Source organism: Musa acuminata, chromosome BXJ1-3, assembly GCF_036884655.1.
Source record: "Musa acuminata AAA Group cultivar baxijiao chromosome BXJ1-3, Cavendish_Baxijiao_AAA, whole genome shotgun sequence".
In the NCBI taxonomy this organism is placed as follows: Eukaryota; Viridiplantae; Streptophyta; class Magnoliopsida; order Zingiberales; family Musaceae; genus Musa; species Musa acuminata.
In genome coordinates, this window is record NC_088329.1 from 9,455,804 (window position 1) to 9,710,800 (window position 254,997).

At 40.8% G+C, this 254,997-nt stretch overlaps 28 protein-coding genes, 3 long non-coding RNA genes and 1 pseudogene across 50 annotated transcripts; 14 read left to right on the top strand and 18 right to left on the bottom strand.

Moving 5' to 3' along the window:
* Positions 1 to 2,346: 2,346 nt before the first annotated feature.
* On the bottom strand, positions 2,347 to 5,429 carry LOC135622265 (probable plastid-lipid-associated protein 2, chloroplastic). The gene is made up of 3 exons (XM_065123966.1): positions 4,903 to 5,429; positions 4,625 to 4,823; positions 2,347 to 2,850 (listed from the first exon to the last, which is right to left on the bottom strand). The coding sequence occupies exons 1-3, from the start codon at positions 5,352 to 5,354 to the stop codon at positions 2,539 to 2,541; spliced, it is 963 nt and encodes a 320-aa protein (XP_064980038.1). The 5' UTR covers positions 5,355 to 5,429; the 3' UTR covers positions 2,347 to 2,538.
* Positions 5,430 to 5,876: 447 nt separating this feature from the next.
* Positions 5,877 to 13,204, bottom strand: LOC103978173 (triacylglycerol lipase 2-like; annotated as a pseudogene).
* Positions 13,205 to 14,735: 1,531 nt separating this feature from the next.
* On the top strand, positions 14,736 to 15,947 carry LOC135622281 (ethylene-responsive transcription factor 3-like). Its single transcript, XM_065124004.1, has one exon. The coding sequence runs from the start codon at positions 14,993 to 14,995 to the stop codon at positions 15,623 to 15,625; it is 633 nt and encodes a 210-aa protein (XP_064980076.1). The 5' UTR covers positions 14,736 to 14,992; the 3' UTR covers positions 15,626 to 15,947.
* A 3,641-nt stretch (positions 15,948 to 19,588) lies between these two features.
* On the top strand, positions 19,589 to 21,047 carry LOC135622277 (RPM1-interacting protein 4-like). Of its 2 annotated transcripts, XM_065123996.1 has the most exons (4): positions 19,596 to 19,753; positions 19,948 to 20,376; positions 20,464 to 20,667; positions 20,760 to 21,047. In XM_065123996.1, exons 1-4 carry the CDS (start codon positions 19,748 to 19,750, stop codon positions 20,793 to 20,795), a joined length of 675 nt encoding a protein of 224 aa, XP_064980068.1. In that variant the 5' UTR covers positions 19,596 to 19,747; the 3' UTR covers positions 20,796 to 21,047. The 2 variants fall into 2 exon arrangements, with proteins under 2 accessions (XP_064980062.1, XP_064980068.1); XM_065123990.1 differs by having other exon boundaries at positions 19,589 to 19,753; positions 20,464 to 21,047.
* A 59-nt stretch (positions 21,048 to 21,106) lies between these two features.
* LOC135622274 (GDSL esterase/lipase At4g26790-like) lies at positions 21,107 to 23,937 on the bottom strand. Its single transcript, XM_065123978.1, has 3 exons — positions 23,510 to 23,937; positions 21,489 to 21,981; positions 21,107 to 21,406 (listed from the first exon to the last, which is right to left on the bottom strand). The coding sequence occupies exons 1-3, from the start codon at positions 23,882 to 23,884 to the stop codon at positions 21,213 to 21,215; spliced, it is 1,062 nt and encodes a 353-aa protein (XP_064980050.1). The 5' UTR covers positions 23,885 to 23,937; the 3' UTR covers positions 21,107 to 21,212.
* Positions 23,938 to 26,299: 2,362 nt separating this feature from the next.
* LOC135622299 (uncharacterized) lies at positions 26,300 to 30,610 on the top strand. 2 transcript variants are annotated; one of them, XR_010491025.1, is made up of 6 exons: positions 26,300 to 27,058; positions 27,180 to 27,281; positions 27,626 to 27,741; positions 28,630 to 28,980; positions 29,083 to 30,189; positions 30,306 to 30,610. It is a non-coding gene; the product is annotated as an uncharacterized LOC135622299 (long non-coding RNA). The 2 variants fall into 2 exon arrangements; XR_010491024.1 differs by having other exon boundaries at positions 29,083 to 30,610.
* LOC135622291 (uncharacterized) lies at positions 28,774 to 29,756 on the bottom strand. The gene is made up of 4 exons (XM_065124025.1): positions 29,567 to 29,756; positions 29,377 to 29,476; positions 29,169 to 29,268; positions 28,774 to 29,082 (listed from the first exon to the last, which is right to left on the bottom strand). The coding sequence occupies exons 1-4, from the start codon at positions 29,754 to 29,756 to the stop codon at positions 28,774 to 28,776; spliced, it is 699 nt and encodes a 232-aa protein (XP_064980097.1).
* A 397-nt stretch (positions 30,611 to 31,007) lies between the features above and the next one.
* LOC135622287 (transcription factor MYB44-like) lies at positions 31,008 to 32,595 on the bottom strand. Its single transcript, XM_065124016.1, has one exon. It carries the CDS (start codon positions 32,275 to 32,277, stop codon positions 31,168 to 31,170), a length of 1,110 nt encoding a protein of 369 aa, XP_064980088.1. The 5' UTR covers positions 32,278 to 32,595; the 3' UTR covers positions 31,008 to 31,167.
* A 3,630-nt stretch (positions 32,596 to 36,225) lies between these two features.
* On the top strand, positions 36,226 to 37,767 carry LOC103978144 (uncharacterized). Its single transcript, XM_009393842.3, has 2 exons — positions 36,226 to 36,805; positions 37,434 to 37,767. Exons 1-2 carry the CDS (start codon positions 36,533 to 36,535, stop codon positions 37,674 to 37,676), a joined length of 516 nt encoding a protein of 171 aa, XP_009392117.2. The 5' UTR covers positions 36,226 to 36,532; the 3' UTR covers positions 37,677 to 37,767.
* Positions 37,768 to 37,902: 135 nt separating this feature from the next.
* On the top strand, positions 37,903 to 57,623 carry LOC135622303 (uncharacterized). The gene is made up of 10 exons (XM_065124041.1): positions 37,903 to 41,970; positions 49,840 to 50,029; positions 50,167 to 50,311; positions 51,496 to 51,574; positions 54,337 to 54,424; positions 54,515 to 54,785; positions 54,869 to 54,911; positions 55,000 to 55,103; positions 56,779 to 57,239; positions 57,349 to 57,623. Exons 1-10 carry the CDS (start codon positions 38,337 to 38,339, stop codon positions 57,374 to 57,376), a joined length of 5,043 nt encoding a protein of 1,680 aa, XP_064980113.1. The 5' UTR covers positions 37,903 to 38,336; the 3' UTR covers positions 57,377 to 57,623.
* Positions 57,624 to 58,710: 1,087 nt separating this feature from the next.
* On the bottom strand, positions 58,711 to 65,178 carry LOC135583323 (cyclase-like protein 3). 2 transcript variants are annotated; one of them, XM_065124059.1, is made up of 6 exons: positions 64,753 to 65,178; positions 62,119 to 62,163; positions 60,990 to 61,062; positions 60,193 to 60,290; positions 59,715 to 59,785; positions 58,711 to 59,025 (listed from the first exon to the last, which is right to left on the bottom strand). In XM_065124059.1, the coding sequence occupies exons 1-6, from the start codon at positions 65,144 to 65,146 to the stop codon at positions 58,900 to 58,902; spliced, it is 807 nt and encodes a 268-aa protein (XP_064980131.1). In that variant the 5' UTR covers positions 65,147 to 65,178; the 3' UTR covers positions 58,711 to 58,899. The 2 variants fall into 2 exon arrangements, with proteins under 2 accessions (XP_064980131.1, XP_064980136.1); XM_065124064.1 differs by lacking the exon at positions 64,753 to 65,178 and adding an exon at positions 62,704 to 63,227.
* Positions 65,179 to 67,681: 2,503 nt separating this feature from the next.
* LOC103978175 (DNA-directed RNA polymerases II, IV and V subunit 3-like) lies at positions 67,682 to 72,104 on the top strand. 4 transcript variants are annotated; one of them, XR_010496128.1, is made up of 5 exons: positions 67,682 to 68,025; positions 69,747 to 69,994; positions 71,066 to 71,277; positions 71,358 to 71,553; positions 71,685 to 72,104. XR_010496128.1 is itself a non-coding variant. In XM_065149287.1 (4 exons), the coding sequence occupies exons 1-3, from the start codon at positions 67,733 to 67,735 to the stop codon at positions 71,266 to 71,268; spliced, it is 744 nt and encodes a 247-aa protein (XP_065005359.1). In that variant the 5' UTR covers positions 67,682 to 67,732; the 3' UTR covers positions 71,269 to 71,277; positions 71,358 to 72,102. The 4 variants fall into 4 exon arrangements, 3 of the variants coding, with proteins under 3 accessions (XP_065005359.1, XP_065005378.1, XP_065005373.1); XM_065149287.1 differs by having other exon boundaries at positions 71,358 to 72,102; XM_065149306.1 differs by lacking the exons at positions 71,066 to 71,277; positions 71,358 to 71,553; positions 71,685 to 72,104 and adding an exon at positions 70,924 to 70,987.
* A 2,464-nt stretch (positions 72,105 to 74,568) lies between these two features.
* Positions 74,569 to 76,287, bottom strand: LOC135637004 (cyclin-D3-2-like). The gene is made up of 3 exons (XM_065149314.1): positions 75,396 to 76,287; positions 75,169 to 75,308; positions 74,569 to 75,086 (listed from the first exon to the last, which is right to left on the bottom strand). Exons 1-3 carry the CDS (start codon positions 76,147 to 76,149, stop codon positions 74,757 to 74,759), a joined length of 1,224 nt encoding a protein of 407 aa, XP_065005386.1. The 5' UTR covers positions 76,150 to 76,287; the 3' UTR covers positions 74,569 to 74,756.
* Positions 76,288 to 77,771: 1,484 nt separating this feature from the next.
* LOC135622319 (probable beta-1,4-xylosyltransferase IRX14) lies at positions 77,772 to 81,800 on the bottom strand. Of its 2 annotated transcripts, XM_065124079.1 has the most exons (4): positions 80,943 to 81,800; positions 80,305 to 80,859; positions 78,428 to 78,665; positions 77,772 to 78,319 (listed from the first exon to the last, which is right to left on the bottom strand). In XM_065124079.1, exons 1-3 carry the CDS (start codon positions 81,713 to 81,715, stop codon positions 78,440 to 78,442), a joined length of 1,554 nt encoding a protein of 517 aa, XP_064980151.1. In that variant the 5' UTR covers positions 81,716 to 81,800; the 3' UTR covers positions 77,772 to 78,319; positions 78,428 to 78,439. The 2 variants fall into 2 exon arrangements, with proteins under 2 accessions (XP_064980151.1, XP_064980145.1); XM_065124073.1 differs by having other exon boundaries at positions 77,772 to 78,665.
* A 1,545-nt stretch (positions 81,801 to 83,345) lies between these two features.
* LOC135622329 (uncharacterized) lies at positions 83,346 to 108,181 on the top strand. Of its 2 annotated transcripts, none has more exons than XM_065124091.1 (14): positions 83,346 to 83,840; positions 85,394 to 85,462; positions 85,626 to 85,733; positions 86,907 to 86,972; positions 93,434 to 93,562; positions 96,902 to 96,949; positions 99,550 to 99,656; positions 99,796 to 99,867; positions 101,609 to 101,660; positions 102,544 to 103,133; positions 106,456 to 106,671; positions 106,755 to 106,875; positions 107,470 to 107,612; positions 107,714 to 108,181. In XM_065124091.1, the coding sequence occupies exons 1-13, from the start codon at positions 83,463 to 83,465 to the stop codon at positions 107,527 to 107,529; spliced, it is 2,016 nt and encodes a 671-aa protein (XP_064980163.1). In that variant the 5' UTR covers positions 83,346 to 83,462; the 3' UTR covers positions 107,530 to 107,612; positions 107,714 to 108,181. The 2 variants fall into 2 exon arrangements, with proteins under 2 accessions (XP_064980163.1, XP_064980172.1); XM_065124100.1 differs by having other exon boundaries at positions 83,707 to 83,836; positions 107,714 to 107,853.
* Positions 108,182 to 108,947: 766 nt separating this feature from the next.
* On the bottom strand, positions 108,948 to 120,384 carry LOC103978149 (probable E3 ubiquitin ligase SUD1). The gene is made up of 9 exons (XM_009393850.3): positions 119,947 to 120,384; positions 117,185 to 117,880; positions 112,921 to 113,697; positions 112,619 to 112,830; positions 112,142 to 112,516; positions 110,485 to 110,642; positions 110,242 to 110,405; positions 109,982 to 110,128; positions 108,948 to 109,693 (listed from the first exon to the last, which is right to left on the bottom strand). The coding sequence occupies exons 1-9, from the start codon at positions 120,244 to 120,246 to the stop codon at positions 109,175 to 109,177; spliced, it is 3,348 nt and encodes a 1,115-aa protein (XP_009392125.2). The 5' UTR covers positions 120,247 to 120,384; the 3' UTR covers positions 108,948 to 109,174.
* Positions 120,385 to 123,136: 2,752 nt separating this feature from the next.
* On the bottom strand, positions 123,137 to 126,493 carry LOC135622342 (APETALA2-like protein 5). Its single transcript, XM_065124115.1, has 10 exons — positions 125,575 to 126,493; positions 125,415 to 125,440; positions 125,261 to 125,291; positions 125,079 to 125,166; positions 124,818 to 124,963; positions 124,696 to 124,740; positions 124,411 to 124,502; positions 124,163 to 124,317; positions 123,904 to 124,098; positions 123,137 to 123,818 (listed from the first exon to the last, which is right to left on the bottom strand). The coding sequence occupies exons 1-10, from the start codon at positions 126,096 to 126,098 to the stop codon at positions 123,570 to 123,572; spliced, it is 1,551 nt and encodes a 516-aa protein (XP_064980187.1). The 5' UTR covers positions 126,099 to 126,493; the 3' UTR covers positions 123,137 to 123,569.
* Positions 126,494 to 129,395: 2,902 nt separating this feature from the next.
* Positions 129,396 to 138,517, bottom strand: LOC135622349 (uncharacterized). Of its 2 annotated transcripts, XR_010491039.1 has the most exons (5): positions 138,072 to 138,517; positions 132,330 to 132,384; positions 130,998 to 131,196; positions 130,828 to 130,923; positions 129,396 to 130,052 (listed from the first exon to the last, which is right to left on the bottom strand). It is a non-coding gene; the product is annotated as an uncharacterized LOC135622349 (long non-coding RNA). The 2 variants fall into 2 exon arrangements; XR_010491038.1 differs by lacking the exon at positions 129,396 to 130,052 and having other exon boundaries at positions 130,140 to 130,923.
* Positions 138,518 to 139,812: 1,295 nt separating this feature from the next.
* On the bottom strand, positions 139,813 to 140,665 carry LOC103978153 (ethylene-responsive transcription factor RAP2-9-like). Its single transcript, XM_009393852.3, has one exon. The coding sequence runs from the start codon at positions 140,553 to 140,555 to the stop codon at positions 140,001 to 140,003; it is 555 nt and encodes a 184-aa protein (XP_009392127.2). The 5' UTR covers positions 140,556 to 140,665; the 3' UTR covers positions 139,813 to 140,000.
* Positions 140,666 to 144,218: 3,553 nt separating this feature from the next.
* LOC103978154 (pentatricopeptide repeat-containing protein At3g57430, chloroplastic-like) lies at positions 144,219 to 147,292 on the bottom strand. The gene has a single exon (XM_009393853.3). It carries the CDS (start codon positions 147,229 to 147,231, stop codon positions 144,853 to 144,855), a length of 2,379 nt encoding a protein of 792 aa, XP_009392128.2. The 5' UTR covers positions 147,232 to 147,292; the 3' UTR covers positions 144,219 to 144,852.
* Positions 147,293 to 147,882: 590 nt separating this feature from the next.
* Positions 147,883 to 150,216, bottom strand: LOC135622380 (uncharacterized). 2 transcript variants are annotated; one of them, XR_010491042.1, is made up of 3 exons: positions 149,750 to 150,215; positions 148,432 to 148,509; positions 147,883 to 148,336 (listed from the first exon to the last, which is right to left on the bottom strand). It is a non-coding gene; the product is annotated as an uncharacterized LOC135622380 (long non-coding RNA). The 2 variants fall into 2 exon arrangements; XR_010491041.1 differs by having other exon boundaries at positions 148,432 to 150,216.
* Positions 150,217 to 153,183: 2,967 nt separating this feature from the next.
* Positions 153,184 to 158,198, bottom strand: LOC103978155 (ESCRT-related protein CHMP1). 3 transcript variants are annotated; one of them, XM_009393855.3, is made up of 2 exons: positions 157,402 to 158,198; positions 153,184 to 153,355 (listed from the first exon to the last, which is right to left on the bottom strand). In XM_009393855.3, exon 1 carries the CDS (start codon positions 158,027 to 158,029, stop codon positions 157,415 to 157,417), a length of 615 nt encoding a protein of 204 aa, XP_009392130.1. In that variant the 5' UTR covers positions 158,030 to 158,198; the 3' UTR covers positions 153,184 to 153,355; positions 157,402 to 157,414. The 3 variants fall into 3 exon arrangements, with proteins under 3 accessions (XP_009392130.1, XP_018679054.1, XP_064980233.1); XM_018823509.2 differs by having other exon boundaries at positions 153,184 to 153,372; XM_065124161.1 differs by lacking the exon at positions 153,184 to 153,355 and adding an exon at positions 154,334 to 154,692.
* A 3,213-nt stretch (positions 158,199 to 161,411) lies between these two features.
* Positions 161,412 to 162,580, top strand: LOC135622386 (36.4 kDa proline-rich protein-like). The gene is made up of 2 exons (XM_065124194.1): positions 161,412 to 162,259; positions 162,371 to 162,580. Exon 1 carries the CDS (start codon positions 161,463 to 161,465, stop codon positions 162,231 to 162,233), a length of 771 nt encoding a protein of 256 aa, XP_064980266.1. The 5' UTR covers positions 161,412 to 161,462; the 3' UTR covers positions 162,234 to 162,259; positions 162,371 to 162,580.
* Positions 162,581 to 168,909: 6,329 nt separating this feature from the next.
* LOC135622390 (putative chloride channel-like protein CLC-g) lies at positions 168,910 to 173,484 on the bottom strand. 3 transcript variants are annotated; one of them, XM_065124206.1, is made up of 7 exons: positions 173,110 to 173,484; positions 172,796 to 172,996; positions 172,547 to 172,724; positions 171,612 to 171,874; positions 170,907 to 171,176; positions 169,556 to 170,675; positions 168,910 to 169,226 (listed from the first exon to the last, which is right to left on the bottom strand). In XM_065124206.1, exons 1-7 carry the CDS (start codon positions 173,334 to 173,336, stop codon positions 169,065 to 169,067), a joined length of 2,421 nt encoding a protein of 806 aa, XP_064980278.1. In that variant the 5' UTR covers positions 173,337 to 173,484; the 3' UTR covers positions 168,910 to 169,064. The 3 variants fall into 3 exon arrangements, with proteins under 3 accessions (XP_064980278.1, XP_064980288.1, XP_064980296.1); XM_065124216.1 differs by lacking the exon at positions 168,910 to 169,226 and adding an exon at positions 169,256 to 169,413; XM_065124224.1 differs by lacking the exon at positions 168,910 to 169,226 and adding an exon at positions 169,333 to 169,473.
* Positions 173,485 to 176,231: 2,747 nt separating this feature from the next.
* LOC103978158 (phosphoenolpyruvate phosphatase) lies at positions 176,232 to 183,456 on the bottom strand. 5 transcript variants are annotated; one of them, XM_065124236.1, is made up of 11 exons: positions 183,155 to 183,437; positions 182,946 to 183,055; positions 182,560 to 182,760; positions 180,545 to 180,745; positions 179,892 to 180,003; positions 179,206 to 179,429; positions 178,761 to 178,899; positions 177,922 to 178,142; positions 176,982 to 177,103; positions 176,726 to 176,887; positions 176,232 to 176,646 (listed from the first exon to the last, which is right to left on the bottom strand). In XM_065124236.1, the coding sequence occupies exons 2-11, from the start codon at positions 183,033 to 183,035 to the stop codon at positions 176,592 to 176,594; spliced, it is 1,527 nt and encodes a 508-aa protein (XP_064980308.1). In that variant the 5' UTR covers positions 183,036 to 183,055; positions 183,155 to 183,437; the 3' UTR covers positions 176,232 to 176,591. The 5 variants fall into 5 exon arrangements, with proteins under 5 accessions (XP_064980308.1, XP_064980317.1, XP_018679133.2 ...); XM_065124245.1 differs by having other exon boundaries at positions 182,871 to 183,055; positions 183,155 to 183,436; XM_018823588.2 differs by having other exon boundaries at positions 182,838 to 183,055; positions 183,155 to 183,435.
* Positions 183,457 to 185,064: 1,608 nt separating this feature from the next.
* LOC135622430 (ER membrane protein complex subunit 7 homolog) lies at positions 185,065 to 190,653 on the top strand. Its single transcript, XM_065124278.1, has 7 exons — positions 185,065 to 185,264; positions 185,355 to 185,398; positions 187,335 to 187,443; positions 189,622 to 189,685; positions 189,774 to 189,890; positions 189,976 to 190,084; positions 190,350 to 190,653. Exons 1-7 carry the CDS (start codon positions 185,191 to 185,193, stop codon positions 190,412 to 190,414), a joined length of 582 nt encoding a protein of 193 aa, XP_064980350.1. The 5' UTR covers positions 185,065 to 185,190; the 3' UTR covers positions 190,415 to 190,653.
* Positions 190,654 to 194,404: 3,751 nt separating this feature from the next.
* LOC103978161 (pyrophosphate-energized vacuolar membrane proton pump) lies at positions 194,405 to 199,107 on the top strand. Its single transcript, XM_009393864.3, has 8 exons — positions 194,405 to 194,793; positions 195,998 to 196,572; positions 196,810 to 197,189; positions 197,283 to 197,369; positions 197,458 to 197,788; positions 198,037 to 198,447; positions 198,529 to 198,588; positions 198,687 to 199,107. The coding sequence occupies exons 1-8, from the start codon at positions 194,544 to 194,546 to the stop codon at positions 198,891 to 198,893; spliced, it is 2,301 nt and encodes a 766-aa protein (XP_009392139.2). The 5' UTR covers positions 194,405 to 194,543; the 3' UTR covers positions 198,894 to 199,107.
* Positions 199,108 to 200,097: 990 nt separating this feature from the next.
* Positions 200,098 to 201,079, top strand: LOC103978162 (triphosphate tunnel metalloenzyme 3). Its single transcript, XM_009393865.3, has one exon. It carries the CDS (start codon positions 200,325 to 200,327, stop codon positions 200,943 to 200,945), a length of 621 nt encoding a protein of 206 aa, XP_009392140.2. The 5' UTR covers positions 200,098 to 200,324; the 3' UTR covers positions 200,946 to 201,079.
* Positions 201,080 to 210,883: 9,804 nt separating this feature from the next.
* On the top strand, positions 210,884 to 219,915 carry LOC103978163 (protein S-acyltransferase 24). Its single transcript, XM_009393866.3, has 13 exons — positions 210,884 to 211,274; positions 211,390 to 211,530; positions 212,646 to 212,758; positions 212,952 to 213,031; positions 213,115 to 213,278; positions 214,928 to 215,066; positions 215,163 to 215,262; positions 217,100 to 217,157; positions 217,937 to 218,014; positions 218,101 to 218,199; positions 218,345 to 218,423; positions 218,523 to 218,668; positions 219,245 to 219,915. The coding sequence occupies exons 1-13, from the start codon at positions 211,008 to 211,010 to the stop codon at positions 219,662 to 219,664; spliced, it is 1,884 nt and encodes a 627-aa protein (XP_009392141.2). The 5' UTR covers positions 210,884 to 211,007; the 3' UTR covers positions 219,665 to 219,915.
* A 445-nt stretch (positions 219,916 to 220,360) lies between these two features.
* Positions 220,361 to 230,927, top strand: LOC103978164 (small ribosomal subunit protein uS17). Its single transcript, XM_009393868.3, has 6 exons — positions 220,361 to 220,515; positions 228,596 to 228,636; positions 228,740 to 228,840; positions 230,126 to 230,270; positions 230,346 to 230,435; positions 230,621 to 230,927. The coding sequence occupies exons 1-6, from the start codon at positions 220,504 to 220,506 to the stop codon at positions 230,712 to 230,714; spliced, it is 483 nt and encodes a 160-aa protein (XP_009392143.1). The 5' UTR covers positions 220,361 to 220,503; the 3' UTR covers positions 230,715 to 230,927.
* A 469-nt stretch (positions 230,928 to 231,396) lies between these two features.
* LOC103978165 (probable protein phosphatase 2C 27) lies at positions 231,397 to 235,341 on the bottom strand. Of its 2 annotated transcripts, none has more exons than XM_009393870.3 (4): positions 235,023 to 235,341; positions 233,668 to 233,862; positions 232,532 to 232,740; positions 231,397 to 232,214 (listed from the first exon to the last, which is right to left on the bottom strand). In XM_009393870.3, exons 1-4 carry the CDS (start codon positions 235,089 to 235,091, stop codon positions 231,629 to 231,631), a joined length of 1,059 nt encoding a protein of 352 aa, XP_009392145.2. In that variant the 5' UTR covers positions 235,092 to 235,341; the 3' UTR covers positions 231,397 to 231,628. The 2 variants fall into 2 exon arrangements, with proteins under 2 accessions (XP_009392145.2, XP_009392144.2); XM_009393869.3 differs by having other exon boundaries at positions 234,990 to 235,339.
* An 8,095-nt stretch (positions 235,342 to 243,436) lies between these two features.
* On the top strand, positions 243,437 to 253,754 carry LOC103978166 (BRAP2 RING ZnF UBP domain-containing protein 2). The gene is made up of 12 exons (XM_009393871.3): positions 243,437 to 243,713; positions 244,610 to 244,725; positions 244,857 to 244,965; positions 245,068 to 245,182; positions 246,917 to 247,014; positions 250,557 to 250,663; positions 250,749 to 250,998; positions 251,087 to 251,140; positions 251,334 to 251,477; positions 251,600 to 251,664; positions 252,104 to 252,158; positions 253,262 to 253,754. Exons 1-12 carry the CDS (start codon positions 243,489 to 243,491, stop codon positions 253,424 to 253,426), a joined length of 1,503 nt encoding a protein of 500 aa, XP_009392146.2. The 5' UTR covers positions 243,437 to 243,488; the 3' UTR covers positions 253,427 to 253,754.
* Positions 253,755 to 254,997: the final 1,243 nt, after the last annotated feature.

The following is a 254,997-nucleotide window of genomic DNA, read 5'->3' on the forward strand; positions in this document are numbered from 1 at the left end:
AGTCAAGATCGAGATATATTTTTAGATTTAACATCATCAATAATTTATACTTAAGTTACTAATTCGAGATGTTAAAGTATAAACATAAATAGTCAAAAAAATTATCTCTTTTTATTATATTAAATATAAATTATTATATTTATTCATAAAATGATAAAGATATTTTATTAAATATTTAATGGAGAGAGTATGTAATCGTCTCCAACAACACTTCATATTTTATTAACACGAGCGAGAATCGGAGATAATCTATAATTATCTGTCTTGAACTTTTATCCACTTAGATAAATAAATAAAAAATAATTTTCATCTTTTTCTTTCATCTTCGATAATTGATTAATAGTGTCTCCTTATATCTATTCAGTGTATTTCATCCATAAGTTTTACTTCATTAAAAAATATTATTGTTCAAGCAAAAGTAGATGTCTATGTCTGCACCAATCAAGCACCATAAGTTGACATCCCAATACACAAACTTTGACCTAAAAAATTAGGTCAATTAATCTTGATGCTTTAGGTATTCCTAATTCTAGTTCTAGTTCTACAAAAACTGGTTTCACTCCAATCAATTTTGTTCCATCGAATTTAGAATATATTATAATAAAAATAATGTGGCTGACACATCAACTGTATGTGATGATATGTCTGTCTTATCATAACACTCCGACTTCACTTGCCAACGAGTTGATTTTAAATCATTACCCCTGTAGGTTCGCATAAAGAATATCATGGCTTCTTGCATTCGATCAATACGATCTACATAGCCAACACGAGCGGTTCACCTGGTTGACACGCAGAAGATGCCTAAACGATCAGTCCTCACTACGATAATGTAATGTGGCTCCATCCAATGAGCAGTAGTTGAAGAATGATTATGAACGACCTTCACACACCCACTATTATATAGATAACACAAACAATGGGTACAACAGTCCAACATAAGGGGGAGGATAATTACAACCAAGTCATCACCCTATTACTGCACAAGTTGCGTAATGGGCGGACATAACAATTTCAAATCTCCACTATATAAAGACACATAGGTACATCTCCAGAAACTTGACTCTTGTAGACTTGATTTATCCAACTTCTCTAACTAGTCAACTGATTTAAGTATTAGAGTGACATTGTCGAGAGTGCCCATAACATAACTAGTCAACTGATTTACAAGCCTCAGATGGCCATCGAAGGAGTTCACATTAAGGTCGGTTTAAGAAATATAATCAAATTATATCCGACTCAGTTTTTGCTTCAGAGAACAAGTCTTTCTCAATAGAATGAAAATTGAATCAATTGGTGATGATTATGACTCCAAATTTAGGAATAGATGATTTTGGTTTTGATTTTGAACTAAAATGGTATATTTTAATTTTTAAATTTTTTTTACTTAATGATTTATTAAACTATTGGAAGGGTAGATTTATCATTTAAAGGGCATATAGTGTTTTTTTTTTTATTACATTTTTGGTCGGTTCAAAATCAAACTGAAACCTTTAGTTATAGTACCGATTCCAAATTCCAATAACTGAAATTAAATTGTCAAAAGCCGATCCTGATTCGGTTTGAAACCATCGAATCATTGATCTCACATTCTGTCGGACCAGCTTACATGCAGTCAATCAACTGACTTTCTTTGACGGCGAAGGAAGCAGAACAACACAAGCATCTTGGATGGGCTGCAACTGCTGAGGCCTGCGCTCGATGCATCTCGTGCTTGCGAAATGTTCTCGAGCCTATTGGTTGTTCCTATAATCTACATTTAGTTTAGTTGTATCTTTAACATTTAGTTGTACCTGTAACACTCCTGTTTTAGTTCCACATCGAAAATGGACAAGATTAAGATTGACTTATAAGGATCTGATGAGGATACTACTATTAACTTCAGCTTAAATATTTTGATCAGTAATTTAAATCAAATGAGGTTGATAGACTAATTAGCACAGGCTAAGGTCGTGACAGTACCTCTACAGCATCTGCATCTTTGGTACGTTGTCAATTAACACAAATTCCTCCCAACACACCGGCAAAAAAAGAAAGCTACTGCACCACCAGAAGAGAGAAAACGCCACCATAGTTCTCAATCTAAGAGAAAACACCAAAAAGCTTTGTTGTATCGTGGGGTAGTAAAATCTCAACCATCCATCGACTAGCACACTTTGCATGGTTTACAACCTTCCTATATATTTCTAGATTCATAGTTGTCTTCAGCTGGAGCTTCGTTCCCCCAATCCTACGTTGTTTTTATGGACTTGATCATGAATTCACATGTGCATACAGTATCGAACTGGAGACAGTAATATTCTGGGAATTAAACTCAGTCTGACATCTTGAGATTAAACCCCATGCTGGAACCAATAGGTATGAGTTCTCTCATATTGACTTACCATCGCTATTAATTATAACATATATTGTAATTTATACATCTATTTCAAATCAGATTTATTATCTATAAGCCTATTTGATTTATAGGCTATGCGTTTCCCACTTGGGCATATGATAGTATAGCAAACTTCATATTTGGCAGCAGAAGGATCGGTATCAATTCAAGAGAGGGCTGCCTTCCTTGATGAGCACAAAGACGCTGCCGCCATCACTTCGTGAGATTCTTAGCTCCTCATCGAGGTAAGTGGTCAGCAACCAGGATTGTGCATTGGTGTTGTTTATTGGTATCTTAAGTGGAGGTTGTCCAGAGATGGTTCTAACCACAGATGATGCTGCATTCTGGATGGAGCTTATGACGCCCTTGAATGGAGAGAGGTCAACGTTCTGCCCCAGGAACTCGACCTTGTCAGGAACAACGATGTCATCTGTCAGCTGTGGGGTTCCAATTATGCCTTCCTCGAACTTGATCTGGAGACAGTGATAAAGTGCCACCAACAAGTAAGTGTCACAAGGAGATCAATTCCTTGTTGATACAAATACATGCAAAAAATTACAGAATTATGCAATAAGGGAACACTCTGATTAGCCAGGTATTGTGACAATCCCACACACTAAGTTAGCTGGCGAATTTTGGAGTTTTGATAGTGTGGAAAAGTTACTTAATTTCTAACAACAATATTAAGCTATCCAGCATTTTGGTTAGCCAAATTTCGACGGTGCAAACAAAGAATTTATACAATTTCAAAGTGCAAACAAAGTCCACCTCTATTGTGTCAGAACTTCATATTGCCATTTTATTTTTTAAAAATACCAACGTACCAAGCAAGAAGTGTCATGTAATTGCTTTCAACCTTCTCATAATTAATCTCAACGTGCATCCTGTGATCCAACATACTTAGGTTTCATTACAAGCAACTAAAAAATTTATAACAAGACATTTAGCAATTAAAAGCGGTTCGTTGTTTGAAAAAGGCTTAACCTAAATGAGCATCCTCAACAAGAAAATTTGGTGCAGCAAAGGAAAAGACCCAGATATGAAGATCATACAAGAGATAGGGTAAAGGGACAAGAAAGGAAGAGAGAAAATTAAATGCAAATGCAACACCAAGTTTGCGTGGTTCAGCCAATAAGGGGTGAGTTTATAATACTACAGGAAAATGTCCTGATAAAATAGTAGATGAAATTCCAAATCTCGATATACCAAATATATAAACAACAATTGCATGAACATATGCCAATATTCTAGTTGGAGGCTCTCCTATGAAACCCCTGGTTGGAATGAGACCAATAAGGAGGCAGCCCCATCTTCTGAACTGAGGGAATATGGGAAACAAGAGTTTAAAGGAACCTAACACACCCAAGGATTCATCCAGTCTACTCTAAGCTACATGTTGCTATCTTAAAGGAACTGTTAGTTCCTTTACACAAGGAGGGATCTGATAATACAAAAGAACTCTTAGTTTGCATCAAAAAGACTTTGCCTAGAAGCACATGTGACCTTTCTTGGTAAAATTTGTGGAAAGTGTAAAATACTTCCAACTCAATGTTTATGCTTCTGTAAATCTTTTACCTATATATCATGGAAAGACATAGAATAATACTTGATTGTTAGTCAAAGAACAGGGCAAATCTACAACCATCATAAATGAAGCGCACCTATCAAATAAGAAAGTTCCTTTGTCTCTTGAAGGAGAAACATATTTTGCATTTTCTCCATTTAATACCTTCAGAAATTACCTATACAACTTAATCTGTCCTAGGAGAAACAGGGAAAAGCTTGGGTGTGACCAAACTTGAACACATGCATCAATCTAGTAAGATTTTTCACAAATGAAAACATATTTTGCACTTATTTTTCATTTAATATCTTCAGAAATTGGCTATACAAGTTATTCTGACCTCGGAGAAGCATGGTAAGAACTTTCCATTTTGCACTTATTTTTGGGTGTGACCAAACATGAACACATGCATCAATCTAGTAAGAACTTTCCCAAATCAAAACATATTTTGCATTTTTTTCCATTTAATGTTTCCAGAAATTAGCTATACAACTTAATCTGCCCTAGGAGAAACATGGATTAGCTTGCGTGCGACCAAATTTGAACACATGAACCAAATCTAGTACGATCTTACCCAACTCAAAATTTGCAGTCATTTAATCGTTGCAGAATTGAATTCTTGTAGAACATGAAGCAAAAAACACGACCCAGAGATGGTAAAGGGAGTGCAGGAGATAAGATACCTGTACTCTCTTGGGACTTCGGACTTCAAACTTGGCATTCGTGGTGACAGAAGTGGTGGCGAGAGGACCCGCAAATTTCACCGAGTTCTGCACCGTAAAGCTCTCCGAATCAATAGTCTGACATATCTCATCCACCTTCACCAGCTGCGGCAGCCGCCCCGACCCCAAAAGTGGGAACAATTGCGAGAACGAGGTATACCTGCGTCCGCAACCCATCATTTTCAGTTGACCTCCGATCGATCAATAACGAAGAGACCAAAGGAGAGGCAGAATCTTACGCGAGGATCCATTTGCCGTTTAGGAGGGGGAGGGCGTCGGTGGGAGCGGGCGTGGGGTTCTTGGCCTCGAGCTGGGTGATGAGCTCCACGATCTCCGCCCTCGTCTCACTCGACGCCTTCAGCCCACGGTCGGTCCCGGACAGCAGATCCATCAGCTTCCTCTTCAGCTCCCCGGCCTCGCTCAGCTCCTCCACCGGGGGTTCCACCACTGCGACCCCGCTCTCCGGCTCCCCGTTTCCCTCCTTGCCCCACTCGTCGTCGTCGACCACCGCCCGGGTGCGGATCGGCGCGGGGTAGGACAAAAACCTCCCGCTGCTCCTGAAAATTGGGGATCTCAGGCGGAGGGCGGTGAGGGCAAGGGAAGAGCGGCGGACGTGAGGAGGCCCGGCCGCGACCGCCGCAGCCGGAGGAGCATTAAGGGTGAAGGTATGCCAAGACGCGGCGCTCGCCATCGAGTACCTCTTCAAGCTTCTATGATTTTAGGTTCGCAGTCGGTCGATGGGAAGACGAGTGTTTCGATTCCGTGTTATGCAAGTCGAACCGATGATATAACCATTAAAATATTAGAGCACGTCCAAATGCCGAAACTCCGGCCACTACGTTAACGACACGTGGGTGCATCACGGAGCTTATTTCCGAATCCTGGTTTCTGTGAAGCAGCGCATCCTGCACTTGCAGTTTTTGGGTTCAATGAATTGTTATCTTGTGATTTCGGTGGTGGGGATTGCTTGAAATGTGTGAGGTAGAGGAAGTGGTGGATCCCATCTCGTTCTAGAAACTTCTTGAAAGCGCCAAGAGATATGAGGAGGACGCATCGCGGAAGGTACGCGATTGAGCGCATGCATTGCTTTTTCAATTGACACTAAATATCTAAAACATTTCTGTCTCCACTTATTTCAGGCAAAATGAAGCGATCTAAAGTGAGCTCAATCCAACGACGTGGCGATATGTTCCTACACTGGGAGTTGACATGCTCACTGGAGCTTCAAGAAGCCAATCACCCGGTCATTTACTAACTGCTTGGCATTGACGGCCATGATGAAGTCGTCGTGGCCATAGTCGAGCCGATACAGAACGGTCAACTTGTGCTGGTCGTGAAACCTGAGGCCATCCATGAAGCGCAAGCCATCGCCACCATCGGAGAGGCCGTCTTCCCCCCCGTAACCCAGCAGTAGAGGAAGGTCATGGGGGAAGGACGAGATGTCGTAAGCCGGAGGAACCTCTTGCCCGTAATGCTTCGTGTTCTTGTCGCAGTCGTCGTAATCGAACTTGGCTAGGGTGCCTCGTCGGATCACTGGTAAGAAAGCAGACAAAGTCATCATCACCAGCATGAACGAGGAAACGCTAGCAAGAGAGAGGCCTACTCTGAGACAAGTGGATTATGTTCTTCGTGGCAGTAGGCTGCAGTCCATGCTCCAGATAACGATGAGCCGCTGAAGAACTGAGACAGCAGTTCTTGCCTGGAGTTGGAGGATTCAGAAGCCAAATGGTTAGCGGGGTTTAGAGAGAGGAGTAGAATAAGTAGGATGAAGAGAAAGTACCTGCGTAAGCTGTTAGCAAATGTAGGCAGCTAATTCCAGGAAGCCAGCAGATTTTGAATAGACGATCGTTCAAAAATGACCTGTCATGTGGACATATACAACGTGCTATGACTCGATCGTTACAGAGTGCAGAAAGAGAAGATCACTCACCCGAATGGAAAGAAGCGACGAACACCCATCCGGTTAAAGATCTGCAAACAAGCCAAAAGGTATGATTCTGAAGCACGAATGCATCCTTGAATGAAGATATGAGAGTTCCATATATTTACCTCTGGCACAAAAAAGTTCCACTCCAATCCTCACAAAAGCGGGTCCGATCAGGTTCAAGTAAGCGGTGGGGGAGAGCAAGACAGCTGATCTCACCATCTCTTGCAGCTCAGAATGGCAGAAGGATGCGAGAGCCATCAGAGTTCCCTAACAGATTCAAGAACATTGTCGTCATCCACGGTTCCAACACCGTTGATGCGGAGGGCATCTGTTTAAGCCGTGGCCTCGGGGCCGACGCGGCTCGGTTCGGGGGTCCGGATGTCGGGGATCTCGGGCGACGTCCCTCGGGGTCTTCCGGCGGCCGAGCACGGTGGTTCGGGTCGGGATGTCGGGTCGGCAGGTCGGGTCAGGAGGAAGCTCCGCTGCAGCGCCGGGAAGAGGTGACACCGTCTTGCACCTGCACACAGGTCGGGTCGGGAGCTCGGCCCGACCCCTCCGACGATCAAGTTAGCGATGGGGAGAGGGTTTTGGAGGAAAAGATGCCTCCGAGTGCGTTGTGCTTGTGTTCCTCCCGGTTCGTTTAGAACTCTGGGGTATTTATAGATGAGTTTGATGTTACCTGTTGTGGCCGCTTGCAGGAGGCAGGCTGATAGCGTCTGACATGGGGTTAGCGTGGCGTGAAAATCCAAGCCTGAGTTAGGTGTTAATGCCGACTTCTTCGGGTAGTGTGTTGTCCAGGCGTGGCTGACGTCATGGCGTGTCACATCGCCATTTTTACCCTTATCAACCGTCATACCCACTATTGTGGGAAACAACTTTGAGACGAGGCCTCGGGGCCGACGCGGTTCGGTTCGGGTCCGAATGACGAGTGATCTTCCTGAGACGGCCTTCGAGTCCGCCGAGGTGATATGATGCGGTGGTCGAGACAGGGTCGTCGTTTCCTCCGGGCAGGAACTTCTCGCCTTCGCGTCCGGCGATGGGGACCTTCGACTTCGCACCTGCACAAAGGTCGAGTCGGGGTGCTCGGCCCGACCCCTCCGATGATCAAGTCAGTTGATAGTGGTTAGGGGGTGTTTTTTCCCCTCCCTTCTCTTGATGAGCGAGAGGGTATTTATAGGGAAGCTTACTGCTTCCTAAGCTGCCCGCTTGCAGGGGGTGGGCTGGTAGCGTCTGACACTAGTATTGGCGTGGCGTGAAGGATTGAGCCTGAGCAGGCGATAATGCGCCTCGGCCGACGTTCTAGTCCATTTGACCAGGTGCTATCACGTTGATCGAGGCGTGAGGCATCATCTGACGTCAGCCGAGTCTTATCATAGTTATTATCCTCATCATATCCCCCCCCGAAAGAAGCTATGTGTCGATTGCTGTAACGGGAGTCCGAGGCATGGCTCTGGCTTTGAGAAACTGTCCTAGCCGGGCGTTTTGTCGGTCCGTTGCCAGAGGTGTGGGAATCGTGGAGTCTAGCAACTGAGGGTTGGATGTGCGACGGTGACCCCGGATAGTATGCGGCCGAGAAGCACACTCAGTAGAGCAGGCCGAGCAGAGGCTCGGGCAACGGGCAGCCGAGGAGCATGACTCAGGCGGGCTGGCCGTGCAGGTGTGGTCTCGGGGGGCATGGAGCCGAGGAGCACGACGCAGGCGGGCAGGCCGCGCAGGCGTGGTATTGGGGAGCATGGAGCCGGGGAGCATGACGCAGGCGGGCAGGCCGCGCAGGCGTGGTCTCGGGGAGCATGGAGCCGAGGAGCACGACGCAGGCGAGCTAGCCGTGCAGGTGTGGTCTCGGGGAACATGCGGCCGAGGAGCACGACGCAGGCGGGCTGGCTGCACAGGTGTGGTCTCGGGGAACATGCGGCCGAGGAGCATGACGCAAGCATGGCCTCGGGGATACAGCTTAGGCAGGGAAGCCGCCCTGAGGTGGGGCTCGGTAGTCTATGGCCGAGGGACACGGCTCAGGCGGGGAGGCCGCCTTGAGGGGAACTCGACAGTCTATGGCCGAGAGATACAGCTCAGGCGGGGAGGCCGCCCTAAGGGGGGTTCGGCAGTCTTCGGCCGAGGGACGTGGTTCAGGCCGAGGGACACGGCTCAAGCGGGCAGGCCGCGCTAAGGTGGACTCGGGCAGTCTTCGGCCGAGGGACGTGGCTCAGGCCGAGGAACATGGCTCAGGCGGGCAGGTCGCGCTGAGGTGGACTCAGGCAGTCTTCAGCCGAGGGACGTGGCTCAGGCCGAGGGACACGACTCAGGCGGGCAGGCCGCGATGAGGTTGACTCAGGCAGTCTTCGGTCGAGGGATACGGCTCAGGCTGAGGGACACAGCTCAGGCGGGCAGGCTGCGCCGAGGTGGACTCGAGTTGTCTACGACCGAGCTGTGTAGAAAGGGTTTAGGCCGGGGCTAACCGCGAGCCGAGAGGCGGTCAGGCAGATACTGAACCTTCGCTCGGAAGAGACTAATGTAGGGCCTAGATTTCTTTTCACGAGGACTACATCGGATAGCCACCGCGGGTGCTCGACCTCTTCTATGGAGCCCACTGTCAAAAGTCGTCCCTTCTCCTCACGGTCGCCCAGGCCTCCGCTGCGATGTACCGGTTAGCCCGTCGGAGCATCTCTGGCGTCGTGGTGGGAGGTCGCTCCGCGAGGGACCAGAGGAATCTGGAAGGTCGTAGGCCTATCATAAACGCATGCACTAACAGAGAGGGGTGAGTGTCTGGTAAGCCCCGGATTTGCGTGGCAAAGCGATCCACAAAATGTGAGAGGGGCTCGTCCTCCCTTTGGTTGAGTCCGAGGAGAAGCGTCGCGGAAGGCTTCGACTATGCATAGGCCACGAAGTGGAGGTCGAAGTCCTTGACGAGCTGGTCGAAGGATGCGATCGTTCCGGTCTTCAAGCCGACGTACCACGCGTGGGCCGGCCCTCTCAGAGTAGTGGGAAATGCCCTGCACATCAAAGCATCATAGGTTCCATACAGCGCCATTTGGGCGCGAAAAGCGGCTACGTGGTCCGCAGGGTCGGTGGAGCCATCGTAAGCATCCAGAGAGGGGAGCTGGAAGTCCAGGGGGACTGTCTGATCCCGTATCTCAAGCGTGAAGGGAGATCCCTGGTGTGCGTACTCCCCGAGCTCTCCCTTGGACCTGCGAAGCTCATTCTACACCTCATCGAGTCGCTGGCTGACAAAGCGCAACTGGGCCCGCAGGGAGTCCGAAGAGAGTGCCTCGGGTTCCGGGCGGTCGCTCGGGTCTACCATCACTAGATCCTCGAGTGGGGTCGGTCCGACCCGAGGCGAAGTGGGGGGCTCCGGAAGTGTCATGTGGGCTCGAACGGGCGCCTTGTGTCGTCGCAGTGGTTCGATCGCAAGCGGGTGCGCCGGATGAGAAACAAGCGGGATAATGGTTTGCACCATATCCATCAGAGCTCGGACTTGATGGGCGAGGTCCTGAAAGGCCTCGGATGACACGGGCGTCGAGTCGGCTGGGGCACCGTCGGGCAGCGACAAGCCCGGGTCGTTGAATATTCGCCAATATTACTCGGAGGTCTTGGCGGGGTGTTCATCACGATGGTCTCCGTGCGGGGGATGTTCCCCCGAGGCTTTAGTCAGGTGCGACCTCTCAGCCGTGGGCTCATCTGAGTTGCTCGGGTGATCACCCGACATTCCGGGCCCCTCCTTCTAGCGCCATTCTATTGTGGGAAACAACTTTGAGCTGAGGCCTCGGGGCCGACGCAGCTCAGTTCGGGTCCGGATGATGGGGGATCTTCCCGAGACGGCCTTTGAGTCCGCCGAGGTGATCTGATGCTGTGGTCGGGACAGGGTCGTCGTTTCCTCCGGGCAGCAACTCCTCGCCTTCGCGTCCGACGGTGGGGACCTTCGACTTCGCACCTGCACAAAGGTCGGGTCGGGCTGCTCGGCCCGACCCCTCCGACGATCAAGTCAGTTGATAGTGGTTATGGGGTGTTTTTTTCCCTCCCCTCTCTTGATAAGCGAGAGGGTATTTATATGGAAGCTTACTGCTTCCTGAGCTGCCTCCTTGCAGGGGGCAGGTTGGTAGCGTCTGACACTAGTGTTGACGTGACGTGAATGATTGAGCTTGAGCATGCGTTAATGCGTTTCGACCGACGTTCTGATCACGTCGATCGAGACGTGAGGCGTCATCTGACGTCAGTCGAGTCTTATCGTAGTTATTATCCTCATCACCCACCGTAGAGGAAAAGCTCACCAGAGAATGCCGCGCATAGTGAAGCTTCTGCTTTCCCGTATGCCCGTAAACGTACTCAACAGTGGCAGGAAGATCGTATTCCGCAAGCTCATCCCATGACCAGTCCCAGTATTCCTTCGATGAACACAAGGGTTTTAGGAAGACATAAATGACTACAGTCATGGTGTTTGTGTTAGGAGAAGAACCGGATCATCCGAAGAGAAGATGGTGTGTCCGAGGCTGTGCTTTGTTCCACGACTATTGGCGATCCAAACATCGTATCCCTCGTCGGCCAAAATCTATCCCAGTGATTCATCCGGCGAACTCAGTAGCCATCCCAAACCATCCTGTCGAAACAGCATGTCATCGCATATCCAACCAGTTGTAGTTGTATCAGGAGCACTGCGTTAGAGATGAACGGAGACCATGAATAGCCCGTGCTGCAGCAAGATCGGCGTGCCACTACCTCCGTTGCGTGCCGGTCACCGCCCCATGGGAATCCTCTGCACGCCAAGGATGTAACCATCTTTTGTCGTCACCTGCAGAAAGCACAAAAACATAATATTTCTCAACGAAAGAAGCACAGGAACCTGACACGACGCAAGCACGTAGAGATGGTGTACTTCATGTTCTTCGCACTGGTAGACGTAAGTCCCCATGATGGATTTGCAGGCGCCATTTGCAGGCGAAGGAGGATCTGAAGCGACAACCTGTCGAATCAAGTGCTCGTACTGATGACTGCCATTCTGATCACCAGTTGCTGAAACAGAAACAAAAAGAAGCCATGCTCTCATGGAAAGCAGATCGATAGCCATGAGTTCAAATTAGTCTCCACTGAGACTCGGGATTGCACGATGAATCGCCGTCGCTAACTAATGTGCTAAATTATTTGATCTTGTAGAGCATCCAGTGGAAGCCATGGGAACACTGTGCCATATATACTCATTGCTCTACTGATTCTTACGTATAAGATATCGTTTTCTCTTCGGAGACACTTGCATTTAGCATTCATCAAGTATTCCGTGGAGTACTGGAATCGTGTGCCGAGTGGTTCACAACAAAGAGGTGAGAGAGCAGTTGGCTGCTAAGTTGCCACCACCATGGGATTCTTAGATTAATCTTGTTAAGGCATCACAGCAGGAAGCTCACCTCTGGGCCAAGACAGCGTCGTAGCATAACATGGGCCTGTCAGTCCCCGGCCCGACCTGTATGTGCCGGGAAATGTTATCAGTGTCAGATTTAAAGAACACTGTTCATGTATGCAATTTAATATCGATAGAATTCAGATCATTTGTGTGAACTGGCTTCGAGAGAACCCATTTGTGGACCGCCACGATGTCCATCTTATCAGAATCCACCGGAAGTCAAGCGAAACCAGCAGTCAACACTTGTAGTGAGTCAAGTTCTTCTCAGAATAAAAATAGAGGGTCAAAACAACGGCTGGTGGAAGAGGACGAAGCGGACGCGGGCTCGGTGCGCACCGGGTTTGCAGCGGAGGGGCGCGTCGGTCGCAGGTGGGGGCGAGGAGTGGGGTGGTGGTGACCCCGGTGGGGACGCCATGGATGTCGGGGAGCGTTGCGGTACGGTAAAGTTTGCTGGTTGGCAGCAGCCCCTCGAGAAGAGAGCAAAAAGAAGCGAGAGGAGGAAAGAAGAAAAGACGGGAGGGACAGATCAGCAGTTGGATGGATTGTTCGCAGGAATGGGATGGATGGGACGGGTGATGAGCCGCCTCCACCAACCAACACCCGACCTTTCCCCCGTCTCTCCTCCTCCTCTTTGCAACCCTACTTTTTCCTTCCCTTTAATCCCCGTTCTGTATCTCTCTCATAATAAATGAACAAAATATATCGCGAGGTGCGTCTGATGTTTCAGAGAACAGCGGAAGCATATGAACATGAAACGAGCAGAGATTAGACGTATAAAGCTGAATCGAGACTACTGTTCGCAGGACTGGGACGGACTGCAGAGGCACGTCTGCCACCTGCGCCCTGCGCTGACCGGTCCGGCCGACGGTGATCCGGCCACGATCGGTCGGTGTCTCCTCGTCCCACGAGAAAGGCCGCGAGCTGACACCGGCCCACCTTCCGAGAGCCGCTCCCCGCCCCCCCACCCTGCCGAAGTAACGCCCGCCGCGTCGACGCTGCGTCCAACCGGCGGCCATGCCCCGGTTTTTTTGTAAGCGAGCAGGCCCCGAGCACGGCCAGCGTTGACTTGCCGGCCAAAGTGGGGCCCGCGGTAACCAGCAAACGATACGGAGGGAGCCACCCACCGCAATAACGCGAAGGCGATGGGGCGAGACTCCCACCGTGGACTGACCGCCAACCTGTGGCGTGGTTGGCCAGCACTCTGGTTATTCTCTTCCTTAATTCTCATTTCCTTGCAGGTGGTGGGTGGTGGTGCAGCTGCTGCATCTGCATCAACTCGTTCTCGTTGCAACAATTCCCACTAGCCCAAAAGAGAAGGCACCAAACACTAGGCGACGTGGAGGCCAGACGACCCACTGCTCTCCCCCCCTCCCCATATCAACCTATCTAACACTAGACCTATAATATGATTCCTGTAGAAACAAACGGGGGGGATGCAGCGGGACCTCCGTCCTCGATGAAAAGACCTCATCCTCGCTGCTTCCCATCCGAAGCAACAACGTGGGTGGCTGTGGCCGAATAGCGTCCGACTACGCGCCTTGCGTGAGCGAATAAAATACGGTAAACGATGGGCGACGTGTCCAAGTATCGCGTTTGCTTTGGGACCGCGATCACATCTGTATCGCGGCAGAAGGCGATGCTGACCTCCACGCGTTGGACGCGAATACCTCACGATGTAAATATATTTTTGTCTCTTAAATATTCTTTTAATAATAAAATTGATATTTGACCTTGTCGTGCTTGGCAAACTATACCCTATTTTCGAACTGAGGTCTGATGCTAAAATTACTACAAGAATTATGTTAATTCCATAACCAGCATTCTTGATTTGGATCGCATTGATTCAGATTTATTAATTCTTAAGAATAATATTTTTAATTATAAATCGAGAGTGGAGGGAGGGGTTGTTTTCGTTAATGAAACGCTAGAGAAGGGTAGTTTCGTGATTCGACTGATGGAGCGCAGCCGGGCGTGCGAATATTCGGCGGGGGTGGCGGGAGGGGTGGTTGGCGCGCCTGCGGTTCGGCTTTCCCGCGCGAGCTCATCGGGTGGGCGGTCGCTAATGTTGTGGGTTGGGGAGCGCGTACGATTTGCTATTGCCGTTTCTGTTTACGCGGGAGATCAAAGGATGACGCGAATTCGACTACCCAACTGAGGCGCAATTTTCTTCTTAGTTTTATTTTTTTATTTTTGTATGATTTTAAGATCATTCGATACGATTTTAATTTTTTTAGAAACATAATTCCAATCAATTATCAGTCCAATAATGATCCATTAATACGTTTTTCATATGCATTGATATTCAAATACATGTCATTATAGATTCAATACATGTCATTAGACGTATAATCTCACTCCACTGTCACATTTTATATGCTTTGGTCGAACAAAAAATAGATCAATTACGAAGGAATCGGATTCGGAGCCGCGTTTTTAGATCCGATCCGTTCCTTTATCCTCCATTTCTACCCCGCGCCGAGCACCGTCTACTCCTCACCCGTTCTAGGCATCTTCGCGCTTCCAATTTGCAGGCCCATGTCCAATCACAGCAAAGGTAAGCTAACGGGTAACGGGTTTTAGTATTTCATTTATAGGCAATACGACCTTCGCGGTTGCTTGAGAAATAAATGAAAACAAATAAAATGGCGGCGAGAGAAATGTAAGAGAAAAGGGCAAAAAGATAACGAAGGGTGTTATGGTCATTTCAGAAGAGCACAGTGGTACGAAGACGGGCCATAAAAGAACGGCGCGGAGCGGGCGGCAGAACGAAACTAACCGAGGAGAGGGGAAGCGAAGTAAACTAATTGCGCGATCGAGTCGGTTCGTGGGGACGGCCTCAACCGAACGATGGCCAGCGAAGGAATTTGAGACGGGGAAGTCTTCAAGCCTCCTCTTCTTTTAAGGCTCCCCCCTCTTCTCTCTGCTTCCCCTCCCGATCCTATCTGCCCTTGCGAATCCGAGAGGGGAACCATAGTTGTTGTGATCTACCCGGTGTGCGACGATCCGATCGCTGGCGATGCGGAAGGGCCGGGGAGAAGCGGCACACCCACCGGCGGAAGTCGGCGGGGCGGCGGGGACGCGGTTCCGAGGCGTGCGGAAGCGGCCCTGGGGCCGATTCGCAGCCGAGATCCGGGACCCATGCAAGAAGACCCGGGTCTGGCTCGGCACCTTCGATTCTGCCGAGGACGCGGCGCGTGCCTACGATGCCGCCGCCGTAGCCCTTCGCGGCACGAAGGCCAAGACCAATTTTCCCTCCTTACCGTCCGCCTTCCCCCCGGCTCCTCTCCCCGCCGCCGCCGCCCACTTCCCTTTCTATCACCAACATCAGCACCACCCGCCGCCTCCCCCTCAGCGGCCGACGTCCAGCAGTCACAGTAGCACCGTGGAGTCCTTCAGCGGCCCGCGGCACCCCTCCGCGGCGGCGCCGATCCACATACGGCCGCGGATCCTTAGGAAGCAGGTCAACCCCCCGCCACCCCCGCGCGTACTCAACGGCGACGATGACTGCCACAGCGACTGCGGCTCCTCTTCCTCCGTCGTCGATGACGACGGTGACATCGTGTCGTTGTGCCGGCAGCCGCTGGCTTTCGACCTCAACCTCCTTCCGCCCTCGGAGGACGACCTCCACGATACGGCTCTCCGCCTCTGATGCCGGATCCCGGGGCTGAGAGAAGGGAAAAGCTAAAAGAAATGGTTATTTCCTTCTCTCCTTGCCGTTTCGCCTATCTACTCTCATAAATACTTTCGATCTTACGGTTTCTATACATGATCTTTCTGTATGGGGTTGGATTTGAGGTTTGAAAGCTATTATGAGGGGTGAGGATTAAGCGATCGGGTGACATCAGATCAGATCTGAGGTTTGTATTAGATCTGTTGCCCTATTTTTGCCCTTTGTTACCTTGTACAAACAAATGCCTATCAAATTCGATAAAATGAAAAAAAAAAAAGACCAAAGAAGTCTCTTAAGTTTATTTGGTTCCTCCCATCATCTCCAATGTTGTGCATACATTTCTTCTAATGCCAAAGCAGAAAGATGAAAGGAGTTTTCCATGGATTGAATTGGATATGCTCTAGAAGTTGCCGACAGAATAAGTAGATCCATCTTGTAGCAGTAGAAGAAGGGACGCTTGGAGTCAGATTGTGGCTAAACTGCTCTGTGCTTGATTCACTGCAGCTGCGTTGTTTTCTTGTGGTTGCATTGACAACATTAAAATCCTTCGAGGACTTCTGGGGAGATGGAGATAAGAAATTACATCTGGAGCTGACTAGATATGTAGTGATAGAAGCAGCAGAAATCTATGGTATAATCCATCAGACATGTTTGATAATTTGTCAAATGCATTTTATGGTTTCTGCTTTTAGTTACTTACCAGACAAGGTTAATAGATCTATCAGCATTTAGGATCAAATATAGGGGGCATAATAGTGATATGTAAGTATTTTTGGTTGCTCTTCTCTCTTTTTTAGCTTCTGCTAAAACGAATGTGTTTATAAAAGCTGTTTAAGCTGCTGAGGTTCCTTTTTTGTTAGTTTTTTACTGTGATAATATTGCATTTAAGCTGCTGAGATTTATGTTGATTGCCTTTTGAGATTGTTCAACCAAAGTTTCTCTATAAGGACATATTGTTCTTGTTTCAGCTATCACAGGAGTGTGTCATATGGTACTGATTTGTTTTTTACCTTGAGCCTTCCCTTCTTCCTGCTGATTCAGGGTCGGTCGATCACAGATTGTTAGTTGGTCTTTCCTATCTGTATTAAGCTGAGATTTCTTGGAATTCTTTTTTCAGAAAGTTTTCAGTGAAAAGTGAATGCTATATATGCCTACCAATTTCTTTATGCGGTAGATGCTATTTCCAAAATGGCATGAAGTGAGATGTAAATTAATTTGTAAGAGGGGAAAAAAATTAATATTCAGGTTAAGGAATTTGTCGAGGATCTTCGTAGAAACATCTTAGTTCTTTTCTGGCCCACTTACAATGGGGTAGGAAGCTTCTTCCATGTGATGTAGAGTGGTGGAGGACAGGCTAAGACCAATCCCAGAGCTTGAGGACAGCAATGTGTTGCCACTCATTTCACAAACATTATCAGACTGAAAATTTTTATGCACAGACATGTTTAGAGACCATTAACATTTTGCTTTTATTTCTTCCCTTCCTGAAATGCTGATTAATAGATAAAAGCCTAAATGATTGTCCGACAACTTCATTGTCCATTTGATTTCTTTGTTTGATTATGTAAAATATATCTCCGTGCACTCTTCTCCATTTAAATCCTTTTGAATTTGATTTCGTTCATTTGCCTCTTATACATCATATGCTATTTCTTTCTTGAACTTGGTGTCACAATCATTAGTTTGCTTCATAGCACCTTAGGCATTTGGTTTAGTTATTGGGTAATTACTACAATTCTGTTATCTCTAGTAACAGCCTTTTGGAATTCTGTAAATAACTGGTGTTTGAGTGATTAATAGTCTTTTTCATGGGAAAATTAAGTGGTATACATGATAATGCCAACAGCAATTTGCCAATCTACAAGTGGAAGGATAAATGTGGCTGACAATTACTTGTCCATTGAAAGACTTAAACGCAAGGTCTCAAATCTTCATATAATTCTTCCAGATTTGTCTTGTTCTCTCTTACCTTTTCTGTGGTACTGAGTCGATCATTTGATTTTTCTCGTTCTCATATATCTGTAGCATTGCAGTGAGGTTGTGTGAAAAATGTTGATAATGGTATCAAACCAAAACTTTTAGTAAGAGTTGCCAAAAACTGTGGATTGGATTTATGATTGCCTGATTCTGTCTGGTTTATTATATACTTTCAAACATCTTTAGGTCATCGACTGTCTTAATCTTTTGTGTTGGTTAATTCAGCAAAGGTGTGGAGAAAATTGGTAAGTTCGAAGTAAGCTATTATGCATCTGTATCTCATCTACCCCAACATATTTTTCCTTTTTAGATTACTACTGCATTTTCTTGGTGGTGTTTGTTATAAACACAGTTGGCTCTCTTAAGGGGAGTAACATGAAACAACATGTTGTTTGATTCTTTCCTAAGCCTCCCGAGAACAAGCAGACGCTTCTCCCTTATTTGGTTAGCTCTTTGGAGGCTTTTGAGTTGCTGTTTGTTCAAACCTCTTTTCCCAGCGAGTAGAGCAAGTGATTGACACGATAGATATCGGCTTTGGGTGTTTTAGAATTCTTCTTGCCCTCCCCAGTTCGTGAAGCAATCTGATGCAGAAATTACTCCACGTTAAAATCTTCTTTTGAAGCTGTGATTCCAGTTTAGCATTTAGAATTGGCAGGTTTATGCAAGTGGTTTTACCTCTTCTGGGGAGCTGAAGAAAGATGTGGTAATGTATGTTTAAGATCATTAGCTAAAGGGTTTACCAGTAGATTTGACATTGTTTCCATGCCCAATGGCCTCATCTGCCCTTCTTTATCTGTGAAGTGGGTTGGAAATTTCCAAGTCTTTTGGAATCTAAGATACCAAGATCATTTGCAATGCTAAATTAGAGGTCACCATTATCGTGTTGAGTCGATTTGATGGAACAATGAATGAAATGCATCATTTACGGGAGGAAAATAAGAAGTTTCTTAAGAGTATGTAATGGGCAGAATCCAGCCCGATAGATTGCTTACGAGTATTGCCAGCTGAGGGTGTATGAAACGTGGAAGGCATGCTCAGCTATGATGGTGTCAAGCATAATTCTCTTATAAGAAGTTCCAGGGTATTCCTTGGGGTGGAAATTGTCATCATCGTGTGAGAATCCCGAGGTGCGTGTGATCGCGATCAGATTGGACTCTGGGTTGATCTGGAGATAGGTATTTGGTTCGATCATGATTTAAAATACTGGTATTTATAATTAGACTTGATGTTGGTAGATTCAAATGTAGGTTATTAGATTTTGAACATACAACCAATTTATGTTTTATTTTTTAATTAATTTAAAATTGATCCGATTTGATTTCGGTTCAATTTTGATTCAAATCGAAAAGATTATTTATTACTTGGCATGGATGACAACCGATAGGCTTTTCTCACGTTAAAATAAAATGCCTTTAAACTATGCATATAGTCAGTCAAGCTGTAAATTTTGGTGCAGTATCGCTGCTCACATTATATTCTCGTGGCGTGCACTTCATTTCTACATTTGTTGGATAATCTTAATCATCGATCTATTATAACCCACGAAACTACATGAAAGTATCGAACTATGTCGAAGAAGGAACCAAGTCAAGATATGAAAACTGCTTGATGCATCGACCCTGCAATACATATGCTTCGAGGATAATTACACGACAAGGAAATCAGGAGATTTAGTAATATGATCTGTCGAACAAGCTGCTAAATAGATCGGTACAACTGACTTGTATATATGATTAGGAACATCTGACTGTTTCTTGATCGCGTATGGGCATGTCTCTGGATTGACATCAGCTTAAGACTCGGTCAATGGGGAGAGCAGTTGACCTTCCCTGTTCAAGCAGTTGACCATTCGGTAGTGATGCGTAACGATCCCCAAGGAATTGACCAAACGAAGCGGAGCCGTGCGCAGGTATGGCATCGACCAGGAGGGCATGCGTTGGCTGGGTCGCGTGTTGACATGTCCGCGGTTTCTTCACGCGACCTCGACCGACTATTCATAGCTGCCTCCTCTGTTCCCTCCCTCGACAAGGCTTCGACCACAAACTCCCGACTCTCTCCCTCTCCCTCTCTCTCTCTCTCCCTCGGCTCTGCATCGGGAGAAGTGCCTCGTCTCCTTACATCGACATGGCTGTGAGTCCAAGTTCCTCTTCTTCGTTCGGTTTCTTTGATTGCTTGTGAAGTAGCCTTCTTCGTTCAGTTTCTTCTGTTTGCTTTGGCAACACCCATTCTCGTAAGGAAGAAAATCCTTGTCACGGGGGGGAGCGGATCTTTAGAAGCCTGCAATCGGCTCTACTTAAGCACTGTCTGTCATTTGTGATCTGCAGCAACGAGGACACGTACCGCGTTTCGGTGATTGGAACGAGAACGCTGCCTACACGATATGCTTCGACACGGCACGCAAGGGGAAAGTTGCCGGAGGCAACATCGTCAACCCAAATGATCCAGAGCAGAGCCCTGAGCTCCACAAGCCTGCTGCAATGACTGCTGCAGAACCCCAGCATCCTAAGCAAGGCCGCAGGGACAAGGCCGTGGAGTTCAATATCGCGAATCAGCATCATCAGGGAGCAAATTATGTCAGGGTAGAGAGGAGGGAAGAGAGGCAATTCCAAGGATACCCACAAGCTGCACCGCAGCCTCGAGGTAGCGGTGGTCAGAGAACAGGGGCACGCAGGAACCCAGGTGAAGCTGGCTATGTCCGGTCTCCATCGCCGGTAACACAGGGTAGAGCAGCAAATTCTCGACAAAATGTCGCTGTGAGAATCCTCTCCTCTCCCTCTCGTCCATTCTCCCCACGTTGATCTTTGTTCTGCCTGTGAGACCTGCATGCCTAATGGCGACAGGAGCGCCAAAGACCCGCGACGGTACCCAAGTTCGGCGAATGGGATGCAGCGGACCCGAAATCATCCGCAGGATACACGGTAATCTTCAACCAGGTCAAAGAGGAAAAGAAGACAGCCGTCGCTTGGGTCCCCGCAGTTCCGGTTCAACGTGCACCATCTCCGGCCACCGAGAGGGCGCACCACAATGATTCATACTGGATTGGGGTATGCACCAAGCTTGGTTTCCTGTATTCTCCATGCGTTACTTGAGATGCACTCCATCTTCTAATCCTGTGTGTACAACCGACGCTCGGCAGCTATTCCCATGCCTACGCCCCAGCGTCAGATACTGATCGAGAAGAAGTCCAACTGGTGAAGACGGTGCGATGAATTCGATCGAACAATTTGTGGTTGCATGGGTTGGATACGCTCAGCATGGTCCGTTCAACGAGATATGCTTGGCACAACTCGAGATGTGTGTACTGTGAGTGGGGCTGTCATCTGCCATTGTTTTGGTCCGAAAGCTGGAGGTCTCGTTATTAGTATCCGGCCAACAATCAAGCTAAAAAGAACAATGCATATGAACACTTCATTATCTTCTTCCATTAATTTTGTTCAGTGCGTCATGCATTACAATCCAACATAAATTCTAAAGGATCTGATCTGAAACGCTTATGCATATGAATTATTGAATCAAAACTGTCCTCTCAAATTGGTGAATGATAAATGAGGAAGGAGACGATCTCATACTGCTATACATGTACTACCCTTCATATGAACTCCGCCAAGCTCGTCCTCAGCGTTGCCTGTGCCATCATCCGGTTGATCTTCTCGGTGGGGTGGAAAGCATCCCAAAAAATGTACTCGTCCGCGTCCTTACACGTTAATGGATTCCACTGATCGCACAGATACCCCATCTCGAACTTCCCCGTCGCACAGCATCCCTCGGCCACATTCTCGATCCCTGTTTCCAAGCAGCGTGCGCGTACGGTGAGAAGCGAGGGTGCCTCAAACGCAGGAACTCATGGCGGGCCGAACTCACTCACCGTAGGCGGATGGGTTCTGGATGATACGAAGCAAGCCATCGTAGACGGGAGCATATCTCAGCTTCAGCCCCGGCAACGAGGAGCACAGCCTGTGGATCAAAGCCTGCAGCTTGACGTTGAAGTCCCTGGCCACCTTGTTGTACTCCTCGATGCAGTCGCCGCCGTGGAGGACGTTGGTCGTCCTCTCCAGGGGAAGGCACCCCATGGCGCCGAGGCTGGTGAAGGAGATCTTGCGGGCGCCCACGGTGTAGATGGCGGTGAGGAAGTCGGCGGCGCGGTCGATGAGGAAGTCCTCGAACTCTTCGACCTTAAACTCCCGGAAGCGCCCGGTCACGTAGGAGTAGTAGTTCTCGAGGAAGTCGTTGGTGCCGATGCTGACGATGTACACCGCCTCCCGGATGATGTGCATGGCGCGGGCCTTCCCCACGTATCTCCCCAGTCTCCTCCGGTACTCCTTGAAGTACTCCACCTCCTGCCATAAGGGTATCACCGACTGCGGTACGACCCATCGGCAGAAGACAAAGCTGCATCAGCTCCCTTCCACGTCGTGTCTTATTCGGTGACATTCAATCGATGTTGAGCACAAAATGAAATTACGAATATCTACTAAAACACCACATTTTTTTTGTTTTGCATGTTGTTATAATGATTTTAATGATAATGAATTTCTAGTAAAACACCACATAAATTACAATCCGATTATAATGATTTTGTATTAGGTTTATAAAACAAAAAAGAAAACACTATAGCAAATAAACCAGTCAAAAAAAAATTTGTTTTGCATGTTGTTATCCTTAAGCCAATAAATATATATATTTGAAATCTTCCTGAAAAACTAAAATATAATCACAAAAATTACTCTTTTTTTCCATTATTGATATACGATAACAAGTCGATTTGTATTGTGCTTTGAGCTTCTTTTTTTTTTTCTATCTATATATGAGATTATAATGTTTTTGTTAAGTTATTGAAAATACTATAATCTTATTTAAAAATATTATAATCGAAACAATGATTCTACTATCTTATGGGTATTTTGGGTACTGTAGGAAAAAAGAAAACAAAGGGTGAGTTACCTGAAAACACTCCTCCTTTTAGATTTTTTTTATAAAAATATCTTTATTTTCAGAATTTCCTAATAACATATCTTCTTTTCTAATATCTACAATATATTTTGTATTTTTCTTATAATTTATTGTGTTTTTACACAACATTATAATATTTTCAGTAATATCAAAAAATATATAGCATAATATTTTTATAACATTTTTAAAAACCCTAAAAATAATATGTTATAGTGTTTTCAGTAAAATCAAGAAAACACTGTAAAACATAATATTTTTGTATTATGTTATTATTATTATTATTTGGTATCACCAAAAATGTTACAACATAATATAAAAGTATTGTAACTAAACCAATTTATCCTAATACAAAAATATTTTTTGAGTATTAGGAAAAAAAATATTATCCGAAAATTCTGAAAATGGATATACTACCCAAGAAAACCTAAAAAAAAAGAAAAAGTAGTCGACATCCATTTAATGAAGTCGCCATTTCAGATGAGAGACGGTGGCGAAGGACAAATGCAGGCATACTTACTCGTCCCAAGTATTGTGTTCCCTCTTATATGGCAATCTAATTTGATCACACATCTGCTTCTTCGTGCCATTAGGTGAGATTTCAACTCGGACTGTTGTTTCCAACCAATGTTAGACCACCTATCATGCAACTTTATGCCTTGAGCTTTCCAACCAATGTTTCCAACTCAGCCTGAGTTTTATGCCCTTAGGGTTTAGCTTTCTAGTAGTCAACAACATTGCAACTCTCTGATTTAGACTCATCACTCGTGCAGTAGAACTCTAATCCGAAGTTACCCTAAGATCTGCCAAAGCTTTGTCCCCGTTCATGATGAAGTGGTTTCTAATACACGGTCACATAGATAGTCTACGGGCATATGTATTACTTCTGCTGATACCGCACGTTACCGTCACATTATTCTCGGAAGTGGACCGACTCACCAGCACGTCGGAGGTGGCGTTGTCGAGCCCGGTGCCGGCGGACGCGAAGCACACTCCTTGGGCGAAGTCTTTGATGCCGTAGTCAGGGTCGAGGTACGCCGGAACGAGCGGCGGGAGGCCGAGGGCCTCCGAGATGAAGTCGGTGGCGAGGCGGCCGTTGCAGAAGCGGCCGGTGGGGCGGCCGCCGGCGATGTCGCGCCCGTAAGGGCTGAAGTTGCTCTTGAGGACCGTCTGGATCTGGTTGTTGTTGCCGGCGTCCACGGTGGAGTCGCCGAAGACGATGAGGGCGGGTACCCGAGCGGAGGCGGCCGCGAGGGACGGGAGGCAGAGGAGGAGGAGGCGGTGGAAGAAGAGGTTGCGGAAGCGGGAGGCCATTGGCGCGTGCGGCAAGCGACGGAGATTATGGAGTGCTTTTGGCAGGTGGTGTGTTTTTGGGAGGCTGACATTATATAAAATAGAGGAAGGCCACAACAGCTAATGAGAGAGAGAGAGAGAGAGAGAGAGAGAGAGAGTAAGAAGAGTGGTTGGAACTGTGTTTGGTTCAATCTGTTCACTGGTTTATGGAAATGCTATTTATTGCTATATATATATATATATATATATATATATATATATATATATATATATATATATATATATATATATATATATATATATATATATATATATATAGCAATTAGATGGTTATATAAACATTTGGAGGAATAAATATGTGTTTCTAAATATCATCATCATCTCTGAACATTTTATTTGGTTCCAATCATGCAAATAATAGTTTTGAGGCTGTAGATTTGAGAAGCAATTGCATGTTCATCCTACCACATGAAAATTAATAGCTACCTTTCCTGTTCTTCAATCACCACCATCATCAATTCTATTCTACTTGAAACTTCTGTCTCACTAGTTAGAAGAACAAGAACCATTCTAGTGCGAAAATATTATGTCCCTAAATATTTAGAGGATATATATGTTACGTTAAAATTCGGAAGAGTAAATATATCGTTTGTAAAAATCACATTGTTAATATTATTGTGTTTGATCGTGAAAATAATAGTTTTAAGGCTGTTGTTGTTTTTGAGCAATAATTGCAAATTCATCCACCACATGAAAATTAATTACTACCATCAATCATGTACGTTCCAAGTTGTGTATGATTGCCTTCTTCTTCTTCTTCTTCTTCATCAAACATCACCATCATCCATTCCACGCTGCCGGAAACCTTATCCTACTGGTTAGAAGAACAAGAATAACCCTAATATGTGTCTAAAAGTCAAAGAAGTGATAGTAAATGTCACCTGTGAATCTTCACAGGAGTCACAACGAGCTTCACTTTACTGGTCTCCTTGTTGAACTGACATGATTCTCATGGCACTTTACTGATGCTTCATGTGAGTTTCTGATGGAAGCATTGTGATGTGGTTGAACACTGACCGTAAGGGACAGCAATGAGAAGAAGTTAATATAGCTGCAGTGTATAGCTGCAATGTTTGGTGGTGGGTTGCACTTAAGCTGAAGCTTGACATCGGCCGATGTTTTAGAGAGAGAGAGAGAGAGAGAGAGAGAGGAGAGGAGAGGAGGCATGCAGCGCTGGTGAAAGCGAACGCATGCAGCATCTTCTCCCGAACTGAAAAGGAGGCCATCATACCACCATTGAATGTGGCTGCCATGGTCGAAGGCTTCGCCCCTTTTGCAAGGCCAGCTTGCGTTGGCTCTTCTCCTCTTTATATTCTTGTCATGTTCCCTCGGTGATGTTTAGCTGGTGCAGCACTGTTAATGATGTGGACTTTGGACCTGTCTCTTACTCTCCCATTTAAGTACATGAATTAATGTATGCTTCTCACATCAATCCATCCCATTTGATGATGGTAGATTAAGGCGCCGTATAATTCCAAAGAGAAGTTTATGATGGGGAAGTCAGCAGTGTATCAAACACAACTAAATCAGGTGTGTGTGTGTATATATATATATATATATATATATATATATATATATATATATATATATATATATATATATATATATATATATATATATATATATATTCTTTAAGTATTTTAATTATTTGGAAGAGTTTTAATTAGAGATTTGTATATGTGAGTTAATACGTATGAAAAACGTTTAGCTTGGTAAATATTTTTGAGAGTACTAATTAGATTTTATTTCATGGTAGATTAAATTAGAATTTATATAAATAATTAAATAGAAAAGGGTTTTTAGTGAATTATGATTTATTTTTATAAATATGCTATTAAGTCTAAAAATTTTCATGCGAGAGTCATAAAGAAATACAGTTTATGTTCTTTGAAGATATTTTTTTACTAAATTAAAAAAAATTAAGAGAAAATTTCTTTCGAGTTTAAAAAAGAGAATTAAGCTTGACTTTGAGTTTATGTATTAATTTTTTAATAGTAAAAAAAATAATTTTTGATGTAGGTAGGGAGTGTTGAGCTATTAAAATCATATGATACTTTTATATGAATACTATTTTATTAATATCTGAGTTTCTCTGTTTTGGTTTCTCATTTCTTAGCACAAAATAGAGAGATTAAAATTAAATGAAATGGCCAAAGACAGAGAATTAGATGCTTCTAGAGACACTCGTCCTATAAATATAAATATAAATATAAATATAAATATTTATAGACATTAGAATTAGACGGCCCTGTATATATTGGGCTTTGATGAGCCCAATATTTGGACGGGCCTTTTTGTTCCTTTTCCAATTTATTATATCCATTAATCAGAATACAGATTACTATAAATAATTAATTAAATTCGAGAAGGTTCCTACCGGTTCCTTCGTTTCTTCTTCCACCGTCGAATGCTTCGGTGATCTCTGCTCTCGATTCTTGAAGGGTTCGGTGGGCACCATCGGCGGGTAGCACGACCGGGTCGGTCATGGACGAGCTCGCCTGTTCCACCGGGTCCATAAAGGTCACCTTCTCTTATTTGTCTTCCCCCCCTCGTAACCTCTTCAGTTCTGTGCTGCAACCCTAAGGAGGAGGGGTTTACCCGATGGCGGTGTGGTTGTCGAGGGTTGCACCTCTTTGGGAACTTTTGACAAACGATCGTCATGCGTTTAGAGTCGTAGGTCGAGGCTGAAGCTTTACAGAATATGGTGTTTGACGAGTCGTTTCCGACGGGTTTTCTCGTTTGCTCCCGAGGATGATAAGAACGTCGTATTCACTGCCGCCAACAGGTTGCTACCGACGTTGGTCCGTCTTCTGGACTCCGCCGTCGGTGCCATCTCCTACCACGAGACGAGGGAGAAGGCCGCAGCGGCGATCAGGAGGATCTCGCCCATGCAGAGTTGTCGCCGCCTCCTGCTGGCGGAGGGCCCGCCCCTCCTCAACCACCCTTCCCGCGTCTGGAGTCTGAGGGAGGCGCCACAAAGGAAAAGGCCTTCGTGGCCCTCCAAACCCTAATGCTAACAAAGGAAAACGGGTCATCATCGGATCCCACGGTGGGATCACAGCCTTTCGTGAGATCTGTCGTGCAAGAAAGCCCTTCGCCTCGGCCACCGCCGCCGTAGTGATCAAGAAAATTGAGGTGAATTATTTTACTTTCATAATTATGAAGATCCTAATATTAATTTAAAGTACAAGAAGTAATCTATTTTTAGCCTATCAAGCACTTGTTGAAATGCCAAAGTAAGGGTGTCTATTTCCAGAAGCAACGAGGTGGGTGTGTGCACTCGGTCGTGAGGATGATACTGTGTTTCCTTGGTGGAATGGTGCGAAAATTGGCTCAAATGCAGGTGCCATTTTTAAAGGTACAAAGTTGGTGTTGATCTTGATCAGGCGAAATTTTGGAGGCATGGATGTCATATTATCTGCATAACTTAGTTTCTTGTCTTTGCTAGCACCTTAAACTTCGTAATCATGCTTTATTGTCCTTCATTTTGCATCCATTCCCCATTAAAATTCTAACTTTTCAATCTTGATGATTAAATACCAATATATTATTTGTTCTCTTTTGAAGAACAATAATGTGCATGACTCTTATCTTTTGTTTTAAAGCTCATGTTGTTCAAAATTAATAATGTCAAGCTTGAAGCTTTTTGGTAGTGTCTTCATATACCTCCAACTTTGCTTCTTTTTTCTCCTTTCCTTATAGTTTGATTTGGTGGGATTGCTATGGCATGAAGGTGACATTATGTTTCTTTCTTGGAGATGAATGTGCAAGCTTCTGAACTCTTGCATCAGTATTGTCTCTCGTCGTGGCCAATAAAAGTATGGAGACTTATAGTTGCTTTCTAAACCATAGTTTCTACTTTATATATGTGTTCTTTACAGGAATTTATTGTTCAATTAGTCTTACATATCTTCCTGCTGAATCTTATCATTCAAATATGTTCTTTTGTTTTTCATGGAAAGGATTTTGCAAGATTTTGAGTACTGCCATATTTGTTGTTTCGTAGTGTCCCGTAACATTATGGGCACAGATTATTTGTTTTCCAATCATAGTTTATATATGTGTTTCTTTGGGAATTTATCATTCGAAGGATCTTAAATTAAATATGTTTTAAAACACTTGTCAATCGGTTTATATCAACTGTATGGAAGGCACAACAATGCTGCAAGTACTTGAAAGTGTTCTGTTTCAGCATGTTTTAAATCAAATAGATGATACAAATGAATGCATCATATTACAATGTGAGACTTCGGTCTAGATTGGAAAAATACAGATGTCGCATGATTCTTGTTTTTTGAAAAGGGATCATAAGTGTAGGCACTTGATGTCTATTTCTCTTATGAATATGAAACATTAAGCATGGGGACAAGGTGGGGCTGTTCATTCAGCTCAAGGGTGATCATCGAATCATGTCATAACAATTAGATAGAAGATTATGTTGCGACACAAATACTCCATGCATTGCATTTGTTTATTTTTTATTGGTAAAGAATTGAGGACCATAGTACCTTTGTTATAGTGGAAACTGATAAGAAGCTACATTCGATCATTATTTTGATCATCTTGTTAGCAATAGGAAGTTTATAGGTTGCAATGAGGAGAGCCTTTTTTTTTTTTCTTTTTTGTGTGCAAAGAATTAATGATGAAAGTGGGATTGGAGTCCAAAAGTTTATGATAAATTATTAATTTTTTTTATAAACTGCTAGCTGTCAAATGGTAACTATCTTCAATTATAGTTACCTTACAAATTATTATCCCAAGTACTAGTCATTGCCACGAAGAAACACAATGTTTATTTTGGGAGGACAAGCAATTCCGCTAGCGATCACCATACAACTGGTATTGCTGGATTACCTACATATTGCCCAGCAAATCTTTTTGCTTTTGCCGATAACTTTACTCTGTCTCTCTGGTTTTGTCTTACCAGGACTCGGTGTAGAGCACCATCGTCGGAAGAAACGACCCAACTTGGGTTGTGTGTGTGGGGCACTCGAATCTCTCTGGTCATGGTCCTGACGCTGTTCATCCACATATACGCGGCGTCTGATGTGTTGCTTGTATGTACCCTTGCCGTTCTCCTCTACGGTCTCTGTTCGTCGGTTTTTGAGTCTCCTCCGGTTAGTCTTCTGGTTCGGTGAAAGATGTCTTATGAAATGAAGCTGCACGGAGGGAAGCGAAGCGGTCAGTCGTGTGAAGACAACATGGCCTACTAATTTCCAGCGGTCGAACGTAAGGCACGTGAGACCTGATCTCCATCTCTGATTCCGAAAGTGCGAAGAGACGCTCCATCATCAATCAATTTATGCTCCTTGTAGCATAAGCAGAACTGACCCCACACATGAGACCTGCCATCATCACCGCAAACGTTATGGGCTCCAAATACATCAGTTGCGAGTGTCTCTCTCTCTCAATCTTTCGACAGTTCAACCGGTAAGAGACGAATCGAACTGTACCAAGAAATGCTGCAACCTCCGTCGTCGGGGGACTCGCTGAAGATGTCCTCGATTTCCATCTTCAGCTCCGCCACGGAAGCTGTCCTTGCGACTTCCACCTCTGCCAACATCGCAGTCTTGAGGTTTGGCAACGACAGATCCAGAAGAATATGCACTTTCTGGAAAGGTCAAAGAAAGTAGCGGAAGGTACCGTAGGAAGAGCCATCCAATTTGAGGACGGAGAGGCGGAGAAGCTGCTCGGGCAGGCGGCAATAGGCGATGCTTCTGCGCCCGCCAGCGGAGGCGCCGATGCCGACGACGTCGTCGTCATCGACGTGTGGGGATGGCGAAGGATGCGCAGGCGACCGCGGCAGCTTCCCCCACCCAGGGCACCTCGCCATCGCTGTACCGGTGAATGTATCTCTCCTCTCTGGCGACGGGAGAGAAGAAGAAAAGAAGAAGAAGAAGAACCGATCGGTGCCTAGGATGGAAGGGCACGCGATCCCTTGTCGTCTTCTTTGCCCCTTTGCCTTTTTGTTGCCGACTCCCGTGGTGTAACAGAAACAAGATTCCTGCAGGGAAACGAGGCGGGGAAGCTAGCCTCCGTTGCGGTGCGCTTGATCCACGCCGCAGATCGGTGGTAGCACGGATCATTACGATGACTCCCCTTGCGGTGGACGGTCCTCATGGCTCCAGTTTCCGTCCGTCCGCCCGTCCTCTGTTTCCGTCATCGGCAGGTGATGAACTACGGATGGGATCAGCGGATGCGGTTGGATTCGAACCTGAACCTAAACAATAACTGGTGAAGCCTGAAGGGGCCGTTCAAGCGGGCAGGTCTGACCCAACCCGGACCAGAATTCTGCTTTCGCAAAACACTGCTTTGAGGGCGCCGCATCTTTTCCTTTCCCTCCCTTATATCTCATCATTTCCGCGGTCGAATTCCTTGGCAGCTGCTTGGCCGACGGTTGCGGGGACAGTTCGACGCCGTCGCCGAACCGGCGTAAATGGCATATTTAATGGGATCTCAATCTTCATCGACGGATTCAATTTCTTTCCGCTCCGGTCAGGTGCTTTGTTTCTTTCTGGTTTTTGATCCCCTAGTAGCATTAGATCGATCGGACGGATTTCAATTTGCAGTCACATACAATTTGAATTTATATTTCAAACTAGTTGCCTGTCTCTTTTCTTGACATGTATTTTCGTATATAGAAAAAAATTTGCTTTGAGAGATAATGGATAGGACTTATTTCTACTATTTCGTTCAGTTTCTTTGTCGTCGAACCTGTTTTCTGCGAAACCGTTTCTGAAAATGACGGATAATACCCGCAACCTAACTGTGTTTATACGATCATTAAGATAAGTTTGTTCATATATGCTATCACTTGATTTGAATTCACTGATGGTCGTTGCGCTGTAACACCAGGATCGCGTCGATACGGTTCCGTTTCCTCCATCACTTCCAGTCGAATCAATCAATCCTGAAGGCGACTTCTTGACGGCCTAACACTCGTTCACTACACGGAACAATCAATTTGCTGTTGGTTCACTACGTAACTTAATTTTCAGCTGATGGACAGATAATACTCCAAATTTCAACGAAGCGTTTTTGCCCTTTTCTTTCGTTTCCACCAATCTCATCTCACGCCTGTCTGTACACGGAACCATTTCACCCAGCCCTTTTATTTCTTTGCAGATTTAAGAAGCAAAAAACGGAAGGATAAACATCTTTTAGTCATTTTGACTAGGGAAGAAAGGGAGAAAATCTCTACTCCGCGATTGTCTTGAAGCATCGGTTCCTTTTTTTTACCCTTTCTACTCGATCTTTGTGAAGCCGATCCGCCTAATACCGGCATTAAGAACGCTCTCCGGCGGCAGTGGAAACCGCGCGCACATCATACCGCTCTGCTCCAAGCTGGACATGTAGCTCCTCACCTCCTTGCGGATCAGCTCCTGCATCGCCGCCAAGAACTCCGCGCCGAAGGGACACGGCGCGTGCCACCCCTGTTCTTCCTTACAACAGGGGGCTGCACCGGTGGCCTCGGCGGACCTCGTCGTTGAAGACGATGGCCGCGCCTGCAGGGGCATCGGCACAGATGGAAGAAGCTCGATCGGTTTCTGACCGTTGCCGTCGTCGTCGCCGCTGTGGCGGTCATTGCAGGTGTCCATCGGATCGGATCCAGGGAGGGAGAGGGTGAGGGATGTCACCGGATCTTCTACGATCTCTGGGGAGCAGGAGGTGGCTGCGGCTTCGGCAGAGGGCTCCGTCGGATGGTGGTGGTTTGGTGTGGATGAGGATGGGAGTACGACGGCTCCGGTTCTCGGCACCGGTCGGTAGATGTGCGAACCGGTGGAGACCGGAGAGATCATCGGATGGCTGTGGCAGCTAGAATCACTGAGATCGGACTCCGATGGGCTTCCGGGGCTCAAGCAGAGCCCTGCACCGTCCGACGAGAGGAGCGGCCCGTCGCTGCACGTCTTTTTGAGCCGCCGCTCCGGCACAGGTTCGAGTTCCGCCGCTGCGACGAACCCACCATCGACGGCGGTGGCGGAGGCCGAGTACCTCCGCTTGAGGGTGGAGTTCCAGTGGTTCTTGACGGCGTTGTCAGTCCGGCCCGACAGGAGGCGGGCGATAGTCGCCCACTTGTTGCCGAAGCGACGGTGGGCGCGGATGATGGTCTCATCCTCCTCGGGCGTGAACGGGCGGTGCTCCACCTGCGGCGACAGCTGGTTGCACCACCGGAGCCGGCACGACTTCCCCGACCTACCCGGGATCGATTTGCTTATAAGCGACCAGTTCCTCGGGCCGTGGCGCTGCACCAGCTTCTGCAGCGCATCGTCCTCCTCCGGGCTCCATGGCCCCTTGATCCGATCCACATCGTTGAACCTACTCACCACCGTCGTCGCCGCCGCTGCCGCCACCATATCGCTGAACACTTATCGACCTACTACCCAAACCCCTACGGTAGATCGAGAAAAGTACGTGTTTTATCTCGCAAGTGCCGCAGTCGTGAGAGAGCGTGGGAGAAAATGCGGAGCGTGGATGAGAGGATGAAGCAGCCGGCTATATAGGCAGGATAAGGCAAGTGTTGGGTTGACCGGCAACAACCGGGTAAGGTAACCGGTCGCAGGGAGTTGGGCACACCGGCCATTTACCCGCGAACGGTTGCTTGCACACAGCTGTCACACCGACACGCGTCAGTCACTCGCCGCAACCGTCACACGACTCTTCATCGCCCTCTTCAAATTCCCTCCCCTTTTTTTTGTATTTTCTCTTAAAATATGAAAGCAACGACCCCTTCCTCCGTAGTGTATTTATACCTTTGTTCTCGTCCGTTACCGTACGGACGACCGTATTCACCCCATACGCTTTTAAAGCTCCATATCGGGGACGGTACACGCACCACGTCCCGTGATGGGACTCTTCATTCAATATCCCATGATCCTTCTCAGGGACTTCACCTCAGCCGTCCACTTGGCGGCCTCTCTCTCATGGTCTCATTCGTGTATGCAATTGACAAGGACCGAACTGGCACCAGCTTGCATTTTTTTTTTTTTTTGTTGGGTATTCCCTGCCACGTAAATATTCCCATTGTATCAGTTAGCCTAAGATTTGGATTTGAGGAGGTCTGATAGCACAGTGACGGGCGCGTCTTTTTCTGACTTTAATGGTTTTATATAATGTTTGCGTTGCCATGATAGAAGAAGACGACAAAACTCGTCTCGAAATCAGAGGGTGGATCATTACTGCCGTCCCGTCACTCCAGCCTGTCAACCTCCCACCAGCTGCAGCTCTGTAACGGCCCCTTCCCTTTCGTTTCTCTGCTGACTCTGTCGTCCAGCCCATGCTAATTGGTCGCCTCAACCGCCAAACACCTGCAGAAATCCCATCTCCACTTGATTGGACCACCCTTTGTTAAATTGCGACCGACCTCTCCGCATTTCCGGCCATTTCTTTAAAGTTTTGTTTATGTCGCCGAGCATAATAATTACTATCACACCTCACTGTAGAAAAGTATGGATCGGAAGCGGACAAAAAGAACACAACCGAACTGTTACGCGTTGACAGCTGTCTCTCAGTCGACGTCTCCCCCACTGCCCCCACGCTTGCCTGTCCTGCCCGTTACGAATGCGGAAGAGAACGCAGGCAGCAGTTACACCCGCACGTGCATCCGAACCCGAGGGGTCACGGAAGAAATGTTATTATACTCATGGAGATCGGTCGCATGGTTAGAGTACCAAGGGTGGGTTGCGAGGGTGCTTCCCTCGACGCTAACTTTATGATCGATTAGTTGGATCGACTGGCATCCGAATAATTTATGGAAAATTAAGATACTAAATTTTGGTCCCCCGTAATAATATTCCGAGCGAAAGCCGATAGACGTGTTATTTTTTGAGCGAATGTTTGAAAAAAAATTTCAGTTTTGAAAAATTTTTAAAGAACACCCTTGTTTTCATAAATGTTAATAGAATTTTTTTTTAATAATAATACTATCCTTGTTAGGCATCGCCTTTGTCCGTCGTCCTCGTCTCTCCCATATCTATTGATGGCTCTTCTTCGTCATCGTCACTCGTAAGTCACTCTTGTTGTAAGTCACAGGCAAAAAAGGAATAGGACATGACGCAACCCCACGTTCTATCATTGTTGCTCGTATAGTCAAGAAGAAAAAGGGACTATCTGCATTCTCTCATCGTCGATCGTGAGCAAGGAAGAAGTCGATGGTGGGTGGTGCAGGGAGGTTGGCCCCCTTATTGTCGACCACGGGCAAGAAATGAGAGAGTGATAGATCCGACAAAGATAGGAGTAAAATGGGATTGTCATTTAAAAAAAGATGTATTACGAAAATTTTTAAAATTTGAGATGTTATGTAAAAATTTATAAAACTTATTTTTTTTTTGAAAAAAATCACCTATTTTCTAGTCATCATCAACCGACAACAAATAAATTCGAGATTCTCGGGAAAGATGCTCGAGCTAGTTTAGATGCATGGAATCTGAATATGTTTACCACAAATTATATATTTTTTCTGTAATGATAAGCTATACCATCCATACTACGCTAGACCATTTATCTTATCCATGTTATGTATCGTCATGTGATCCTTGCTATCTAAGGTGCACCGATCATCAATCCCAGTCGTCCTTGGCCCATAGACAATATCTATTGACATTGGGTTACGACGAAGTGGGCGGCATACCCACTCCGTTCACGCAGTGAAAAACCCCTCCCTCCCTCCCTCACGAGGCCACCTTATCGATGCATTGCCAACACTGTTCGAGTACAGTTTGTACGATTGGATCCTCTTCGATTACACATCTCGTTTGGAACGTATAATTTGTATCTCCACCGTCTGCATATAACCAGATCGAATTGTGTGATCGGACTTAGATAAATAAAAAATCAAATCGGGTGAATTAAAAAAAAACTTTTTTTTTTCTCAACAAACGTTCCACATTTTTAGAATTCTCAAACATTACCCTTCTTTACGTAATTTTTGAAATACCGCTAATCACCCACGCTTTTTTTTCCTACATTTTCCTCTTTTGTTATATTGATTGGTCTATAAGGTAAATCAGTCAAGTTATAATATTTTTATACTACATTATAATATTTTCAATAATACCAAAAAAAAACTCTATCATTCAATATAAAAATATTATATTAAAAATATTATTATATTATATTATAGGATTTTTTTAGTATTATCGAAAATAGAAACACTATATTACATTTTTTCTACGTTATATTATTATATTATAATATTTTTTAATATTACTAAAAATGTTATAATCGAACTAGTTATCGATCTATATAAAAACAAAAAAAAAATATATTTTAGATATTAGGCAAAAAAAAAAAATAGTGATGTTTAAGAATTCTAAAAGTGAGAGCGTTTCCCAAGAAAAATATAAAACAACTTATTTTCAGAAATTAGTCCAATCGATTAGATCGATTGCATTAAAAAAATATAATGAATTAATTTACCCTAACGATTTTTTTGGATAACTTACAAAGATTGACCGAGTTTGACAATGACTGGTATTGAATGAATAAAATCTAGTGTCGATTAAGCGAAAAATTACCATCAAAATAATCTAAATGAACGCATAATTAAATTAGCGAACAAACAAAAATAATCCTTTTGTCTGTAAAGCCTCACATGCTTCACATTTCTTCATTTTATATGGCAGTTCAGTTAAATCTTTACAACCAATAAAGCTCCTACACATCTCTGTCTTCAACGTAGTTTGTTCTTAGGCATATGATTTAGTATGATAAGAAGAACATCATCAATCATGTGACATCTAAAGTAAAAACAGAAGAGTAAGATTACCCTTCATTTATTTATCTATGTGACTTCTCATGCATTGACACATGCATGCATGTGTGAATCTTTTTATATTTATATATGAGTGAGAAATGCTGAGAACTGATTACATAGAAGATTTTATGTAACTTAGCTTATAACATAATATTAATATCATGTTAGTAGATTCAGTTAGTCTTTCTCATTTATTTTTGGAACGAAAAATAAAAATAATTATGAAAATATAAGGTTATATTTACGACGTTTAAACCTCAATGCTAAAACATATAAAAGGGATATAGATACACTGTGGTGGAACGATGAGTAAACTACGGATGGGATATTATTGTTTGGAGTGGGGCGACGAGGTTAAGCATGAACACGAGTGAACCGAGTCCGTCAGCATATGTGTCGTCGCTGTCCGCGGAAGTCAAACTTCGACATCTAATTATCTTTGCTGAGTTGATATATATATATATATATATATATGCACAACTTTCAGGGAAGCACACGACGATAACCGGTCCGACCCGAACTGGACCACGCCGGTCTGGTCATTTCCTAAACCGCACTTTTATCCGGGCAAAAAAAAAAACCCAAGCCCTGACCCTCGAGCCGGTCGTCGTGGTATCTGGCGACCTTTCGCCCTAATTCTCCCGCTCCGTACTCCGTCGCCACCCGACCGCCGTGCCGTCGCAGATAACCTTCGTCCGCGTGCCACTCTGCACCTCTCGATCGCGTCTCAACTCGAGCTTCTCGTCGGATCACCTTCCCGTTTCTTGACGGGGTTCTTGAGATATTTACTTTCGTCATATTTCGTCGATCCCCTTCTCTACACCAGGGTCTCAGGTTCTTCCATTTTGGACGCGTCGATGTCCGGGCCGTCGAGGGATGGCGACGGGAGTGGCAGCGACCTCCAGCTCGTCGCGGTGGCTCCGAAGACCGGCACTGCGATCGATGCAGAGGCCGGTCCGGGGGGCGGACGGGGTGGCGCAATGGTGGAGTACACGAAGAGCGGACCCATGCTGAGGGAGGAAGAGGAGGACCTCGAGGTGAAGCTTCGAAGAATCATGGAGAACGTCCCGGTCCGAGTCAGCAACACCTCCGGCAGCTCCGCCGGTTCCGGCTCCGGCGATTTCCATCAGGTCTCTCTCCGCCTCCACTTCGTGATCTTTACCATTTTATAGATTAATTTTAAATAATTAATCCTATATTTCAATATGAAATGGAATTGTGATAGTGTTCGATCGTTGCCATGACAACTTTCCTGTCATAGCTTTTCGTATTGGAACTCGGAAGCTAGTCCGCATTCTCATTTCTTAGTATCTGTTATGTGCATACTAAGGACTGGTTTAATTGGTATACCCTATGTCACATTCCTAATGCACGATGGTTGATTGATTGTTCACAACCTATCTTATTTCACCAACAACTGCATTGCCACTAAGAAAAATTATCTGCACCAAACTGCATGTTTCAGACCATCATGCTCCAGTAAGGATTATCGAAACATGCTTCCATCCAAGTTAGCGTGTCGCACAATAACTCTATCTTCCTGAGTTGCAACTAGGTCTTTAGTTCCATGTTAGAGAAAGAACATTATTATACTGAGCCACTTCGATACAGGGAGCATTTTGATATTCTTTGACTTTCTTAGATTTTTTGCAGCAAAACGATGAGCTGTTTGCTTCTTGGTTTTCTTTACTCTGAATTAATCCATCGGACAAACACATCTCTTGCCTGTTGCCTTACGAAGGTGTTTGTGATCAACAGTATCGACAGATGAGGAGGAAGGAGCAGGACCGACTGTCCAGGATGGATGCTGATTACCAGAGAAGAAAAGAGGTAGCAGAGTTTAATACGAGGAGGGAGGAAAGGCTGAAGGCCGCGGAGGAAAGGACAGCAAAGAAACGCCTGAAACGCCAAAAGAAGAAGCAGAGGAAGAAAGAGAAGAAGAATAAACCAAGCGACGGAGCTCCGAAGGAAGAAGAGTCTTCGGAGGATGAAAGCTTGTGACGATGGTGATGAACTACACAAGAAATTTATTGCTCTGCTGTAGATTTAGGTTTCGTATCTTTTTGGGCGAAAGAATTAAATCTTGCTGCCACTGCTTCTACACAATTGGTCTTTTTGGGAATATGAAGAAGTTACGGGTGATCCGTCTTCCCACGAACCCGTTTGCGATTCGAGGAACCAATGGCTACCCATTGGGGCCCAAAGGAGCTCATCGAGAGGGGGGTGATCTGGGGTGACGGTCGCGTCAGGTGTGGCGTCGGTCGTTAACTTGAAAAAAATGGCCTCGCGCTAGGGTAAAGTTACGCGTAGGGCTTACGCACTCGGTTGGCAGGCGCCGCGACCGTTGGATGGATATCACGTTTTGATGTGAGCCTTTCGATCTTATGCGTAGGATACGGTGTCGCTCATCGTGACTCACACGCACTCGTTCTTTAATCACCGGCCACTTTCCACCCACCTTCCGCCTACGCCAGCCGTCTCTTTTCTTCTCCAGACGCCGATACGCCTCCCTTGGCCACTTTTTCTCTTCTCGATTCTCCTTCAGACGCCGACGCGCTTCCCTTCGCCGCTCTTGTCTCCCTCCTCCCGTGTCTCTTTGCGGCTTCGAGAAGCGATCCTTTTGCCCCTTCTTATTCTTCTTGGAGGCGCTCCGCGTGGACGATGGATCCCCTGCGTTCCCCTCACCTCTCCGGACGATCCAGGTACGACAACCATGCTCCCCCCTCCCACCAATTCGTCGATCCCAATTACTACCCCCGTCAGACCCACCACGCTGCTTCTTTTCTCCCGCCACTGCCGCCGCCACCGCCGTATCAGAACCAGAACCCGCCTCGCCGCCACGAGCGCGACTTCCGGGCACCCGTCGAGGACGGTGGCCACCTCTTTTTGCCCTACCCTCACCCCCATGACCCCTTCCTCCAGCCTTCCCCTCGGATTACGGACCGCTTGCCGCTGCCCGAGGACCGCTACCCCTCGTGCCGGCCTCATCTGCTGGGCCCCGGCGAGGGTTTCGTCCAAGATCCCCGAGAATGCACTGTTCTTGATGCGAATAAGTTTAGGGTTGTCGATGAGAGCCAGGATTTGATTCGACTGAGGTGGGAGGAAGATGACAGGCGACGGCTTGCGAGTTCTTGTCGGGGTAATTTTTACCCGGAGGATCTGGATGGTGGCTCGGTGGGAAGGAAGAGGATGCGATGGGCGCAAGATCCCGACCATGAAGAGAACTCGGGTGGTCGAAGCCAGAGGCATGTCCAGTTGTGGAACGGAGAGGTCGGCCATCAGCACCGTGCTTTCCCGGAATCGTTGCCCGGTGCTTCTCTAGGGGCAGCGTACACTTCTTCCCCGAGGGGTACGAGACACTTTGTAGCCACAGATGGAAACAGGGAGGCTGCTTCCGTTACAGAATGGCGGCAGCAGCAGCTACCGCTGATGCGTTCTTATTCCGACAGAGGTAGAGAGGATCGGAGAGAAGTTGCTTCTATCATGGAACGTCATCTTCAGCCACCACTGCCCTCGATGCAACCTTCTGCCCATTCTTATTCTGATGGAGATAGAGAGTTTCTTGAAAATAATAATGCAGATGTTGCCTATGAGGCACCTATTGCTGGTGCAGTTTATGGCTCTCAAGAAAATTATTTCAGAGGTAACAGAGGCAAGAGGAAGATGTGTGGAGCAAATGATTACAGTATATCGCATTCACCAATTAAGCAACCTACAAAGAGGCCAAGTGCCCTTTCTAGAATACAATCGGGGATATCTGTCTGGAACAGGATACAGGAGAAGCCATCCTTTCTATCTTCACCTTCTCCTGCACCATTTTCTCCTTCCAGTAACGCTGTCCAGCACCAAGCAGAAATGGGTGTACCGGATTTCTCGTTTAAATTAAATAATTTGGCAGGTCAAATCTTGGCTTCTCCTAGTCTGGCTGTGAGTTTTGATGGGACGGATCCTGAGGAGTCCATGCCGAAGAAGACTGTGAAAAAGAAGAAGTTGGTGAGAAAATGGGAGGAATTTGCCGTTCCTACTGATCCTGGTTCATCCGTTTCTGCGGTGAAGGATGGGATTCCTCAAGAGCCCATATCAGATACTCCTAGGAAGGTACTAAATGATTTAAAATTGTCAGGAAAGCAAGGCGCTTCCTCTATAAAGCCTGCAAATGATGCCAACTCTCAAACTTGTTCAACGAAGGTTCTGGGAACAGGAAAAAAGACTCCCAACTGCATTGCCATTGGTGAGGTTAACGACAGCAACTGTCATAGTGCAGAAATTGCAGAATTTAGACTTGCTAATTCTACAAATTCTACAAATTCAGAGCATTGTCAGGCAGACACAAATGCTACAGAGAAGAGGATTTCAGAAAATCTTTCCATATCTGTTAGCGTATTCAAAGCTGGTGGCGATGATACTGACAAGGAGAAGAAATTTATCAATCTTGGAGAAAATGATGGCCAAAACTGCACTAGTCCGCCGGTTGATATTGGAGCTGTAAATGATGCTAGCTCAAGGCCATTTGATCAAGGGGCTCCTGAGGCTGCACCAGAATCTGGCACTGAGCAATTGCCATCGGCTATTTTTCTGGATGAGAATATCATATCTGATAACCATGACAACCAGGATATTGATGGGCCAGATGACGACGAAAAGTATGGATGTCCTGATAATGGTTTTGTCCCATCTTCATCCGAGCATTCTTCTTCATCACCACTGGGGAGCGATGAGCAGTTTGTCATGCCAGTTGATCATATTTCTTCCACATTCAGCAAAGATGATTCTATAGAAAAGAACTTGAAAAGTAAAAAAAAGACTGACGAAGATCAGCTCACAGAGGTCAATAAGGGTGCAAAAGAAGAGTTCAAGGATTTTGGTTACGGAGAGATTACAAATGCTGATGCTTATTTACACTCGGAAATGCAGAATGTTTCAGCAGATCTTCCTCCGCTGTTAATAGATGCAGTCGCAGGGGAATACCATCCAGAAACTGCCATATTTGAAAAAGATGATGGTTGTAGTATTCATGCTCATGTTGAAATACCTCAATCTGATTGTTTGAGACCTGGAGGGAAAAGTTTAGCAATTTGTTCCTTCATTATGTCTGAAACTCAAGATGCTTCTCATTTTGCAGTGCCAGAACAACTCCATCCAGGATTGCCTGACAGCTACGGTTGCGCTAACTTCAACAACTGTTGTGATAAGCAAGACCAGAAACTTAGCAAGGAAGACAACTGTTCCTTACCTGTTAAGGGATCTTTGGTATCTGAAGCTGAAGGCGTCAAATCAGATGAAGACATTAATTGTAAACCTATTCTTGGGAAACAAAAGAACTTGTTGTCACATGACTCTGAGAAACAAAAGATCACTGAATCAAAACCAGTCAACGGACAAGTGCATTTGGGCCAGAAAACCTTTCTGAGTTCTGGTGTTCCAAAAGTTGTTCCAAGTCGAGCTAATTTAGTAACTTCACTGAAGGAATCAGCTCATTCACGTCACAATTTGAGAAACAAGACATGGCGTCGAAATGATGCATCCTCTTCAAGTTCTCAGGTGGTTCTGCAGTCTCAAAGAGTTGGTTCGTTGTGTAAACAATCACCAAAGAAGCCTGGAAAGCTTCAAAGCTCTTATGTTCGTAAAGGTAATAGTCTTATTAGGAAACCATCTATTGAGTTTCCTCCTCAGCCATCACATACTCTGGGCATTTCGAGTAAATTGAGCAAAGATAATATGGAGAAAAGCATGAATTTTGAGAGTAAAGATACTACCAATGATGGTTTTACTTGTTCTAATACTTCTTTTGAGAGACCTAAAACACCTCCTTTACCTCTTGGCACAAAGTTATCAAACTCCACTGCTGACCCTTTGTTGGAAGCTCCTCATCCCTTATCAGAGAACTCTATTCGTGAAGTTAGGACTGAGGTTCACAGCAGACCACTTGACTTGGCTTCCTGCAGTGTCGATGACCAAAATGTCAAGATTGATGAAACATCCGACCCTTTGTGTACTAAGAGTATGGTATATTTGAAACACAAGTCTAATCAGTTGGTTGCTGCTTCTGGGCCTAAACCTACTGATTCAGCTAACCCTTCTTTGGACAAGGCCCAAACATTTCCTTCCTCGGCATCATCAGATCTTTACTACAGGAAAAAGAAGAACCAGCTTGTACGGACTATATATTCTTCAGATGGTCAAAATAAGCAGGACATGGTTCATGCTGAAAATACAAGCTCAGATGAGAAAAAGGTTCCTATATTCACCTCAAATCGCAGCTCTTCTAGTCTACTCAAGAAGAAATTGAATAAAGGTATGTGTGTTTGCGTGTGTCTCTATATACATATAATTTGACTCCAATAAATTATCGTGTCTTATGTTTTTTTTTCTCTTTAATTTAGTTTTGCTGTTTGTGCATCTTTTTTGTTCATATGCTCGCATCTGCAAGAATGGACTGTTTATTTTGCCTTGCTGTCATTTCCATTATTATTATTCAACTAATTGTAACAATTGTAAAGTAGATGTAGACAACTAGGCATATTAAACTTGGTAAATAGATGTAGATATTTAGCTGTATAACTCTAAAGCTACAGATCTTGGCTTGAATATCTTTTATCGGAATAGGAATCAATTTTTCTCAAGTAGTGTTTGTTACAACTTGGAACAATTATACAGAAGAGATAGTGAGACCATTGGTGTTAGAAACAACATCCATTTTACCACATGTTTTTTTTAGATATTTGACACGGATCCCGCCTTTTTAATGATAACATCATCGACTACCTTTTTTGACAGAAAATTGTCATCACTTATTCTCCTTAGTGTTATACAGATTCCTACATATGATGCGAATTCTTGTGATTTGATTGAAACTTCTTTTATGTATTCAGCGTATTAGAATAAAATACTATTCTATTCCAAATAAAATTATGCAAAACATTTTGTCAGTGCATGATTTGATTGAATTGAAATCCAGATCTTTTGCAACAATGATCTTAGTTGATAGTATCCAGAAAAGGTACTGCCCCTATATTTAATTTGGAGTGCAACTTTATGAAGTCATTGCATTTTGCTTCTAAATCTCATTTTCAAATTTCATGTACTAATTCATGAAAGTAGAATTCGTTGTGTGTGGGTGCACATTTGTCTTTTAACTTGTTTTGAACATAAAAGAGTTTCTTTATTAAACAAGGATTACATTTTTAATTTTACATAAGATGAAATCCTGATATTCATTATAAAAGCCTTGGACAACATGATGTTTGAATGTTTATGTTCCTCTTACTATCTCCATCATCAATGTTTAATTCATTCTAGGGGTCCCTGGTAATTGTAGCTTTCTACAAACCTTTAAACCTTGTTTAGATGGACCAGCTGTGAGAATGAGAATTGGATCTCTAAACAAACCTTTGAAGACAGGTAATACCAAGCGTGAGGAGTGATAATGGAGATAAATATCTAGTAGGTGTGACACCTATGGCCTTTGATATTCTTTAATGCTTGAAGGCTATATTGTCGCAATCATAGAATGCAATTTTGCCTGGATCGGTACAAAATGAATGATACCCAACTCACCCTCGTTTTGGGCAGTTTGATCCGAATTGTTAAAGAAAAAACCTATTAAACAATTGTTGGAATGCGATCCCTCGGTGTTGTATACGCAAAACTTGCGAGCTTAGCTGCTCGGAGGTCCTAGTTGTTTGTCGTTGCCAATTTTGGGTTCACTTCCTCCTCTTTTCTCTTCTTCTTCTTTGTTAGGACTCTAGCTAGGAGAGTCCTAATTGAGTTTCATTGAAAGGGGCATTCATGTAAAACCTACTTAGCCGACCTTTATTAAAGAGGTGAAGATGCCGGCTAAGGTTAGGATTATTTTGGAGGTTGCTTCTTAGAGAAGCATTAGGAGTTGGTTAGAAGTAGGAGTCATATTAGGAGTTGGTTAGAAGTAGCAGTCTTGAGTATGAGTCCTATTAGGAGTTGGGGTTTAGAAGTCCTATAAACAGTCATGTATTCATCATCTTTTCTTAAGGAATAGATGAATCTTTTTAGTAGTCTTTGAGCAGCAACTTGGAGGAAGGAACCCCTATAGAGTTCGAAGGAGGCTGATCCTCTAAAGAGATCAATCCCAAGCTTAGAATTCGCTAGGCACTTGGTATCAGAGCAGCGTTCCTGGCGTCTCGCTGCCCTTCCACAGCCATCCATCAGCCCTCCACAGCCGCCCAAAGCAATTCCTACAATTGCTTAAAAGATCGTCGTCGAATTCTGCTATCATCTCCACCACCGCGGATCATCCTTTGATCTCCTCGTGAATTGCAATAGGTTCTGGTTTCCTACCTTACTAATGTTGTAATTTAGTTATCCTTATTAAAAAATTAAAAAAAATTGTTCCTATATTGCTACATAAACTTTTCGTCGCAAAATTTTCATCTCTACGACGAAAGATGCACTGCAGAATTCCAACCGCATAGCACAGTTTGTTTGGTCTTGTTACTACGTTTTTTCTATCCAAATCTTTACGAAATTTTTACGACACCTTTGACACTTCCTAACAGCGGATTTCCCTTTGATTTTGTCAAAAAATTCTCAATATAAACCACTGACCCTTTACGTCCAAACTGCTACACTTTAGACGTAAAAATCTGCTGTAGTACCTTTCCGTGATCCTTAATTTTTTCGAACCTTCCACCACCCCATGCCATTAACCCATCAACAGAAAAAAGACAGGGACATCTCTAATCTACAGGGCATATGCTATGGCTTCTCAAGATCCAATTGATGCCAAATTTGAAGCATTGGAATCTCGGATTGAATCGTGGCTTGAATCGCGCTTGGAGGACAAATTGCGCGCTTTGTTTGCAGAATTCAGAATTGGACAACCGCCAAGTCCAACCAAATTTCAGCGAGGAGAGAGTTCAGAGACGCCTCCAGAGAAGGAGGGATAGCCCTTGGACATGCTTTTGCCACGCATGAGGGTGGACTTCCCGCGATGGGATGAAGGAGACCCAGCGGGGTGGATTTCGCGCGTCGAACGTTACTTTCACTACTACCGAATGTCTGATGATTCTATGGTGGAAATTGCTGCCATCCAACTTGAGGGAGATGCTATTCAATGGTACAATTGGCTGGGATACAATCATGGGGCTCCGACGTGGAATCAATTTAAGAACGCATTGCTGAATCGTTTCGGACGTATGGAGTATGAAAATATCGATGGCCAACTCGCAAAGATTTGACAATCCTTTACGATTCAAGAGTGCCAAACCAGGCCGGCGGCATATAAACCTCCTTTTGCTCCTAGCCATCCTTCACTGCCAAAAAAAATTGATAAGTGAAGAACTACGTGACCGATCAGTAAAGGGTCTTTGTTGGCATTACGACGAGCCGTGAAACCGGGATCATCGCTGCAAAAGGGGTCGTCTCCTACTGATTGAACCTCTTGAAGACATGGATGAGGAGGTCTAGGAGCATGAGGAAGAGGTCGCGGATGAAGAACAATAGCCAATTGATATTACGATGCATGCCCTTGTCGGTTACGCGAACCCGCAAACGATGAAAGTGGGAGGACTTCTGAAGCAACAACCTATTACCGTTCTTATTGACACCGGGAGCACTGATAATTTTATGAACAACAAGGTTTCTGTCCGGATGGTCTTACCTATCGAGAATTGCAACAGGTTCGACGTTAAGGTCGTCGACGGACGAATTTTGAAGTGTGATCATAGGTGCCCGCGGGGGAAACTGTTGCTGCAGGACCAAGAGATAATTGCAGATTTTTTTTTCCTCCCTCTTGATGATTATGAGGCCGTGCTCGGCATCGAATGGTTGACGACATTAGGTGATGTTTCCTAGAATTTTGTAAAACTAATTATGAAATTTTACAAAAAGGGGAAACATGTGATACTGCACGGGAAACGTGGGGGCGACGTAACGACGATTTTCACACAACGAATGGAGAAGGTTTTGCACAAAGCATGCAGTGACTTTTTGATACAACTTGAGCAGCAAACTAAGGGAGAGCCAACATAATTTGAAGATCCAAACCTACTTCCTTTGCTTGTTGAATTTTCAGATATATTTGACGAACTATGCAACCTATCTCCTACCCGTCGGCATGATCATTGTAAATCGATTTTTCTGGGTAAACTCCAGCAAATACTCGGCTATATTGGTATCTGCAGCTCTAGAAGGATGAAATAGAAAGGATTGTAAAAGAGATGCTCAAAACAGGAGTTATTCGACCAAGTTGTAGCCCATACTCTTCACTAGTACTCCTCGTACGAAAGAAGGACGGAACATGGCGAATGTGCATTGATTACCGAGCTCTCAACGACATAACCGTCAAGGACAAATACCCTATTCTAGTAGTAAATGAAATGCTTGATGAATTAAAGGGAGCACGAGTCTTCACAAAGCTGAACCTTCGATTCGGGTATCATCAAATACGAGTGTGCGAAGAAGACATACCGAAAACCGCCTTTCGAACGCACAACGCCCACTACGAATTTTTGGTAATGCCCTTTGGGCTCGCCAATGCTCCCTCCACCTTCTAGAGCCTTATGAATGATATTTTCCAGAATTATCTTCATAAGTTTGTGTTGGTTTTCTCCGACAATATCCTTATTTACAGCCCTGCTCTTGAAAATCATTTTCAGCACTTACGACTTGTTTTAATGATTTTACGAGAACATGTTCTTTTTGTCAAAAAAATCGAAGTGTGGCTTTCTTCAACAGAAGATGGAATATCTTGGGCATATCATATCAAAGGAAGGTGTGGCTATGGACCCCTCCAAAATTGAAGCAACGCAGAACTGGCCGACCCCGAGGAACATAAAATCGCTATGCGACTTTCTCGGTTTAATAGGCTACTACCGTAAGTTCGTGAAAAACTATGGAAAGATCAGTGCACCCCTTACTTTCTTGCTGAAAAAAGATGCTTTCCAATGGTCGGACAAAGCTACCACCGCCTTCGACGAACTTAAAGCCGCAATGACGACAACGCCCGTACTAGCGCTACTCGATTTTGGCAAGACTTTTGTTATTGAAGTCGATGCCTCTGGAGTCGGAATTGGCGCTGTACTAATGCAAGATGGCCGCCCCCTCGCTTATATCAATAAGGCATTATCTCCTTCCCATATCAAGATGACTATTTACGATAAGGAGATGCTCGCGATTGTGCATGCGGTGACCAAATGGAGATCGTACTTGATCGGGCGACGCTTTCAAATCAAGACCGATCATAAAAGCCTAAAATATTTTTTAAATATTTCTTGTAGCAGAAGATATCTTTCCCTGAGCAGCAAAAATTGGTGACAAAGCTTCGTGGATATGATTATAAAATAACTTACAAAAAGGGGAAAGAGAATGGTGTTGCAGATGTGTTTTCGCGGCTACCCGAGCAAGCTGAATTTTCGGTCGTTTCACTTCCGACCAGCGACTTCCTTGAGGATATTAAGAGGGAATGGCAGGAAGATCCGGAGACCAGTAAGATCATAAAAAAATTGGAGGAAGCACCAAGCTCCGTGGCTCATTACAGTTGGGACTCAAAAGAATTGCACTATAAGGGACGCATTGTGCTTGTGCCAAATTCTACTTGCATAAAGATCATCCTTCAAAAGATGCATTCCACACCTACGGCCGGGCACTCCGGGTTCCTTAGAACCTATAAGAGAATTAAGCAAAATTTTTATTTGGTAGGGATGAAAAATATTGTTGCTAAAATTGTGGCACAATGTGATGTATGTCAACGACATAAAGGCGAGACAGTGGCAAGTCCCGGAAAGCTGCAACCTCTACCCGTCCCGGACTCAATATGAGCTGATATATCAATGGACTTCATCGAAGGGCTTCCCTCATCACAAGGAAAAAGGTACAATTCTTGTGATGGTTGGTCGCCTTACAAAGTATGCTCACTTTTGCGATGTTCGTAATCTCTACATTGCTTTTAGTATTGCTCGAATCTTTATGGAGAATATTATAAAATTGCATAGAATGTCGAGATCTATTTTAAGTGATCGTGATAGGGTCTTCAGGAGCAGACAGAGTTATTCCAGATGCAGGGCACTAAATTGAAAATGAGTACCGCGTATCACCCACAAATCGACGGCCAGACTGAAGTGGTGAACATGTTCTTAGAGACATACCTCAGATGCTTCACCAGTGACCGGCCAAAAGAGTGGACAAAGTGGCTTCCTTGGGCCGAGTGGTGGTATAATACAACTTATCATTCATCCACAAAATATACTCCCAATGAGGCTATGTATGGCCGACCTCCCCCTCTGATCCCAAAATATGTGTTGGGCACCTCTAAAGTAGAACAAGTAGACAGAAAACTATAGGACAAAGACAAAATGCTGAAATTGCTAAAAGATAATCTCACTGCAGCTCAAGCAAGGATGAAACAACAATATGATCAACACAAAGGCGAAAGAGAATTTTCAGTAGGAGATTGGGTCTTCCTACGGTTCCAGCCATACAAGCAAACATCAATGTAGACTAGAGCATCTATGAAGCTTTCGCTTTCACCTCGGTTCTATGGACCCTACCAAATTTTAGAGTGCATCGGAGCAGTAGAATACAGATTAGACTTACTCGCCAGCTCCCGAATCCATCCAGTCTTCCATGTGTCGTGTTTAATGCTCAAGCTGGGATAAAACGAGACAGCCCAAAGTCATCTACCAAATATGACTACCCAAGGAGAACTCCAGACCCAGCCGAGTGCCATTAATGATCGACGGATCGTGACTTGACGACGACGACCCCACTACCGAAGTGCTAATACAATGGGCGAACCTATCAGCAGAAGATGCCACTTGGAGAACTATGACAACTTGAAGATCAAATTCCCAGAATTCATGAATCGTCAGCCTCGGCTGATTTGAAGAGGGCGGGTCTGTTAGTACTCTAGCTAGGAGAATCCTAATTGAGTTTCATTGAAAGGGGCTTTCATGTAAAACCTACCTAGCCGACCCCTATTAAAGAGGTGAAGAGGCCGGCTAAGGTTATGATTAGTTTGGAGGTTGCTTCTTAGAGAAGCATTAGTAGTTGGTTAGAAGTAGGAGTCTTGAGTAGGAGTTCTATTAGAAGTTGGATAAAAGTAGGAGTCTTGAGTAGGAGTCCTGTTAGGAGTTGGGTTTTAGAAATCATATAAATAGTCATATATTCATCATCTTTTCTCAAGGAATAGATGAATCTTTTTAGCAGCCTTTGAGCAGCAACTTGGAGAAAAGAACCCCTATAGAGTTCAAAGGAGGCCGATCCCCTAAAGAGATCAACCCCAAGCTTAGAACCTGCTAGGGTTCTATCATTCTTCTTCCTTTTTTCTCCATCTTCTTCTCTTCTTCCTTCTTCCTCCTTCCTCCTATTCCTCCGCTGCTATATGTTCCTTCCTCTTCTCCTTTCTCTTCTCGTCTTTCATGCATACCAGTTACTGTGTGTGGGCTCACTGGTGCATATTGGTGTGGCCAGAGACCGATATGGATGGTCAGCATGAGGCAACAGTCCTTTGCTTTTGCTACCGCATATCAAATTTCTCTTTTGTGGAGCTCATATCAAAATGTTGCTTGTACAATGGTCCCAATGTACATGCAGCCAGTGGAACATGAATTGCCTGGCTGAAAAAACACGCAAGTTGATTTCAGGCAGGAGCCTATCTGTGTAATAGAAGTTGAAGTTCACACATGTAAAAGCCAAGAAATTTGCAAATGCATCAAGGTCACAAATATTGTAGCAAGGTTTGTGAAGCACTTTTAAGTCTTAAGGAGCTAATTTGATTTAAATTATTTGATGATATAGTAATATCCTGTTGCTTTGTATGTTGATGGGTACAAGAAAAACCAAGCTGATACAATCCAAGCAATCATCTGTGCTATTGCTAGTTTGAACAATAAGGAGAAATAGTTTATGAACATCTATGTTGATGTCCTTGATTTTAGTTCCTTCTAAGTTCTAACCTCTACTTAATTATTTTTATCTGTCGGATTTACTCTTAATTTTTGTTGTGGAGCACAGCGCAGCATCAGTTTAACATTTCATGTAATTTTTTAGCTGATATAGTTTGCTTTTTTTTATCACCCGGATGATCCTCATATCTGTTTTTTTTCCATTTGGATATTTTTCAGATAACTCAAAGTTATATAGAGCTTTTACGAATTTTATTATTTATTCAATTTATTTTTCATTTATGCAGTTCGAGAGAAGCAGCTTAAGCACTTCAGTTTCTCTCGTGTCTGGACATTGAATGGCTTAGAACCACATAAAAAAGGTGCTTCACCATTAACTCGCTTGAAGGTTCTTCCTCACCTTTTCCCATGGAAGAGAACTACGTATTGGACCAACAATTCATCAGTTTTGAAGAGACGTTCCTTATTGCTGCGCAGGTAAGATTTTACATGAAGGTTGGGACCCCTTGATTCCTGCCTATTTTCTCATGTATTTATTAATTATATGTTTTTTTAATTTCTTTGCCTTCTGTTGAAACTAATTATATGAGAAATATCTTCCATGATGGATCCAGTCAAAAAATGCTGCTTACAAGGGATATAGCCTACACACTGTCAACTGATGGTTATTCTCTACAAAAATCTGGGGTGTCACAAGTTGGTCGATGTAGTTTGAAATGGTCAAGGTCCATGCAGAGACGCTCAAAAGTGGTTAATAAGGTGAGTGATACCATCAGAACTCTCTCTGTGTTTTTGTTTTCAACAAAATTTTCTAATTGTTCTCTGTGCATGAATTGTGGAATTTTAGTTGTAACCTGGCTTGAATAAGTGAAGTCTGTTATCTTTTGTGAACATCTAGTATGGACCCTTTTTTATGTAACGAATGTTCTAAACCTGTAATGGTACTTGAGAATCAAATCGTAAGCTTTCTCAATGCCAATAATCAGTCTTCCTATGTAGGCGAGCCAAGGGCGTATGCTTCTGTACTTAATTGTTGATTAAAATCGGCTATTCTGTACTTCTGTTTCCATTTCTTAACAAATATGCATTCATATACTCAATGTCTTATTCAGTAACATTGGTTTTACTAATCTGATTTTGCAGATTGACTTCTGTAGTAATGTCTTCATATTGAACTAATTGTAATTCAACTAAAACTTCAGCTTCTGAGACATTTAAACATTTAAGGATTTGGAACTGCGAGCCCATCTTATATCTCTTCTTCTCATCAGTTTTTGTCATCTAGATAGCTTCTGCCAAGTGTAGCCACACATCCAGAGGATCTTATTTCTGGATAAACCAGCCCGTTTCACTTTTGAAGTCAAACATATCATAGTCAGCACTCATATTTCTATTTTTCAGGTTTCAAATTTTGTTCAATGTAAATGTTGTTGAGTTTTACAATTCTAGTTAATCTTCCAATACCTTTCAGAAGGTAACTTTTGTAATGAAAATAGAAACTTGAAATGATAGTTGTATACAACTTTATAACACCTAGAATTTCCTTTTTACACCTCCAATGCATACATTTTCAAAAGGTTACATTTATAGTGCAAAACAGAACCTCATAATGATAGTTTTTTATTACTCTATCGCCTTAGAATTTCATTTCTACAAACCATTTCCTCATAATCTTTCGTGTATGGTTGTCAACTGCCATGAACAGGATCAAAATAGTTCATGTGGGAGTGCTATGTTTTTAGTTGAAGGGCTGGGGATGAGGGTGGAGTTCTGCAGTAATGTTAGTTGCATTATTGCAGTCCACTTTCTGTCTCACTTAATTGTTTCTAATCTTGGCATGATAATCTTTTACTTCTATTAAGCTAGTAGTTCTTATACCAAATATTGATTATGTATCTGTAATTGCTTGAATTTTCAACTGATGTTATTATCCTGCATCACAGGAAGCTGCGTTGGCAGTTGCTGAAGTTGAGAGGAAGAAAAAAGAAAGAGAGAAGTTGGCCTCTGTTTCTGACCATAAAAGTAATGGAAATTCTTCACTCCATAAGCTATATTTTAGTCTTATTTCAAATCAAGTTGACAATTGTTACTGCTCGCAAAGTATACTGATCTTTAATGCCCTTCTTTTCAAAATCCTATACAAGTGTGGAATGGTTTTCCACTATATATCACTGACATGACATCTTTTTAAGTTGTATGGCCTTAGTCACTTACTACGATCTTGTTTTTGCTTAAGCTTTGCACTCGTAATAGCATTCTTATAAACTCATATGGACTTAGTTTGGTATATTCTAGGTAATTTGGCCAGCTTACCTTGATTATTGATTTGAGGAGTACTTTAAGTGTAGAAGATTCTATGTTTCATGGTGGACCGAGGATCAGGATTGTGATATACAAACATACAAATATACATGCATATAGATATATAATTGCATGTGAAAATCTAGATTCTTTTTGGCAGTTGTAGCTGCTAATATGTCTTTGATATGGACGTGAAGATCTTGATATGTTGAAGATTCATCCATTCAACTATTGGAAGTAAGGGCGCAAAAGGTGTTGGGTCTGTCCTGAACATGCTTGATCCAACTTGGTTAACGGGGGGTTGGGTTAGGGTTGAGATTCCTCAACCTGACTCGAGTTTAGGTTGGGTACGTGTTGATTTCTAACCCAACCCATCCTGATCCAACCAATTTGATCTGACCTTGAGATATACACATAATTGTATGTTTTTCGCTTTGCAGTTATATATATTAATTGATCATCGTAATCAATGATCGAGCTCATGTGAAGCATAGATTTTAAAATGTCCATTGTGATTGATGAATGGTCCGGAGACAGCTCTCTTTTACCTTTCTACCAAATAAAATGTTGAATAAGTCAATGCGGTTGTACCCAGCCCATCTATAAGCTGACTAAACATGAATTTGACTGCTCGATGTGTGGAGTTGGGCAGGGGTCCCAAGGGTTGGATTGGGGTTAGGGTTGTTATTTCTTGGGTTGGACTAGGGTTGTTCATCAACCTGCCCCAACCTGTACCTTTAGTCGAAAGAACTTGTCGAATGCTAGAAGTTATTTTGATTATTATTATATTTGTTGGTTCTCATGTGGATAAGAGAGCTCTTGCTTTAAGTGTTTCAGTAATTTTGCATTTGTGACCAGTAGTTATTTGATTATTTGAACCTTTGCAGTATAACTTTTAAGAAATAGTTTTGTCTTCTGTGTTGAAGATTGTTTTGGCATTTACTTTTGATGCACAATCATGAAAGTCTCATTTCATAAATTATTGTTGTTACATGGTTAGAAACTACAACAAAACCTTGATGATAAAATTTGATGTACCATGGACCTATGATCTTTGCATCTTTTATACCATTTTTTTATTTGTCAATGAAATAAGTATAGCTGATTTCTTTGCTAAACAATCTCCTTGCATCAGAGTTCATCATACCATTGTAATGTACGGCTGTCATTGCTCTTGCATAAAGAAGTGCGACTTGAATCTCTTTCAAACACCAATATTATGCTATGCTAATCTCTTGGAGCATCCTAAACTGACCACCAAGGCCATAGGATGTTAGACAAGCTTGACCTGACTTTTAACCGCTTTCTGTTTAAGCTATTCAGTACAACAGATTAGTGCAACCTTAAATATCATTGAGCCGATTTGGGTCGGAGGCAACCTCTTCTTTGAAACAATTTGATGCAATCCACATTTATCTTCAAGAATAGCGTGCATCAACCTCGATTCATAAGCTAAACTGATACAGGTCATCTTAATCCATCATGAATAGTTATTTTTACAGGTCAGGAGCATCTCTGGGGACCTTGCCTTAATGGGTTGTTTGGTAGAGAAGGTTGGGCCCTGCTTAGAGTTACCGCACACCCTTGGTCCACCAAACCTGAAGCCTGCACAAGCTGTATCATTGATCATAATTGGAGGAAATTAGACAGATTGAATACACAGCTTATTCCCTATTTTTGGATGATGTGGCTGTAGAGGTGCAAAGAATTAAAGTGACAGTGTTGAAGGCACACAAATAGATGGCTGTATTATAACATGTCCATGTATGTGCGTTCTACTAATTCATTAAAAAACAACTCTATGGTCCATAATATTCAGTACCTTGTGATCAGAGGCAAAATGATAGCTTTATAGTGCATGTGAAAGAAAGGGTGAACAATGTTCTCCCACAATGCCCAGATGAGATTTATTGGCTGCAGTACTTAGTAGGTACATGATCATCAGTCCATGCTTATTTGGATCATTGAGGAAAACTGCTGAGAGGTTGTCTTAACAATAAACCAAAAGATGTACTCATAGGTAATTTCATTGGGAAGACATGCTTATTGGAAAAAACATACAGGTGCATTAGACTTTTAAACCTTATCTGATAGTGTACGTACCAGTTAATTTCTATGAATAATGGTTCAGATGCAAAAAAAAAAAGAAAAAAAAAAGAGTGGTGCATAAGATATGCTTGTCCTAGGAAGTCAAGATGGGGAAATATTGGTTTATTAATGATTTCAGTATCATAAGGGTCATCTTTACTTTGGAATCAGTAACAGTTTCAGACTTCCAGTACTAATGCATTCTTCTTATAGTCTCTAAAAATTACTATGTTCTATATTATTACATACAGAATTTTTAAGATTCCTATGATCGGTTCTGCTTCACTATAAAACTATAACTCTAGTTCAGATCCGTTTACGGTCTTTTGAGCATGGTTCTAGTCCAGTTTAACTATGCAATATGTTGGAATACTTTGTTCTGGCATTTCCTGCAGATGAACACTTGTGTGCTATTGACCAAGGAGTAAGAAACAGCAGGAAGATATCTTTATCTCAAAGGAAATTATTGGGTGGCAATAATGAGTATGATGTTTTCATATATGCTTATTGATTTGAACTTTTGCACTCAATCGGGATGTTTTTTCAAAATTTTGGTTTTATCTTTTCAAACAGATATATACGAATAGGTAACGGTAACCAACTTGTGAGGGATCCAAAAAAACTTATCCGCATTTTAGCTAGTGAGAAAGTACGATGGAGTTTGCATACTGCCAGATTGCGCTTGGCAAAGAAGCGACAATATTGCCAGTTTTTTACCCGATTTGGAGAGTGCAATAAAAAGGGAGGGAAATGCCCATACATCCATGACCCAACTAAAGTTGCCATTTGCACCAAATATCTTAGTGGTTCATGTTCAAACACTAATTGCAAGCTTACTCACAAGGTAAAAGATTCTCATACATATCTACTGGATGATATCTTAGTTTGCTTGTTCCCAACATTTTTTAACACAAAGATTCCCTACAGATTATTCCAGAAAGAATGCCTGATTGTTCCTACTTTTTACAAGGTGACCCTGTTCCGCGCTTTGTTACATCTTAATTGACATTAATTTTGCAGAAAATGTATTTGGTTACACATCCATGATGCTTTTCCAGGTTTATGCACCAATACAAGTTGCCCTTATAGGCATGTAAATGTGAATCCCAATGCTTCTGTTTGTGAAGGATTTCTCAAGGGATACTGTGTGGAAGGTGATGAGGTATGTTGTACTTTATATATATAATCTAATTCTGTAGTTGGATAATTTTATTATACTTCATTGCCCTTGCCTTTTAACGTTTGCATCTAGATTTTGATCTTTCCTCTTGCATGTTGTTTTTTTTCTAGTCTTTGTTTTTGCTGTTTTAGACATTGTAAGAACTAAGAAGTACATGGACATGGTCATTGCATTGAAGTTGTATCTGCATGATGTATATGGTCATTGATGTTGTGATGTTGCTCCTTAGCACGGATGTGTTAGATACATGTTAGCAATAAGACATTCGCATGGATGTGCACCAAAGCCTACCATATTTTCCAACAAGCTTTTGATATGAGCCTAGTGATTGGATACTTTTGGCTTTTACTCTAAGAATCACAATGTTTGGAGAACTATAAATCATGTTAAAGATACATGCACTTGAACAAGAAATTTTTTGGCTACTTTTGCAGGTTGATTGACAAGAACTGATATTCAAATGGAAGAAATTTTCCTAGAACAAGCCTCCTTTTTTTTTTGTTTTTGCTTGTAGAGAACCCCTCCCTTGAAAAACGACCAAAATACCCTTGTTATCTTCTTGAAACCTAGCTGTTAGGACCAATTGTTTGGTTGAACCAGTCCAATGACGGACCAGTTATAATGTTTTGATTTAGTAATCGAAAACACTCAAGTCCATTAAAAAATATTGTAATCGGTTAAGCATCATCCTTTTTATTATAATTCTTTCACAATAAATGAATATAAATATTATAGGATTTTTCAAAATATATAGATCTGAATCTAAGGTTAAGTGACGAAATAAATTACAAATTTGTCATGATAAAACAAATTACAAATTTTTTCATCCTTTATTTTTAAATATATCAAGAATTTTTTAATTTTCATCAAAAATCACTTAAACTCTTGTATAAATTATTTTATAGAACTTCCCATTATAATGTTGATAATTAAAATTTGTGGAGATTTGAATTAATTAAAGCTCCATTAGAGCATCCTTGTTCAGTAATTTATTTAAAAACATTGTAGACAGATTGCTTCCTACATTTTTTTGTTGTTGATGTTATATGAAACCTCAATACCTATAAATTTGATAATGAAGCTAACATAGTAATCTGTTTGATCTAACACTAGACCTTAATGGACTTATTAGTAATCTTTGATCTAATACTGGAACCTGTTTAATGTAACACTGAATAGGTTTTGCTGAAAACCCACAAATGTGGAGCTTTTCTTGAGAAATCGCCCCACTTATTTTCTTTGTATAATTTGTTAATTTTGTTATTAAACCCCCCTTGATTGAACTCTTTCCGGCATTGCTCTTGTTGGTATTGCTTATTTCCAATGTTTGTTCCTAACTAATATAATTTAATAATTCTAATGAAATGTTATTTCATCTTTTTGGAACTAAAAATGTTCAAATTAAGAAAATGTTTACGGCCGGAATCCTCCTTTGATCTTCTGTTGTCTGCACCACCTCTTTGCATACGTGAATTATCTTATGCAGAAGTTCTACTCTGTTAATTGGACATGCTCATGTTCTTTTTGCAACTGTGCATAGTTCTTATAGGAACACTATAGCTTCAATAACCTTTTGAGGGTTTTTCTTGTTCTTAGCTTTCATTGTTTGTCTTGCTTGCTTTGTTGAGTGCTTTAATTGTGTCTTATCCACTAGCAGTGCCATAAGAAACACAGTTACGTGTGCCCCCTCTATAAAGCAACAGGGAAGTGTCTGCAAGGATCCAAGTGCAAACTTCATCATCCTAAGATCAAAAACAAGTGCAAGGCTAAGAAAGGATCTACAGTGCAAAGCAATAGCTGGGGCCGTTACTTTGGTTCCAGCATTAGTGACGTTGGCAAGTCCTTGGCAGTTTCCTTGGACAACGAAGACGACAAGAAGGTTGAAGACCTTTTCTGCTTTGGTGGCCGGTTTGCTGACTATATCAGCCTCAGCCTTGACAACCACGATGGTGAATCAAGTTTTGTTGCTTCAAAGGACTTGCACCAATCTGAGTTCAGTTCGGGCAACTCTCTCATGCAGAAAGACAACCTTGATGCTTTAATCAAGCCGATACGCATCATGAGAAAGGATTACTCGATGCCACTCTCTGCCGATAGTTCATATAATTATAACAACCAGTGATTCTTTCCCCTCTCTAATCAAACCAATTCTTCTATCATGTTTTCTTTTATTTAATTCTTTTTCAGGTGGATGTTTTTGGTAAGGCTCCTGCTTTCTTCTCTGCAGCAATGGTTATGGCTGTAGCTGTGGCTGAAGGGGGCTGGAGATCCAGGTACGTGTTTTACAACATCTGCATTGCTGTGATGTGTTGGCCGTTTGCTCGCAAGGATGTCAGGTTATGATGAAACAGTCACAGGCCGTGGGTTTTTATAGTGGAAACAAAACAGCAGAAGTTTTGTAAGTCATAGGTATCTCTCCACAATGCTTGTATGTTAATTTGAAGGATATTGTAAAGGATGTCATTAATACAAAGGGGATTTGTGTTTGGATATTGATACTAATGATATTCTCGAGGCAAATATGCAAGGATTTGGTCATCGTGTTTAATTGTCTACCTATCCTAGTGATATTAATTTTATTAACGAAAATATGAAAATAAATGATAAAAAGATAATTTTAATATTCGATTGTGAACGGTGTCGATGGCGAATGACAGATAAGCTCTCTTGATAAGCTTTGTATCGTGTTCGACCATCTCCTCGATGAGTGGCCGTTGTTGTTGGACGAGAGCATCACCTCCACCTGTGCCTCCTTAATTATCTGTAGCACCTCTTGTATCGGTCTCACCGCACAACCTCGTCGCCCCCTCCTCCTTTGTTGTATCCTCCTCCCTCTTCTATCGTGCAACCATGTCCTACCTTCCCAAGCCCTCCTTTACCCTGCTCTTTGACATCTACAATTTCAGCATCCTCCTCAGTGTGCACGGTAGAAAAGGGAGAAAGGGGATCGAGGTAAAGCGTGCATGGTAGAAAAGGGAGGAAGGGGATCGAGGTGAAGCAGTCGTCAATGTGGGAGGTGCTGTGGATGATCAGGGAGGCACGAGTAGAGGTGATGATCTTGTCCAACAACAACGACCACTCACTTGGGAGGTGGTCAGACATGAAACATAGCTTGTCGAGTGAGCATGGATCGAAAGACATCAATCGCTTGGCATCTGCATTAACGTCAACACAGATGTAAATGGAGCTTTATGTATTCGTCGATAAAATTGATGTCGTTAGGATAAATGAATCTAATTGTTTCATTTATAAAGTATAAAACCCAAGATGCTAAATTAATTATATAATGTAATATATAATTAATCCCTCAAATGAGCAATGATATATCAAACATCATTGGTCATTCTCAATCATTGATTCTTCTTTCTGAACGAAATTTAATTCAGTACGTGTGCTTTAGCTTTTTCGTTTTGCCTGTGGTGAGGTATAGATACCTCCATTTTATTTCTAGTGATCTAATCTCCTCTCGTGAACTTTTTAGCTCTGAGACGAAGGATAAACCTTTAAACCATTGTTGTTACTTGTCACATAGTGATATTAATTTGAAGAGAGAGAGAGAGAGAGAGAGAGAGAACATAAGACAAATTCCTAAAGCAAACTCATACATGTCTATCATCAGCCAAGTAGATAGATTACATGTTCTATGCCCCACTTCAACAGTTCTTGTAGGAAAATATTAAACCATGTCGGCACCGCTCATCTTTATTTATCTAAAGACAATATTTGTTGAGCTACGGAGTCAAAGACATTCCTGATAGTCATGTGGGGGTGACGACGATCATTTGACAAGAATACACCGGATTGGGGAACCCTCAGCTCCTCGTAACCGAAGAGGTAAGCAGTGCAAGGTGTATATACCAGGCTTGACGTTGTCTAGTTTCAAGGCTTCCACGAGGATTATCTCCTGAACAAAATAAATCAATCAAAAAAATAATAAGTGGCACAATTACAATTATGTACATGCTGTTTAATAAAAAGATGCTATTCAAACGCAGTGGAAGAAGCAATTTAAAGTCATCTGTGTCTTAGTTGAGTAATCCGATTGATTGATTGATTGATGCATTATTGCATATATGATAGGATCTCAGGTTCGAATCATGTACATCAATTTAATGTAGTTACTTTTTTCAATTAAAAAAAAATCATCCATCCATGTTTCCTTTAGAAAAAGGAGTCTTTATGCCAAAAAAAAGAGGCATTAATGCAGTAAAATAATATTTAATAGGTGTAACAGTTCTGAAAACACTATTCCCAGTGTTCAATAATGTAAATATGAGGAAGTCTGGTGTCTCCGCCACTCCAAAAGAACTCATGAAATCATTGTTGGGGTGCAATATGTAAATATGGTGAAAGTCCAGTGTCTTCACCATAGGATTTTACTTATGCAAACATTGCTGAAGAATTTTGGTTAAGGTTTTATATATGGATGTGTAATTATGGGACACACAGCAACGAGCAACAACACCACATTGCAGATATGATCGATGACTACAGATAAACATATTTTTTGCAACTTTTTAGTAGAGGTGCGAGTAGGAGTCTCTCATTATTAAGAGAATAATGATATAACATGAGATAGAAAGAATTACATACCCGACTTTTGAGGAAAACCAGATGAGAAGGGATCAAATCATCATATGCAGCAACTGACAAATAGTCAACACCTAGAAAATGTGCCAAAAAAAAGTTTCTAGTGACGAACGATGAAAAAAACACGATTCTTGTATATATAAATAAGAAAGCAAACAGCGCAATACTAATAAGGGAAAAAAAAAGGTTTTGCACAGCTAAATATGTTGCTATAGAGAGATAAGTATTGACCTGGTGTTCCATGCCAAGAGTAAAACTGACATAGAAGATTAATAAATTCATGTTACTTAGAAATGAGACGGTCTTCCATCTCTCATTTGTTGCAGCACTATGCATTTCTCTCATATTGTGCCCTCTGTCATAATATTTCTACTAATTTATGCATGCAAGATAATGAGTCATGACCTATCGACCATCAAAAGTGCACAAGTCTTGCACTATGAAAAGACTATGGTACACAGGCAGCAAGTTTACGACTCACCGACAAGTTTGATGTCAGTGTTATCCACCAGCCACTGTGCACCATCCTTCATAAACCCAACGTAGCTTGTATCAAATTCCTTCTTCGACATAAGTTGCCTGTAGAAAAATTCAATTATTTTTAAAAATTGTATCAATTTGCTTCATATCTGCAACATTCCAATTTAATATCACTACTCTTTTCCTCACATGATCAAGAATATGGTTAGTAACCATGAAATAACATAATTATATGAAATAAACCCTAATGCAAAAAATGAATTTTCCTTGATGTGTAAGTTCTTGCACAATCATGTTGACATTGTGTAAAGTTCATGAGATAAATATATGAAGTAAACAATTATTCAATATCCTAAGCATTAAACTAAAAGGCACAACATTTCTATCTTATAAAAGATTCTTTAACTAAGAAAAAGTCTATTTAAGTTAGTCTAAGCGTATATACGGATAAAAAATTGTAAAATGGCATGCTTTAGTTTGGCCTTAAAGTTCCCAAAAACTTAGCAAGATAATATTCTATGAATTGAGAGTCGATAAAATTACCAAACCATTTTATTTAAGGAACTAGCACACATGTGGTTCCTTGTTTTCTGTGAAATTAAGTTATTGACTGAGGATTTCTATTTTAACAATATTGTCTTATAGATGGCAACTACAGTTCACCAAATAACAAGTATAACCTGTCTTGATAGTCGTAAAAAAGCTCTAGATTAAAAAAGCCAACACATTGAGTACCATAACTTATTTGATCAATGTGTTGGTGGCAATATATATAAACTATAATATGAACATTATGACCTGTCAGTGTTTAATGTCCTGAAAAGCACACGACGTACTCCAGTTGGAATATGTAGGGATTCCATTACATCAGCTGCATAAATTGAAAACTGTTATCCACTATATCATATCTTTGTATGAAGCTTAAAATGAACCTAGACAATTTCGAGAAGTAGCATAACCACTTGCAGTTCAAATAATTATGTTTACAATTCCCATCAATGAACTTGAAAAGTCTGATAATAACTTTTGTTGTAGTTGAGATGCCACATAATATTGTTCTTCTTAAGCAAAGATATTTAATTTTCTTAAACATGATGCTTAAAATCAAAGGAAACAGCTTTCAGCATTGTAGCATGGCCAGCATCAAACTTCCAGTTCTCAGACCTTTAAAATGAAATCTCTTTTGAACATGTACATGGTAAACAAATTACACAGACCTCATGAACTAAATCAGCAGAAAGTAGAATTCTGTTTCCTGCTATTTTTTTAGGCAATTAAAAATAGCTTTACTAGGTTAATTATCAAAAAGAAAACAAATTCCTTGATTTATTTTCACAAATGGATAGTGATGACAATTAAAATTTTTGGATTAATACCTTTTAAGAAGCATAGCATTCAACACAACCATGCAAATATCCATCTTGAAGCTTTTAAGCTTTAGAGTTGCATTTTTTGCATCATAGATTTCAGCATCATAATTCTCAGAAGTTGTCATAGCCATCAGTACAGGCAGTTTTAGTCATGGTAGAACACTTTACAATATCCTATATTTTCCAAATCATGAGGTCAAATCATTTGAATCACTAAAGAAAATAGATTTTTTTTATACTTATCAGGAAGGCATTGAGCCCCTGTACCAATAGAATAGAAGCAATACTACAGTCATGTACATCTTAAAGCTCAAATACTAGAGTTATTAAATTTAGAACTCAAAGAATAATTTAATATTGTTCCCAAAGCAATATGAATGCAACATATAATATTAATAATTTTTATTTATTATTTTTATAGAGACATATATTTCACACAACAGCTTAGTGGCTTTGGCTATTGTCAGAAGCCCTTTGCCATATTATATGTCACTTCTGGATTTGATGCTGGATGCAAGTTTCATGTAAAATGTCGAAAGTTTACAAGCAGTTCTTACCTGTTATGTTCTTATCTCTTGGAACGTCCACCAACAATGCTGGACCTGTTCAAAACTTAGAAAAGTTTATTACCCACGGTGATGTCACAGTTAGGCATAGTTGCGACTGTATTTTCTCTACTAATCCAATAAAAGTGAGAGACAGAAAAATAATTGCACCAAAAGCAAATAAAGTATAAGAAAGAGCAACAAATCGAGAATTCATAGTCTAAAAATAGCAGCACAATACTAATTCCAGATGTCCTAAGCCTCACTGGCAGAGACATCAAGGCATCAAATAGTCCTCATCTTTCCGACTAATCAAGTTATTCTTTTCAGCGTGAACTCACTTGTTTCCCATCTAGGAAAAATCATAGCGATATCTTACCCCCTTTTCAGCTTGTTTCATGCTTAGATGGTTTTGATTCTTAGATCTTTGACTATTCTCGATTAAGATTAGTTCTCCTTCCTCATCAAAGTTGGGATTGATATATCCTGTCAACCATTTCTATGTTTTCTTCACTTGATTCCAGATAAAAACGACGAAGAGGTCAGACAAAGCCGTCTAGGGTTACCACATACGGCAAACACTGTCGAGCATGTTACCATTGAGGACATGGAGGTCAAGCGTGTCGACGTCGAAGCCGGCCTCGAAGTAGTGCTGGAAGACATGGCCCGGGGCGTCGACGTGGGTGCCGGTGTGGGTCGGGAGCTTCATCTCGGAGTTGTTGGCGAGGGAGCCGTTCTTCATGGACTTGGGGAGCCAAAGGAATTGGCCGAGCCCCTCGTCCGAGTCCCACGACGGCATGTACTCGTGGTACACGTGGGTGATGTCTAAGATCCTCCCCCCGTCGTACTCCTCCCTCCGGACCACAGTCAGATCCGCCTCGCCGCCGCACGCCTCCGTCTCCAGGTATCCCGGATGAGCCGATGCGGCGGCGGAGCATAGGACACGGCAGAGGAAGAGGAAGAGAAGCAGGAGAGGGACGGTAGTGGCCATGGCGCTGATGGCGTAGGCGATGGCCCTGTGATCCTCGTAGCTTACTGCTCGATTTGGAATCGGGAGGTGTGCGATCGAAGAAGACGATATTTCGCTTAGATGATAACAGAATATAACAGAAGGGGGTATCGCTCGGCACTTCGACGCAACCAAGGGAGTATTCTGGCGAAAGTCGTAACTTGTGTCGTAATTCGAATATTGACGTGACGCGAATTCTCCAAAGCAACAGAGACCGCGACAAACGTGGCAACAAAAGTAAAAGAAGACCCATGATAAGTGGCACGAGTCAACTTGTCCCTGGGTGTCCGGAGATGTCCGGCGGGACCCTCGTCTTCCTAAATAAGAACGTGGTCGGGGAATGGGTACACGTTTCAATGCGTGGCTTTAGAAAGAGCGAGACTTTCCCTGCAGTCGACGGCGGCAATTGGGTGATTGGAATAAACGGGTCCGAAAAGAATACTTTTATCGTCAGTGTAATAACGAGAATTCTCTCTCTATCATAAATCAAATTACCTTAATTAATATATTATTTTTTTATTCATATAATATGATTAAGGAAACGATTAAAATTAATTTTCTTAATGGTATGAACAAGTTAAGAATTTAGTCTATTTATTTATTTCTTTTCTAATGAGTGATGTGATTTTTAGTATGTAATTATTTCGAATTATATTTTTATGTATGAAAATAAAATAAAGTAAATCAAAATATAAATACAAATATAAATTATTGTTAAAAAATAAAATAAATTTTCGTCCAAAGTTTTTGTTTATGCTTTTGAAATCTTTGATATTAGAATTTTACGATGTGTGATAATATTTTAATTTTGAAATTTTATGATTAGTGAATGATAATCATTAAGCATAAATCGTAAGTTTGATGAATTATTTTTTTAAGATGTGATTTAATTATCACAATTCTTATTTTTGTATTGAAATAATATTTTTAATTCATTTAAATAAACATATCTTTGTTTTAAGTATTTATGTGTGAAATTTCATAATTCAACTAGTTTTATATTTGAGATCATGAATTTATTAGATTGTTTAATTCATGTAAAATAGATTTAGAAATCTGTTTTAATGAATTAGTTCTGAAAGTGTTAATGAACTTTTTGCTCCGATAATTTATTTATCTCTAATTGTTAGTCTGCAACAATTTGTTTTCTAAAAAGAAAAATAAAATAAAATCTAATAAAATGGGTCAAATTTGGATTTGATCGAAGTTAGGTTGATCAACTAGATAAGGTCAACCCGACTTGTGTAATAAGGCCCCAGAAGCAGAGAGAGAGAGAGAGAGAGAGAGAGAGAATGCAGGCCCCAGTATTGATGGAGAAAAGAACAGGAGGAGGTTGACAAAGGAAGAGAATAGGAACTCAGATATCTGATACTGTTTGGATCGAAGATAGAGAAAATAATCACCTAATATTTGAGCCAACATGTGAAAATTTCATCTTAGCAGTCTTCTGGGCTAAAAGTTTGCTAAGAAGTAGAATAAGCTGGAATATATTAGGATGAGCTCTTTTCCCCAAAGATAAGCTAGAAGAATGTGAATCGATGAGAGAGTGAATGGTGAACGGTTTGTTCGTCTTCGTCGGAAGAGATTAAATAAACAGCATGAGCGAGCTTAAGGAGGATTCAATATATGGAGCATACCGTTGAGAACATCCAGGTCGAGGGTGTCGACGTCGAAGCCCGCCTCGAAGTACCGCTGGAAGACGTGGCTGGGGGCGTCGACGTGGGTTCCGGAGTGGGCCGGGAGCTTCATCTCCGAGAAATAGGCGACGGAGGAGCCGTTCTCCATGGACTTGGAGAGCCAGAGGAAGCGGCCTAGCCCCTCTTCCAGCTCCCACCCCGGCATGTCCTCCCGGTAAGCGTGGGTGATGTCCACGATCCTGCCGCCGCCGTACTCCTCCCTGCGAACCACCAGCAATTCCGCCTCGCCGCCGCACTCCGCCGGCTCCGGGTACCCCGGATGAGCCGAGGCGGCGGCGGAGGAAATTATTTCGACGAGGAGGAGGAGGAGGAGGAGTGTGGTGGTAGTGGCCATGGCGCTGCTGATGCTCGTACTGGCTGGTCGTCGGTGTCGTGTCCCGATCGATTAAATAGATATTTCAATTCGGGTGCTACAAAACGACACAGCAATGGTGAAGGGGAGCCGAACAAAGTCAATGGTGGGTCCCCCATACGAACTGGGTAGGACGGCGTTGGGGTGACGTTTGAATTATTTCGTTAACTTTCCAGATACGCACCTACTCCTTAAACCTTGCGTAACTTTCTAGATACCCACCTACACCGTATACCTTAACATGGTCCACGCTTAGTGTCCATTGGGTCCCTTTCGTCTACCAATCAGTCCATGGGTACTGATCTTTTCTAGGGGTGGAACAGTCATGTGTTGGAAGCTCAGATGAGTCACCCAAAGAAGGCCCCGCGACTCCGACCGTCAGGTAAAGAGTGTGTATGTATATATAGGATGTAATCTAATGGGCTATCACTAAATCCAAATCTGAAGAGGGATTGGGGATCAAAGATCTCTAATTAGTTAAGAGAATTATTGTTGCTAAAAAATTACTGCATGATAGGACATATTTTGACAGTCACCTCATGGCTGACGTTGACAAAGCACCTCAGAACCGAGGATGACAGAAATCATACCCGTGCAGCTTGAATTTGTACGAGGCAACACTATCCTACCTCAACCATATGTGATGACGTACGATGGTGCCACATGACGTGGAGTCGTGCAAGTCGACTCGTGTCACGCGAAAAGCATGTGTCGACCTCCTAAGGTATCATAGATCATTAACGAGCCTCGTGCGATTGACCCTCTGACAAATATATTTAAAAGTTAATCCCCTCCCCGTTGACACGGGGACTCACTAAAAACACTTATGTACCACCTCGAGTTGACATAAACTTCGAATGGGTCAAGTCATAAATCTCCCTCTCGACATTGATCTTTCTTTGCAGGGAGGAGCAACAATCGAAGGCTCGCCTCGACTCGATCGATAAGGTGTTCCTTGATCCGATTCAGTTCTTTCGCCACATCATTGAATCCTCGCATGGACGACTTTGCACCTTCGAGATAGAACCTAGCCAACTCCTTAACCATGACATTAAGTTTCACAACACTACCTCTTTTAATCGAGAGAACACCTTATGGATCAATATATGATCTTTTTTTCTTTATGATTCTTTAAAACGTATATTTTCATGTCTTGGCATTGAAATTTTTTTTTGAACTCTTTCATATATTTGTGGACAAAGCCATTGAGTTATTGTGAGACAGAGCCATTGATATATAGAAAGATCCTTAACTAAGTTATATTCCACTTATCGTAAAACATTCTGTTGTGAATTTTGATCTTTCAAATGAGTTTAAATCTATTTCCAAGTTGATTTCGGATAACCAATATAATAGTAATATACTATATCAAATTACCCCCAGTGATGATGTTGCTTACTTGCTATCATTGTCAATTCCCTATGAATCTTATGAAATCATCGAAATGATTGTCGCAACCACAAAAAGTCAAAGTGAGATCTCTCTGATGCAAGATGTTGGCTCTAACCAGTGAGGAAATGACTCCAATGCACCGGTCTTAGGAGGGTGGAGATCACTGGATGCGGTAAGAGCTACTGGATGCGGTAACATATTTTGGACCTGAGCCATGTCATCACGAACATGGGCCCTCAAGACATGGACCGCCTTCATGTCACGCTGAGCTGAAGCCCGTACAAGAAGGCGTCCTCTCGACAAGTCTCACATCGGAAAGCTTGGGACGACGTCGCGTGGCGTCGTTCCGCGCATACCGGACGGCGGTCGCACGAAGGTACAAACTCGCTACTCGAGCGGTCAACTGATACGCCAAATTTAGGTACGATCGATTCTCGGATAATAGTATAAAAGTCTCCGACCGGCATCTGGCCAACCGAGGGTGGAAAAAAAAGGAAACAAACAACTTACTCAATCTACGAGGGGCCCAAGTCGGGAATCCCTGACCCAGGGTCTATGTGCAGGAACGCGGCTCCCACCGAATCGGCTCAATCATGCATTAGAGACGCGGCCACCCCGATCTCTGATCCAGCTCGGTCTCGGCACTTCCTCCAATTCATCGAGAGACGTACTCTCGAGCGTCGGGAACTCCGGGCATCGACCCGTGGACCAAGCCGTGCTGACTCCTCGATCATGACGCGTGAGTTCACCAATATTTTCCTTAAATTATGACTTTTTTTATTAAAACTAATGCCTCTTTTACGAGTCCTAATATATTTCTAGGTTTGACTTTCGTCTTCAAGAATAGATAGGGCAATCCGGTGGCTGTAGGCTGCTCTCAGTTGGGTCCTTCAAGCTGAAAGTTAAGTTATTTTTGGAAACCTTTCATTTTGCTGTAGGAAAGTGCTTCAGAAACGTCTGACTGCCTCAATTTTGTCAAAGCTCTCACCGGTCTTATTTCAAAGAGAGGACCCCAACAAAAAAAAAAAAAGGAAGGCTGATGCCATAATCTATGCTTTGATATTCGTTAATGGCCACGTGTTCGCTTGAGGTAACCCTTCTAAACATCGGACGATCTTCCATCGCGGCTACGTAGCGACGCGACAAGAAGGGAGGGAAAGGTGAGAAAAGAAAGGGATGCCGGTGGAGATTGAGGTCAACTCCTCCGTCCTCGACGACGATTTCATCGGCCACCGCCTCGGCCTCATTCCCCTCACCAGCGACGACGCCATGCCCGTGCGCTTCTCCCGGGACTGCGACGCCTGCGACGGCGATGGCTTCTGCGAGTTCTGCTCCGTCGAGTTCTTCCTCAGCGTCCGCTCCGACTCGGACCACACCCTCGACGTCACCAGTGCCGACCTCCACACAACCAACCCCCGCGTCTGCCCCGTCGACGCCCCCGCCAAGGCCCCGTCGTCCGCCGAGCAGAAGTACTCACTCTCCCTTCCTATCATATTCTTCTCGACCTCGTTCCCACCTTTTAGTATATCAGATCGTAAACCCTAGACCCGACTTTTTGTGTTTCATGCTTAAACCCTTAAACCGACGAAAAGATTTTAGGAAGATGCGGGTGGGACGCCTAATGCAAATGATATCGGTTTGGATCGAACGTCTTGAACCTCCCAAGTCTTGGAACCCTAGTTCTATGCGCCGCTCCTTTTATGTAGTTCATCATTTTTGCACAGTGTTTTGCATCACAATGTCTGCGCTATACGTTTTCCCATCGTTATGTCATCGATGGACGTGACAAATGATAAGCTGTTTCACAGCTAAGTGAACGAGTAGGCACGTTTCCTGTTGATTGGTGTATTTAAGCTCTGTGATCTTTTTCTGTTGGGACTATTGTTCTGTATTGACAGATCTTAAAATCTGGGTTTCATGGACAGGAAGGGGATAGGGATGCAAAAGCTTTCCGATAGATATAAACCATTATGTACCGGCTGTATCAAAGGCCAAGTCCGTGTCTTGTTAGAAGAGATTAGATAGCAACTTCCTAAGCATATAAGAAAAGAAGCTTTAATGGTCGGCGAAGACACAGAAAAATAGGGATCTAAATTGGCCTTGTTGGCTTTGTCATCTTGTTGTATTATATTTTGGTGATAATAAGGTGATTGCTCAAGTTATAACTATGTTTGATTCTTGGTGAAAAAAAGAGAACGCTTGTTGGTTGTATATGATTACAGTCGCAAGCGTTGGGGCTTATTAACTTTATTTTCTCATTTCTGTCTGAATTTTAATTGTAAATCATCAATTTAATTTCTGTTGCATATACTCTGACTTGAGGATGATGCTACTCGATGTAGAGCATTATGTCACCTCTTTCACCGTAAGACTCTGGTTTTGATCCTCTTCTGTTGTGATGATAATGATATTAGTGGAGCCTTTAGACATCATAGGTGGCTTGCATGGCCAAAATAATCTAATTTTTTATGTTTCGACTTCCTTTATCACTGTGGTTGTTGAGGAGAAAATCCATTTTCCTGGTTTAGTCAATTTCTTGGAAGAAACATGAAATCGAAACACAATGTGTGAATTAAATATTGCGGAAGTTCTTTTTAATTTAGATGAGCTTCTGATGTTGTTGGGATCTTGATCAACAATTGGTAAAAAATCAGATTTTGTAGTTGGTTTCTGGATGTATTTTGATCTATTCATAGTCTGTTATTCTTGTGTTTATGGTAGGACTAAAATTTCTGTGTGTACGATTAAAGTTGCAAGACCAAAATTGTCATGTTTGGATAGTAGTCTCGCTATGCCAGACAGTGATGTCTTCCTTATAGCAGTAGCTCTTTGGATCCATAGATTGTCATTGAGAGAAACATAAATATTTTCTCAAGGTTTGTATCTAGTATTTGTATGACTACAATGTAGTGGATCATTTACTTGTCAGACATGTTGCTATCATAATGGTGTGAGGACTGAAGCCTAATTTATGCCATCATGTTATCATTATGTATTGTTCGTTCCGAGGTACAGATAATTCCAAGTGCTAAAAGATGGTATTGTTGTTGGATCTACTAATATGGCAGGTATCCTTTGGCTGTTTCTACACCATTGCTACTTTACCAATTGCCAGCTCCAACATGTACTTAGACGCCTTTATTTCACTGTTTTCCCTGATGATGTTATCTTTTGCTTCTGATGATCGTAGCTTTGTTACTAGCGGTGTAATCATTGTGAAGTTGCGTCATGGACAAGAGCTGAAACTTAGGGCAGTTGCTAGAAAAGGGATTGGTAAGGATCATGCCGAGCGATCACCTGCTGCAACTGTTACATTTATGTATGAACCTCAAAGACACAAACAAAGATCTGATGGAAGAATTGACACTCGAAGAGAAGAGAAGTTGGGCCGCGAGCAGCCCTACAAAAGTCTTTGTCATCGATCCGAATACTCAACAAGTTAGTTTTCTGTTAATTCCTAAAATTTTATTTCATTTGGAATCATCTTGGAATTCAACACAGTTGAGTTCCAGTTTGTTCTTGTAGATCAAGCTTTTATGGATCTTGAGTTGGTCTGGAGCTGCGGAGCAGACTCCTTCAGTTTGGTAGTAGGGATCCTTTCTCTAAAGCAACTCATTAGTTAAAAAATGCATTTTCTGCTCTTAAAATTATTTAATAGAAATCATACAAACAATGCATCTTTTCTGTTGATCTTGTGCAATACCATCACATGGATTAGGTTTCTGGACAACTGTGTAATGAATGGGGTTCTGAAATTTAGCAATCGGATCGCTGTTGGAATTTCATTTTTTTTTTCTCTGGTTGACCTGATCAGGAAAATATTATTAACATTATCAGAACAGGTTTTGTCATTAAACCTCAGCAAGTTCTTTGCTTCCCTTGCTCTTCTAGTGCTAATGTTTTTCTTTCCACGGATGGTTACATAATAATGTGATAAATCAGAGGTTTCATTCAATAACTTACTATTTCTATGAGATCACTTGACGGATATCGATTGATATAGTTTTTCAGATCAATTGCTAATCCATGTAACATTAGTGGCCAGTTCTTCAGTGCAGAAACTGAATAAAATGGAGGAAATGCTATAGTATGGTATTTAGGTTCATCTTTCAGAAGACCGCGCATGCGAAGGTGATAATGCTACATAATGTTTTAGGTATTTATTTATCTGACCTCTGAGGAAATCAGGGGATGCCACATAAGTTGCAAACTTCAGAAGGTGAACTTGTAGATTCTAATCCTTATAGAGCTTATCAAAACCACCGTTATGTTTGTTTAATTATAAGTTCATCTGAAGGCCTATCCAGATTGTTTTCTAGCGTTGTCTCTCATTCTTTTTCTGTTGGTATTGTTCTTCTCCTTTGTAGACTGAGACTTCATAGCTGAAGTGCCAATGGTGAAGTAAAAGGCTTCAGACAGTTTCTCTAAAATGTAGGTAGACATAAATTATGTCCGGCAGCCTGTGCTGTGCAGTTATTAAGATCTTCTAATTTGAGTTTTGCATGTCAGGTGGTGATATATTGATCCTGAGGCACAAGAAAGCAGAGGCGATGGGGAAACCGGGGCTTGTCGAGATCTATGCCAAAGAAGAATCGACAGGTGCTCGACGATGCCCCGAAGCAGAAGAAGCCTCTGCTTGGGAATGTATGATTCCGGCTAGTGGGTCTCGATACATTTCCTCGGACATGCATGCAAGTGTTGTATTGTCCTAAATCAGTGAGGTAAAAGCAGTCAAATGAATGTCCTGTTTACATTATTCGCATGATTAATATTTTGATCTCATTCCTTCACGTGACATCAGCTGCATTAGGTGACGCATCTCGCCTCTGTCAACTTAATGAGCCACCCGGTCAACGCGGATCGGAACACTTGTCGAGGCACATTAATACCCTGTTCAGGCTCGATCTCTCACGCCACGCCAACGGTAATGTCAGACACTATCAGAAGTACAATCATAGTACGATCATGCTCCCTACGGGCAGGCACATCATGCAACGGTAATTCTTACTATAAAAAGCCTTACGCTTTGAGGGAAAAGGAAGACGAACCAAAAGAAACCCCCTTCACCTTATACTAACTTGATCGTCGGAGGGGTCGGGCCGAGCTCCCCGACCCGACCTTTGTGCAGGTGCGAAGGTCGAGGTATCCCGCTAAACGCCCAGGTGAGGAGCTCCTTTCCGGAGGAAACGACGACCCCGTCCCGATCGGACCATCGTAATCGACCAGCTCAGTAGTCTCGAGAAACGTCCCAAGGAGATTCTCCATCATCCGGACCCGAACCAGCCATGTCGACCCCAAGGCCACGGCTCCAGGTTGTTTCCCACAACAACAGAACAAGATCATCGACTCCCGTCATTCTGTTCGAAGCCCCTCATGCTGCTACGTTCGTGAGGCTTATCGTGGGGAGCGTTTGCACCGGTGTGGCATTCTGCCCAAACCTTCCGACTCAATCATAGCGAAGAATCTATTGCTTGTTTGTCAGCCAAGAATTCAACATGCTCGTGTTCGTTGTACAGCGCAATCATGCCTTCCCCATGAATCACGCAACGCATGCAAATGGCCCCAACCGCATTCAGATACCTCCATATACGAAGTGCCCCTGCACAACCTCCACGGCGGTAGGCCCATCCCTGTCCTCTCTCCCTCCCTGTCTCATCTATCTCTTTCGACCACATGCATGGCAGCCAACTCAACGCTCTTCAAGGCTCACGACATTCACTCATCATGAGAGAGAGGGAGAGCGAGAAGGTAACTGTTACTAAAGTTGAGGGGCATCAGTGCGTCCTGATGGAACTCACGCAAGGCCTATGACTAGCTGACTCACGAACAGTGTACGCGGGACAATAGACGAAGACGACTCGCCTTCTGCTGCTGCTCTGCAAGATGGCTCAGACAGCCTCTTCCGCGTGCATTATTGCGATTGACTGAGCGAGGTTTCCTCGTCGCCTGCAGTAGCTATTAATATCCGCCGAAATGGGACACCGGTGCTCAAAACCCGTGAACTACATCACCCACCCCAGCATTCCTTCCCCACTAAATTGGCACCGACACTTAACAGATCGAACACCTCGTCTAAGAACGCAACACGTCGAGCTCGGGAACATTGCAGCATGCAGAAGCAGCTTACAACTTGCCGGTTTCTTTATCTTAACTTTCTTCTGCGTAATGAACTCGAGTCGTCCTCGGAAGGGGAAGGAGCGAGGCGGAGGAGGAGGAACGGGTCAAAAGCGGGAGTTCGGCCACCGTATGATTCGCGTGGGCCGCACAGGCCGAGCTTTTGCTGCCGCTTCTGTGGGACAAAAAGAAACCCACCATGGAAAGAAGACAGAGTGCAGCGTAAAGAAAGCTGGAAGTGTTGCCTCCCTCTCGACTCACAGCTTCCAAACCCCGCGCCCCCCCCCCCCCCCCCCAACCCCACCCACCAAACAGGACTTTCCCACCTTTCGATCCCCACCTAACTCCGTCGTCTTCTTTCTCTTCCTTGCTCGGGCTGGTTTGTGTGCATGGCCATGCCTGCTTGTTTCCTATGCGTGTACCGTACGAAGAGCTTTCACTGTTCCGCAATCATGCATGTGGAAGACCACGCCATTAAGAGATCTCAACCACTGCATGCATGCAACTCCAGTCACACTGACTCCATCATTAACACCGATAGGATTGGAATTTCGAAAGCAGGGGGAGGTTGCACTCGATTCTCCACACTCCCCTCAGCCATTAACGCCGGATCACGAGTGCCACAGTTCTACATGGTAGCTAATGATACAAGAAAAGATGGCTAAGGTGTACGCCTCGTTGTCCACGTACCACACATTGCAGCAGCAGTCCCTGGTCAACGAGTCAACGTTACAAATAAAGATGATAGGTTGGTGTTTATGTAGAACGTATCCATTGATTACACTTTTATAGTCGATTACATTAAAAAGGAGTGATGAATGAAGAACATGAGAAGCAGCTTTTTTTTCCGCTAATTGAATGCTACCACACTTTTGAGCTTGTAAGGTGGGACGTACCGTCAGGCCACGGTGGGTTGTTGGTCGTAACACAGCCACTGAAACCCAGTAAAGACTGTGGTCCCAAATCCACCACATAACTGTGACATCCAAAGGATGATCTGCGCAGATTCCAAGAACAAAAGACTGCATGCATGCATTTTGTGGTCTCGTGACGCTGCAAATCACGATTGCTACCTCCCAACATGCAGATGTATATATATATTTCACACATTTAATGATTTCTAATGCGTGGAGTAATCATCCGTATTTGGATGCTTTGTTTGTGTTGGTGGACTTCTGCCGCCTCCAGTCCTCGTCGAGAGCTAAAGAAAAGAAGAGGACTGTGTTGGAGGACGCAGTCGGAGTCCTTCCCTCCTCTCCATTTCCTTTTCTATCATTATGAGCTGTATGAATGGCGTCGAAGCTAAGATCTGCCGCAAAAGAAGGGCGATTTGTGCCTCGGAGCAAGCGATGATGAGAAGCACAGCAGGAAAAGGTCGAGCAAAGCATCACATGGAGGACGATTAAATGCGCATCGTCTGGCAAATCGAGGCCGCCTGAAGGACTTCATTTTCTGGTTAGATTAAGCGGTGGACTGAAAAAAGTCCCATGGCCAGACTTTGAGAGTTGGGGCATCAGTCTCCTCTCATTAAGGTCAAAGCCTACAAAAGCGCTGGCAAATCCTCCCATTAACTAAAGTTCTTGTTCTCTCCTAAACTCCTCTATGTTTTCCCTCCATACATCCTTGCGTCTCTCCCAAACTTTGGGTGAACAGGGACGAGCAGTGAGAGCTGGAGACTGCAAACGCTCATGGCCTAACATTGACAGATAAGTGGTCGAAGCTATTGCTATGGGTCATTAAATATGCGTCCTTTTCCTGTACCAACCAGTGACGAAGAACGTCGAACGAGAAAGAGAACACGAGGTCTTACAAGGGAGGAAGGATGATGAGCGAGCGATGTGATGAGCACTGATAGGACAACAAGTTGCTTGACGCACGGTAGGAAAGAGTAACAGAGGTGCTAAGATATCTTCTCTATATAATTTAAAGACGAAAAGAACAATGCCATCCATCTCTGCTTCTTTCTCCCTGTCATACACTCGTCGTCGAGATCTCCTCCTTGGCCCACGACCAGAATTGCTCACAAGAGATGCGAGCCACTGGCCTAATGGCGGAGATGGAAGGCAGTCTGCTTCTTCGAAGATCATTAGGCATAACCTCGACTGGTAATACTTAAGACTGAAACAGGACCGACACCTTCGTCGCTGACTCCCTCTTCCCCAAAGGACTCGTCGATGCTGCTGCCATGGAGCCTCTTGAAAGGAGGAGGAACCTCGGGCGAGGACGGCGCAGACGAAGGCCACGTTGCCCATGAGTCGCACGAGCTCCCGCAGCTGAAGCAGGAACCGATCACCCCACTGGGACTAGGCGGCGATGAGCAGCGGCAGAAAGCGGAAGAGGATTGCTTGCGCTTGTGGCCGATGACGCCGGTGCCCGTCGATTCCATAATTAGCTGATGGCATTCGCCGAGTGTTTCCTGTGGAAGTGATTTGCCCATCAGGACAGTACAGTACGATAACGAAACAGAGCCAAGGAAGAAGAGGACAAAAAGATCCAACCTTTGGGGCGTTGAGGAGGGAAATGAGGTGGCGGGTCCCTGGAGACTCCGCCGTTGTGCCGCCTCCGTCGCCGGACTCCGTCGCTTGGAGCAGTGCGGCCGCTGCCCACGCCGATGCCGGATAGCCAACCCATCTCCAGTCTTCGATAAATAAACCAATAATTGAAGGAAATGGTAGCAAAAAAATCGAAACTTTGACAGAAAGGCCGCGTTTTGATGATAACTCACCTGCTATTACGGAGAGAAGAGCCGCTTGGCACCTCCTCACCAACTGCCGGGTGCGGGCGGCAATGCCGGCGGCGGCGGAGCCAGTATTGGCGCTGTTATCCTTCGAAAAGAGCCGAGGAAGGAGGTGGTCGATGAAAGAGAGAGGGGTGACCGGATTCATCCTCCAGCCGAGGGCGGCGAGCACCAGGAACTCCATCCGCCTGATGGTCTTGGGCTCGAACAGGAATCCGCCCTCCTCCGCCACCGCCTCCACCGGTGCAGGCACCTGGAGGTCAAGCAGGAGAGGGACGTGGGTCTCCTCCACTTTCGCCGCCAACGAAAGGCACGCCACGGCCGCAAGCCGCCCCATCCACGGCTTGTCGTCCTGGAGCCGGAGCAGCCTGCCGCCGGCAGCGCGAGAGAGGAAGCACCGGTCGAGGTAGTTCACAGCGAGCAGCGCCGTGAGAGCGGAGAAGTCGTGGGTCGCGGCGGTGCGCGTGACCCACTCAACCGCCTCCTTTCTCGCCGACCGGAGGTAGGAGCCGCCGCCGTCGAGAACGAGTTCACGCAGGGCTTCCCCTTCTTTCGCCGCGAGAGAACAGAGCACCTCCGCCCACTCCTCCTCGGCCTCTTCCTCCGCCGCCGAGAGGACGTGGCGCTCCGTCTCCCGGTCCTCGAGCAGCGGCAGCGTCGGTTCCGCTCGCTCTTCATCTTCTTCCAACTCCAAGCTCTCTTCTCGGCAGTAGAGGAGATCGAGGAGAGATAAAAGAGCCATTTTTCCCTTCTTCAACCCGCTGGAAGAAGAGCCGTTGGGCTTTGTTCATTATACTAAGCAAAACAGTAAAAAGACAGTGGTAGGATGCCGAGAAGCAGAGAGAAGAAGAAGAAGAAGATAGTTGGTGCTCCTCTTCTCCATTCTTCTCTGCCTCTTTTCTCCTCTTTTATCCTCGTGTTCTCCACGCTCGCCGCTATTGTCTTGGCTTCTTCTTCTTCTTCTCTCTTCTTCTGCAGCAGTGGCAAATGAAAGGGAGCGTTGGCCTTTTTATTATCGATATGCGCAGAGTGAGCTTTCGTCCTCCTCCATTTCTTTCATCCTTTATCACTCTCACAATATATACAGGTCATTTATTTTCTATATATATATATATATAGAAAATATATGTCTATCATAATCTAAATATATGTTTGTACATAATCTAAATATATATCATATAATATTAAAATCCGGAGGGGATAGATATCATGATAGTGTTTGGAATCACAGTTTTAATTTCGTGTTTTTAATATCGAGAACAGAAATCTTCAAGTTTCCAAACCTTTCTTATTCGCGTGGGACGAAAACAAGGCGTTAAAGCCGCACAACACAAGTAACCGTTGCCGCTACTAGCTGAGAACATCGATTTGCTTTTCGTAGTTAATGCTGATGGTTTAATACACACATCAATTCGATACGTACCACTTCATAGTGAATAGTCTTACCCGATATACGCAATGGGACATTTAATCGAGTACAATCCTGCATCATTTCTTCGTCGTGTTCTCTGCACCATTACTGACGTTATCAGCGCTAATCCTGAAGAAAGAGGTGCGAAGTGATCGACGCAGTAGGTTAATGGAAGCCATGAATGAGACGACAAGGTTGAGGGCCACCCGTACCTCTCTCCCACTCCCAAGAATCCGAATAGTTAACATGAATCGGCAAGTTCGTCTTGTGCCTATGACAACCCACATTTATTGTGACATTGTGTTGGTTTCCAAGTTTCAAGAATGGCTTTGAATGCGCTCTCGTACCTCTCGAATGGCCTTCATGATGAGGTAGGTATTCCAGAGATGGATGGATGGATGGATCGATCGATCGACACAAGACGAGTTCGGACGCCCATTGTTTTATAGATGATGAACATTTTACAAGGCATGGTCTGATTGCTTGTTGATCGCGATATGTAAAGTCTCTGACGGGCAAACCGCGATTGACACTGCATTAGTCCACCGAGTTGCGTCTGTACTCGGTGATCAGCAGAAGCAGCCCCCACAGAAAAGCTACAAAGCATCCCAAACATCAGCTTCAAAGAAAACGATGAAGCTGCTCTTTCAGCTCAAAGACTGCGAGTCAGCGTAGCAGCAGCAGCAGCAGCAGCCCGTCTCATGAAAACTGTGCCATTCTTCTAATGGGGAACACCTCTCTGTGCGTTGCCACTGGAGACAGCAGAGGAAGAAAGACAACTCGGGTTACCATGTTCCTTTGCTCTTCTTCCTTCTTCTTCTCCCGCCACCCACTCTCTCTCTCTCTCTCTCTTGGTTGATCCTCTTTTGAAAAGAAAAAGATGACCAGTAGACTTGATAGGATTGCACTAGTTCTGTCCAAGTCTTCATCAACTATCTACTTTCTGCCACGCCTAAAAGAACTCTTAATTGCTTTATTAATCAAGATGATGAACAAAGAAAGGACGGTGAAACCTATTCCTTTCGACACAAATACATGCACAAAAAAATTGTACGTCCTGCCGAAGAACAAGTAAAAGGCCAACATTTATCTTGGGAAATTGCAGAATGGGAGGATGCCCAAAGATTGTACGTGAGAGCTGCATCAGTTAACAGCAGGCAAATAGGTAGACCTTTTGTTACGATGAATGCTGCTGGATGAAACCCGAAACAATGCATCTTGAATCAGGTTCCATGTCCACTATGAGTTCCACCTTGACTCAATTTATAGAATAAGCATCTTCAAGTCGACATCTGTAGAATATGAGCACCACCAAGAGCTAGACCATTATCAGGGATTTGCGACATCAGCTTTGCGTGTAAGAATGAAGCTCTGGTGAGAATATAGTAATATCGACAAATTAAATCTGTTGCCGCGACTGATACAGTAAGAACCTTGGATGCTGTACACAGTTTGTAACTTCTGACTCCTGGTGAAGCTACTTCCATGGCGGATCACGTTTCTGATGGGGGATAAATAGTGAGTATAAAAATCTCCATGTGAAGGATCATACTCTTGAGTAGTTCCTTTACATGTTGTTACGGCCTAGAAATAATGCATCGGTAAATACCTCTTGCTGGAATTACTCTTCCTGCAAGACAGCTACTCGTGTATCCGCATGTGGTTCGCGTTTCTTTTTGCTGCGAGTGCTGCGTTTAGACCTGGAAGATCTACCCTTCTTTGAAACACGTTTTTCAACAAGACTCTTGTCATTTGCCATCTGTTTGAATGGAAGGTCAGGAGGTGCCTCAGGCCATGGACTTCGCTTTGCAGGAACCACAATTTCCAGAGGAGGATCTATCACCCATCTGCAGACAAGAAAAATCCTATAAGCTAACAAGAAAGGAAAACTTACTGATACGAAAACATAATCTGATTATCCGAGTAATTTCTTTGCAAACTTACGATGAAATTTCATGTGAAATCCGTATGAGAAACCAAATTCCATTCATCAGAGCAAATAATTCATGCAGTTCTTTACATCAGCCAACTATTATGCGACCCAAATATCTAATTCCTTTAGAGACTCATACTCCAACAAAATTGACAGTGCAGCATCTAGTAATTCTGTTTCCTAGTTCTTACACAAGAGTTGTCAGATTTGCAACTACCAGTGACACTCTTCAGCTTAAATCAACCACAAGACTCCAAGCAAAAGAGAACAACAGAAGATTCAGTTTCATCACCAGACATCTGAATCTTTTGCCAGGACTTTAACCATATCGCAGCTTCCTAATTGTACTCCAAAAATTACCGACCTTATGTTCATCAACTTGATACTCAGTGGAAATCAAGATTGATTAAAAGTCCACCGTACAGGGCAATCAAATGATCATGATGAGGATGAAAATGCATCAGTTTGAAAAATGTACACTCTTGTATAAATTGGCAGGTTGAAAAGTTATTTGAGGTGGAGATGAACACGATCAGACTCATCTACTTGCTGGTTAAAGAAAAGAGATGTTGCAAGGAAAACATGAGAATTCTTTATGTTTCTGATCCCTTCATCCAACAAAACGAGAATCATTTGACAACTTCTAAAGTCTCAAGTATATTCAGGATTTGGAGGTTGGTTTCCTCCAAGGATGCTAGGCTACACTCGAATTGGCTCTGGATAAGATCTGCAAAATCTAATCATTCATTGCGGCCCCAGCTCAAAGTGAATCTAAATCACCAGGGCCCTTACAATTTAGAGTCCATGACGAATCATGATTAAGATACCTTCATCTATTTTCATTTTCCAGACCTTCAATATGTACTTGCTGTATTTAGTCCCTCTTCTTAGAATTGCAGAGAACAAAATCAGATAATGGAAAAGGGTAATATAAATCAAATAAACATAGAGAGCCCATTCTCCAAACAACATTTGTAATCTTAAATCATATGGGAAGAGAAACTTATGATAATAAAAACTGCGAATGATGCACAAAATACTATTGAAATTAGAGGAGATGAGCATGGAAAATTGCTGTTCAATTTATCTCCTTCCGCAAATGCTGTTAGCTGCAAGAAGCCTCATTATCTAAAGGATAGCACATGGCATACACATTGTACAATTTTTTAGCTTGCCCGAAAATGCAATCAACTTTTTTTTGCTCAAGAGCTTCAATAAATTTAGCCACAAATCTACTAGCCGAGAACTTGAGCTAATTTATGATATCTGAAGAGATGACTATAAATACATCAGATGTTTAACTTGGAACAAATTCTTTCGACATCATCAGGCTAGGAATTTTTGTCACACTAGCTAAGCGAAAATTTGGCACAATTATGAAGTGGAAATTTGCAATGCCAAACCTGTCATGGATTGGGATGTGATGACAGCATACGGATATTATTATCTAGAAGCTAAGCATCTGCCTGAATCAGAACATGCCTTTTACGAGGAAGCCAAATCAACAAGAAACCAGAAAACATTATCACTCGGATGGGATTCGTGAGACTAACCTTGCAGGGAACTTGCTATCATAGCGTGCTTCGGCCCGAAGCCACCACAGAAGAACCTTCTTCCCGCAATTGCCAATTGGCTCCACGGATGATGCATCCTTCAACATATCCAGCGGGCTCTGCACCTCCTCCCCGCTAGTCCCCACCTCTTCTAGATCTCGAACCCAGTCAGGCTTCCCCTCCGCCTCCTTCCACAGCAATCTCGAGTTCATTACAAACCCGGCCCACTCGAGTTTCGTTGGCACTACCGTCATCCCATCGCCCACGGTGGCGGCAGCTTTTTTGGCGTATGGCAGAGAATCGAAGGTGTGCCAACCGATCAGTTGGCCCGAGGAGTTGCATGCCGGGCCTTGGATCGGCAATGGTGAATTCTTCTGTGTCTCCCTCTCCTGCCTCCGCGACGTTGTCTGAGGAGCAGCGGGATGTGCCAGAATTCCCACCGACAGCGCACCCATCCACTCCACCTTCTGAATCTCGTCGAAGAGCTCCATGCTGTGGATGTTGCTGTCGTCCGCGAACACGACGATCCCGTCCAACCGCCGCTCCCTGATCACTCTGCTCGCAGAAGACATGGGTCACGAGAAAAGTCTAGTGTTTGTTCAGGGAAAGGAAACCGTGGCAGCGCGTAAAGGCCAAACCCGAGGGCGTGGAGGCGCATGCGGGTCTCGAAGCGGTGGCGGTCATTCCAGAGCACGGGCATCTTCTCGTTGAAGGCGAGGTGGATGACGGGGAGGCGCGAGCGGGCGAGCAGGGCGGAGGTCTCGTTGGAGACGCCGCCGGCCTCGACGACGAGCCATGTGAGGGGGTGCGGGACGAGCATGAGGGAGTGGGCGAGGCCAGTGAGGTGGAGGGCCTGGAAGGTGCGGGCGTAGGTCGGGGTGACGACGAGGATGGGGCGGGATTCCTTGACGCCGTACTGGAGACGCTGCTCCTGCTGCACGCGGCTCAGGATCTCGTGGGCCCGCGCCACCTCGGCGGGGTCCGGGTGCGGCAACGGTCGCACGCGTATGCCGTGACGGCCGGCGACGACGCGGCTAGAAGCGGCGATGGTGGGAGGCGGGGGAGGGAGTTCGGGCGGCGGCGGGGAGGGGAGAACAGCGGATGGGGGTTGGCGGAGGAGGTGTAGATGGTGGCGGTGGAGGTGGAGGGTGGAGGAGGGAGGGGCGGGGGAGAAGAGGAGGAGGAAGAGCAATCTTGAAAACCGAAACCCGGCAGCAGCGGAGAGGAGGCAGCATAGTACGTGGACGGCGGGCGAGAAGAAAACGCTCAGGGGCTTGAGGGGAGCGCCGTCCCCGGCCACGGCGCCACCCCCACCGTCGAGTGCGGCGGCGGCGGTGGGGAGCGTCCGAAAGGCGGTGGCGGTGGCGTTGTACGTCCGGCGGTTCGGGTGCTGCACCTCCGGCTGCTTCATCCCCCGGCCTCCAAGATCGGTATCCGCTCTCTAATTTGCTCCGCCCGTCCGTTAGCTCGACAGCTACATATAAATGTATTGTAATCGACCGCAAAGCAGAAGTAAATGTGTTGTTTTTGAATCGAAACGAACGAAGGACTCGACGCGAAGCACAAGAGACGAACGCGTGTGAGAGAAGTGGGGCCCGGACAGGGAGGCAATGAGAGAACGGGTGTGTCTGGGCTTTGACACCCACTTGGAGCGTTCCTTCTTCTGTTGGCGTGCTAATCACAACCCATGAGTGGGGTGGAAGTGCCCAACATCAACGGGGCGTGAGATTACGCATCTGCCTTCGTAGCCTCAAGTGAGTTCCTCATATTATTTGTCTAAATATGTCCAAGTATTTTTGTCCAAAAAATAAAGAAAAGAGCCCCTCACGGTGGTTACTTGTTTTTATTAAACGCACAATTATAAGCAGAGGAGAACATTTGGTGCATTAAATTGCGGCATCACCACACACTCCTATTGTACCCTCAATTTGACCATGTCATAACCACCACCAGAGTAGTTCATGTGTTACCGTCCGAAAGCTGCGAGTCAAAATAATTATTTCGTAGCAGTCACATTCGAGTTACTATCTCGGCTTGACTAATTGCATGGGATGGTCGCGATCGATTTGAGATCGACTCCCTTTCTAAACACGAGGTATTCACACTCGTATGGCAGACAAGTCAAAAAAATTAGCACTAGCATGATGATTTTGATTAGATCTACCTTTATGCAGCATCGTCGCGACCGATGGGACGCAATCATCACCAACCTCGTGCGTGGATTATTATTTCATGTGACATTACACCACTACCTAAAACAACCATGATCGCTGCTCAATCTATTCCTATCATTTATAGCAGCACAGCACCTACGCGAGTAAAAGTGGTCTTATGACGTTTCCGATTTCTTTTTAATATGTAGATATATAGTCGGCAAAGCCATGCAAACAATCATGATTGACGTGGACTTGATCTCGACGCTAACCACCTCTCTCTCTCTCTCTCTCTCGAACATTACGTGACGATTAGCTGGCTTTGATTCAGATCGTGGCATTAAACTTTGCATCACCAGAACAAATGGTTGAGTGCGCACCAAACTAGCCCTTGCCATAACGTGCAATTATCCTAATGCGTGACGCAATTGGCCACCCTTTGTTTGCCATTGACACGATTTCAAGGCACATGCATTCTTCTCCGGTGTTAGGCCGGTAGAGTCTGTGATCAATAATGCATTATTAGCTAATATACCAGCGGGATTACGCTTCCGTCGAACGAGCGGTTTCTGTTGGAGTCAAAAGGATCCCAATTGAAAGCCGTGTGGGTGGCTCGCCCATCGCATCGGGATGCCGACATTTGAACCACGATTGAACTCGATCTGATGTGGCTGGACGTGGCCTCGCCGGTATTCGGTGTCGGCCACTCACGACACAATCGTGGTTCGATCGGTCGTGTCGAGTGAGTTGGTTGTGGTCGACCCGAACTACACCGTTTCTATTCGGTTCGAGTCGGACACGCATCTATCGTGTGCTCTTTCGTCCCTCATCGCCTCGCCGGGGTTCAAGTTGTATAAAAGAAAGAATCCTCCGGTTCGAGTCCGACTCGCATTTATCGTATGCCCTTTCCTCCCTCATCGCGTCGCCAGGGTTTTAGTTCTATTAAAAGAAAGCATCGGGCGCTCGAATTCCTCCAAGAAGCAAGAAAGTGCGCGAGGGCGAGCCATGGACGACGGCGACGACCCGTTCGCCTCCGGCGCGGCGGACCTCGACATGGCCCTCGACCTCGACCACTCCCGCGGCCTCGGTCAGCGGCCGCAGCGGCCCGCCCGCTTCCAGCCCAGGGTTAAGGGCAAGATCAAGGCCGAGCCCTCCGCCGACCCGGAACCCCCTCGCCAGCCTCCTCCAGCCCCAGACCCTGTCAAGAAGCAGGAGGCGGAGGGTGACCCCTCCGCGAGTTCGGTTTCGTCCGCACCTGACGTGGACGCCGTGGCGACTGAAGCGATGGACGTTGATGAGGAGGAGGAGGAGGAGGAGGAGGACTCCGTGGTTCGTGAGATTGGCGTCTTCTTTACCCCGGCTCCTCTTGACGAGGATACGTACGTAAGTGCCACTCTATCGTTCCTTATAATGAAATGCGATGTACGATCTGAAAGTATTGTCGTTCTTAGTTTAGGGTTTGATGTATATGATGTAATCCTTGAATGACAAAGAGCGGATACTGGCGGCTTAGTTCAGGGTTTGCTATTATTAACTAATTCTTGAATCATTAGGTACGATACTGCCATCTTCTTGATGATATAGCTCAGTCATTTAGGGTTTCTTAATTTTAAAGTAACTGCAACAGATTTAGGCATGGGCAAAGAAACATGTCAAGACTGACTGATGACGCATGAGACGGTCCATATATCTTTTTTGTTTTATGGTAATGGGAAGTCGTCGGGAATCTTGACTTACCCGCATCTGACCCAAAATTAAGGGATGTCACGCCTGGCCCTCTGCTTCTCCTGTTAACTCTGTCAAGAAGCAGGAGGTGGCAGGTGATCCCTTTTCAGGAGTCCCCCCCTCGACTTCAGTTTCTTTCACCCTTAATGATTGTTGTGTATTTAAGTAATCTTGAACCATAGGAATGGATGCTGCTGGCTTCTTGATACTATGATCTAGAGTCTTTTCGGGTTTTGTATTTTTTAAGTAATTAAAATGGGTTTGTTATTAAGAATGGGGAAAGAATCACGGTTGATACTTGAGATGGTCGATATATCTCTTTGGTATGCTGTTGATGGTGACTTGTCGGGAAACTTGACTTGCTGCTTTAATTTGACAGTGACGTAACTTAAAGATACCCAAGAATGCACTAGTTATTCAGCCTAACTCCTTTCCTTAAGGTTGACTTAGGTACGATTTCTTCCTAATTGTACAAAGTGAACAGCATTGTGCTTTTTGGACTTGAAAGCCTTGAGTGATAAAAAGGGTTGTTCATGCAAACCAAAGAAAGATTGTCAGAATGTTTATATGAAGATAAATGACAAAGTTTGGTGCATCATTTGCTACCATCGAAGCTCAGCTGGACATGCATCTGGAATTTTGAGTTTATGATGTCCTGCAATCTGTGCAAGTCTTTTTAGGTAAACAAATGGGTGTACTATTTCAATGTCACTGTGGTAATGTTCTGGATAAGCGAACACCTCAAAATGGATAATAACTACTGTTTCTTCCTATTAACTAGTTATTTTATGGGATCATATGAATATATTAATTTTTATACAAAAGAAATGTACTCCAAAGTTTTTACATCTCACTGATTTTGGAGTGACTTCTTGTTTGACAGTAACCGAGTCTCTTTCTAACATCTTAAAATTTGTTATTAATTGATGCAAGGAGAAAGGAAAATTTTCTTAAAACCTTAGACAGGCTTCAATGCTGGTGTATGCTGATTACTACATCAGAGATAATCTTCTTATGCTTCTAGGACGGTCTTGTAAAACATTCGTGAACAAGATATTACAATGAAGGACAAGAGAACAGTCAATCATAAAGCTAAGATAACCTATGTTATGGTTTCATGTCTTCGGATGGTTTTGATTTCATCTTAAATGAATACAGTGTTCAGTTGTCTTGATTTCATCATCTTAATGATGTTTGTTTTTCTTTTTCAGCTTTATGTTATGCAATATGTACTTAGACCTTCTTGGCGGCCATATGAACTGAATGAAAGGTGTGAAGAGGTAGATTTCCACTTCGTTAACATTTTCCCTGATGCATATGAAATGTATTTTATTTTCTTTGTTCTGGGTTTGTGATGCTATATGCATCTTTCAATGTTCTTATGTGGGTAGATTTTTGGAAAATCGTGACAGTCTCACTATTGACTATTTCTGTTGTTTTCAGGTCCGAGTGAAACCAAAAGAATCAAAAATTGAAGTAGATTTTAGCATTGATGCCAATAGTGAAAATTATGACCAAGATGCAGCTGAGCCCCTACGGTTACAGAAGCAGGTATAGAATTATGTGACTGTGTATCTACTTCTTTTGCTCATTACTCGCACAACTCGCCATATATATTGCTGAAATGCATATAAACTAATGGCAAGCTCTAAGACTGGTATATTCTACAGGTACAATCTGACTTCGACTTCTCATTTTTGTTTTAATCTTTTCATGTAGTATATAGATGCATTAAAGTATTTACTAATAGCTCTGTCTTTGACCTTAACTTGATCAACTTTCTGTATTGAAGGTTAAGAATCTCTCTTCTCGACTTTCCATAATGGTATACCACAATATAATGTGAAAGTAGATGCATTTGGCCATAATTGATATCATCTGTTTGATATCATTATATCAAATGCTTGTAGCTGTTAAGATGCAGGTTAAGTTTTAGTGGTACATTGATAACCCTCAAGATGTGTTCTTGATGTCTGTGTTTACATTCACTTTAAACTTTTTATATTTTCTGGGGATAAGCATTTTTCTTATATGTGCCTGGAACTAATTTTTGGTTGATTCATTGAGATAATTGAGTGAGATGCCACCATGCTGAAGCCTGTTTTCTCTATATAATATCTCAATATTGATAGTGTCTGCAGAAATTTAATCGACTGAAATGACCACTTGCTGGTATATTTGTACTAGTTCTCTTGTTTTGATTAGCGTAGTCAGCAGTCACCACCTCTATCTCTGCACAGCATTGGCAAGGCCTAGCGATACCAGTCACTGATTGGCATTGGGATGTGCTGAGGAACATGAACTCTTTGTGCACCTCCTTTTTTTTCTTTTCTACAATATTTTCTTCTTGATGTATAGCGCTGGGAACAATTGACATGCCAGCCACCACTTGGCATTAGGGCATGCTATAAAATGTGCATTCCCTGTGGACTTTGTCTTTTGGTGTTTTCTACTTGAGTACAATTGAGATGCTCTTTGTTTGTAACTTTTGATGTATATCATAATATTTCATGTTTCAAAGAATGATATTACATGTCTAAGGTCATTCATTGTATATTTATCCCAACTTTTATTGCACGACCAAAGTTGTTTCTGTGGAACTTTGTGCTGTCTCACATTGCTTCAGGTCTATTGCCAGATTATGAGTATAGTGATATTTGCAGGTTGTTAGATTTCCATTTGGACATTTTCTTTAATCCTTTTTTTTTCATGATTTTTTTTCAGACATTGTCATCATCAATTGCACCTTTGGTAACTAGCTATGCTGTTGGGATTTTGAGAGGCGACCAGGTAACTCTTATTGCTTTATTCACAGTGTGATTTTTTGTTCTATGTAGACGTATGATAAAGCCCCACTGTGAATTACATTTGTATTTTTCTTTAACAAAGTTCAAAAGTAAAAATTTGTATATGCCTCTTGATTTATTTGTTGTGCATGTGCTTTTTAGTATGGGAGCATTTGGTTGCTTGCAACAGGAAATGACTGCAATTAGCGGTTGCATGAAGCAAATGCTACAAATAATTTGCAGGTGCAGCTATTTGGATGCCCACATGCATAGTTGCTTTATGTAGTTGCGACTATGTAGTGAGGCTTATGTAGTTGCTTTATGTAGTGAGGCTTATGTAGTTGCTTTATGTAGCTACAAAGCAAATGCTACATAGTTGCTGAGGCTTACATGCAATGTGTGAGAGTGGGCGACATAGGAGGAGATAGTACTGAGAGGGAAGAGAGATCCAAATTTAATTTTGAGTTGCAAACCAGTCTACAAGTGTAACATGTGGCATTTCAGAACATGTCCACTTGTATCTTGTTGGAGTTTAGTTGCATGTAAGCATGTTGCAAGTGACTTGCTTGCAGGCAAACAAATGCTTTTAAGTGTGCTACTTGCTGCAAAAAGACTCGCAGGCAATAATTTACAGGCAATTAGATGTCCCTCCGTCCATATTAGGTGCCTTTGAAAAGGGCATGCATCAATTTTTTTTTTTAATTCCTAAGGGGGTGCTTATGGAATGATACTTTTAAGGGGCTAACTAGAAGTTTCAGAACTGGGTTATGTCAAACATAACCCGTTCGTTATTCTTTCATCTGATCACTTCTTGTCATTCCTCTATGCTTTTCAATTGGACCATTGTTCTAAGTTGAGGCAAGTTTGATTGTTTGTTTGTTCTAGATAGTCAGATCATCCTTTTCCCTTCACTCTCATACATCTTAATATCCTCCAATGTTTCGTCCAAATTACTTCAAGCCCTTTATAGTATTGCTCTCGGGATAACTTTCCCAATACACTAATATGCAGGTTATTGTCGATTGTCAACATCACAATTTCTCTACCCTACTGTCATGACTTAGTTGGTTTTGTCTAAATCGTGTGGCACCTTTGCATATTTGTTCACAAAGGGTCAGCCTCTCCGAAACCTCTTATGGTCCCATAAGGACCTGTAAAGGAGAAGACGGGTTATAAGAAACATTTAACTCGGGATCCCACGAACAGACATTTCAGCAAACACTTGATAATCAATGCAAATTACAAATATCGACTCCGTAAGCTCTGAATCGTTACGTGATAAAGGGTCTAAGGTGGTCTGCCACTATCAAAAGTCCCCACATGATACTATTGTGGAATAAGGCAATGAACCGATCCTAGACAATGCCTCAAAGGTCCATTTAACCATGTGCCATTTGGGTAGCTCCACGGTGTTCTGTTGGCTAACACTCCGCATCATTCTGTGGAGCTAAAAACCCCTAAAATGACTATCTAGGTGGCTTATTTTGGGGCAGTTTTGCTTCTGCGCGATAGCTATACATAACCTGCATTTATAGGATTGAAGCAGTCATAAAAGCCAACCAAAATGGTGTTGTCAAGCCTATTGGTAAGTCCTTTACATATTGTGCAAAGCATGAACAAAAATCGAAAGACACGGGCATACACAAATATTACATCGAACACCTTGGTCACATATTTGTCCATGACATTCTCTCCCCTTATTCTTTCTATATCCTTGTCGAAGCCTTTCCAGATGCTTTATCTCCTCGCCTTTGCTAAATATTCAATCTTCTGCTTTAGTTGTAATGCACCTCCTTCGACTTCTAGCTGCTCTCCAACGTTGTTATTGAGTAGTCAAACTTTAATCCATCACGTTGCTTCAACTTACCAATGACTTTGACTCTGGTGTGAGGTCGATCAAGTTGTGCTGATTCTTGTTAGTTCTTATGGATCCCTCAAATGAAGGAAAAGACATTACTTGTTAGGTGCCCGTCTCTCAAACGTCTCGCGTTGCTTGAACTGGGTGGATGCTTGTTGGAGCTTTAACGAGCATCGCATCGCATACCTTGAAGTTTTGAGCTCTTTCCTCCATAAAATTTGTCCATCGATTCCTCTTTTTCTTAGTTGTCGCCTCCAAGTAGGTTCACATTGCTTTCTCTTTTGATTGTTGTTTTTATTGGGAAATGAAGCAGATAATTTACTCATGGCAGAAACGATCACCATTAGTGAGGATTTTATAACTGTTGTCGTTCACTAAGTCTCTTCGAAGGGTCTCTGAACATGTGTAGAGCTCCTCTATTGGATAAATAAGAGAATTGGGGTATTCGGTTTCCCCCATTCTCTTAAAAGTTAAGAGGGCAAATGTTACTGGATTTCACTCGCCTCCTCGAGGGTTGTACGTCATTCATCAAGCTGGCTATTAGCCTTTACTTGCTCTTTGCTTATGCTTTTGAAGCACTCAAAGTGTTTGCACTCGTTGCGTTGAGTTAACTACCGCAATTCTCCTCATTGCCATCAAACTTTTGGAATACAAGAAGTTTTGCCAAAAAGAGCAAAATTTTGCTTCAACTTAGAGTAAGTCTTCGATGGTTTTGGTCGCCTCTGGGATTGTATTGTCTCCTCCATCGTTTCTGTCGCCTACTATGAGTAGAAAGGTATAACATTGAGTACTGCCTACTTCGTTCCTTGGTCGAGCACTCTTGCATCGACCCCAAGTCCCCCACTTATGGCTATCTTGATGAGAAGCCTGTTAATATCGGTCTTTTGAAGTTCCCTTCTACCTTGTCTAGATACTCGGAGTTTGCCTTTGCATTCTCCACCTACTTGGCCCCCTTTCATGGTCATGCGCTCTATCTCCATGAGAGCAAGGGATCGATGACTTCACAGAAGTCTCACGTCTATGGTACCATGGTGTTGCCATGCCCATAGCCCCACTATCCGTCGCCTCACATATGTGTCTCTTTCTTTGCGATCGGTAGATCCGCCTCTGCGGCACTATGATACTCCTTTAAGTCCACCTCAATCCTAAATGATGCTTGATTTTGGGTAGCTAAGTCCCTCTGGACTTGTCATCGCTTCCTCGCCTCTTTCGATTACCTGCTTCAACATCTCTGTGTTCTTTGAGTAGTTCCCATTAGTCGATGGAAAGACAGACTGTAACTCTCATGCATGACCTTCGTTATGTTGCAAGGCTCACGTCGATTTTGTTCTCCTTTGTGTCCTTGGTAGCAACGTTCGCTCGCCCGAATTTGCTATTCGACTCGTCGAGCTCCCTCAAGTGAATATGAGCTCTAGAGTAGTTTAACTGTCCAGCAACTCCGATCATACCACTGTATGATCAAGCTTGCCCCCGCGCACCGCCCCACCCCCCCCCCCCCCCCACCCAATTGTTGGGACTCCTAGTACTTGTACTCGGAACCCCCCTCGGTGGTACACTACCCTTATATACAGATGAGTAAGGTTTTCATTTGATATAAAATTCAGTGCACGCATGGGAGACCCGCCTCTACGATATCATGTTATTCACTCTTTGAATCCATAGCTCTTCTTGTCGTTGTGTTGCTCACTGAAGTGGAGCTCCTAGTAGTTCCTTATTATACCTCCATATGATCAAGTTCCTCACGAGACTTCTCTCATGTGTGTCGTATTACCTCAAATTGTTCCACCATGATCCGCTACATCATATCGCCTCTTGGTGATATCTCCATTGCATTCTAATCTTTGTGGGATGAACTCAGACTGTAATCTTTCCATGTGTGATCTCCGCTAGAACGTCGCAGGGTTTTTGTCACCTCCGATTGTGTTTGCTCCCTTGGTAATCGACCTTCGTCCACTCGCTCTTGGGTCACACAGGGATAAAGCGTAGCTCTAGGATAATTCGTCGCTTAGCAGCTCTTTAACTTCATTGAAATTGGTACACCATTGTCTAGATCCTGGGCCCTCACCCCCAGCATAATCTTCGTTGCGCACAGCTTCCTTTACAGCAACTCGAATGACAACACTATGATATATTTTTCAAGAGTACTTGCTTTTTGACCTGAACTTTGTCTCTGCAAGTTATTGTCTTAATCCCTTCATCAATTGCTTCGTTGGGATAAGGTTTATGTGCCTCGAAGCTCCCTTTGACTTTTGTATCATGCAAGATGAGTCTGCTCCATCAGAACGAGGGACCCATGGAACATGATATCACTCTTGCCTCTGTAAGAGTTCATATCCTTGACCTTTGTCCAAGGAAGGTTTCGCGCTTCTGCTCTATGTTTCGTATTCTATGTTGACTCCTTTCATACAGTTTGGGCACTTCACCAAGTTTCACTCATTGTTTTGTTCCTCGGTTTGTATTGAGTTGATGGTGGCCCTTACGCCCACCATTTCACAGGTTAGTCCTCCGTTGAGTTTGATCTCCACATCAAGTGTGCCTTTGTTTGGTATTGCCTAGGGTTGCCCCCTCATTTGATCTCGTTCACTAATGCATTATCTCGTGCGAGATCATGTGACGACTCTTCGCCACTCGTTTGGTCTATTGAGCTTTATGGAGCTGTCATCTTATGGTGCCCTCCCTCAACATGTGTGGTTCGTTACATACGATTCTCTCTCTAGAGAATTGGGACTATCCCTTCTGGATATTTGTCCTGCTGGAGCAACTTTCCATTTCACATAATTTCCTTTGGAAGTTTCGTAGACCACCATCTCCTTATACTACTTCACATTGTTGAACAAACTATGCTTTGCTTCGCTATCATAAACACACTTTTTAGATTGCGAGTCTTTGTCAATATAGGCCCCATTGTGCCTCTTAAGACCTAGTAACATGCTGAACCTATTGCACACTTTAGCCTCCTACGAGCGTATCCTTCCCATGACGAAGAAAAAGTTTCCATACTCCATGACATCGAGTTTCGATCATCTTGGGATGGCCACAGAGCATACAAGCCCTTCCATAGATATTGAATTCTTGGAGTTGGCAATTTCCCTCACCTTTATGAGCTTTGCATAACTATTTCATTCGCCGAGTAACTCATCTCTCCTTGCATGGTCTCATCCTTTACCAAGCGCCCTCGCTTGCCTTGATCGCCGTTAAGTATGGTTTTTAACATCGAGCCGTAGCTCGAACTCAACCACCCAATCTTTGTGTGCTATGCGTTCTTCCTAGCTTGGTTGTTCTCATGGTGTCTCTCACGCGGAGGGTTAGTCATTCCTCTGAATGTCAATCTTAGATATCAGCTCCTCTAGGTGACTCATTTTCCTACGTCTCTCATTTCCCTCAAATGGTCGCGCATACTGGCTGCCCTCAATGTAGCTTTGTTAGGTCCCTCACGTTTGTATGTCAAGTGTTTCTAAGTTTGCTAGTCTCGCTCTGATACCATGTGTCATGGACTTAGCTGGTTTTGTCTAAGTCATGCGACACCCTTACGTGTCCATTTGTAAAGAGTCTGCCTCCCCGAAACCTCTTATGGTTCCATAAGGACCTGCAAAAGAGAAGATGAGTTAGAGGAAGCGTTTAACTTAGGATTCCACAAGTAGGTATTTCAACAAATACTAGATAGGCCATGCACATTACAAACATAAACTTCACAAACTTTGATCGATTGCGTGACAAAGGGTCCAAAGTGGTCCACCGCGCTCAAAAGTCTCCACAAGTGCCCACATGACACTATTAAAAAACAAGGCAACGAACCAGCCCTAGACAATACCCCAAAGACCTATCCAATCATGTGCCCCCCGAGGAGCTCAAGTGTGTTGTACTGGATGACACTCCGCATCATTCTGTAGAGCTAGAAAACCCTTTAAATGACTATCTGGATGGCTTGTTTTTGGGCACCTTTGCCTCTGCACGATGACTGCACATAATCTGCATTTACAGGACTAAGACGATCACAAAAACTAATCAAAATGAACTGTCAAGCCTACTACAAGCCCTCTATATGCTGTGTAAAGCATGAATAAAAATCGAAAGACGCAGACATACACAAACATCAAACATTATATTGAACATCCTGTGTACAAATTTGTCCATGACACTATGCTATCAAAGATAGGTTGTTTATCCAAGAATTGTAATATAAGTATGGAAACTAGATCATAAGTTACAATTAGAAGGATTTTTTGGTTGGCTGATAAAGGGAAACCCGGTGTGGTCAATTTGAACAGTATATGGCAACTAGCAAGGAAAAATTTTAGTACCTATTTTGAAGCTTGTTAAGAAAGGATCCCAGTCTCTCAAAACTTTCTACAGGATAATCTTGCATGTTCTGAGAAGACACCGAAGTCCAACTATTTCATATGTCACCATAAATATAAAAATATTTAGTAATTCTACGTTTGTTAGCTTCATTGTCATCCGTTCTAAGTTTCTAATTTGCCCTTTTCCATTTATATTAAATCGATAGAAGCAGTTCTCACTAATGATTTACTCATGCATCTCTGAGAACAGATGCTTATGCAATATCACCTGTTCTTTTCCCTAAGATATTTTGTTCTGTCTTGCAGCTGCACTTAAATCCTATTCATGCAGTTGTGCAGCTTCGACCATCAATGGCACACCTAGATACTGGGCTGCAGAAGAAGAAACACAATGCACAAAGTGCCGAATTGAGCACTTCCAATGATAATTCCATGGTGATTTTCTTGTTGGCTATTGACTCCTCTTCACCTGGTTAGCTGGCCTTAACTATAAAGTTCTTGAAAAGGGCCTTTGATTTTTCTTTTACCATTTCAAGGATTCCCTTGGACACCTTTTTTCGACGCGTTATCACTTTGCATTGCATGTGTCATACAAAACTAAGGGTCTGCTTACTGTAAAATTAAGTTAAGGGAAAATTCCTATCTAGAAAATCCTTACCATAATAACATGCTGATTCTCAATCTTTGAGAGTTTGCTCATGACCAACTGCTAATGTATCACAAGGTGGACTTTGCTGATATTGCCTTGCAATCTGAATTTCAAAATTTTAATATCGTATATATTTATGCTTTCAATTCCTACATTATTACGTTGTATCCTTGGATTCCTCTTCTTCTATCAACTACACTAATAACTGTGTTGTTTTGACTTGAATATGGAGCATTGAATGTGATATTGATCCGAGCATCTGGTGTATGTGGTTTTCTAGTTTAGGATACAAGGATTTAAGTGTTTGAATTCCATCTACATGGTGTGGAGACTGGTTCAAATATTTAAGTGTATTTAAAAGTTAGTAGATACAAATAACATTATTATATATGTAGAAAAATAAATTTTACTCTATTTGTATAATTTAAAAATAAGTGTAACTATTGTTATATTAAAAGTTGGCTAGACAAGTTTCAAATTAATTCTTAACAATTGTTTTTTTCTCTTATCCATTATATATCTTTGAATAAACTGATTTTAAAAATATCTTTTTATTTGAAAATATCGTAGATATTATTAAACCCTTCTCTAGTTAACTATTTTCATTTCTAGTCGTGTTTATTTAAAAGTGTGTTGCATTTGTATCACAAATCTCATGAGATTTAAATCATCTGAAATCTGTGTGTCATGTGAAAACATCAAATCCACCCTCTCTCTTATCTGATTGATTATAGTGTAGTAGTGCATGTGTGCAGACAGTTTGGTTCAGTTTCAAAGTTCTCAAACTGAACCGAATGTATATTTTGCAAATATGTTACCAAACAAATATACTGGAAAAAAATGAACCAAACCAAATTGAACTTAGTTCTGTTCTCTGCAGTTATTTATTAGGTTTGTACTTCCAAAATATTATGCTATATGTCATTTACACGAAATATAGTATAATGAAATTAATTGTATATCTATTATATATTAATTAAGTTTGGTTAATATTATGTCAATATTTGTAACAGCGGAATATTCTTTTGTATTTCAGATGCATATAGCATGTTGATATCATGTTCAGTTTGGGACAGTTCATATAGTTCTTATGAATTCAATTTGAACCGACTCTGAAGTCATTTAGTTTTTAAATTTTTTAACTGAACCAAATTGAACATTGTAGACTTGGCAACATCATAAAGAGCAGCAACTGCTGCTGAGGTATTACTCCTCTTTTGTGTTCCCTCTTTTTGTTCCCTTCCTTGTATTGTTTTCCTGCTGTGTGGCCCCGTGTTTCTTATTTACTGGAAAATGACATGGCTGGAATTGTTTGGGATTTAGCTGATCACATTCAACCTTGACTATACGCAACACGTATCCCATGCCAGTGCCCATGACATGTAATTTCAATGTGAATGGTATGCTGGAAGGCTTATCAGAGCATGATAGCATGTGGAAAATGTAACTACAGGGAGCATGTCGGTTATTGCGACAAACAAGCCTTATTTTGAAATTCAAATTCAAATCTTGAAATCCTTTGGTGGCATCTTATCACGACATGGTTCAATGCCCTATTCACTGGCCCAGGATGTCTAAGCCCAATTTAATAGTAGTTTACCCACCAAGTTCTTATAAGTTAATTTAAGTTTTTGTTGTCTTTCAATCTGAGACTAAATCAGGATGTTACAATCTTTAATATTCAAAGGCTTGACATCGTAGTTGAGGCCCAACATAGTCTAGGATGAGATCCTAGTATGTATATGTGATTCCTTCCTTACCCTAGTGGTAACTTTATGCTGTGACGTGCCCTCTAGTTCTGTCTAGTCTTTTCCTACTCGAACCTCTTTCCATATCTGATATTGCCATTGGAGATAATGCATTAGTGGTAACTTTATTCACTATGATACCATTTGTCATGACTAGCCAATTAATTTATTGACTCTGAACCACTGGTCCAAAATACTTAACCCCAAGTTAGTAATAATACACACATCAGTTCCTTGTTAGTCAATCTAAGTCTTTGTAAATCTTTGTCCACTTCTGTCATGGAGATTAAATTAAGTTGTTACACATGTGCTTGTCTTGTCTTACATCCTATGCCAAAGCAAGCTTGTTATATTCTTATCACATGTCTACCATGGAGTTTCTTCAGCTATTTTTGTCATTGTATTTATTGGATTTGAGTTTGGATTTATTTTGGTGATACATAAGTAGTCTACAAAAGTTTAACATACTTGGACAGTCTTAAATGACTGAATTGGGCACTAGACTTAGCATTGCTTTGACCTATCAATACCTTGGTATGTGTGCATGTCATAATCTGTGACATACAATTTTTTTGTGATTTTGCCCTCTCACCAGTGAAGGTGCACATTCCATGATCTTGATAGACTGAAAGATTTGGATCTCGACATGGCACTGGAAGGCACTGGAGACTTCTTGTTGTTGATAGATCTCAACATGATGCATCAACTTCAGACTTATTTTTCTGCTGCATCTGTATTGCATTTTGGATCTTTTCTCAATCTTTTTGGTTGCTTTTGTCATCAAAGTTCCGCTATAAATCTAGCTTTAACCTTTTGCCTTGGATATTCTTATATCTTCATCAAAGGAGTCTCTGTTACTTGATATTTTCATCATGTTATTCATAATAATTATAAAAGAAAACATCAGTTAGGCTTGAGGAATTATCTGCTTCTTTCTTTAGTTTCTTGTTTAAAATTCACCAGAGTCATACATTATAGTTGCCATTAGTTTCTTTATCCTTTTTATAATTTTTCTCCATATAGTTCACTTATTGGACAAAGCTTGTTAAACTTCTGGTAATGTAAATGTGGTATGTCAGTGATCTATAACTTAGAAAGACTTGGCAAGTAGTTTACATAATGATTCTGTATTACATTTACTTATGACATTTTAACCCAATAGGTTTTCCGTATAAAGCTGCTTTTATTGTTAGCTGATCGGTTTGACATAACTTGTTCTACACTTATTGGGGCACTTGTATCTGGTTTTGTAAGAGATTAAGACTCCCCAAGAACACTTCTGTTTGCTCATTTTATTGCTTCATCAACATTTAAGCTAACTTAATCAATGAACTAATTTTGTTACCATACTTAAATTTTTAATTTTTTTCTTTACAGGGAAAGTTGGCTTCTGTGGGTTCAGATGAAAAAATAGAAGATGACGAGGTTAGGAAGATAAATATGATTTCTTGTATCTTTCTTTTGATGATCTTTCATAGACAAACTCTTTTGATCTGTCAACATTGAAGTTCTTATTTGTCTGAATTTGGTTATTTGTATTCTATAATTCATTAATCTTATAAAATTTTAAAATATGAAGCCTCACAAATATTGAGCTTAAATTTGCTAAAGCAAATTGTGCAAGCAAAATGCTCCCTTTCTCATAGAGGGAAGGGATCCTTCACCTATGGTTCTGCCCCCCATCATTGTGGTTTCTTGATTCTACATTATTTTATCTCAAAAAGCTACTAGCATGTCCTATAGCTGCATATAAACTATATCTTAGGAGCAAAGGATCGAATAGATGGTAAACTAGGAAATCCTGGAGGGAGGGGGTAGGAAACGATATTGGTAGGAATAAATTCATAAGCATTCTAGAGGAGAAAGAAAATATATCAAAGGCTAGCTGACCAAAAAATAACTTTGTTTTCATTCATTAAGAATCCCTCAGTTTTTCTTTGCTAAACTATAAATACATTAAAGTTCCGAGGAGGTTTACACCAATGGTTCTTTCAATAGGAAAAATAGGTGCATCTGTACCTTTCAGATTGGACCAACCTACTGGAATAAAGTTCCAACTTAATATCAGATCTGAACCTTGTTATGCGAAATAAAAAACAGAATTGACTTATTTCTAATTTGAACAAGCTAAAATCCAACCTAGACTTGTTGAGAATTATAACTAAAGAACAGTTATTTGACACAAACCCTGACTGCCTCATTGCTTGAGCTGTGCAATGTTGTGCCCGTTTGATCATGCTTCTGGTTGTGAGTATATAAAATATCCTACTGATATTTTTTTTTCAGGTATCAGTCTAAATATACATTATAATTGTAAAAAAATATTATATTATATGATGAGTATAAAATGTATGACTTTTTTCAAGTTATTGATTATCATTAGTAGACTTTATACAGTTGTTGATCAGGTGTAACCATATGTCTTATACAACTATTGACCAGGGATTAGTTGACCGAACCTTATGCTACTGTTGTTTGGCCACCCTGAAACTGGCAATATCGGGATCTCTTCAACATCGCAGAACACCAAACAGGCTGGTCAATAGGGCTTCTAACAGCCTCAATAGAAACCCTATCCTCAAAGCTTGACACATCACACAATACAATATCAAATTACACACCTTAAGAAGGTACAGGAAACTTGTTGGACCATTACTTACCAATCTGACCAAGGATCGTACCTATACATACTGGTTGGTATCCTTTTTTTATTATTACTTTTGCAGTTATATTGGATGGTGTAGTCAGTGTACCATCTGGGATACTGATGCTGTAATGATCGAACAACGTGTCAAAACCAGTATTGTGTCAAGATTTTAAACCTTGTACACTACAAAAAAATTGAAATGTGACTTCATATTGTTTTCATAATTGAATTTGAAACATTTCAGTGCTTTCTCAATCATTCATCCAATAGTTGATTGGACGTTCAAAGACACTTCACCACTTTGATTTTGTTTATGTGGACTTTGAGTTTGAGTTGAATTTGCATGTGTTGATGGGCCCAAACCAGTTGTCAATTTTTTAAGATTTAACACGTGAGGGATTATTCTTCCTTAATTATCAAATTGATTATTATTTTCAATATTGAGTTAGGTGACCAAAACTCAACAACACAAATATAATATATTAGGAAAATCCATATGCATACATGTTTTGACCCAATGCATGATTTGGAAAATATGCATTTTTTTTATATATGCAAAATAAAAAAATTAAACACATTAACTTTGAGACTTTAAATTCCAATACTTTTTTTGGTACAAAGGGGACTATATTTATATATTGTGACATTCTTCTATAGCTAGTGTTATCCGATCAGTTCGTAGATTCAAATAGGGCTTGCAGGTATGGTGGCTGTTTTTAGCTTCCTGCAACCCACTGTAGTACTTGACTGCTGTATTAATTTATGTATACTCTTTAAAAAGAAACACTTCAACTTGGAATTGTTTCTTTAAATCTATTTAAAACCAAATCATGAATCACTCTTAAATCAATAGCAAAAATTTACTCGACTGTTATACAAATGATCCTAAATCAACTTGATATAAGAAACTAAAAGGTAAGCCACATAAATTATCTGATACGAGCCCTGGTACCACCGGGCAAGGAAGGATGAGTTGGAGGTTCTTTAAGTATAGTGTTCTGTGTAGTTTGGTTTACTCTATTCTGTAATGTTCACATAATAATACTGATTCTTGTACTGGCTTCATTCCTGTTGTGAACAATTTTGGTTTCTCAAAACTATCTTTCGTTTTGTTAATTTGTGGTTTAACTGGTTTGGGTTTTGGACATGTATAGTTGTTGGGTTCCACTGTGTTTCTTTTCCTTATTGTTAAAAGTATAACTTTCTTGTGTTGCCTCTATTTTCAAGTTTTAGCATCACTCATCATGTCTATCTTATCTTGTACCTTATTAACTGTCATATGTGATCTACTTATCGTGGATTTTTTGTACCTAAATTTTAGATTATTTTTTATTTTTATATTAAGATGGTTTTTCTTGTTTGTTTCCAATTTGTGCAGCCATGGATCTCACTGGAATATCATGCTGTTGATAGTCACTTTACTGAGAGATACCACCGTAAAATGGTTGCAGAAGCCAAAAATCAAATTCCATTTATGATGAAACCGTAAGGCTTCTATTTAGCTAACTACTAAACAAGTATTTTTCTGTGTTACTCTGTTTCCATTACTTGTTTCGAGGTGTACATTGATTTTCCTATCTGCATGTATGTAATTTTGACCATTGTATTATAATTGTTTGTTCAGATCTGATTATGCCAACTCATTGTGCCCTGGAGCATCTTCTGACAATAAGAGAACTAAAGGTCCTTCACGAAGGTAACACTTCTTATCAAATGATTTCTTTTGCATGTGTACACATTCAGAGTGAGGCATTGTCTGATTGTTTATATTAGCTTCCATTGGTTTCATTCACCATATAGTTTCATCAATTGTGAAGATTCTAATTGCCTTTTATTATATCATAACTATGGTGTGGAATGTTTAATGTTTTAACTAGATTACTAGTTCAAGACATGCTTGCATAGTCATGTAAATATATATTTGAGAAAAAAAGGACATCAAATCTAAATTTTTTCTAAACTTTAATGCATATTGAATCTATATGTTGACATACAACAAACAGTGAATATATGCAAGGAATTACTTCCGTGCCCGGACCTGTATGGGTCTGAGCAGTACTGGTGATACATACTGCAATACTGTTGGAAAGAGAGAGGAGGGTAGGAAGAAGGAAGATGGAGGAACAAGAGGAGGCTGTGGTGGAAAAGGAGTAGATCTATTGGACCATGCAGTAGGTGCGTGGGCAGTGGCGGGCGCGGGGTGGTGGTGGAGAGATGCTTACGAGCAGCTGTGACTTGTGACCCTCACGAGTCCTAGCAGTTGCTGTCGTGATCCAGTTTAAGTGGTTTGGGCTGCATATACATATGGAATCGGACCGCTTGGCTTGGGCTGTTCTGTGTATCAATTGGTGGTTGGAATGGTAAATACCGGCCTAACTTGACCGAATTGGTTGGTTTTGCAATCCTCGGATTCATGGACTTTTTATCTATTGAGCTCCATTGAGTGCAAACTGAGAGCTATCAAATTTATGTTTATTGTTAATTTCTTTTTTGTGGGTCTTTCTCTATTCCTCCTTGCAATATCTAATTCTAATCAATTTATTTCATCTAACTGGCACATCTGTAGGTCACCTCTCAGGATCTTCACTCTTGCAGGGTTTGTTTCTTTCTGTTGCCAATGTGATGAGCATTGTTATTATGGCAATACCTTTGCAAGAGTAAATATCTGTTCTAAGCAATTTTTTATGGTCCTCTAAGCACCTTAAAAAGGGTTCAAAACTGCTGAACTTGCCAATTGTTTTTAAACTATGTATAACGACCATTTTTGTGTCAGATTTAGGCAACTAAAAAGGAGGAGATTAAAAATAGTGTCATATAATTCTTTTCTGAAGAGGGATTTTAATATGATATGTAAGGCAGCCATTATGTAGTGCTACATTTTATGCATATGAGTTGTACTGGAACTCCATTGGGCAATTATGGAGTTTTAAGCACATCTTTCAGATGGAGACAAAGGCTGGCTGGAAAAAAGGTGTATGTTTGAAGTATTCAAGTATGTTGAAAAAATATTCAAGGCCTCATCTTTTTTGTTATCTTTTGTTTTCTCTTTCTATTGATTCAACCTTTTTCTCCAACTTTTCTTTTTTCTCATCATTACAGCTTTTGAGAGAAACAACCTATTCAATGCATTGGTGATTTCGTTTGCATGTTTTTGTCTTTTGATGCAATTCTTTCCCATATAACGCTTCCTTTTAGTCAGTTATGTCGGATTCCATGTCAGTGGCATTTTTCATTCTCGAGTTTTTTCTACTACATACTACTGCAAAAGTCACGAAAGCTTCATTCCTCTCTTGCTTTCTTTTATTTTTATTTTTTGTTTGTGTAGACTAATATTTTGATCCAATTTAACGTATTAGAATGTTTTGGTTATATCATCGACAGTTTTTTTATGCCACGAGTTACAATAATGGGAATATTGATTCTTTATCCATCTGCAGGTTATTGCTTACGTTGCCACTGGAAGAACGGTTGAAGAAGTGGCTTTCTGAGGTTTGATCTCCTTTTGTGCCTAGAACTTGTTTCGTATCTGAACATCTAGTATCGTGGGCTCATAGACATATCTGAACATGTGGTAATCTCATTATAAATGCATGTGTATATTATGTATCTCTATATTTTTGGTCATTGCTATCTATATATACAACAGTATTCAATACAACTTGTAGCTGTCATGGTATGACTGCTGTGAGATAATACCGCTAATATTATAGATGCTTGACAAAGTCATTGACACCTTAGAAAAATGGCTTGCATGATTATCATTTGGGTTTCATTTGTGATCTCAGATTAGAACAAGCCAGTTTTTAGGGCTATGTTCCCAAAAACTGGTTTTGTAAGCCATTTGTTAAACAACACAGACAAGAACACAAGATTGTTTATTTTATTGGTTGGAAGTTTATTACAAAACGAGAACACTTATTTTGGTACGCAATATTGTTTGCTACCATTGTTATCCTTCTTCCACCATTACTGCACAGTTTCTGTTTCACTCCTGCTGCTTTGATCGGTTCTCGGTGGCATGATCACCACTCAACATCATCTGTTAGTCACCACACTCTTATCATCAGTGATTGTGATTCCCATTGCCTGTTGTTGATCACTAATATTACCAGTCATTGGTTTTGGATCACTCCACTTTTGAAATAAGTTATCAATTTTCATGTCACCTGTCATTGGCTAGTTATTGGTTGTTGCCACTGCTGCCACTGTCAACCACTATGGCAGAGAGGTTGGTTCTACGACTCTATGACTTAAAACCTGGTCAGTCAGATTGCAAAGGAGAAGCCCTACTATGGCACCAATTCTTGTCTTGTCCAACTCTAATTATTATTCTAACAATGCCTTATCATAATTCATGGTGCTTTACATGCAGGGTTGTCAAATCAACCGCTTTGATGCACTTATGCATCTTGCTCCTGATAGCTCGAAAGAAGATGTTTTGAATGCTTTGCCGCTCTATGCAGTTTTGGTTCAAGGGTTGTGGGTTTCTAAGAGCACTTTGTTGTATGAAGGGAAAGTCGCTCTGGTTAGAGATTTTATTCTTTCTCTGTTCAGTAGGAATCCCATAATTCACATAGACAAGCTGAAGATGATAAAGTTTGATGGTCTGAAGTCTCTGATGAGCTCATTGGCTGTTGAAAGGCGTGCCTTCAGTGACTGGAAGTTCAAGGAGGCTACTGATTTCTCATTTATAAAAAAATATCCAGATATTGTGAAGAATCAAGAATGTGTTTGGTCAGATATCGAAAAAACTTTACCTGGGTTCTGCAAAAGCATGCCCATGTCAAAGAGTTCTTTAAACCCATCTAGCTCCAAAAGAGTCACTTCAGTAAAAGTTGATGCTGGTGCACATGTAGTCAAAGATAGTGCAGTGAGCACTGCAGCAACATCAATGTCAAGTGAAACACAAGAACATCTTCCAAAGGCTCTCTTGAAAATTTTCCAGGAGAAAAGAATTCGCAGGTAATGCATGCAAGATTTTTTCACTTTATTTCAGGTCTATCTTTGCATAAGTTTTTGTAGGCTCTGGCTATTTTTTACAACATTTATGCAGTATTTTCTAGGATGTTCTTTAGATGTAATGAGAAGTTAAGATGACTTATTAAGAAGGAAAGTGAGCACATGGATTATCTATCAATTCAATTTAAGCTATCTAATGACTTGCCACCTCAAATTAAAGTTCTCTTATTGGCAGTTCATAATATTTAGTTATTTTTTGCAAATAATAAGGGTACTCTTTCCTCTGTTTTGTGTAATGACATTATACAAGTTTGAATTGGTAACATTTGTTTTCTTTGTTTATTTTGCATGATAGTATTATAAGACTGACCTGTGGCTAAACAAAATTACTTTGGACACAAAATGGATTCTATGGATTTCTTTACTGGGAAATTTGGGAAAAAATTCTCTATGGAGTAGATAGATGAGAAGCAATGTCAAGTGAATCGATGTGAGAGTGAGCTGAGGTGGCAACAGATACAATGTGAGTGATAGATGTGCTAGAGCTTAAGATGTTGATGTTGTCATATTTTCTTAGGTATGAGTCTGGTAGACTCAAATTTAATCAGTTTATGATTGATTGGAGCTGATAGCCACAAGGTAATCTGTTTCTGATGCACTCTACGTTAACATGGGGATACAAGGAACATCTACAGACTTGCTAAGACCCACATCGAGGACTCTTTGGGTTGTTCTTAGGTTTAAATTGTTTAGATTTTCTATGCTGAATAATAAACAAAAGGATAATCTTGTTAAAGTTCAGATATCAGATCCTAATTGAAATTAATTGATTGCAATGAAACGGCAATAATTAGAAGAGGAGGAAGGGCGAGGGGAGGGGGAAGAGGGGGTTGGGGTATGGGGATCGTGGGGCTTCAGGAATAGAGTTAAATTTTTTTATGGAGGGACATGATTTGCTAACTACCTCCCATAAAAGTGTTTTGCATAGGACTTTGGTTCAAGTCAAAAAGTGTAACCATCAATGTTTATTAGTTACTCATGTAAATATAATTTCATAAAAAAAATCATGGGGTTGCTACATTTGTGTATATTGAGATACTTATTGTTTCCATTTATCTCTTGAAATATGTATGTCACATATATCACTAGTTGTATACTGATACAAGTGGAACTAGAAAGTGGTGATTTGAGATTATATGGGTCTGCTCAAACAGTTTGATGGAGAGGAAGCTCGAAGGTGTACTGAAAAGATCTTATTTAGGGTGGCAATTTTTTCCATTTGGTCTGGTCCCTGAAAAAGGTTCTGCTTAGATGCCATCATTGGGTCCAAGTTACCTTGTTTGCTTAGAGTGGGCCGGTTCAATTACTAGTTGAATCGGTTCGTTAGTGAATCGGTCTTCTATTATCACTCTTATGTTTTCGGTAGAAAAGAGGTTTCTTTCCATGTCAACATAGTGGAATAACTTAGTTTTAATGACAATGCTAGTATCTTTTTTTTTTTTTCTTCATTGACACCAACACTTGGCTGTTCTCCAATTTCCTATATGGTTGGCAGAGGGGATCTTAGATTATTTAGGCATGGCACATTTTATGTAAAGAAAAAAGAAGAAAGGGAACCTTTTAACTAGGATCCAATACATCCAAATTTGCTTTCATTCTTTAAGACTCCTAAATCTTATGATAAGCGAACTCCTAAGGAAAATTGAAGCACAACAGCCTTTTCATCCTTAATAGCTAGTAGATAATATGAGGCAACTGTTGCAGCATCTCTAACCAACATGTTATTGACTCAAATCAAATAACCAACATAAGACAAGGTCAAGTTGAATCTAAGATACTTGAGAGTTGAACTTGATTCTGACCAAACATCTATCTCATGTAGACCTTTGGTAATCCATGGCTTGATTAGTTTCTTTTATTTAGGATATTATCTTTGAGATGATGTGGTGGTCCATAATAAGATACAAAAGCTTTCTTGCTGATGTTGGCCAACTTTCATATTCTGTGTAATCATTAAGTCGTTATATGTTGGAATTTTCATTGTAGTTGGAAGGATCACTTACATTTAAGCTTATAAAGTTGGCATGTTTATGACTTCTTATGGAGCATATACTGGATTTTCAGTGACAAGAATGATTGACTAAAAAGGCCTCGGGAAAAAAAAGTTGCAAACAGTTCCTTGCCTAATTAGGATTCTTATGTGTTTAAATCACAAAGTAAATTCTTCATACATGTGAATTTTCAATAAGATGGTCCTCCAGATTTTCTTGTTTTCTGTGGTTGATTCTTCTGGCTTTGGTTCTAGATTTATTGGCTGTTTGATTCCGATCTATTTGACTTAACCTTGTTTATACAATAGGTTCTGATCATATTATATGTTAATTTACTAGAACTGATAATAATAGTCTGAGTTCGGATTGATTCCATAGAAAAAGCCAACTAACAATAATAGAGAACTATGATAAGAAAGGAAAAAAGCGGTAATAGAAAATCAGAAGTTGACAATGGCTGTGGGCATAATTTCTGTTTCATATCTGTGCAGGAGTAATTGGCAATGAGAAGTCAATAACAGCCTGTGGTTACACAGTTCTGTTTCTTGCAATTAGTCACCCATCAACTAAATTATTAGTCACCTTTCTACATCTAGTAGAACTTCAAAAAGAAAAGTCGTCAAGGAGAGTGTTAAGACAAAAGCATGTTAAGCAGGCTAAGAACCTGTAGCTTAGGGAAGATAAAGGAGACAGAAAAGAGTTTTGGAAAAGAAAAATCAATAGGTTATGGATCTGAATGGAGAAGGTGAGATGACAAAGGAGATCCCTCACTCTTCAGACAGACCTTGTATGCAAGCTCATAATGATAATTTTTAGTGTTAAATCAGAGTGGTTTTCTGTGAAAGAGTTAATTGTTGATCAATATTTTTTTCTCATGAACTTAGATACTACGGTGAGGTTTATACTTGGGAGAAAATTTAGATAGGAAGTATGCGTTGCAATTAATTTATTGTTAGACTCATTTACTTTCTCCGCTACGCTGCAATTGGATGTATTTCTCAAAGGCCTTAAAGAAATTTTCAATTGTGGGAATTTTCAATTATAAGGTCGGAATTGTCTTACTGAAGAATATTCTGTTCGACTTTCACATTGTTTTGAGTCACAGTCCTCGACTAGATTGTTATTTATATTTTATTGTTATGACCTAAAAACTCTGTAAGAATAGACCTAGCTTTTGTACAATATATGGTATAAACTGCATGAACTTGGACATATTCTCTGATGATAAATTATTTTCTGTTTCCAAAAATTGATTTGGACCTGTGTTCTTGTAGCCTCAACTCGGTTGTCCATGGACTAAGGGAACTAGCAATCAGCAAATCTTTTCGTCCGAGAGATGATTCTAAAATTAAAGCACTGATTAGTGCTGCCAAAAGTGGTGCCTCTGCCCCTGCATCTGAGCTTCAATCTATTGTGAGTCAAATTGCCATGAATGTCCATGGTGTGTATGTATTGAAATCTACTGGAAATCCAGCGCTTGATCCATTAAGGTTGTTCAAGACTTGTTTTACTTACTCTCAGTATCTGGATTTTTAACAATTTGTATTGATAGCAGACCCCTTTTTAAGTGCAGAAATGTCGTCATTGATCTTTTTCGGGGCAAAGAACCTAATGCAAAGATCAATAAGCAGGAGATCCGCATAGCTGCTCAGACTCGTCTCAAGAAGGATATTTCTGATTCGGAGTACAATCAGGTTGGCTAGATAATTTAATATTAAAAAATGAACTTTCTTTTTTGAAAATGCTGATAATATCATATATGCTTTTTATTGCTTGGCATACCCCCATTAGACACTGGGTTCTCTTCATTGCATTTCATTTTTCTTTTCGTTGCTACTCATTTACGTTATTTCTATGCCATTTATGCTTTTTATCGCTTGACATAACCCCAAGACAAATCATCATGATCAACTTGGAGTAATAAGAAGGATTAATAATTGTTGACTTGATTTAATTTGGATCCATCAACTCATTTGGAGACTCCCACAAAAAGGACAACACCTTTGCCAAAGCAGCTAGAAGTAATTGGTGGTCCTCACCTCACCATAGTATATATATCAAGCCACTTAAATTGTGGGTATGTTTATCAAAACTGAATGCTTGTGACTTGAATATACAGCATCGAGAAAGTGAAATCTTCCGTGATATTCTTTCTGTAGGAAGTGTATCTTCTTGTTGTTTTGTGTAGTGGGGCTTGAGTGTCCTTTCCGTAGGATGTTTTTATCGATATTATGTAGGATCTTGCTTGTCTGATGTTTATTTTGATAAGTTCTGTTTGATATATGCAGGTGGTACATGAACTGTGTGTTTCTAGCAGAGGATCATGGATACTCAAAAGTGGTGATTAGTACTTTTTAATAGAAGCATCATGTATACTCCAGAAGCAGTCAGAAGTGAGCATCAAAGATTGTCATATAATGCCTTTTTTTAGGTGTGCTTGAAAACCTTTTTTCCATATGAGTTGATGTTCACTTGTCAACTTCCCTTTTTTTACTTGGTTAACTGAAGATGTTCTCATGCTTGTTCTCTCAGGCAGTATTGTGCTCCTCTAAACAGCAAAGGCGATCAAACTCCTTTTTGAATTTTCTCATTTGTCATCCGTGCAACTACTGGAAAGGTTTTCGCTGCTCGTTTTCCAGATTTTGGTTAGCTCATTGTCCTCAAAGGCGAAGCTTGCTTAACGACTCACTCCCAACAGCTATGCTGTAAAAAATTGATGCTGAAAAGATGGCCGAAACGAGTCCAACAAAGCTCCCCCTAACTTTCAATGGTAGGTTGTAGATAATTGGGAAATGAGTTTGCAACAAAGCTCCCCCTAACCTGTTGATCTGGAGGCATGGCTGATAATGAAGATCAAAGTCTTGTTAGGGTTCTACTGGAGGCTGGAGTTGATGAAACCGAAGGGGAAAAGTTCAAAATAAATGAAACCATCGTTTTTCATTATGTTGATCGATGAAAAAATATATTATCAATATCGATGAAACTCATCAGTTTGCCTCATGTGAACATGGATCGAAAGTAGATAGTTATGGATTGTTTTTGCTCTTAATGTGTTTGTGCAAAAAAGATCAAATTGAAATTGTTAAAAGATGATTAAAAAATATTTTTTTAAGAATATTTTATAAAATATATTATTTTTTTATTATCAAGTATAGAAGTTCACTTGGGTATTGATGATTTGATTGTGAAATTCAATGGATTGTACTATCATTTTTTGTGAATTCAATTGGATTGACAGTTTCAATCATCAAACAAGGACGCACTAGTTGTTTCTTTGGATGCGTTTGATAATAGTAGGGATATATATATATATATATATGTATATATATATATATATATGTATATATATATATATGTATATATATATATGTATACATATACATATGGATATGAATGTCGGCATCTAAGAAAATGATATATAAAAAATATTTATATTGTTAGATGAAAATGAGGAGTACCATTTAAGATAGTATAAACATTTGCTTAGGAGTGCTATATATATGATATTCAGAATAAGCGAAATAATTATTATTAACATGATAGAAGAATAGTAGTTTCTTTGGACGCGTTTGATAATAGTAGTTTGAAAACACAAGTTGAGAGAAAACATTGATATAATAAAAAAGAAAAAGATTTGAAAACTAATTACAAGTCGAAATACAATGCAGATGATTGAAATACGGTGACAAATGTTTCAATACGAGGATGGTCAGATAGAGATGTTAAGCAAGAGAAATGGTCTTGCTTTTTTTCAGAAGAGCCTCTCTTTTGCTTTTTTTCTTAACCCTTCGGGGGAAAAGCTGGTTTTGCTTAGTAAAATAAATAAACCCACAATTCTGGGAAAGAAGACGCCACTTTTACATTTACAACAGCACCAAATGCTACTCAAAAAATTAAAAGAGTTGTTCTCATCCTCGTGATCAGTGAAACACTTGGGCCTAAGATTGCAGATACATATATATAAGGACACTACCATTATAACCAAAGACTGTTTTAAAGCATCTGCCTGCCTCGTTGGATAGGGAACTGATTACCACGTCTAAACCTCAACCCTATATCAGCATCTTGCTCACGATGAATTAAACCAGGATCACCAGAGTTCAGTTCTTGGACATGAGGCCCACTCTCTGATTCACTTGTGATCTTCTCCCCATAGTTATGCAACCTTCTGCCGACGAGATATCGGTCATCCCTAATGGAATTGTGGAGGTTGGTGAACCAAGCATTGAACCTCTTAGCACAGAAGCACACCAAGCTGAAGACGAGGCATCCCAGCCAAGCAAACCGGTAAACTGCAGAATTAACTATCAGTGGATAGCCAAAGACAGGGAATACGCCTTTCGCAAACACATAGGGAATGCAAAGTGCAGTCAGCAGCTTTGAGATGATCGGGATCATGATCTCGCGCAGCACCCACAGGCCCCTCAGCCGTGAGAACCCATCCTCTCTTACTCTTTCAAACTTCCTCCGCCAGTTCTCATCCACTAGTGGTGCCATCTGTTCTAAAATTACCTGTTACAACAGAAAGCTCAGTTCTCCTTGTAAGAATGCTAAAATGTCAGTGAAAATCAACAGCAGCAACAAAACCGTGAGTCCCAACTATTTGGGGTTTGCCGCCAATGAAAATCAATCATACAACAACAAAGCCATCGGTAAACGTCAATCATACGTATTCATAGGGGTGTCGACAAAAAAAATCAAGTAATCAAGCATCCTACAGATGAAACCCATGAAATTCAAACTCATCAAGTTAGCATGGAATGCATGTTCATAAGCAAGAAATGTAAGGTTTGGTTATACCAAGCGAGTCCAGATCTTCAGGAATATAAGACCTAAAGCCCAGTCCTGGTACAAGAGAAAAACTGGGCTTTCATCCACAGGCACCCTCAGTGGCACAATCACTAAAAGCTCAAACAAGAGGCCAATAAGCACTGGGATGATAAATATCTGTAAAAAGAAAAGATAGCTAAGTAAATAAACATGAAAGGATGAGTCCACGTAGAAAGTGAATTAAAAGAAAAAAAAAAAAAAAAAAAAGCATTCATATCAGAATTACCCACCCATATTGACAATAGGGCAGAGCTCTTCAATACAATTGCACACCACTTCCATATCTGCAATAGCAAAACAGGTACCCTATGGGTTCTGATATAATCAATAGAATACCTTGTTCCAGCTACAATGGTCCAGATGATGTAACACCCAATACTGAAAGCAAAGATATCTGAGAGTAGAAACATTACATGTCAGTTTCTACAAAAAGAAAGAACACTACTATATCTCCAAGGATACAGCAACATTACCATTGCACTTGAAACCATGAGTAATTGGAAGCCTAGGAATGGCATTAAAAAGTGAACGCCCAAGGTAAACAGGAAGGATGATCATCGCAGAGTTGAAAATCAGAAGAGTCATCCATGCCAAGACCAGCAATAAAACAATACGAAGAACAAAACCATACCTGCCAGAAGTTAAATAAACACCTGTCATATAATACTACAATGATGCCTTCAAAGAAACCAGCCCCTCATCCGGCAGCTAATATTTATAGGTTGACATAGAAAAACATAAAAAAAAAGGACAGAAATGACACATGGAAGACTGACAGGCCGAAGAATTTTTAAACATTGCAATGATAATGGTTTCATTTAATTACAAACTCTTCAACTGTAATATCTATATCATCGATTTTTTCGGAGAAAAAATATATCTAAATCATCGAAACAAAAAAAGATGAAGAAAAAAGGACCGCACAGGATTTTGAAATGATAGGCCACAGGACCACAAAAAGCCCACATCTGCAGAATGTGATAATGAGGTACTCTTTTACAAAAAAATAATCTAAAATCAATCTAAGAAAACAAAACAAAACAAAGTAGAACAGTTTAGTTAGGACTGGGCAAAATCTGCATAGGAAGGGCCAAAACCAGATAGGAACCTGGTGAAACCCAATAAATACAGTCAGAATTATCCAGAACCGAGTAATTTGTTAGATGCAGGTAAGAATCAAGTCAGCTCTGGCTACTACACTCCTATTTTTCAGTCAAATCTGGTTCACGCCAATAAAAAAAGAACCAGGGAAAACAGTAGGAAGGTTACGATGGAGAGGAGCATCTAAAATTGTGTGACCACCGGGCACTCTTTAAGACCTAAAGCAAAACTTTACAATATTGCCATACAACCATCCGTGATTTATATACTAGAATGTTGAGCAATTGCAGAAAAAGAAAGAAAAAAAGAACGTAGCTGATAATATGATCGGAGTCGATATCGATTAAAGCTGGAGTGGTAAAGAAAGACCAATGAAATTGTAAACAATTAAATGAAATATGATGGCATTTAAATTAAGATATAGTCTTCATGAAGTTCCTAACTTAATCTCCTCAAGAGTTCTCAAGTTAAATTTTGATGAGATTTTCAAGACATGCAGTAACCTCCAATTCCACTAGATTGACTTAGAGATACATAACAGCTAAAATCAACAAAGTAATAAAAAAATGCAACGAAAATCAGTTTTGTTGAAAACTATATTATTCTACAAAAAAGCAATTCATGCAGGTGGAGTGATCGTAATAAAATATTTAGTCAAAGCTCCAAGAACCAGAAGGTTATAAGCAATTCATGTCATAGAATATGTTGCAGTATACCATTCAATTGTAACATACCTATGCTGGTGCAAAGGGGCACCTAATGATCATTACATTTATATGCTGTTCAAGTGTCAAATGACTACACAAGCAAACAAAAGGACATCCATCAAATCATGGTACATATCACAGAGACCATAGCTATTAAATGCATAAAAAAACCTAGAAAACGACTCGGATGAGGAACAACTAATAATCAGCAAAAAAATTTGAAGAACAAGGCCAACCACCCAGGAGAGTTCTTTTCAAGTATCAGACAGACAGACAACAAAAAATCATGCAGGTGGAGTGATCAGACCGTTTAGGTACTTACTCAGAATCTGCCTGATCATCTACATCAGATTCTTCAGCAGCATCAGCATCTCCAACAATCACCCGTCTACCCTGATGATCTTCACCAACGATTCTCGGTATCAAAGGCTGATCATTCCGACCAGCTCCACCTTGACGAACATTTTGTAATCTGTCCCGTCTTATCAGTTCTATGTTGCCAGCATCTTGAGTGCCAATTTCCTCTGGTGGTGGTAGCAAGTAATCAGTCAAACCAAGCGCCCAACCAACTGCCGTAAACCAATGCCGTAAAAGAGATTTGATCGTTGTCCGTAGCTTGAAATGTTCAATAGCAAATGGTATGCAAATTTGGAACAGTAGTACATCAGTAGGAATTTCAGTGAATGGGTCGAAGATGCTGCATATTGCAAATGTTATGCTAGAGTAAGCAGTGGTTGACTCAGAATTGTGACTGTCAAATAAAACAACGACCAAATTTAAAAAGCTAGAAAATACGTACGTGATGTCAAAGGGGAACATGGTAGGTGCAAGGCGCATAGAAAGTTTGACGGGTAAAAAGACAAGCATCACTATCAAACTGCCATAAACAGCAACAGACAGCAAAACACGTCGTGCATGTTTATGCACTGGGTCATCAATAAGGTCACGAAATGGATTATAGTTTGGATCCGCTGGATCACGCAGAAAATATAGAACTCCATTACGCAACACCTACCAAGAGCAGCAACGCAGAATGTTGAACAAATGTTGACTTAATTAATGTAGTTAAGCACAAAAAACAGCAAATTAACTATAGCTTACCCCTCTAAGAAGACTCACAAAAATGCTGATTTGAAGCATGTAAACAATACCAACAAGCCAGTGAATTGAGGAGCTAGTTAAGGGTGAGGCTGAAAAGAATTCTACTCTTTGAGCAATTGTTGTTCCCAGCATCCTCAAAGTGCATACATCAAGCCACCACCCACACATCAATGGGAAGACACCAAGTTCGATAACCAAAAGAAATGCAACCTTGATCATGGTCATCAAATGTCTCATGCCTGCCAGGGACTGCCTAAGAAGAGAAGGAATTGCTTCTGCAATTGTAAGTATACTATAAAGCCTTCCAAATATCACCCGTTCACCTCTACTGTATCGAATCAAAGCAAGAAGCCCAAGATAAAAGATAACAAAGCAAAATATAAACATGTAGCCAACTGCAAGAGTAGTCACGTCGGATAGATGTGAGGAGCCAATCACTGTTCCCTTGAAAAGATCAGCTGAAATGGACCTGCCAACACTGTTGGATATATCATCTAGCTCGGTGGCATTCATTTTCTGTGATCCAGTGACCACCTCCATCATGTGCCCCAAGAGGCCTTCATTATTGCTTTCAGTCGACAACTTTGCAGCAGTCAATGTATTCTTCAATGTGCTGTTTGCCATAGACAGTACTGATAATGAGAGTGGCATTACTTTCCCCATCAGAGGGCTAGAAACTGATGAAAAGAACCATGTGACATAGTAGAGGACAACCCTCCCTAACGAAAAAGGAAGGAAAACGACAACACCCAGGAATATAGCATTACTTGCCAGTACCTGTCAAAGCATTAAGAAAAAAATTGCTGAAGTAGATTTCTATGGACCAACAATCCTTAGAAAAATGTATTGAGTATGTGATATAATCAGGATCCCAGAAAAAAAATCCAACGAAACTAACAAAGAAAAGTAGGGAATATTCAAATTAAGAAAGTACCTCTCTTTTTTCAAATTAAGCTTTGATCAGGTTGTAACACTAGTAAAAACTACATGAAAAACCAAGTACCCAAGAAAATAAATCACAAAATACACGGTTACCCAAGTACCCAACACTGTAAACCCATTTCAAGAAAAATGCATGCTACGTTATTTTATCAATTGTACATTGATAATCCACCATTTAAAATTAATCATCAGAAAACAAAATAAATCATCTAAATAATAACATAACTGCTTCCTTTTTCAGTAAAAAAAATAAGTTTTCTCTTTTGTGTGTTTAGCATCAATCAGGCATGAATATATTAATACCAGTCTGTAAGCAAGAAGTTAAGATCCAGCTAAAAAATCCTGCAAATCTCACAAAAATGACTATCGATCATCACCAATGTGTATTGTTGATTATGCAATAGAATGGGATGATATATCTTAGATAAATTCAAGCAATCAGCATTTTAGAATATGCATCGTGCTATCATTAAGATTGAAGTCCACAAACAAACAAGGTTATTTCAACATTAAACAATTACATTACTAGCCGATCATTGTATAAAATTCTCCAAAAAGATAAATTTTAGAATTTCTGCCCAAAAAATGTCACAAAAATATCAGAATCCACCTGCCATCTATTAATAATGGTAAAAAGGTTCTTTGACGATTTCATTACTTCCTACTAATTCCAAACTCTATATTGTGAAATGTTTTACCCTCTGTTTGTCAAATATTAATTTTACAACAAAAAACTTCTTCCATCCATTCCACCATTGGATACTAATCCAAGTTCTAAAGAGCGGAGCAACGGTATTATCATCTTTTTTCTTATCCGTTGATATCCATAATAGTATTTCATCTATCTTTTACCATTGTATTTTTCTCTTCCTCTCTTTTCTGTCATTTATTCCAAAATCCAAAAAAAATTAAACTCGTCATGATCTTGTCCTATGACAGATTCCCTATCATAATTTGAGTTGGGATCATTCTTGGATATGCTTTATAGGTGGAATTGCATATATGAACAAGGGAGAAGTTTTTTCTACTAAAGTAGTATCACCTAAGCTCATGTATCAAAGGAACTGGCAAACGGTACCTAAACTTCCAAGGCGAAACCAACACAACATTGCTTAATGAACTTTATGCTAACTGATATCTACAATTACATGTGTTCGTAATGAATTAATAGTAAAATTAGTAAAAGTGAAAAAAATAGCACACTAACCGAAGGTAAGCATCTCAAAGATAAACATCATAAGCCTTTATAAGATGAATTCATACTAGCATATGTAGACATGTACAGAAGATTCTTCAAAATATTGCAATCAGAATCATTCTGTGTACATAGAACCACAAAAATCTAAAACCAAAAGCCAAGCGGAACATGCAACGAGTTACACATGCAAAAACATACAAATTTTGAAATTACAAGAAAAAAGAACATCTATACAGGACCACAAGAACTCCAGATGCCAAGTCTACAACTTGATGGCAAATAATACTGATGACTTCCAGAATGACCGAAAGGGCACTTGGGATGATAAAAATGGTGTTGGTTCTCAGAACAGCTTTAGTTTAGACTTGATCTGTTTCATTATTGGACTTAGCAAACACCATTTGGTTTTATCTAATTCCCAGGTTTAAGACAATTAAACATCACAAAATCACTTGTGGGTGCATGCCAATGAAAAGATATAAAAGAACTGTTATGATCCCTTGGAAATCCACCTATAACCCATCTGTCAGCCTACCCGTTCCCACCCACTGTTCCTCTTTAACAGGGCCATATTTTCCTCCATTATACTACTCCAAAACAGCTCTAAAACCCCAGATGTCCTGACCTATAAGCCCTTAAAAAATCACACCAGCATCCAAGCCCTTGTTTATGACCAAAATATGTTATTTTACATACTTTCAAATTCTAAAATACATAAGAACATACAACAATCCACCAAAAAATCATCAAATACCTAAACCCAAACCACGCAAGCGCTTATTTACAACCAAAATCCATTATTATAAATACTTTCAAATTCTAAAATACATAACAACCTTCAACAATCCACCAAAAAATCATCAAATACCTAAACCCAAACCATCGAAATTTAGTCCTTGTGTGAGTATGATTTCAAGAAAAACTACGAATGAATCAGAGTTCAGAAGCACTTTCTTTACAACTATTTAAACTAGGTAGCCGCATTTATATAATATTCTCACATTGTTCAGACCTTGAGCATATCTGTTGCTAATAAGGACTGTTTTGATTTCTGTCTTAGAAAGAAGAGACGTTTGGACACTGCATTTATATTCATAGAACCATAATCATCATAAATAAATTATGTTGGGTCTATAAACTTATGTGACATGACTATGTTAATTTATCTTAATGGCTCACCAATTATGTTTCTTAAGATAATCTCTTCAATAGCAGATTGTTAAGTGACTAAGTATATAAATTTGTAAGACAAATGACAAAAAGTCAAGAACAATAGAATGGAACAATGTAAGCTACAAAGCAAGCACATGCACCATGCATGAAGCATGAAAATAAATAGATATCCACAGGAGCACACAGGTACAAGACCAAATGCAAGATAAAAGAAGCATTAGAACACCAAAAATCCAGCACACATCCAATCACCCAACCAAGAGAACAAAATGGCAGTAATCAACAGTAAAACCACAGGCAAATTTGCTATAATGCTCGAACATCACCAGTAGTCAGGCTGCTCTCATCCTCTCTACAACTGTTTAGTGGTCATGACACCTGATCCCAACAACCTGGTTACTCTGATTAGACTTGCATGGACACACTACAAACTTGTAAATCTAGAATCTTGTAAAAACCAAAGTACTATGACAACCAATAGGTTTCTCATCCAGTTTTAGTAGGTTGAGGAAAAAAATATCCACACTTAATTCCCACATATTCTACTAGATAAAACCTAAAATATTTCAATTCATCGAACAGTAGGAAAATTGGGGAAAAAAAATGTGGTGAACTAAAAGAAAATTAATGACCTAAAACAAGTAGTGAGGATTTGGTTATAAAGCTCGCCCTATGCTCAAAAAGTTCACCAGCCACCCACAAACCAAGAATGTTCCCACGAGATGAAGTTTATAAATCCTATGCAAAACCACATTTAGAAAAAAAAGACCTAGGAGCATGAAAAGTTATGAATCTGAAAACAGGAGAAAGAGAAAGAGAGAGGAGAGAATGGTGGAGACAAGTTGAGAGAGAGAGAGAGAAGATCTTCTGGTACTTAGAACATCCAAATCATTCGTGGAATATCAGAACAAACACTAAAACTAGACAAAAAACTTAAAGAGGTGCACTTACCGTTATGGCATTTTCAACCAAATGGAATACAGGCCCTTGCATTCCAACAAGCTCATCAAATGGCACATCTTCAGCACCATCAGCATCATCTAAACCATCAAACATCTGTTCAACATGGGCTTCAAGACGAGCAGCCTGCATTTCCAGCCGAGCAGCAACATTTTCTGCATTCCGTCTAATCATTTGACCAGCCCCAGCAATTCCTTGAGCTCCGCCTCCATCTTCAGCATTCCCATCACCAACAGGGATCCTATTAACAGGGCCAGGAAGCCTCCTGACAGCACGAGCACCATTCCTTTCCTGACCTTCATCATCCCTCTCAGCATCATGTCCTCCAAGTTCTCGTAAGTGTCTAAAATAATCTCTTAAAGAGGTAGCTCCAAGAAATATAAACACAATGCCGGCCGAAAGTAGAAAACCATGCAAGCAATCGGTGAGTATTACGGGTACAGATATGTGACTCAAAAACAGCCTCTGAGCTTCACCGAGACTCCTTACAAAGGAAAGGCGCCAAATCCAAAATGTAATGAAAGGTATCATAAGGAGCCAAACAGAAAGAACAAAAGCAAGTCGAAGGAAGAATTGCAAAACATGGCATGCTTTCATTGCCATTCCAACCACAAATTCTTGAAAGGGAAGTCTTGAAGGAGCATTGTCAGCATAAACAGGGGAGAAGGAAAAAGTATGTTTACAGACCTGCAAGCATAACAAATTTCAGAAGTGCATTATTTACAAGGTTAAATTGAAAGAAAAACCATCAGAACCACACTACATTATAAAAGATGTACTGCCACCTAAATTCTACAGAACTAAAGCAATCAAGCAAATAATGTGACACAAGCCAAACATTCGTTTCTCACTTTTAAACACACCAAATTTAACATGGTTGCAGCTGGACATTGAATTTTTTTTTTTTCGCTAGTCATGGTATGACTTAAATGCAAAGCAGAGTAGCAGTCAAGAAGATATTGTAAAGTGACACGAAGTGAAGGATGGAGGTGATTCTCCACAAGTTAATTCACAGAAATGGAATGATACTGGTTTTTATTCTTTTTCCTCTTTGTTGTCGAGTTGCAAAGATCAGTTCATGAGTGAAGATGCTGGCTTTTTCAGATATGCTTAATAACAAGCAAGAATGGAGGTTTTTTGGACATAATGCAAAATTTTACACCATAATCTTTTTTTTAATCTCAGCCAGCATTTTCTTGTGTTTGGCTGTGTTATCATCAGAAACAACAATTTACATAATTGCACTTTGAAGATCAGGAATGAGTGTCACGAACTTTGTTTTTTCTTTTTTCTTTCATGATATGAGTTTGGTGCAAAACAGAATAGCAATCAAGTAAGTAATGTGATATTTATTTACAACAAGCCATAAATGCCAAATTCTTGGGTCAGCTGCATAAGTTTTTTTCTCGTCATTATGCTATGTTGAGAACAACCTAAATAACAGTATATGTCCAAGCATGCAGTTTAAACACTGGATCTCATGAAGGTCAGTGTGGTGTTCCCTCAACAAATAAGGATGGAAGATCAGGGAGATCCTTCACTGCTCAAATTTTTAAAAAATATTGAATGAAACTGTTTCAATTCTCTTTCTTTCTGGACTGCAGGAATCTGAAAGATGGCATCATTCTAAGAGATGCCGAATAATGGTGACTTTAACTTGGAAGAGTAGAAAGTTCTACATTACATTTGATGTTTATGATTTTTATAAAAACAGAAAGCATTTTCTTCTATTTTCGGTTGGAATATGATTTTTATACCAATTCATTCTTTACCATTGCTTTAATTTACCAGTTCCTTTCTGAATCCTTCTTTTACAACTTCTGTCTGCCAGGAATCAACATGATACTTGGAATTCTTTCACGGGACATTTGGTATAAATCAAGCATATGGGAAAATTAACACCTATGTATTAGAGGATAGTGAATAATAAACACTTTCAAACAAGGACGTTATACTATCACATCTAGTGAAGTGTGTGTCGGATGTGCTAACCGCTTGCATCATGATCATCCATACACAACAAAAAGAAGATAAAGTGGGCATATATATTAAGTAATAAATGGGTTTCTTTATAATTTAAATATGTGACAACAGATAGTTAATCAGTTTTTAAAGAGAACTACCCAAATGTAGCATTAGGAATCCAATTAGTGCTTGATCACCTGGAGTAAGGTGTAGATCATTCTACAACGATAACTGATAAACGTGGGTTGATGCCATGTTGGGAACCAAGAAATGGCATACAAATGGGATGATGACATGATGAATTCGATTACTGATCCCCATGGTTGTCTTTATCTCTATCTTGGTTCGCACGTTTCAGCAAGCAATTCATAGAACTCGGAGCGCAATCCTATTCACAAGAATGGGGTCTCACAAAGTCCCGCGAGATGGTCTGGTCATTTCATCTCTGGGGAACTAGAAAGGACACGTGCCACTTAACTGACCTACACCATCGACCAAAAATGATTCAACACCGAGATCGCGCTAAATCAAGATGGGGCGATCAAACCCTAATTTCTCGACAAAGGACACAAGACAAGAAAACCCTAGCACCGATAAGATCGTGGAATCAAGGCATCAAAGAGACCCTACCCCGGACTGGCAAGCGTCGCCGTGGCTACCTCGATCACGACCAAAACCGCGTCGAATCAAGAAGAGGCGACCAAACCCTAATTTCCCGCAAAGAACACAAAACAAGAAAACCCTAACACCTAAAAGATGGTGGAATCAAGACACCAAACGGTCCCTACCTCGCACTGGCGAGCGTTGCTATGGCTGAGCCACTGGAGGAGGCAGTCCTGGTGGACGAATTTGATGCTTCCGCTGCAGGCGCAGGGGTAACGAAGCGGGTTCTCGGCGTCCCCGGGGTTGCGGCAGATCCGGCACACGTCCCCCTCCTCGTCATCGTCGTCGTCGCCGTCGTACCTGGCCACGGAGGAGGCGCCCGTCGCCAGGGAAGGAGGTAGAGGAGGAGGTGGTGGAGGTGGAAGCAGAAGCCCGTCGACGGACGAGGAGGAGGAAGGGAAGGGGCGATCAGCGATCTCCTCCATCGGTGAAGCCGCTCCCCCTTCTTTCTCGCTCGATATCACCCTCTATCGCTTCCCTTTCCGCGATCCCTCTAGACCCGAGGCGCGATATCTATGAAGCGAAGGGGGAAGGGGCGAGGAAATTGAAAGAGAGAGAGAGAGACAGAGAGAGAGAGAGAATAAATATAAGAACGGAGCGAACTGGAAATGGCGTAGGGGTAAATGAGTAAATAAACAATTAGAAGTAGATGGAAATGAACCGCGTCGGTCTGTTACTTGTCGCAGAGTCAGTTTCTTGGTGCGTGTCACCTTCGGGAAGCCAGCCAACAGTATGCGCAGGAGATGTGGGCCGGCCCAATTAACAATTGGGTTTGAGTTGGATTGGGTTGGGTTTCCTTGAACCGGACCAGCAACATTTGAACCCAACAGCTGGTCATTCCCCTAAATTTAAATTCAGTATATAAAAACCGTGCATATATGCCCATTAAATCATTTAAAAATTATTAACTTAATAGTAAAAATGTAAGAAATATTATGCACATTTTATAGAACCCCAATATAGTAAATTGTAATCATAATTAGAAGTGATTAACCAAAGCTTAGTGGAAGGGACATGGCATGGAGTTAGATGAACATGCATGTTGTATTAAATTTGTGAGTGATAGATATGAATGAAAAGATCCTTAAGATGACTGATTAAAATGCAATGTAACTAAAAATAATTTTGTATTAGAGAACTTTTGAACATCAGATTAAAAAAGACACAACAATTATGATGTGTTTCAGTAATAAAAGATTATTCAGCATACATACATCAGTCAGTGTGTGCACCACAAGACCAATCAATCAATGCGCATACTCTGAACCCACAAAGAGGAATCTTTCATGTTGGGTGTCTGATGTGTGTCTGCACCAGCAGTGCTTTCCCTCAGCAATGCACTGCAGAGTGTTCTTAAGAAAGCAAACTCATTGACCGGAAGAGCTCACAAGCAACCCTCACACATGGAACCTCAGTTTGAATAGTGCGAAGCCCAATGATGGTCAGAAGGGCAGGGAAAATGTGGGATGTCTCGAACTGATCAGTGATAATGACCAAAAGAGCTCACAAGCAACTCTGATACATGGAACCTCAGTTTGAATAGTGAGAGACGCTCAATAATGGTCAGAGTGGCAGGGGAAATGAGGGATGTCTCGAACTGATCAGTGATAACCTGTTGAGGCATTCAGTGTCACCATCCACCACCATTGATCACTCACTCTCTCTCTCTCTCTCTCTCTCTCTCTCTCTCTCTCTATCTTCAAAGCGATATGCCCCCCTTTATATGTCTTTTCAAGTGGTCTAGAGCTGCCACAAAAAGCAGCAATGAGTGTTCATGCAGCAGCAGCAGAAACAATGGCAACAGCAGCAGCTGGGGGAATCACATGCAGACCCCTTTCTGCTCTTCTCAGGCCCTCACTGTACCCTCTCTTTCCCACCAACCAAGCCAAAGAGGGAGGGAGGGAGAGAGAGAGAGAGAGAGAGAGAGAGAGAGAGAGAGTCGAGTGCTATCACCGAGAGACCTCGAAGAAAAAACTGTCGAGGAAAGAGGAAGCGACCAAGAAGAAAGTGGTCAAATGGCCACGAACTTTTGAGGTCGGATGCTGATGAGATGGGAGCAGCCTTTCTGTTCCTAGTAAAGAACTTGTTCGCTCCTGGGGCAGCAGAGGAGGAGGAAGAGAGGGAAGGGATGGGAAGCATGTGTCCAAAACGGGAGGAGGCTTTGAGGCCGGCCAAAGGAAGACGTAGCAAGCAAAGGAAGGGATTCCGTGGAGTGGCTACGCGACTCTTATCTTTTCTCGTCACCGCTGCCTTTGGCTCTTCCATGGCTCTCAAATTATTTGATTGGACTTGCTATGATTGATATGCATATTTCGGGCACTGCCTTTTCTTTCTTTGCGGTGGAAGTCTATAAGTATATTACACCTTACAAGGATGATTGAGACGTCGAAATGAAGTCTGTGGATGGAGATATATGATGTTTTCCCGTAGCCGAGCCACTGTTTAGTAGTGACATGAAGGTACTGACTTCTGCATGCACCAACATTTCATATCATTATAGATGAACTGATCTGGATATGTTTTATGTAGCAAAGCCTTACCCTTTTTGAGGGAGGGACTCCTGATCAATCCACAAGGTGGAACAGCAAGGACATGGAACAGGAGATGTGCCATCATTGATGTTTTGGCCTTTCTGCCATTTTCTTAAATGTTGAACAGCTCTTCCCCTGCTCCACTTGGTGAAAAGCATCAGCCAACACAAGTGTAACACACAAACAAACACATTATTTCCATCACTCCAGGCATGGTGATTTAGCTCACAGAAATGCAATCATACCTCTCTCTCTCTCTCTCTGTTGTTCTTGCTTATTATTACTATAATTTTCTGAATTATTTTTTGAGATATTTATAACAAAGATCTCAACTATGTGTGGTTGTATCACAGAATGTTTGGATGTGAAAAAGGAGAGAAAATTTATTGTATACCAAAGTGCAGTAAAAGAAGCATTTATTGAATGCTTTCTTCGATAGGAATGAACTATTCATCTGGTACAGCCAGTACTAGAAGGAATTAATGACTGGAATGCATCACCTCTGTTTGCATTACCTTTGGGGCCAGCATTGAAGTTCGAGGAAATTAGATACAGTATAGACTGGTAACACAACATAAGATGCCAGTTCCTTTGCATGCCAAATCGGAGACAACATTAGTACCAAAGGAGGGCTGGTTGTCTTGGTGAGATGGATAGCATGCATTTCTGCAGTTCATCATGTGCAAATGAAATGATTTTAAGCAACAACAAGCAGGATTTATGTGCACTATATATGTCTTTAGCTTGGCTAACATATTGGTGCTTCTTGTGTGCTAAATTGATCTTCATTTCTAAGGTGACAATCTTTATTAGCCATCAAATACAAACCCCATATATGTAGGTTTACAACGCCATCATTCATCCTTCTCTGATCTCCGTTCTCCGGTTCTTCACTGCCACCGACTTTTACAGGCAAAGGTTAAGAAGACACAGAGAGCAAAGTGCAAAAACCAAACACCATTGAGCTTAGCAGCGTAGCAGCAGAGCCTTTCTTTGAACACAGGAGAGAACCACTTCAAATGAAAGCATCTAATCTACCAATTCTTTTACATCAATTCTTCCCACCCTTTTAGCCACAGATGCCGTATCATCCGCGCTCGAAAGGTTCGTCGATGTCTTGTGGTAGTGGTGCGGTCGAAAGCTGCAACAAAACATGGCCGAAGTGGGTTCTTCGACAGCAGAGGCAATGGATCCCACCACCGAAGTGTCCTTTTGTTTTAGCTGGGCCTCACGAAAGGTTGCAAGTCCTGCTGCTGCTGCCAATTGGAAGGCAATGTTGCTATTTGTGGTGGGAATCCTGATGATGCTGCAGAAGTGGTGGCCGAGAATAAGTGAGACGGTGGCGCGGCGGCCGGTAGCCAAGTTCCGCTGCCTTTCCCCTGGCCTAAATGACTCCATCGTTGCTCACCGGCGACTGGAAACGAAAGCCCTGCAGCAGTCCTTACTCCTTCGATGCTGCCTGCATACTGCATCATCGAGGAGTTGCGCGATTAGCTGCGTCGAAAGCATCACAGAGAAAGATCAGTTTCGATTTGAACTGGGGACACCCACTTGATGAAATCTAGGGTGATTGAATTGCTGTGGTATGATTTGGACCATCGGCAATGTCTCACTGTTCCTTTCGAGCTGTGGGTACTTGCACACCTCATCGGCCTCAACAAGAACCGGAGAACGAAGGAAGCCAATGTTCTGTGATCTGTTGCTTCTGCTTTCTTTCTCATCGGGCAGCTTAAGCATCTCATGAAACTGGTGCACATGATAAATGTTTAGCTACGAGCAGCAACAAGCAGATCGGAATTATAAGTTATACCTTCAGTCTGGTGTTGCGACTCCATTCTGGCTCAAAACCAACAGGAACTCCTTGGTCCACTACCTTGAAGATTTTGTCGTCCCTCTGATCGAGGTTATTCCTTTTGGATCCCGAGCTGCCCAGGCTCAGGTCGAGATCGTGCTCGGTTGTGCCAGCTAAATGTTTTGACATACAGATTATACAGTAATGAGAAACTTATCAAGCAGAGAAAACGATGACGACGAAGCATGCTGCTGCAAGAAACTCACTCTGGATGTCGAGATCGTTCGAGTAAATGCTAGGATCGAAGTTAGTAATTGCATCCTTTCCGCTACACTTGATCGCGGCCTTGTCATAAGCTCTGCATCTCCAAAACGAAACTCGTCAGAAACCACCAACCCTCCATTTCCTAACCATCGGAGAAGGACCTGTGAATGCTTCTCTCTTTTGTTTTTTTCCTTTCTTCTTTACAAGAGTGAGTTTGAAGACACTCTGATTCTATGCATGAAGTAAAAATAAGATCTTTGGTATGAGAAATTAAGATCTCTGGATACCTGGCAGCTTCAATTTCAGTGTCGAAGAGGCCGAGATAAACATATCTGTCGAAAAAATGGATGTTAAACAACATATGAGCAGGTGAAGAGATCTAAGAGATGCAATGGAGGCAGCACCATACTTCTTTCCCAGGAACTGCCCTATTCTAGCCTCCCATCTCCCACACTTGTGCAAGGTGACACCCCTGTACTTGGAGCTGCCTCTCGGGAGACCTGTGCTCTGGCGTCGAAGCACATGAACGAACTCCTCCTTGGTGAGATTGGTCATCTGCAAACCAAGCCATTCCAACACTTGGAGCTCGATTCGACAAAAGTAGAAAAGTGAAGATCCAAGACGGACAAGGATCATGTTTCGTCAACTCATCTTCGTCGCACTTCCTAACCTGTTTCAGATCCTCCTGGTAGTCGTCCAAATCGAAATTGATGTCTGCGTCCATTCCACGGAACTTGATCGCAGCTCGGTCGTATGCCCTGCGACAAAATTGCCATTCCATGTCTCCTTTTTCATCTTCACGTGACCAACTCTGAAATCTAAGCCATGTCGGGCGAGAACAGACGGACTCACCTAGCAGCAGCATGTGCTGTGTCGAATCCACCTGCAGACAAAAATCCAGAGAAGTTATCAGCAGTTGCAACTCGTTGAATCGAAGGAAAGATTCATGTTAGCAGAATCTTTGTTCCTTTTTTATAATCTTGTCCATGAACATCTGGGTACTCACCCAAGTAGATTTGCTTTCCACAATCCCTGCACAGAAAGCGGAGCAGAAGAGGTGAGCATGAGACCGGAACAGGGAGCGAGGGGGTCGAATAGGCAAAAACTGGGTTCGAGATCCGATCTTTCGAGACTCGGGAGACAGGGCATCAGGAGTGAGAGCTAACCATATGTGGGATTCCCATCGCCCGGTCCTCCGGTAGAAGGTGACGCCGCGGTACTGGGAGCTCCTCGACCTCGGCCCCCGGCGGCTCTTCTTCACCGGTTGCGGCACCTCCGCCGGCTTCCCGATCACGACCCGCTCAGACGAGTGGCAGAACCTGACGCCGGCCCAGTGGGAACTCGGCGGCGGCGGCGGCGGCCAGGCAGTACCGTGTGGCCCGCCACCGTGTCGAGCGTCTCCTTGGTCGCCCAACGGAAAGAACTGGTGGGTGACCATCGCGGGCTCGCTCTCCGCGGAGAGGCTCTCCTCGCGGCGGCGGGAGATAGCGAATCCGAAGATCTTCCCGGCGCCGCCGTCTGTCTCCCCCTCATCGGCAGCCTCGACGACGACCACGGAGGAGCTGGAGGCATTGTTCTCGGCGTCGGCAGACGAGACCCCCGCCAGATTCCTGTTATCCTCCTCTCCGCCGTCCCCAGCCGCGGACGCCGCCGCAGAGGCCGTGCTGTTGAGATCCCACATCCCGTCCATCCCAAGACCGGATCTTCAGCTCTTCGGCCTCCGCAAAAATCGCACTTTTATGTCCTTCCCACCCTCAAAATAAAAAAATTTCTTTCCTTCCAAGAAACAAAAGGGAAAAATCGTCTCCCCTATACTTTGTACAGCTCCATATTTATAGCTTTCTCCTCGCCATTTCCTTCTTCCAAAGCCCAAAAAACGCCGTCAGGCACCGAGGCAAAAAGGCGGCAGGGGAAAGCGTTTAGATACCCAAAAGCAGCAGCTTTACTAAACTTGGTGCCACCCAAAGATTTGCATGAGCGGAAAAAGAAATATACATATATATATATATATATATATATATCAATTATACATGTCTTAAAAGAGAAAGGAGCTTTCAGCACATTGTGGCTGTATGCATCCAAGAGTAGAAAGACCAAATGGGAAGGGAAGGTTTTCCTTTGGGAGAGGCAAGGCAACCACGGTGCTGGTGGATGATCTCACTCGAAGTCTACTTCCCACCCTCCCTCACACACACGTTCCTGCTTTTTTCTTTTATTTGTTCCAATCCAATCAGTCACTCGTATGGCTGCTGTCGAGCCCACTTCCAATTTTTTTCGTATTTGGTGGTAGCGATGACAAGACAGAAGCCATCCCTGCTACGCCAAAGCCTCTACCCAGCTTAACAGCCCTCACTCGCTCGAAGGAGCTTAACTACTACTGCTCCGCCCAGCTGTGTCAAACCCATGGCTACGCGAACGATCTGTTTCGCTACACTCCCATCTCTGAATCATGGTGCTTCTTTGTCCTTCACACTGTGAGCGGAGGATGCTCCCAAATCTGCATCACAGTAAGTCGTTCCAAAGTCTACATTGCAATAAGTTGGGATCATCTTTTGATGGAAGAGTCGCTGTCTCGAGGAATTTGATGTCCTGTTTATGGACGCTACACATTTTACATACATAATTTAGAACTCGTAAAAGACTGCTCTCGATCAGTAACTTGAAGATTCGCTTAAAAATATCTGCACGATGACCAGTATTATGCGAACCAACAACATCTGAACATGTTATCGGAGATCAAACGTCTCCGGTTGGTGGTCCAAAGCCGAGTTAAGGAATCAGCAGCATGCGTCTCGATAGCCAACTCGAGGATAAGCCCTCCGCACCAGTGGCTGCCATCATCAATGAGTTAGTGTCGAAGCTCGAGGATCAGCTCGGGTGTAACACCCTTCACCAAATCCACAAAATACAAGTTGCGAGTACTGTGGATGAAAACTATGGGTGTCAGATTGATTTGACGGGCATCGGAAACGTTCAAAGCTGGCCATCGAGGAGCCAGCTGAGACGAGATTTCTTTAAAGTTTATTGTCCAAATCACAGACAGGATGAGCAGTTGAAGAAAACAACCGAGGAAGATGAGCTTTTAAGAGAGGACATGTAGACTGTTCCCACCACCCGAACCCATGACAAAATGGGGAAGGAGGGAATAATGGTATAAAAGGAAAAGAGACTGTAGAGGAGTCCAGTCCAAGAGTAGAGGAGGGGGGCGGAGGTGCAGAGGGCCAATCGGAGTCCGACGGACAGAGACATCGCCTTGAATGCCCATTTACTCTGACAGGCAGCCACCGGCCACAGGGAAGAGCAAATGGAAAAGGAGAGGAGGAAAAAGAGAACCCGATGTTCTTCACTGTAGAGGGTCTTTTAAGATGCCCGTGGCATTTCCAGTAGCAATCAATGATGGGAGGAGGATGGTGAGCATTTTCCTTCAAATTTCAGCATCTTCTTCTTACCATGGAGAATCACGAGTTTTGTATCGGATTAACCTTATCCCGATACACACACAACACACAGGTAGTGTTGATGATGATGGGAGCAACGACAGAATTCATGATGGGGATCAACAACTGCTGGTATGCTTGGAACATAGTGTGGCTGACTTGGGTTGGTCACATATACTGGAAAGATACAAGGGGGAACCTGTTGCAGGGGACAGAAACAAGGAGTGTTAAGATCTGGGAAAAAAGATTTGGTGGTGCGTTGAACAAGGAAGCAGCATGATTGGATTGGGAAGGACAGTCCATGTTCCTGTGTGGCTGGCTGGCTGGCTGGCTGGCTGGTTGCGGAGGATGCCACTTCCCCCTTCCCTACATTGCTGCCATCGGAGGATATGTTGCTTTCCCCATTTCGGCTTTTGGCTGCCGCATCAAAATTTCCTCAAAAAATGGTTGTCAGAGAACTAGTGATTTCTCCAGGTCGAGAGCAATTGAATGGACGCTGACACATAGTTTTACCTCAGCAAGGAACTGTTCATGAGTTTTCTTTTTTTTCTTTTTTTTTCTAATCTAATATTTTCTTCTGTAAGCCAGCAGTATACGCACACACACACACACACTCTCTCTCTCTCTCTCTCTCTCTCTCTCTCTCACACACACAGACACACACATACACACACACACAGTCACTCTGATGGAGATGTTGATGCTCCTTTTTCCTATAAAAAAAAATGTGCGATAAATGATGCTCCGAGTACAACAACAGCTGGTTGAAATAGTGGATGATGGATCTTCTTCTTTCTTAATAGAGTTGGGTGAAGTCGTGATGGGTTTACTTCTCTAACTCACAGTGCCTCCAGTACGACGGGGCTTCGCTAGATTGAGGAACTTACTGGCCTTTGGTTGCCTTACAATAATGGACGGCCATAGGCTGTACTTGTCAATTCACGCCCACATGACAACAACAGCGACCGCCACCATCATCTCTGCTCTCAACCAAGCTATAATAGTATGATGGTTCTTGTACGCAGCAAAGCAAATTAACATGTCGACAAGGAAGCATCCATGGCTCTTGTGTTGTCATCCTTATGTGCTTCGTGCTTTTAATTCCTGTAGCCGGTGGCATGATTCCAGCGACAGCCATGTTGGTGTTCTTCATCATACGTGGTCTTCCCCACCGCCTCCCTTCCTTTTTCTGTGCTATGCCTCGTCTCGTCTTGATTCCGAAATCAATGCATTTTCTTTTTACCGTCGTGTGCTTTGCCCAACCCCTAGTTTTACTTGTCGTTGATTAGTTGTACTGTGGCGGGAATAATAATTGCAGGCGGCTATCATCGCTATCCTCCTCCTGTTCTTGACCCGACTTACTGAATACAACATCCTGATTTGTTATTATTTTATATAGGATGGGATGAACCGTACAAACATAAAATACCTAATGTGGTTTCATTTCTCTATTCCTTCAAACGAAAAAAAGGATGGCAGCATTCACGATCGGACAGCTCCAATATATGTGCAGCAAGTGGCCGAATCCCACGGAACCAAGAAGCGGCCGGTTTCTCTTCAAAGGCACCAACGTTGGGTTGCCATGACACTTAAAAGAGTATGGTGTCCGAGACGGAAGGACGAACCATCCATCCATCCCATGGCTGCCTGGCTTGGGATTTTTCGTACATGGACCTCTTTCCCAGCACGTGGAACCTCCTCCGCCACCTCGTTGCTCCCATTCATGAACGGATGGGCTGTATCTGCGTCACCTCGGTCTCCTTCATGATAGATGCTGTACGTCTGGGGATCCTCTCCACGGGGGAAGTGGACGGTCGAGGTCGAGGTCGAGGTCGCGGCTGGCTTCGTCCGGCGTTGGAGAGGATCCCAACACGAAGGCAGCGCCTGGACAAAGGAAGGTGGGGCCGGGTCTACGTCGTGAGTAGGGGAGGGCGTCCCAACCGTGACGGTGTCTGGAATTGAAAGCGAACCGAAACTTGTTAGGCTGAGGAGACGAGGGCTTGCATTGCTGCAGAACGAGGGCGTGCGTCACGTGAGTAGGGCCGCCACCACATTACGGTTGAGAGGGGATGGACTCGTCGCTCCCTCCATGTGACCGACCGCGCATTTACCACGCCGCTGTTCTCCACAGTCGTACCGCGGGCAGAGAACCCATATGTCGCCCACCGCGTGTCTTACCCGGCGTACGCCCTGCGCTCACGTCCACCCTGCACACGATTGCTCGCATTCAGCATCCACTTGCTTTTCCAGCATCAGGAATCGACGAATGAGCAAGCACGAAGCATAAGAAAACATCAAATAAACGGATGCTGTGATAATTACATTACCAACGTATGACACTGATCACAACTTGTGTGTAAGACAGGGAGTTCTAGGCAAACGTAAAACAAGAGTTGGAGCAAAGTAGGGTTTGACTTGGACATCTCGCACACACACACACTCTCTCTCTCTCTCCCCCTCTGACATGTGGAAGCCGTGAAGCATTCATATAAAAGATTGGTCAGAGACAGCTGCCCCCATTTGAGTACCAGTGGCAATTGCAAACACGATTGAGAAGCATAAACATAATGCATTGATCACAGAAACAGCTGCCCCCATTTTGAGTACCAGTGGCAGTACTCAGTAGTTAACACCACTCAATTACCGCCAAGATTTACCCTTTCACCAGCTGTACCCGATTCTTGTCCACTTAGCAGCCTAAGATGCATCTCTCTTCACTCATCATTCGGTAGGTAGCTGACATGACTTTTTTCTATTTGAGTCCGGTGCAGAAAACATTAAATATATTAAGGTGACTCTTGGAACTAATGAAGAGAAGGCATGGTCGAAGACCTAGAGAACATGAATATGGTATCTGAAGCTAGTGATGCCGGTGTTATGGGGTTCCTATGTCACATAGGATAATTTCTGCGATGGCTGAGACGAAGGATGCGTAAGATATCAGCCGCTAGTATGAACTCGTAAATAGTGATAGTGACTTACACGTGATTTCCATCTTAGACTCGAGAATGTTTCTTGTTTTCATGCTTTATTTGCGGCGCTGCTCTAACGACGAAATCCCCTTGTAATAATCCCAACCTTTAATGTTGAAAAACCTATCATGACAAAAAGTGAAAAGTAGAAGGTAAAAACCAAGCGGATATTTCACGTACCAATTTACCATCACCGTCGACGACTGGAAGTCTATGGTATTTTGTTTCAACCGGAAGACATGGTCCAGTATTCAGAACCTTGCACCATCTTCAAGGTTGGATGTCTCAGGAACCGCAAGAGCAGCGGGAGTTATCACCTCATCAATTACTCCAACCATTAGTTTTACTTAAACAGCTTCTGGAGTCCATTATTTAATGTCTGCAGCAGGACGATAAAGTATCAGTTTTCTGAATCACAATGTAGTACAAGGAAGGGAGCTATTTACCGGACAGAGCATGACGATTTCTTTTGTTTGATATCTCCCTCGACAAATTATCTGGCTTTAGGAGAATCTAATTCGTTTAAGAGCAGGCACGAAATCCCAAAAAAGGACCATGCTAATAATGTGGCCATCTTACATGTTCAACAGAGCCCAAATGTGCAGCAGCAATGCAAATTTAGGAAGTGCCCCCATCGACCAACGGTACAGCAGTGGCAGGGAAGGCCTAATTGTAGATATCTAACATTACTTCGCAGTTATAGTGACGAGCAGGAAAAGGTTGATGCATGTTCCCTCTTACAAAATATTATAAGGGCAACTCAGTTTTCCTAGAACGAATGCTGCCTTCATCCCTAAACCGACTCTTGCATTGCAGCCTCTGCAGGTTGATCATTTTCCCTTGTGCAAACATTAAAATTGGAACTTATGTGCGCATGCTTCGGTCGGAATTTGCGAGGATCATCCTCCCAAATACTTGGCAATAAATTTCAGAGCAGGTCAAGGGGTGGGGTTATCATCCCATCATGTGTTATTCAGAAAGTAGTTTCAACGTTTTAGGGACCACTTTCAGATCCACAAAAACAATTTCATATAGGAGGGATAACCCTTGGTACTTTTAAGGTTTTCTCTTTCCTTTACATAATGAATCCATGCAACTTTGAGTAAGGACTTGTGGCCATTATAACTTGTAAGAAAACTGCACTTGGGTTGATGAGACATTACAGAATTATGATAAAAGAAAGAGCCTCAAGGACATGCAATTTTATCCATCTCCAGGGAATATGGGCCATATATCCTCGAGTCATTAGCTTCACTATTTCATAACTGAATTATGTACAGATATTCTAGGGTAAGATATTATGGATGTTACTGCTAACATCCCTAATGACTTCTTTGGTCCATTAAGTCATACTTTGAAAGCACAATCGATACTGACTTTTCTTTTTCCTATGTCAAACTTCAGACATATCACAAGGAACCACATTTCATCCCGAGTGATGCACAAATCTTTACCGAGTAAAAGATGAACATTAAGAATCATGCATACAACAAGAAACAAAATCATACGTACCCCTTCCGTGAGCTACGGACAGCAGGAAACACGCTTATGTCAGTCTGACCACTACCTGAACAGAAAGGAAACTTTAGATGTACATTCTATCAAGATCGATCTAACACATCACCACAAAAGCCAATGTTCTCGATGCACAAGCAAATTTCTATACGAGAGAAGTAGAGGAAGAAGGGGAGGGGATGAGAGGACACCTATAGATACATAACAAGGAATGCTTCCATATTTAGGTGTTATAACATTCTTCCAACATGATAACTAATTGTGTTAATCGTGCTAAAGAAAAAGAAATTTACTTCTTTTGGAAAGCAAGTCTCACATGCATTAAATGCTATCACAAAATAGGGATGCATCATATCAACTACAGTCAAAGTTATCAACAAACCTATTACATTATCTCATCATCTTTCCCAGACTTTGCACCTATACCGAATACATCACTACAAGTGACAAACGTGTGTGCAAGTGATTTTTACATATATGTTGGAAGTACAAATGCATATCCATGTTGACAAAGCTGAACAAATCGATAAATGAATATATTGCCCATTTGGCATCAAGCTCTAATAATAAATAGCATAACAATAATAATCTCTTTCCCATATGCTTCTTAAAGGCGACTCTCTTGTCCACACGAAGAGACATTTGCTGATTTTTCTTATCAGAGAACTTGGCACCCATAACCCCAAAGATAATAAGTTCCACTTAAGCTTCTCTTTTCGTTGACCTGTTCACTAATCAAGTTAATAGACTATCATGCTCAGAGCAGTCACATAAACACTTTCAGTTCCACCTTTTAATAGACTATCTGCATGATCAAGGAAAATGAGGCAGCTATCACAAAGTGATGAGCATGGGAGACATCAGAAGATAGAAAAAACTGTAAACATGAGATAAGACCAGGTTCAAAAAAAAAATCATCAAAATTTCCTAGATATCCATAAGTGGATTCAAGCTTCAGTATTGAAAATCTTCGCTCTTATGGCCACATAAAAATAAAAGACCAATTGGATGATGGAAAGTTTAAGTAAGCATGCATAAGGTCTCCCCTTGACAGGATTTCTCTAATATAATACTAATCACATTGTTCGGGAGTAGAAAGTTTTGTTCCAAATTTAGGATACCAATTACTTGGGATCTTTTCTAGCCATTGATATGTATAGTACTTGTAACATTGTTGAGTATCTATGTTTTATTTCTTTTTCCTTAACACCAAAGAGTGTCTACGTTCTTAAACCTTAATTTCAAATAGTTACAAAACCCTGAGAGAGACATAGTCTTCGTCTTATTTCTCGAGGGGGAATAGGATAGTCCTCCAATATCACCAATATTGTCAAGAAATATTGGCAATCACTAAATAAGTAATCCAATCTCTGTTTCTAAAATCCAGAAATGGGAGAAAAGCAAAACATGGAATCTAGCCAAGTGGGAAGCTCAAATAAGAGTTGATGGATCATGGTGCTCATAAGAGAGAAATACGAGAGGTTGCCCAATCATCTAGTTGGAACCAAAAGAATAACCATCTGATTTACAACATTCTTGATAGTTAATCAAGAAAGAGAGATTAGTTTAGAAAAACCAAGCAAATCTAATAAAGAAAACCTGAAATGAAGTTCAGTGCTAATAAATCATAGTAATGCTGTGTTAAGATCTCTTTATTTTTTGAGTTTTTTGAATAATATTTTATTGAGTTTGTTTAGTTTAATAAGAGTCAGATAGGGATTTATTTAATATTTATTTATTTATTATAAAGAGTTTAAGCCCTGATGGACTTTGAGTGAAACTCTATAAATAAGATTGTATCTGTTTTTTTTCACTAATCAATGAAATATTATCTAGTTTTTTGACAAACCCTAGGAGGTTGATCCCTTCGAGGTGATCATCCCCTTTTCTCCCCTTTCTTCTATCATAAAACCCTAGGGTCTTATCATTTGGTATCAGAGCAAAGATCCTCGACGTTCTTGCCGCAGTGGTGTCGTAGCTATCATCATCTCAAAAAAAAAAAAAAAGAGAAAGGAAGAAAAGAGGTGAAACAAGGCAACCACGACTGCCGTAGCCACCGCAGCAGCCGTTGTTTCCTCAACCGCTCGCGATCCTTCGGCGTCGCCAGCATCTCCTTCTGTGGTGTAATAGAAACAGAGCACCCTCTACTGTCGTAGCCGTTGGTTGCTACCACCGCCGCCTGCCTCCCAGTCGCGACCCTCGTTGCCTCCCCTTGGGTCGCAGGCGCAGCCACTAGATCCACCATCCTCTGTATCTTGTGTCGCTCGACCATCCCCCCTCGTTCCGCCGCAATCGGCCTCTAGCACACGCAGCGACCACGCGCGATCGACATCTGCCACCTCCTCAGTCACTCCCCACGCCGACGCCGCCTCCACCTTCCAGAGGCGTGGCCAACATCTCCTTCCAGCAGCACGCCCTATCCTGCTCGAGCGAGAAAGGGCCTCCACCTCTGTTTCCCAACCGTGGTCCTCGACATCTCTATAGCCACCTTAGCCACAACTCTGTCGGAGACAGCGCTGCCAGCATCTCCTACCAGTCGCCTCCCGACCCTCAACAGCTACACGCAGCCTCCCAACCGAGAGCAGCATGAGGGTAGCTACGCCCCATCCTGCTTGAGCAAGAAAGGGTCGTCGCCGCCGTTGTTCTCAGCCAGCGGACCACTCCCCACGTCGACGCCACCTCCTCACAGCGACCGCAGCGCTCTCACCCCAAACGCTGCCCCAAGCCAAACTTGCTACCGACAACTTAGTGTAAGCCTAACTAGAAGCCTTGGAAACCAAAATTAAGAACCGGCTGTAAAAAACCCTTAACGATTTTAAAAAGAGTCTATTGGAGAGCTTAAACAAGTTTCAACAAGATGAAAGTTCAAGTCTTACATTGAACCGATCTGAAGACATAGGGAAAAAGACATAAGCTATCCACGCATGAAGGTGGGATTTTCAAGATAGGAAGATGGAGATCCGGTTAGTTGGATCTCTTGGGCAGAAAAATTTTTTCGTTTTCACAGAACTCCAAAAGAATCCAAGGTGGAAATAGCTTCAATCCAACTAAATGGAGGTGCAATCCAATGGTATAATTGGTACGAAACCTGCTGCCACGAGGTCATCTCATGGGAGCAATTCAAAAAAGGGCTTCTCATTCACTTTGGACCATTTGAATATGAGAATGTTGATAGACAACTCGTTAAAATTCGTTAGATTTCTATAGTGCTAGAATATCATAGCAGATTTGAACGATTGTCAAATCAAGCCAGACTAGTGGGAACATTTAATGAAGAACTTAATCCAGATATCCGATGTGAAATCAAAGCTCGCCAACCCCGCGATATGACAGTTGCAATTTCATTTGCATGAGGAAAAAATCAGTAGGGAAAATCGTCGAAACAAAAGTGACAACAAACAGATGAGCAGCAAGCCACCTGCCCCATCTATTCCCAACCGAAAACTACCACCCGAAGACTAACCCGAGAAGAAATCAAGAAAAAATCAGCGAAAGGTTTGTGTTGGCACTATGATGAAAATTGGAGCAGGGAGCACCGATGTAAACAAAGGCAACTTCTGATGATTGAACCAAATGGGAAAGAACCGAAAGCTAACAATGTGGACTCCGATCATGAAGGTATGGATTCTGATGAAGATATTGGATATATCATACATACAGTGCATGTATTAGCCGGCTACTCTAACCCGCAAAGTATGCAAGTTGGAGGAACTTTGGAACATCAGCATGTTATAGTTTTGATTGATACTGGTAGCATTAACAATTTTATGGATAGTAAGGTTGCTAACTAATTAGTCTACCATATTGAAGGTTATGACAAATTCGAAGTAAAAGTCTCTGATGAACGAATTTTAACTTGTGATAGCAAATGTTTGAATATAAAGTTAATTATACAAGGCCAAGTGTTGCTTGTGAATTTCTTTTTGCTACCTTTGGAAGACTTCGAAGTGGTGCTTGGAATTGAATGGATATCTCAACCCTGGGTGATGTTTCTTGAAATTTTTCTAAACTAATCATGAAGTTTTTATTAATGGAAAATAGGTGATCAAGGGAAGATGTGGAAGTAAGGTCACAACTGCTACTAGCCATCGAATGGAGAGGGTTTTTCAGTAGATTGCAACGACTACTACACCGAAAGGCTGACCTATTGCTTACACTATCAAGAAGTGGAGACCGTACTTATTTGATCAATGAGTTGTGATGTGCCACAGATACCCTATGACTGAAGTGCTGAAAGAAAAAACCCCCGAGTTTGATGTTGCTTGGCCTTGAGGACAAGACCGATTTGAAGGGGGAGGAATTGTTAGGATCCCTTTATTTTCTAAGCTTTTTGAATAATGTTTTATTGAGTTTGTTTAGTTCAATAATAATCGGATATGGGTTTATTTAATATTTATTTATTCATTATTAGGAGTCCAAGTCCTGGTGGACTCTAGGTAAAACTCTATAAATAAGGATGTATCTGTTTTCTTTCACCAATCAATGAAATATTATCCAGTCTTTTGACAAACCCTAAGAGATCGATCCCCTCGAAGTGATCAAGAAGGTCGATCCCCTCGAAATGACCATCCCCTTTTCTCCCCTTTCTTCTATGATAAAATCCTAGGGTCTTATTATGCTGCCACAGCCTCAACAATTGACATGCTCAACATTTTAGTCAGTCATTGACCTCATCATAGGAGAGAGTGGACCAGGAAAGAAGACATGCTGGAAAAAATTTTTTTCCCCTTTTTTGCTTAAACAAAGACTGATTCTATGTTTTGCTGGTGGATGCATGCATGACAATTTTCTTTGCGTTTAAATAACAGAATGGTATTGACCTACAATTGCTAAAAAGTTTTCTTAATGATTCTTGTAATTATAAACCTTCTTTCAAGAAAAGCAATGCCTGTTGAATTCTGATTCTATGCTGAAGAAGGGTGTCTCCTTGCCGAATTCCCCTTTTAGTATTGTACTCTTGTTTAGCTCTAGCCTAAAGGATTACATTCTAATAATGGATATGAAATATCGAGACATGGTCGCATCTCCATTAGTTTCTTTCCTAAGAATTGGACATTATTTAATTGTAAAAGCTTTACACAGAATGGCATTTCGTGTTTAATGTTAGTATTTATCTTAATGCTCAAAACAAATACAGAAGTAATCTGAAATACTATCCTGTTATTACAACCGGAAAACTCCCATCATTGCAAGGATATAGCATAAAAAAAGCAAGCACGGCCAGATTAGTCTAAAATCGACTTGCCATAAACATCTTACTAAAATCCTCGTATTCTGGGTAACAATGACTCATCGGCGCCTTTGGACTCTTTAATTCTGCTAGGAACCAAAGGCGAATCCTGCTGAACTACTATGATTTTGGTTAGACATCAGGGATGTTCCAACAAGCAAGAATATTACCAAATCCTCTCACATCTTAGAAATATATCCCTCCGTCAAATAATCATCAGACTTACACAACCATCAAATCGATACTCTTGCCAGATATCTCAAAAGCAATTTCAGATCCACGGCCAATAAAGCCAACAAGTGATCATCGAATTCCAAAATATGATCTACCATTATGCAATATACCAACCGATCAAGTCTTCAAGATAAAAACATACAACACAAAAAGGACGCTCGATAACCAATCACAGTTTACAGAGGAAGCGATAAATGCTCAAAAAATCCCGCTCTAATTGCATCCCAAATCAACCACACTAAAAAGAAAACAGGGAAGAGAAGCGAAGGCCTCACCGAAACGGAATTCCTCACTGCGGCGGCCGGCCTGGCGGGTGCGGAAGCTCTCGGATCGAGTAGCCAGCGCCTGCACCGACAGAGGGGGGGGCCGCCGCTGCTGCAGCGGAGGGGGACGGTGGACTTCACCCCCACTGCGCAACGAGAAACTCCACCGGAAGAATCCCTCCCTCTCCGGATCTGTCGACCGACCCCTATTCTCTCTCCTTCGCGCTCCTCGCTCTCTTGAAATTTATAGAGAGGGGGACCGGAGGAAGGAGGCAGAAACGCTTCAAAGGAAGAAAGTGTTTTCGAAAAATGATCGATTTGGAAGCAAAAGGCACGAAAGCGTTGCATAAATTTGTCTCCGTGGGCTCACTCCGCAACTTCGTTCCCACTCATTATTTCTTGAACCCATTTGATAGGGAACGTTCCGGCATCTCCGACGCGACAACAGTTGGCAGACACCTCAGCGCCTCAGAGCCCACGTAGCGCTTCAGCCCGACGTGGTACCTCAGAGTAGACAGGACGTACGCAGGCGGAGCAAATCGATTCCCACGTCATCCGAGGACGCCACATAACACGGTACCATACAAACCGACTCACGCTTCACGAATCATACGGGGCGACTGCTCGAGACATATACGATCGACGACCATTATCGAGTTATATACGATCGACTCTAGTAATAGGTATAAAAGTCGATCGCTAGATATAAAAAAATTTAAACATTAAAAACATCATAAATTTTATTTGATATTGACTTAAACTTTGAAGAGGTCGAATCGAGAGTTTTCCTCTTTTCAATTTGAACTTATGTGTAAAAATTTAATACGGAAAAGTTCAATATGAAAATTTTGACTTCTTGTTCTACCTTGGATTGACTTAGCACATGACGTTCTGACTCGATCTGACATCGACCCCCTCGATTGTAGAATCTATCATGGATGACCTCATATTTTCGAGATCGAATTAAACCGTGCTGACTTTTTTATCACGATGTAAAGTTGTACAATACTATTTATTATTATTATTATTATTATTTTATTTTTCAGCTAACATATCAAACAATTTCTAATAATAGATTTTAGCTTCATGAGATATGATAGGGATTTGAGTTTGATGTGGTGGATCAGATAAACCGCTAGTTTTAATACTACGATACAAGTAGCTCTACACAATATATACAGTTTGAACATTTGACTCGATTTCGGTCACTCGTGGCATGTGGACCGCACTGGTATCCAAGTATTATAGGAATTCGAATTGTGTCGGCCCCTCTATTCAATCATGTTCTTCTCGATAAGAACTCGACTTTAGATATTTACACATGCATATAATATTAAAAAAAATCACAAATATTACGTCACTTGGATCCTCGAACAATATCCAATTTTCGTCTATATCTTAAAGAGATTAAAAGGGTACGGCTAAGGAGTTACTGAACAACGACAAATGAGAAGCAGTCCGCAAAGGGTAATATCCTGCGGCGTCAACCTGCCATGGGAGGAGAGAGGGTAAAGCAGTGACATCCAGCATCCAATCTTCTACCTTTGTTTCTCGATTAAATTTGAGGAGACGTAATCGAAATAAATAACAGGGAATTCACGTATTTAATATCACACACTCGTAGCTTTCAGTAGCGAAGTCGGGCAACAATCGCATCCATGGCAGCCGGCCACAGATTTCCTTGTGCAGTTGATCCAACTGGTTCGCAAGCTCAACCCCCACACAGAAACACAAATCATGTGTGATCGGAACAGAAGAGGAAGGTAGATGTATTGGTTTCTCACGGAAGCTCTCTTTACATGGATGAAGAGTTGACTCCGACAACGCATCTTGGATTGGTTCACTAACAACAAAAGAACTACAACTATGAACAAGCAAAAGGAGCTATCTCTATTAGCAACATATAAACATGGTCTCTTCTTCCTTCTTCCTTCACATGATCTAGTGTGAGCTGTCGCCGCCGCTGCTGCTGCTCCAGTCGTCACCGGAGCTCTCGGGGCTCGGCGCCTGGTTGAGATCAGGATTCTTGAACCGTTTCTGATCTCCTTCCCCACGCCGGTCCTCCCGAGCGCCGAACACCGCCGCTCCGCTCAACTGGAGCGCGTCGACCTTGACGCCGACCTCGGCCGCCTTCTTCCTTATCAAAGCCGCGGACATGGCGGCCGCCGCCCCGCGGGCGGCGTCACCGTCGTCGACGGAGATGTCGTCGGGGAAGTTGAGGCGAGCGGTGCGGCCCCGGAGGTAGAAGAGCGCGGTGTCGTAGGCCCTGGCGGCGGCCACGGGGGTGGAGTAGGAGCCGAGCCATATCCTGGACCGCTTGTTGGGCTCCCTGATCTCCGCCACCCACTTCCCCCACTTCCTCATCCTTATTCCTCGGTAGGGCCTCTCCTTCCCCCTCGTTGCCGCTTTCTTCGATGGCAACAGCCCCTCCATCTCCATCTCCATCTCTCTCTTCTCTACCAGACCTCTCTCCCTCCCTCCATCGCATGATCCCATTGTGATCCAAAGCCCTGGATGGAAACTATATAGACCCCTCCTCGTAGGAAAGATTACGGAGGGGCCTCAAAACCAATCCCGACCGTCCATCATAATCAAGTCAAATTGAACGGGCTGGATAGAATCTGCAGAGGAACACTTGGCTGCACATTTGGAGGGCGCGCAATACTAAGCGTGGAGGCAGGCAGCGAACGCGTCGTTCTCGCCACTGTTGGATTGCTTATCCGGTAGCCAAGTGAATGACACGGAAAAGATCAAGGAAACGACAATCTAGCGTGACGCCGTTAGTGCGACGGAAAGCCACAGCTTGTCATCATCTTCCCCATAATCCATGACGGGGCCGTCAAGAAGATTAACGGAAATATTAAAATAGTGGGGAAAGAAGAGGAAAGGGGTGGCACGCAAAAGACGGGGAACAGGACGGCCGTGTGTCGACCGCCGCAGCCGCCACGTTACCCGGCCGACAATCTTAGGCGGTGCGTGACCCCGAGCATTGAAAAGGATTATCTTGAATTAATAATTGTTTTCTTTTTCCTGCATTTTTCAATGGCCACGTGTCGTTGGGCGGCACGTGTGGAGACGTCTCCTCCCTCGTCACGGAACCACACGCGGCAGGCGGCCGCCACCATCACGGACGGTCGGATGGTGACCTGCGGACCCGATCCGACGGCTGCCGGCGAAGGGCGGCGCTTCCGGAGGACAATGAGGTCGGTGGTCTGCCAGCCGCGCCTACCGCGAAACCGCGGTGGAGGGAAAAGTATATATTTATCCTTGTAATAAGGAATAAAGAAGATAAAACAATAAGCATAAAGAGACGCGTCGGAGTTAATATGGGTACGAGACGGTTGTTGAGATGCATTAAATGGGTGAGACCGGGGAATAGGTCCCGTAATTTAGGCTACGACGGGGAGGGGAGGGGATGGAGGCAGAGTCAGTGCGACGTGTGCGCGGGAGCGGTTTGGGTCTGTTAGAGCTAGCCCCAGGATATTTACCAAAGGATAATTTTGGCAACACAACAAAGACAATAAAGCGGAAATAATAAAAGCGACAAGAACAAACAAAACACCAGAACACCAGATATACGTGGTTCGGTCAAATGACTTTGACCTACATCCACGGAAGAAAGAGGAGCAAACTACTATTATAAAAGAGGGACACTTACAAATGCCTTAGGAAATGTTCCTAGGCCATAAAACACCTTCAGCTTCCTAAACAAGAAGACTTCAAACCATAAGCAGGTTTTCTTGTGATGCCTGCTGTACTTCTTGTGGTATCTGTGATACTTCTCGTGATGTATCTAACATCAAAGCTCAGGCCCTTATTTATAGTTCCAAAACGAGACAACAAGTCTGATTTTCCCGATGTGGGACTATGGGACTTGCCAAACTAACAAATCTCCACCTTGGCATGTCCCAACAAAACTTGCTCCACCTTCTTCACAAAGCCCCAACGGGCAATCACCAACAATGAACACCAACCAAATCCAAGCACTGCTTGAACTTGTAAACCGGAAGAGGCTTCGTAAATATATCAGTTGGATTGTCCTTCGTATGAATTTTCTGAACAAGGACTTTTCCTTCAGCAATCAACCACTTAGCGGAATTATCATAAGAAACTGCATCTGAATAGGAAGTAGGCTCACCAACTTCACTTGTTTCTTCTGCAATAGACAAAGCATATGCAACCAAATTTGCATACCTTTGTGGTGGTCGAATATTTCTCATATGACGCATATGCCATAATTTGGTGATGTCAGAATCAGACAATGATGATGACGAAACTGCAACTGAACCTGTGACAGTAGTTCCCTGCAGAATATACAAGCTACCAGACCTACAAGCTTTCATAACAATAAGGGCACTTCTAGAAACTTTCATAACTCCACCTTCAGCTGTGTATTTACACCCAAGGGCCTCTAGGGTGCCTAAAGAGATGAGATTCTTTTTCAAATCAGGAACATGTCTAACATTAGTGAGCGTCCTCACAATACCATCATGCATTTTAATTCGGATTGTTCCTCTACCAACAACATCACATGCGGCATTATTGCCCATCAAAACAATTCCACCATTACAAGATTCATATGTGGAAAACAAATCCCTATTGGGACACATGTGATAAGAACAACCTGAATCTAAAATCCATTCATTTTTAGACTTTGTCCTGTCATCAGTAGCAAAGAAAATATTTCCAAAATTCTCATCAGATGCTACACTAGCTTCAGCGGATTCAATAGTTTTCTCAACAAATTTTTCCTTTTGCTTTAATTTATTTTTCAATTTAAAGCAATCAGATTTAATGTGCCCCATTTTATGACAATATCTGCATTCCAAATTTCTATGTCTGGATTTAGATCTAGATTTAGATCTACTACTGTCAAATTCTCTTTTATCCATTTTATCCCTTACAACCAGACCCTCAGCCTGATTTCCTCTACTTTCCCCAGTAATATTCCTGTCTATTTGCTCCTTAGATTTTAGTGCAGATTTAATTTCCTGATACGAAACTGTTTCTTTTCCATAAATCAAAGTATCACGGAAATGCTTAAAAGATTGGGGAAGAGAACACAAGAGCAACAAAGCCTTATCCTCATCATCAATTTTTGCATCTATATTCTCCAAATCCATAACCAAAGAATCAAACTTATCAAGATGCGAGAGTATAGATGTACCTTCAACCATCCGAAGCATATACAGACTCTGCTTCAAGTAGAGACGATTCTCCACTGTCCTCTTCATGTACAAGGCTTTAAGTTTGTCCCACATGCTCTTAGCCGTAGTCTCCGTAGCTACCTCCCGTAAAACCTCGTCAGAGAGGTTTAGAATGATGCTGGATCGGGCCTTCTTATCCATACCCGCAAGATCTTCCTTTGACGTACCATCTGGAATGTTCTCAGCACCCTGAAGTGCCAAATCAACTCCGTCTTGAACCAGAATGGCCTCCATCTTGAGTTGCCACATGCCGAAGTTGACATTTCTGTCGAATTTCTCGACAACAATCTTTGTTATTGTCATCGTTGCCAAAAGATCCCAGAACCAGGCTCTGATACCAGTTTGTTAGAGCTAGCCCCAGGATATTTACCAAAGGATAATTTTGGCAACACAACAAAGACAATAAAGCGGAAATAATAAAAGCGACAAGAACAAACAAAACACCAGAACACCAGATATACGTGGTTCGGTCAAATGACTTTGACCTACATCCACGGAAGAAAGAGGAGCAAACTACTATTATAAAAGAGGGACACTTACAAATGCCTTAGGAAATGTTCCTAGGCCATAAAACACCTTCAGCTTCCTAAACAAGAAGACTTCAAACCATAAGCAGGTTTTCTTGTGATGCCTGCTGTACTTCTTGTGGTATCTGTGATACTTCTCGTGATGTATCTAACATCAAAGCTCAGGCCCTTATTTATAGTTCCAAAACGAGACAACAAGTCTGATTTTCCCGATGTGGGACTATGGGACTTGCCAAACTAACAGGGTCGAGTAAGGTTGGTGAGGGAAAGCGACGACGCGGACCAGATGAGATGAACCCGACATGCATGCCGCCTTGGTTTGACCTTAGGCGACGACTGGGGAAGGTGGGTAAACAAGCCGCTCGAGTCTACCCGACATTGCTTGGGCCGCAACGGAGGACACTTTTGACTTGAGACCTTAGCTGTGTTCATAAACAATGTGATGTATATTGTAGGAGAAGACATTTGGCAATACATAAACGGAAAGGGAAACATGATTAATTTTAAAGGATAATTGTAAAAGAAGTGTATCATTCGATCAAATAACTTTGATGATAAACCAAAGTACTCTTTGTTTTCTGAATTGAATTCTGTCACTGTCAGGTGACTAAACGATAGCTGGTTTTCAGCTCTCCGACTACTGTAGTCCCTCACTCTTTACTTGATCAGAACCCAGCTGAGTCTATGCTTTCATTTGGTCCTGTGGCTCAACCTGAGGCAGGAAACGTTGTAGTAATTTGCTAAATTGATTCATCACATTTCCATTGAGCAGGTGCAGTTTAGTGAATCACTCTACAGCAAGTAGGAATCTTCCATTAACATGCAATCAGCAGCCTATTTGTGCGCATCTGCGTACCCAATCCCGAAAACTTTCTCGGATCATACATTATTCTGACTCTTGGTATCAGCATAAATATATCCTTTGATGACCGATTAATGATGCAGGAGATCCAATAAGTTAGTCATGCATATTGTATCACTTGGTGAGGTCACTCTGTTAGGGTTGACACTATCTTCCTTCCTCAGACAATTATTGTATCTGAATCCTATTTTTCCTGATCAGGAGAAAGGATCTCTGGGAGACACAAGTGGGGCATATCCTTCATCTTTCAACTGCTTCACTAAACCATCAAGAGCTGCATAAATATCATCACACTGCTTGTGAAGCTTATCGGCAGTAAGAAACCTGTGCACCTCCCTTCCACCATCCTCAACCCAGCTAAAACCAGGGCACTTGTTCACCCCAGCATCCTTCATGGCGGCTCGGACATCCGAAACATCCCTCCACCTAGATGCGTCTGCATAAACATTAGACAGCAACACCCAGTAGCCCGAATGCTGAGGATCCAATTCAATCAGATGCTTTGCCGCAACTTCTGCAAGTTCAAGATTCCCATGAATCCTACAGCTGCTCAGCAGTGCACCCCAGATGCAATCATCTGGCTCTACAGGCATGTCTTTGATGAACCGGTAAGCTTTCTCGAGCTGACCTGCTCTACCTAAACCATCTACGATACAGGAGTAGTGATCCACATCAGGTACGATCCCATGTTCGCTGGTCATTGTTTCAAAGTAATGCAGACACTCATCGAGCAATCCTGCATGACTACAAGCTGATAGGAGTGCGATGAAGGTGACACGATTGGGCTTCCAACCCTCCTCTTTCATCCTGCTAAAAAGCGAGATGGCCTCCTGAGGATGCGCACTGAAACCACAACATGAGATAACAGTATTCCATGAGATAACATCCTTCAAGTATATCTCCTCAAAGACCCTTCGAGCTTCTTCTACGCACCCACATTTCCCGTAAGCATCCATGAGCGAATTCTGCACAACCTGATATGAGCAATAGAACCCACTCTTAACCATATGCCCATGCAATGCCATTCCTTGCCTAAGATATGATGAGTATGCACATGCATTGAGTGCAGAGCTGAATGAGAACTCGTCGGGCCTGACACCCTCTGCAATCATCTGCCGGAAAAGTTCAAATGCACCATCAGTATCGTGTGTCATCACGTACATTGCCACCATGGTATTCCAGGACACGACATCCTTCTCTGTGATTGTCTGGAAGACCTTCTCGGATGCTTCCTTGTCTCCTCGCCTTGCATACATGGCCATCAGGGCATTGCTCACCGACGTGTTTGATTCCACACATCTCCTATAAGCATAGGCGTGGATCTCCAATCCAGACTTCCACAGCTCGCCACATTCTGGAAGGACCAAGGTCAGTGAAACTCTAGAGAGGGCTTCTGCTTCAAGGCCATACTGAAAGGCCATCTCTCGGAAGACGTCAAATGCTTCATGAACTTGCTCACACTCAAGGAAGCCTGAGATCATCGAATTCCACAACTGGCTGCCTTTCAACTTAACTTTCTCGAATAAGCAGGCAGCGTAGTCCATGCATCCATGGAAGGCATACCCAGCTGCAATTGCCGACCACAATCGATCAGCACCAGCCGGGTCGACATCCATTATCTCCACATTCCTATAGGAAAATCCATGCAACACCTTGAGACTATCCAGAGCGGGGATTGTGGGGATTAATGGAAGGAGGGTATTAATTGTGGCAGCATTGGGCTTGAACGAGCCTGAGGAAAGCATCTCACCGAGCATCCCCAACGCGAGCTCCAAATCCCCGTAACGAACACAGCCAGCAACAATGGAATTCCAGCTGCTGGTTCCAACTTCCAGTCCAGAATCCACCATTCTGTCCAACATCTCCAAGCTCGGCCCCAAAAACCCATTTTGGGCGTAAGCAGTCATCATGGAATTCCAAGTCACTTCATTTCTGTGATGAATTCTGTCGAACAACTGACACGCATCACCGAAAGGCGCATGCTTCACATACAGATCCAAGAGGGCGCTGGCACAGAAGACGTTCATGACGAAAAGGCCGGTTTTTACAAGCGCCGCGTGGATCTGGCGGCCGAGATCGAGGAGCCCGAGGAGAGAACAGGACTTGAGGACGAAGGGGAAGGTGAATTCGTTGGGGGAGAGTCCGGAATCGAGCATCTCGAGGAAAAGGTCGAGGGCGGGCTCGGCAAGCGCGGAGGAGGCGTAGGCGCGGATAACGTAGTTGAAGGCGAGACGGGAGAGGGCGTCACGGGGTATGGCATCGAGGATGGCGCGGGCGGCGGCGAGGCGGCCGTGGGCGGAGTAGAGGCGGAGGAGCTGGGTGGAAAAGCGGGGGTCAGGAGCGACGCCGAGTCGGAGGAACCGGGCGTGGATCTGGGCGCCCTCCCGGAGGGAGAGCGCGTCGGAGCAGCGGTCGAGGGTGGCGGCGGTGGATGAAAGGGGTTGGAGCGGCCTTGCGGTGGCAGCGGAGGGGTTAGTGGTGGAGGAAGGAAAGGACAGAGCTTTAGGTTGTACATAAGAGGGAGGAGAAGAGGTGAGGAAGGAGATGGAGAGAGGAGGGGGCGCGGAGGCAGCCATGAGGAAGAGTTGGGTCACGCATCGATCATACAACCACCGAAGCGAGAGCGAGAGCGAGAGCTTTTCCCCATTCCGTTGGTGAGGCTAATTAATTAGCTATTTTTAATATTTCGATATTTTATAGTCTCAAAAATTATATTAATATTTGTATACTTACAAAAATAAAATATTTATTTTAATAAAATCTCTTTCTCTTGATTTTTTTATTTATTTTATAAAATTATTTTTTAAATTTATTTAGAGATTTTAATGTTTAATTTTTATAAGTATAAAAATCCTAATATAACTTTAAAAGTGTAGGAATCGACGACATACTGAAGATAACTAATTATATAAAATAAATATAATTAGCTTGATGATAAATCTATCAATCGCTTTGATATATCTATTCCTCTTAAACTCAATCTTTATCGATAGTATTATTCATAATGGTAAGTAAATGAGATATGTACAAAATCACTCCTAATTATATTACTTAAATTAATGATAGTATTATCCAATAATATTACTCCTAATTATATTTAGGGTGTGGATTTAGCTCACAGCCTCCATGAAGATAAGTGAATTTGTAGAGTTAGGCTTTGCTTAAAAAAATGAAGAAAATATACATACATCAAATGTCATATGTGACGTTCATAAGTAGACTCGAACTTGAGATCAATCACTTAATATAATATAATAGACTGATCGATTCGAATTGTCTCGGAGACTTGAAGTTGAGATCAATTGGAATGTCTCGGAGATATGAAGTTACACTTTGTTGTGTAGTCCGCATGAAATAACAATGGATGATGGCTGACCACGCCACCAGCTAATGGTTGCCGGCACAAGGCTTTGGCTTCTCATGGCCGCTGGCTCCACACTTCACATGCTGCTTCCCCAACTCTGCTCTCTGCCATCTGCTCCCACACACCCAGCCAATATCAGCTCCATGCTGCATTCACCTCCACCTGCAACTCCATGCTATGATGATGAACTCGCTTCTGAACCTTGAAGCAGTAATCATGGTGATGCATCTCTGTGAATGTATTGGGAGATTTGAACCTTTTGACTCCATAAAGAGTGCAAAAGGTTGGAGCTTTCTTTCCTAAAGTTTGCTCTCAAACTAAACATGAGAAGAAAATCCAGCAGAAACTTGGAATAAGCAACACTTGTGATGTCAGCTTAGACAGATGACCAAAGGAAATGCTACCTCTTTACCTATTTTGGATTGAACGCCATGCTCACCATTTCCATCTGTTCTTGGTTGAATAAAGATCAGGAATCCATGAGCAGGCACTGCATATGCCAATTAAATGTCACATGGAATTTTACTGGTTAGTACATACTAAATTTTTGGTTGGTACTCAAAGGCAATCCGGAAATGTGTTCTTGTCATCACAAACACACATCCAAGACGATAAACTGCTTAAGTGTTTTAACTTGGATCTCTAAAACCATCTCAAAAGTGATGTTTTGTTGATCAGTGAATTACCACAAAGGTGTTCCTCTCAATCCAGAGGGAAGAAAAATCTGTAAGCTCCTTGAATGTTCAATCATTCATTCTATGGGGATCAAAGCACATGATCCATCTTTATCATCCTCATTGTATCGCAAGGAACCATTGGAAGGATCTTTTTCTTCTCATTAATGTTTGTTCATTGATACCTTTACAAGATGCATTTTTCCATATATAATCTTAGATACAAGGATTTAGTCTTGAGTTATTATTATACACTGTCAATTGGAGTTCAAGGAACCTAGATTTATTGCCTAAAAATTTGTCATGACTTGATATACCCATAATTACTCTCTCTCTCTCTCTCTCTCTCTCTGTGATATATGCTCAATTAAACCAGTTCAACATAGTGAGATATAAAATGTTGTATAATTGCCAGAGGAGTATAAACAGATGGTGTTTGGATTGGGGGTGGAGATTCTGCTGAAAACAGATCTGAAACTGCTGCAAGATGACATTTCCCCCCTACTAATTAAGTTGTGTTTCTTCTAATATGCTATAAAAAGGATAACAGTAATCAATATTTGTGATCTTCATTTACAATACTATGCATCATGTTTATAATCTTCATTTATAGAGATCAGATGACTAAGTTTCAGTAGATCAACATGCATGTAGGAAATCTTCAAACCAAAACATCATCTCCTGAACAAATGTCTAAGATTGATTAAGAGTGGCATAAATTATGATTGGGTTGTTCAAAGCTCATCATGCACAGCCAACTCATTACCATTCTGTCATGACTCAACTGAACCATTAAGTGTTTTTTCTGGACTGTGAAATTAGCTTCAGTTTTGTAAATGTTCTATGAAGAGCCAACCAAACAACAGCTTCTAAAGAGATCTCACAAACTAAAAATCCATGCAGCTTAAGTTCCACTTGGTAATGAATGTGTGAGATAATTGGACATCTATTTTGTGTTGTTTACAGGTCAGAGGAAAAAAAGAAGGGATTCAAGCAGTGTGCTTCCAACCTAAGATTTACCATCTCAGAACAAGACGATATCAAGTGATTCCTTACCCTTGAAAAGCCTGGGGCATGCAAGGGAATCTATGTCAGAGGATTTCCTTCATTTCTGAGAGAAGGGTGGCACCAGTGCAAGTATTGACTATTTTTGGCTGCCTCTTTTAACCTTGCATGACTGCAGATGAGAAAATTTACCAGAAAGGGATAACCACAAGATAAAAAGGAATACCATTAACCCAAGAAGAAAAGGAGCAGCATGGTATTGTGTGGAAGAAGAAAAAGGCTGCCTTGATATCCCATCATGAACCCACCTTTCCTTCCATGATGAGATAGAGGTGCCCACTCCAACAGAGCCACCTTCAGATCAAACAAGGCAACCACAGCAACTCAGCAAGACTTACCTTCTTCGCCAAAAAGAAATCAGCATCTTTTTACTCAGAGTGTGTGTGTGTGTGTGTGTGAGAGAGAGAGAGAGAGAGAGAGAGAGAGAGAGAGAGATGGCCCTCTTGGTAAGTGAAGATACTGACCTTGAGAGAGAGAGAGAGAGAGAGGGAAGACGAGGTAGAAGGCATTGGCATCCACATGGTGTGGCTCCTTCGATTAATTCTTTGGTCACTCTCTGTAGTTTCCCACAGCTTTATTGAACTGCAACTGAGGTATATGCCCACTTCCAAAGGATGATGACTGCAGTTCAAGAAAGCTGTGGAAGACTACAAAAAGGGCCATCCATCATGCACATACATAGACACACAGGGAGGAGAAGATGGGAAAGGAGGAGGAGGAGGAGGAGGAAGAATAAGAGGAGGAGGAGGAGGTCTTGGGAATGAGAGTGCTGGGGATGAGAAGCTGAATACTTATAGAGGAGGGAAAGGTGGGGGGGGGGGGGGGGGGGAGGGGTTCCCTTCATGGGGTTGGTGGGAGACTGATAACCCAATCCCGAGAAGAATATAGACCTCCTCAAACTGACCTCTTTACCCTTCCCTTTCCTTTGCTCTCCTCAGTTACAGACTATTTGCAGTACAATTCACATTCGACCATAAAAAGTTGACCACTTTCTGAGTCCTCCTGCTATGAATACATTATGGAGGACTGACAGTAGTGCAGTAGTTTTTTGTGTCCTTATGGAAAAAGGTCAGTTCCTGTTGGAAGTTGTGGTGGCTGATAGGGCTCATTATTTACTCATGGAAAAGCTGACCCGAGCCTGCTTCTTTGTTTACGGCTCAAAGTTTCAGTAGGCTTCGATGCACAGTGTTGGGAGATTGGGTGGTGGTAAATTCCTTTTTCTCTTTCTTTCTTTCTTTCTCTAAACATAACTAGTATTTGTATCCAAATTAGTAATAATAATTGACCATATTACCAACATGGACCAACAAAAAAGGATGCTCCATGTTGGGAATAGCATTTGACCAAGTCAAAGACATGGGTGAAATTTGCATATAACTCCTCCCATTATTGGTTTATTGCATGAGTCCTCCACAACAGCCATCCGTGAAATGGGGAGGGAGGTCGCGTTGTCGGGTCGGAGTGGCAGACACCCCACTTAGTACGCGCGCCCGACCCGAGACGGGCGCGTCCGTTAAGGTCGCTGTGACGGTAAACCATTTTGACCACCGTCTCCCCACTGCGACCAATTCCACTTCTTCTTCTTCTTCTTCTCTCTCTCTCTCTCTCTCTCTCTTTTCATCTTGTCCTCCTCCTTCTCCGAGACTGTTCGATTTGAAGGTCTACTTCGAGAGCACGCCCGACACAGGAAATCGCTTCCCTGCCTCCACAGACGATTACAGGACAGCTCCAAGGGTTTGTCCCACTTGATCTGCCCACTAGCAATTCCTGCAACAAATTCTGGGGGCATGTGGATCTGTTAATTCTGGCGACGACCGCACTCCTCCTCCGCCTTGTTTCTTCTGCTGTGTGACTTGGTGAGATGAGTGAGGAGGACCTTTCAAGGTCGGTGGAGATCTGTGCAAAGGATGGGTTGGGAGTGCAAGACCATTGCCTCCTACCTTGGGTTGCTGCATGCATCTGGTCTTCACTGCTCTCGAAGACCAAAACCTGGGGTTCCTTTTTCCCATTTGGATCTCTTCAGGCTTATGGAGTATGTATGGACAAACCACTGAGTTACTACTACATGGCATCATGTTCCTCCTTCCTTCCTCTTAAACCCGGCAAAAATGGTGCATATGTGCGCCATATGATTGCAGCATCAGAGCTGGCAAACACTAGGCTGGATGACTTGGGTCCCTCCATGAAGATTTGTTGGATCTATTAGATCTTGTCCGTATTCTTTTAATGCTGAGGTGATATGGATTTTAGGCTGTGATTGGGGAATCTGTCGCCTCCTAACCTGACATAAACCAGTGGATTACCACCCGCTAATCTGTCTTTTTTAGCCTTTTGTTTTTTTGTCTATCAGAGAGATATATGTATATTAGACGGTGGGACAATACACATATCTACTGCTGTGACGTTCGGTAGATGAAGACATGGAAGGCATCATGTGAGAGTGTTTACTGCATGGATAGCTCGAGTCATCAGCAGTACGAGGTCGGTCTTGACCGACTGTTTTTGTACCGGCAGGTGGGCACGTGCTATGAACTGTCAATTCATCGTCACGTACGTTTGTACTGCCAAGTTGGTTTTTTTTGGGGGAGGAAACACGTATGGATTGGTGGAGTGGTTATTTGGAGGAGAAAAAGCAGGCAATGGGAAAGAAAGCAACAGTGGCAATTATTTGAGGGACAAGTCGGTCAGTGGATGATGGACAAGTGATGAACCTGTGAACGGCTAGTGATGATGAGGATAACGATGATGGGTGGTGTGGCTATTTCTCTCACTAGTCGGAACCGACGTGGAACCAAAGCGATCGCTTCCGCCACTCACACCCGAAACGTGTTCGTATTTGCTGGGGTGGAGGAATGATGCAAGTTTACCTTTCGAGAAAAGCCTTCGTTGGTGCCGTCATGTCACTGACGTGGGGTTGTTGGATCCACCGATCCGGACGTCATCACGCCGACGATTCCTCCGCCATGTTGGGCTGTAGTTTCGTCGATTCAACTTGAATTGGATTCTTCTGTCGATTTGGATCGGATAAAATCCCGTTCGGATCGGATGATATCGGATTCTGGCTATAAACCAAAGTTCGGTACCGAGTGCGTCAGGAGTTCAGCAGTTTTAACTCGTGGCTATGTATCTGTTGCTTAATCTACGCTTCTTCTTTTCTAACTACTAAATTAGTGCAGACAAATTTATAATTTCGACTATTTCATGAAATGCAATCGATATCGATTAGAATCAATGATTAGGGTATAGGAATCATTCACCAGACTATGTTTAAGATAGAAACCATTTATTTATCCGCATGCATTGAGATGGTGAAAATATGGAGAGCTTAATACTTTCTGAAAGGCACAATAATATCAACTCTCTCTCTCTCTCTCTCTCTCTCTCTCTCTCTCTCTCTCTGTATCTACACATGGACACAATATAGATATGCAAACAAGATGAGCTTTATAAATGTGTCACAGAAAATCTATGAGTACACACAAGAATGAAAGTCTGGAACAGTACACCATTGTATGTACAAATATAGCAATTATTAGCAATTCTCCAGCACAATATAGATGGGTTCTTTTGTTGATCTCAGCGAGATGTATTCAGGACCTGTAATAGAATGAAGACTAAAACGAATCATTATGTGGTTAACTATCATTCTGTTTATAACAAGTTAAAGGTTCCACGGACGAAAGTATTAAAAAAATTGTCTACTCAACAGTAATAAAGTATAATTAGGATGAAGATGACCAGCTTATGATTCCGGTCGGACATCATATATATAACAAGGAAATTATGGCAGATAATTACATTTGAACGTTTTTTTTTTCATGCCGCCTTCAAATAAATACTTGTATTAGTATACATATACACAGCCAAATTCAAGAGGCAGCAAAATACGAAAACAACCAAATCATGATTTACCATCTGTTTTCACTCAAGCAGGTTAAGGATTTGAGATGTCAGCTACCAGATATATAAAGCCAAACATACGGACATTTTCAAATTATCAAGAATTGTGCTTCTTTAATTCGGTCCTTTCATGGCCAAGCATGTTAATGTAAAGATCCATCAATTTGTTTCTAGCAAGGCTTAATTTGAACAAATAATAGTTTCAGCGACCCATTTCCAATGGTTTTAACCAAATAGCACAAGCAATTTTCTAAGGAGGTGCTTTCACTCTACTGACAAAAGACAACCAAGATGCAGAAAAATACTAACCTCACTACTATTACTTCCAACAATATAGAGTATAGAATTGATTAAAGACAGAGCATTGCTTCCAACAATATAGAGGAATATGGGCATCGAACAATAAATAGAGGAATATGGGCATAGAATCTGGAACAGAACTTCTAACCTGATTGGTCGGTTTGTTTTTCAACTACTACGATAGTTGTTTCTAAAACAGAAGAGTCCTTTCTCCAACTTCAGATTCGACCACCTCTCACATTCACCATGGCACTATGCCACCTTGGTCAGGGCGGCCTGCTTACCCCACCTCACCGATATGAATTTTATCTGCTCTCTATCCCCTTTGTATTTGAGTTTATATGTCGCTATATCAAACAGTTTTCGTTCATCGTATACAGTTTCCAACTTTACATGATGTGATTTTTGGTCCAAAGAATATCTGATTCTTAATCAAAATATATACAACAGAATGGATCAGGAAGGGAAGAATAAACCAAATCTAAATACATTCGGTCCCTCTTTCACAATTTGCATTTTATAAGGAAAACAGGAATTCCAGCAAATCTCAACCCTCCAGTAAAACCAACATAATGGCAGTGCATGCAGAGCACTTTCATGATATGCATCACTATGTCCCATGCCAGTAGCTGAACTGCAAGTGGATTCCTTTCAATAATCCCATTTCTAGGAAGTTCCATTTGCAGGTGGGTTTTACATGAATATAAGCAAATATAAGGAGCACAACCAAGGACCTGTGATTAAGATAGATATAGTTACATAACAAAAGATTATTATGTGGAACAGATGATTATACAAAGATTGCTCTTCTAAAAGTAGTCACTAAACAACCAAAGTTATATGACGTAACAACTTGAAGCTGGTCAGATGCATGAGCAAGTGACTAGCGCGGGGACAAAGAGCAAAAGACACTTAACATGACGACAGAAGATCAGTGGAGGCATGATAATTGGCAGGACAATTGCTTCTGGCATTAGACGGACAGAACTAAGTACCTATTTTCAAAGCACAACTTCACTACCAGACACCGCTTAGGAAATGAGTATCCCCATGCAATCCCACCACGTAAATTTTTAATTCTAATGGGGACTTATTGTGCATTGCAATGGGAAAAGTAGACATGCTGACTACAGACAGGGGGTGTCCAGGTTCATTTTGCACATAGCTATAGCGATGTTACCATGACAAGAAAGATGTCCCTTGAATAACATGCACAAAAAATATGGACTTAAACAATGACTATGAGCCTCAAACTTTATATTTTGAGAAAACTTAACATTGCAAGATAACTAAAAAATCAAGTTCATTACAACTTGAAACATTTACTTCGGTGATCTTTGATTCTGGGTTTTGGGTATCTCACTTGTCATTGCCGATTACCTCAATCTTACAGCAACATAAGATTCCAAGTTTTGGTCAGAATGATGTGAGCATAAAAATAATTAATCCACAAGATGGACATTATGCTCGGCCAACCCATTGTAATACCCCATAAAGCAAACGACTACCTAGATGATCCAAATCAAAACCAACCCAAATCAGTACAAACTATCTAAAGAAGTTTCAAAGAAAAGATTAAATGGGCATAATGCCACCATCCTCCTCCTCCACTCATATGACATCTTTCCCTTGAATTGTGGTTTTTTCAAACCTTAAGCCCTCCACTTACCAAAGGCCTTTACCTCTAGTGATAATTAATTGTGTTAAGATCTATATATAAGACATGTGCTGATTTGTGCTGATTAAAAGTGCTCATCATCGAGTATTTATTTTATCATCATTTAGTAGACAATTAAACACTAAATTCATTAGACTTATTTATAACTTCTACCCAACCAACCATAATCACCAATCAAATATTCTATTACAATGGAGCTCCACATTTCAAACAGGGACTTTGCATGTTCCATAAAATGTCAAAAGTTGGAGGCAAAAGTCCTCAGGTCACATTGAAGTATGATTCTTCCCCTACACTGAAATTGTTACTCCAATACACTTCTTAAGAAAGATATACGATTTATCATCATACTGAGGAAGTCCAAATTTTCAAGTCCCGTAAATGGTAAATATATAATTTATAACAACACAATTTGATAGAATCTTTCAAGAGGCATTTAGAGCATACAGCTAAGGTCCTTTGGATCTTTGCTCTATGTGAAAATTCAAAAAACCTAATGTGACAAATTTAGCTACCAAGTATCTCATTCTATCACAACTTAATACTCTTTTACTCGCAAAACCAGAATTTGATCTATGTACCTAACACAGCACCTAAGCATTCAATAGAACTCCATTACACACTTTAGATTAAGAAAAAGTCATCATCCATAATCTAAGACTTCAGCAACCAAAATTGTGAAAAGAAAATTGTATAGCAGGATTATGATATTGAACAGTGAATAACAAGTTTTACCAACAGCGTCATATAGGATTATGAAAAGTCATTCTCAGAGTAGGGGTGACCACAGTTGGGTTCAAACCGGAACCGGAACCGGAACCAAATGGAGTCGATGGTTCGGTTCGGACCGCCGAAACGAACCAGAACCGAGGCCATGCGGTTCGATTCCAATTCCTGGAAATTGAAACCAGAACCGACAGTTCCAAAATGGCTTAATGACATGGTTTCGGATCCTAGTGCAGTATTTTTTTTTTATTCAATAGGAACAAGAACTGAACCGGCGGTTTCGGAACCAGAACCGGAACCATCTGAAACCAGTTCGTTTCCGGTTCCCAACTTTGCAAAACCGAAACCGGTGATCCAAAACCATGGTCACCCTTATCTCAGAGTTCTTGGTCATATGGAAACTAGAAGCTCAATAACAAAGTATAAGCACCTCCACGATCACTTTTTTGTGAACTTTGGAGATTCAGCTTGATGTTGATGTTTATTGAAAATGTAAAGAAGAAAATGGAAACAAATGAAAAGCAAGAGGAAGTAATTATATAAGAGATGCAAGGAAGAAATGACATTAACAAGGGGCAAAGTCTTCTTGTGTTCAAGGGATCAATTTCAAGCGACACAAATACATCAGGTATTATAAGAATTTGATTATGCTTTTAGCTGATCAATTTTGCTTCTTTCCTTCCAAACACCAACCATCCTGCACTTGACATCAGATCACTGATATTTGCTCAACCTTTCAGTTATGGTCTACATCTGATGACAAATTTATTCCCACGGTATGCGGAGGCAGTTGCCAAACAATTTGTGTACAATTAAAGGAAGAGATGAAAGCCTAGATAACAACAATGAAAAATCAAGTGTTTTTAGCAAAAATTCATTCTCTAACCTACGCTCACGAACAAGTGTCGCAGAATACCAACATCCAGAGCATATGAAACACACGAAAATGATCGCTATTGACATACTTAAATTCCCCAATTTTGATGTTAGGCAAGCAGTAAAAGAAAAAGGTAAACTACCAGAAAAGAGAAGAAGTCACCTTGGCACAGGAGCTAACCCCTGGCCTTGAGCTCAGCGAGGCGCCTGGAGAGATCATCCTCGTCGACGGTCTCCTTCTCCTTGGCAGGTGGGATGGCGTGAGACGCCGCCTGCGGGAGGCCGACGGAGACCTCGAGGCCGTAGTCGTCGGCAACTTGCTGCATGAGGCTGTTGACCTCGGTCTCGGGGGTGGAGAGGCTGGTCGACCCGGCCATGGCGCCCTCCATGAACTCGGCCTGGACCTCCATGTTGACGAACTGTCGCTCGAACTGGTCCATGGTCTCGGACATCTTTTGGAGGTTGCCGGAGGTGAGGGCGGAGTCGAGGGACTTGACGATGGATCCCATAGACTTGCCGATGGCCTGCATCTTGGCCTGGGTGTCGAGGCGGGCGACGACGGCGTCGAGGCGGGAGGAGAGGCGGAGGTAATTCATCTGCTCCGTGCGCTTGCGGATGGCGTTCTCGGCGTAGATCCGGGCGCCGTCCATGTTGCCCTTCTCGATCGCCTTCTTGACCTTGAGTTTCTCGGACTTCTCGTCCTTCTCGCACTTGCGCGCCTGCCGCTGCAGGCTCTTGGACGTGAACTTGAGCTCCATGATCTGGTTCATCAGCTTCTCGGTGTTCCCCATGTCACCAAGGAACCGATCGATCGAGGAAGACTTAGGGTTAGGGTTCGTTCGACGCCACGCCGAGGGGGCCGACTTTGAGGAAATGGGAACGAGGCGAAGGCTTAGAAGCGAAGGTCGGGTCAACGATCAATTGGGCCGAGCGCGTCTCGCATCGAGGCCGACACGGAGACGCGGAACGCGTGCGTGCCGCAGAAGCATCGAATCCCGACCATTCGAATAGGCATATTTTTTCTCCTTTTAATATATATATATATATATATATATATATATATATTATTTATTATTGACGATGAAAAAGAATATTATTTTGAGATAATAACCAACCGATTATAATTTTAGTTATATATAAAATATGATGTAAACTCGAAGGCAATTAATTTACTGTCATCGATCGATCAAAAGGATGTTTTATTTCTATTTTACAAAAATAATAAAAAGTCACTAGAAAACAAGTATTAGGCGACAAAAAAACAACTCCAATAATTAAAGGCCACCATACATTTAGTGTCAACATTCTTCTATCGCCATCACCATCCGAATTGCTGTTTCTAATCTTAGGAATCAACATGATTTACCGTAATGAATCATGAGCACCTTACAAGTAGAAGACAAGAGAAAAATGGGCTCGTAAAGCGTAGCCCACACTGCAGAAACATACTTAGCAGTCCGATGTGTCTCTTTCAGAGACGCCAAAAGGCTCGGTTATCGGATGGGAACGGAACGACGGCCAACGAGGACGCTCCGACAAACGTTTGGAGGACAACACATGGAGGGGTCGGGAGTGGGTAAACCACTGCTTCGGATCCTTCCCTACACATCCAAAATGTTGGGGTGATTGATTTCTCGCCCCCCCTCCCTTTATTTATTTATTTATTTATTTATTTATTTTTGTTTGTTTTAAAAGACTTCTCTTCTTCTTCTTTTTTTCATATGATTTTTATAAAAATATTTATATTTTAGATATTTTCTCTATTTTATTTTTTTTAAATAGTACTCTAATTTTTAAATACGCCTAAATCACTCTTTAAAAATCATTTTGCTTGTTATAGTATTTTGATCGTCACAACAAAAGGCACTATAAAATCTACTTAAAAATATTTTTAATTAAAATAAATAAATTTATAATCTTAATCAAACTAATTACAAATCTAAATATATGATATTGTAATGATCTATGAGCGATGACAACCAAATATGCATATGTCACTTGCAATAATATTTATAGTATTTTTAATATATCGATAAATGTTATTTAAGAACATTATAAACGAGCCAAATCAAAATAGCGTCGCAATTTAAAATTGATAAAACAAAGAGTGAAATTTTTTTATGAGAAAACTTTTGAGGGGTATTTTGGATACTTTAAAATTAAAAATATTATTTGAGAAAAAGCAAAAGAGGTACTTTTAAAAATCCCCAAAATATGGGTACTTTCTAGGAAAATCATACAATGAAACTTTTTCGTCAAATTTTTCACTAGTTTTGGATCTTATATTATCATATTATAATGATGAAAATAATGTGAAGCAATTGAAAAAAAAAATACTATAGACGATATCATCTATTTAGTTATCATTGTTCATAAATCATATTATATTTTTAAACTTATAATTGGTTTAGTCGAAATTAGGAGTCTATTTAGATCATTTACAATGTTTTCAAATAAATTTTTTTATCCATCCCTATTTGGGAGATGTTGTTCAACTATTATAAATACACATATAAAGTATAGTCAATAACATTATAATGTTCCTATTAAAATACTAAAAATATTAAACATATATAAATAATATTATATTATGTCTTTTTGGGTGTCATTATTCGTAAGCCAATCGGATGTCAAATTTCTAGACCTAAAGTGAGTTTGATTAAGGTTATAAGCATATCTATATAATTTATAATGTTTTCATTATCGTGTTTTTAATGCGATAGTCAAAACAATATAACAAGTCGAAACACTATAATAATTAACGAGAAAAAAAAATATCATCAAGTTGATGAGAATATTTTAAATATTATTTATTTAATACATAAATACCATTTTGGGGGAAAACAAAAAACACAAAAACAGGAAGCATCTTTTGAAATAAACGAGAAAGATAAGTCTTTTTCAGAATAAATCGAACTACAATGAATGGATGAGATCTACACAGTGAATGGATCGGATCTTATCGTAATTGGTATTCCCGAGTGCCAGAGAGACACGATTTAGCCACAGGGTGATGGAGGGAGGGAGGGAGGGCCCACCCCCTGCCATGGGAGAAAGGGAAAGAATGGTCACGGGTTCGCTTGCCTCCAAACACCAAATCTAAAAGCGCCCAGGAGCCCCTTCACGGACTGCTCATCTCCCTCTCCCTCTCTCGATCTTATCGGACTCTGTCCTCTGTGTGCGCCTCTGCAAGTTGTTCTCCTGAAGGTTAACCCTGTTTGGAGAGCGTCCTCTAACTCACACCACAAGTTAATGTGGTGCGAGGACAAGCTAGTTAGGTTTATTCCTTACGAGGCTCATGCAGCTACCCTACATTAATATCATGCAGACATTTCTTGAGGCCGGAGGTGGGAACCAAGTTGACGTGGTCACATGATATGAGAAATCTTTGTGGTCGCCCTCATTCCCAGAAAACTACATAAGCTAAAGTACAAACGGTAGAGCATTGCTGGTTCAGAGCTGCATCCATGGCTGCCAGGAACTACTGAGTCACGAATCATGAATGGGAGGACTCCTCCTCCTTGACATCCACCAATTAAAGAACATGTTTTTACTCCACACGTATCCTCCGGTGGACTCCAGGAGGAAGATAAAACTGTGGCATCTCACAATATCTAACTGGGACGCAAACCTATGGAATCTTTCCATGCGTCCTGAACCTTCAAAGCTTGCTTGTGCTGCTCCGTCAGAACAACTGGCTGTCGTCTTGGAGTTGATATCCGACTTCCGATCGAGGTCTCCTCCCAGTAAAAGATGACTTTCACTGGGCAGAGAAAGGGGAGTGGGGAGAAAAAGAGCTCACCAATTTGCTGACTAAAGTCGAGTAGCATTGATTGATGTGTGCCAAAACCCTGTCGTTTCCTCTACTTGCATCTGAATCCTCCAGATCTGGAGGCATTGCGGCCATACCTGTAACGTGTTGAGCAGCACAGCGAATACCAGGGGAGCTTCATCCTGCACCACTCCCCGCACTGCTCCTCTTAAGCATGAAACGAAGCATGAGATCGACAGAGAGACTTGACATCCTTGTGAATGTTGAGCAAATCATGAAAACTCGGTGAATAGAAACAACTCGCAAGACTGGCAGCATGCCGCTGCCCCACACTCCAGCCTAATAGGGATGTTCACGTGAAGCCTTGTAGGGCTTCGCCATCCACCCTATATAAGCCACCTTCTTCCTCCCTAAGCCTTCCACACCAAACGCTCTGCAAGAGTCCTTCAGCGATGGACTCCTCCAAGACCTCAGCCGTCCTCCTAACCTTCATGATCTTGCTCTCCTCCGTCTCCTCCATTGTTTCCTGTGACATCTGCCCTCCATCCAAGTCCAAACCACCCAAGTACAAACAACACCATAAGCCGAAGCCACCTTCCACCGGAAAACCACCTATCACGATGCCGCCCATCACCGTGCCACCTATCACAGTCCCACCCATCACCGTGCCACCAGTCATCGGCAAGCCACCCATCACACTCCCACCCATCACCGTGCCACCGGTCATCGGCAAGCCACCCATCACACTCCCACCCATCACCGTGCCACCGGTCATCGGCAAGCCACCTATAACAGTCCCACCCATCACCGTGCCACCAATCATGGGCAAGCCACCTATCACAGTCCCGCCCATCACCGTGCCACCAGTCATGGGAAAGCCACCCATCACAGTCCCCCCAGGTGTCACCCCGTGCCCGCCGCGGCAGTCGCCGCCGCCGCCTCCTACGAGCCCCCCAGCATCGCCCACTTGCCCTGTCGACACGCTCAAGATTGGTGCATGCGTCGATCTCCTCGGTGGCCTCGTGCACATCGGTGCCGGCGACCCAGCGGCGAACCAGTGCTGTCCCTTGCTGCAAGGACTCGTGGAGATCGAGGCGGCGGTTTGTCTGTGCACCACCATCAAGCTGAAAGTCCTCGACATGAACGTCTACGTGCCGCTGGCACTGCAGCTGCTGCTTACCTGTGGGAAGACTCCACCACCTGGTTACACGTGCACCGTCTAGAACCGAGTCAAGTCTCTCTTCTCGGAGTTAAGCCCTCCTCTTCACTTCTTCTTCCTTCCTTCTCACGTTGTTTACGACCTTGAAACATGGATTATCTCCTCGACGCCTAACAATTTCTGCTGTGGATGTAAATCCAGATTGACGAGAGGGTGGGAGAGGACGTCGTCCAAGTCGCTGATGCTGCCTTACTGTTCGTTCAGTGTACAATAGGTGTATTGTGGTCATTCGAGTTTTGTTGTCAGTTGGTTTCAGTGAGCTCTTCCAGTGAAGGAATGCATTCGTTTCCTTGTAGTTTCAGTATGTGCTGCTGAAGCAGATAATAAATAGGTGTCCAGATTTCCATTGCATGCATGCATCGCAAGAACGTAACCTAAGAGAATCCTAAACGCAAGGAAACGTCGTCTCGTGACCCTTTACTTGGCGTCTCTCTCCTGCTCAGTGTCAGAGCTGTCAGTTCCCGTCCAAGGATTGTCTCCACCAATGGCACTTCAAAACTCTACAGCAATAACGAAAACATGGTGTCTTACTCATCTTTTTCTAGGGTTCATACAACAACAGTAACAAGTGGCATAATATCTATCACAAAGGTGCTGATTTACTTAAAACCAAGAATCAATATTTAAAAGAAAAATATTAATAGGCGCATTATCCACTCCACCATATATCAAGAACATCTAAAAATAAACACCAAAATTGTTATTTAATCAGAGCGAGACACCTCTGATATTGTTCATTTCGCATTGTGCCGGATCTTTGGAAGACTTGCATCATCTTTGGAGCTAATTAGCGTCGATGAACAATCGGTTTTAGGGTCTGGCGAAGCTGGCCTATTCGAACTAAGGCTTGAGCGAGTGGAATGATCAAGTTCAACGGGCAATCTAATTTGAGCCTAAAGAAAACGAAGATTTCTGTCGGGGCCATCGTGGGTTTGTTGCCTCGAATAGATAGAGGCCATCCGTTGATACAGTGATGGATGGAGTTGGCCATGGTCGGGTGATACCATGGGAACTCTAGCTCGCTCAGGGGTTTGACGGGGACGTCGTCGCGTTCTGCAGGTTGGATCCTTTGTGTGGGACCCGCAAGATGGCTAAGTGGGAATCACGGGTTGCCCGACAATCCACACACTGCTGCTCAAATCAGAAAGAACTCCACCTTGGTAATTAAAGCGAGCTTCGCAAGCTCGAGATAGGGAAGAAGAAGAAGAAGGAAAGGAGGAAGAATTCACGATGGACCAAGGACGAGAGTATCATGTTTAAAGTATGTTTATAATTTACATTGTTTATAAAGTGTTGCCTGGAATGTTTGCTTGTGGATCCCGAGTGAGACGTTCTCTCTAATCCGTTTTCTCTTTTGTGGGTCCTAAGGGACCATGGGAGGCTTCGGGGAGGCTGACCTTTGCGGACGGACACGCAAGGGTGCCGCACGACTTAGGCAAAACCAGCTAAGTCTATGACAGATGGTATCAAAGCGGGACAAGCACTCATAGAAACACTTGACATGCAAACGTGGGGGACCTAACGGGGTTGCGTTGAGGGCAGTTAGCACACGCGCGACCGTTTGGGGGAAAAAATGGGCATGTAGATGTAGGGACAAGAGTCGCTCAGAGGAGCGGGCATCTGAGATTGACATTCAGAGGAATGACCAACCTTTCGCGCAAGAGGCACCACGAGAACAGACAAGCTTGGAAGAATGTGCGGCGCACAAAGGGTGGGATGGCTGAGTTTGAGCTATGGCTCAACGTTGACAACTATACTTGATGGTGCTCAAGGCAAGCGAGGCGCTTGGTAAAGGATGAGACCAGGTGGAATGAGTTACTCAACGATTGAAAAAGTTATGTAAAACTCACAGATGTGAGGGGAATTGCTAACTCGAAGAATTTGGTACTCATGCATGAGCTTGTATGCGGACGATGGAATGTTCGCGACCATCCCAAGGTGACCAAAACTTGGCGCCATGGAGCATTGAAACTTTCTCTTCGGCATGTGAAGGATATGTCCATAAGTGGGTGAAGTGTGCAGCAAGTTCAGCATGTTGCTATGCCTTGAGTGGTGCAGCGGGGGCTGTATTGACGTGAAGTCACAACCTAGCAAGTGCATTTGCAGGAGGCAGAACAATGCACAGTTTGTTCAGCAAATCGGAGTAGTCCAAGGGGATAGTGGTCTCTGAAAGGAAGAGAGATATTGCTCCAACGGGATAGATATCCAGGAGGGATAAATCTCGACTATTCAAGAGGGAGAATCATGTGCAACAAATCACACATATTGATGAGGAGTACCTCAACAAACAACAACCCTACGAAGCTTAATGGACCGAGCAAGTGGCAAGGAATCGTCGCATGATCTCGCTTGAGAGAATGCATTGGTGGATGCATTACGAGATCAAGTGGGGGAGCAACCCAAAGCAACACAAATGAAAGCACACTTGGAGTCGATATGGAGATCAGACTCAAGAGAGGGTTGACCCGTGGAATGGTGGGCGCGAAAGCCACCATCAACTTAATGCAAAAAACGAGGAACGGAGTAACTTGGGTGTAACTTGGCAAAGTACCCAAGCCGCATGAAGGGAGCTAGCATAGAAGGTGGAACATGGAGCGGAGGTATAATGATTTTCTTGGACAGAGGTCAAGGACATGAACTCTTACAGAGGCAAGAGCAGGATCATGTTATTCCATGGGTCCTTCATTCTGATGGAGCGGACTCATCTTGCATGGTGCCAAAGATGAAGGAAGCTTCTGGGCATATGCACCTTACCTCGGAGAAGCATTTGATGGAGGAACTAAGGCGACTCAACTTGCGGAGGCGAAGTTGGGTTCAGAAGGCATTGGCACGGGGCAAGAGGATACAGAGGCGGGTACTCTTGAAGAATATGCCATAGTGTTGTCATTCAAGTTACCATGAAGGAAGCAATGTGCAGCGGAGATTGTACTAGTAGGGGCAGAGGCCTAGGATCCAGACAATGGTGCACTAATTGCAGTGAAGTCGGGAGACTTCGAGAGCTACTAGGCGACGGACTATCCTAGAGTGGTGCTTCATCTAGGTGTGACCCAAGAGTGGGTGGATGAAGGTCGATTGCCAAAGAAGCAAACAAAATCGAAGGTGGAAGAGACCCTGCGATGTATTGGCAGAGACCACACATGGAGGGATCACAATTCGAGTTCATCCCACAAGGATCAGAATGCAATGGAGATGTCACCAGAGGCGACATGGTGCAGCGGATCGTGGTGGAACAGTTCGTGGCAATGCGATACACATGAATGAGTCCCGTGAGGGACTAGATCATACGGAGGTATGATCGGGAGCTATTAGAAGCTCCACTTCCGTGAACAACATTACGGTAAAAAGGGCTATGAATTCAAGGAGTGAAGGCCATGGTACCGCAGAGGCGGGTCTTCCGAGCGTGCATCAAATTTTGCATCGGATGAAAGCCTTTGTCATCAGCATATGGGGGTTGTGTTTTACCAAGGAAAAAGTTTGAATGCAAGTACCAGTGAGTCCTATGGGAGAGACTTGATCATGCAGAGGTATGATCGAAGCAGCTAGAGAGTTAGATTGCTCTAGAGCCCATATTCGCTTAAGGGAGCCTAGCAAGTCAGAGGACAAGGTCGAGTAAGCGAACGTTGCTACCGAGGAAGCTAAGGAGAACAGAATCGGTGCAAATCCTACAACGTGATGGCAGAGGCCATGCATGGGAATTGTAGTCTGTCTTTCCATCGATAAAAGGGAGCTGCTTGGAGAACACAAAGGTGTTGAAGCAGGGGGTCGAAAGGGGCGAGGAAGCGACGACAAGTCCAGAGGGACTTAGTTACCCAAAATCAAACATCAGTTAGAATGGAAGTGAACTCGGAGGAGTGCCATAGAGACATATCTACTAATTGTGACAAAAAGGGATGTAGATGCGAGACGACGGATAGTAGGGTTATGGGCATGACAGCGCCATGGTACCGCATAGGCGGGACTTCCGCGAAAGTCATTGATCCCTTGCTCTTATGGAGGGAGAGCGCTTGGTCGTGAAAGGGGCCGAGGAGGCGGAGCATGCAGAGGCAAACTCCAAGTACTGAGATAAGACTGAAGGGCAGAGGCCAATGAACTTAGTAAGACTGGTGTCAATGAGCTTCTCATCAAGATAGCCGAAAGTGAAGGACTTCGGGTCATGCAAAAGTGTACGACCAAGGAACAAAGCAGGTAGTATGTGGTGTTGTACCTTTGCTACTCAGGGGAGTAGGCAGCAGGGTTGATGGAGAAGACGGTACAATCCCTGAGGCGACCAAATCTATTAGAGAATTACTCCAAGTTGGGGTGAAAACTTCTTGCATTCCATAAGTTCGATGACATCGAGAAGGTGAATCACAGTAGTTAACTCAACGCAAGGAGTGCAAACACTTCAAGTGCTTCAGAAGTGTGAGCAAAGAGCAGGCGAAGGCCAGTAACCAGCTCGATGCATGAAGTACAACCTCGAGGAGATGGGCGAAGTTAAGTAACATTTGCCTTCTCAACTCTTAAGAGAATGTGCGAAACCAAGTACCCCAATTCTCTTATCTATCTAGCAGAGGAGCTCTGCACAAGTTCAAAGACCCTTCGAAGATAATAGAAGACAATAGTTATCAAATCCTCACCAACGGTGATCAGTGCTACTGAAAGTAGATTGTTCGCTTCATTTCCCAACGAAATGCCAATCGAAAGCAGAAGTGATGCGAACCTACTTGGAAGTGACAACTAAGTGAAAGAAGAGTCAATGGGCAAATTTTGTGGAGGAAGGACCCAAAACTTCAGAAGTTTGCGAGACGATACTCGTTAAAACTCCAACAAGCATCCATCCAGTTCAAGCAGCATGAGACATTTGAGAGACTGGTGCAGTAAGGATGGTCTTTCCTTCATTTGGAGGATCCGCAGGAACCAACAAGGATTAACTTAGCCAACCCCACACTAGAGTCAAAGTCATTGGCAAGTTGAAGCAGCATGGCGGATCAAAGGTTCGACTACTCAAAAACAACACTGGAGAGTAGTTGTGAGCCAGGAGGCAAATTGCAGCTGGAGCAGAAGATTGAAGACTCAGCAAAGTCAAGGAGTTGCAGTGTCGACAAAGGCTTCGACGAGGACGTCGAAGGAATAAGTGGGGGAGAATGTCACGGACAAATTTCTAAACAAGATGTTTGATGTAATGCTTATGTATGTCCATGTCTTTTGGTATGTTCATGCTTTGCACAGCATGTAGAGGGACGACTAAAGGCTTAATAGTCCCATTTTAGTTGGGTTGGTGGCCGCTTTAGGCTTGTAAATAAAGGTTATGTCATATGGACACTTGTGAGAGATTTTCGGTCTATAATGGACCATTTTGACCCTTTATTGTGCAACTGTTCAGAGCTTGTAAAGTCTGTTTGTAATTTGCATTGTCTATGAAGTGTTTTCTAGAATGTTTGCTTATGGATCCCGAGTGAGGCATTCTCTCTAACCCGTTTTCTCTTTTGTGGGTCTTAAGGGACCATGGGAGGCTTTGGGGAGGCTGACCTTTATGGACGGACACACAAGGGTGCCGCATGACTTAGGCAAAACCAACTAAGTCTGTGATAGGACGACGACAAGAGAAGGAGATTTCTATCAACAGACAGCCTTCTTGCTATTTATCATCTAGTTTTATGATTTTTTAATAATCCTAAGATATTTTTTTAAATGAAGGTAAATGATTTTTTTCTCTTATTATTATTATTATTATTATTATTATTATTATTATTATTATTATTATTCTTTTCCCCTCTATTGAAGTGGTATCGGGACTACATCCTTATTCACTTGTGTCGGGTTATCGACCAATGTCAGATGACATTGAGGGGGCTTCAAATAGTATCAGACGATGGAATAGTGTCAAACGATGTGAGAGTAAAATCTTCCTTTTAGTGATATTGAGTGTGGAGTGTCGTTCGACATTACAAGATGAACTGTGGTATCCAGCAGATGACGGAGTCGAGCGACATCCATATACCTATAGAGTTTCAACATATGAAATAAGGGATTGTGAAAAAAAAAAGAAAAAAAAGAAGAATAATAATTGAGAGATTCTGAGTAGTAAAATTTATTATTATTTTATTAGAGATTACTGCTATCAATCTTCTAATAAAATAATCATGAGTGATGGTCAGAAAAGATATTTGAAAGTTGGTGTTGTGTCAGTAGATGCTTTTGTAGGTCTCAAAGTAATGACAATAACAAAGTGGGCTTATATTAGGAGAAGAATGATCAACCTTTTTTTTGTTTCTCTATTAATAAAGTCGTGTAAATATTTTTTTTTATATAAAAAATATATGACGAATACGAGATTCAAGCTTAGAACTTTACGATAAAACTGTCAGGATGGATTTTTACCAGACACTGTAATTGAGCACATAAACATAACAAAGCTGTCGTGCTACAATAAGATCATGCAAAGCACCAATTGTGTAACTAAATAAAGTACAAAGGCAGATTCACAAGGTAAAGATCGAGATGGTCTCATTTGGACTCTGCACCACTGTTATGTAAAGAATCCAATTTCCTCTCTACATCACTGAGCTTTCTCTCAAACCAGAGCTTTGCAGGATTACATCTTAAGAAAAAATGAAGCATATTCTGTTATGTAAAGAAATCCAATTTCCTCTCTACATCATTGAGCTTTCTCTCAAACCAGAGCTTTGCAGGATTACATCTCAAGAAAAAATGAAGTGTATTCGTCGATGAGCAACATCTTACAAGCTTTTACAGAACACACAATTGTGAAAATAAATTTAATGCATCGAATCAGAGGTTTGTAGGACTACATGGTTCGAGTGAAAAAATGAAACATCTTCCATTATACAACACCTTAAGAGCAAGCCCACATCAAACTAGTCCTGAAGAATCTAGTCAAGGTCGATTGATGAAATCGCAGTCTCTTCCACCTGCTTTTCACCAGGAACGGATGCAAACCCAAGATGTGCTCTGGCATGAAGTCATGCCTCGTCAAGATGCCAACCACCGGCGCCCTCTGCAGTTGTACAGAAAAGGTTTAGTCGGATTAAGAAGCAAAAGCAGATGTGATTAATGCAAAGCATTCTTTAAATGTGTTGTCAAGAAAATTATATATGAATTTTTTTTATTGAATGTGGACGCAAGTATCCACTGTTCCTCCCTTCACTCAATTGCTGCTGCTTGCTGATTAGTTTGGTTTGATACTGTCAATGAAGTGAAGGGGAGGCATACATAAGCATCCACATCATCTATAAAGCTAGCATCTGCATTAAAAGTTTGGCAACACATACAGATGCAAGTTATATTACCGATTAACAGAGAACAAATTCAGGATGAGTTACTTACACAAGAGGACTTCGGAACAATCAAGAGGTGTCTCAAGCCCACTTGGCGGAAAAGTGTGAGTGCTTTTGCCAGTGACATCGTCTCAACCACCGTATAAGGTGATGTGTTTGTAAATGGATGCAAATCAATGTACATCTCCATCTCTTCTGCTGTCACCTCGATATCCTCTATACGATCATGTTTCCCCGATCCGCGCTTAGCGAAATCATCAGCCACGAATTGCTTTGATGCATCAAAACTTGAGAGAGTGCACGTCGGCAGAAAACACTTCTTCTTTAATAGACTTAAAAGGTGTGCACGGAGGATGAGGCCATACAGCACAGGAGAGGAAGAAAACGGTGGTTCGTCGATCACAGGAAATGCATGATGGCCGGTTGTCTTCAATATGTGGATAATGTTACCGACCTTCTCGACACCATTAAAGGTTCTCAAAGGACCTGCGACCACATCACTGACTGTGAGCTGCCTCATGTATGGTTCTGCATGGTCTTCAAGATAAGGAAGCCCCTTCAATTTCAGAATCAGATCGTAGATGTTGGGATTGAAGGAGTCAGCCACAGTTTTGGATATCAGGAGAACCAGCATAACAAGGGGAAGCAACAAGAGATTGTTGGTCAATTCTAGTATAATGACACATACAGACACAGTCATCCTCATTGTTCCACCTAGAAAGGAAGCCGAGCCAAGGACCGCAAAGAGACCATGATCTAGATTTGAGTTCGCCCCCATTAGCATTCCAATAAGACGTCCATAGCTTGCACCAGTTAAGATGATGGGCACGAAAAGACCGAAAGGTGCAGCAACACCATAACTTAAGATGCCAAGAACATAGGAGGCAACAAAGGATAGCATGATAGAGGACTTCTGGAAATCATCATTCGTTTCACTACTGTAGAGTTTTCTGATTGTATCATCATTGGTGTTGAAAAATAAGCTAGCTAGATCATTGTAATGATTTGGAGGGCACTGGAAATTCTTAAAGCTGCCAGGCTGACCCATAGAGGGGCAATCTTCTTTCAGGCAAGGCCTGCAGGGTGCCAGCCATGGTAACCCAAACAGACAACAAGATATAAATATGGACACCGTAGCAGCGAGAAGCAACCTGTAGGCACGTCCTTTCCTGAAAAAACAGAAGATTTCTAGTTTAGAAGGAGAGCCCTGTTTCTTCCAAATAAAAACAAGTAAACAAGAACCCTGAAATATTATTTGAATTGATTCAGGAGAAAAAATGGATCTGCAATCTAATCATTTTGCCCTATAGGAGATGAGCTATAAATACAACACATAAAAGATGATGGTAACACAAAGAAAGTGGAAAAAAAAAAGAAACAGAGAACAAATTGACACATACTCGTTAACAAGACTGCATACACGAAGAACCTTCAACATAAGAAAATTGTATAGACTTCCCAATATTCCCCCAATTACTCCAAGGAGGATCACTGGAGGTAAGTCGGCAATGTGATACGTAATAGTATCTGAGGTAACATCATACATAATCAGCCCGCCCTTCCCAAATAACCCACATTTTCCTCTTTCGCAGATGTCAATCAGTGCACGCAGTGTGACGGCAACTACAGCTGTTGTAAAGAATGCTCTCCATATCAGGGCACTTCTCCACCTGTGATATAAAGTACATGTCTCAATTATGAGAAGACACAAATAGATCTTACTTCTAACAGAAGTAATAGTTCAAAGATCTGGTATCTATCGATGAAAATTAAGTTTGCTTGAGCATATTAGCAGGTAATAGAAATATGTTCCTTGAGAATCAAAAGAGAAGTTGCATTTCCAGTCAAGCGAAATACAAATTATGTGTGTTATTGAGGAACTGGAAACTATTTCCAAGGATTTGATTCCTGATGAATGGTTAAGAATCAAAATTAAAGTCACATTTCCAGTCAAGGAGAAATCATAAATGAATCTAAAATGAAGCTTAATTTGCCAGAGACCAAAATCAGAAGTTGATTCTTTTCTCTAAAGAATATATAAGAAAGAAAAGCAAACCAAGAAATTTTTTAGATCACACAGCAAAAATTGTACCATATGCCCTTACCATGAAGACAATGACTCGAGAGCAAATAGAACACCCCCAACTGGGGCACGAAAAGCAGCAGCAACACCAGCAGCAGCGCCGCAGGTAACAAGATCACGCCTATCTCTGTCATTTTTGAAGTAACGTAGCCATCTGCATGTCATGCCGTACTTGCGGGACCCACCTTGTCCAACTATAGCCCCAATGCATGCACCGATGTGCACCATGGGGCCAGCCTTGCCGACATGGAGTGAAGATGATACAGCAGCAATCATACCTACAATCTACCATTTGATGCAAAAGGATGAATCAGACACTCATCATAGTGAAAATCATTTAACTAGCAAGATTTAATTGCTAAGGAATAGTCACACAAACATTTGAACAACATGGAAGTTAACTGATAATTAGAGACAATTTTCCAGACAAGAATATGGTACGATCAACAAATTATTGAAGCGGTTGTAAATTGATAAAACCTGAGCTGATATCAGTTGAGTTACAGATTTGCATGAATCAAGCATGCAGGTGGCATGAACTGTGTTTTAGTTCACTAAGATCAATGCAATGAAAGATTCTTTGATCAAAATGAGCAATTTGTGCTTAATCATCATATTGCTTCTAACTCTCTACCCTATTTTTGTTATCATCAAGTATAGGTCGAAAGATCCAAACTTGCCTACTAGCAAACTCCTCAAGACTCTTTTCTCAAGCGAATACAGCTGATTAAGAGAGAATTATCAGAGCAGGAAACTAGAAGAAATCATGACACCGTTTGTCCTTGCAGTACGATTCTTAATTATGTTTATGTCGTCAAGTAATGTTCCGAATTACAAGTTCAGAAAAGTACTATCTAATTCGATACAGCTATTCAGATAGTTTCTTCCAGCAAAGAAGCACTCAGATACTTTTGGACCTGCTACGATAGAATCATCAAGGCTGTATCAAAATCTCACCTTTACAACAAGGGTGCGAAGCGAGAAGATATCAGGAGCATCCACCCCATTCAAGTAAGCCTTCACCTCCGGTATTCCAGACCCGCCTGCCGCGGTCGAAACAAAGGCCGTGATCACCGTCGCAAACAGTAAAAGGGCCAAATTTGAACCGGCAAACACCCAGAACGCTGTCCAATACCTTCAAAAAAGAATCTCATTTGACTCGATCCATCGGGTAAAGTTAGGGAGAAAACCTCAATTTTGGCTTACTTATTGGCGAGCATCAAGTCGGAGACAGTGAAAAACTTGTAGCCGGCGATGTTCTCGACCGCAAGGTTGTTGAAGAATCCAACAGCGCCGGCGACGATGCCGATGAAGAGGCAGAAGGTCCACTTGAGGAACACATACCGCAATATGGCCGCCCGGCCTCGGCTCCTCCAATCCTGGTTGAAGAGGTCGTTCTCGATCAACCTAAACACCCAAAAACACAACAGGAAACAGGAAGCATAATTCCAATCTTTAGACACCAAACGATCAGTCCAAGGACAGGGATGAACAGAAGAGACGGAGGACAGAGTTATGACTCGTAATCGAGGCTCTCGATGGGGCAGAGGTTGGAGCCGACGATGGCGAGTTGGGAGGTGTTGTTGGGCGCGTGGCGCCGGAGATTGATGGGATGGTGCTCCAAAAGCGGCTCCTTTAGATTTCCTCCCTGCTCCTCCACCTCCTCCACATCCTCGTAATCATCCGACACTAAAGACGATCGCGGCGGCGACAACTCCTCTTCCCCGACGTCTGCGGCAGTCTCCATGATTGAAGAGAGAGAGAGAGAGCGCTAAGTCTGACAGGAATGGAGTTGGCGAGAGAAGTGTAAGGAATGGAGAGAGAGAGAGAGAGAGGCAGCCGTGACGGTGATTGGAACACCACTCGATCACGGCCGTCCTTCCGATGGCCTCGGATGCCACAAGGATGAGGGGATGAGGCCAGAAAGCATTCTTGGCCTGTGATTGAGTTGCTGACTAATTAATATTGTCTATTATTTTATTATTTTGTGATTTATCATATCTATATTTTATTCTCCAATTTATCTACAAAATTCCATAAAATTTGTAAATACATCCTTATCGTCAATCTTCTATTGCCATTTGATTGTATTGATATAATTTTATTTGATATTAATGTCTTTTAAATATCATGATTAATAATCATTAACCCAACTTACTTTGGATGGATGCCAGCAGTGAATATATACGAAAAGTATTTAATATTTTAAAGGGATATATATATATATATATATATATAATATTATTTTTTTGAGTTTTTTCTAGTGGTATCCCTTTCAAAAATACCCCCAAAAAGTTACTCACAGTGTTTTTCTATCAAAATCCCAAAAGAAAAATGCCAATGTTTTGTGAATTATTTTTATCCATAAAATATTATATAATATTTAAAAAAAAAACACCATATAGTGTTTTTATTTCAAAAACATTATGACATCAAAAATACTATATAGTATTTTTTTAAAAAAATATTTTATACAATATTTTATAGATAAAAACTAATCCACACAAAATACTGCAAATAATTGACGGAAAAAAAAATTATATTTGGACAGAAAAAATGATAACTTTTTTAAAGGGATTTTTTTGAAACATTAAAAATAGGAGATGATAGTTTGAGAATTTTAAAAATAAGGATGTCATCCGATAAAATTCAAAAAGAAAATATTTTTTCGAACAATCGCCCTACATATGTTTACATTATATTAAAAAAATAAATATGTTTTCGACAAACTTAAAATTTGAAAGGATAAATGAAAAGAAAATACCTTAATTTAATTTATTTTGGAGAGGGAATGCTGGTGATCAAGCAATCATGGCGGACCCACAACGGTTGCAGGCGTACGATATGAGATTGACTTGGTTAACATGCACCAGATTACCAAGTTTGATTCAAAACTATATTTCCAAGTTATGACGACGATCATAATAATTGTTATTGGTATATAAGTCGGTCGATTGATTCGAGCGGAACACGTTATGCGGCGTCGTGAGCAGGACAGCAGAGCACATGGGATGAGTTGTCGGAGGGACACGACTCGCTGTGGCGTCGGAACAAAAGATTTTTGTCTGTTACTGCGGGTACAGCCAGCGGCAGTACGACATGCCACGTTGAAGCCATCGATCGGTGGTTGAGGACGTCGTCGGGGGCCCACGCTAGGAACCGTGTAAACCGGGGTGCACCACACTGCTTCGTGATTGGCCCACCTCCGGTTTATAGCGTTGGAATAATAAATCGAGTTATCAGGGAAAATTATTCTGACTGAATCGCAATGAAATTTGATGATGACAGACAACTAAGCCGACGACGGAATCACAATGGATCAAACGTGAAATCGATGTGCTCTATGTGGCCCTCGGTGCCATGATGTATTATTGTCAGGGAGAGAGGTTTATTTGGTCATATCATATGGACACGCATGTGATTCGAGTTTAGGTTGTACTTGTGGTGACAGCCATATGGATAGACACAATTAGGTCAAATCCTTACAAATTACCACTAAGGATCGATCGTATGTATCCCCACCTGTTTGGGTACGTACCCACACGACAATTAATGTGGACTTTAGAGTCGAGCCTATCGTTTGGATCCACGTAGCACATTTGATGTGACCTGAGTTAGCCACCCTAGCTGCACTGGCCCATGCTCCCGTCATCAGCTTTCTTCTCTCTATCTCTCTCTATATTTCTAGAATTACAAATAAGTTTGAAGAACAGTAAGTAAAATATATGAAGATTTAGATGGATATTGATGACAAGGATGCATACTTCAATTAGCTTTCGTAGAGGCGGGTATGAACACTCGCCTTTCTTCCACCTACTGCTAAAGTTTTAGGTGAGGTGTGGCCGGGGTCTGATTCCTAGGCCGCACACTCACCTGACGAGCTGACAGTCTAAATTTGTCTCGGTAGAAATGATTACGAGACAGACGGAAGGCCGATGGCACAAAGGCATCAGTATTTTATTACCTTGTCTGGCCGAGAGAGTGAAGAAAGCCCCACCTCAATCATTGCGTGCGCCTTTAGCTAATAAAATTGCGGGCACTTACACGATGCTGTGTTGCAACTTCGACTTGGAGATCAGACGGTTTAGCTGACTAGGTTCTCCCACAGTTGCAAGTTATCCATTGTTGCATTAGTTCGTTTACACGGTGAGGTTTTCAATGTATTGTCCTTTTGGGATGAACAACCAGTTCTCTAATCCTTTTGCTGATCAAAAGTTCTCTAGGTTTGTGTCCCTTTGTTTTTTTTTTTCGGTTTCCTGGAAAGGAACCGAGACCGAATCCGCTTCCTGTGGTGTGGCAGTCATCTCTGCCGGTCGACTTGCCTGCAATGGATGGATGTATTAGGAATGGCAGATCCATTTGTTGTGATCAAGGTTTCAAATCTTAATCCTACCCAATCGAAATAAATCGAATCTACTAGTTATTGACATCAAAACACATACTCTGATGGCAATGTCGAGCATTAATGACAGTCTTTTTTTATATATATTTTTTAAATATGTTGGCCTTTACCCGTGCAGATTTGAATACTACTGTCCCATTTATAGCAAGGTCTTGGTCTCGGGATGACGTAGATCTATTTATCACTGAATATATCAATACTGTACAGTTGGACTATAATTTATAGCTTGGCTGTGGTCCGTTTGAAGAAAAAAATTGAACATCAGTTTTCTTTCCAATCTGAGATGATACATCACTTTGGTGCTTGTAAATTAGCCAACACGTAGAGAATTGACCACAGTCGAACCATGCACCAATAAAAGTAAAAAAATAAGGAAAAGCAACAACCACCCGCATAAACATTATAAATATGCTACTCGCTTGTTCTGAGGGCAGTTTGGATCCTCTCTTCTTCCTTTTATGGTCAACATAACACTCCCGCCCATCATTTTGGTTGAGCTATTGACTATGTATACAGCAAAAGACTTGTTGGCTTCCCCCGCCGCAAAGCAAATCATGCCAGCACGTTGAAGCTGTCTCCGTATTTGGCAATGAAGCTGGTTCAACTTGGAAACTTCCTGTGCTTTTTCAGTCTTCTCCTCCTCGTATTGCTTGCCCTGCAAAACACATATTTCCTGGCATTAGTTGGTAACTGGCAGAAAATGCAATACTAACCGAGTACCCAAATGCACCCACCAGTACTGGTTGCGAAATACAATATGGTCTGTCAGTACATGTTTTCCATCGTTGTTTCTGTTCCAATGGTAAAATGCATGCGTTCTATTCTTCAATTCCAATGTCGAATGCCCATAACTCGCCTCCCGGAATGCAGAGTAGTCAGGTTGCAGGTCAGAAAACCTATAAAATTAGGACATGCAGAACATGTTAAAATCATTACAGCTAATATGGAAAAAAACATTATAGAATTCTTTGTCCAACATTCTTTTCCGACCTTACAGCAAGACCTTCCTGATTTCCTCCATCACCAACAATTATGTAAACAGGAGCTGATTTGTCAGGAACAGGATGACGGCTACCAGATGTTATGTTGTAGTTCATATTCGAAACACGATACTACAATCAATCAGAATATGATTAGTGTATATCCACAGAAAGAAACAAGAAATAGAAATTTAGAACAAAACGAGTAACAACTAGCAAACAATGTCAATAGGTACAACAAATAAATAACATAGTATTTTCAACTAGGGTAGTCTAGAGAACACTAAACTTATAAAGAACCAGATACCTCCATATTTTCAATCTTCACAAGCATAACGTTCTAGTTTAGGAAGACTAAACAGATGGCATTAAGTTTGACAGAACCAAGAGATGTAAGTTCGAAAATACACATTCAGCAAGCAATAACATATTGTAAATTTAACAATTTTATGAGAGTAACCAAATCAAGGGATTCAGGTAGTTGATAGCCAACTATACATGCATAAATCATACTACATGACAGAAACAATAATTCGGTACAACTGGAAAACACTGTCTATTATTCACGTGCATTGAAGTTGTGAGCATATCTGCAATTAGATACTCAAGCATGCAGAAGAAGTTTGATGATTATAATGGAAAATAACCACCACATGTATAAAAAAATTGCACTATCTGCAAATCAAATGCCAAGAAACATCATTTTATAAGATGCTGACCGATCCTAGTTCATGAAGATAGCCATCAAAACCATCTTAAGGAGAAACATTACTATGTGGTTAAACCCTCAAAAAAAAAAACATCACTCTCTTCCTTAGTGCAAAAGAAAAGAAAAAACAACACAAGGACAGCAGGTAACTATCATCAACTAATTTGGACAGTCCAAGGCAATTACATCAAATACATGCATGTAGTGATCATCCAGCCACAGATGTGGAAAAAGAAAGTACCGATCTCTCGTAGGCATGCACATGGCCTGCAAACACAATATCAACTTTATAATGCACGAACCAACTCTCAAAGACATCGCGCATGGCCTCACCCTCCATATAATGTGCTTCATTACTATTGTACAATGGGACGTGCATAAGAACAATCAGCCATGGTGTTTTTTCTCTGTTGACTCTCTTCAGCTCTTCTCGCAGCCAAAACCATTGAGGAGTATATTTAACTGATTAAAGGTCACATATAAAGGACCAAAACTCCATAAGAATTCACTTTCAAGAAATAACTAAACAAAATTAAGAGACATTAGAAAGGTGAAGCTCTTAACTATAAAATGATCTGACATTGAGATAATCTAAGTGATTCAGATACAACATTTTTAGAAAAGACATTACACAGTAATATGAAACTCATTAACTGCATGGTCTGTTAAATGAAAATGCAACAAAAGATCAGGAGCACTTCTCTAGACAGTACCAAGGAATAATTTATCACTACTAATAGGCAAACTTGAATACAAAAATGAGTGAGAAATAAAGATATAAAAGACTTGTTGAGATATCAAAACAAGTAGAAAGCCTGTGTAAAGAACTTCCTGTAATAATATTATGCAACAAAAAATTTATTGCCATCATAAATTGTGCAAGTGAATATGAATGGTTAATACATCCACAGAGGCAAATAACCCTAAAGTTATTATTGATAACATGAACATGACTTCTCATGCCTGGCAATGGGTTAATTATTTCTGATCTACCATTAATTTTATCTACAAAATTTAAAAACTGCAAGTTCTTGCCCTGACAATAAACGATGCATGTAAAGAGAAACAAGTTAGACATACCAAATGGAGAATAACTTGAAAGCACGATAATATGAGCAGATGCACGCCTAACAGCATACCAAAGGGGAGAACTGCTTTTGGAGGACACATAAGGTGTCACATATCTGTGCAGATAAGGTTTGAAAGTAGAAATTTCTCCCTGGTTACATGAAGAAAAAAAAAACCAGTGTGAAAGTCAAAAGTCTTTAAGTAATTAATCCTTTCTAAAACATTTCAATTTATAACAATATTTTTATATTTACTGAAAAAGCCAAAAAAAATTGATCTTGGAAACTTTCACTACATAATAATAATAGAGCAACTCTTGCATCAGTTTGTCATGATATCTTTAACAAAATGCTCCAACATACCAAGAACCTGGTGGAAGATCTTGATAATAATACACAAACACAAGCACAGGAGAGATCTTAGTTGATTGGAAGTGTCTAAGAATATAATAAGTTACCAAATCAGGTCTGTACTCTATTTCGTGATTTCCAGCAGTCCAAATCCATGGTTGATATGCAGCGCTCTTTTCTACAAGGCGACCCCATGAATCCCAACGAACACCATCATTATATTCATATCTATCAGCATAAGAGAGATCTCCAACAAATAAGACAGTCTGACCACCAGTTTCCATATAATGCTCTAGAGTGGAAAGTGAATTAAATGTTTGCCCCAAATCACCTGGTGGTAAAGAATAATACATAAATAATCACTCCAGAATATTAAGCTGTATATATCTATATAACTCCACAAGTAATGGAATCATAGTTTAATGTGAAAGGTAAAAAAGCCTTTGTCAATTATTTGAATTATCTAATAATTTTGGCAGTTCAGAGGAGTCGAAGAACATTAAGGTATGCAAGTAATGCCAATTGTATAAAGTAAACCAAGGTGCCTCATGGACATTTGTAGTAAATACTAAATAGTAAAAACATCAGCAAAGAATCCTAATTTTAAATGTATTCATTAACAGACCTCCTAATAGAATAATTGTACCATGAAAAGGTCTAATTAGAATGTTGCTCACTTTAAGACAATTCATCTCGAATACATGTCCAACAAGACTAGATTCTTTCACACCTGAAGGTACAAACTGAACCCTTATGAAGATAGATAGGATAACATAGTGAAAAAATAACCTACCTATAATGCCAAATACGTATGGAACATCTGGATCAATCTCAGGAGGAGTCTGGAACCAGAATTCTCGAGCAGAGGCACCTGTTCCAATTTTGTAGTGATATTTTGTGTTGTACTACAAATGAAAATCCACAGCAGTGTCAGTTTCCATACAGAACCAAAATTCATCTATTTTTGGTTCTATAGTACTATCATTTCAAAAAACTCATCAGAAATATACTATGATATTGAATCTAACATATCTAAGTGCAGCATGTCCTAAAACATGACATAATTTTGGTCTTAAAATTATCCAAGAAAATTGATTTCCAATTTAGGCCTCAGAAAAGATATCCTTGTTGACATTAGGGCCAGTTGATTTCCATAGGTTAAAGAACATAGTCATAATGAAATTTAAAGAGAACCATAATAGCTGATATCCTCAATTTGTGCATACCATTCTTTGAATATATGCTGTAATAAAATGTAATGAAAAATCATTTAAAAAGTTAGTATTCCCAGTTCTAAGCAATCATGTACCTCTTACTTCTACATATAAATCTAAAACCAGCACTTAGAATGTTGACTATATGTCATAAATTATATGTACATCTTTGTGAATTTCATAATCTCAGTCACTAAATATTTTATCATATTTCAACATGATATATCAGTACCTTCAGTCCATCCACAAGGCAGTGATGAATAAATCCAGATTTATAATTGTAAAATGTATAGTTTGTTGTCGTCCCTTGGGCTATCTGTTCATATTTATGCTCCTCTGTCCCATATAAAACTTCACTAGTCCCAGTTTCAGACTCTGTGACCCAAGAGATTATCACAGCTTTTCCATCATAGTCTCCTTGAGTAATATGGACCTGAACACAATTCAACTCAGACAAAATAAGAAATAGTTTATGAAACTCAAGATTTTGGCAATTCAGCAAATCAAGCTTGCATTTTAGTTAAACGTATTTGCAAATTGCATATTCAACATATCAACTGCATGCAACCTGATGCTTGAACTATCATATACATTATATCTGTTAGTCCTTGACATATTTACAAAGCTCAATGGCAACAATAGATCTATGTAACCGATCTCAAATATCTGGAACATTATGGCTTCTTGTTGTTATGGTCCTCAATGATGAAGATCTTGGAAAGGGAATTAAACGAAAGACCAAGTTGGATTAGGTGCATGTTAGGCAAACACTACTAACATCTGTGCGTTTCATACATCACCACCAAGAGAGGATAAAGGCATAATTTCAATTTAAACATAATTTTGCAATTATTCAATTGAACTAAGACAATAATTTCATCAGAGAACCTAGAATTAGACAAAGCTTCATTACAGACAATGGACGCCCATAATCCTTAGGTTTGAGAAACAACCTAGGGCCTCCACATGCATCCCCATGTGTCTCCCTTGAAGCAGATAACAACAGGCTTCCGTAACCATATTTTGCACTGCTATGCCTACTCTCCTTATCTCAACTTTGATACTTACTAGGAATCTGATTCTGGCAAATTTTACTAGAATATTTTTGTTACACCTGGATAAACATGAGATCAAAAAGTTGCAAATAGTCTTGAATCCTATGCTTCTACCCTTGAAAGTGTCTTATACAAGGATCATCTTTAAAGCACAAAACTCTGAATGTCAAAAACAATGGCTGAAGCAATGTATATAGGCCAAGTAAGACATGTCGACAGGTAAATGATTAAGAATCAGTTAACTCAGTAACTAATTAACTAATCCATTTTTGATAGTCCACCACAGGAGAAAGATAAACTTACAAATGCTATAAGTGGTAACTCGTCATAAAAAGTTTTGCCACGCAGCAATATTTTAAAAAGGTATGGGGAAAAAGAAAGAATAGCATCAAATAGCACATGAACACGGATAACACCAAACCGTCAGCCATGCAAGTTTATTCATGACCATATCTTAATCTTTGTCTAAAGATGCAAAAGCATCTAAGGCATAGGAATTGAAGGTCCAGGTAAGACATCCAAATCCGGGGGCTTGTGTTTCTTTATCAAAATCAAGCAAGAAGGATATAATATGAATGAGTGAAGGCATACCTTAAGTTTTCCTCCAAATAAAGCTCTAATAAAGCAATGGCTATAGCAAGCAGTGTTATAGAAAAAGCACGATAACCAATCAATTAAAATCAACAAAAATCAGGTTCGGCCTTCTATCAGGTATCTTCTAAGTTGAATTATTAGGGACCACACAGACTAAACAGTGATTTTTCATTTAAAGAAATTTAAAATATATATGGATTTGGATTTCAATTTGATGTACTACATTAAATAATTATGAAGAAAATACACTTAAAAGAAAAAAAAATTCAAACCATAATTCTGACAAGGTGGCTAAACGGTGTCATGTTATGCTTTCTGGAGAAGCCTAGCATAGCATTTTGATACTCAAAAGAATAACACTATTTGCCATACTGAAGATACAACAAAAGGAAGGGGTCAGAAGACCTTACAACAAAAAGTCAGTCACGGTATTAAAAGATTAAGCTAGACAGAAGTTACAAGTTGAGACATAATATGTGCACAAGACAACTTACGGAACACAGGTGACTAAATTGATTAGGTGTTGACTAATATTAAGAAATTTATTTTATGTGATCCATCCAACCCTAAGTGCTTCCCCGAAACATAATCGGCGTACCTGCTGTGGAGTATTATAACCTCCTGGAACTACAAACGCTTCACTATCTAGAGGGATATCAGTAGAAGGCCATTCAGACCGCATAAAAGAACTTGTACGGCCGGAAAGGACATCATCCACAAAGCATATAAGAATAAGATATATGAAGAGTAGCCAGGTACAAAGACCCATATTCTTCAATAAATTGCCTCGGACTTCAACCTGAAAACATGAGAATCCGTATTAGCCGTCTTTACTGAGAACAAGCAGCTTTTGCATCAAGAATTACAAGTACTGACGTTCCTAGTAATTACGACTGCAACAAATCAAACCATCATCTCCACATGCAAAGAACATGATCCTTGCTAGGGTTCCCAAAAACAAGAACTCCCCGAGAAGCCACGAACCCTGCTGATCTGGTTCAGGAATGGTGACGAGTTCGATCCCGCGCCCATAAACTCCCCCAGATCACACCCAAAAACGCAAAACCTAATCATATTTCTCCGGAAACAAAAACCTAGTACCATCTTGCACCGGGTCATAATCGAGAACAAGAACAGGAAGATCCAAAGAGAACCAATCCTTAAAAGATCAAAGAGGAGCCAGAAATACTTACGCGCACAGATCCGAGGCAAGAATAGGAAGGAGGAGAGAGAGGATCAGAGCACCAAACGGGCGACAACTGCGGCCGAGATCGCCGCCATCCACCGGCTTGGGTAACGGCGAGAGCGGGATGGGATCAAGAATCCGGGGGGCGGAGTGAACGAGGAGCTTCTTCCCCGGTTCTCAATTATTTGGGTTGGGGGTTTGGGGGCGGAATATTCTGGAGAAATTAGATTCCAGGGTAGGATAGTCACCCGTCCTCCGCATTCTTGATGATATTCCATGCGTGGCTGTCTTGTTTCTTCGAACGAGCAGACGCGAGGGCCATGACAGTCTTGGGGCATTTTGGTAATGCAAGTGGCGCGACACTGATGGAAGCCGTTGGCTCTTGCTGTTGCTGTTTCCTTTGATCTGGGTTCGATCCGGTCACTCTCCGGTGAGGATAACTCCGGCAGTGCACGACATGCGATGAATTCCATTTTCAGGATTTCTTGCGTCCAAAAAATTATTTCTGTTGTGCGAAATAACTTCATGTAGGTTGGATGATATATTCTAAGTAGAATATTCCTCTCGAATAGAGGATAAAGGAATGTATAATTGCATATTCGGGAGGGCAGTCGATGCAACAGTTCGATAGAATTCTCCGTGCATAGTTTTTAAGCTGACCGACGGTAGTCATACTGCGGTGATCAGATGGTTTCCGCCAAACTTTCGTGTCACGCAAACACCGAACCACCTCGGAGACCGTTACGCCGCAACAGACGTCCTGCCACGGCATCGAGCTGATTAAGACATCCATCAAGCTGATTAAAATATTGTCATGATCTTTCACTAAAAGACAAGTATTATTTTCTTATTTTTCATACAAGACCTATCTCAAAATTGATTGAAGAACTCATTAGTGAAACAAAGGGGTCGTGGTTGGTGAGTCAGCACGACTAGGTCCACGGGTCGATGTTGGAAGTTCTCTGTCAGTTGAGTTGGACGATGAGGTAGGTCGGGCCCTCGCGATAGGGTGTTGGTCGGCGTTTCTTGGTTCGAGCACCGTTTGTGTCGAGCTGCGTCTCTCCGTTCCCGGAATAGATGACAGCAAGTCCTCGTTCGTTGGATGACGATTTTCTGGCCAAGGTGCTCGTGGCTCATAGGTGATCGCTTCCCTATAAAAAAGGCCTTTGTTGGGTGATTCTCGACTTTGACCCCTCCGACGAGCAAGTCAGTTATGGGTGGTATTGTGTTTTTTTTCTCCTCCTTTTTGGAGGTTGAGATAGAGGTCTTTATACTGGCATGAGAGAGTCGACCGTACGTGGATTGGCGCGGTGGATACAACACGATATTAGTACGAATTTCGGTTTGGTGTGCGGGGCGTTGTCATCTCGGGATTGTCGGGACCAGGCATGTCGAACAGTGTCCTGGGGTGAGAGTTTTGACGTGGCGTGTGGTGCAAGTTTTGACGTGGCATGTGGCATCAGCTATGATGTGTCCGTGGGGCAAAACATGCCTTATCAGAACTCAGTCGCGAGGTGGACTCCAGGACTCAAACAAAACAAACTGCATTTGGAATTAGGGTTTAAATTTGGGGCAGAATTGGGCTTGGGTCAAGTCCGAGTCGAGTTCGAGATGGTTTGGTCCAATCTGGGTCAAGACTCGTTTCGTTTCGATTCGACGGGGTTAGGTTTAGTTGTGAGGGCAATGTAGGTTCGGTTCAAGATTTGGCTCGAGTTGGATTTGGATAGACCCACAAATTAACCCAAGGTTACCCAAAGGCTCGCTATCAGCGGAAAGAGGACGCAACCAAACATGGTATGCTTTGCGGGTTAACTCTATAGGAAGATTGTCATAAATACGAATGTTCAAAGGGATGCATACGCAAAAAGCTACACGTGGGAAATTATCACGTGTCGCGCACGAGAGAGAGAGAGAGAGAGAGGCGTATTTGGGACTCGAATCGATCGCGAGGGAACCCGGAGAGTCGTCGCGCAACATCTCCTGATTCGGCCGCGAACGGCAGTGAAGAGATCCGCGGCAAGCCTCATCGTCGTCGTCTCCTCGATGAAGCTTGCTCTTCTTCTTTTCCTTGTTTTAGTCTCAAACTTCCTTCCTTCTTCCCTTGCCGCTCCTTCCAGGTATCCTTCTGGAAACCTTTCTTGTTTAATCCGCAAATCGAGAGCATAGAAAGATATTGTTGTTTACGTTTTCTATGATGGATGCCTCAGCTCTGGCGATGGGTACGCGATCACGGGTCGCGTGAAGGTAGAAGGTGAAATCAATATGTTTTCTTCATAATTTCTTGCCTCTTCCTCGTATTAATATTCATTAAATTTCTCCTGCGTGACTTAATCTCGTGAGGTGATATGTACCGTTAAAGCATGTTAATTTACGGCCATAAGTAGATTGCGACGTGTTGTTATGTGATGCTGGGATATAAAGATCAAATCTTGTGGAAGCAATCTAGTGTTTGGGTAATTATGTTGTTGCAGTTGGTTTACTGCATCTGATGTATTTGGTGATTCCGATCATATGTTTGAAGTATATTTTTTAGATGCTCGATTTATATTAGTTCGGGATGCTATTTGAAACACAGATTAAATCTGATAACTGAAGTTGAAGATGGTAGACATATGTAGAGAGAAAAGATGTGAAAATACGACCTATGTAGAATGGAAGTTTATCTTCTACTGAAATTTATGTATAACCTCCTTCCCCCTCTTCTTTTGAAAACCATTATACCCTTCCCTAACTAGAGACAGGCTTGATCTGTGTTGTGTGACTAGAATTACCCTATGGCTTAAAGAGGATGTAAAGTTAATCAACTAATCTCCTTCTTAGAAGTTTCCACCACGAGCTCTTTAGTAAGATATTCAATCTTTTAGGATTATAAGTAAAAGAAAATGATATGGCAGACAACCAAAACATAGGTGACCAAAGGGAAGGATTCCTATATTAGCCTAATCCCCAACCAAACATGATACTTTTAATATTAAATTGACATCAACTAAAGGAGATCTGCATCTAAGAAAACAAAAGAAATCTCTAGAACCTAGTTGAACTCATTAATGAGATTCTGAACTTTAAACTAAACTTGGTTTCAGAGTTTATGCTCTGACTGCATGACTACTCACCACTTCAGAAAGTAATTAAGCATGATATATCGAATGTCAAACCAAATTGATAGGATGCTAGTTCCAAATGATACTTCTTCACTATAGACTTAGCAGATCATTAGATGATCCTTCTGCAGTGCCATTTTATTGTTTAGTAGTATCAAATCATTTAAATTGATTTAGCCTTTTGCCTGTTGGAATGCATATCTAGTTAAGATCATTATGAAAGTTCAATTGTACATTGTATCATGGATTAAGGTGCTATGTATCATAGCATGAAGTGTCGCATCATATGGCTCAACACAATACAGTGATATATGGTGCCTCCCATGGCCAAACATAAAACCAGGTATATGCAGAGAAACATGACCGACACTGGCTTAATTTATCATGACGGTGCCCAGCTGGACTGGGGCACTTAAAGCTTGTGATGTACAGCTATATAAGTGCTCTCTTCTGGTCTTGAAGAACTGTTGTGTCTTTCTATGGAAACTTCTCATATAAAGTTATTTAGATAATGTTAAAAAGTCGAATAATCAATACTATGTTATTTTGAGTAATAGGCTAAATTTTATGTCCACAATGTATTATGCAGTCTTAAATAAAAATGTATAATTGAAAAACTTTTTTCTTTTAATATGAAACATGGGCTTTAAGAAGATCTATTTTATAATGATTAATATGTATCATTTTGAAATGAAATGTTTGGTGACAGATACCACAAGACTTCAGCAGAAAAGTGCTTACTGAGAGTCTATAAAAGAAAGATAAAGCAACCTTAAGTAGTATGTATTTCAAACTTTAACGTTGGTAGATACCTTTTTTATTTTGTTTCTGCATTTGACATTTCACTGTTATGAAAACAACCTTGCTGAATATAAAGGTAAGACTGTGTATACTAAATTGACTATCCACAGATCTTGTGTACTTGGTCTGCCCGTTTTATTTGACATTTCATTGCTGTGCATAGAGCTAATTAGTTCCCACATTCTTGATTCTTTTCATGGTTCTTGTATATTAAAAAAATATTATGCTCAATTGTTTTCTTCTCCTATATTTAATATGAAACTAACCAGTAGATTGAATTGATAGGTATGACATCCAAGGGTTTTGGTGCTTCTTCAAAACTTTTAAATGCCAAAATCATACTCAATGGTGGTCAGAATGTCACATTTGTTAGAGCGGATGGTTATTTCACATTGTATCCTATCAAACTTTTTTCTTTTTGCTGGTTTTTCTTATTTCCTTTGACTAAAAAGTTTCTGTACATGTTGCTTCATTAATGTTTTGAGATAGACATTTTTGTAAGTGTAGTTCCTTTTGTAATTCTTTTTCTCCAGCAATATCCACAAGCTGCATATCTTACAGTAGATCTAATACTCAATTAATTTGAATTACTATTTAATTTTTTTATCCTTTTATTTTTTATGAAAATAAAATGTTAAAGTGCATAGAAATTTTATGTTAGATTGACTCATCAGGCATATTACGTAACAACTTTACAATATAATCGAATATAGATATGGACAAATAATCACATCCGCACATGATACAGTTCTATGTATGTTAATTTATTTTTAATTTTTGAAGTCTAGATTCTTCACTCAATATTTATCTGACATCTTATGCTGTGATTTTTGTGGCTATTATGTTTGGTTGAAGATGACATGATATACAGGAAGGGAGCAACTTGAACGAATGAAAGAAATTAGTAAATGGTATGAGGTAATAAATGTATCCACTTTGGTCACAGAAGTAGTTTAAAATTTCTAATGGGATTTGAGAACTCATGTTCAAATGATTCATCTTGTTGACTTACCTCTGTATCTGGTTGACAGAGATCTTATGAGAAGATGACTAACATTGTAGCATAGAGGACTGCATTTCTTACAATTCTACATGTGTACAAAGTCCTATGATATTCATGAGAATAGTAAATACATCTAGTTTTGCTGAAAGATGTCTTTATGTACTATCAACACTTTGCATAATGCATCCCTTCAAGCACATGGTCTTTCCATGTGAAAGACAGATTGAGTACTTCTTGGAGCACGCTTGCTGAAAAGGTTATCATGAATGAGGGCAATGACACTAAAGTTGTTCTCAGGGTGAATACTTTTTTGCCTAATAGTTGATTAAAAATGGTAAGTCAATATCTGAATTTTTTCTTGAGCTTTAGCTTAAAATCGGGCATTTTTAGCCAATCTTGTTAAATATATGATGAAAATGTTGATTCCATTTTGGGAAAGATAAAGTGAGATTCGAGTGAGTTGTCTAGATTAACAGGCTGCATGGTCAAATAAATCATGTTCTGTTGGAGACTAGGAAATTGACTAGCTTGTATCTCGATTTGAAATAAAATTTTCAAAACTCCCTTAAGATGACAGATGAATTACAAAGCTTGCATAAAGAGAGAACACGCATTTGATCAGGATGAATAAAGAGGTCTCCTTCTGAAGTATGTGTAGAGGTTGGTTAGAGCACTTTATAATAACATAATATGATCAGATTATTAAATGTTCTAAGGTGCAATGCGTCTGCCTTGTGGAGGAATCATACAGTGGGTAGATGTGGTAGTCTTTCAGCCTGTCATATAACCTAGCAAGTTATAAGCATGTTACTCATGTTATACAGGTGTTGAAGCCAAATAACGCCTTCTACAGCATTAACAATGGAAAGACCATTTGAATTTAGGTGTCAAATGGAGTCTCTAAAGAGTATGTAGAAGGTAGATTCTATTGGTTAGCACTTATCTGACGGACTTGGATTAGCTACTCGGTTGACATCATTAAGGTTTAAAACATGTGGAAGAATGCAATGAGCAGGATTGACTGTGGGCTCCAGATGGTGCTCAATAATGCAAGATCTCCATGTTCCTCAATGTGAGAAGCTTTTATAGCCTTTCTCCTTGAATTTTTTGTTTATAATATATGCAGTACCTTAGTTCCTTACAACTCTTGACATATCTGAATTTGTTAGATGAGAAACTGGAAGAAGCAAACACCAGACAGTAAGTAGGATGTCAAGGATATCTAAGCAAGACATTGGGAATTTGCTTCAGATTATCTATGATGTGGTTTTGGTTGGATAATTCATAGCAATTGCACAATCCTTTGCATGATACAAACCCAAGCACGAAAAAGCGTGGTCATTTTGCTTTTGTTATAGTTACCATGATAAAGTTCCTACCAGAGCCAAGAGATATGCCTATTTGCAACTCCTTACATTTCTATACTGTTATTTGGGGATCATTTTACTGAGTAACGACGTATCTTGCATCTTACTGCTTCCCATTTATGATTCTCCTATCAATATTTTACGTGAGATGTGAAAATTTTCCGAAGATGGTGCTCATCTGTGCTTCTCCTTAATCTGTAAGTCACAATGTGCCTGCTGGGACTCATTTGATTGAAGTGGCTGCATTAGGTTATTTCTTTTCACCGGTAAGCTTTCTTCTCCTTCCCTACTCTTTTCATTTTTCCTAGGATCTGATGGAGATTTAGATCTTACTTTCTCTTGTTATGTCTCTAGGTTCGTGTTGATATTAGTGCCAGATTCCCTGGTAAGATCCAGGCAGCATTGACCGAAAATAGGAAGGCTTTGCATGAGCTGATTTTAGAGCCTTTAAGAGAAGAGCAGTATTATGAGGTGAGCTAAGGTTGTACTTACAAGCTATACGTCTCTCGTGCATTATTTTTGAACTTATACTAATGTGCCCATCATTGTTTTGCAGATTAGGGAACCTTTTTCGATAATGTCATTTTTGAAAAGTCCTATGGGCTTGATGATGGGTTTCATGCTGTTAGTTATTTTCGTCATGCCTAAACTGGTGGAGAATATGGGTAACATATTATTCATGCAATTTATCTCCTCCATGATGCTTCTAACTAAGAGTTCCAACTGTATTTTGTTCTTTTTGTGAACAAATTGTGAGCCATTAAACTCTTAAAACCTTTTTTTTTCCCACACACATGTTCTTGATCTTACCGAAGTATTTGATGTTATTTGCTCTTATAGTCCACCATCATGTTATTCACTTTTACCAAATTATTCGATTACTTGATTTTAGTTAAATGTTGTCTAACTTCATTTTTGTCTTTGCATCAGATCCCGAAGAAATAAGGCGGGCACAAGAGGAAATGAGGACTAATTTTTTGCCTAGGAGCAGTTAGGATGAAGAATATAGCATCTGCCATAAGTGGATAACAACGATGATGAATCGGCAGCCAAGCGTCATGGAAGAATTTTTTGTGAGGCTTAGAACCAAATGCTTTTGTCAAACTCAGATTATGAATTGTCACTTGTGTAATTCTGTTGTGTCCTCGTACACACATGATGATGGTACCTTCATTAGTTATGTTCCATGTGGGCTGCAATGATGAACTGCTGCAAATTTGATTCTCTCCCCACAGCTGTTGTCTTTCTCTTGATCATTCATGACAGTAGCATTTCTTCTGCTCTTTCCATTACGGTCCGATCATTCTATCCATTATCAGCTGACAAATTAGTTCATCAAGTTGACTGAAAGACAGAAAATGAAATTGCTTGTGATGGTCAATTGTTTAGTGCCCCCAAGAATTCTCCAGTTGTTGTCATGGTTGACTTACCAAAAAAATTGAATGGTGTTAATGTATTGAGATAGGAATCACTTGAGGCATGACCCCATGGGACCCTGTTGTGTGCCCTACTTGTGTATCTGGAAGAATACCATGGAAAAATGGTTTCTTATGCAAAATGTACTTTGTATGATTGATCCAGCAAGCCAAGCCACATTGGAATATGGTGGGGGTTACAACTTACCAGGTTAGCCTAACCTATATGCCTTCTTCCTTTTTTGCTTTTTATAGATCTTGTGTTCCATGTTGGACCTTACTGGATTTTGGTTGAACCAAGGCACAACAACATAAGATGATGGAATTTGTGTTTTTCTAAATATGACTAATTTTTGAGTTCCCAATACAAAAATTAGGAACATTATATCTTGACAAAGTTTGGTCACAAGATGAAAGCTTCCCTTGTGCTATCTATCTCTCACATGTGGGAGAAATGGAGGTATGGGAAGAAGAAGCCTCTAGGTTAAAGGCCACCTCAAGGTTGGTGTACAACATGTGCATGAACCTTGTCATGATGGTGAAAGGACTACTAGATCGATTGGGGTGGAAACTGAGCACCCAACCCAACCACATGAAGCTTGGCAGCCCCCATGATTGGCCATCCTCCATTGTCAAGCCAGCATGCATGGGAGGTGAGAGGTCACCAAACTCTCATTACTAGCTAAATGTAAAGTACAGTGTACAAAAAAAGGAGGAGGAAAGAACAGTATCACCCCAAACCTTGGCAATGTTCTTCATGGAGTCATCATCTCCCACATCAACAATTATTGTGCATATATTCAATTCAAGAGAATCTCCCACATAAATTTGTGTCAATTCTATTTTTATAAAATCAACTATATATATATATATATATAATTCAAAGCATAAAATCAACAATCATCATCCAGTTTAATTTCATTTTTGATGTGATGTCCTTTAATTGACATGTAAACTGAAATCTAAAGACTGTACTGCAGAATCTTATATTTCAATCTCATTTTGCTTCTATAGTACAGCTGGTTTGACTATAATAAAACAAAGAAGACCCAATCGTATTGTTGTTCTTATGATTGCGAAGAACTCGGAATCCTATAAATAATATGCCATTGGCATAATGAAGTAATAAAAGAAAAAAAAAAGGCATTTTTATGCCACCTAGAAAAACAAATAATAATAATAATAGGGTCGGATGCTTGTCACACATCAAACGACAGAAACCTACGAGCTGTTATTAGATCACTCGATAGCAACATCTCATCTCTCTCCTCCATTGCACTCACCAATCAATTATATATACACTCTCTCTTCTTCTTCTTAAAAATTATATATTTGTACTTAAATTCTTAATTCTCTTATAATCGTAATATGGTTTTTAGACGATATTAATGTCATCTAAAGTTTCGACTAACAACCAAATGATAGTTAGGTGATGAGATTAACGATGAAAATGCATATGTAAAATTTTTAGATTCGAGAATAGTATATAAATACATTAAACTTTAATTTAGAATAATAATAATAATAATAGTAATAAATACATAAATAAAACAAAACTTCTTCTCGATATAAAGAATATTTCTCAATAAAAATGGTCAAATCTAACTCGACCGATTATAGGTATTTAAAATTCTATCATCTCAAATTACAAAAAGAAATCACATGAACTAACTATCATCTAATAATCCTCATACAATATATATATTTGAGGCCTCACTAGAGGATGTCGGTGGGTGGGAACGATTTGCAATACTTGTGTTGTATTATATCACATACTTCCCTAAGGTGAAGAGGAGGAGACAAAGACCAATACACAACACAATTATTTGTGTCTTCTTTCTATCACTACTTTCTCGGGTCATCTCACATGATGAGTTCACATGAGCCAAAATAAATAAAAATCATTCACATATGTTCAATTGTATAATCGAACAAGCTTGCATACAAATTATAAGCATCATCACATGCTTTAAGAGATAGACTCAATTCTTTATTTATATTTATAGTTTCGTCCTTTCCATGCAAATATCACATTAGTGGAAAGAGGTTTTCTCTTTAAAGACACTTAACGCATTAATTATTGGTTTCATCTCCACAAGAAAGTTGGTAGATATCGCCTCCATTATCATCATCGCATTACCTTTTGAGTTGCTTCCTCCAAATGATTCACGCATGCATGACATCCAAGGCATGAAATTTCCCATTACATTAAATTTATTTTTCGTGTTTCTGAATTCAAGATAATGTCATATGCATTCACAAGAGGAAGGTAGATTGACTTGATCAAAAAGATGAGTAGAAAGAAGGAGACCAATTCGGTACACATCACATGTAATGCCCGTCTCTTTCTCCCTATGCAAATGGAGGAAGCACATAACAAATGATGAACATGTGGCACATGGTTAATTAAAATACCAATTAGAGTAGAGTGCCTTAAGATAGTCATCTTTGTATCATGCAAATCTAATGTGTTCCCACTTCGCAAGCAAAAGATCACATCACTTAATTTAATTGAGGTTGTCATATTGATCGAACCACATGTGACGCATGATTTGGTCGCCTTGAATGAGTTCACAATGTTGACATTACCATCGTTCAAAGCATAGAAATGCGTTTGATCGGATACGCTTTCGACGGATAAACTATAAATATTATATTTGAGCATTAAATATTGTTTGCATTTTGAATTGACGAAAAATCACCAAAATTATTTGCATTAATCTAATAATTATTTATCCCTCCAGCGCGAATGCCGAACTCTCCAACGGCGCCAGCTGTGGTCGAGCGGGACCTGCCAAAAACAGGGGACAGAACTACGCTCACCCGACTCGACGGCACCCGCGTCTCGCCGTTGCTTCCGTCTACGTGGGCCCCGATCCTCTATCGGTGGCGTACTTGGTCGGGTATCTTTGTTGGTTCTGGACGGATATTCTATTTATCCTTCCCGCGAAGAGCGAGCACGCGATCGTACAGACGCAGCCGCCGCACGTCACCCCGATTCATCCGTTTCTCGTCTACATTTGGCTAGTTGGTTGGGTGTAAGGTTTTGATGCAGCTAAGTGAGGCCTTCTCCACCGTCCGTTTTGAATGCGACGGCTAATGTTAGATTTGGAACCGCAGATCAACGGATCGCTCGCCTTCGATCCCTCGCGTTTCGCGATCTTGATGACGGAGGTTTTGCAAATACACCCTTGCAAAGATTAGAAATCGTGGACTGAAAGCAAACCGTGAGACTGCTAATTGCTGATCAACATGACATGTGCAATTATAAAGGTTTCGAGGGTTGTCGGTGTTAAAATTTAATTAACGCGAGATAAACACGAAAGTTACCCAATTTTGTCAGCGTAACAATTTTTTTCTTTTCTTGAGTGGACCCCACCGTGGGGCCCGCTCTGTATCGCATGAGAAGGAAGGTTGGTGGGCGGGCCAGGTCGTCGACGTTGGAAGAGTCATTCCTCGCGTCAATTGTTCCGCGAGAACATCCACGCTGACGTGCTCCGATTCGCTGCCCCATTCCGGCTATAGCCAAACCCTTCTCTCTCCTCGGCCTCGTGTATATATACGACGCCCCCATCCCCGGCCCTGTCGGAGTTGCACGCGAGCAGGGGAAGCTCTCTAACTCTTCGAATCACTCGAGTTCGATCCCTCCGGTTCCGTGATTCTTGGGCGGTGGAGTGCCGCCAACGACCGGCTTATATCAGATCCGGCAATGGGGGCGACGATCCTCCCCGATCTTCTCACCGAGATCCTGATCCCGGCGACCGCCGTCGTTGGGATCGCGTTCGCCCTGGTGCAGTGGCTCCTGGTCTCGAAGGTGAAGCTATCGCCCGAGCGGGAGTCATCCGGGGCCGGAAACAACAAGAACGGTTACTCCGACTACTTGATCGAGGAGGAGGAAGGGCTTAACAATCACAACGTGGTCGTCAAGTGCGCTGAGATCCAGAGCGCCATTTCGGAAGGTGAGCGTTACGACTAGATCTCGTCCTTGTCCTTCTGTTTTTTCCGTAGATCCGCTGGCTTAGTGTTCGAGCTCGACGTGATTGTTTTGATTGTGTTGCGGAAGGAAGCTCCGTAACTAGATCGCAGTGCTTGTTTCTTCGCCCTGTAATGGATCTGGTTTTTTTCTTCTAGATATAGTTCCAAGTGTTTGAATTCGCCGTGATTGTAATGGAGTTTATTGTGCAGAAGTATTCTCCGTCGTAGATCTGCAAATTCTATAAACAAGATTTAAGTTTGTCGTTTTCTTTGTGGTGGTTTAGGGTCACTATTACAATGATTCCTCTCGGATCTTGGTGGCTGAGCTCGCTCGTAGAGTTCTGATAAGCCCAAGGAATTCCTGGATTTGAATTTTGATTTGCTTGGGATGCACAAAATTTCTGTCCCCCCCTATTTTTGGTTGTTCCATTGGATTTTTAGATGATATTATTGTGTGATTAGATTTTTTTGGAATTGTGTTACTCTTTAAAAAGTCTGATATATGATGGTCCGCGACATGTGGTCCACTAGTCTTTTCCTTTTGTTCTGTTCTTGGTTTAGAACAAGTGATTAAGGAGGTAGTTTCTTTAGTAACCTTAAATCTTGCATGTCATGCTTACTACAATAGAACTTGACCGATTGATCTTGTTTAAATTAATGTTAAGTTATATGTCGCAAAATCGCTACCATGAACATAGAAACTCCTATAAAATGAAATTCCTAACCTTGGATGTGGTGTGGCGCTTTCCACCCAAATTGATCTGCAATAGAAGTTTGACTCCATTACCCTTGAATTGGTCATTGAAAACCACAGAGGGTGGAATTCAATTGTTTTTCTTAAACTGATTTTGTAGTGGATAGTAAAATTTTCTCTCTTACAATCTGACCTGAACTGATGTGCCAGATCCACTGTTATGTTTCCCGTGTACATTTGCATGTCTTGATATGAGTAGAAGTCTGCTTATGACATGGCATTCGTTCTGTTTACTTCTGTGCTAAATTGGCAATTACAAGACTACAATCTGTAATGCTACAAAACTGTCTAAATCAAATAACATTCTTTTAGCATAGATCCAAAACGTATCTTTAGCTTGGAAAATGTTTCCCTGTCTCATTGTCAACCAGGATGGTTTACTAAAGTTAAGAGACAATTATCTAACATGTGGTTTCTATTCTTTTTTTGAACAGGAGCTACTTCTTTCCTTGTCACGGAATATCAATATGTTGGAGTCTTCATGGCTGTTTTTGCAATCCTGATCTTCCTCTTCCTTGGCTCCGTTGAGGGCTTCAGCACAAAGAGCCAACCCTGCACGTACAGCAAGGACAAAATTTGCAAGCCAGTCCTTGCCAATGCCATTTTTAGCACTTTGTCTTTCTTGCTCGGTGCTTTCACCTCTGTGGTTTCTGGTTTTCTTGGTATGAAGATTGCAACATATGCGAATGCAAGGACAACTCTGGAGGCAAGAAAGGGTGTTGGAAAGGCTTTCATCACTGCATTCCGGTCGGGTGCAGTGATGGGCTTTTTGCTTGCTGCTAATGGGCTTCTGGTGCTTTACATTTCAATAAACTTATTCAAGTTGTATTATGGCGATGACTGGGAAGGTCTTTTTGAGGCTATTACCGGTTATGGCCTTGGTGGGTCTTCCATGGCTCTCTTTGGGAGGGTTGGTGGTGGCATCTACACCAAAGCTGCAGATGTTGGGGCTGATCTTGTCGGAAAGGTTGAGAGGAACATTCCTGAGGATGACCCTAGGAATCCAGCTGTAAGAATCTGACCTAAAATTCTTTAATTAATGTTGTTTTCTTAGTTTTAACAGCATCTTATTTTATCATACTGATATCGTGCTTCTTGGAGAAGTCAGAATGTCTTGTAGTTCAATCATGTTATTCCTTTAATGCATCCATGCTAGTACCAAGTCTGGTGCTCCTTGTTAAAGACATTACAACTGTTACCAATTGCTATATATCCTAGTAAAAATGTTCCTACTTCTTATTTACAGGTTATTGCTGACAATGTTGGTGATAATGTTGGGGATATTGCTGGAATGGGATCTGATCTCTTTGGCTCATATGCTGAGTCTTCCTGTGCAGCCCTTGTTGTTGCTTCAATATCTTCCTTTGGAATTAACCATGAATTGACTGCAATGTTCTATCCCCTGCTGATTAGTTCCATGGGTATTATTGTTTGTCTGTTTACTACTCTTTTTGCCACTGACTTCTTCGAGATAAAAGCTGTGAAGGAGATTGAACCTGCTTTAAAGAATCAGCTTATAATCTCCACTGTTCTGATGACTGTGGGAGTTGCAATTGTCAGTTGGATAGCGCTCCCATCCAGCTTTACCATCTTTAATTTTGGTGTCCAGAAGACTGTGAAGAACTGGTAAGCTACATTCCATTTGAGACTTCTTTTTTTTTTTTTTAATAAGTTACATGAATATTAGGTGTATCTTATTTCTCTGAGCTGGAATTCTAGGGAGCTATTCTTCTGTGTCGCAATTGGTTTGTGGGCTGGTCTGGTGATAGGGTTTGTCACGGAGTACTACACAAGCAATGCATACAGGTATTACATGATCTTCATCACAGTCTGTTCCCAGATAGTTTCTTCTTCATTTGTTAACCTATTTCCTTTAATCTTCTTTGTTTTTCAGCCCTGTGCAAGATGTTGCTGATTCATGTAGAACTGGAGCTGCTACCAATGTTATCTTCGGGCTTGCTTTGGGATACAAATCCGTCATCATTCCCATCTTTGCTATTGCTGTCAGCATCTTTGTTAGTTTTAGTTTTGCTGCAATGTATGGTATTGCAGTTGCCGCTCTTGGAATGTTGAGCACCATTGCTACTGGACTTGCAATCGATGCATATGGGCCTATCAGTGACAATGCTGGAGGTATTGCAGAGATGGCTGGGATGAGCCATAGAATTCGTGAGAGGACCGACGCTTTGGATGCTGCAGGCAACACCACTGCTGCAATCGGGAAGGTAAACAACTTATTGTTGCTTATTCGTTCTCTTCCTCCATGTTTCTATCATTCTTCTGCATGGTTGACTGGAATTTTCAATGTTTCTTTCATTCTTGATTTGATCTTGTTGATTGCCTGCTTGAGTACTCAAATAATGTAGTCTCTATGTCCCCCATCATCCATAGCAATAACCTTTGCTTCCAGTTTTCCTGCCTTCTACCCTATTGTATTTCTAGGTCACTTGATTCACATGCTTCTATCTTTCAGGGTTTCGCTATCGGTTCAGCTGCCTTGGTGTCCCTTGCACTTTTTGGTGCCTTTGTGAGTCGATCTGCAATTTCAACTGTGGATGTCCTCACACCCAAAGTTTTCATTGGGCTCCTCGTTGGTGCTATGCTTCCCTACTGGTTCTCAGCCATGACAATGAAGAGCGTTGGTAGTGCAGCCCTTAAGATGGTTGAAGAAGTCCGTAGGCAGTTCAACAGCATCCCTGGCCTCATGGAGGGAAGTGCTAAACCAGACTATGCAAACTGTGTCAAGATCTCAACTGATGCCTCCATCAGGGAGATGATTCCTCCTGGTGCTTTGGTCATGCTTACTCCGCTCATTGTCGGCACACTTTTTGGCGTTGAAACTCTCTCAGGAGTCCTTGCAGGCTCTCTTGTTTCTGGAGTCCAGGTTAGTAGAGAGATCTCTCGTATTATTATCATCTAGCTTCATCTGTTGCATGAACCTGAATTCATAGTATATGGTGGACAGATCGCCATCTCCGCATCAAATACTGGTGGTGCATGGGACAACGCCAAGAAATATATTGAGGTAAAATGTCTTTGTATGTGTTCCTTAACTTGGGGAATTGGTTGAGAATAGTTCAAGCTTTAAGTGCTGCAATCTAAAGCTACCATCTTCTTGATCAGGCTGGAGCTTCAGAGCATGCCAGGTCCCTCGGTCCAAAGGGATCAGATCCCCACAAGGCCGCCGTGATTGGTGACACCATCGGTGACCCACTCAAGGACACATCCGGACCGTCTCTCAACATCCTCATCAAGCTCATGGCCGTCGAATCGCTTGTGTTTGCTCCATTCTTCGCCACTCATGGAGGCCTCCTCTTCAAGTACCTTTAGAATGCAAATAAGCAAAATGCGAGCCGTCTACTTTCACTAGAAACTACTCTTCTCTTCTTCATTCAGGTCGTTTTTGTTGTCTTCTTCATCCCATTCCATGTTATACTTCATTTCCAGTTCTAAATTTAGCTGTTACGTTGAAAACTCAATACCTATTGGAACAAAACAATCAAATTTTCCCTTGGCTATATTAATTGCAATAACTTCTTACTGTTGTTCGATCATAAAGAAATGTGGCTGATTCTGATGAACGACTGGGGTTGATAATGTTGTCAGTATGCAACAAACTGCAATCTGCTGTGGTTCCATGGTTGTTGAAGGTGTGTTTGAAATATGTATTAAGAATTTAATGCACACTTTGATGTTTAATTTTTTTTTGTCAAATCGTATTTAGTTTAGATGTTGTAAATGCTTAAATGTTATTTTAGGATGACATTAACATTTCAATATTTATCTTAATGAAATTTTTTATTATTTTAAAATATCTTATGTCACTGTGTTATTATTATATAAGGAAAATCTTAATCCTCATTTCCTCTTTTTTTTTTCTCCCTGTAATTTTATTTATTTATTATTAAAGATTATATTTTTATTTATTATTTATTTGATCATACAATTTTTAATAAGATTATATACATTTTAATTAATTATTTTATTTAAATAAATAAGTATTTATTTATTTAATTTTAAATAAATATTAAATAGATAAATTTATCACATAATATTAGATGAATTTTTGAAATATAATTATATACCAAGCAACACTGTATCAATCAATATACATTCACTAAAGTGTTTTACAACTATACATTCACTAGAATTCTTTGTTTAAATACATTAAAAATATAAATATATTTCCTAACACATCAACTGCGCAACAGAAATATAGATCTGTATTCATACAAATTACATTTGAATTATTATCTATCTATGGTGTTTCTGTGGGTAAGCAATTCCTCGAATTCAAACCACTTCTTGTAATGTGCTTTTCTCTATTTAAAAAAATAAAAACTCAAAATGTGTAAACAATACGATTTTTGTAACCTTGTTCTTAATTTATGTTTTGAAAAACATAAATTAAAGTGAAACCAAATGTAAAAATGATTTCCAGGAAACCATTTTTACATTTTTGTTTTCATGTTTTGAAAAAGATCAAAACATGAAAACAAAAATGACGTTTATGATGTGGGCAGTGGATCGCATCCAACCCTAAAAACTGAAGAGACCGGAAAGGGAGGATGCTGAGGAGGAAGCCCAGCAGAGTCGAAGTGAAAGCGGAGGACAGAGAAGAACTCGAAGAAGCGCTTCGCCGACGCTCCTCCAATCCCCACCCTAACCCTAACCCTAATCCCCTCCTCAAGTACCTCGTCCCCTCCCCTCTCGACCCCGCTGCTAAAGCCGAGCGCATCGGCCTCAACCAGCCCTAGGCCGATGGAGATCGAGGTGAAGCTCCGTCTCCCCGACGCCGCCGCCCACCGTCGCCTCTCGGACGTCCTCGCCCCCCACCACCTCCGCACCCACCTCCAGGAGAACCTCTTCTTCGACGGCGCCGCCGGGGAGCTCTCCTCCCGCTTCGCCGTCTTCCGCATCCGCTTCTACGACGCCGACGCCCGCTGCGTCGTCTCCCTCAAGGCCAAGGCCCGCCTGGTCGGCGGCGTCAGCCGCGTCGAGGAGGACGAGGAGGACATCGACCCGTCCCTCGGCCGTGCCTGCGCCGCCGAGCCGTGGCGGATAGCCGACGCGGCCGGGTCCTCTCGGATCATGAAAAGGGTGCTCGAGGAGTTCGGGTTGGACGGAAAGGTCGCATCTTTCGTGTGCTTGGGTGGCTTCCTGAACGTTAGGGCAGTCTATGGGTGGAACGAGGGATTGACGCTCGAGCTCGATGAGACACAATACGATTTCGGAACTAGTTTCGAGCTGGAATGCGAGACAACCGACCCGGAGAGAGCCAAGGAGTTGCTGGAGCGGTTCCTGAAGGAGAATGGAATACCCTACTCGTACTCGGAGGCATCCAAGTTCGCAGTTTTCCGTGCAGGAAAGCTTCTGCCGTGAGTGAGTTCTTCTTTCTTCTTTCAAGTATTTGGATCTATCAACTCCATAAAACTGAGTTAGATTGTTTGTTCTGTTGAATTCAATCAAACAATTATATATGAATATGATTGTGCTCTGTTTTCGTCTTGATCTCATATGATCTGTCGATAAACATACTTGTTTTCTAATGTTTGACATTTACTTGTGTAGATTACATCTTGAATTGATGATGATGATAGATTTGTTTGATAGATTTGATGAGTCATCCAATCTACGGATTACATCTTGAATTGCACCCATAAATTAGGTTCGTTTGCAGTAAAGTCATTTCTCTTTCCAATCAGCCTAACCACAAACCAAATCTACACAACACTATATGCCTAAACAATCCTAGCCAAGAACCAAAGCAAGGGCTCATTTCTTCTTCTTCCTCAACCTCATCCTCCTCCTCTTCGCTTCGTCCTTCACATATCAAGCATTTCTTTTTCTAAAATTAGAAGAAGTTTATTTAATAAGAAATTTAAACTCCATGACAAAAACACAACACATAGATTAAATAAAAAAAAAACTACGAATCAAATTACTAGGCTTTGATCTAAACTTAACAAGATTTATGTCCCCGATATCCTCGCAAGTAATTCTAGTTCTGTAAGTGAAAGAACACCATGCATAAATAAACTCTTTGAGTTGATGCTGAAAAAGAGAAAGAAAAGTACTTAAGTACATAATATGATCAACTATTTCAATCATACTAAAGAAAAAGAAATACGTATGATTAATGAAAAGAGTCAAAAACATGGCCACATAAATGGACTAAAAAAATCAAGTAAAGAAACCTTCAATTTATATGTCACAAAAACAGTGAAACCACCCACTTTATTTACTCATCATGGTAGAAAGCAAATGTTCCTCAAGTGTATAAACACTGGACTAAACCCCGCATCAACCAATTAGATCTTTCACTGGTTTAAACCTCGGGATCAGCTTACAAGACACTTAGATCTTTAACTAGTTTAAACCTCGGGATCAGATTACAAGGCCTTGATTTGGGACCCCAAAACTCTACATTCAATAACATGATTACTCTACATTGAATAACAAGATCATCATTCCTGATCTTAGTAGTAGTGTCACAACTAATCCATGAAAGCTAAGACTATTTATCAGGAAAAAGAATACAATGTACAAAGTTTCATGATCCCAACTGATGAGACAATTTCGTTAAGCTTGAATCTCACAGCCATCCATGATGCTTAAATCTAATCCCAAGATAGCAATAGTTTACACTTTTAGACCCTTAGATCTTGTCCAATTCTAGATCAGCTCAAGTCTTTGTCCACTTCTAACTTGTAAGATAAGCCAGTGGGATGATGTACTTACTACCCATCACAGCCTAAGGAAGATTACCAGAATAAAACTGTATTTATCAATAATAAAAGCAACATAGAAAATGCACTTTCAAATAAACCTAGCTAGGCTCAACAAATTATTGTCGACATGTTGACATAGGAAGAGCATAGATTTTAGAGATGTACAGGTATACAATTAGTCTGATGTTAAAAGAACATATCCATACCACCAAATGAGATCCAAATAACACTGTCATTCAATGTCAAAAGCCTGATATCCAAAAAAAAAAAAAAAATAGAGAAATGAGCACAGTGAACAACAGAACAGTCAAAAGCGGAGGATAACGCAACACGAAAACAGGCAAAAGATATGACACGACGTGAAACCATCCCAACATTGCTTGATCCCTTCACATCGAATCTATAGTATTAAACATCAAAAGAAAAGCTGAAATCCTGGCGATCTATAAAACTCCACCGGAGGAGAACTTCGCATAGTGGAGAAAACAAAAAAATCATATTTTTGAGCCACTAGGAAGAGAACTCCAGATGAAGCACAATGTTACAATGTCACGTCCTTAGCTGGAATTGCCTAAGGCGTGAGGCACCCTTGTAGTAAAGACGTGAACTTAGCTTATGTTGCATAAATTGCGCTTCGATCTTTCAATTTGCGTCCGTAAAAATCAACCCACTTGCAACCTTTCACAGGTCTCGAAGGACCTGTAAAAAGAGAAAGTTGATTAGTTCGAAGAACGAGCGACGGACAAATCCTAACGTCTTGCGAAAAGGGAAAGCTTTACAAACAATTCAACGAGCACCTTGCGTGCACAAGAGAAAAGAGGGAGAGGAGAAAAACAAGAACTTTAGAAGGTTGAACGAACAGTTGTAAGTCCACAAACAGCTGCTCATCGGGTGCCGAGCGCGACAACAAGTTCCCGTCAAGATAACGTGTGAACTTGCGAAAGATTGTTCAACGCTCGATACTATATCGAAGCCCCATCCAATCCTGTGCCACCCGGGAGGTTCCAGGGTGCTGAGATGGCTGAGGTTTTATGTGCAACAACGGGCTACAGAAATTAGCTCGTGGCACACGAAAACAAAGTTGTTTTGGGACTGTTTTGCTTGGTTCGATGAGCGATCACATTGTAGCGCTGCAACTTGTTCGAACTTATATTTTTACAAGCAAAAGGACTTAAAACCAAGTCAAAACATGCTGCAAAGCAGTTATATATGTAAACGAGAGCGACAAACAGTTCGTTTAACGGAATTGTTACGGATTCGCGACTATTCGTGACAACAAGTCAGAAATCAACATAGGACAAAACGAGACATTGAAACGGAAGAAGCGTCCTCGCCGCCAAAAGAGAGACCTTTGGGCTACCAAAACCGTCTCCGTGGCAAGTACTTTTACAATGGAGCATACGGGAGCAGCTCCATTCCTCTCGCTTCTGCGCAACGCCTCCATCTCTGCAACAAACTCATTCAAAACGCTGAGAACTCGAAAACGAGTGGAAAGGAGCTTGCAAAAAAGGCCTCAACCACGAAGATAAAGCGGAGAACGGGTGGTCCAAGGCGAAATCCGAAGGACCACAAGAACCGTGCCAGGTACTTAGGGGAGAGAGAGAGAGAGAGAGAGAGAGAGAGAGAGAGAGAGAGAGTGGAAAACGCTTTGACGCAATCCACCGCCGTGCTGGTGTCGAAGCCGTAAGGGTTTCCTCCGAGAGAAATAAGAATAACAATAAGGCGAGCTTATGACTAGGGTTCGACCCGATTCGAATCCAAAGCGCGTCCGATTTGGGGACTCAACCCCGGTGGTTTTTTTGTAATTAAAAAAAGAATCATATCAAGAATTAGACAAAATATTGCGGCAATAAAAACTATAGTTGATTAATTGAAAATAATTATATGCAAAAATAAAATTTAATCGATATGTCTTTAATTTGTCAGAAGAGCGTAGTGCGATACCAGCAAAGAGTTTCTTTTTTGTGCTCCCTTTTACTTGGATAATTAACGACCATTACCGACTTTTGTTGATGTAATTGGGCCCACTGCCTTTGTTTACGTTTTGCCATGTCATTTTTTTTTTATTTTTTTAATTTCTGAAAATTTATCTATTCTCGAGTGGGCACACATTGTGCGTATAATAAATGATTGAATGTGACAAGACAAGTTGAAGGTTGCTATATGGGCAATTTCAAAGTGGATCCAGCACCCATCCGATCCTATCCGATCGAGTTTGACTACCTTTGACCAGAAAACTAAATGAATTGGATATAATTCCACAAAATCATATACCGGCAAAATTATATTACGGAAAAACCATATAGAATTTTGTATGAATAAATATCTCTATTATGTTATAAATATATATTTCAAATTTTATTTATTTCATATGTAGAAGAAAAAAAATTATATTTTTTATTTATCATGACCACCACAGAATTTGTTCGGTTTGACAACCCATTTAAACCTATACAGTTATTATTATTATTATTTAATTTGATGATTTTTCTCAAAAATTTCTTATTCATTTTTTTTTCACAAGTCACCATTGTTTTTATTTTTTTCATATAGTGTCTTTTTTTTTATACATCAATAATAATAAAATCATAAGTCTCAAGTATTTAAGATCGACTGCATGTATCTTTTATCATTAAAATATATAAAAAGTATCGTCCTTTATTATTTTATAATCATGTAAATTCCCGTATCCTTCTCCGCCCTTATCTTCGCTCTCCATCGCATACGTGCAACATTACTCACCCTTCCTTACTCTATCGCATTCGGCCTCTTATTTCGAATGTTGCCCTCCTCCTTTACTATTGGTGATCTCAGCATCGTGTTGCATCACAACCTCCACTCCTGATAGTTCATGAGCATTGAATCTGTCATTAACCTTGTCGAGTACACTGTCATGTTCCTTGTTAACACACTCAAGACCTTGTTACAAATAGGTTTAAAGTCTTGCTAGCCCTTACGTCAACCTCCGCTAAACAACTCCACATTGTTATTAATGTCAAGTTCCGTTCAGTTTCTCTAGTAGTGTTGATAGCATGAGCCTCGGGTTTTGCCCTCGCCCATCCTGTTGGAGCAGGGGGTAGAGACAGTAGGACATTATGGTCGGAATAGGAGTAGAAATGACAAAGGTGATAGAAGAAGGACAAGTTATGCCACACAAAAGGTAGAGGGGCCTTGCGGTGGGACTAGTGGGCTAAGGTGAGGATTTAGGAAGGATAAGTGGCATTGCAAAGAAGTGGTGGGATGGGGACGATAGGTGAAGGCAATAAAGGTGATTAGCGAGGAAGGATAAGGGCATTTATGAAATTATATAAAATATGAGATACTATTTAAAAAAAATGAGACACCTTATGGAATAAAATGAAAAAGGGAAGATTTTTCTAGAAAAAAAGTCAGGATAATTGAATCATTAATTTATTAAATTTAAATCATATTTAATATTGGCCATTAAACTCTTATAGCAACACGCAAGGTATAGTCCAGTGATATCATGTGATGATATAGATATGATTGTCTTATGAGATCCAAGTCACTCTCTATCAATTTGCTGCTTATGTGGATGAAGATTCAAGAAACACGACCCTCTTTTTATCCATTATGATAAGAAATAATCATAAACATTCTTTTCATACTTTATAATAAGAAAGACAATCACAAGCTTCATTTTCAACGAAGAAGATAATCACAAACTCCTTTCTCATCCTCTAAGACAAAAAAGACATCTTAAACTCAATGCAAGGGACTTCTTTTAAACTATTCAAACTCACATTTGGAAATCACATATTACTAACTTGAGCATCGGAGGGACTGGGTCGGGAAACCCCTCCTGACCTTGGTCTTCGGGTAGGTGGCACATTAGGAGCATGACATTTCTACCTCGGGACCATGGTATTTCCACCTTAGAGACATCTTAAACATTCCTATGTACATAGTTCTGGACCATGTCAAGCTAAACAAGATGTCAACGATATTTTTCCATAATATTTTGGTGCTACACAAAGGGCTCGATGTTGCTGGAACGTCCATCTACCAACCCTCTCAATAAATGCTCGAGCGAAGAGGCCCTGCCCCCAACCTACAGTACTTTCACTTAGGGGGCAAAAGTCACCCTTTTCATATATGGATTATCCATGTTGAAATAAATGCTGATGTGATACATGCATCTATTCAATGACCTTGAGCCACCTGCTCATCCCCGCCGATGTATTCCAGAATCTCACCTAATAGGTGTAGACGCGAATGGGTATGATGCAAGTTGTTATTCCACTCTTACCCCAACTAGCCTAATAAGTAACGCCACCATCTCAACCGTAGTCGGTAGCTCAATCGCCATCGACAACCATCGGCACCAACATCTAATAAGAGACGCCAATAAGTCAAAAGGGGATAGCGAAGTGACACCATGCCTCGATTCATGGATAAGATATCCTTATTCGACCAATGATCCTTCTCGATGGCAGAGGCTAAGGACATTGACTGTGATGGCCTACTCGACCACTATAGCCCTCAAGCTAATGTCACTATGGAGGTGGTGGTGGTAGCAAATTTATCACCCTCGACCAGCTTTTCATCCCATAGACCCTAAGCTAACACCAATCGGGACTTTGGAGGTGATGACAATGACAAGTCCATCACTCTTGGCTAGCTCTTCAAGTGTGTTGGCGATGCACACATTGATGACATCACCAACTACAATGGCTTGCACCTCCCTAGAGTGCCACATCCTCAAGATCAATGACTTCACTCCCAAAGGTGGCACCGGTGACCACTTGGCCTCTCACCCTATCCCTTTCATCTTTGCCATCGACTCCACCATCAAAGGCTATCTCTAAGACTAAGACACCATCGAATTCTATCTTTGGCGAGGTGAGAGACGGGGAGATATTCGCGATGCTAGGGGCGAGTGGCTCCAACAAGTCCACCCTAATCGATGCCCTTGTGAATTGCATCATGCAGGAGAGCCTGCGAGATCCTCAATGGTGAGAAGCTCGAGGGGTAGCTCCTCAAGGTGATCTCTGCTTACATTATGCAAGACAACCTCATATATCCCATGCTAATCGTGGAAGAGACCTTGATGTTTTTCGGGAAGTTTTGGCTACCACTATCACTATCTACCTCAAAGAAGAAGAGTCAGGTACAAGCACTCACCAACTCGACTTTTAGTTTGTCACCAAGACCATCATCAGCATTAAGATCTATCGTGACATCTCCAGCGAAGAGCATCATCGTGTGTCGATCAAAATCGACATCATCCATGGTAGAGGGAGGACTTGGAGCTCGCCATGGCAAGAAGACCCAAGATCTGCTACAATAGAGAACGGACATGAAATCTGCCATGGTGGAGAGAAGATTTGAAGTTCTCTACGACGGGAAGACCCAAGATCCGTTATGATGGAGAAGGGACATAAAACTCGCTACGACAAAAATAAGATTTGAAGCCTACCACATTGGGAAGACTCGAGATCCACTATGGCAATGAAGAGACTTGAAATATGCTATGATGGAGATAAGATTTGAAACTTGCCATAGCGTAAAGAACCGAGATCCACTATAGTGGAGAAGGGAATATGAAATCCACTATGATGGAAAGAAGATTTGAAGCTTGTCATGGTGTGAAGACCCAAGATCTACTAGGTAGAGAAGAGACTTAAAAATCCACTATGACGAAGGGACAAGGCCAAATACAATCGAGACACATGATGGAGAACATTAATGTGCATCAAGATAAATTTACTATGGTGAAGGCACAAGGCCAAATGCACCCAAGATGCGTGAGTCGAAAAAACCCAACCCACACCAAGATAAATTCGCCATGGTGGAGGTATAACGTCAAATGCGCCCGAGGTGCGTGAGTCGGGAAAACACGACTCGCATAGAGAGAAATTTTCTATGACATAAACACAAGACCAAATATGACTAAGACGCTTAAGTCGGGAAAACTTGATACATGTCAAAATAAATCCGCTATGATAGAGGTGCAAAGCCAAATGCACCTAAGACGCGTGAGTCAGGAAAACTTGATATGCGTCAAGATAAATTTGCTACGATGGAAGTCTAAGGCCAAATGCACCCAAGACACGTGAGTTAGAAAACCCTGACTCACATAAAGATAAATCCATTATAATGGAGACATAAGGCCAAATGCGCTCGAGACACATGAGTTGGGAAAACCTAACACATGCTAAGATAAATCCACTACGATAAAGGCGCAAGGCCAAATGTGCTCGATATGTGTGAGTAAAAAAATCTAACCGGCACTAAGATAAATCTGTTATGGTATAGGTGCAAAGCCAAATGTGCTCAAGACATGTGAGTTGAAAAAACTTAACCCACTTGAAGAGAAATCCTCTCCGGTAGAGGTATAAGGCCAAATGCGCTCGAGATGCATGAGTTGGGAAAACTCGACCTGTACCAAGATAAATCCGCTACGATAGAGGCACAAGACCAAATGCACCCGAGATGCATAACTTAAGAAAACCTGACTCACACCAAGATAAATTTGTTATAGTGGAGGCATAAGGGCAAATGCACCCAAGACACATGAGTCGAGAAAACCTATTCCGCATGAAGAAAAATCCACTACAGTGGAGGCGTAAGGCCTAATGCGTTCGGGATGTGTGAGTTGGGAAAACCCAACCTATATGAAGAGAAACCTACTATAGTGGAGGTGCTAGGCCAAATGCACCTAAGACATGTGAATCGACAAAACCCAACGTACATTAAGATAAATTTGTGACGGTAGAGGCACAAGGCCAAATGTGCATGAGATGCATGAGTTAGAATAACCCGACTTACATGAAGAGTAATTTATTACGGCGGAGGCGCAAGACCATATGTGCTCAAGATATGTGAGTTGGGAAAACCTGACTCACGCCAAGATAAATTCACTATGATAGAGGCGCAAGGTCAAATGCGCCCGAGATGCATAAGTCGAGAAAACCCAACCCATGCTAAGATAAATCCACTACGATAGAGGCACAAAGCCAAATACGCTTAAGACATGTGAGTCGGGTTGCCATGTGACACATGGTTGCCATGTGAGATTCAAGTCACCATCCACTCATATACCTATATGGATGAAGATTTAAAGCAAGGAAACATAATCTTCCTACCCATCTATTATAATAAAGAAGACAATCATAAACTTTTTTTTCATCTTTTTGAAGATAATCATAAACTTCCTTTTCATTCGTTATAACGAGGAAGACAAAAACAAACTCCCTTCTCATCCTCTATGTATGAAATTACATTTTAAACGTAATGTGACGGACTCCTTTTGAACTATTCAAATCCACGTTCGAGAATATTAAATTATTAACTTAGCATGGATAGATTAGAAAATCCCTTCTAATCTTAATTTTTATATAGATGACACTTCCGTGACATTTTTATTTTGGAAGCATGATATTTTTACTGGAGATATCTCGAATATTCTTGTACATATGGGCCTGAATCATATTGGCCTGATCACCAAGATGATAATGATATTTTTTCTTAATAAACAGTAATAAATTTATTAAGCTTATATATGTTAACATAAGTTCTCGTCAACTTTTGATATGAGATTCAATGTGTTAGACGCTCAAATTCGAAGATCACATCTATCAACCACCATGATTCTCAATAAAAAAATATATCAGTATTATCTTGATTTAATGTTTCCGACACCACTAGTTGGCTCATCCAATACTAGTAGCCCAGAAAATGCCAACGGACGAAACCGGCACAACCTTCTTGAAGGGTCAACCCAGACAGCCACGGGTCTCGCCTAACACGTCACTTGCACCTCAGATGGGGAGGATGTGGACCGTCTTCCTCACGTTCTTTTGGCACCACCGAGACTTTTCTTCCTTGGAATCATCATGATCCAAGGTAGAAGGTGACGCGCACTCCCAAACTCACACCTTAGAAATCAACACGACGTGTAATAAAAACAATCACAAATAATTTTACCTCTGCAGAAAACAGATATTGTTTTCACATCTCAAATCACATGCTAATTCGATGTAGAGATCTCTTCATCGACGAGTCTAACCACACGAACTCACCATCATTCCCCCTTAAATCAAAAGCCAATTCGATGGTCAACGCAGCTTCTCACGCGTCATGCGGTAACCACACCGTCTCAATGTGCGATCACCGCCGTCCTACCGGAATTAGCTAGTCAATCCATTACGCCCGAACAAAAGTGTCTCGGGTCACTGTAACAGTTGGAAACTTTCACGTAGCTCCCTCGCATTATGGAATATAATGCGTTTAACCATCTTGAGACGCTTACGAAGAGCACAACAGAGAACCACCAGCTCGAGAGGATCTCCTGTTCGATCCAGGTCAGGCAACCTGGATTCGCATTAGTAAGTCGGTGGGCCCCATCATGTGACGAGGCACTCGAACCAGAGGTAAGGTTGGGCTATCCATGATTTTGTGGCGGGCCCCGACGCGCAGCCGCGGCCTGCAGAGCCCGATTCACTAATTTCTCGCTTTCCTGAGGGGGAAACGTGAAAAGTTTAATTGGGAGGGGGGCAAATGTAAAAGTGTACAGGAGAATATTTGATTTCAAACGAGTAAAATAAATGACGCTCTACCAAAAAGTCTCGGGCTCTCCCCTCTCTCTCTCTCCTCGCCCGAGAACCCAAATCTAAGAAAGAGGCCTTTCCTCCTTCGAGTCTCCGGATCGGGGTGATTCTTGGGGGCGGCGGCGGCGGCGGCGAAATCGATGGCGTCGGAGATCGAGGTGCTGGACGAGGGGACCGGCGTCGGGGGAGGAGCGCCGGTGTCGGCGGGAGATGGAGGAGGGGCGGAGGGGGATGAGGCCTTGAAGAACGATGTGTACACGGCGGCTGCGTACGGGGATCTGGAGAAGCTCCAGCGGCTGGTGGAGACGGAGGGGTGCTCCGTCTCGGAGCCGGATGGGGCCGGGTATTACGCCCTCCAATGGGCCGCCCTCAATAACCGCACCGCCGCTGCCCTGTACATCATCGAGGTATCTTCTCCCCCGTCCCCGATGGTGTAAAATTAGGGGTTTTTCTTTTGGGTCCGTTGTTCTCTGTAGTGTCTATTGATCTGTTCCATCCGTTGATTCCTGTTGTTTGTATCAGCACGGAGGGGATGTCAATGCCACCGACAACACGGGGCAGACGGCGCTCCATTGGAGTGCAGTGCGGGGGCACATCCAGGTCGCTGAGCTACTGCTGAAGGAAGGTGCTCGTGTTGATGCGTCAGACTTGTACGGGTATCAGGTATGGTTTCCCTATAATTATTGTCGGAACAATTTTGTCTTTCTTCATGTTTCTCTGCTTGTGTTCTTCATAGGAAGAAGTTTAGTCATCATGTACACTTTAGTATCTTTCGCCTCAGCGATGAACAATTGTCTTTGCTCTGTGGCCGACAACTTGACTTCGGCATGCTGATCTACGAACTGATTTAGATTTTATGGCTAGAGAAATAGGTAGAAGACCAGCTCAGAAATTTGGGAACTTCCCCTCTTAATATGCTGATTGGTCACGAATTCATACCTTTGTGTTACATTTACGTAAAGTTTTACTAGAATGCAGACCTGCTGGTTGATTGAACATACCACATGCTTGATCACTCTTACTGTAGATGACCATGAGTTAGTTACTTCCTTTCCTTTCTTTAGTCAGTGGCATAAATGATCCGGCACAATTGTGATAGAGAGAAACTCCCAGGATGAGAAATACCTGTGGGTTGACAAATCATTGTTGTCATGCTGGAAAATAAAACACATCTGGGCAGCTTTCTACTTAGAAACCAAGCTATAAATCATTGTTACTTATAGTTTATTATACTATATATTTGTATTTTTTACCTGAAACTTAATTACATTATAATTTGATTTTCTTTTTTGTCTTTTGCACTTTTCCTATGTATTCATGACTCCACAATGATGAATTAGGAATTTCATATGAATAAGGACTGTGATTGAGCAATATCTTATGGAAATTGAGTTATATGAATTGAGAATATGAGGTACTAGAAGTCTAGGACCAGAAAAATATATTTTACTTGCTTTGGTTTGGCTTTTATGGTAAGTGTGGTATAGTCTGGCTTGAATTTTTTTTTTTTAACATAGCTTACTCAGTTGACTTGTAATTACTCATAGACAGGATCGGTCTGGACTGTTGCAGTTCTACTATTAGTTGATGACAGATATCTTATCATAGATGAGGAATTCAGTGTCTTTGGAACAAAAATGTCTATGCTTTTAGCTGTGTTAGCCTGATGCTTGATCAACATATAAACATGCTCATATCTGTATGATTCTGTCTTTTGTAATTTCCTTCAAGTTTGCACCTGTTTTCTGGTCCCCTTAACAAGTTCCACTTGATTGCAGACCACTCATGTTGCAGCACAATATGGCCAGACAGCATTTCTCTATCATATTGTCACAAAATGGAATGCTGATCCAGATGTCCCTGATAATGATGGAAGAAGCCCCTTACACTGGTATATAATATTCTCCTATCTGCAGTAAAACCATGGAGCAATATCCTAATTCTTTTTTCCTCTGGGAGACTTGCTACCTTTTAATTTCACAAGTTGGTCTCAGCATCTTCTACCTTTTACAATTATGGGAATTATACTTATTTACTTGCAAATATTGTTTATATTTTTCATTTTAGTTTAATATATTTTTTAGGGCTGCTTACAAGGGATTTGCTGACTGCATACGTCTTCTTCTGTTTCTGGATGCCTATAGGGGGCGACAGGATAAAGAGGGTAAATTCTATTTTGTTTTATTTCATTTATACATTCTGTAATTTGATCATTTTGGCTCCTTTTAATTTCTTTGCGCTCGATAGGTTGTACTCCTCTTCACTGGTCTGCTATTAGAGGAAATCTAGAGGCATGTACAGTTCTAGTTCAAGCAGGGAAGAAAGAGGACCTGATGATCACAGATAATACCGGGTTAACTCCTGCTCAGCTTGCATCAGATAGGGGTCATCGACAAGTTGCTTTTTTCCTTGTAGGTATTCTGTGTCTCTAATAGATTACTTCTTAATTAAAAGCATGTCAATTGTTTGCTTTGCATTTATTGTTGTTAGACATAAGGGAATCCCATCAGCTGGGGAATTTTTCTTTTGCTATTAAGTGCCTTTGCTTTCTTTCATTTTGCCTTAAGGTGTCAATAAATATTTCCTGTAATTTGTTTTGCTCTTGATGTTTGGTTTTTCAGGATCATTATCAAACAACTTGTTTATACCATACATCAGGACAGAAGCATGCAATGTAGCGGAAATTGCTTACGTTGCATGTATAAACGAAAAGACAAGTATTGAAAAGGCATCATGCTCTCTGGTTGGTTCCCATATAGCTGATCACAAATGCTTGTGATCTATGGCTTTATTTGTTGTGGTCAAGATGTTTTCTGCTCTAAAAGATGTTTGGTTGTGCTTTTATATTGAGCACATTAGATTGTGATGAGACACATGCAGCAACATATATGAAAGTGTTTAATGCACTGCAGGATGATGAACATCAAATGGGAGTAATAATTGACATGGTTCTTACACACATGAATGCATAATTAAGGTAGATTCTTGGAAGGAAAAAAGCTTTTGATTATGTGCAAGTCTAAGCAATAACAAGTTGAATTTAACCAGAAAAAGCTGCCCATGTTTTGAACTCTTCTAGAAGCCTGCATGGACTTTATCCTACTACCTTACAAATAGAGACTTTGAAGAGTATTCTTCGTCTCCCTTCCTCTGTGATTTGGTTTTTTGTATTATTTTTGATTGAAAGCTTATTTGGGTCAAAATAAGAAAGCCTTACCTTTATCTTAGAGGTTTGCCAGTTGGAACCCAGTGGGCAGCTATTTGTCAGTAGTAGACTCCTAATTCTGTGCACCAGTGGGCAGCTATTTGTCGGTTTCCTTAATCAATTCTCTTTCAAAGGATTGGTTCTTCGCTAGTTTACTTGACCTGTGCATGTATACATACAGTCATGCATGCATATACATTATGTGTCCGTGTTTGTGAGCCTGACTGTTAGGATACCACATGCATGTGTACGTAAATAGTACACATACAGGTGTCTTGTGTTTGTGAGACTGTCTATTAGGACCCTAGAAAAATACTGCATTGCAGCTAGCAATGTCCTCGCTTTGACTAAATAATTAGCTGAGGTAATTTGTTGCCTCCCTATTGTGCAAGCTCCAAGAATAAACGCTCTGCAATTTTATGTGGTTATAACTCTTTTATCTGCTGGCATTATTCCCTCTTGAAATGTAGTGTAATGTTCTAAATTCTAGTTTCATTTTCTAATCTATAAACTCTTCTAATTGGAATTATCTGAAGCTGACTTGCTAGCTGAGTAGTCAGATTGGTTAGTTCACCAATTGCGATTTGGATCTTTCTTGGGCTTGCATAGAACTGTTGAGGTTTCTCTAAATGGTGCCTGAATGTTCAATTCTAGAAGCTGTATCTAGACGATTTACTAAATGAGTATGGTTTTCATCTACTCCAGTTTAGCACATTCCATCTGAACTTTAGAGTTGGTAAAATAAGCTACTGTTTAAGCTTCTGTAGACTATTATGCATTTTTTCCTGTTATAGTTTGTCTTGCGTACCTTAAACTTGTCACTGTATTGTACTTAATATTACTTGAGTTATGCAGGGCAATGCTAGACGTGTACTCGATAGGCGCTGCAATGGGAATAGTCACCTGGGAAAGCTATCAAAATTGGGACTTGCACCTGCTCTTTGGTGCGTCATAGTAGCCATGCTGCTTACATATGTACATTCAGTTATTGCAGGTATATTTTGTTATGTGATTCATAACATGCCCATCCTGTCAAATAAATTGAACATGTAGACTTACTCTTCTATTTTCTTTTGTTTTGTGGATGTAGGTTCTTACATCCTGAAATTAACATTTGTATTTGGGCTTTTTGCCTGGTCAGGATTTTTCCTGGCAACTGCAGGATTAGTCATGTTTTATAGATGTAGCAGGTACTCTCAGCTTATCCACAGTTTGTTTTCTTGCATAACTAAATATTTAAATAGATTGTAATGTGGAACTCAATGATTTATGATGTGTGATGGTTTGTTTCTGTAAATCAGTGTTTCCTGGATGTGGTACTTATCCTAGCTATTGCATAGTTCATGTTATGAGTACCAAAGACAGTTGATGTGAGAAATACATGATCTTTGCTCTTCTATATATATGTTGAGCTGTTGGACAATTCTTTTTGAACTTGCACATTGTTATACACAAATTATATGTTACGTGGAAAAATTATATACAAGATTCAAAGCTTCTGCTAGCTTTTATTATATTGTAAAAATTTTATTGGTTCACATTAGTCTTACTGCCAATTTTGATTATAATGGTGTAAGTGGATCATTAGACTGGAAATGTAGCTGAAGCTAAGTTACCTTACATTATGGTGAGACAGTTTGTGCATGTTTTTACGTTCACTTAGTTCCAATTTCTCCAAGCAGCTTGTATTTTGGTCCGTATCTGTAAGTTGCTAGAATAAATTCAATGGTGTTCAAATGTGTTATTACCTAATTTTTTAACATATTAGTTATTTCACATGATATAGGTATCCTAATAGTTGAAAGGGTATCAAAGCAGATGGCTCAGGTCATTACTATTTTATTCATACGATCCTATTTAATCATCACTTGAAGTAAAACCATGTGCCTTTTTTTTATTCATTAAACAAGGATTGGTTTTTTCGACTCATTTTGTTATAATGATTTGTTATTCATTTTAATCCTATCAATCAAAATTGCTGATGGGTCCGTCAAATTTAGGATCCAAGCCCTTTAGCATCCATTTGGCAGAAAACAAGGCAGTTGACAGTTGTATTCATGTCAAATGCATTCCAAAATTTTCATTCTTACAGGTATTTGTAGTCATTGCTGGATTTTAGCAGTTGAACCAAATTTGTATGGTTATGGTAAATGGTTTTGGCCCAGATGTTTGTACTCTGTTGTGGAGAGGGCTTCTCTCCCTTTTATAGCCTAAAGCCTGTGGGTTAGCATAAAGTTAATAAAGAAAAAGGAGTGCATCATCGGGAATTCAGGTCCATAGTGCTTAAAGCACTCAAAAAGTTGTGATGGATGCTAGTAACGAAGGTAGTCCTCTAGAATTACAAAGTTGTGTATTCTAGTTTAGGACTGAAGGTCCCATGTTATCACAATCTATTATATCAATACACTTATATATGTTATTCATTTGGATCGCTTAAGAAAATAGGTGAAAAGAAGAAAATGATGATCATGTGTAGGGATGTAAGAAGAGGTGATGGAAGGGTATATGGAGGATTGGCCTGTTGATACTTGAAGGGGATGCCCAGGGCAGGCAGCAGGCAAGCATTAGGTGGATGGAGTACGGTGGCGTGGCACTTTATTATATTAATATATATGTCACTCATTTGGTTTGTTTAAGACAATCGATAAAACGAAGAAAATGAGGATCACTTGCAGGGATGCAGGAAGAGGTGATGGAGGGGGATATGGAGGATTGGCCTGTTGAAAAATGATTCTGAGGGCATCAAGCATTAGGTGGATGCAGTGGGGTGGGGTGGTGCTTGGTCGGTATGTGTTTTATACAGGTCTTCTTTTAAAAATAAATAATCCATACTTCTCTTTTGCTTTATGTGAATGAACATTGTAGACCAGGTATGTTGCTTTGTGTTTATATACACAACTGAATTTTATTGCAGTTTTCTGATCCATTTTTTGCACACAGGTACTAGGAAAATACATATATATTCAATGATTATGTCAATTTAGATGTGTGAAGCTCATCTCACTGCAATATTTTGATTTGCCACAGGAAAGATCCTGGTTTCATCAACAGGAATGTACGGGATGCACAAAGCCTCAGAGATGACGTGAGCTGCAAACTTGGCTTGCTCTGTTACTAGCTACTGTAGATATATATTTTTTCTCTTTATAACAATGCCACAACCTTATGTGTCTGTATTTTTGAATCTTAACAAGTATACATCAGTTGCTCAACAAAATCCCCTAGACGCATTTTAACTAGATTGTTAGCTATAAATACATGCTACATTGCCCTTGTACAAGTGAGGAAGGTGCATATTGAATCATGAGTAGTGACTTTATATGTCATGAGCATATATGTCTCCTCCCAACAAAGTAGGGATTTCTTTTATACCCATTAGTACCATATACACTGTATTGCAGGGCACGCCATGCCACTCATTTCATTTATATTCATGTGGTGACTTTATATGTCATGAACTGTATAGGCACTCCATGCCTCTCATTTCATACTGATTATGCTGTGATGCTGACAAGTATTTTAACAGGGAAGCATACTGCAAGAATGAAATATGCTTCAACTTTTTTTCTTTTTAAGATTTTAGCTCTGTATTTCCATAAATACTTTTTTGTCTTACACTAACTGTAATCAATGATTCTATTAGTGTATGCATAATGCACAGATGTCACCACTTTCGACACGACGAGTACTCCTGATAACCTTTTTTATTAGGTATTGTGAAAAATAGAATATGATTTGAAAAGGAGATTATGGCAGATGCTAATCAGCGACAAAGACTTTTGATTCACAAATGCAAATGATTAAAATTTTTATATTTCCTTCAGAATTGCTTATGATTCACTACTTTTATATTTGTGCTTATAGGAACCCTTATTAAAGACAGATTTAAACCATCCTGCCCTTTTGGCTGGGAATTGGTCCCAGTTGTGTGCAACATGCAAGGTACTCTTATATCCATATGAGGAAACTTTTTTTTCTTATCTTATTCTTGGAATTTCTGATCTAAATTTGATTGAAATAATGTTTAGATTGTCAGGCCAGTACGTGCAAAACATTGTTCCACTTGTGACCGTTGTGTCGAGCAGTTTGATCATCACTGTCCTTGGGTATCTAATTGTATTGGCAAGGTTCTCGTGACACTCGTGACTTGCTTCTCAGTTGTTTGTTATTCTTTGTTCTTCTGAAAGCATTGTGATGTTCATTGTGCAATATGATCGATTCCCGACTATGTTAGTTTCTTGATATTCTAATTTGTTAACCATTGATCTGCAGAGGAATAAGTGGGACTTTTTCATGTTTCTTATTCTAGAAGTTTCAGCAATGATTATTACTGGTCTGGTGACCATTACAAGTACGTATCTTTTAAAGTTGTCTACTTTAACTTTCCTCTTTGAATTAGTCTTTTGCTGTTATTTGACTCACTGCTAAGAAAAGCAAATACTTCCTGCAGGAATCGTGAAAGATCCCTCTCCACCATCTTTTGGTGGATGGTTGAGTCATAATGCTAGTGAGCATCCTGGGGCAATATCATTTCTGATAATGGATTTTTTTCTGTTCTTTGGAGTTGCTGTCTTAACTGCTGTCCAAGCATCACAGGTACTCACTTGGGGTTTTCTGCTACTCCATTGCATTATTTGGATGACAAATGAGAATCCGTGCGAAAATATCAGTATTCAAATCTTAATGTGACTATAGCTTTTACATTTCAGTTCTATTTGTATTTCTTTTCTTTGTCCCTATACATAATGGCGGAGAACATAATATTTATATTTTAATTGAGTTAAAACACTCTTTCTACTGGTTTTTTTTACAGAAATATAAAGATTTTGAATCTCATCGAAGAATCCAGAAATAAACAATATGCTGGTGTGGCTAATCAAGCAAACAACTTACTGAATTATGCTTTAAGCACTTTGGTAGAATATAACAACTTACCAATAAATGCTTTAATTTTCATCACATGCACCTTTCTCTTTCATTTTCTAAATGTGGGTGGACAAAGAAATGTTATAATGCTTTTATTCCAGGGAAGGCTTTCTGTACTGTCCTGACCCTCTTGTTATGCTAACCCAACATGCTGGCTTCATGGAGTAGAAGTTTATGCCATTTCTCCAACTGTTGCTTAAGTACTATTATTGGTTACATAGTTTTCCTTATTTTTTTGGGGCACAGATCTCACGGAACATTACAACAAATGAAATGGCAAATGCTATGAGATATAGCTACCTCAGAGGTCCAGGTGGAAGGTTTAGAAACCCCTATGATCATGGCATCCGCAAGAACTGCTTGGATTTCTTTATAAAAGGATACAATGAAGATGTGGAGCTCCCAGACCAGACACAGCCCTCGGAAGGAACAGGGATGATTCAGATGACAAGAAGCACAGATTTACAGAATGGGGAGAACCATTTGCATCAGAGTGGCAACGGTCACATCTGTGTCGATGTTCAAACCAAAAATTCAAGACCCCACGGCCATGCTAATTCGTTGAAGTGCTGCCACAACAACAATAAAATCGATGGTGCCCCTCTAGGATTGGGCTTGGGACTTGGTCGCAACAATCGGCACAACTCTCGGATTCTGCCATTATGATCTTCTACATACCAGGATAGCATGAGATTGTGCCTCTTGTATCATAACCATTGAAATATTTTGCTGTCTTTCTTGTTCGAATCTAGATGTTCCCTCTTAGATATTGTATCATCTTGGATCAGTTTTGTTCTCATGAATGTTGTAACCCCGAATGTTAGATTTTTAGTATCAGACGATTTCAGATATGATTTTACATGATTGGCAAAAGATATATATAGCCAATCTCAAATAATTATGATTTTGTGGCTTTATTATTGTTGGTCAGACTCCTGTCAAGTAAGATAATTCAAAACTTCTTGTTCGTATGACAAATATTCTCCATTCTTGAGAGATGTATTATTCCATAAATTTTTTCTTGTTTTTGATGGTTTGTAGAAAAAGGAAAACAACAAAATAACCGATTTCAGAAGAACCAAAAATAGCTTATTTAAAATTTGCAGGAAAAATTGAAAAAAGGGCAAACTTAAAAAAAAAAAAAGACAAAAAAATCTCGAAAATGTTCTATAAAAAAAAGAAGTCTCTGTGGCATGATTCGGCCCTCTTCCGGGAGTTGGCTTGTGGGGCCCATACGTGGCCAACACCATTACGAGTTGTGGGACCTGTTGAGCTGATGGGCCTTAATAGAGCGGACTACAAATGGGCTGAGCCTATTCCTTCATAGATGGACCACTTTTATACGAAGCTCGAAGCCGTCTCTATAAGAAGGCTCAGCGTCGCTCCTGTATTGCCGGCGCTAGGGTTTGGATTTAGCGTACGAGGAGCTCCACAGCCTCTCTCTCTCTCTCTCTTTGGCCGACGCTTCCGTTCCTTCGTTCCTCGTTCTTCTCCCCTGATCGGTCATGGCAGAACAGGTCAGATCTCGTCTCCGCTTTATGAACTTGTCTGTTCTGTCACGCCCACTCGTCTTCTTCCTAAAGGGAAAAATCCCTTCTTTATTAGTTTAGATGTGTGGTGTTTTGGCGTGTTTGATTGATGTATCGTAGTTGGGATTGTTAGCGCCTCGGTTCTGAGATCCAGCTATTTGAATGGAAGAATGTGTTGAGTGCTGCAGTTTAGCATACATGATAGGATGCCTTTTTACATTTGGAGAACTGAAATAAGACATCTATCTGACTTTATCTAATGGAGTGTTAGAATCAAATAGGAACAAAGAACCAAAACCAGATGCGGGCAAGTAGGATCAAGCTAAAATGATAAAGCTGAAGATCAAAACCAATTAGAATAATAACACCAAGATGTAACGTGGTAAAACCCTCAATTGGTTGAGGGAAACATCCACGGACAAGCAAGAAGGTATTCGCCATAAAAGATGAGATTACAACATTCTCTTTAATACAATGAAAAACAACACCTCTCTTGTAATAGGAGAAACTAAGAAGGAACCAAATTATTCCTCTTTCTTCCCTTTCCTTCTCTATTCCTCGCTGCACTTTGCACTGGATTGGATTTAATTTGGATGCTGCATCTCAATGACTTGGCACGAGAGGGGAGAACTCCTTCCCTCGTACATCAACAAGAGATGAGATGGGAAGTTGCAAATCCCCACATTGCATCGGAGGATGCAACTCCCTCGTCCATGTGGGTGCAACTACCCAATCACACAGAGGTGGTTGTGATTGCCTCCTCAGTTCCTTTTTTAGTTTTATCGTTATCTCTTCATAATCTCCCACTTAAAACAAAAAATAAAAAGGAAATGAAAGCCTTCATCCTTGCTTGTCAAGTCTTGTTGCTTACGTCTCCGCCAGGCCATAAGATCTATTGCACACGAACTTATTTGTGTTGATTGTCTTTGTTATAACATCTGCTAGGCTGTTCATTGTGTCGATCCTCTATTATTTTTGTGATACCATCCTCCACTGTTTCTCGGACGAAGTGATATTAAACTCTTATGTGTTTTGTCCTGTAATGGAAGGTTGGATTCTTTGCGATATGTAAGGCACTCTAACTATCATAGTACAAGAGAATAGCCTCCTGCTTATGCCTAAGTTTCTTTATTAACCTTCTAATACAATTTTTCTCCTTGCAAGCTTGTATAGTTGTCATGGACTCTGCTTCTGTAGTAGATAGAACTACCATAGGATAAACCAAATTCTTTTTTTTCTTTTTTAGCAAAACCCTCTAGTTGGAGCATATAAATCTCTTCTTTAAGTTCATCATGAAGAAATGTGGTTTTCAAATCTAATTGTTCTATATGTAAGTCAAATGTACCACATAAAGCCAGAATTATTCAAACTGTAGTAAGTCAAACAACAGGGGAAAATATTTCATTAAAGTCAATACCTTCTTTTAGAGCATATCCTTTCACCACCAGTCGTACACGATGTCGCTCCACTTGATCATTGCTCTCTCTTGATCTTGTAATCCGATATGTTTTCGATGGCTTTTCTTCCTTGCGGTAGTGGGACAAGTTTCCAAGTCTTGTTTTTGTGTAAAGCTTCAATTACTTTTCGTATTGTTGTCATCCACAAAGATGCATCTGGATTACATATAGCCCTTTGAATAGTTGATGGCTCTCCATTCTTTGTTAGAAGATCATATGCACATTGTCTTCGAAACATACTCATTATGATAAGTCGGTGGTACCCTTTTATGAGTTGACCGTTGAACTTCTAGAGTCTTGGATTGGACTAGCACTTGTTCATCATGCTCCGATGCTGCTTTAGAAGAATCCTCTTCCACCTAAACTTCAATAATTTTTGAACTTTTGATCTTTGTGCTATCATTTGCATCTTTTTATAAAATTTCTACAAAGATGACATCTCTACTGATGATTATCTTATGGTTAGTGGGGTCCTGTAAGTGATATCCCTTCACTCCATCAACAAAGCCCAAGAATATACACGTTCTGGACTTGGAATCAAGCTTCGTTCTTTTCGTGGCATTATATATTATATATGTCAGACTGTCACGGATTTAGATGGTTTTGCTTAAGTCGTGTGGCACCCTTGCGTGTTCGTCCGCAAAGGTCAGCCTCCCCGAAACCTTTTATGGTCCCTTAGGACCTACAAAAAAGAAAACGGGTTAGAGAAAGCGCCTCATTCAGGATCCATAAGCAATCATTTCTGTAAACACTTCATAGCCAATGTAAATTATAAACAAACTTTACAAGCTCTGAACGATCGCACAACAAAGGGTCCAAAATGGTTCACTACAAATCGACATCTCTCATAAATGTCCACATGATACAACCTTTATTTACAAGCCTAAAACAACCACCAAACCCAACTAAACGGGGGTTGTTAAGCCTTCGTCCGTCCCTCTACATGTTGTGCAAAGCATGAACAAACCAAAAGACACGAACATAAGCATTACATCGAACACCCCATTTACAATTTTGACCGTGACATTTGCTCCCACTTATTTCTTCGACATCCTCGTCGAAGCCCTTGCTAACGCTGCAACTCCTCGCTTTTGCTGAGTCTTTAATCTTTCGCTTCAACTGCAATGCGTATCTTGGCGCTCAGTTGCTCTTCGTTGCTATTGTTGAGTAGTCAAACTTTTAATCCATCATGCTGTTTCAACTTTTATCTGATGTAAAATTTGATGCACGCACAGAAGACCCACCTCAGCAATACCATGACATTTACTCCTTAAATCCATAGTCTTTTTTTTTATCGTGTTATTCATCGAAGTGGAGCTCCCAGTAGCTCTCGATCATACCTTTGTATGATATAGCCCCTCGCGAGACTAGATTCGTGTATTGTATTATCACGAATTGTTTCACCACGATCCGTTACACCATGTCGTCTCCTAGTGACATCTCTATTGTATTATGATCTTTGTGGGATGAACTCGAATTGTGATCCCTTCATGTGTAGCCTCTGTCAACACATCACAGGGCCTCTTCCGCATTCGATTGTGTTTGCTCATTTGGCAATCGACCTTCGTCCACCCGCTCTCGAGTCACACCTAGATGAAGCACCGCTTTATGATAGTCCATCGCCTTGTAGCTCCCGAAGTCCATCGATTTCGTTGAAATTGGTGCACCATTGTTTAAATCCTAGCCCTCTGCCCTTATTAGCACAATCTTTGTCGCGCACCACTTCTTTTATGACAACTTGAATTGTAGCATTGTGGCATATTCTTCAAGAGTATTCGTCTCTGCATCTCTTGCCCTGTGTCAAGGCCTTCTGAACCTAACTTTATCTCCGTAAGTTGAGTTGCCTTGGTTCCTCCATCAAATGCTTCTTCGAGATAAGGTACATGTGCTTAGAATCTCCCTTCGTTTTTGACACTATGCAAAATGAGTACGCTCCATCTGAATGAAGGACCCATAGAATGATATGATCCCGCTCTTGTCTCTATAAGAGTTCATGCCTTTGACATCTGTCCAAGGAAAGCTCTGTGTCTCTGCTCCATATTTCGTCTTCTATGTCGGCTCCCTTCATGCGACTTGGGTACTCTGCCAAGTTACACCCAAGTTGCTTCGCTCTTCGATTTGCATTGAGTTGATGATAATCCTCACTCACGCCCATCATTTCACGGGTTAGCCCTCTATTGAGTCTGATCTCCATATTGACTCCAAGTGTGCCTTTATTTGTGTTGCCTTGGATCTATCCCCCACTTGATCTTGCAATGCATCTCCCAATGTATTATCTCATGCGAGATCATGTGACAACTTATCGTCACTCGTCCAGTCTGTTGAGCTTTGTAAAGTTGTTTTGAGATACTCTTCCTCAACATGTACGGTCTGTTGCACATGGTTCTCCCTCTAGAGAACCGAGACTTATCCCTCCTACTAGATATCTTTCTCATTGGAGCAACTTCTCTCTTCGTTTCATTTTCTCTAAAAGTTTCAATGACCACCATTCCCTTGTACTACTCTGCCTTGTTGAACAAACTGTGTATTGTTTTCTCTCCCGCAAACGCACTTGCTAGATTGCGACTCCACGTCAATACAACTCTTGTTGCATCCCTCAAGGCGTAGTAACATGTTGAACTCACTGCACACTTCACCCTTCTACGGACGTATCCTTCTCATGCTGAAGAGAAAGTTTCAATGCTCTATGACGCTAAGTTTCGATCGCCTTGGGATGACCACGAACACTCCATCGTTCGCATACAAGCCCTTGTATGAGTACCGATTTCTTCGAGTTAGCAATTCCACTCACCTCTGTTAGTTTTGCACAACTCTTTGGATCGCTGAACAACTCATTCCACCTTGCATGGTCTCATTCTTTACCAAGCGCCTCATTTGCATTGAACACCATCAAGTATGGTTGCCAACGTTAAGCCGTAGCTCAAACTCAGCCATCCCAACCTTTGTGCGCTACGCATTCTTCCCAACTTGCTTGTCTTCATAGTGCCTCTTGCGCGAAGGGTTGGCCATTCCTCAGAATGCCAATCTCAGATGCCTGCTCCTCTGAGCGACTCCTTTTCCCTATATCTCTATACTCGTTTTCCCCCCAAGCGGTCGCACGTGCTGGTTGCCCTCAACGCAGCCTCGTTAGATCACCCACGTTTGTATGCTAAGTGTTTTTATAAGTGTTTGTCCTGCTCTGATACCATCTATCACGGGCTTAGTTGGTTTTGCTTAAGTCATGCGGCACCCTTGCGTGTCCGTCTGCAAAGGTCAGCCTCCCTGAAACCTCTTATGGTCCCTTGAGACATACAAAAGAGAAAACGAGTTAGAGAAAGCGCCTCACTCGGGATCCACAAGTAATCATTTCGGTAAACACTTTATAGCCAATGCAAATTACAAATAGACTTTACAAGCTCTAAACAGTCGCACAACAAAGTGTCCAAAATAGTTCACTATAAATCGATATCTTTCACAAGTGTCAACATGACACAACATTTATTTACAAGCCTAAAACGACCACTAAATCCAACTAAAATGGGGCTGTTAAGCCTTTGACCGTCCCTCTACATGTCGTGCAAAGCATGAAATTAAAAGACACGGACATACATAAGCATTACATCGAACACCTTGTTTACAATTTTGTTCGTGACAGGACGACCAAAAGTATATAAGGAAGAATAGTTAGCTAGTTTACCAGTCCACATCTCCATAGGTGTCTTCAGTTCAATCGTTGTTGAAGGAGACCTATTGATATCATAACAGATAGTTCTTATTGTTTTAGCCTAAAATGACTTGGCCACACCTACGGTATCTTGTAATGCTCTGGTTCTCTCTAAAGGAGTCTTGTTTATCTGCTCTGCCACACCATTCTGTTGAGGATTGTATAACATTGTAAGCTGCCTCTCAATGCCTTCGTGCCTGCAGAAAGGATCAAACTCCTTGCTCGTATATTCTCCTCTATTATTTATTTACAAGTACTTGATCCTTTTCCCTGATTGAAGGTTTACCCTTGCTTTAAATGACGATTTGATTCCAAGAATAAGGCTTCTATCAGAGAGAATCTTTAGGCCTTCTTCTGACATATCTCTTAGTCTTCAATGCCACAACATTGTAGATTCTTCTCTAGAGTCAGATGATGCAACAGATTCATTTGTCTCTTGTAGTGTTTCTCTCAAAAGTATGTATTGATTAAGGTCTGCAATTTCGTACCGTACCGGAGTTTCGACGTTCGCTCGGTACGGTATGAAACTATATACCGAGCCGTATACCGCTCGGTATATATATATATATATATATATATATATATATATATATATATATATATATATATATATATATATATATATATATTCGCTCAGTAGCTGGCTATCCGCGTATCGGTATATCGTCGGATCGGTACGTACCGCCCGTATCAGGCGGTATCATTCGGTATTGCCTACCTTGGTATTGATTAGTAGGGATCGTCTCTGCCTTTATAACAATGAATGCTCCTCTGACAATCTTCATAGTCCCATTTTCAATAATGAGTCCTGCAACCAAGCTCATCCAATTGTCCAACTGATAGTAGATTTTTCTTGAGACCTTTGACATGTCATACCCCTTGAATAGTGCAAACCTTGCCATCTTACATCTTTATCTTGATGGTACCAATGTTGGTAATCTCCAAGGTATAATTATTATCCAGAGAAACAGATCCTCCTGAGACAAGTTGATATTAATGGAACCATTCTTTTTTGGAGGTCATGTGCCAAGATGCTGTTGAATCTACTAGTCAAACATCCTCAAGCGCTTTTCTTCTTTCGGAAAAGGTTGTTGCCTTGCCATAGAACACTTTGCCTTCACTTGAGGTACTAACCGTGCAACTCCGAGAATCTTTTGGTTTAGTTCCTTTCTTTTTGTCTATGTTCTTGTTCTTCACACACTCCTTGATGTGTCCCATCTTGCCATAGTTATAGCACTTGATATTCTTTCTTCTTCTAGACTTTAATCTACTCTGTCGATTTCCTCACTGGGGCCACACTCCATTGATCTACCTCTTGTTATAAATAACGCCTCAGCTTGCTGCAACATCACCAATCTGTCTTTCTTGTTTTTGCGTCTATTTTCCTCTTCTAGAACTATGCTGCAACAACATCAAAGACTAAAGTGGTTGTGTTGATGATGAGTTGATCATATTAATCAGGTAAACTCTAAAGAAGAAGCTTGACACATTCCGTCTCTTCAATATTATGCTCCATGGTAGAAAGTTGAGAGAACAATGTATTCCGTTACCGATGTGGATTCCAACATTCGAAGAGTGTAGAGTCTTCCCTTTAAAAAAGCCTTGTTGTGAAGTGACTTGGCTTCATATAACCTTGTCAGAGTATCTAAGATCTCCTTTGCTATTGTATTCTCTATGATACTAGATATAACTCCATCTGCTAATGCCAGGTGCAAGTTGGCGATTGCGTTGTCATCCATCTCCCCTCCCATTTTTTATCGTTCGTGAAATCTTTGGGTCTGTCTCCAGTTGCCATTAGGCAATTATCCTTACTTAGAATTGACCTCATCTTCATCTTCCATAGGGAAAAATTACTTATGTTGAACTTATCTATCTCGAACTTTGTCGCCATTGTTTGACTTGATTTGCTTTCCTCCTTGAACTGACCCCCTCACTTTTCCCTGAATAGTGACTCTGCAACCTTTGGGTCTTTTTGAACTGTTGGCTTTGCTACCACTATTAGAATAAAATAGGAACAATGAACCAAAGCCATATGTGGGCAAGCAGTATCGAGCTAAAACAATAAAGTCGAAGATAAAAACCAACTAGAATAATAACACAAAGATGTAACATGGAAAAACCCTCAACCAGTTGAGGGAAACATCCACAAGCAAACTAAAATGTATTCACTATAAAAATGAGATTACAACCTTCTCTCTAATACAAAGAGAAACATGATACCTCTCTTGTACTAGGAGAAACTGAGAAAGAGAAACTCACAAAAGGGAGAAACCAAGAAAAAACCAAATGAAGTAGAAGATTTCCTCTCCTCATTGTGCTCTTTCTTCCTCTTTCTTTCTTCCCTTTCTTTCCCTATTCCTCAGTGCACTCTGCACTGGATTGGACTTAATTGGGATGCTGCATCTCGATGCCTTATATAGGCATGAGAAGGGAGAACACCTGCACTCATATGTCGGGAGGAGATGAGATGGGAGGTTGCAACTCCCCACATTGCATCCACGCATGGGAGGTTGCAACTCCCTCATCCCAATCACATGGACGTGGTTGCAACTGCCTAATCATCTCTTTTTCTTTTTGTTTTATCTCGTCACATAGAGGTGGTACCATTCGATTAAGATTGAGGTTGTTAGTATTTGAGTGTCAGTTACTTTGATCAAGACAATAGAGGTGATATTATTTGATTAAATTTGAAGACACTGAAACTAAGACATGTCTTTGGCTTTATTTGTAATTATCTGCAGCTAATTATGAATTATAATGCAAGGTTTGACCTGTAAAATAGTGCCTTTTCATTTATGTAGTGAACATGTCTAGAAAATTTTTTGGTGCATTTTGTGCCTAATCAACTATTGAGGATCGTTTTGATGAGGTCGGGCATGTTTCTAACCGTCTTATATTTGTTGTACAGACAGAAAAGGCATTCTTGAAGCAGCCAAAGGTGTTTCTATGGTATAAATAAGGACAAGAGCTTAATATCAGTTGTTCTGATTTCTGAAAGAAATCAATGTTGAGAATTTAATATTTTATTTTAACAAATGTTGGTAATTTGCAGCTCAAAAAAATCTGGAAAGGGAAAGAGGCCTGGAAAAGGTGGTAATAGATTTTGGAAGAGTATTGGTCTTGGCTTCAAGACCCCCAGAGAGGCTATTGAAGGTCTTGACTCTAACATGTTTTTCCTCAGCTTACTTGAATATAAGCTTAAGTATTGTGATTAATGTGTTCTTTTTATCCTTTGGTTTCATTCTAGTTGACCATGCTGTTTTTGTGGCCAATTGCTACATTTTGTCTTCTTCTTTCTGGATTGTGTTCATCATCTTGATGTGGTTACATGCTATCTTGCATTGTTTTATTGTGTTAGGAGTCCAATTAAAAAAATTACAACGCATACAATAGTTTGAGTCATATATAGAGTTAAAGGAGATTCTGTCATCATTGGTAAGGTTTCATGACTTATATTTGGCCATCATCATGAACGACTGGTTTCATTCTACTTGGTGCCTCTGTGCTAGGATAAGCTTTCCATCAAAAAGTGGAAGTTTTTTTTTAATTTCCAATGATTCTTGCCTTTCATTCTATGTCTGCAAATGCTAAAGACAGCTATTCTGAAAAAAAAAAATTGCCTTCGGGGAGATGAAACAAAGGTGCATTATAGTGCATTGTGATGTTTAAGTGGGAAGTTATGATCTAACCAACAGAGAATGCCAATCATGAGAATGACTAGCTAGTACATAGTGACTAACTAGTTGAGATACCCTATGTGAAGCAGCTGCAGTGCTCATGTTCTAGTGTTTGTTATTGTTGTTATGACAATGGATACAGAGAACAATTTCTTACATTTGTTTACAAGAGACTGATGTTCATGCCCTTAGCATATTTGGTGGATTTTAAAGTTGCATTTCTTTGAGCTCCTGTGGAACCTTAGTAATGAATCAACCAAGCAACCTAGGTTGTTAAAATTTCAGCTTGATCATGCATATTCATCTTTCTTGATGATGGCAATCTTGGACCTCTGTCCTTCGATTTGAAACTGCGCCTTCATTCATATGCTTGGGCATTCAACATATTTCATTTTGGTGTTTTGTGGCATTTTGTCTTCGACTTCTTGGTTTTGCGAGGTTCTTTAACATATTTCATATGCAAGGTTCTTTTTTTTTTTTCTTTTTTTTTGACTTATCACACAGTAAGTTAATCTGGATGTTTTTGGTATATCCTTTGGGTATTTGTAATTGTTAAGGATTGTTTTTATTTTAACAAGAAAGTGCCATCTTATAACATTTAGCAAGAGCCGTCAGTTTGTGCAGCGCCTGCTGTATTGACTTAAATGACTGGCTAGTTGTAAATTTGTTTATTTTCTTTGTTTACAAAGTCATAGCTTTAACCAGCTTTAATGGATATGACCCACGTTTCTCACTCTCTGAAACATGACTGTTGTTTGCAGGGACCTACATCGATAAGAAATGCCCATTCACTGGGAATGTTTCAATTCGAGGTCGCATCTTAGCAGGCACATGCCACAGTGCCAAAATGAACAGAACCATCATCGTACGCCGTAACTACCTTCACTATGTGAAGAAATATCAAAGGCAAGCAAGAAACTGCCCTGTTGTCATTTCTAATTGCTACTTATAGGGATTAAAGATGTTATTTTCTTGCCTTAGATACGAGAAGAGGCACTCCAATATTGCTGCACATATATCTCCTTGTTTCCGTGTGAAGGAAGGTGACCATGTTATTATTGGTCAGTGCAGGTGAGCGTTATTTCTTCATATGCTGGTAACAAAAGATATGTTTAACCTATTTCTCTTTATGTTGGTTCTGTTTTGATTGGTTAATTTAGAGAACAAAGGTTTTTGCTTACTTGTACTTGGAGATTTGAGAGATCTTGGAATTTTTTAACCACATCGATTTCTTAGTGTTATTGGATGTTGTCCAGGCCGCTGGCGAAGACTGTTAGCTTTAATGTACTAAAAGTCATCCCAGCTGGATCAACAAGCGGTGGTGGGAAGAAGGCCTTTGCAGCAGTTTGAATTTTGCTAGAAATGCCTGAAAGTTTTGCATTTTGTGGTGGACTATGTTCAGATTTCTGATAGTTTGGTTATGGTTAGTTCATTTTATTTTGCAAAGTGTGGTAAACACCAGAAAGTTATTTTGGATTTTGTTGAAATGATAGAGAATGGAGTAAAACTTGTACCCAATGCCCATGGAATTGATTGAGATAAAGACTGTTGTTCCTTGTTTTATGGGTTGGACATGTTTGGTTCGCAACACACATTTCACGGCCATGCTGGTTTTGCCAGGATGGTAGTAGTCAGACTGTAATGGCACAAAACTCTGCGAACAGTAAAGACGGCCAATGTTTGATCATCACAGGTTCCTACAGTCCTCTACAAGACACGATGGAAGATCACGAGGGATATCTCAGTGTCTCTCTGCCATCAGTTTTGTTTTTGTTGTTTCGAGGAATAGGAGATGGTTTAAAAAAACATTTTGTTTTTGCTTCTACCAAATTTTGAATTGGAATGTTATCGGTGTCAGCTGGTTTAATCGGTGAAGATTTTGATTTTGATAGTAAGTCCTTTGAAATCTCACTAAATTAAGAGTCGGCTAGTAGTTTGGTTAAAGTTTTTGATTTTGATAGAAAGGTCCTGTGGTCAAATCTGTCCTTTGCAAAACAAAAAAAAAGTCTGAAAATGATTCAAAAAAAAAAGAGAGTAGCAATTGCATTTCTCTGATTTCTGACTTGAAGAACAGATACACATGACAAATTTGAGCTAGTGTTTCACTATCTTATTTAATCAACAATCTGTCATATTTTATGAACACCAAAATTGAGCATGAACTATCCTGCACACCCAAGAATGACCTGGGAAAATAATATGCCTTTAATTTCTACAATTACAGACAAGTAGTCACTTCCTATAGATATGCCGGTTGAAATCTGTCACTCTAAACTAGTTGGTGATGCTACTTTCTCTTTTAGTAGGTCACTGAGGGTATGAAAACCCTTTGTCGATATAGTACGTCTACGTCGTTGCATGGTACGAGCAGGAGGGGGATCCATGTGAAAGCACACCATAACGATTGTGAGATTGTCCATAGCACCGCGCTTCATCGCCTCCTGGACTAGTTCCTTGCAACAGGACGTCGCATCATTGTGCTCTTGCAGCTGTCGCCTTGCAAAATCTACAGCGTTTTGGTTTGAGAAGACATCCCATATGCCATCACTGCCTATTAGTAAGAATTCGTCCTCCTTTGTCAACATGATCTTTTTCAGCTCTGGTTCAGCAATGAGAAGTCCGTTCGGCTGGTCAATATCTTTCAAGCCTTCGAAACCCCAATCACCGAGGGCTCGAGTGACGGCAAGCTCCCCATTTAAGTAGGCATCGTCTACTATGAAGCCACCGAGAGATTCGATGCGCTTTCGCTCGTTTGCACAAGAAGGCTTGTGGTCCTTCGACATTTCTATAGCCACGCCTCGTTGGGAAAGCACTGCTCGGCAATCTCCAGCGTTTGCAACCAGAAGAGATCTACAAAGACATTCTCATTAGTACTAATAGTCAGTGCCACAAGATAAGCGTAATATTACGCTCTATTTCACTCTCTCGAAAGAAAACCAACAAAAAGGAGTATCTCATGGAATTATGTTATGAAACCTAAAAAAATGTTGTCGTAAAAGAAACATGTTTCTTTTTTTTCAAGTATAAAGAATTTGTTGTAAAGATGCTAACACCAACACATCGGCTTGATGAGACTAAACTCTTAGTTTGTCATTAGTACTAGTTTATGAAGAAAAGAATCAATCACTAGAAGAGTTATGCACTTTAGAAAGAAGAAACCCGCCTACCTTCCAAGTATCATTGCTGATAGAGCGGTTGTGCCAGAAGATGGGGTAAGTGGAGAGCATGTCTTCGCAAACTGTAAGTCGGTTTCCAAATATGATCTAACAATAACCTTTTCAAGCTCAAGAGGAAAATCAGAATCTTCCACGATGACCATCGGTAGGTTGTCACGTACAAAATGTGCAGCATCTTTTCCTCCATGCCCATCGAATACCTAAAGAACAGAAATCATTGTAAGATATTTGACTCAATCTACAGTATGACAACAAAGTGTAGTGTCAATATTGAAATCAAGTGGCTGTTCTTCTTAGAAATGATTGTATCAATAATGACTACCTCTTTCATCAAGAGAGTAAAAAAGAGTATAAAATTTTCATGAGAACTTTGCGTTTAAAGAAGTATTCAAAATCTCAATGGTTTTGTTTTACTAATTTACTAAACGACTCTTGCAGACATCGGCGACCTAAATCATGCATAGCTTGGTCCAAAGGAAGCTACTGTATGTACATCAATGAAAGCAAAGCACACAACAATGTCCTCGGAAAATTTAAACTAGTGTAAAGTGCGTAACCTAGAAAAGCCATTGAACACATTATCAAACCTTTTGGCCATCCAACGTTTGCCTCTTTAACAGTCAACAAGAAAACATGGACCAAATATGGCAGGTAGATGTCATTTGGCTGAGCAAGAAAATGGACATCTTGCCAACTCAAATGTGGAAAACAGATGCAGTTTATGATGCCTTTTGTGAAAGGTCAGTCACATTGAGAAGAACGGCCTTTGCTTCAATGATTTATTTTAGGATCAAATGATTAAGAAACCCAAATCAATCATGAGAAAGAAAGATAGGAGTTGGAAGTTAAAATAAAGTTCTAAGATATGTCTTGAGTTAAAGTAAACCTTAAGATCAGAAGTCGCACATTGGATGTCTGGACTGATAGGAAAAAAAAGGGACTTAAGTCCTGTGGTTTTGGTTTTTAGGCATTTTCGAAGCAACGAATCACACTGAAAGGTTCAAATTTCTAGATAATGTATTATGACATGCAGGTGGACAGTTATCAACCTTAATGAGACATAGAACTTATAGATAAAAAAATAATAAGCATGAACGAATAACAACAGAGCTACTATTATCACTCACTCCATAGAAGGAAATAGCCTCTCCTTTGAGGTTACGACAGCCGAACTTTTTAGCTAGATCACTGATGCATATATGAGTATCTTCCATATACGATCGGGTGCCAATGTCAGACCATTCCCCCGAACGAATGATGGGGACAAAGTCCGTTATCGGATTCACATCGTCTATCGCGACTGTATTCACACTTCTATTCATCTGTCAAAAGTAACATTGTTAGTAACATGTATGAACAAGAGGCAGGAAAGAAGATCTTCCAGATCTATAAAACACTTAATGACAAAATCAAAAGGTGTAGTCTTCACTTCAAGCTCTCACACTCTCTGATTAAGTTTAAGCATTGCAAAGATGCGATGACTAGAGATGAAAAAGAAAATCCATAATGAGTGATGCAAAGCTACCAACAAACACTTTACGTGTTCGAGTTTATGTTTCATCATGACATACATGTAAGTCAATATCATTACAGTAAAGACTCTATCCATGTAAGTCAAGATCACAAAGTAATGATCGCCGAACTTATAATATCATTACAGTAAAACTCTGGGTATCGAAAAAAGCAGTGACAGATAAATTCATCAACACAAATCACTACATGAAAAACATATTCTCTGATTTCAGAAGCCAACATCAGATATCAACAACAACACGCAGTTCCGGATATATGCACAGGAACCATGACAATGTACGATCAGAAACGATCAGAAGAATTGATAGAGCTAGAAAAATGACCATCGAAGAATGAAGATGGCAAACATAATCCCAAGAGGCACATAAACCTATCAGGACAGTAGCAATCATTTCATCAAGACACTAGCAAAAAATTTCTAAGTGAGACAGTAACAACACTGAAGTTCATAAAGAATCTGAAACAATTTACACAACAAATATATCAATTTAGTTTCCATCTCTGTAATTTCGCAGCAGATTGATCTAGCCTTAGAAAGGACAGCAAAACCAAGAAGCTGCTGAAGCAATTCAAGAACATTAATGTGTGTATGTGAAGAATAATCAGACCTAGAAAAGACAGCTAAAACAAGAAGCTACAGCAATCGTGCAATTCAATAGAAAGTAGCATGGAAAACGAGACACAGAAAAATCCTCGACTCGATTAAATAAGAAACAAAAGAAAACCAAAGAAGAATATTAGATAGAGACCAACAAGGATCATCCAAAAAGGGGAATGCACTACGAGCGACAAGTAAATTAACATATACATATATATAATATGAATATATGTCGAGAACTTATGGTCGAACAAGAAGAGCCGCATGAAGACGACATTCAAGAGAAAGGAAAAGAAAACATAATCACAGGGCACTAACAGGGCAATTGTCAAAACTGGAGCTTTTCCCCACCGTAGCATCGCAAGATAGCAACTTTTCCGTCTCCTCCGATACCTCCCCTATCTCGTCCTTCACGCACATGGCGGTTCTGCTCGAGGACCGACGAACCTGGGCGGTTCAACAGAGTCAATTTCCCAGAGGGAGAGAACAGCAGCATACGGCATAAACAAGAGAGAGAAGAGGGGAGGGGGAGAAGATTCTGAGAATATGTTGTAAGAGACGCAATGGGGTAATTGGGGGATGGGATCATTTGGTGGAGTGGGGGTTAAAAGGTAGGTCGAGGGAGCAGAGAGCGTCGAGGAAGGAAAGGAAACGAGAGGAGCAGGTGGAGATTTGTGTGCGTGTGTGGCAAAAGCGTGGCCGGAAATAGGAGATTTTTGCTTAGATTTCATTTTTGCGGCTTTGTCACCTCTTTAGATTTTTCTTTTCTAAAAATGTTCCATTTGGATTTCTCTTTCTTTTTCTTTTTATCACGTGTGTTTTTCTAACTCTATTTTTATATAATTTTTTTTAAATATCTCTAGAAAATATCCTAATATTCGATAATAAATATATTTTAAAACATATAATTTTTCGTCTAATTTCTCTTATGACATGACACTCTCGGTACAATAATCTAAATCATTTATTAATTTTATTTTTCTCTAATGCTATCAAGTCGACTTCTCGTCGTAAAATATGATCGAGAGTGTTGCACGACTCAAGTAAATTAACATATCATTAAATATATATTTTTACTTATATAAGTATTAGAAATCTTGATACATCTAAGCTGGGCTAAAGATAAATAAGATCTCAAAGGATAAAACAATAAAAATTTAACCACAAATGAGACTCTTTCACTATATAAAATAATTATATTTGTAGGACAAAAAACAAAAGATTTCTATAAAATAATTTGGCTTTCAGCCATCTGATTCTCATATGTGTTTTGATGAAAAATTGGGCCAGTATTAATATTATCATGACAAATCACCTGTAGAAATATAATAAAATATAATGAAATATTGCATGTTTGCATGACTCACAAGCAATGGATCTAACATTTCTCATCAATCATGTTAATTATAGGTATGCAATTGTATATATTGAGACATAAAGAAGTAGACCTTCATGACCTACAAGGATTTAATTATAGGTATGCAATTGTATGTATCTCATCATCTATTTAATTGGATACCTTGTTTCACACCTAATGTTGATTATTTTTATTTTTAAGATAATAATTAATTGCTATCATGGTATTCTTTTTGTTCCCTTTGACTTGACCAACAAAAAGGGTTTTTGATTTTTGAGCCACATGATTCTTATAATCTTCATCAAAACATAATCAACTTGAAGTATGATTTGATTAAGACTAATCCAATAATTTGTGATGATTCATTGAATACATACCAAGAGGATGTGATCATAGTATATGAACAGTTTTCAAATGTGTGAAATCATTCATCATCTCATTTCACTCACAAATTGCCTAAGCCTTTCATGTGGATAACTTATTTGCATAAAACATTGGTGCATTTGTAGTCATCATTTTACCACAATAACTAATCCATGCAGAGAGACAGAAATTTAAGCCTACTAAAAATTATCTTTTTAAAATGTTTTTATAAGAAAATAAAATATCAAACACCTCAACACATAGTAGATTCATTATGTTAGAATAATGATATAAAAATTAGTATAAGATAACTAAAGAATTGGTTTTAAAAATATAAGAAAAGTCTTAGAAAATATAACCTGTTCTTCCTCTCGTGCCCGATGAAATTTAGATAATAAATCTATAAAGTGCAATCGAGCTCTTTTACACGCACGAACAAAAAGAGATTCTACTGCTTCCAAGTGAGACGATAAGCATGAAGTACACAAACAAGACATGTTGTCTTCAGAGAGAGAATTATAGAAGTTAAAGAAAAAATCTTTTACGAGCTAAAACAAATGATAAATCCCTCTTTATATAGAAGAAAAAGATATGTGACAGTGTGAAAATCAAACGATAATAAGTACAATGTAAACTTGGGTATAATAAAAAAATGGTAATGATATAAACAAAAAAATAAGGGGAAAAAATATTTGGAATAAAAGTTTTGAGGTTTCCTTTTCCAAAAAAAAAAAAAACTTAACACGTCCTACCTTTTTTGATATTGTTGTGCGATGGATTCTTACACAATAAAATAGTACCTATTAAAACAATATTCCTCTTGTCATGCCAAACCCAACAAATTAAATGTAATCAAGCTTGCACAATAATTGATATATTAATAGGAAACAAAAACGATTATAGTGCTGAATAAAAATGTAGCCTTGATGTCACGCAATTGTTTGTGCTCGGGGCCCCATCCATCCATTGATAAAAATATCTTTCTTTATTTCTAGTATTTTATTGTGACATTTCGAAAGGGGTCGGATGTCGATCGAAGAGGAAGGAGTGTTGGATGCCATAATTTAGCCTCACCGAGAAGCCAAGCATCACATCAACCTTCTCTTTTGGTGGTCCCCTAATAAAAACAAGGAGGGTGGCCATTTGTGGTGAACGAGTCATGCAACTCGTGGCCTTCAAAGTCGATGCCGTCGTTGGTGGCTTGACGTCAACGCAAAGGGTGAAGTGACAACCAAAAAAAAAGGTCGACGTAGGCATCGATGATAAATATTTACTATATATTTTGTTCAAATCATAAATTATGTTTGCCTCCTCTCCCTCGTCAGATAGTATTATTCATGATACATTAATATAATTATCAATTTAAGATGAAAAATGAACCCAATATGGTGTGTTTTACCAGTTATAAAAAAGGAATGGGTTGAATCAATATATTTGTTTATTTTGAATGTTAAAATGTCTTCGATATTTATTATAAATTTAGAACATAATATTAATCTTATAACTACCATTTAATGAAAGGACGTTTCTATAGATGTCACTCAAATGTAGCATATCTAGTAGGCTATTTATCATGATTATATTGCATGTGTTATGTCTCTTGACCATGAATAATTATAGCATCATTCTCTCTAATTGTGTTTAAGAGTATGGACTTATCCATCGTCAAACACAACATCCACATCTATTTTGGAATCTCAACTTTAATTACACGTATCATAAAATGACTAAATTTCTTAGTTACATTCTTATTAAAAGCAAACACATCGAATGCTTTGGATCTAATTGATCATGTTGGATGTACTATTTTGTTCAAAAATATTTTTGTATGAGAAAACATTATTCATGATATATTAATATAATTGTCTCATCTCCATCAGTACTATTACTAAAACATTATTCATGATATATTAATATAATTGTATGAGAAAATGGATCAAAACTGATATGTTTTAGGGGTTATCATGTTTGAAAAGATAAAACAAAAATTTATTAAGGAAATTGGTGGAATTAGTACATTTGTTTATTTTGGATGTTAAAAATTCTTTGATATTTATTTATAAATTTAGAATAAAGTATTAATCTTATAACTACAATTTAATGAGAGAATATTTCTTTAGATGCCATGTTAATGTGACATATATCGTAGGCTATCTATCATCTCTAGATGTTCTAAAATGACTATTTTGAGATATCTATTTTGAAATCTTGAGTATTATTACTCATTGTGTTTAAGAGTATGGACTTATCTATCCTCAAGCACAATATCTATTTTGGGATCTCAACTATAATATAATTACTCGTATCATAAAATGACTAAATGCCTTAGTTACATATTCTTATTCAAAGCAAACACATCGAACATAATACATTATTTTGTTCAAATCATAAGTTATCTTTGTCTCATCTCCATCGGTTATCATATTTAAAAAAGATAAAATAAAAATTTATTGAGGAAATTGATGAAATTAGTACATTTGTTTATTTTGGATGTTAAAAAGTCTTTGATATTTATTTATAAATTTAGAATAAAGTATTAATCTTATAACTATAATTTAATGAGAGAATATTTCTTTACATGTCATGTTAATGTGACATATATCGTAGGCTATTTATCATCTCTACTAGTTAACATGATATATCTAGAGGATATTAAGTAGATTGCATGTGTTGAATCCCTTAACTAAAAATAATTATGATATCATTAGCTGTTTTAGAACTTATTCATCATAGAGTATAATATCTATTTTGAGATCTTGACTATTATTACTCATGTTATAAAATATGACTAAGTGATGCTTTAATTGCATTCTTATTGAAGGCAAAAGGAGTGCTTTGGATCTAGTTGACCACATCATATACCATATATATATATTTCTTAAATGGATTTGTCGCTTGCAAAGGGATGCTTTGGTGATGAATTGGACTCTTCGAATGCTTTGGTGGGCACATTATATCTAAAAGATGATGTTTTGAAATTCATTATATGCTTCCGATGCTTTTATGTTATAGATGGACACATCACGTAGAAAAATATAGATATTTTAGGTTTAGTCGATCACGTTGAGTACTTGAAATATACTTTTTTTTTGTTGTAGATAAATATGTCACACAAAAAAAATATTTTAGGTTTAGTTGAACGTATTAGATTGCTTATACTACTACTTAAGTGTTATCCATGACATATTAAGTCAATGGGTTTATCAACATATCTATCTTTATTTTCTTGATATGATCAATATTGATCATCAATTTGACATAAATTTTTTGATCTTATCTAGTATGTTTTACAAGTTATCATGTTTGAAAAAGGTAAATAAATTCTTATTAAGGTGGTTGGATCATGACTCAAGGAAATTTATTTATTTATATCTATATTCGGTATCTTACAAAATATTGCACTGAGAGTGTGTTCAACAAAATACATTCGATAGTTGAATTAGTATATTTGTTTATTATAGGCAACAAAAGTCTGTAAGGTAGCTTAATATTCATTTAGCAAGCAAAACAAAAAAAACATGAGAAGACCACTTTATGTAGTATTAATCTTATAATTATGATTTAATTAAAGAATATTTCTTTAGAAGTCATGCTAATTAATATGAGATACCTAATAAGCTCTTTGTGATCTTTATAAGGTAAAGTGACATTTAAAAGATATAAGCTCTTTGTCATCTCTATAAGCTAAGCTAAAGTGACATGTTTAAAAGATATTGACTGAACTATATGTTTTAAGTCTCGATCGACTGTCTGAGAATAATAATTATATCATTTGCCTTAGAAAGAAAAATACTATTCATTTTGGGATCTTAACCATTATGGTAAGCAAATACATCGAGCATAAGGGGGATGGGTGGATCACATCAAATGCTCAGATATTCTTTTGTTCTGAATAGATATATCATTTGGTTCAGGGATATATTAAACTTTTTAAATACTCTCGTATGTTAGGAAGATACGATATTTTGGGATTCATCATACACTTTGATGCTCCGATAAACACATCATATAAAAAAGAAATTAAAAAAAACTTTAGGCTTAGTTGTTGATATAAGGTACATTATAAGAGAATATATCAACGCAAAGGGGATGATTGTATTGATTAATTCAAATACTTCTGTGTCCTATAAATATGAAGTACAAGGATGGATGCATGGACGATGTAGACACACGTAAGCCTTTTTATGCATTAGTGTTAATAGTTCTAGTAAATGCAAAAGGTTGATAATGTAATAAAGGACTTCATTTTCGAATCATTTACCTACGTTATATTGTCTAAGCTTTCTACTTTTGGCATCATTGATTTAACGCTAGTGCTACTTGTATGATTAGTATAATGATGATCACATTCAACTTGTATGAAACGTTATATCTCTTTTATGAGAGCAAATTACAATTCAATTTTGAATTCTTAAACAACGGACAGTATATATTTTGGCTTAAAAAGGGGCAGATACTTCTTAGGCACAGTGATTTGGTTCTCAATTATCTAATTAAGTATAACTTATGATTGACGTGGAAGGCTCCTAATGATATATTACTTTTAATGGGAGGGATTATGAGTTCTTCTATATCCTTAGCATATAAAGCTACTGCTTGTGTAAGTGAACTATCAATCTTTCAAATTATCTAAAGAAATTGATATGTTGCATTATCAAAGTGAAGTTCAATGAATTAAACCAAATTACTAGATGGATCGTGTTATACATTAACGATGCTTATAATGCAAACACTTACAAGGGTGGGATTAGATTTGATTAAGAAACTCTAATGGTTTATATCTATTGGTAGGATGTAAATCATTGGAGGAGGGGAGCATCTGTTTATGTAGGAATTAGACAAACTTACAATCATGGCCATCAATGAAGCATCTCATGATTGAACCAAACAATAAGACTTTCAAAATTTATTATTATTATTATTATGTGAAAAGTTACGGGGATAGAATTTATTGATATATATATATATATATATATATATATAGGAGAATAAATGACTAATTATGCAAAATAATCTAAGTTAGATCAATTGTGACATGTCAATTGGTCATATTATCTCTATGCACTTTTATAGTCCAATGAGAATGGTCAAAAAATTATTTTAGTACTTCTTAGTATAACTAAAATTATTCTTTTAGAGAAAAAATAATTTTTTTTGTAAAAATAGGTCTTGGATTTAAATTCACACGATGTTTTTTTTAATGTTAAAAAATTTGGTTGATCCCATTTTTATCCACAATAATAAGAATTTTTAGTACTTCTTAGTGTAACTAAAATTATTCTTTTAGAGAAAAAATTAAATCATTTGTAAAAATAGGTCTTGGATTTAAATGGAATCCAGTTCTATTTGGAATTTTGATAGTTTGAAGTCTTATTTTATTCAAAATTGAACTCAAATACACCCATTCATAAACCTATCCAAAAAAAATCAAATTTGATACTTAATTATCCTAAATTTATCATAAACATAAAAACCTAGTAGAATATGATACTCAAGTAGAATAATAAAAGTTTGAGATGATTGGTGGAAGTTGATACTATTACATCGGAAAATGAACTAAGGTATACTCATTCACAAAGCATGGCAAAAAAAAATACCAAATTTGATAATTAAAATTTATAAAAATATAAAAATTAACACAATCATTGTTAGAATCATGTTGTAGTGGAATCATGAAAGTTTGAGATAGTTTGATTAAAGTTGACCCATTATACTCAAAAATAAATTGATCCACATAACCTACCAAAAAACATACGAAATTGGATGATTGATGATCTTAAAATTATAAAAGAAAAAAAAAACTAAGATCCTTAATAAAATTATGAAAGTTTGATATCATTGATGGAAGTTTACTCGTTACAGTTGAAAACGAACTAAAATATCCTTATTCACAAAAACTACAAGAAAAATTAAATTTGATAATTAATTATCTCAAATTCATCATAAAATAAAAAAAAAATATATATATATAATTTTTGTTTGAATATGTTTTGGTAGGATTGTAACAATTTTAAGACATTTGGAGACATAAATTCTACAATTGAGTGTACTTTGATTCAAATTGAGTATATTTTGGTGAACTTTACTTAAAATACCTCAAAGATACACATTCATGCTCATATATGATTATAACACTCGTTTAGAGTTTTTTCTAGAATTTTAGGAATATTATTTATTTAATTTGACATACTTCAATATAATTCTTTAATCGAGTATATTTCAATTAAAAATCAAGTATATTTCGATGAAAATTATCTAAAATATTTTAAACTTGTCCATTGATGTCACGTACAATTATAACAATCACTTGCTTTTTTATTTTTGAATAATTTTAGAAATATTATTTTTTAAAATTTTATGTGCCTTTGAAGCATGAGAAAGAGGTAAAAAGATGGAAGAAAAGATGATAAGATGAGAAGAGACAAAAGAGAATGAGGGCAACTAGCGAGAGGAGGAAGAAGAGACAAAGGATAAGAAAAATAAGGAAAAAGAAGAGGAAGAAGAAGAAACAAAAGAGGGAAGGCAAAATGGGAGGAGGAAAAGAAGACAAATGATGAGAATTTATAAGCTCAAAAGAAAATAGATGAGAAAAAAATAATGATAGAGGAGAGGGGACTAGTGAAAGAGAGGTGAGAGAAAAAAAAATGATAAAAGAGAACGAGGAGAAAAGGAATGAAATATAAATCTACGAGACAAATAGAGAAAGAAAGAGAAAAAGTAAATAAAGATGAGGTGAAAAAAAAAACCCTATGGGTTAAGAATTTTCATCGAACCAATTCGGGTCAATTCAATTTCAAAAAAAAAAAATCATTAACCATGTTATCAAGTAGAAAAAATATTATATATTCACAAAAAGAAATACCGATTGGTATATTTTTTTTAACCAGTAAAATTTCCTATATATCTCTAATTATAACTAGCTTAGCCAGATCATCATTTTGGATCCATAAGATCATCGGGTTCGGATCTGAGAGCGGATCCATTACGGTAACACCGTTGACTACTCAGCGGATCCAACGGCATCAACGGCCTGATATATTCGCCGAGCCTTCGAGCCCCTCCTCCCATCAGCCTCCTTCGCCTTCCACCACTTCGCCATGTCCACCTCCGCCCCCGCAGCGCAAGATGATGTTCTCCGGCCGGCTTCTCCTCCTCCTCCTCCTCCTCCTCATCCTTCAGAGTCCTGCGGCGAGCTCGTGGAGCCATCGGTCTTGGACCTCACGCAGGCCGTCCCCTTCTCCTCCGGAAACCCTAGGATCGAGGAGACCCGAGGAATCATGTACCTCTACCCCGAAGACGCCACCTCTTCATCCATTCTTCCTGTACGTTTCGTCGTGTCTTTGAAGTTTCAAGAATCTAGGGTTTCTTGTGTTTTTTGATCTTGGCGAAGTAGATTGTAGGAAGGATTTTTGGTTAGCTGAAACTGGAGTTTCGGCGTTTCATCCTGTCTTCCTTGTATTTTGGAAGTTTCAAGAGTCTAAGGTTTATAGCTTTCTTTGATCTTGGCAAGGATGATCAACAAAAGGGTTTGTATCTTGGAAGCTTCGAGAATCTAGGGTTTCTAGCTTTCTTGGATCTTTGCGAGGTTGATTGTAGAAAGGGTTCAGGGCTAAATGGATCCGGAATTTTAGTGTCTCAGAGGGTCGTCCTTGTATCTTGGAAGTTTCAAGAATATAGGACGTGGTGCTTTCTTAGGTCTCGACGAGGTTGATTGTAGGACGGGTATAGGATTAAGTGGAAACGGAGTTAGTGTATCATCTGGTTGTCCTTATATGTTGAAAGTCTCAAGAATCTCGGGTTTCTTATTCTCTTTGGTCTTGGCAAGGCTGCTTATAGAAAAGGTTTCTGGTTAACTGCAAGTGGAATGTTGGTGCCAGGTCCTTGGATATTTTCAGAGTCTAGGGTTTCTTGCTTTTCTTGATCTTGGCGAAGTTGGTTGTAAAAGGGTATATGGTTAAATCGAATGAGAACTTTGGTGTTTCATTGGATTCTCCTTGGATGTTCCAATCTAGAGTTTATTTGCTTTTTTTTGGTCATGATAAGTTGAATGTAGAAACGCCTTAGGATTAAACGGAACCAGATTTTCAGTGTTTCATCAGGTCATCCTTGTGTCTGGGAAGTTTTAAAAATCTAGGGATTCTTGCATCCTTTGATATTGGCAAGGTTGATTGTAGAAAGGGTTTGTGTTAACTGGAATCAGATTTTTGTGTTTCATCAGGTGGGAAGGAAGCCTCTTGTTTGTGTCATTGCGGTGCCGAACCACATGACATATGCTGATTTCTGCCAGTTCTGTGGTGCCTTCATTCAGCGCATGTTTGATATGCGAATTGTTAGGTAAGTGATTAAGATGTGATCCATGTTTTTTTCTACCAAGAATTTCTTTTCTTTTCAGATGTTTATCAGGGCTTTTATGCGTTTTCTTGGTTTGGCAATTGGCTTACTATTCTCGTGTTCTTCCCTCTTAGAACTAATGGTGTGGAGGATCAGTATAGCGTGATTATAAGGTTTGATGATCAAACGTCTGCAGATGAATTCTATCAACACTTCAATGGGAGGAGTTTTTCGTCTCTCGAGGTTTGTAGTTGATATGTCTTTTGGTTTAGAAACATCAAGTAAATGGAAAGTAATGCCTTGACCTGTTTATCTATGGTTGGACCTTCTGCTTTCGGGGCACAGGGTGATATATGTTCTGTCCATTACACCGTCGATGTACAGTACACAGGATCCATAGAACATGCACAAAGTTCGTTGACAAGCTCAGCCGAACTGCCTACTTGCCCAGTTTGTCTTGGTAAGTATTTTGAAATAGGATTTAAAAAAGGGAAAAATCAAGCAGACATTAATTTCATCGACACAAACAGATATTGCTTCTAGGATTGAAACGGACATAGCTGAAAGTGCTGACATGTTTAACAATATGTAGACCAATCAGACATATCTTACTCCTTGACCTTGTTATGCAATTATCTAGACCATTCATACAGGTTTTACACCTTTACCTTTTCCCATATTTACTGATGATCCTAGGATGTATTGGAGGACCTTGGTTGTTATAAATATTGTTTATAATGGAAAGGCACTGTGTGGAAAGAAACTTTTTCCAATTTGATGAGTGTTCACTGTAGTAATTGATATTTGGTTGAAGCTTTAACCTGTGCAGAAACCTACCATGAAATGTGACTATCATAAAATCGTGTTTATAAGAATCTCTGTTAAATGGTCCACTATCATTGGAATTCCATAAAAAAAAGGTGCTTAGTGTCCTTTTCTCTTTTGGTTAAAGGATATTTTCGCTTGCATTGTGTTCTTTTGGTGAAGGCATGAAAAAAATATTGAGTTGCAGTTTTGACTTGCAACGATTTGCCCTTCTTGATCTAGTGATACTTTTTTATTGAGTGATCATTTTTTGTTAGGGAAATATATAACCGTTTGTCAGTACTGGTATATAGGTCCTTCTGATTGCATTAATTAATAGGTACCAAGATGTCAGTAAGCTGGGCTTAGGTTTTCTGGAGTTTTATACCTTATAATATGTTGTAACATGAATTATGTTCAACTAAATAGTTGGCATGACATCTTATATTCAAATAGGCAGATATATGGACATTGGACGCAAACCGTACAAATCTGTAATAGCTACTTAAGAAAAACCTTTAGATTGCTGGAGTAAAGAAGTGAAAAATTCAAAGGGATTTTGGGGAGTATCATCATGTGAAAAATATTAAGAGATCACATTAATTTTCCTCCTCATATTGGCCTCCTATGTCTCTTTCCCACTACTGATCACATTCTCTTGGCCCCTTGAATTCACTAGTTATGATTCCTTAGTTCTATGGATGTGATTCTCTAATAAACTGCCATCTTGGAACTAGCTTACAGCATGGAATATTCTTTCTGATGCTGGAAAACTGCAATTATGATCCTTATTCTACTAAACAAAAATTCAAGCTAAATGCTTGCACAAGAGCTATATCCTTTTTTACTTTAATTTTTTTCCATGGTGAGATGACTCATTTTACTCATCGTTAGTGATATTTGGAATGATGCTGTCTTGAATGTTGTCTACTCATTAAATTTTGTAGAACTAAATTTCCCTAGAAAGAATCTTGGATTGTTTATATTCTCTGCTGCCTATGTTATGGATAGGATCTCATTACCAAATTACCATGTTTAGCCCATTGGGTACCTGCACATTTGACATAATAATTAACTTCACATTTTCGGTATGCTTGTTCTATCGTATGATATATTGACATAATGTACCAAACTGAACTTGAGCAAGGCACACATGTCGTCAGGCATTGCCAAGTGACTGGTTCTAGAAATATGAGCCTTGGGCTGCACAAAAGAAGTGACAGGTTGAGTGATGTGGGCCATTTAGTCCTTGCCTATGCCAACTGTCAAGTTTATTGTTTTATTTATTATAATTATTTAAAAATGCCATCAATTTAGTTTTACCTCTTCATTATTCAACTCCGCACATTTTATTTGGTTAAGTTGTACTGATTTTTGATTCTTAATGCAGAGAGATTAGACCAAGATACTGGTGGCATACTTACAACAATTTGCAATCATACTTTTCACTGTTCATGCATATCAAAATGGACAGATTCTTCTTGTCCGGTGGGTGACATCATTTGCTTATGTAGTATTTGAACTTCTAAATTCATTTTAACAAAATAGCTAGTTAATGTTGTTTGTTCCTCGCTATTGATATGTTGCATCATCGAGAAAGGTCTTTGTGGAACTTGTCATCATGTCCTATAATATGCACTTTTGTACCAATGGTTGGAATTTTTTTGATGAAAATCTTATGATTGTTCAATTTTCAATCCTTTATCAGTGACATTGTAGGAAATATATTTTTAACATCATGAAGGTTGTGCCTCGCTCTATATTAACATCTCTAGTTGTTGTTGTCTTGAAGTTCCTTATTTTCCTTATTAAAGCATGAAATTGTTCTATTATCCAACTTTGATTCTGTATTATGCACGTATCATTTGTGTGACACCATGATTAGTCGCACATTAGGTATGGGAAGGCTTTATGATTGCACGTGTAACATGTGGTCATATAGGTCAACAACTAATAGCTCAGACTTGAGCATGTTCGTCATCTGATCTATCGAATTATTGGGTGAACTAGGGATCGTTGGCATCAAAGTTCACCCAATAACACTTATGTGATGAGTTGACCCAACTAAGGATGCAAAAGGCACAATCACGCATGAAGCTATCATTGAGCCATTGACCTCATATGCTCCTACAAAGTAATGATGTTGGGTCATGTGCAGGGTTCTAATGAGGACGTCAAGCTTTCGAAGAGGGAGGAGAGATTGATAGGGCTTTATGATGATACATAAGGCTAGATGGACCAACTACTAGTAGTTCAATCTTAAGCATTTTAACCATAAAGTTTGTTGCATGGTCCACCAAGTTACTAGATGAGTGGGTGTATCGAATTTGGTCAGTTTCTAACAATTTGACTTCATCTATTGGTCATATAATATTAAATGTAGTACACATATAATTCGGGTTTGTTGTACTGAGGTGTATTGCCTGGTATGGGCGATATATACCGGTTCAATAGGGGATCGGTATGTAGATTGCTCTATGTTGGACGATACACGTTACATAATCTCGTATCAAGCAATACGGGGTTTGTATTGGTCAATAATAGTCAGATTTTGAAATGGTCAATTTGACCATTTGAACCGTAGGAAATGGTTTTTAAATCCTTTTCTCCCCCCTCTTTCAACTCATTTCATTTAAACTCTTCCTCATTCACCTCTTTCTCATTTTTACATTTTCACTCTTTCAAACTCAACAAAGATGTGATTTGTAGATTGGATCAAATTTGAATGCTAGTTTAAGAGGATTAAGAGGAAGAATACTCTAATCAAGAGGAACTAGAGACACCCAATCGTCATAGTCGTCCACCCAGTGTGCAAAGGCAAAGACAAAGGGGAAGACAGTAGCATCAGTCGCACCATTGGAAAGAATTGAGTTGAGCGACAGGACACGTTCTCAATCGCATTCAACAATCCACTCGGTCTAGAGACATGGCAACGATGTGGATTGCAGTGCCTCGATTGATGATTGGCGGTGACTTCAGAGAGTCGATAGTCTCGTCTACACACTTTGAGCTTGGTGTAGGGACCAAGGAGTAGTATTTTATATACGCTACTCAAGATTTAGATTACGGAGCTCAACGAGGTACTAATCAAGTTTATACACGAAAAGAGAAGGGGAAGGCAGTGAATGATTTTAAACAAATGTGATGGAGCTTACACAACGTAGACATAGAGCGAAACTCGTCGAATTTACAAGCGTCATATTGTAGAGAATCTTACGGCCAAAAACAGTACGGTGATGGTTAGTCTTTTTTTTTCCGAGCAATAGTACGGTGATCGATTTTATGGCACAGAGCAGTAGATCGGTGGCGAAAGTAGAAGTTCTAACATTCTCTATGGTTTGCACCAATACACATGCCATAGTTGTCCTTGATTCAAGAGCTACCTCGACACATGTGATTTAGGGCAATCAGACTACAACCATCACCACATTGATGCACCAATGACGTATGGTGCATCAATATACTATGTCATGAGATCAATTTCAGGATTAAGTCCGACAAACATATCAAATTGATATACAGAGATATATAGGATTGAGGACCCCGATCCACCACCCTATGCGGTCTTATCTTTTTTTTTTTGTGGTAGAACCAGGTATATTTATCGATTGATTACTTGATTCATTTGAATATTGAAGTTTAAGTTGTTTAAGAAATAATATGATAATTCAGATCATTTTTTGTAAATAATTCAATATTAACGGAAGGATGATCTGGAATGTACCATAAAACTTCTCAAACTTTGAAAAAGATATATCATTATTCTTTCCTAATTTAGTTTATTTTTACTAAAATTATACTAAATTTAAATTTATTTCTAATTAAAAAACCCTAATCTAATTTTATTTTTAATTTTTAAAGAAGTTTTGGAGCTACTTTTGGTAATATTTTCTACCTTCAGTAAGCCTCATTGTATTAACATGTGGTACATCGGTATGTACGATAGCAATGGCCGATCGATACACTGATATGGACCTGGAAGACGAACCTTGGTTATAATTATTATGACATTGTAGGCTATCTATTGATTTAATAATGTGGCTAATAGAGTCCAGAAGGGTCAAGCAAATATGATTGAACATGTCTGTTAGGAAGGAAATTTAAACAACAACTAGTAAATCTGAGATGTAATTAACAAGATATTTTTCATCCTTCCCAAAATTTAAAAATGTCTTAAATAGAGTTTTTCCTTATTTGATTTAATTTATTTTTATGTGAATCAAAACAAGGAGATAGTTGAAATCTTCCTCCATCTTGGGTGGATATGAATCAGGTTATAAAATTAATTTTTAAATAATTTATTATGAAATTATTTTTTATATTATCTTTTTGAGAACTCTTCCTCGTCTCCTGTTTAAAGATGACAACTCTTCCTCTTTCCTTGCTAATTGCCTCTCTCCGAGAGAGAATGAGGAAGAGATTGTCTTGTTAAAGGGAGAGGTAGGTCCTCTGCCCCTTTTTTGATCTAAAATTTTTAGTTATTATTATTTTTTAAAATTTAGATGCATGGAGTTACATTGTTTATTTAAGTATTTAATAATAAATTTTATATCCTGCATAACATGTCTGCTTAACATGGAAGTATATTTCAACCATTTCCTTATTTTGAATTACAAACTAGGAAATGAATTAAATTAAATAAGATAAAATTTCATGGTCTAATGATTTTCTAAACTATGGTAACTAAAGTGTCACAATGGAACATTCTTAATAATCCTGGGTCGATTTGCACAATACACAACAAAAATTTCCGTACTTGCTTGGTCTGATCTGAAAGTTTCCATTCTAGTGGTGGGAACGGCTCATACATGGAATGACATTCCTGCTTCAAATCTTAGGGCATAGACTTTTTCATTTGATCAGTTCATCTGTCAAATGCCAAAGTCTGTTTTTTTAAATGTTTAAATTTGATTGCCTATTTGATAACAGATATATATATATATATATATATATATGTATGAGATTTTCTCTCTGATATAACTGCTGTGTTGAAATGTCTTGTTATTGTGGCTTACTCATGTGTTGAATAGGTTTGCAGATATTGCCAGCAACAACCTGAAAAATCAACATGTTCTGTTTGTGGGACTTCTGAAAATGTTTGGATATGCCTTATATGTGGTTTTGTTGGCTGTGGAAGGTAGATTTTTATGCCATATGGTGCAATAATGGAATGATAAAAGAAATCTAATTGTATCTTGTGTTGTATTTTACCGATTTTGCAGTTACAAGGAGGGTCATGCTATCAATCATTGGAAAGAAACACAACACTGCTATTCACTTGAATTGGAAACTCAGCGCGTATGGGATTATGTTGGGGACAACTATGTGCATCGGCTAATTCAATCAAAAACTGATGGGAAGTTGGTTGAGTTGAATTTTCACTGTGCTTATGCTGATGATAAGCATGGAAGTTGTGAATGTAGTGAGGAATCTGGTTTTAATGAGGCTCTTCTGAACAGTAAACTCGAAGCTGTAACGTATTAGTTTCATGTCACATTTAAGGAACTGCAATATTCCACTTCCACTCAATTTATAGTATTCACTTTTTTTGTCTCTTCAGATTATTGAAGAGTACAATGACCTACTCACATCTCAACTAGATAATCAAAGAAAAGTATGTGCCTTTTCTCTCTTAGGTCACCTTGGTTATTCATGTCTTACTTGCTTCCATTAAGTATTTAGATCTGGTTTATAAATGAACTGTAACATGTCATTAACAAGCTACTATGTACCAGCTGACATGCATGATAAATGCTATTGTTTGCTCATCTGCTTAGTGATAATGATGCTTGTTTCTGGAACTATAGCATTATGAATCCGTGCTGCTGGAGATCAAGGAAGAGACAGAGGAGAAAATATCTGAGTCTGTTGAAAAGGCTATTGGTTTGAAACTTCACAAGTTACAAATGAAGCTTAACAAATGCATTGAAGAGAAAAGGTTTTTTGAAGATGTAAGTTACTGCATCATTATGTTATGGAAAATGTATATAGTTTTAGTGAGCATGTAAATTGTGCCTAGTTTATGGTAGTCTTCACTGTTAATGACTGCAGGCTATTTCTCTGCTTTTTGTAGATTAATGAAAACCTTATGAAAAATCAAGAGATGTGGAAAGCAAAGCTTCAGCAATTGGAAGAAAGGTAATGAATAATTGTCCTCAAAGTTTTCATGTTTATTCTTTTTATGTACAAGGCAAACATTTCTAGTTAGTACAAAAGTAGATACTTTCATAGCTAAAAATTCAAATATTTCCTTGAGACAATTTGTTTTGACAAAGTATCAAGATATTTAAAAATGATGAATATATATATATATATATATATATATATATATATGTGTGTGTGTAGGTTTTTGGGAGGGAACGTTGGATATACATCTGAAGCACGGAAAAGAGAACAAGTGAAATAAGGGGGATGATTTTATTTTATGTCATCAGAACCCTTATTGTTTGAACAACTAACTTTTGTGTGTGATGACATTTATGTGTTGGTTTGTTGTTCTGTGTTAACCTGATTGCAAAACCATGGTGCTACTTTTCATTCATGATGCTTGCATTTATGTATTACACAAATTTTTCAGGGAGCAAGCTGCAATGAAGCTGAGAGATGAGAAAATACAAGGCTTGGAGGAACAGGTGGGTTCTGCATTATGTAATCCACTGACCTGTTGTCTTATGGCTTCTAGTTTCAAATTTTATCTTTAATATTTTAGACACTTCCAGATCTCACACTAGGGCCACTTCTTAAACAAGTCTTATGTCTGTCATTATGAACTACTGGGACGTAGCAAGGATCAACCTAACAGTGTAAACATCTGCATCTAGACAGACCTAGATTCTTATGTTGGATGTATGCGCATAATTTTTTATTCAGCTTAAGGGTAGTAAATTAGGAAAGAATCAGAATAACCTATATGGTTTTTAGTGCTCCATTGTCAGACCTTAGATAATGTGGGATCCACATTAAGTTTAACCGTAACATAGTCATAATAGGTTTAATAACATAGTAATTAAACCGCAGCGGTTTCCAAGAGTCAGGGATGCTAGTTCTGTATTGTGAGATCAGCAAATTGGCTTTGTCAACGGCATCCCACTCCATTTATCTGAAGAGTCAAATGATATGGGAGTACTTCAGATCTTTTGACCAAACAATCATTCCGCCTTTCATATTTCCTATTCTCTCTCCCTTGCTGCTGTTGCTGGCTCACTAGTCATTGTAGGAAGAAGAGAAGGTGCAAGCAGTGATAGTGGCCGTGAAGAGAAATAAGGGGAGGTGATGGTGGTCATGATGATACTAGTTCACTAAAGGTGAATGAAAATAGATGACGAGGAAATGGGTGGTGGAAAAAGGGAACCCAGGAGCAATTGTTCAGGGTCAAATTGAAAGAGAATCTGTTGAGGAAAAAGCAACGAGGGGGAGGCGGCCAGAGGGCAAGAGATGATGAAGTGTGGCGATCCGTTGGAAGGAGTGAGAGGGTAAAATCAGGTGGAACTTGGGTATATGATCTTTTTATTTATTAACATAAATTTTTTGTTTGATGGATATTTTGGGTCCAAACTGTGAAGTACATAAAACGTTGGTATTTTACATGTTGTCATTATCAAAGTTGATATGTTGTTGTCAGAAGGGTCATATGATGATTATTGTTTCTTCTGTTTGTACTACTAGTTTATTTGACATATATATATTAATGATCTTATTGGACATGTAATGATCATTCATTATTTCTGTCGGGCAGCTGGGATATCTAATACGGCACATAGAGACTCAGAAGGTGATAGATGAGCCTCCAGATGGCTCTGTTGCAAGTGAGATCAAAGGTGGGACTATAATTCCTGTCCAGTCTGCATCCTCTTCTAGCGGCAGCAACAAACAAGGAAGAAGGAATCGAAGAAGGAACTAACAGTATTGTTGACAAAGACGAGAAGGTAATCTGACATCATCATACACATCCCAACCAGTTTTTTTTTTTGAAATGATTAGGAGCAATACCAAACTAACTTTTGTTGTACATTGGATGAGGCAAATTGAAGACTATAGAAGCCTAAGAACCATTAATGTCAATATATGTAAATAGGAAAATCAAGCTATTTTCTATACTATAGTAGCTTTGGAGAAGGTTGTATTGATAAGAGCCATCCAGCAAATCAGAAGGTTGTATCACGTAGTATATATGAAGTTTGTCTTGGCTTGCATTGGATCCAGTAAAAAACTATGTTCTTTTGGTCCTAGTCCTAGTTGGCATGGTACTAATAATGTAGGAGTTGATGGTCATTGCACTTCGTTCCTCATAAGACAGCGGTTCCCCGCTGGGTTCACCACTCACGTGAGAAGTTACTGTCTGTTCCCTGCTTTGCCCGAAGCAGGTGATTTGCCCCATCTCCGTTTATTTAGTTCTCGCCACGTTTAGGTAGTTAAGGTAATTAATGTAGGAGGAGGATCGAGCCGGCGGCGTCGAGGAGGGATCGGCCCTCGCGTCTGATTCAGTCCGCTACGGTCCAAGGTACAGGACTTCGGGAGATCGACAGGAGATTTCGGTGCCGGGTGGGTCGTGTCATTTTGACGATTTTGGGTATGACCACTTAGTTATATTAACATGGAATACCGAGGTTCATTTATTTAAATATTATTAGATTTAGTAATAAAAATATAAAAATAATTTTAATATTTGAATTGATGACAGTGGATACCGAGGTTCAATGATGATATCATTGGGAGCCACGAGTGTTTGCCGTAGATGAGAAGATTGAGCGATAAGAATTGTTGGACATCTATATCGAGAATCTTTTCACTATTTATAGGATATTGTCATTATTCTTTCTTCTTATTTACAATAGTCAGTCGTCACTTTCAACGTTACCATCGCAACCAATATCATCCGTCGTTAAAAAAAAAAAATTTCTTATTTATTTTCGTATTTTTATTGATACAATTAATAACTATAGTATAATAGATCTAGATGTTAGATCGCAACTTTGACAAGGTGCCGTTAGAGACCATAGCAACGCCACAACGAAAGATCCGTTCTGGTAGCTGGGACCGAGATGTTAAATATATCTAACTACTAAGTAGCCCCAACTACGCCTGCAACTACAACCAGGGGCCCGACGGGGACGACAGCAACGCTGCAGCGGAAGATCCGTTCCGGTACCGTAAGCTTCTCCTCCCGCCTTTCGCCCTCCTCTCTGATCGCGTACCAGTGCCGCGTCGATCGACCAATCCGCGCGCTTCGCCCCGCTCCGTCTGCAAAAAAAACACGCTCTCATTTCCCCCTTCTCCTCTCGCATATCCACGTGTGACGTTCCGAGCCGGCTAATGCGCGCAATATATCGCCGTATGATTTGAAGCGATTCAATCGTGGGCATCTTTTCCGTGGGAGTGCGCGCTAATTGTTTGGTTTCATTACTTACTTCTCCAGACTGTACACATCACATCCTTCATCTTTCTTCATCTTCTACCTCCGCTGATTTGAAC

What these genes read in the sequence shown, in the direction of transcription:
- LOC135622265 (XM_065123966.1), bottom strand. Translation starts at nt 5,354, where the DNA reads ATGGCGAGCGCCGCGTCTTGGCATACCTTCACCCTTAATGCTCCTCCG. An exon ending in AACGGCAAATGGATCCTCGC is followed by an intron (nt 4,824 to 4,902) that starts GTAAGATTCTGC and finishes TTGCGGACGCAG; the next exon opens with GTATACCTCGTTCTCGCAAT. An exon ending in GAAGTCCCAAGAGAGTACAG is followed by an intron (nt 2,851 to 4,624) that starts GTATCTTATCTC and finishes CACTGTCTCCAG; the next exon opens with ATCAAGTTCGAGGAAGGCAT.
- LOC135622281 (XM_065124004.1), top strand. Translation starts at nt 14,993, where the DNA reads ATGCGGAAGGGCCGGGGAGAAGCGGCACACCCACCGGCGGAAGTCGGC.
- LOC135622277 (XM_065123990.1), top strand. An exon ending in ATTCTCGACAAAATGTCGCT is followed by an intron (nt 20,377 to 20,463) that starts GTGAGAATCCTC and finishes TAATGGCGACAG; the next exon opens with GAGCGCCAAAGACCCGCGAC.
- LOC135622274 (XM_065123978.1), bottom strand. Translation starts at nt 23,884, where the DNA reads ATGGCCTCCCGCTTCCGCAACCTCTTCTTCCACCGCCTCCTCCTCCTC. An exon ending in ACGCCACCTCCGACGTGCTG is followed by an intron (nt 21,982 to 23,509) that starts GTGAGTCGGTCC and finishes GTCGTACCGCAG; the next exon opens with TCGGTGATACCCTTATGGCA. An exon ending in CCAGAACCCATCCGCCTACG is followed by an intron (nt 21,407 to 21,488) that starts GTGAGTGAGTTC and finishes GCTTGGAAACAG; the next exon opens with GGATCGAGAATGTGGCCGAG.
- LOC135622291 (XM_065124025.1), bottom strand. Translation starts at nt 29,756, where the DNA reads ATGGCGAGGTGCCCTGGGTGGGGGAAGCTGCCGCGGTCGCCTGCGCAT. An exon ending in ATTGGATGGCTCTTCCTACG is followed by an intron (nt 29,477 to 29,566) that starts GTACCTTCCGCT and finishes CGATGTTGGCAG; the next exon opens with AGGTGGAAGTCGCAAGGACA. An exon ending in GAATCAGAGATGGAGATCAG is followed by an intron (nt 29,083 to 29,168) that starts GTCTCACGTGCC and finishes CCCTCCGTGCAG; the next exon opens with CTTCATTTCATAAGACATCT.
- LOC135622287 (XM_065124016.1), bottom strand. Translation starts at nt 32,277, where the DNA reads ATGGTGGCGGCAGCGGCGGCGACGACGGTGGTGAGTAGGTTCAACGAT.
- LOC103978144 (XM_009393842.3), top strand. Translation starts at nt 36,533, where the DNA reads ATGTCCGGGCCGTCGAGGGATGGCGACGGGAGTGGCAGCGACCTCCAG. An exon ending in GCTCCGGCGATTTCCATCAG is followed by an intron (nt 36,806 to 37,433) that starts GTCTCTCTCCGC and finishes TGTGATCAACAG; the next exon opens with TATCGACAGATGAGGAGGAA.
- LOC135622303 (XM_065124041.1), top strand. Translation starts at nt 38,337, where the DNA reads ATGGATCCCCTGCGTTCCCCTCACCTCTCCGGACGATCCAGGTACGAC. An exon ending in CAAGAAGAAATTGAATAAAG is followed by an intron (nt 41,971 to 49,839) that starts GTATGTGTGTTT and finishes TCATTTATGCAG; the next exon opens with TTCGAGAGAAGCAGCTTAAG. An exon ending in TTATTGGGTGGCAATAATGA is followed by an intron (nt 54,425 to 54,514) that starts GTATGATGTTTT and finishes CTTTTCAAACAG; the next exon opens with ATATATACGAATAGGTAACG.
- LOC135583323 (XM_065124059.1), bottom strand. Translation starts at nt 65,146, where the DNA reads ATGGCCACTACCACCACACTCCTCCTCCTCCTCCTCCTCGTCGAAATA. An exon ending in CGACCTGGATGTTCTCAACG is followed by an intron (nt 62,164 to 64,752) that starts GTATGCTCCATA and finishes AGTTTTGAACAG; the next exon opens with GTCCAGCATTGTTGGTGGAC. An exon ending in CACTGACATCAAACTTGTCG is followed by an intron (nt 59,786 to 60,192) that starts GTGAGTCGTAAA and finishes CACATTTTCTAG; the next exon opens with GTGTTGACTATTTGTCAGTT.
- LOC103978175 (XM_065149287.1), top strand. Translation starts at nt 67,733, where the DNA reads ATGCCGGTGGAGATTGAGGTCAACTCCTCCGTCCTCGACGACGATTTC. An exon ending in CCGTCGTCCGCCGAGCAGAA is followed by an intron (nt 68,026 to 69,746) that starts GTACTCACTCTC and finishes TGATGATCGTAG; the next exon opens with CTTTGTTACTAGCGGTGTAA. An exon ending in TCGATCCGAATACTCAACAA is followed by an intron (nt 69,995 to 71,065) that starts GTTAGTTTTCTG and finishes TTTGCATGTCAG; the next exon opens with GTGGTGATATATTGATCCTG.
- LOC135637004 (XM_065149314.1), bottom strand. Translation starts at nt 76,149, where the DNA reads ATGGCTCTTTTATCTCTCCTCGATCTCCTCTACTGCCGAGAAGAGAGC. An exon ending in TCTTCTCTCCGTAATAGCAG is followed by an intron (nt 75,309 to 75,395) that starts GTGAGTTATCAT and finishes TATTTATCGAAG; the next exon opens with ACTGGAGATGGGTTGGCTAT. An exon ending in CCCTCCTCAACGCCCCAAAG is followed by an intron (nt 75,087 to 75,168) that starts GTTGGATCTTTT and finishes TCACTTCCACAG; the next exon opens with GAAACACTCGGCGAATGCCA.
- LOC135622319 (XM_065124079.1), bottom strand. Translation starts at nt 81,715, where the DNA reads ATGAAGCAGCCGGAGGTGCAGCACCCGAACCGCCGGACGTACAACGCC. An exon ending in ATGCGCCTCCACGCCCTCGG is followed by an intron (nt 80,860 to 80,942) that starts GTTTGGCCTTTA and finishes TTCTGCGAGCAG; the next exon opens with AGTGATCAGGGAGCGGCGGT. An exon ending in GATAGCAAGTTCCCTGCAAG is followed by an intron (nt 78,666 to 80,304) that starts GTTAGTCTCACG and finishes TCTTGTCTGCAG; the next exon opens with ATGGGTGATAGATCCTCCTC.
- LOC135622329 (XM_065124091.1), top strand. Translation starts at nt 83,463, where the DNA reads ATGGACGACGGCGACGACCCGTTCGCCTCCGGCGCGGCGGACCTCGAC. An exon ending in ACTAAAGGTCCTTCACGAAG is followed by an intron (nt 99,868 to 101,608) that starts GTAACACTTCTT and finishes ATCCATCTGCAG; the next exon opens with GTTATTGCTTACGTTGCCAC. An exon ending in CTGATTCGGAGTACAATCAG is followed by an intron (nt 106,876 to 107,469) that starts GTTGGCTAGATA and finishes TGATATATGCAG; the next exon opens with GTGGTACATGAACTGTGTGT.
- LOC103978149 (XM_009393850.3), bottom strand. Translation starts at nt 120,246, where the DNA reads ATGGAGGAGATCGCTGATCGCCCCTTCCCTTCCTCCTCCTCGTCCGTC. An exon ending in TGGTTGAAAATGCCATAACG is followed by an intron (nt 113,698 to 117,184) that starts GTAAGTGCACCT and finishes ATGCTTTGACAG; the next exon opens with GTACTGGCAAGTAATGCTAT. An exon ending in TCATGGTTTCAAGTGCAATG is followed by an intron (nt 110,406 to 110,484) that starts GTAATGTTGCTG and finishes TTCTACTCTCAG; the next exon opens with ATATCTTTGCTTTCAGTATT.
- LOC135622342 (XM_065124115.1), bottom strand. Translation starts at nt 126,098, where the DNA reads ATGGACGGGATGTGGGATCTCAACAGCACGGCCTCTGCGGCGGCGTCC. An exon ending in GAACGATCTCGACATCCAGA is followed by an intron (nt 124,318 to 124,410) that starts GTGAGTTTCTTG and finishes CAAAACATTTAG; the next exon opens with CTGGCACAACCGAGCACGAT. An exon ending in ATCACCCTAGATTTCATCAA is followed by an intron (nt 123,819 to 123,903) that starts GTGGGTGTCCCC and finishes TCGATGATGCAG; the next exon opens with TATGCAGGCAGCATCGAAGG.
- LOC103978153 (XM_009393852.3), bottom strand. Translation starts at nt 140,555, where the DNA reads ATGGGATCATGCGATGGAGGGAGGGAGAGAGGTCTGGTAGAGAAGAGA.
- LOC103978154 (XM_009393853.3), bottom strand. Translation starts at nt 147,231, where the DNA reads ATGGCTGCCTCCGCGCCCCCTCCTCTCTCCATCTCCTTCCTCACCTCT.
- LOC103978155 (XM_009393855.3), bottom strand. Translation starts at nt 158,029, where the DNA reads ATGGGGAACACCGAGAAGCTGATGAACCAGATCATGGAGCTCAAGTTC.
- LOC135622386 (XM_065124194.1), top strand. Translation starts at nt 161,463, where the DNA reads ATGGACTCCTCCAAGACCTCAGCCGTCCTCCTAACCTTCATGATCTTG.
- LOC135622390 (XM_065124206.1), bottom strand. Translation starts at nt 173,336, where the DNA reads ATGGAGACTGCCGCAGACGTCGGGGAAGAGGAGTTGTCGCCGCCGCGA. An exon ending in CTCGAGTCATTGTCTTCATG is followed by an intron (nt 171,177 to 171,611) that starts GTAAGGGCATAT and finishes TTTATATCACAG; the next exon opens with GTGGAGAAGTGCCCTGATAT. An exon ending in GTATGCAGTCTTGTTAACGA is followed by an intron (nt 170,676 to 170,906) that starts GTATGTGTCAAT and finishes CTGTTTTTTCAG; the next exon opens with GAAAGGACGTGCCTACAGGT.
- LOC103978158 (XM_065124236.1), bottom strand. Translation starts at nt 183,035, where the DNA reads ATGATTAGGTTTTGCGTTTTTGGGTGTGATCTGGGGGAGTTTATGGGC. An exon ending in GCCTTGTGGATGGACTGAAG is followed by an intron (nt 180,004 to 180,544) that starts GTACTGATATAT and finishes TTTCATTTGTAG; the next exon opens with TACAACACAAAATATCACTA. An exon ending in TAGAGTACAGACCTGATTTG is followed by an intron (nt 178,900 to 179,205) that starts GTAACTTATTAT and finishes TCATGTAACCAG; the next exon opens with GGAGAAATTTCTACTTTCAA.
- LOC135622430 (XM_065124278.1), top strand. Translation starts at nt 185,191, where the DNA reads ATGAAGCTTGCTCTTCTTCTTTTCCTTGTTTTAGTCTCAAACTTCCTT. An exon ending in TCCCTTGCCGCTCCTTCCAG is followed by an intron (nt 185,265 to 185,354) that starts GTATCCTTCTGG and finishes TGGATGCCTCAG; the next exon opens with CTCTGGCGATGGGTACGCGA. An exon ending in GGGTCGCGTGAAGGTAGAAG is followed by an intron (nt 185,399 to 187,334) that starts GTGAAATCAATA and finishes TTGAATTGATAG; the next exon opens with GTATGACATCCAAGGGTTTT.
- LOC103978161 (XM_009393864.3), top strand. Translation starts at nt 194,544, where the DNA reads ATGGGGGCGACGATCCTCCCCGATCTTCTCACCGAGATCCTGATCCCG. An exon ending in TACACAAGCAATGCATACAG is followed by an intron (nt 197,370 to 197,457) that starts GTATTACATGAT and finishes TTTGTTTTTCAG; the next exon opens with CCCTGTGCAAGATGTTGCTG. An exon ending in CTCTTGTTTCTGGAGTCCAG is followed by an intron (nt 198,448 to 198,528) that starts GTTAGTAGAGAG and finishes TATGGTGGACAG; the next exon opens with ATCGCCATCTCCGCATCAAA.
- LOC103978162 (XM_009393865.3), top strand. Translation starts at nt 200,325, where the DNA reads ATGGAGATCGAGGTGAAGCTCCGTCTCCCCGACGCCGCCGCCCACCGT.
- LOC103978163 (XM_009393866.3), top strand. Translation starts at nt 211,008, where the DNA reads ATGGCGTCGGAGATCGAGGTGCTGGACGAGGGGACCGGCGTCGGGGGA. An exon ending in AGTTGTGTGCAACATGCAAG is followed by an intron (nt 218,015 to 218,100) that starts GTACTCTTATAT and finishes AATAATGTTTAG; the next exon opens with ATTGTCAGGCCAGTACGTGC. An exon ending in TGGTCTGGTGACCATTACAA is followed by an intron (nt 218,424 to 218,522) that starts GTACGTATCTTT and finishes TACTTCCTGCAG; the next exon opens with GAATCGTGAAAGATCCCTCT.
- LOC103978164 (XM_009393868.3), top strand. An exon ending in TATGTGAAGAAATATCAAAG is followed by an intron (nt 230,271 to 230,345) that starts GCAAGCAAGAAA and finishes TTCTTGCCTTAG; the next exon opens with ATACGAGAAGAGGCACTCCA. An exon ending in GTTATTATTGGTCAGTGCAG is followed by an intron (nt 230,436 to 230,620) that starts GTGAGCGTTATT and finishes GATGTTGTCCAG; the next exon opens with GCCGCTGGCGAAGACTGTTA.
- LOC103978165 (XM_009393869.3), bottom strand. Translation starts at nt 235,091, where the DNA reads ATGTGCGTGAAGGACGAGATAGGGGAGGTATCGGAGGAGACGGAAAAG. An exon ending in CCAGTTTTGACAATTGCCCT is followed by an intron (nt 233,863 to 234,989) that starts GTTAGTGCCCTG and finishes TACTTTTGACAG; the next exon opens with ATGAATAGAAGTGTGAATAC. An exon ending in AGGCTATTTCCTTCTATGGA is followed by an intron (nt 232,741 to 233,667) that starts GTGAGTGATAAT and finishes TCTGTTCTTTAG; the next exon opens with GTATTCGATGGGCATGGAGG.
- LOC103978166 (XM_009393871.3), top strand. Translation starts at nt 243,489, where the DNA reads ATGTCCACCTCCGCCCCCGCAGCGCAAGATGATGTTCTCCGGCCGGCT. An exon ending in CCTCTTCATCCATTCTTCCT is followed by an intron (nt 243,714 to 244,609) that starts GTACGTTTCGTC and finishes GTGTTTCATCAG; the next exon opens with GTGGGAAGGAAGCCTCTTGT. An exon ending in AGAAAAGGTTTTTTGAAGAT is followed by an intron (nt 251,478 to 251,599) that starts GTAAGTTACTGC and finishes TGCTTTTTGTAG; the next exon opens with ATTAATGAAAACCTTATGAA.